We start from the raw sequence: 220477 nt of genomic DNA on the forward strand, positions 1-220477 counted from the left end.
GAGGGTTTGGCTCGCAACACGTGAGTGTGGCTGTTTCCAATCTTTCCCCATGCCTGCAGTCAGGATCTCCGAGGCGCATTTCTCAATCGCCGGGCTGCTCCCGCACACAATGCCGAGAGGGCTCTGGCAGCGGCATGAAAGGCTTTAAATAGAAACCAGCGTTTCTCCCTCGCGCTGCACACAATGCTTCCCTGACCCTTCGCCGACCTCACCCTCAAATCTGGGGTTCACAGCCCCAGCCTTGAACCCGGCTCTGTTTTTTCATGTTTGGCCTCTCTGTTTCCTGAGGTCAGGCAGCCCACCGCTCCATTAGCATGAAGCGACTCAAGGCTCATTTGCCAAAACTGACATCCTGGGAAAGTCCTGATGAATTTATGAATTAGAGGCTACAGATGCCAGTAAAAGAATTAAGGACTTATTTATTTATATATGTATTTATTATTATTTGCAGGAAATCGGCTGGGATGCTGCTGTTTGCTTTTTCTGAATAGCACCGCCAGCCTCGAATGCTGTGTCAGCAGCAGTTTTCTTTCAGAGAGGAAAAAACACTTTTTTTTTTTTTTTTTTTTTTTTTTTTTAAGGTCTGTTAGGGGTTGGGATCTTTGGGGGTTGTTTTTTTTATTATTATTATTATTTTAGGTTTTTAAAGGAAGGGCCTGAGGAAGAAAGTTCATGGAGCAGGAAGCTGAGGGAGCCAGGCCGGCATCCCGGCGGGGCGAGGTGCTCTCACCTTGCGGAACGCGGGGATTGCGACACCCAAGCAAAGAGGTAAAATTTATGTCCCATAAATCACATGTCAAGTGCCTGCGAGGAGAGGTCATTAAACAGATGTATGAGGCAAGAGGCAAAGTCCATCCATTTCAGAAGACGCTCCCAGTGTCAGCAGCTCTCCAGAAGTCTCAAGAGGCAGAGGGATCCAACCGGCACGGCAGCAGCTGCCCTGATAGTCTCTTATTTATTTCCTCCTCTATTTATTTGATGGCATTTTCTTTATTGGAAGAAGTTCCCGGGCTTTGCTGTCCCCTGTCACAGCTGCCCAGTGCGGGGGCTTTGGGAGGGGAGGGCAGAGGGTGGCACATCAAACAGCTCGGGAGGCACGGAGGGATGGAGTGATGGATGGAGGCTGCCCTGTGATTAATAATCAAACCAAGAGCTTTTACTGGGTGTCATGAGGAAAATGTGGCTTTGGAAACATTTGTCTTCATCCCACAAACAACAAGTGGTGTTTCTTTCCCTTTCTTTGTTTCTCTCCCCCCACCCCTTCCCCCCCCTTCCCTCCCTTCCTCTCCCTCTTTTTGCTTTTCTTGCCCAGAATCACTGATTAAAATCTTTTCCATGCTTTACCTGCTCCAAGTGGCTCCTGTTCTAGTTTGATTTATGCTTTGCTTATCTCAGGCTTCAGTGGAAAAATAATGACCAGATAATAAAGAGCACTAAGTAGCTTTTCAAGTGACATGGCATCCACCGTGGGACTGGGTTCTGCAGGAGCAGGGAGGGGAACGCTGGGATGGCCTTGGGCCAAGGCAGAGGGAGGAAAACAGAGGATAAAGGGAGGACAGCCACGACCCTGGGCCGGTGGTTCCTTAATGGGGAAAAGCTTGGGACACCCTCCAGTGGATGCTTGAGCCAGCCCACCCCTGACCTGCTGAGGGGCAGGACGTTTCACCAATGGATGTTGTGATTTCCCCAGGGCTTTTGGCCAGGATTCCAGGGGCTGTTTGTCCTCCCAGGCCCACACCCAGGACAGGGGCTTCCCCCAAACAGACTCATCCGGATGTTCCTTCCCATCTCCTTGTTTTCTCCTGGACAGACCCTGCCAGTGAGAGAGGAGACCCCCAGCTCCAATCTGCAGCTGATCCGGGGTGCCCAAACCCCTCTCCCTCCTGCAGCTCTGGGTCTTGCTCCTCCCAATGGATCTGCAACAGCTCCAGACCCACCAGGCTTCACCCACAGCAGCAGGGATCAGGCTGGGACCGACAGGTTTCCCTGCCTCATTCCTTGCTGTCTGCAGGGTCACACAGCTTCCCTGCTCCAGCCTTCCCCAGCCCTTTTCCCGGTGTCATCTGGTTAAGGAATCGCCATTCATTTCAGGGTAGGAAGGACCCATTGTTTCCTCTACGCTCGGGGAAAAGGGAATGGTTTTGTTGCCAAGGAACTATTTTTAATTGTAATGTGCATCCAGCATGGCCAGCGAGGTGGGAATAGCACAAAAAGGGGTGGGAGGCTGTAGGGATAACAGCTGGTCTTCATCCCATGGAAAACCTCGAGGTGTCTGCCCAGCACCCAGTGACACACGGGGGTGTTCCCTCAGCCTGGGAAGCAACAGTAGCCTGTCCCTTCCAGTCCACATTCCCAACAAATCATCCCCAAAATGTGCTGCTCGGCTCAATTTGAAGAGGAGAAAAGACACAAGCCAGCACAGGCCTCGCAGTGTGAAATTATTGCCGAGCAGGGATCGCGCGGGTCCCTCCTGGCTTTGAATAATCCCAAAAAATAGATGCCTCTGGATTGCCTCCACAGAGCCAGAGCTGCGTGTGGAGTTTGAGGGGGGAAAGGAGGGATGTGCCCATTTCTTTGCCCCCTGTCCCTGGCTGGCAGCCAGCCCCTGACACCTCTGGCTGCGGCGGGGCCGGGCGCGCGCTCCGCGGGCTCTATAAATACGTGAGCATGACAGATCTGGCACCGCGTGTTCCTGTAAGTGATGTCATCTTTGGGGAGTTACTTAGCAACCGTGGAAAATGTTTTGGAGGCTCTAATTTTTCAGTATGGCAAAGCCATATATTTATGCAGCTCGGCTAATCAGCTCGCTGGCGAGGCAGCCCCGATGAGCTCATTTTCTTCATCATTATTTTATGTGAATTGGGCTTTTAGCACTAAAGAGGCCACAAAGATTTAATTCAAAAATGTGATTGCTTTATGTTTCCAGGGTATCATTAACATGGCATCTACGCAAATAACCATGGTAACAAACTGGTAATTAGTACATATATGGCACTTATTATTAATACAGAAACAGGACAAGTTCCAAATCAGCACAGATTACAGTACATTATTACCATAGTAATTACCTGCAGTAACACACACAAATTGAACTAAATGGCCAATTGAACTAGAGTGAATGGCTTTTTATTCCAGTCCCTAAATAATGTGCATTCTTGGCTGAGTAGTTCAAGGTAAATAAAACTGTTTTTAATTTATTGCCAAGGGTTTTTTTCCCCCTCTTTGGTGGGAAGGGCTGGAAATGGCAAGAGTCAAGAACTTTTTTTTTTTTTTTGCCATGCTTACAGTATAATTATTGTACAGGCTAAACCATTCCTGATTCCCAGAGAAACACAAAGAAGGGTAAAAGTTATTAGTTTATTTTATTAGCGAGTTTATTTCTCTAATTTCAGCCATGAAGTGTATCTACAAGAGTCAATGTCAAATAGAGTCCAAATCCAATCTTTCAGTCCCTGAGTTTGGCTTTTTTTATTGAGAGAGAAGTAATATCTGCATTTGGAATAGGTTAGAAAACTGAACGTTTTAGAGATGATCACATTTATTGAACTAATGAAAAAACAGGGGTTTGGCCTAACCCTTCCCCTATGGGTTTGAGGTATATAAAAGTCCTGAACCCACAAACCCTGAGTCAAACCCAAGCAGCCAAATGCACTGGCTGGAGCCAGCAGTGCTGGGATGAAGCCAGCCACCAAAATTAGAGGGAAAACTCAAATTTTCTACTTATTTTCTCCATTTTGCTACATTTTATTAGTCCTATCCCGGACCAGGGAAGACTGGAAACCTTTTCTTTCTGAGATCATGGAGATGCTGAACACCCTGGGCTCGGAGTAGCAGCGGCAGCAGACTCCCAGCCCTTTAAAGATTAAATCCATCCCTCCATCCTAAGTTTTTTTTTCCCCTTTCTAAATGGAAATAACATTCAGAAAGGCACTTTCAGCAGGAATCTCTGTCTGGCCTCTGTGTCTGCAGTTTGCAGACCTGGGAGCAGGAGCACACATTGCATTCCTCCTGTTTGAGGCCACCCCATCCTGCAGGTGCATGGTTCAAGGCATCTTTTTCTTCTTCTTTTTTTTTTTTTAAACCCAGCTTTACCTCCTGAAATGATTCTCCTGGGTTGTCTGGTTGATGATGATTTTACCAGTCACCACTTTCTTGGGAGGGCTTTCTTCCAGCTGACGTTTTTTCCCTGTCCAAAGCCACACCGAGCAAGTTCTCAGCGTGCAGAAGTCCCTTGTTCCCCCCTAGAGGAGGTGCCTCGCCTCTCCCCAGCACCAGCAAGAGCAGAATGAAAATTCCAGCCATTCAGAGGGTTTTTTTTTTTTCCCTCCCTTTCCATCTCTTTCCTCTAGACAAGCATTAATATTTCCACTTGCTGTCGGGAATTCAGACAGCACCATTCCTGGAGCAGCACTGGATTGGGTGTCCATGCTTTGGGATGGAGACAGGCAGTCTGTGAGGGCTTCAGCAGCTGGCACAGCCCTGGAGAGCATCCCACACATGGATCTGCATGAGGGAAAAGTGGAGGACCTTCCCCACCAGCAAACCCACCTCATTGTGCTCTTTACCCACGTGCTTCTGCTGGAGAATTGTAGTTCCTTTATCAGGCCCATCTCTCATTGTATTTTACCTTCCTCAATTCATAAGAAAATTATTATTTTAGCAGGCAGGCATTTAATTAAGTTTCACTGTGTTTGCTTTGGCTCTCACAGCATGGAAAATCTCCTTTTAACAACCATCCCTTGAGCGTGGGTTCTGATCAAGCCAAAGTGCCTGGATGCAATCCCTTCTTCCCAGCAGTTCCCTCTCTCCTTCCAAACCCTCCCAGCCCCACTGCGGTGCTCCCAGCCTGCCCAGCCCTGCCAGGAGCACAAAAAACCCCTCTCAGCAGGCAGCAGGAGCTCAGCACTGCTCGGCATCGTGGCTCCTGCCCACTCCTCCCCTGCACCCCTGCCTGACTCACAAACTTCCCACTCCAAATTAACACCCATTAGGGCTTATTTCCATCATGCTCTTCCCACGCAGCCACAGCACAGCTCTGCCTGGGTTCAAAACAGAGATGGAGCCGTGTTTGGAGGCTGAGTGTAGCCCAGTTTTGTTTCCTGGAGGGATTGTGCCCTCATGAGAGCTGAAAGCATCATTTCTTGGGGTGGGAGCACAGCAGCTGCCCCTGAGGAGCTGCTCACTCTTGGGCTGGGTTGTTTCATCCAGCAAGTCCACAGAACTTCAGCCCTAAGGAGTGAAAGGCTCTTTTTTCTCTGCAGTGCCATGAGCAGCTCATCTTTGTAAGGTAATTAAGAGATGCTGTTGATGTTTTGGTTTAATTTAGGGAAAAAAAAAAATTGGATTTGGTATCCTCAGCTCCCTGCCCTGCTCTGCTGCCAGCCCTCAGGATCTGGGACCTTTGTCAGCCTGAGCAGGGGCTCAGGAACCCCCCTGGCATCAGCACCCAGATCATGATCTGCCTCCCCCACCTGGGATGCAACATCTCCCCAAAAAACCCTTTGGGGTCCTTAAAAACCCCCAAAAGGCCAGAGCAGGGCTTGATTTTCCCTCTCCCCTCCTCTGCCCTCCTCTCCCCTCCTCTCATTGCTGTTTTGTTTTGCAGTTGCTGCTGTTGCCATGCCATCTCCTTTTGTTGCTATGGATTAATAGTGTTTTTTACTTATTTTTATGTATGTCCTGGGAACATGATTGCTTAATTTGCCCTGCAGGTTTGTAGGCCTGACAGGCATTTCCACATCGTCACCTTATCTTAATCCAGTTCTGGGCTGCTTGCAGGATAAATACCTGCAGAAATACCTGTTCCTGCGGAGGTTTGGGACAGGTATTTTTGGCCAGGGTGGGAGTGGTGGGGACACACTGTTCCTACAGCCTGTGCTGGGCCCTCTCTGATGTCACAGGGCTGTTTTTTATCTAACTCAGGACAACCCCTCAGAGCCACCAGCAGAATGATCTTCCAAGCCTGGGTGGAAGGATGGGCTCCAGCTGTCCCCCACGGACCCCCAAGGTGACACAGCTGAGGGATTGCATAAAATATATTCATTTATTTCATTATAATGGGCACTGAATCAGGACTTGGCTTCCAGCTCTTTCTGTCCCTGGAAAATCCAGATCATTAGAGAGGGAGCAGGAGTCCCCAGGGAGGATCTGAGCTGTGCCATGGGAGAACATTTAGTGTCCAGCATGGAATGTGGTGCTGGGAGCGAGGCTGTCACAAAAAAAAAAAAATAGGAACAAAGTGTTTTCCAGTGGTTTAGGAGGTTGGTTTGTGCTGTGGAGGCAGAAAACTCAACAGATCCCAGTCATTCGTGTCCCACAAACACCAAGGGCTGCTCCACCACTGCCCATGGCCCCCCCTGCAGTGTCACTTGTCCCCAGCCAGTCCAAGAGAAGGATTTGCATGAGGAAAGCACTGCAGATCTAGGGTTTGGTTGTGGGGAAGCACAGAGGAGGGATTAGGAGGGATCTGCTCAGGGTCCAGCTCCCCACACACCCCTCGTGGGACCACCCTGTATTATTTTGTCAAATCAAACCTTTCATTGCTCTGTGTCTCCATTCTCCTCACATGAAACGGGGAAAAAAAAAATCCAGCTTTTTGCCCCATTATTGAAAACTTAATGGAAGTGACTTTTCTTCTTCTTTTTCTTGTACTTCTTCTCCTTCTTCTCCTCCTTCTTCTTCTTCTTCTCCTTCTTCTACTTCTTCTTCTTCTTCTTCTTCTTCTTCTTCTTCTTATTCTTATTATTATTATTATTATTATTATTATTGTTATTATTATTATTATTATTATTATTGCCTTTGGCTCACCACAGCCCCAATGCACTAATTAATATGGATACAGGGCCCCAGGGATCAGCTTCTTCCCTCCAGCAATTAATCTTGCCTCCATCCTCCTGGGTCTTCTCCCAAGCAGTGCTCAGACAAATTTGCCCCCAGAGCCGTGAGCCTTGGAGGTCCCTGGCTTGCTCACATCAAAGGGGAGCTGGTGACATCATGGAGATCACAGAAAACATCAACTCTGCCTGTCTGGGGCGGTGGGGGGGGAACCAGCTCCTTGCAGATCCACAGCTGGTGGGGCTCTTAATGACACAAGGGCCGAGGAACATTCCAACCATAACATCCTGCAGCCTCCCTGCCACCAGACAACGCGTCTTTTATTAGGGTAGGAATGTATCTTTAATAAACTGGAGGTTTTTAACTCCTCAGAGGGTGCTGTGGACGGGATCCACCGCAGTCATTTTTGGCCAGGCTGCTGTGCTGGTTGTCCCTCAGCCACCCTGGTTCCCCGCTGGCGCCGGCGCCGCGCTGCTGGGAGGATCCTCGCTCTCCTGGGCACCCTCCAGGCCCCCTTCGGAGGGGGTGATTCACCTCTACGGGCATCTCACAGCATCTTCCCTCTGGTCCCGTGGAAATCCATCCTTGTCCTGCCAGGAGAGGGGTTGGAAGCACCTCTGAGCCCCTGGAAGTGTCCACGGCCAGGCTGGATGGGGCTTGGAGCAACCTGGTCTAGCAGAAGGTGTGCCTGTCCATGGCAGAGGGGTGGAAGAAGACCTTTAAGGTCCTTTCCACCCCAAATTCCATGATTCCATGGTGAGTGAGGCTAAAATCTTCACAGCACAGGAACAAATCCATTTTTCACCTTAATTACCCCTGCCCTCATCATTGCCCTGTGTTTGCACAAACTGGGCTTTGGGGGTGGGAGAGTTCCATGCTAATAAATGTTTGCTCCAGTTCCAAAACCATCTTCTTCACTGCTGTGTGTGTTTATATGTGTGATCCCATGGAATTCTGCAGGCTTTGGGGCTCTACTGCTGTTTTTTTTAGGGTTTTCTTTCACCCTGTTTTAAAGCAGCACTTGAGGGAAGGTGATGCTGAGAGGTTGCTCCGCCACAGAGTAGCAAATCTCCCGTGTTGTTCCCTTTATTTATCCTTACTCAGAGACTTCCAGCCCCCTCTGAAGGGCTGTTTGCTGTCATCAATCCTGGAGGAGCCCGTGGGGGCCAGGAGAGGAGCGACATCGGAGATTTGTCCTATTGATTAATCCGGGATGGGAGGAATCAAACACCAGGAGCAGACAAACGCCTGGGAGGAGAACAGGGCAATTGTCAGGTTTGCTTTGCAGCTTATTGGGTTTGGAAGATTTAATTTTTCTTTTCCTACCTGGAGGCTGAGAGAAAGAGGTAAAACTTTCCTAAATTCCTCCTCCTTTCCCTGTTTGAAGTTCCCCAGTTAACACCACACGCCAGAAAGAAAAACCCCCCTCAAAATCCCCCCTCTGCCTGCCAGCCACAAGTGAGATCTCACATTATTGCCTCTGACAGCTCTCATTCCTCAGGCACTTTCTTTCTCCTTCCTCAAAGGAGGAGGGAAAAAATATCAAAGGTTTCCAAACCTGAGCACCTTCTGAGAGTGCAAAATGCAGCCCCATGTCGGGAGGGATGCTCCGAGCTGGAAAGCAGGAGGGAGGATGGATGCAATCCTTGGGAAGAGTTACATGTGTTTGCCATTGCGTTTGCCTTGGGCCCCTGGAAAATGTTTGTAGTTTTCAATTAATCTCATTAGTTTGGAAGTAGACGGAGGGGTGGGAAATCAAAATAATTTCATGGGGAATTCTCTTTAATGACTTTTTAAAAACATGTAATTGAGAGAGGTGGTGGTGGAAAACATTTTAATGGCGCTGAAATCAGCGGGGGGGAAGCAGTAAGGAATGTTCAGGAAAAGCCTCATGTGAGGGAGCTGTGGGGACAGGTTTAGGACCCTCAGCCAGGTCCCTGGGCTCTGCTGGGGGGCCACCCTGGCTGCTGATAAGCCCTGCTTGCCATCATCGAGTCAGCTTTTCATTTCCTTTTGCTGCTCTCCTGAGTTTGCAGGCTGGAAGGGCTCGGGGATTCCTGCAGTTTGTTCTGCCTCACTCACTGACTGTCCCCAGGGTGCTGTGGTGACACTGGGGTGCCTTGGAGGGTGGCCTGGCGTGAGGACAGGGCCTCCCCTCCGTCCCTGGAGAAGGGACAGAGCCTGCCCATGCACCCAGGGCACAGAAACCTCTCTGCCTTGCATCCCCCAGAGAGCCCAGCACACCCTGGGGACACGGGACATGCTGAGCATCCATCCCACTCCCAATTCCCTGCCTCCCAATTAACCAGAGAGGAGGACCGTTCCCTGAAAGAGTTGTTTTTTTTTTTCCCCTGGAGCATCCTGTGACAGAAACCCCGACAGCCAAAGCCACCCCCAAAGCCCCACTTTGCCCCTATTCCAGCAGAGGCGCGCCCTCCTCTGCAGGCTGAGCACTTAATTGATTGGATTAGCCCTTATTTACTAATTAGCAGCCGGGTGCCCAGCCGGGCAGCGCTCCCCGAGCAGCCGCTGTTTGGCGGCAGCTGCCGCGGTTCATTCCTGCCGTGTCAAAGCGAATCTTGGCTCGGTGCTTTCCCCGGGGCTCCGCTCGGCCGCCGGGAGGAGGCAGTGCCAGGCTCTGCCCACCTCTTAATTCGCTTTATTTCCCCTCGTTCCGCACAGAGTTTGCTTTGCTGGGTTTAACGAGCCCGGTAATTGCTGTCGCTCCGCCGAGGCAGCGCTGCCAAAGACTCAGCCGGAGGGGAGGGACATGGCGCTGACACCCAGAGCACCTGGCTGTTGTCCCCAGAGAGCTCCCCACTGCGAGGACACGCTGTCTGGCCCGTCACACGCCTCTCTCCATCCTCCTCCACGCTGCTGCCCACGCCAGTCTCTCACTCTGGGTGTTCATGCATCCTCCCCCAGCCCGAGCCCTGCCACCAGCAGGCAGGGGAGGGGTGCCTGGGGAGGAACAGACTGCAGGATTAGGCACACCGTGTCCCAAGATGATATTTTTAATGCCCCCCTCGCTGTTACTCAATGAGAGTTTGGGATTTTGGGAGGAGAAATATCACTTGGCATTACTCAATGAGAGTTTGGGATTTTGGGAGGAGAAATATCACTTGGCATCACGGTGCCTAACCCTAACCGTAGCCCTAACCCTAATCCTTACCCTTTCCTGGAGTTTTTTGTCATTATGTTCCTGCCACCCTCCCAAGCACTCCTCTGAAGGACATCAAAGAGTAAATTATGCCAGGAACATCCATCCTCTGCAGCAGAACCCGGGAGGTCAGCGAGAGCAGCTCCAGGGTGTGAGATGCTCAAAGCACCGAGAAGGAAAAAGCTTCAGGGTGTGATTCCAGGCTGGATAACCCAGACACCTGGGAGGGAGGACACTCAAATCCTCTGGTGATCCATTAGCAGGCTCCATCAATGGATGTGAACGGAGCTGCTGAGCCAAGGAGGGCACCTTTTAACTTCTCAGCAGCCAAACCCTTGTGTGCATCGCTCAGAGGTGTCCCGGGGCACACACAACATAACACCTCTCCCTCCCAGATGCACAAAAAGAGGAGGACATCCCAAAATAGGTGTCCAAGGGGCAGGTTACTCCGTGCCAGGGCTGTTGAGTGTGGAGGATCCAAGAGAGGGATGCTGTGAGATGCACATGGGGCCCGGCACGGAGGAGAAGCTTCACCCTGGTGCTGCCAGCTCCTGTCGCTGCCAGGGGAGATCCTGGCTGGATGCAGGGAGGCAGGGAGGCAGCTCCTCCCCCACACTGTGATCTCTGTGCTGCCAATGGATCGATTGTGCCGGGAGGGCCCGGGGCTCTATGTAGGTCAGGCACATCGCTGGCTCCCACAGTGCCACGGAGCTGCTAAATGGAACGAGGATCCCCCCTTCTCCCTCCATCCCACCCTCTCCGTGCCCAGCCCTGGGCACAGGGCAGCCTTGGCTCTCATCCTAGAGGAGAAGAGCATTGCCCTGGGGCTCAGGGCTCATTTGAGCACAGCCAGTGTGTGTCCAGCTCCTGCACCCGAATATCCCCCGGAGCACGAGGAGAGCTCAGAGCTGGGAGGGGGAATGGGCAACATGACCCAATTCATGGGTCTCTGTCAATAAAGCTGGCACTGCTCCCTCTCAGCTTTGTGGAATGGATGGGCCTGGAGCAGCTCCCAGAGAAGGGGATTTCTCAGTGCAGCATCCCCTGGGAGGAGGGAGCTGCATCTCCCACAGGTGGTTGCTCCCCTGCTCGTCTCCATGGGGGTGGAGTAGATAGGAATCATCCCAACCTTCAGCCTTGGGAGCTGCTGGTTTTGGCCACCCAGCCTTAATTCCTTCTAGAAGCCTTTATCACCCAAGGAGGAAACCCAAATCCTCTGGTACCCTGGGCTCCTCCTGGACTGGCGAGCTGGAAGGAGAGGGAGGCATGGAAAGGGAGAGAGAGCAGAGGAAAAACTTTGTCAAACAAACAAAAAACAAACAAAAACAAACAAAACCAAAACCAACCAACAAAAAAAAAAATTAAAAATAAAAAAAAAACCAAAGCACAAACAAACAAAAAATCCCACTCAGTAGTTCAAAGTAACTTTGTACTAGTTGAAGATTTGACCTTGTGTTCACTCCTAGGAACAAACAAGTGCAAAATGAGGATCATATTATTTTGCCTGAAATTTGGGGTGGATCAGACCCCCGCTGCTCCAAGCCCCTGCAATGAATGGCTGTAAACAAGATGCATTTCCAGAGAATGAATTAAACACTGAGCCTGAGTACTGACTGTGTTTGAGAGATGTTTATTTGTCCTTGCTGCCTCTCCATAAAGAGTTGCACAAGGACTTACTAAATTTTAACCCCACATTGTTCTTGGGTAAACAATGCCCTTTATCCCGTGTCAGGAGTGCTCAGAGCTGAGATAAGCTCAGGTTGGCTCGTGCTCTCTGGAGCACTCAGCCTCTTGGAACCAGCTTCCCACAGACCCCAGGGCATCCACATAATTCCCAACAGCCTCCAAACCTTTGGCAGCTTTGTGCATTTCTATGCCAAAAAGTTTTTTTGGGAGAAGTGTGGCGAGTTTTATCTCAGCTCCTCTCCTTATTTTGGAAAGAGAAAGGGGGACAAACCATGAAAAACTGGTGATAAACTGTCCCAGGAGCTGTGCTGTGACTCCCCAACAAGTCCCTGTCCCCACTGCCACCACCACAAGGAGCAGAGGGGTTGGAATGAAGTGATCTTTAAGGCTCCTTCCAACCTAAACCTTCCCATGGTTCCATTTGCCACTCTCCATCCTCTTCCTGCCCTTCCACAGAGATGGGAACAGCGAAGCTTTGAGAGCTTCCTCCATCCCAACCCTCCCTTTGTCACTCCCAGCATCACTGGTGAGCACACACACACACACACACACAAAAGGGCTAAAGGGGGATGAATACCACTGCAGACTTTCTGTCTGCTTTGATTTCTAGAGTCTACACAGCCTCGTGCCTTTGGACCATCTGCTGGCATCCAGTGGGATGGGGAGTTAGGTCTGCACAGCCATCAGCCTCCAAGCAGGAAGAGCAGCCTGGAGTGCAGCATTTCTGGGGGAAAAGAAAAGAGTTTTGCTGCTCAGGACAGAAAAGCTGAGTAAAAGTGGTGTGAAAACCAGGCCAGCTCCCCCTGCCTTCTCCCCCCTCCCTGCTTCCAGGGGGGTTTTGTGGTGTTTCCCCCACTTTGGGGGGACATAGCCACAGGATGGGAGATGCTGAATGTGATTCTCCAAAAAGAAGGATCTGTGCCTTGTAGAAACATTTCTAAACTCGTGTTTGTTCCCTCTCCTGGGTCTGGGCAGAATGTCAAAGCCTGCTCTGAGCTGGAAATATTTTAAGACTAGCACTCACTGGAGACTGAAACAATGGCAATTCTTCAGCTACTGAGGCTTTTATAAAAGAGCTTTTGACACAGAGGCTGCTTAGGGTTGGGTGTTTTTTTTTTTTTTTTAGTTGGTTTTTCTCCCAGAAAACACTGTCCTAGTGTCCGTGTGCTTGCTCGTGCACACACTTTCGAGTGTGCAAAATAATCCCTGTGCTTCCAGCGAGGCCAAAGGTGGGAATGCCCAGGAGATGCCTCCAGCCCTGCTCCAGCGAGGAGGAGGCAGCAGCTCACACGGGATCCATGCAGCGATGCAGGAAGAAAAAGACATTTTAGAGTAAATGTCAGCTTTTGCGTCTCTGGGTTTGGGGCTTTTTTTAAACACGTGGGTGGGACTTTTGATGCCCAGATGAAGCTGAGATGGTTTCAGTCTCCAGGGCTTATCCAGAAGATTCACACAAACACTATGGAAAGTGTCTCTCTGCTCAGGGAGGATGAAATTTGACACTGCAGAGATTTTAACCCGGTGTTCCAGCGAGGAGCCTCCGTGTCATATCTGATAAAGGCTAATCAGCCCTCCTTCAGGCACCATTCAATTCTTATTTCCATCTGCTTCCCATGCAGATTGTGTTATCCATGATGTGGACTCACATGCAGGCAAACCACTACGAGTCCTGCTCAGGAATCAAAGGATCAGCAGTGAGGAAGGACACGGTGGATCCCCCAGCCAGGACTCTCGAAAACAGCCCAGGCAGCTCCCAGTCCTTGCTTGGAAACCAGCAGCGCCCAGCACCAGTTTGCACTGGTGTGGGGATGGGATCCCACTGGGCAGCAGGTTTCCTGCCCAGCCCCAAGCTCTGAATCCCCTGGCCCCAGTGCCATCCCTCCCAGGCTCCTGTCCCCGCCTGAAGCCTCCTCCCCAATTACCCCGGCTGCTGTTTGTTCAGGCCATGTGCATTTAGCTCTCCAGCCTCATGTGCACTGTGTGTATAGGGAAAGATAGATTGTCGCTACTTTCCAGTATAAATCACATTCCTTACAACACTCCAAAGTAGCATTTTCAACCTCAGGGTGCTAATAGGATCCAGCAGGAGAAAGAAATGTCAGCTAAGTAGCAGGCGCTGTTTGGAGAGTGCAATGGAGCTGATCCACAGCCCCGGGGCAAAAGGAGCAATCCCAGGGCAAAGGTTAAAGAGTTCAGGAGCACTTCAGCCTACTTAATTGCAACAGGCCTCTTACACGGTGTAAGATGGATGGCTCGAGCCGGGCGAGGAGGGCAGAGCGGGGCCAGCAGCATCACCCGCCCCGGGAACCGCCGGCACGGCGGGGAGAGGACCGGGATGGAGCGATGGAGGCACCGCGGCCACTCCTCGCCTCTCCCAAAACGCTGCTGGGAGGCAAAGCTGCCACAGCAGCACCCTCCGGCCACCAGCTCTGCCCCATCCCCATCCTGGAGCCATAAAATCTGCCCCATCCCGATCCTGGGGCCATTAACTCTGCGCCATCCCCATCCTCCAGCCATCAGCTCTGCTCCATCCCGATCCTCCAGCCATCAGCTTTGCCCCATCCCAATCCTCCAGCCATAAAATCTGCCCCATCCTAATCCTGGGGCCATGCACTCTGTGCCATCCCCACCCTGGGGCCATCAGCTCTGCCCCATCCTCATCCTCCGGCCATAAAATCTGCCCCATCCCCATCCTCGGGCCATAAATTCTGTCCCATCCCGATCCTGGGGCCATGAACTCTGTGCCATCCCCATCCTGGGGCCATCAGCTCTGTCCCATCCCGATCCTCAGGCCATGAAATCTGCCCCATCCTGGATCATTGGGAATTTATACTGGAGAGGGCTTTTGCCCTTGAGCTCAGCACAGGCAGATAAATATCCAGTAGCCAGAATAAATCCAGCTGCCAAGGAAATGTTTCCTGCTCCCCCAGAAAATAATAAGGAACGTTTTAAGGGGAAAAAGGGGGAATTGGGTACTGTTGCTGCTCTTGTCGTTTTTCTTCTAGGATTTGTTTTCCCATTTCCTTTTATTTTGAATCTTCAGAATCTGAACGTGTTTTGTATCAGTCCCAAGGTGTTTCTCTTGGGAGGGTGCCTCAGATAATATTTTTAGTAGAGTTTTGGCTTGTTTTCTGACACACATCTGAGAAATGTCATCAAAAGCTGATGTTTTGCATGGAAAAGGTCTTTTGCATTATTTTTTTTTTCATCTGAAGCAAAAAAGAAATAGAATAAAAATATTTCCTCCCTTTCTCACAGTGAGGTTTATGCTGTTTCCCTGGTGATAAAGACCCAGGGCTGGCTCTTGAGACAGATGCGTTTAATTCCCAGCTCTGCCGCAAACCCCCGCGATGACCTTGGAGCAGCCGCTCGGGCTCCGGTCCGCACGGGATGGGATTTTTCTGTTAAAGCTCCCGTTTGGCCTCTTCGGCTGGGCAAAACGCCTGAGAATTCTGCCCGTTCTTTTCACCACGCGTGCCCCCGTCCCCCAGCCCAGCGCCCACCCCTCGTGCTGGGGATGCCGCCCTGCGCGGCCGCTCCATCCCCGAACCGCGCGGCGCCCGCGGCGGCCGGGATGCGGAGCGAGGGTCGCGGATGCCCTCTCGTGGGAAGAGCGGGGCTCGGCCGCGCTCCCGATCCCCGCGAGGGCATGGGAAGATCCCCGGCCCTGCGCTCCCCCTTCCCCGGGATGCTGCGAGTACCCCCCCGAGCTCGGGGAGCATCCCCGTCCTCCCCGCGGGGGCATCACCGACACCTTCCCAGGGCGCAGCGTTCGCACCTTTTATTGAGAGAGGGGAGAGGAGGGCGTGCTGCCCACCCGCGGGAGCAGCGAGGGGGGCACCCCAGCTGCCAGCACCCATCCCACGAGCACCCCGCATCCCCCGGGCCCGGGGGGGCTCAGGAGAGGAGCAGGGCAGCGAGGATGCAGGGCAGCAGGAGGTGGCCGGGGGGCGGCCGGGGGGCTCTGGGGGAGCCGTTGCACAGGTCGGTGTCACAGCAGTGGATGCGGACCCCCGGCAGCTCCTGCTGCTGGCAGTGGCGGGAGGTGGCGCAGCCGCTGGTCAGCAGGATGCCCAGGACCACTGCAAAGCAAGCACAGGGAGGGACATCACGGGTCTGGGATGCTGGGACAGCCTGGCACAGGGGACAGGCCCTGCGAGGGGGCTGTGAGGTTGGGTTTGGGGGTGAAGAGCGGCTCGAGCAACCTCCGCAGCCCCGGCCCCGGGGGCGGACTCACCGCTCTCTGTTTTAATGCAGAACCGGTGCTTGAAGCCCTGGTGGGACTGGGAGCAGGTGATCACCTCAGGGTTGGAGCACCCCATGTCCACGTTTTTGGTGCCAACCACGATGTTGCAGCCATAACACTGGAGTCCAGACACTAAACAAGAAGCAGAAGAAACAGGGCTGGATTTTTTTCCAGGGGGGAAAAGGCTTCAACTCGTTCCGAGATGCTCTCTACCGACGGCTTCGCAGCGCTCCCTGCCTTGCCAAGTCGCATTAAGCCAGAGCCCGGAGCTGCCCGTCACTTGTTTACCCAGTGGGCCCGAAAATACAGACTCATCTCCCACTAGAGGTCAGTGCTAAATCAGAGATTAGCCGGAGATTTGCGCTGGGATCAAACTGTGGGAACAAGGGAGCTTTGAAACAGGGGGTGTAAAGAGTAGGGGAAACCTCACAACCACACACACCACTGACTCAGGGCTCGGTCACGCTCAGAAACAGCTTTTCCATTTTTCACCAAATTTCTCCAGTTTAGCTGTGGCCACTTTGGAGGCATTTGCTCCAGAGGGACAGGTTTATCAGCGTGGTTTGGTTTTCCCCTTGGACACAGTCCTGATATTATCACAGGGTCTATCAGGAAGGCAAACCTGCTCGGAAACAGAAGGGAAATCCTCCTTCAGAGCACTGAGAGCCACCGTGCTGTGACCCCGGGCCAACGGCCTCAGTGTGTCCCCAGGGCTTTGCACGCTTGCACTGGCGGCAGCTCAGCCCTTCCCTGCAGCCACTGTGTCTGAAAATTGCCACAATGGGAATTAAGCCATTTCTCAGGTTTCTAAAAAAAAAAAAAATAATTTAAAAAAAATCCAAGCAAACCAAAGAGCCTTTAAAGGATATTAATTTACTAAAGGATATTAATTTACACTGTCCACCTCTGTTGTGGAGGTTAAGGCAACCTCTGTTGATTAATCTGGTTGCTGCCATTACTTTTCCTCACCTCTGAACACCATCCCAGAGCCCTTCCCGAGCCTTCTGGGCTCCCACAGGGTTTTTGGGGGTGTCGAGCACCCTCACACAGCCAGGCACAGCAAGGGGAGTCCCTGCTCCGGCCAGACCAGGGAAGAGGAGCCCAGGGGATCCCAAATCCTGGCACACTGCCCTTTTGTACAAAACACGGTGACATTAGCTCCATCCTAAAAGCACCAGCACGCAGCTGCACGGCTTGGGGCGGGAGTGCCCCTAAATTCACCCCGAGGATAAATCCCACCTGGGCAAGTCGGGTTTAGGGAGGATGTAAACTGCGAGTAAAAGGCCCGGCCGCGGCCCGGAGAGAGCGGCACTCACCCTCTGGCAGCACGAACACCATGGTCAGCAGAGACAGGATCCCATGGGCACCTCCGGCCGTGTGTCCGCAGAGCATGGGGGGCATCTCCGGGGGTCACCCAGAGCTCACAGGGTGAGCACGGGCTCTGGGGGAGCGGGCTGAGACCTCCTCTCCTCCCGGCCGTCCTCGTCCTCGGCGCTGCCTTCTCACCTGCGAGCCCTTCCCGTGGGGTTCAGGGAGGTGCTGTCGGTGCAGCAGGGATCTGGCTGCCCCCCGCTTGCCCAGCCAGCCCCTGGCACCCAGGCTCCTTATGTCGGTGTTTAATTTCTCCCTCTTCCTCTGGAGAAATTCCCCGATTCTCTCAGTTCATGCACAGACCTGAGTGCGTATGATGTGCTACCCTCAGTTATTTCTGTCCTATTTCCTCTGTCCACGATCACTTCCCATTAATACCACCGTGCAGCAGCTCTTGGAGAGAAATTCTCCCTAATCAAGATTTAGTTTTAAATCCACTTCAAAATCCTCTAATTCAGTTGGATTAGGCAGAAGGGGTTTGGGGAGATGTATGGTTTTACTTTTTTTTTTTTTTTTTTGCCCATCTCTTTCCTCTCTAATCTGTCTCATCTTCATGAACGGACCCACCGGCTTTCTGTGACATATTGTGCTACTTAAAGAGGAAAGGAATAATTTTATTAAAGAGAAGCAGCCAACTAATTTTAAATCCGAGGCTTGAGATCCTCTAACAAAGTACAGCTCTGGGGATGGCCCTGGGGTTAAGGGGAAAACCTGAAGGAGAGGGAAGAGGGTCTGAATGGAATGTGTGTATTTACACACAAGAAAATAGTTGCCTTAATAAAGCAGGGAGAGGTTAGAGCCAGCCCCGGGCTTGGATCAGCTCAGGAGGGAGCTGGGACTGCCAGGGGCTTGGGGAGGGGACAAGGGACAGCAGAAGGAAGGACTGAGCAGTGATGGCTCTGCAGGGCCAGGGTCACACCCACATGGGGACACCACGGATGTCACCAGCTGCAGGAGCAGGCCCCCAGCCCCCTGTTGGCTCCTCCAGCACTGTCCCCACAAGCAAAGCCCGAGCTCTCAGCAGAGCTAATGGGACTTGGAGAGCTAATGCTTACTAATGAGAGAGCGCGACCGAATGCACGGGATTAAAAAATTAAAATGACAAAATAAGCTGCTTATGTAGCTCATCCAGCAACTGCCTGCTAGCAGCACCTGAAATCCCCCACGCTGGGCACCCCAGCCCAGCAGGCACCTCCTGTGCCAGACACAGCTCCCAGCCAGGCAGGCTTGGTCCTAATCTCCAGCAGTGTCTTCATTAGCAGGGATGCTGGTTCGTCTTTCACTGGGAGGCAGCACAAAGTGGTCCAAGGAGGGGCATCTACAGCTCAGGAGGGGCAGTTGGCACCTGGGAGAAGCGCCCAAGAAATGCAGCTTATGGATTTAAATCCCTTAAACCACCCACGGTGTCTCGCTTGCCTCAAAACAATGTGATTGTAACAAGTGTCTGACACAGTAAAGCCTGAAAGCCTGGGGGAGAAGGGATAAAAGGCAGGAAATGGGATTGATTTAAACGCATGCATAAATCAGAGCATTCAATAAGGAGGGGAAACTAACTTTTAATCCTCTAATAAACTCGTCAATTATCTGGAAGGGGCAGCCAGGAGCAGCCTGGGCTCTGTGGCAGCAATGAAGCATCCCTGGAAGTGTCTAAGGCCAGGCTGGACAGGGCTTGGAGCAAGCTGGGAGAGTGGAAGGTGTTCCTGCCCTCGTCAGGGGGTTGGACTGCAAGGTCCCTTCCACCCCAGGCCGTTCTGCGAGTCCGCGATGCAGCAGCTGTGCACAGCTGGCGGGGCCGGGGCTGCGCAAACCCCTGGGCGCCGCAGCTGGATCCGCAGCCTCATCCGGAGGAGCGGCTCCTCCGCTGCTCCTTCCCGCCGGGAACCCCGCGGGAAGGTCTGGGAGAGTGGCAGGGGTCGGGGGATGGAGCGGTGCCTTAAGGCGGCACCTGCAGCGGGATGCTGGGGGAGTCACCCCGCTGGCAACAGCAGCTCCCCGGGCTGCCTTGAGGTGTTGCAGTGCTCATTTAGAGAAATGCTTGTCTGGTTCGATTCCCTTGGGATACCGAAGAGAAAGGCCTCAAGAAAACGGGAAAAAACCCACCCAACCTTTTCCACCGCTCCCACATGTGGAGCTTGTAACTCGTTATTAGCGCTGACATAACTCGGAGCGATTTACGAGCTCCGGGGCAGCGGGAACTCTTCGGAAATGGGCTCCCTCCTGCACCACTGCTCCGGCGGCGGGAGATGCCACCAGCACATCCCGCTGTGCCGCTCAGACCCGAGGGATACCCGGGGGGAAGGCTCAAACCCTCGGGATACCCGGCGGGAAGGCTCAAACCCTCGGGATACCCGGCGGGAAGGCTCAAACCCTCGGGATACACGGCGGGAAGGCTCAAACCCTCGGGATACCCGGGGGGAAGGCTCAAACCCTCGGGATACCCGGGGGGAAGGCTCAAACCTTCGGGATACCCGGCGGGAAGGCTCAAACCCTCGGGATACCCGGGGGGAAGGCTCAAACCCGCGGGATACCCGGCGGGAAGGCTCAAATCCGCGGGATACCCGGGGGGAAGGCTCAAACCCTCGGGATACCCGGGGGGAAGGCTCAAACCCTCGGGATACCCGGGGGGAAGGCTCAAACCCGCGGGATACCCAGCGAGAAGGCGCAAACCCCGCGCAGGTTACGCGGGTCCGCCGTACAGCCCGCGGTGAGCTCATCCAGCGGCACCGCCCCGCCGGGGGCGGGACTCGAACCGGCGAACCCCGGGCGCGCCCGCCTCCACCGGCGAGGCCAAAGCAAAACCACACCCCGCGCGTCGCGGGGCGGGAGAGGCTCCGCCTTCTGCACGCTGATTGGCTGAACCTGGTGAATATATTAAAAGGGTAACGCAAAGCGCGTGTTTTATCAGTTTTACCGAGATTTTTAGGTGTTTTAGGGCAAAATTGGGACTTACACTCAAAGTTTTTTAATGGGAATGAGAAAGCAGTGTCAAATTGAGGGAGAAGAGGCAGAAACGTTGGCTCACCCTGTTATGTATAGGGGGAGCATACTGGAGGTTTAAATACCGTTAGGTGGAGGCTCTGGGGTGTGTTGTATGAAAGGAGAGAAGGTTAGCACTCCCCTTGATAAGGATGGAAGAGGCCCCAGTGGCCTGTACAACACACATACGGTTAAGGCACTGCCACCTACTTCGTGGCATCTAACCATGTTTTTTTTTTCTATTTTTTCCCTCTTTTTTTTTCTTTTTTTTTTTTTTTCCGGGAGACCCTAAAGAAAGCGCAGCAGCGTCTTTTTTAGTCCCCCAGCTCGCCTTTTCCCTCAGCTTAAAAGTCGCCGGAGCACCCGAGGCCCACAGCAGTAACTCGCCCTAGCCACTCTCAGCCCGTACCTAAAATAAAGTTACACCTCCCCTGCTCCAGCCAGCACACAATCCTCGTTTCCAGGGCTGTGCTTGAGCTAATCCTGGCCCTCCAACCATCACAGCCATGCCAAGCTACACAGAATGAAGAGGTAAGTAGAGCTCATGCCAACAGGCATTAATCCCAGGTGGGATATTAAGGATTTAAACACAACCTTTATGAAGAGCAGCTTTACAGCAGATCCTTTACATTAGGGGCTTTTCTATCCCTGTTCAAGAGATTTCCTTGTGATAGCAGAAAATTCATCTCCCTCCTCCCCAGCTCTGTGTGACAGCACAGCTGGGCAAGCAGAGCCACTCACACACAGGGACATGAGAAGCACTATGCCAGGAAACATTTATCTATCAACATTAAAATGCTTTGCTGGAGTAAAATTCCACCTCCTCCATGCTGTAAAGCAGCACAGCCACATCTTGCATTGAAGAGTTTCACCAGCCTTCAAGAATAAGGCTGAAGAAAAACAGGAGTTGATCATTTCAGCAGTGACACCAAGTCTAGACACAGTGTCCCTTCCTGGGGGTAATGAAAAACCTCCAAAGGCAGTGATATTATTAACAGCCATTTTAGCAGCTCAACATGAACTCCATTTTTGTATTTTAAAAAGAAAACCTGTGCCTCATGTCTTGCAGCTCTATCTCTCCAAGGTTTTCAAAGCAAGGCAGCCTCAGAGCAGCAGTCCAGAGGTCTGGACTGTAATTCATTTTATTACCAAGCATGAGCTAAATACCAAAAAAACAAGGTTTTGCTTCACCAGGAGCAAGACATCCCTTTGCAGCAGAACCCTTTGGGTGCAGTAAAACCTGTGCATCCATGCATTTTTTATCCAGCACAAGGCAAATCCTGGATCCTGGAGAGGGCAGCAGGAATCCTTTCCCTCGGCTCAAGCTCTGTGAAGGGTTGTAGCAATGCTCTCTCTGCTGAGGACACCTTCAGCTCAATCCTTTTCCCTTCATTAAATAAATTTGGACTTGTGTTTGCTCCTCTTTTTCTTTGCACACTGCTGCTCCTCAAACTCCCTCGCTGGAGTTTCTACAGAAAACATCTCCCCTTAAAAATGTTTTTAAGAGAAGCTTCCATGGGCACGGGCACTTCACATGAGCACACTCTTAACCACAAACATACACATAAAATCCCACCTTTTTATTATGGCACATGGTATTTTTCTGGATGTGTAAATACCACATGGATATGACAAAAAGGGAAAGAAATACCAATGCTGAGATAGATACAGAGTCATGCCATTTGCAATACAGCTTCATACCATGGATTGCCAAGATACAAAAAGTCTGGGTTTGTTTCTTTTTACATTGAAATGACTTTACAGTGTTCTGTGAGTTGGCTTTAGAACCAGAAGAGGCAAAATTTAAAAAAAAATTAAAATATGCTGAGAACAACTACAAGCAGGATTCATTTTAATGGTTAACAGAAGAACTGTAACTTTGCTCTAGAACAGCATCTATTAAACACACAAGAGGTAACAAGAGGTAAGCAACTATACAGAAGGTAAGAGATTCCACCACAGGAGTCAAGTCAGGGGCAGGAAGAGGGAAATCTGGAACTGCATGGTTTTATTTGGTCACAAAGTTTGAGCTGAGTGTTTTAAAATGAAGCACCCTTAAAGATGCAGTACTCCTATTTAAAACAATACAGAAATTTCTCAAGAGACTAGAACCTACATTTTGGAAAAAAAAAAATTTAAAAATTTAAAAAAAAATTAGACATATTTAAAAAAAATTCCACACATCTCTAGGCCTGTGACTTAACTTACTGGTACAAAGTAGACTGGCAGTTCTTCCTTAAGCAGCAACAGTGCCCAGAAGCAATGCCATCAGAAAATACAGTATCTTTGGGGTGTCCAAGACTTCTGACCCGACATCAGAATCATCCATTTGTCTGCCAAAACATTAGGCAAGAAAAGGAGACACTGCATCTTTTTTTTTTTCCACCACGTTGCCCAGCTCTAGCAGAGCTAAGATGTTTTCTTTGGGCCAAGACTAACAGAAACCACTTTATCAAATATTCTTCAGGTTTCCTGCCAAACTGGATTTATGGGTGTTTTTATTTTTTAATATTTTTTTTAAAAACATTTTTTTTTCTCCTGACAGTCTCTAAAGCAATCCTGGAACGTTTAACAGTCACTCTTCCACAGTTTAATTGTTTTGTCGTTTTCTAGTGCCGCTGATGCGATGATGTTTTCTGTTGGGTGACAAGCTGTGGAGATGACAACATCTGAGCAAAAAGAAAAGACAGAAAAATGCAATTATTTCAATCTGGTTCATAGCAGGCATTTCTGAAAATTAGCAACTGTGTTTTATTAAGCCAAGTTATTATTTCCTCGTAGCAGAATTAAATGTGTTATTTGTAAATATCTTGCAACTGTTGCTCCTCTGTGGGAGGAAATACAAGCAGGAAGGAATTGAGGGCAGTAGGAAAGTGACAGGTTTCAAAAGGTGAGAACTCTCTAGATTTGAGTTCTTACTTCTATCAGATCATGTCAGACACAGCTGAATCAACACCCAGGTCAGGTTTTTTGTCAAGGAAGGTATTTCCAACACCACGGGCAGTTCTTGGGTAACACTTCATCTTCAGAGCCTGAAAATGAAAATCTGCTGCCACTGCCTTCCTTACACTCCAAATCAATGGGATCCAGCCCAAAATCCCTGGGATCCTGCTCAAAAAATCACTGGGATCCAGCCCAAAAATCACTGGGACCCTGCCCAAAAAATCACTGGGATCCTGCCCAAAAAATCACTGGGACCCTGCCCAAAAAATCACTGGGACCCTGCCCAAAAAATCACTGGGACCCTGCCCAAAAAATCACTGGGACCCTGCCCAAAAAATCACTGGGATCCAGCCCAAAAATCACTGGGACCCTGCTCAAAAAATCACTGGGATCCAGCCCAAAAATCACTGGGATCCTGCTCAAAAAATCACTGGGATCCTGCCCAAAAAATCACTGGGATCCTGCTCAAAAAATCACTGGGATCCTGCCCAAAAAATCACTGGGATCCTGCCCAAAAATCACTGGGATCCTGCCCAAAAAATCACTGGGATCCTGCCCAAAAAATCACTGGGACCCTGCCCAAAAAATCACTGGGACCCTGCCCAAAAAATCACTGGGACCCTGCCCAAAAAATCACTGGGACCCTGCCCAAAAAATCACTGGGACCCTGCCCAAAAAATCACTGGGACCCTGCCCAAAAAATCACTGGGACCCTGCCCAAAAAATCACTGGGACCCTGCTCAAAAAATCACTGGGATCCAGCCCAAAAAATCACTGGGATCCTGCCCAAAAATCACTGGGATCCTGCTCAAAAATCACTGGGATCCTGCTCAAAAAATCACTGGGATCCAGCCCAAAAATCACTGGGACCCTGCCCAAAAAATCACTGGGACCCTGCCCAAAAAATCACTGGGACCCTGCCCAAAAAATCACTGGGACCCTGCCCAAAAAATCACTGGGATCCTGCCCAAAAAATCACTGGGATCCTGCCCAAAAAATCACTGGGATCCTGCCCAAAAAATCACTGGGATCCTGCCCAAAAAATCACTGGGATCCTGCCCAAAAAATCACTGGGATCCTGCCCAAAAAATCACTGGGATCCTGCCCAAAAAATCACTGGGATCCTGCTCAAAAAATCACTGGGATCCTGCCCAAAGCAAAGGACGGAGCATGCTGGGATTTCAGTTAAAACTCTGCTTTTACAGGACTCAGACTGAGGTGACAGGTGACATCTCATGGCTCAAGACCAGGCACATGCACAGACATTTCCAGCCCACATCAATCCTTATCCTTGGGAGCTGCAGCTCTGGAAGGTGTTAACAGACCATTCACAGTCACTAATGTTATGAGACATTTAAATATCTTGACCAGTTCTGTGCTCAAGCAAATCTCCTTTGCAAGCTGATGTCAAAGTTTTAACAGGTGAAGAATGAAACAATTTCAATGCCCATAAAAACCCTTCATAAAAAGGAGTAAAACTTCCAGGGTTCAATTAAGCTTCAGCCAGAAGAATTTATGGGTCTGAGAGTAAAAACTGGTATCAGAGAGAAAGTGCTCAGGCTAAGCATTGATGATATGAGGGATATTTCATCAATAAAACCAGAATCCTCTCCCTCACCTGTGTGTCCTTGTAGTTTCTGTACAATCTCTTTTGTCTGAAGGTTCCAGATATAAACCAGGTTGTCTTCTGAACCAGACACAATCCACTGCAGGGGCAGAGAGAAAACAAAGTTATCTGAATCTTTCTGATCCATACCCAAGTGCTACTTCTCAATAAACATTTCATTGTTGTCATGTGAAAGGGAGAAGGAGGAAAAGTCAGGAAACCTGACAGTGAGCCCACCTAGAGACAAAGAAACCAGCACCCACCAAAGGAGGTTTCCAGCCCCAAAATCCGCTTTTATCTACAGAGAGGAGCAGTAAGAACTGCACAGAGGTAACACAAAAATATTCAGATCAACACCAACCTTTCCACCAGTGACAGAGAAATTGGCAAATATGCAGTACTTCTCATTTTTGTGTCCTGTGTACGTCTTCAGGCACTGGAAGGGAAGAGCCACAGGACATTAATGCAGCTGGGAGAGTTTTCTCAGTCAAGGACAAACTCTCTGGGAAAAAAAGACTAAACACATCAGCCAGTGTTTCCAACCCGTCCAAACCCAAAACAAAGCCCATATTTTGTAGTGAAAGAGATAAAAGGCAATTCACTGTTCATGAAGAGAAAAATGCAGAAATATTGCTGTACTTAATGTCTCAAGGCTATGCAGAAACCAAATATTTAATTTTTTTTTCTTTTCAAAGATATCTTTCGTCAGATTCACAGAATAGTTTGAGTTTGAAGGGACCTTTTAAAGGTCTGACAAGAGCAGGGACACCTTCCACTTTCACAGGCTGCTCCAAACCCCTCTGACCTGGCCTTGGACACTTCCAGGGATCCAGCTGCTCGGGGCAACCTGTGCCAGGGCCTCCTCACCCTCACAGGAAACTTTCTAACCTGAATCCACCCTCTTTTAGTTTAAAACCATTACCCCTTGTCCTGTTGCAACAGGCTCTGCTAAAAGTTTATCCTCTCCACTAAAGAGGTACTAACACTTTTTTTCTGTAGTACTCGTATGTTAAGTTTAAAAATCACATGTAAAATCCAATTTTCCTAAAAGCTTAGTTAAGTCTACAGAAAGAATTACCTTTCCTTTGCTGTAGTCCCAAAGTTTGAGAGTGCTGGAAAACAAAACCAAAGATTTTAGTTCTTGGAATTATTTTTTTTCAGAAAAGTTCCTAGCAGCTGAAAAATGTTTCTCCATACCAGAGTTCCCAAAGTCTACATGGATCATTTCAGCCTGACTTTGGAATGCAGGGTTAGTTAACCCCAAAATATCTGTTTTACTGCCATGCCATTCATATTCTCCTCCATAAAAAAACACTATATATGAAATCATGTATTATCATTACTATAGCAGCCAAAAACCAAATTAAAGCATCACCTGATGCTCCAAAATTCAAATCTGTGTGCTATTCTCCTTTTTTTTTTTTTTTTTTAATACTTACTTGTCCAAAGTTGCAGCTAATATGTATTTGCCATTTGGTGAGAATTTCACAAAAGACACAGGAGGGTTATCATCATCTACAGCAAAATTAAAAGCAGTGTTACAAAGTGCACAGCTGTGTTGTCTCACTGACAGAGGGTTTCTTTTGACATTCATTTGTTTTTAATAGTTTCACTGAAACACAGAAAATCTGTGTGAAAAATACAGCCCAGACAAGAAATATTTCTACTTACCAATCAGTGTTTTCAAGCACTGGCCTGATGCTGTATCCCAGATACGACTGTTTAAAAAAATACAAAAAAATAATTATTATTGGGCTTGAAGTCTTTTATTACAATTTTAGTATTACAAATACAAGGGTGTTTTGTTTTAAAAAAGGCATTTTTAAAATGCAAAAGGTGCAAAGAGTGATGCAGACAAGAAATAACCACTTACCAGAGTCCATCATAGCTACTTGAAACTATCAGGGATCCATCACGATTAAAATGCACCTGTAATATTATTAATACTAATTATTAAAACTAATAACTTTACTGATGTTCATAAAGATCAAAGGTTTAAGCTCCTTATTTCCCATTTCTGACATGGAACACGTCAGCAGAATAAAACATGCAGATAGAACCTGATTATTTTAAGGGCATGGAGTAGAACCTCTTATGTAGCTGCTCCTGTTTTAAGGTGAATTTTCTGCTATTTATATCAAAAGAAAAATTCTTTCGAATTATTACTATTAAAAGACATTTGTAAGTGTGAAATATCTTTTACACATGGCAGAGCAACCATGTTAGAGCAGCCACAGTTGAACATATCTGAGGCTCAGGTTTTTTTCAGTGTTTTTCATTTCAAAGAGATTAAGAGTTGAGCACCTTCTGGTTTTCCTTAATTCCAATGGATATTGCTGTATTCCAAGCTCATTTCTCCTATGAAATGACCGAGATTTAAAAGAGGAGTGTTCTATGGAACAACTTCAGTAATGACTTAGAAGAACACGAAAGCAAGAGAAATACAGATTGCTCCCTGAGCATCAAGTGCCACAAATCTGTGTCCCAGAATGACACTCAGGCATGCCTGGCACACCTCTGCACTATTCACATTTACAGCCAGGACCAAAATCCACACTGATCTTAGAGAAAACACCACTCATTTCATTCCCACTGAGCAATGGCCACTGGCAGCAACCACAGCCCAGCCTGGATGCTGTGTAAGGGCTTGGTAACCCCTCCACAGGGGCAGGAGAGGAGCTCTGCTAACAAAACAAACATTTTTGTGTTCACTGATCAGGAGGGACTTACAGCTGAAACTGGGTCAGAGTGAGCAGGCAACGTCTTGAGGCACTTCCCTGTTTTCACATCCCATATCCTCACGCTTTCGTCAAACTGGGGAGGGAAGAGAGGCACGAGGGGGTTTAGTCAAACACCTGATTGAGGCACTCAGGTACAGCTTGGCTACAGCATGAATCTTATCCCAGCTGGGTCAGAAAGCCCAGGACACAACCAACAGTCTGGGAGCACCTCCCTGAATTCCTTGTCTCCAGGTAGGGCACTGAGGATGGATTAAGGGCTTTTCCCCAAGCAAACACAGCAGGGACAACGCACAGCTCACCTGACTACAAGCTGTGTTTGTGAGGGAAACCCCAACTGAAACGGGCTGTGTGGTTCATATTCTTTCATTTAATATTGTTTTCAAACCATGATCTGACCCAATCTGCAGAGGGAGAGGTGATTACAGGTCATCCTTTAGGTAAGTCAGAATCCAGGTGATTAGAAACCAGAAGTTGTACTATAAATTCTGTATTCACTACTTATAAATTGTACTACAGCAATCCTGACTGCAGAAATCCTGTGCCACTCTAATCATAAATTAGTGTGCTGCACTAATCATAATAATATGTTAAGAAAATAAAGCTGTAATTTTAACTATGATTTAATACCATCATCATTCTGCCAAGGATCCCTAAAGAACCTGTCTGTCCCTTCAGTGACAAGTGACAGAGTGTGCAGTACTTGCTTCCCACAAAGGAAAAAAATTAAAAACCACTCACTGAGCCAGAAACGATGAGGTTTGACTGAGGGTTGAAATTGCAGCAGAAAACGTAGTTACTGTGCCCTTTCAATGTCTTTAAGCACTTACCCTGAAATAAAATTCAGCACAGTTAAATACACAGCATCACCCAGAACCATAAAAGCATCCAGAGAGACCACATTAAGGTTAATCACTGTGCAGCACAGAAAGAAACCATCTCTAACCCCATATTTAGATGGGCAGAGGGCCAGCTGCAACAAAACAGGAAAAAAAAAAAACAATATAAAACAATCATAATGATTGCAGATGAGGTGAAAACTCTTTATGCAGCTCAGGAGGATCCAAACCATTTAATAGTCTTAATCAAAACTCAACCAAATTATCCTGTTCTCTCTGTCACACGACAATGGGGGAAAAAGCAGAAATAAGAAGTTACAAAAAGGTTTCATCTGAGAGGCTTTTTGCTGTAGTTCTATCTCCATCCTCAGGCTTTAGTGCTCTCTCAGAGCATAACAGGCTCCTCGTGGTATCCACAAGCATCCTACTCTTTCCAAGAACAGAAAGCACAATTCATTCATCCTCACAGCCCATCCACCAGCTTGTTACAAGCAGGAACACAAATGAAGAAGCCAATGTTGGAGAATAATGAAGGTAAATAAATAATAATTCCTGCCCTTACCGAGCTTACATCCCATATTTTGAGAGTTTTGTCATCGGAGGCAGAGACAAGGAGGTTGGAATCTGATGACCAAGCAACATCAGAGATCCCCTAAAACAAAGGAAAACAATTCTCTTCTCAGCTCTGTTTGTTCAGCCACACAGAAAAGTGGAAAACACAGACTGCAGATTACATTCCCAGCTGAAGCCTGAATGAAAATTCAGCACTGAGAGTCAGGAATTCAGTGATTTTGCTGGGTTAAGAGCTCCTCTGGCACAAGTTAATTTTCAGCTGAGCCACATACTCTGAGAACATCAGTAGTTTGTTCACACGGTTCTTACTGTGGTCACCAAAACCCTTTGCTGGAATTCCTAAATAGAATGCTCATAGATTAATCTGAGTAAATGGCTTTTCTTCATGACAAATGGCTGCTCTTTACAATCCAAGTCCCCAGAGGCTGGAGAAGATTCCAGCGGTTTTTCTTTTGATAAATCTTCATTTTTGCTCATGAAATTTCAGCATATAAAAACTTAAAAAAAAAAAAAAAAGGAAAACCAAAGGGCTTGGATGTTTTGTGTTTTCTTAAGAACTTTGCAGAATGAGTAAGTGTTGTGTTTATGTAGGCAAACCCACAAGAAAAATTCAATCTCCTTAAAAGGCAAGTGTTTTGTTCCTTATACAAATGAAAGATGGAACAGGACACACTGTTAGAATTCACAGGGATTTTCACCCAGGAATGCTCTGCCCTGTGTCTGAGGTAGGTTCTCCTGAAATTCAGGGACATGAGAAGCAGGCTGGGCACTGGGAATGCAGCCTGCCCTAATGTAACTCCAGCAATTCCAGGACTATATAAACAAAAAACTACAAAGCAAGACTGAAGACACTAGAAAGCAGACTGTTAGTTCTGCCTTCTACACAGGCAGAACTAACCAAGAATGGAATTTCTAAATGAGGAAAAGAAAGCAAAATTCTTCCCAGGTAAATTCCCACAGTGATCACCTCGTACTTACCAGCTTATGACCAGATATTGTTTTTTCAAACTTGCCATCATAAGCTCCCCAAATTTTAATGAGTTTGTCAGCAGCTGGAAAAGAATGTGCCAGTTCAGAGGTTAATTAACAGCACTACCAGAGCTGTCCCTTCCAGGTGAAAGGAAATAAGTTAACCCTGTCTCTGGGCAGTTCTCCCTCCCCAGGCAGACCTCAGGGAAGGAGGTGATACTGAATTGGTGAAGAACAGCTTCCTACACAGCACTCTGCAGCAGCTGAGGTTACATAAGCTGCCTGGAATGCAGAGAGACTCCAGCAGCTTTAGTTTCTCTCTTGACAACTTGGGTTTCTACTTTTGTTTTAGATTGCCAGTGGTAAAAGTAGTGCTGGTCCACGGGAACACTTGAAAGGCTTTTGCCCCAAAAAGAACAATAATTACACCACAGGCTGGACAGAATGGATGCCTGCAGAAACCCAAACATATTATCCATGGTAACTTGCAAAACAAGCCAGAGAAAAAAGTTGCTATTTGCCAGATATAGTTTGAAAAACATTTCCAGGGGAAAGGGGAGGGGGACTCTGATGGGGACACTGTAAGGCACAGTGCACTGGTTTTATTGAGGCTGTTTGCAGTTAAGTCAAAGCCCCAAGCCATTCCCATGTCTGGAAGATGTTCCAGTGAACCTCACTGTCATATTCAACATTTCCAACTGCCCTTTCCTTACCCATGGATTCTCTCTGGATCACTGACAGTCACAGAAGCACATTTTCAAGGCAAAGCTGTCAAGCAGTGCTAAACACCAAAGAAACCCTTAGGAAATACCAAAGCTGACAGAAAGGAGACTTGTTCTATCACTTAAGAGAGCGAGCAGTGAAACGTTATTTATAACAACCTTCTGCACTTCACTGGGGCAATCAAAGCCTCTGACTGCCAAGCACCACAGGACAGAGCATGTGCATCCAACTCTGCAGCACCTGCCTTATTTCCCACAGGAAAGTTTTGCCTGCAGTTACTGTGCACTAAGTTTAATTTAAAAGCTTAAGCTTCTAGTGATACAGAAAAGCACAAGGGTTTCCTCTGCACAGAAAATAACCCTGTGCTGGTTTTTGCCCATTTGCTCAGTCAGGAAAGCTGAAAGCTCTCCTGGCAATGCAAAGACCCTGTGCTCAAAGTAACAGAACTTCAATCAAATTATCGCAAAGAGTGACAGCTTTAGTATCACTCTTTCAAGAAAAACCATGTCATGACATGGCATCCCTCCTGTCCCTAATGGAGACTGCAGACAAACCCTTCTTCAAGGCCCACATTTGTGTTTGAAACGAGAAAAAGCAAGCAATACTTACAGGAGCTGGCAAGCCACTCTCCATTAGGACTAAACTTGACTGATGACACTGCCTTTGTGTGCCCTGCTAACGTGAACTTGAGAGCATAGTTTGGCTTTACTGGGGCAGGCTGTAAGAAAAATAAGCATGAATGAGTTAAATTTCAAACTTAGTGGCCAGCTCCAATCAGCACAGAGGAATGGACCATGTGGATGTTCACCATAACAGATTCCAGCATTAAATCACATTTACATTCCCGTTCCCCTCCAAATTCAAAAATCAACCAAACAACCTTTCACTCTGGGGCCTCACTGTTCCAAGCCCAACAGCAAGTCACCCCTGAGGTAAATTCCATCCAAGACAGTAACCAACAGGTGAGAATAATCCAACAACCCAACCACAAAGTGCCTGGCACTTCCAAGCAACACTCTTGATATTGATCTGAGCAGTGCCTTCAAGTGTTTGCATTTTCACCCTGATCATGAATTAAACCAGAGGCCAATTCCTCCACGCCCCTAAAATCCCACTTTTACCTTTTGAAAAGGCTTCATGGTTAAGCAATAACACCTCCTTTGAGCATCTCCAGGCTTCAAAGAACATGAATAACTGTTTCCCTACTCCACAACTAGAGATTCACCAATTCTCCAGCCACCTCCAGGCATTCCAGGGATACACACAAACAGCCTTTGTCATGATCAAAATGACAAGAAGTATTTCACTAATGAGAACTTCCCCAAAACCAATAAAAGAACACTTAGCACTAGAGCAGAGCTGCACTCCATCCACTTTTCCCATAAAATCCTCAGCATGAGACAACAGCAGAAGCAGCCACATAGTAAAGATCTTAATTTACAGGAAAATTCAAATCCCTGATTCTGGTCTGGCTGCTGAGTGTTCAGGTAGTTCCAGGTGTTTTTACAGGGGTATTTTTTGGGGCCCCACACACACCTTGCTCTGATTGGTCGAGGAGGAAGGAGTAGATTGTGTTTTGGTGGATTCTGCATCTGGCTTCTTTTCTTCTGTTGCCATGGTTCTGGAGCTGGCAAATGAGACTTATGGGTGCTTGAAGGGGAGAATGAATGTGCTGCTTCAAAAGGCAGCTCTTGCCACCGAGAGGAGAACCACGCTGAAAGGAAAACCTGGAAGAAAAACAAAATATTCTTATTAGCTGTCAAAAAGATTCTCAGCATGCACAAGAGTGAGATTGGTCAAAGTGCAGGTTGTCAGAAACCAGTATGAAAACCCCTATTTATTATCTGTGGAGCAACACAGCAGTATTTTAGGCCTTCAGACCCACTTATGTGCAAGACCAAGAACTCAAGGCACAGCCTTTGATCACTCCTTGGAAAGCTTTTTCCAAACAGAAGTACAGCACAATAGCTTTGAGGTGTGGCAGGGTTTTCATATCACAGACCCCAAAACACTTATAACAACTACTTAGCACAGGGTAAATACAGTAGTTTGTACGGAAGATGGAAGGAACAGTCCAAGGCCTTTCTATTTAAATTCATTAAAGCAGAGAATACGAGATGATAATGAACACAAAAAATAACCAGCACTTGGAAATCTTAAGGCCTGACTAGATTACTTTCACCTCAGAACGTGAATATTTTGGTGTCGTATTTCCCTGCTGAAAGGTCTGAGCATCAAACCATCCCCTTCCCCACCCTAGACTTCCCCCTGACTGGCAGCAGCCTTGGATCAGCCTCTCCAGACTCACTTTCTGTAACAAGACCTGATGGAGTGCAGTGCCAGGATTCCCTAATCGGGGCTGATGCTGCAGAGGGAACCAATCTCCACTGCAGCTCAGCCACATTTCAGCTCAGCAACAGAATCACCCCCGGCTCACACTGTCAGGATTTGCCTGCTAAGTGCATTTGCCACATCGCAGCTCCTTTTGCTGGTGGCAGCACATTCGGGAACGAGAGCGTTTGCTCCCAGGATCCACTGGCATTCCAAGCATCTCCTTCCCGAGAGGCTGCAGAGCAGGGCGCTACCAGTTGCCTGCCGGCTGTGCTCGGTGTGGGAGATCCCAGAGATCTCGGAAATCCCAGAATGGGCCAGGCTGGAAGGGAGCACAGCGGCTCCTCTGCTCCAGCAGGGTCATCCCAGAGCACATGGCACAGGATTGCATCCTGGCTATCTCCAGTCTCCGGGACACTCCCCGGCCAATCCGGGGGCCACGAGAAGAAATCAAACTTTCCTAACGCAGATCCTGATTCCTTTTCATCTGGAACTCATCTAGGAACTCGGGCGAGCGCGCAGCGCGCTGCCAAATCACCGCAGCACCGCTGCCGGGCCCGGCTGGGCTCCATGCCCGGGGGGGGGGGGCTCCCGGCGCATCCCCCGCGGTCCCGACAACACCCGCCGAACCCCGCCGAGCCCCGAACGGCCCTTCCCTCGCTCTGGAATGTGGGGGCGGCCGGGGGGAGCTCCCCGGGTGTGGGGAGGGGGTGAGGTGAGGGGTCCCCACGCGGCCGGGGGGGCGGGGGCCGGGCCGGGCCCGCGGAGGGGCCGGGGGTGCGGGGGGAAGGGGAGCGGGCGGGCCCCGCGCGCGCCGCCTGAGGGGAGGCGGCGGCGGCGGCGGCGGCGGCGCGCGCGGGCTACGGCGGTGCGGGAGAGCCCCCGGGGCGGTGCGGGAGACGAGGAGCAAGCAGACGGGAGAGGAGCCGCCGCCTCGCCCTCCCGCTCGTTCTCTCGGTGACTTACCGGGGGGGGGTGGGGGATGGGGAAAGGGGGGCGGCCGCCGCCTCCTCCGCGGCGAGGGAGGAGCGCGGCCGCGGGAGGGGAGGGGGGGACGCGGCGGCGGCGGCGGCGGGTCCGGGTCCGCCAGGCGGGGAATGCGGGCCGGCGCCTGCGCGGAGCGGGCCGGAGGCCGCACAATGCCGCTCTCTCCCGGGAGCGCTACGGCGCGGCCCGAGAGCCAAAAGAGCGGCGCGAGTGCGCGCACGGGCGGAGCCCATCCCCGTGGCGCTGTGCCCGCCCCTTCCCTCCCCTCCTTCTTTTCCCTCCCCTCCTGTTGCCCTCTCTTCCCTCTTTTCTCTCCTTTCCCTGCTGTCGTTGCTTTCTCTCCTTCCCTCCCAGCGCCCGCTGGCGTTCCCCGCTCGCTGTGGGGAGCGCCCTGCCCGTGCGGCCCGCACCGTGCCGGTGTGACATTCCCGTGTGGGAGGCGGGCTCGTACACACCGGGACCGGGTGGCCACGGCGCTGCTCCCGTCGCCCGGGGGCCGTTGAGCTCGGTTAGGTGTCGTTGGGGTGCGACCGCAGCTGGCCGCCGTGGATGTACACCGATAAAGGCGGCTGTGGGAAGGGCAGGCCCGTTCACACGGCAGTAATGTCTATAATAATGGCTGTAATATCCATAATAATGTCTGTAAGGTGCGGGTCGGGCTCTTCTCCCCGGCAGGGAGCGGGGAGTCATCCTCAAGCTGCGCCAGGGGAGGTTCGGGCTGGACGTCGGGGAATTTCTTCATGGAAAGTGGTGTCAAACGTTGGATCAGGGGGAGACGTCGGGGAATTTCTTCATGGAAAGTGGTGTCAAACGTGTGATCAGGGGGAGACGTCGGGGAATTTCTTCATGGAAAGTGGTGTCAAACGTGTGATCGGGGGGAGACGTCGGGGAATTTCTTCATGGAAAGTGGTGTCAAACGTGTGATCGGGGGGAAACATTAAACACTGGAGCTGCCCAGGGAGGTGGCACAGTCCCCATCCCCAGGGGTGTCCGAGGAGTGACTGGACGTGGCACTCAGTGCCATGATTTAATTGACAAAGTGATGATCAATCAAAGGTTGGACTCGATGATCCCGGTGGTCTTTCCCAACCCAAGTGATTCTGTGACTCTCTAATGCTGATGTTTGAGCCATTTTAACACCATAATCCTCTCCCCACCTGGGTGAGAGGATATCTGAGGCAAGGTGGTTTTCTCAGCGTATTGTCACACAAAAAGCCCTGACTCACAAAAGTGTTTAATTCATTAAGGCCAAACAGCCCGGTTACAGTTAAACATGTGTTTAAGCACTTCTCTGGAGAGCAGTGGGTTACTTCTGAACCCACACGTTGCAGTCTGCTTTCAGTTAAGAGGGAAGCAAAGGAGACGTGTGTCATTCACTGGCCATTTAACACAGGAAGATATTTGGCTTCCAAAAATTCTAGTGGCAGTTGAGAAAGGAAAAGATGAAAAAAACCTGTGGTATGGTGAAGCCAAGGCCCTTTTCCTCCAGCCTGGAATCCTGCAGCAGAAATCTGGAGAATTAGCCCTGCCCTCTAAACTCAGGGAGGTAAAACACAGAAGAGCTGCACAGTCACCCGAACAATATTAGGAAAAAAAACCAGTTAAATCCCTGGTGCTGATTCTTCCAGATGGTTTCGGCTTCATGTTTTCAGTCTTTTAAACAATATGAAATCAAATGGGAGAATGCAAATCACCAGTATAACGCTATTTATAGAAATTCCTTGTGGCAGGGTGTTTTTTGTTTCTTTCATGTTGGCGATAAGTTCGTATTTTTCCTTTCAGTATGTGCTTTGGGAATTTTTTGCCTGATATTTTTCTATATATGTAGAAAATACACATAAATATATTTATATATGTGTGTAGAAAACATATATATGTGCATGTATAAAAATCTCTGCTCTGAATAATATCTCTCTGGAATCTGAAAAATGTGGCCTTGACTACAAATTAGGTGTAATCCTAAACAACCCCTTAGCCTCTGAGTGTCCTGGATGTTTTTTTTTAAACTAGTTTAAAGTATGATAAACTCCATTTGGCCAAGTACCTGATTCCGTGCCAGGCTGGGTTTTTGATGGCATGGAGCTTTCAGAATCAGCACGAGCGGGGGCATTTCTTTGGGGCTGCAGAACATCCCCAGGGCTCTGCACAGACAAAAATTTGGATTAAATTTCACTTGATGGTTATGAATCATCTGTGCGGGTCTTTCTTGCTCCCCCGGCCAGGCTTCCACAGCTGGGATCAGCAGGATGTGACATCTGTCCAAACTCTGGAAAAGCGTGGGGCTTGGCAGGCTTCTCCCTCACCAAATCTTTCATTCCCTTTGCTTCCAAACAGCCTGAATTTGGAGACGTGCCAAGTGCACTGGAAAAGACACCTGTCTCAGGTGTTTGTGGAAGAGCAGCATCCCATGGTGATGAAAGGGAAAGGAAAATGGCTCAGGTTGGAAGGAAGTGGCTGCTCCCAGTGTTACTGGGGTCCCTTTGGGTGGTTTCCAGGGTGTCTGGAGCTGAGGCCGTGGCTCCTGCTGTGACCAATGTGTGTGATTTCGTCCCAGGTTGCACCGAGAGCAGAGCTAACCCAGTGCTGCAGAGCTGATCCAAAGGACGTTATTGTTTGTGGAAAAGCTCCCAGGAACTTCACTACAACCTGGACCTGTTCTTTAGACCTGCCTGCTGCAAACCAGCTCGTGCTTATGTTTGTAGTGGTGAGTAATCACACACGGAGCTCACAAGCTGTGTGAGCCCATGTTTATGTTTTGGCACAATTAGCAATCTCAGCTCGCATTTTTATTTGCTTGGGCCCCTCAGCAGACAGAGGAAGTGCAGAACAGACTCGCTGTGCGTTACACTCTGCTCTAGAAACAGGGAGGAAGAACTCAGGAGAGACCTGCTGCATCTTTTAGGCTTCTAAAGAGCAGCTGATCCCTGACACAGAGCTGTTTCTGGGTGGTTCCTAACATGCTGCTCTGGGTTTTTTTTCCCCTAAATCCCAGATACATCACATTCGTATGTTTCTTCTGGGATTTAAAAACAAACACTGAACCTTTTCCAGGATGATATTTCTACCTCCCCCACTACACTCTAAGCCTTGCTTGCATAATTGCCAACATTTGTTCATTTAAAGCTAGGAAATCTTAGCCCAGTGGAGAGCAGGTAGGATTGGAATCTTCCTGCCCTGGGAGGGATGTGTACAAACACTTAATCCAGGCATGAGGGGCCTATAGAAGTTGAAGAACTCATTTCAATGTAAGATCATTGAACACTGCATGTATCAAATCCTCGTTAGTAAAGACCCGGTAAGAAACATGATTTTGAAGAGCAGGTCAGACTCCCCACAGGGTTGGGAGTCCTGCAATTCATTGAGCACAAATTCCCCCCAATGCCAGCCCCAGCCTAGTTAATGCATAGAGGCTGCTGATTTGAGAGCCTAGCCTGAGTCACACACGCTCTGACTGCCAGACGTGATGACAGCCTGCCTCTCCCAGCCACTTCAGCTGGAGCAGCAGGTTCTCAGCACTTGTGTGAATCAGGAGCTTTGTTCTTTGGCTGCAGCCACAGTGAGCGGACAGTTCAATACGATTCACTCACACCCCTGAAATAGTTTTAGTGAAATCTATTTATTGTTCATTGTCATTTACAGATCAAGATGTTTGAAGGTGTTACTGTTTGGTTAGAGGATCTCTCTGCCATTCTCTCCAGTCTTTGTGAGCGTGTAGGAGGAAAAGTAAGGAAACACAGAGGAATCCTTTAAGGCTTTGGCCAGCTGAAGTCTGGCATGTTCCAGTGTCTGTTGGTTTAAACTGCCAGCTCAGTAACACACAGTATTCACAGCCTTGCTTACCTGTGCAAACCACTGTGTTCACAGCAGGTGCTGGGTCTTCACATCACACTGAATGCCCAACAAAACCATTCAGATGCAGGTAATTTCCAAAGGAACATTTTTGACTATGGCCAAAGATATGTATCCATGTTGGCTGGGCAGTTTCTTTTCCATTCCCAAATTCTGTGGTCATGTCCTTCTCTCTCACAACAGTTTAGGCCTTTGCTCTGCCTCTTTCCCTACATATAAACATTAGCCCACTGTATCCCAGTCTCCAGCTCCTCAAAAAAAAAGCTTTATTCTCCCTCCTGTTAAGACACATCATAGTTAGACATAAGATTTTTTGTGGGCTCTTCATGGCCTTCCTGTCTATTGCAGTGGAAGCACTGCATCTCTGCTTCACTGGATTGAGAACATCCAATCTGGAAGAACTTTCTTTAAATCTGCTCTGGATCCTCCACTGGATATTGGCTGACTCCAGAGCATCATTCAGATCGCAATCAAAACAACTCTTTGCAGATGAACATATACAAGATCCTTTAGATCTTGGGTTGCTCAATTCTTTCCTGTCTTTCCTTCAAACAGCACAGTGCTGTGCCTTTTGGGGCTTGCAGACATCCTGGCTCCTGGCTTCCCAGTCTGGGGGCTCTGCTCACCCCTCTCCAGTTTAAGAGGGAGCACTGAAGATCCAAAAGCCCTGCAGGCACTGACATTCCTGGGAGTGAGGAGCCAGGGTGGCCGCACCAACTGGTGTGTCCAGCCTCTCAGAACTACAAAGAATGAGTCAGAAGAGCTGAGTCCCAATTCTGCCTCTGCCCATGATTCTCTGCATCATCATATTCCCTCTCAGCTTCCTCAGCTGAAAAACAGGAGTCATAATATTTCCTTACTTACAAAAGCTGTTTGGAGGATTATTGCATTGTTGTGAATTTCACAGATGAAAGGTACTACAGAAGAACAAACTGCAATTATTGTTTCAAACCTCTGCCCTAATCCTGTCATCCTTAACTTACTGAATAACACTTACTCAATCGAGGAAATCCTGCCACTACACTGAAGATGATCATTGGAAAAGATGACTCCTTGTTGTAATAAGAGCATTTATCCCCTTGTGTTCAACACCCTTCTGTCTGACACTGGAATGATCTGAGTCATGTAGTCTCCCTTGCAGTGGGAATCTGTGGTTTTGATAGTGGAACGGGCACATGTGAAAATCAGAAGCTTGCAGGAAATACCTATTGCAAAGATCAGAAAAGTTGGTGTTCCCAGCAGTCCCTGATTCCTATTAAATACTGTTGGCTGCAGTCACACAAGGCACTGAATGTGCCCCAATCTCCCAAAACTCATCTGTCCCACAAAGTTTCTCCTTTTCTGCTTCCATCCCCTCTTCCTTTCAAAACACTCAACAATCCATGAGCAGAGAGGCAAAAAGTGCCAGTGTTTGATAGCCCTGAAAAACACTCTGGTTTTGCACAAATAACATTTTTCTTGTTGAAGCCTGTGCACAAAGCTTCTGAGAAGGATGTAGGTACCACTGGGCATTACACCTTATAAGTACTGTCACAGCCAGGAATAAATACATGGCAGGTGTTCATTAACAAGGCACTAATTGGGTAACTGGAGGTGCAGCATAGAAGACCACAGAGGCCAATTGAGAAGCTTTGGGTGAATGTAGGATGCTCCTCTGAGCTTGGGGAGGAGGAGAGGGTAAAGAGTTGCTGCTGTAGGTTTCTCATTTATGGAAAAGTTGGTGTCAAGGGTGTCTCTGAAGAGGCAGCCTGTTACGTCTTGTGTGTGAAACTGTGTGACAAAATCAGTTCAGAATTTAATTTAAGGATTATGGCTCTTTTCCTCGGTTGAAGTGCTTTTACTTTGGCTTTGGTAACTTGAGTTTAAATTGTTCTGATTTGATTTCACTGTACCTCCTAAGGGGCTTATTCAAACTGAGTCAGCCTGTGCCTGTTTGGCTAAACCATTATCTAAACTCACTGCCTTGCATAAAGAAGGCTTTAGGGATCCCAAAATACGTTTGCTTTCCTAATCCCTTGGAGGATGCAGTGAGGTTCTTCAAGCACAAGTCTGCAGACCTACAGGTAGGTGTGTGAGTGACTGCTGTGTTCCAGGTTGAAAGCTGATAGTGGTGAAATCTCTGGGGACAGTTTCCCACATGAATTGTTTTGCCTGCTCAGCCTGCTGCATAATGAACATGACAATTTGGGATGAAACTCTCTTACACCCACCCTGGGTGAGATAAGGCAGGATAAGGTGTAATTGGAGACTGCTTTTGGCTTGCAGTTTTGATGCACCCTTCATCATTGTGCTCCTGACAGTGGACTTGCAGTGAGGATCAAACTCCAGTACTGAACTTGTGCACATTCACTGTGAGGTGAGTGCCCTGCTAGCTTGGAGAGTTTTATGCTCTCCCAGAGTTTCTGCTCTCTGGCTTCTCTTGTCTCTGCCTTTCTGCCTGCACTCCCTAATTTCTCTCTGCTCTGCTGTTGTGCTCTGTGTCTGTTGCTGAACTCTTTGCATTCGGAGACCCCTGTTCAGTTCCTTGTGGCTCTGCCAAGTCTCACATTGCAGCCAACACTTCTTTAGTTGCAGGAGTTTGTCTCAGACTAAAATATAAATACTTTTAAAACCCAAGCTTTCAGATTATGATTTAGCTGAAAAGGAGTCTTTAGAGTGCATGGAGTCCATTTTCCCAAGTGTTCATAATGAATACTCAGCCCATTTCTCCCTGCCCCCTCCCTTGGAAAGCTTCAGCTGCCAACTTTTCCCAGCCCCTGTGCCTAGAACTGCAGCAGTTTTCATTTAGGGGCTCTTTGGTCATGCTCATGATTTGGTGTCTGTGTATATTATGGCATTCAAGAATTTCTTCTCTGGTTATCCATGTGGGATGAGGTACATCCTGGAGCAGGACAGTGCAGTCAAAAGAACTGGCCTTGGCTCCCTTCAGCTCTCCAATGCTTTGATACACTTGTGGTCTCTTAGATTGCCTTGAAAATGGGCTTAGAACAGAACAATGGTAAAAAGTGCTCAAAATCCACTCCTTCCCCCTACTCCCAGGTATCTGGACTTCAGAACACTTGTGGGCAGGGCAGTGTTCAGGTGTTTCAAAGGGATTTTCCCTCTTTTTGGCAATCAGGCTTGTGAACACTAGCTCATGAAGTGTGGTGGTTCTCCTTAAGTAGACCCAGAATGGTTTTTTTTCATATTGCTTCCATGCTTTGTGCTCCTGCAGAGACCACGTGCTCTGGGTGGGGATGTGACTTTGGGGTACCTGATGGTCAAATCAAAAGGGACAGCTGACAGGAAGGAAGCCCAAGTCTCACACACTGACCTAGAGTGGGGTTTGAGCATTGATGCAGATACATCAAATGCTGCCTTAGTAAATGTACCCAAGAGTGGTAGAGCTGTGAGCAAGTTTCTGGTTCCTGAATTTGCACAAGCCTTGAAGTTGAGTGCCAAAAAGCCCTTTTTTGGGGGAAGTTTGGCTAAGGCATGCGCAAAATATTGGGTCCATCCTGAGGCAGCTGCAAGCATTGGCTAAATGCAATTCTCTTAAGCCTGTACAATCTTTCTGATTATATCATACCTCTGGAGAAATTTCAGTCCCATTGGTCATGTTTGTCTAAAGCTAATCTTCTGGAAATAAGGTCTTTTAGTAAAACTGCCTTCACCTTATGGTTACAATAAACTGACTTATTAATTGGCATCAGCATGTGGCTGTTTGAACCAGCAGCGTGGCAGCCTCTGCTGGCACATGTGTCCACAGAGAAATCCCCTCCCTCCGCCTTATTCCATATTGGCACTCAATTGTTCCCCTCATTTATCTTCCAAGAGTTCCATTATTTTTTTTCTACAGCAACTCAATCATATTTCAGCTTATAACTATTTTTTGTTTTAACTTCTGTTTGCAGTTGTGGATTTGCTTTAGGACATGGGCTCTGTGTGTGTGTTACTTGGAAGTGTTTTTAACAGCGCTGATGTTTGTTGATGCTTTTATGGTGGTGTGCTGGTGAAATTCACATTGGTTTTATTGTATACGTTAGATTAATTTCTGTTGTTTTCAGCAGTTGACAATGTTATGAAATGCACCAACCAGTGCAAACTACATCGGGCTGTGGTTTTTCTTGATGGATTTTTTTTGGCCGCTCGCTACTCCAGCGTGCATCGGCAGCGGGCTATTTTTATTGCAGCTCGTATTAGTTGTTGCGTAATGACTGCGAGAGCGCATTACCCAATGCAAACCGCGATTAAAAAAAAAAAAAATACAAACAAAACAACACAACAAAAAAAAAAAAAGGGGGCGAGAGCAGTTGTGATTTCCAGCTCGGCCTCCCGCAGCACGCGTGGGTCCCACGCGCGTTTCCAGGCGCACTTTTCAGGCTCTGCTTGTACCTCGGGAGGCGCGACGCGGGCGGACGGGGGAAGCCGGGATTTTCCCCGGCCATGTCTGCCCGGGGAGCACCCGCCCGCCGCCGCCTCCGCGCGGCTCCGTGTCGCGGGTCCCCCGCCCCGAGCCCCGCCGGGCGCTTCCCCCGCCGGGGACATCGCGTTGGGCGGCCCCGCCGCCCGCTGACCGGGGCATCACCCCTGCCGTTCCCGGCCCCTGCCCGCCGCTCCGGGGAGGGCGCGGGGGGCCGGGGGGCACCCGCCGGCTTCTGGGACTTGTAGTGCGGGCTGCGGCCGCCGCTTCTCCCCCGGCCCGGCCCGGGACTACGGTGCCCACATGGCCTTGCGCTCCGGCGCATGAGCGCTCGGGCGCTGTAGCGCATCTATTATACTGCCTTGCCGAGGATAAAAAGAAGAGCAACTGGAGGGACTGTAAGGCAAACGTTGCTGGAGCTGCCGGGGCAAAGTAATCTATTTAATCTTTCCCTTTATTTGTTAGATGCTTGGGTGTGCATTGCTAGCACTGGGCCATGGTTTCTGGAGGGAGGGGGGCCGGGGAAGAAGGGGGAGGAAAGCAAAACCCACTTGGGAAAGGCCAATGCTGATTTTTTTTTTTTTTTTCTCCCCCTCCTCTCTTCTGCTCCTTCTTGTTGCGAGAGCCCCGCGTCGCTCCCCGCGGCCCGGCAGCCTTTGTGCGCCGCCACAATTGTAACAAAGCGCGGCGGGGCTGGCTGCAGCCTGGCCATTGATTTCCTCCCGGCCCCGCCGCTCCTGCCCACCCTTTTCTTCTTCTTCTTCTGCCGCTTCTTCTCCATCTTCTGCTCCCCCTCCCCTTCTCGCCGAGCGCCCGAAGACGCCCCGGCCGGCCGCGGCCCCGCCGAGCCCCGCGCCCCAACGCAGGACGGGCTTGATTTCTGTCTCTTCTCTTCTTTCTTTTTTTTTTTTTTTTTTTTTTTTTGGTTTTTCGTCTTCTTCCCCCTCTCTCGCTCGCTTTCCCTCGCTCGCTCTCTCTGCCCGCCATCTTTTGAAGGGGAAAATTAGGGGCGAAGAAAAGGAGGGCTGCAGGCGCTCTTGAAAACAAGGAAAAAAGAAAGAGGAAAAAAAGAGAGGGAGGGAAGAGGAGGGAAAAAAAAAAAAAAAAAAGAAAATTTAAAAAATAGCGCGGAGGAAGGTGGGGGGGAAACCAGGCAGCCTCTCCAGCCCCCGGAGCCGGCGGTGCGCGGGTCCCGGCTCCGCGTTTGTCTCGGGCGCGGAGCGGAGCCCGGGCCGGCCCCAGCCCTGGGCCAGCGCCCGCCTGCTCCGGCCATTTCCCGGCCCCGCCGCTGGCTTGGGAGCTGGAAAGAGGTCTGAGCAGGCAGCGGATGATGGGCTGGAAAGTGCGCGTTTCGCGTGTTGTCCGTGTCCGCATGCATTTATTTGTGTATGTGTGTGTGTGCGTACCCAGCTGCTCCGCTCGTGTAAATATCCGGTGTTTACCAAACTTTTGCAAATAAATGGAAACCCAAGGGTTCGCTGCCTAAACTTGATATGCTTTCTAGGTGTAAAAAGAAACGCAGATCGCAGATTTATATATAGAAATGTCGCGCTATAAATAATGCTACCGATAATAAAATGTAAAACTTCAAAACTCAGCCGTCCTTCTCCTCCGTTTATACTTCTTGTTAGGGTTTGGCACCTCCCTGGGCGCTGGGGATAGAGCATTATTTGTAGCCTGCTTGGTTTCACTTTCAAACAAAGCTGTAGTCTTCAGGTCGCGGGTCTGTGTGCGTCTTTACGTGGTTGGGTCTCGCAGGGTGTTAATTCAGAACGTGTTTTCCTCCACAATTGACTTGTGACAACGTGGAGAATGCATTCTGTCAGGTTCGGGATAAATGTTCTGTGACAGTCCCAGAGTGTGGATGTTCCTTTCTGTTGCTTTTTTCAGGAGCCAAAAGTTACTAAAATAAATTTGTTTGGATGAGCAAATGTGATGGCTTCGCTAATATTTCAAACTTTTATATGTAGGTTTTGGGGTTGTTTTTTTTTCTTTGTTACATCTTAAGTTCCCTGACACTGGTAAATAATAGCAGGTTAGGAGCTGACATAATTAGCAAAGCACACCTGCTGTTCCTTACTGGGAATAAGGAAGCACGTTTTTAATATGCTTATTATTTTTTTTTATGTATACAGTGTGAGTGTGCTGGGGGGTGTGTCTACATGAAACTGGAAGTTTAGTTTTAAAGCTGAAACTGTTGTCTTTAATTCACACAGTGCTAAGCCAAGGTGTTAGAGGGGACTTGGGGACTGCCATATGTGCTGCAGGATCTGGGTGACGAATGCAGCATAAATATGCATCAATCAAAACAAACAAGAAGTCCCCGAAGCAGTTTGGTTGCTTTACAAGCAGAAAAAGCCATGGTCTGTATTGCTTACAACTCCCTAACTGCTTGAGTGTTCTGTGAATGCAGGTCCTGCCTCCTGATCTGCAGATCACAGCCCTGGCAGACTGCTGGGTGTCTCATTTTTTTAGCACAGAAGTTTGGGGAGTTTTTAATAATACCCTGGAAGGCTCCTGCTGAAACAAGAGTAACTCCAGACCTCAAAGCCTTTCTTTTTGGAAAGAAGAAATGCTAAGACTGTGTATTTCTTTCTCTTTAGTCTGCACTGGATAAAAATACTCATGCTTATTTAGTGTTTTGAGACAATGTTTAATAAAAGGGTTGGGCAGGGGGTAACATTCTTATACAATCTTCAGCATAAGCTTGATTGCAATATTGTCTCTTCAGTGCTGAGACTGTAGCTATTGCAGTGAAAGGCTTTTTAGTTGTAGTGACCTATGCATGCAGAGTTTAAATTAAGAAAGAATGCACGTGCAATGTGAAGTGTCTGAGGGGTGTTTTCAAAGCTGACTCTGGAGTGTTTGTTCTGTTATCTTCAAATAAAAACTAGGCTTCTGGAAATAAAACTGGTGTCATTTAAGCACCAAAGTGCTTACAAAACTTTAGTTCTTGTCATTTAAAAAGTAGAGGAAAAGCATGTTGAAGTCTGAGTTCCAGCTCAGTAAGCATGCTGGGCAGCCTTGCCCTTGCACTGTTTCTCTTCAAAGAAGGCTGATTTTGTTATTAGTCAGTGTCTGCAAATGCAAGTGTTTCTGTGGGCTTCGTAGCTGCTTGTGTCTTTGCACTGATGTGCAGAGTGACACAAATCACAGCTCTTAAAAGTCCTGCAAAAGGCCTCTTTGAGTTAAGAACTATGTGTTTAAAACTCATCTCTTAAGATGGACCGAGTCTAATGGGGGTTTTTGGTATCCTCAAACCTCACTTGCAGGCCAGGGGTCCAGCCTGCCTGAGGGTCTCTGCCTGTGAGGCTGAAGGCAGTGCACACGCTGGGCTGGGGCTTCCCAGAGATTTCCCAGGCACGTCTTTTACCTGCTGCACGTTCTGAATGATGCTGTTTAATATTTACCATTTCCCTTGGAGGGGAGGCACTTGTGCAGTGGGGTGTGGGTTTCTCAGCCAAGCCCTGCTGCACTCCTAGAATCTCACTCCTCCTCCCAGGAGTAATCTGGGAGCCCGATCGCTCTTGTTGACAGCACAAACAACTTGGAAGTCAAATCCCTCTCCTCGGTAGCAGCTGAGTGATGTACTGAGGTCTCATATTTCAAAGGATTAATTACTTTTACAAAATATATTACTCTGTCTTCTTTGGTAAGTGATCAGGTGCTTTCAGCGCAGGCAGAACTACACTTTGCTAAATAAATGAACAGAGAGTGGTTTTGCATCTCAGTGTTGTTGATTGTTTCTCTTTAATCCTGGTTGCTCCTTCTTTGTTAATTTGCAAAATTCATTAATCCTCAGTTGGCTTCCCAATCATTACCACGAGCAATATGCTTTTTTTTGTGGATTTTATTTCAATTTGCCACATTATTCCTTAGTAGTAGCCCAGAACCCTGTTGCAAGCAGTGGAGTTGTGGGAGTTGGGAGGGAGCCATTGTGTGCTGTGCTGCTCAGTGGGCTGTCAGGACATTTTGGAAGGATCTGTGCATCTCCAGCTTTTCATTCCACAGGATCTTACTGTGACATCAGGGTTGTTTTGTCAGTCATTAGTACTTGTTGGAGGTGAAAAACTTTCTGTGGCACACTAACTCTTTAACCCACTTGTTGCTAAAGCCAGTGTTGGAAGGATGTAAATTCTTCTGGAGAGCAGTGTAGAAATTCTCTGTAATGTGCTGTGTTTTCTAGTAGTCCTTTTCCCTTCTTCTTGATTAGATACTGACTGAAGAATCTACTCACCTCTCTTTTGGGTTCCTTATGCACCTTTCCAGGCCTTGGTCTCTTTTCAGCAGATGTCCTATTTGGAAGTGTTTCAGCATGGATGACCTGGCCAGAGAAGTTTGTTTTGCTTCTTTCCTGGGAGCAGGGTTTTCTCCTCTCCACTAACATTGCAAGAGGTGTAGCAAAGACAATCTGAGGTGGAATTTCTGTGCTTGAGAGACCGGTCTGGAGGAACTTTCCCTGTCTGCACTGATCCCATTTACTGTCAAACTTTGAGATTTAGACTCGGGTGTGATTGATGCCTGTCTGCTTTGGGAATGATCCTCTTTGCTCCTGCCTTTCCTTTAAAGAGAGAAAAGCAGGGACAGGAAAAGATTGCTGTTCCACTGTTGAAGTTTATACTTGGAGAGCTTTCCTGACGCAGCTGCACTGACATCCATGCAGAGCATGCACTGGCACAGATGTACAGGCTGAGATGTTCATTGTGACTTACTCTCCTGTAGTAACCAAACCCTGCTTCTGTTGAAGAAAATGCACATTTCTCCTTCTGGTACTTTGTCTTTGCAACTGCTCAGCTCATCCCTGTGTGACATCACAGAGGGTGCTGGGTTGGGGATCTCCCTTTCTCAAAATCCATGGATATGGCCATGCTGAGATAAATCTGGTTTCTAAAACTGCCCTGGTCCATTGGTTTGGCTATAAGCAAGTGCAGAGTTCACAGTCCAGAGCTTTTCGCTGGGAAGGACCGTAGGATGTAGCTGCCTTTTTGCTTACCAAGGCTGGTTTAGGAACTGCGTTGTGCTGTGAGCTGTAGTGAAAGTGGTAAATGCAGCACATGTGTGTAAGAGTTGTGTCTGGGTTTAGTGGAGAATGCTGTTCCTTCCTGGAAAGCATTGCTTTTTGCTGTTCCTTCCTGGAAAGCACTGCTTTTTGCAGCTTTTCTGTTGCTGCTACAGTCATGCTCAGGGTCTGTGAAATAATGTTGAAGTGCAGCACTTAAATGAAGAGAGAGGGAATGTTCCTCGGAGTTTCCCCTGGAGTAAGTGCTTGCCTGAGTGAATGGGAGTATTATGGATCTGCCAGTGTGCTGAAAGTGTATTCCTTTCCTGGGCAGGAGCAAGCCACATGGGAATCAATTGGGATACTTGTGTCCACATGGTCATGGTCATATTTCCTTGGACTTGAGCTTCATCCATATGCAGGAGCTCTGAGCAGCTTAGGGCTTGTGTGCTCTAAGCCGTGGGTGCTCTCAGCAGGAGCTGTGCTGGGGAGGCTGTGTCCTCCTGTCCATCTGCCCTCAGCACTGTTCCTTGGTGGTCTGAGGCAGTAGGGAGCACCTTCCCCCCTTTTCCTGAATGAGCAGCCTCTACTCCCTGCATAGGGAGGGGTAATAGACTTTAAGATCCAAATTTTTCCCTTTTTTGCAGACTGTTTGGGGATTTAATTCAAACTCAGAAACTGCTTTGCTCTCTAAGGGAGCGACAGCAGCTTAACTACCACAGTTTGTTCACACCTCAGCTGACCTGGAACTTCCTTGCATAGCTGAGCAAGTTTATGGATCTACCCAACCTTAGCAAAATCACTTTTCATCGGAAGTAGTAGACCCCATAGAGCCTTTTGTACTTGTGTGGCTGTGTTTGCTTTAAGTTAACACGCAGTTATTCCGGGACAATGTGCCTGTTCAAACACAGGGCACTTCAATTACTTTGGAAACAGATAAAGCCAAGCTGGTGGGAGTGTGCACAGGGGATGAGTGGTGGTCTTAAATGGGAGGGTGACTGGTGTAACAAGTGGTTGCTCTGCCTGCAGAGCTGCAGTAATTCCCTTGGTGTCTGGGGGCTCTTACCCTGCCCCATTAGCAGGTCTAACGTTACTGTGGCTCAGCTAACAAGCAGCATATTTATGTCATGGTAATCCAATCCCTTTCATTTCATCCTTCATCCCCTTAAACTGACTTGATTGTCATGTATTGATTTTAGGTGGACTTTGTATGGGAAAGGTGCAGTGCTGTAGTTGTAAACCCAGAGCATGATTTAAACCAGTGGCAGCTCATCCATTTTTTACTACACTTGTAATGCTTTTCATCCTGAAACGAATCCATTCTTTTTCAGAATAGTAACTTTAATCATTTAAATGCACAAAAACAAATTTAAAAGTTAAGCAGGAGAAAGTGTTGGAGAACAAGAAGTGTACAGGGTAGGTTGTTGATGAAGATACTTTCTCTAATGCATCACTTTGGTTCTGCTCTGTGCAGTGAAACACTTCAAACAAGTTAGCAGATGGATCTGGGTCTGTTTATTAGAAGTCTGTCGATGTTTGCATGGAGCTGCCCCTAAGGAGAACATCTGTAGCACTTGTAAATCATATTAATAATGCTGATATATGGCCTTGCAGAACTGGTGGTGTAAGGGAGAATTGCAGTGTGGGTTCTTAGCTCCACAGAGCAGGAAACAACCCTCAAAACAGGTAATACAGAGGAATTAATTGCTATTTGCAAGGGCTCTGTATTTCATACTTTGCTCAGAGTACTTTCTGTACTTGGTTTCATAAAGAGGAGGTGATCTTCCTGTTTCTGTAGCTTCTTAAACTCAGCTGGAAGTGGAATTTGACTGTATCTAACCCCCCCCTCCCTAACAGGTGCCACTAAAGACCTTTTGGGTGTTATGGTTTACCTTTTAGAATTGTTTTTAAAGAGTTCTGTAGTGTAGGCAGAGGGATAAAGCAGATGGCAGATTTAGCTTTGCATTTTCTTCCCATGACAAGGAGTGTTGTACTTAGTCAAGAAGTTGTTTTCAGAAACACCAGTGATGGTATTTGAACAATTTGTATTTGTAAACACAAATTCCTTTGTGCTCTTGATTCTTTTTTTTCCCCTTTCTTTAAAATTGATGCAACCATAACACTGAGAAGGGGTTAATCTATAAATGCGTGGGAAAAGGCTAACGACTTTAATTGCAGATGGCAGTGGAAATATTGATATCCACATTTTCCAAGTGGGGGATAACCAGCCTGCAGCCTGGGGTGTCAGAACTGTCAGCAGGCTGGCTTGTAGCAGGAGATTTTGTAATTCTGTGCAGGTACAGCAGATGCTTGGAGATGCTCTGCCCAGCAGGGAAGTAGTTGAGCTCTTGTGGCTTTTTCTTTTCCTTTTTTTAGACTTTTCTTCAAAAAGCTTTCTGTCCAATAATCTCTCTTTTTGGAAATCAAAGTGCAGAGACAGAAACAATCATGACAAACCTGTTGTGGAAAGGCTCTGTGTCCTTTATTCACTGTATGCTGAATCAAACAGACTTGAGTTTGAGGCTTTTCCTTATGCTGTAGAAGTACACAGAGCACCAAATGCTGATTAAAAAGAGGAAGGGCTGACTTTTTTAGGACTCAAATGTTTAGCTGTGCACATCACATCCTTTAAAAAGCAGAAAACGAGGGTGTAGATGTAAAATAATCCCATTAGGAGTTCTGGACCCTGTATGGGTGTTGCCACATTCTGCTTTACTGGCTGTACCTAAATGCTGCTGCTGTGCACGCATCGGCTGAAACTTGGGACAGGGCCAGAGTGTGTGGGGGGTTTTTTGTTCTTAGTTCAGTTAGTTTGGTTGGTTTTTAATAATTTATCTGAAATACAGTGTGTTGACCTGAAACTGGCAAAACGGTTTGCTGGAGGATGAAGGGTCAGCAGTGTCACTGTTGGAGAAGGGAGGCTGTAAAGGAATAGGGGAAATATGGGAAATGAGGAGGCAGAGCCTTGAAGGAGATGGGTTATGATGCTTTAGACTGTAGTTCAGAAAAGTAGTCTGGGTGTGATCCAGCACTTAACAGCAGCCTGTGGCCAATCACATTTTTAAACTGCATGAAAGAGGGAGCTTTCAGTGTCTCCTCACTCTATTCATTCTTCCTTTCTGTTGCTGACTTTCTCTGTTTTCCTTTCTTCCAGAGGGTATAGGTTAGCTCCCTGTTTCCTCTTGCAGTTTATCTGCTTGGTAGTATTTATATCTGTTTCTATCCCCCAGTTTTGTTTCCTGAAGGAATACAAGCAGAGACAGCCCCAGGCTGACTTCTGCTGAAGCCACTGAGTATCAGGTTAAGACTATTCAGCATTATCATCCAGTTCTGAAATGATTAACAGCCTCAGCCTGCTGCTTGTCACTGGTCCTGTTGCTTCTGCACTTTTAGCTGGGTGGTTTCTTCTTAACAGCTCTCAGCAAGTGAGATTTTTGTCTTTTGCTCCATGTGCTGTGGCAGCTCCATTTTTTGATGGCTGGGCAAGCAGGAATTCAGAGATTCCCTGCTGCTGAGGTCCATTACAAGCAAGTTCAAGCTGAAGGAACATCAGCTTGTCACACAGTTTGTGTCCCACTTTCAGAGCAGTTGGTGATGCTGATGTGAAGGATGCTCAGAAAGGGTGACTGTGGTTCAAACCTAGACAAAGAAATGGATTTGTAGTTCTGGTTGTTCTTGAAGTATAGATTTGAATGCAAAACCAGAGGTGAGTAGATTTTGCTCCTCTGTGAAGCTTAAAGTGATTGTTATTCCAGCTCTCTGTGTTTCTGGAATTACTAAGAAGGCATCCAGCAGACAGCATTTGTGCCAGTTCTGAATTTGCAGAATTGGCCAGCCTGCAGAAGTTGTGACTGAGTCTGTGGATTCTTTTGCTGTGCCCATCAGCAAACCTTGACTTTGGGGTCACCAAAAGTTTCGTGTAAACATGGAGATCTCTCTTCTTTATTAGGTTGGCATTTCTTTTTGTGCTGTTTTAGGAAATGTGATTGCAGAGAGCAGGATCTCCGTGCTCCTGCATCCCTTGCCCTTGTGCAGTGGGATTTCTCTTGCTGGGATCCCATTCTGCTGCAAGGAGAGGCTGCTTCTCCAGGGCTGGATGGCACTGACTCCTTCAGCTCTCCCAGCTATTGTAACTGAGACAGTCTGATCAGCCTGACAGGAGTCTCCAGCCCCAGATATGCAGCACTGAACCTATCTTGTCATTTTACCTCTCTCTAACAGCTGGAAAAGGAATTGACTCGGGTAGAGAAGCCACAAAGTGTGCAGAGCTTAAGTTTGTTCCTGCCTGTGCTTCAATCTTCCTTAGAAAAAGGTTTATCTTGATTGACCAATTAGTTGTATCTTGCAGGTGATAAGTCTGCAAAACCCTCTGTGGTGAGGTGCTGAGCCACAGAGACCTTGCAGCTTAGTGAGAGGGCAAAGCTGCTGAGCACTTTGCAGGATCAGGCTTCAAGTGGTTCCCGAATCCCAGAGGACTGGGCTGCTGGCTCTGTTGTGGTTTGCACTGCACTTCCAGTGTGCCCTCAGCCACATTCCTGCCTCCCCGAGCTCTCCTGCCCCTCATCCTGCTCCTGACATGTTGAGAGCATGGATGGTATGTGGCCATGTGCCAGCACCTTCCCAGTGCTTCCTTTTTTCCTGATGTCCCAGGCTGCAGGGCTGCTGCTGCACAGGAGCTTTTGGGGGGCTGCAGTTACCCCTACAAGTGCTAGGAGTTGCCAAATAATTGTGCAGTGCACTGGATAGGAGAGAAAATCTGCTCTAAGCTGGGTCTTTTCCCTGTAAATTTTGGCTGTCTGGTATCTCCCTGGCTCTGCCCCCCATTAGGTGTTGTGGGTTCAGCCCCGTGGGTCACACAAGGTAATTCCATTGCATCTCCACCTTTCCCCTCTGGGGGAAAAATGGCACGAGCAGAGTCTGCCCAGACATGTGGTTATCCCAAACACTTCACTTGCTATGCCAAATCTCTTATGTAAAAGTCCAACAGTTTTTTTTTTTTTCCATTGCCATAAAGGTGTAATTTGTGTGTCTTGTGAGAGACACATCCACCAGCATTTTCCTGTTAAGCACCTACCCATTCCCATCCTGTTGATTTGGATGTACAAGCCACCAGCTACTCCGAGTACTCTGGAGCCTGTTCATAGATCTGATTTATTACAGCTGAGCATTTGTTAACTTTTTCATGATAGACCACCCAGTTAATTTGCTGAAGTACCTCCTGGCTGGTTTTTTGCAAGTGCAGTTCAGCTTATCTGAGTCCAGACCTTACTGCAGTCAGGTCTCAAAGCTGGCTGAGCTCCTTCAGTCAGGAATCCAACACAGAGTAAGCTGTGGAACCACTCACTTTTCTTTCCTCCTGTAGCCTTTTTAACAAAACCCTGTAACTCAGGAGCTTGCACAAAACCAACATAGTCCGAGTTGAAATTTGCCTCCGTGTTTTCAGGGGACCACAAAAAGCAGGGCAGGAAGACAGGTTCAGAGGTCATTCTGTACTCCCAACACAAAGAAAGGTCAACCATGCCTAATTCATTACTGACATTGGTCTCTTAAAACTGTTCTCAAAACCAAATTCAAAGCTATGAAAATGAACTTGGTTTAGTGTTAAGCATTGCTCCCTGCATTTGAAACTGCAGTGTTTAGAAATCAGTTGAGCCCCATCTGATTTGTGTGTGACAAGCAGCTAAATTCCTGCTCAGACTTTATCAGAAGGTGCTTCCTGTGGCATTAGTGACTTGGGGGACAGAAATACTCTGGCCTCAAATTATCAGAAAGTCCATCACTTTATCTGAGGTGCCTAACAGTGTTTATAAGTCTCCAGTGCTTTTATTAAAGTGACTTTTGGCTACCCCTGGGTTTGAAGGTATCTCGTCAGAGATCTTACAGCAGCGTGATTTGCAGGGAGCACTGAGTAGGCATCAAAAATGAAGACCCTTGAAATTACCAGTTACTCCTGGCTGATTCCTACCTACTGGTTAGGAACCCATAGGCTCCTTACTGAGGAAACACCTGCTCTTATAATAGCCAAGGAGAGACCAAGGGTAGGAAAGCCATCTGCATAATCTAATGAGCATTAAACCAACCAAGTCAAAAGCCAAAGAACTGACTTAATCTGCTGTGATCTTTTCCCCTCCCTCATGCAGAGGTGAGCTCAGGACACAGTTGCATCTCCTAGTCTCAGGATGTTATTAGGGCGGTGCACAAAATAATATGCATGAAAAGCAAATCTGTGATGTGTGGAATTAATGATGTGGGAGACAGCAAGGATGGCTCAATGGACTTTCAGAGTGCTGCAGTGTGCCATAGGAACACTACAAGCCAAATTCCCAGCTCCTGCAGTGAAGCCAAGTGTAAATCCCAGTGTCTTGAGGGGGTGGCATGTTGTGTGTAGTGTGTCTGTCTGCCAGGGCAGGGTTGGCTGATAAAGCAACTCGTCTGTCCTGAAGTCTTGCTCTCAAATTGCACATCCCTTGTGTTTGAAGGCACCATCCCTGCTGGCATGTCAGTAGGTACTGAAAGCTGCCTCAAGTTCAGTTCCTGTGTGGGGCTGGGAAGGGGAGGAAGAGGGGGCATCCACAAGTTTTGTTTCCTTCTGAGGAGACTGATGTAGCCCTTAATTTCTGCAGCCATAGAATGAAATAGGTACAACCCTCATTAATAACCTTACCTGACTTTGTATTGAGGTTCAGTAGTGCTAAACCTCTCCTGCAGAGAAAGTTTGGGCAAGATGGCCAAGGCTGGGCTGCTTCTCTGATATGACATGGTAGCATATGGTGGCAAATCTGACCAAACTTCCAATTGCTGGGCAAAAAAGAGACTGAGAATCTGCTGTGGAGGCTGCAAGGAGCCAATGTGGGGCAGCAATGCATGGAGCAGCAGCTTGGAGGATGCTGCTCTAACTGCCCTGCTGGCAAATTTTGGGTCTGGGTGCTGACTGTGGGGCTCTGGGCAAGTCACCTCACCGTGGTGTAAAGTGTGAGTTGTGAGCAGCAGCCCTTTGAAGAAGGAACAGTGTCTTTGTGTGTGCAGAGTGTGAACTGCTAAGGGACCTTGGTCTCTGCCCAGCCTCTGTGTGCTACTGTAATGTAAATAAAAATGTGCAGATAACAGCAAGGTCAAGGAACATCTCTCAAACTCCATAATTTTCCCTGATGGGAAGATTTATGTGGCTGTTTCTTTGCCGAGCTGGAATTCTGCCAGATTTTGATCAATGGCCAAGTAACCACGCAGAAATACTATACCAAGGGAGGGGGGAAACCAAGGAGTTGTTGGACTGCCAGGCTGACATAAAGCTTGCTGTAAGTTTGCAAGCAAAACAAACCCCGTCGGGTCCTGCACGGGAGCAAAGCATCCGTTAAATGTTGGGCGCTGCCAAAGGAAGTGGCAGAGCTGTTGGCTGGAGCAGCAGGAGAGCTGGCACACTGCACACTTCATGGGGCTTCAGAGCTGCTTTTAAAATAGTCCCCACCACTGCAGACAGGAAAATGTTATCCTGCTAGTGCGGGGAATTATTTACATGTTTTCTCCATGCCAACTGTCTCTCTGCTGACTGACCCTGTGTGAGAGACTTAATGGAAGAAAGGTTTTTTTTAAAGAAAAAAGTCTGTCCAACCTAGCTGGGTTTTTTGATGACTGGTTTGCCACACTGAGGTTGTAACTTCGCAAAAAAAGACTTAAACTCCAGGACTTAAAACCTCCTCTCCTTGAGGTTTTTGGTTTTGTTTTTAATTACTATCTCAGATTGAATAAGAAGGGCAAGCAGTGTTCAAACACTCTTTGTGTATGACAGCACTTCAGGGTATATTTTAAACTTGAAATATCAAAACTACTTGTGCAGACAGAGAAATCAAGAACAGCTCCTGCTACTTGAACATTATAGGCCTGAGGAACAGGATAAGCAGTGATTTAAAAATTAAAATGTAAGAAGTTATTACTGCAGGGCTAAAAGAAGTCTCACCTTAGCCCCTCACTGGAAGGTGCACATGGTGTCTGGTTTTGGCAGTCTTTGCTCCAGGCTTGTACAGGACCTTGTACAGTGATGTCCTGAGTCTCTGTCCCTAATAGTTTAAATATTTATTGATACCAGTGTAGTTTCTGAGGGTGCTGGAGTGCTTAGACAAGAGCTGTGTAGTTCAATTCTACCTGTAGTTATGGGACAGTTTGTAGAAGCTTGCTTAATTTTTGTCTGTGGGTCTACTGAAGTGTCCTCTTGGGTGATTTGTGTGGTAATTTGGGATGTCAGATGGTCAGGGCTCTCAGTTCCCTCACTTTATAAATGATGTTTCACATGGACTAGATTTCTCAAGCATTAATTTATCTTTAATTCAAAGTCATTGCCTTTTGGATATTTGCAAAGCATTTTTACCCTAATCTTCCAGATTCCTCATAGTCCTGCTTTTTACATTCTTAAAAATGATACCATTTTGAGTTTTTAAAGGTAAAGGAATGGCTGTAGAAGCAAATTCTTAGTTTTAAAAATTACAGAGAGACCCAGTATCAAAGCAGCTTCCCCAGCAAATGGTGAGGAACCTGCTGGACCAAGGGTTAAAGGTGCAGAGAGGCACATTAAAGCTTTATTTATGGCAGGACAGTACTTCCAGTGCTGCCAGATAGTCCAGGTAGCTATTTCTGTCTTCTGCAGGATCCAGCAGTTCAATGCCAGTGCTGCTGGGAGCTTTGGAGCCACTTTGGGGTGTAAAAACCAGTGTGTTGGAGCGTGGAAGTTAAAGAGGAGCAGGGAACTGACCAAGTTGGCTGTCATGGTTCTGCCCCTCCTTGTTTTGGTAATGTTCTTCATTAAAATCCTTTCTGTGTTGTGTCACTGATGACTGTTCCATCCTTTTATGTGGACTGTACGAGCCTTGTTTAAGCTTGAGGATCAAAATGGCCCTGTGGAGAGGCAGTGCCTGTCCCAGAGAGTTTTCTCTGCTGGGTGGGGACAGAAAGGAGCTCCCACTATCTCCATGGCACAGATGAGGAGCTGTGGGGTGAAGATACTGAAAGCCTTGGCTAAGGTCAGGGAGAAGAAGTCTGAGAGAGGTAGGAGCTGTGGATCTGTGGTTTGTTGAATTACAGTTTTGGGATTTAATACAAATTAATTAAAAATCCTTATCAAATTGGAGTTTGAAAGGTAGGACATAAGAAAATTGAAATGAAAAGAGAATCATATTTAGCCTCAGGTTATTTAAAGGGAAGACTTAAGTTACACTGCATCATTTCAAACTTGTGACCCAAATGCTCTCTAGCAGTAGGAATTGCTCTCTGTGGGTGTTTTATTTCCCCTCAATCCTTGCACTAGATTCAGTTTGTTAATCAAGAAGACAGCAAACAAAATGCTTCAGTGGTGGTCACCAGGGGCCTGCAGCCAGCCTTGCATTCTCTGGGATGATGGATGTTGCTCAGAAACCTGAATCCATGCAGGGAGCTCCCCAGAAGGAGACTTCCTAATTATCTTTTTTTTTTTGTTGTTTTTAATTCTTTTTCTATTTACCCCCCTTGATCTGAAGATTGAATTTTGCAATATTTCTGCTGCTGCTTTGACTTGATGGAACACTGAGAGAAAATCCTTCCCCAGCTTCTTCCAAATCTGAAATCCCAAGTAACATTCTAGTTAGGAAATTCCTTGTCCACGAGATGCCAGCATCCCTTTGGCTGCTTGGTGATCACCCTGCCTGTCACCAGCAGCATGAGCACATAAGGAGCCAGTCCCTTTGGAACTAAGCTGGGCTCCTGAGTTATCAAAAAACAGGGACCAAAAGCCTGATTCTGGAGCTATACTTAAATCCATGGCACAAGAGAGTCCTACTGGCATTTTTCTCCATCCTTGGAATATAGTGGGTGTTGTGAACAAATGGTGGCAGCATCAGAGCTGGACTTGTCTGTTTCCTGCACAAATAATCACATATATTCACACAGGGGTTTGGTTTAGGTTTTTAGCAGTTCCCTCCCTCTCTGCTGCAGATCTGTTTGTTTGCACACAGCTATTTTGGTAAAATTTCCCCAAGTTAGGTATGTGTTTACTTTTTGCCTTCATCTAATCAGCAGCTCACAGGGTAAGTTGATGTTCTATATTTAGTCCAGATATTCAGTAGAGATGATTAGGGCTGTATTAAAGCAGAGGTTTTGGGTTTTTACTGGGATGTCTCCCTGCTTTTTCCTTCCTGTGTTGCTGCAGCTTCTGTCCCTGCTCATGTTTCTCTGTTCAACCAAGTGTATGTCAGAGTATTTGTACGGCTTTCTAAACATATTTGAAATAATTTGCCTCAAGAAAGTGATTGTGGTCTGTTTGCCATGAGAAGAGTAAATGCAGTCCTGATGTGAGGTGAAATATCTAATGTTTATGGAAGATGACATAGCAAAGCTGTTTACCATATGCTACACAAGGCACAGTGATACTGGGCTATTTTTACCTCTGCAGTTTGCAGAGGGAAAACCAGAATACAATAATGCAATTTATGTATTCTCTTCTATTTCAGATGTGTCTTTGAGAGAGAACATGACAGCACTGTCTGAGCCAGGTCACGGGATATCAGTGTAACAGCAGTTATCATTTGAGCCTGGATCTCTAAACTTTAATATAAAACTGGGGTCAAAACCAGTCAGGTGCATGAAGTAAGAGGCATAATAAGACATTTATGAGATTGGAAGTGCAGATAACACCAAGTTGGGCTGTTTCTGGTGACACCTTTCGCTCTTAGCAGTTCACAGCATCTCACTCTGCCCTTTCTTTCATTTCCCTGGACTGAGGTCCTCTGGCAGCTGTTGGCTGCTCTTCATTACAGGATTTCAGACTATTCCTTGCACCAGAGCAGAGCCCTGTGAGCTGACTCGGGGCCAGGCAGCATGGGTCTGGAGACAATGCAGTTCAGTTTACATGGAGCTGGAAGCTATGGATTTAGCAGCTTGCATCAGTGCATTCATGGGAGTCTGCATTGCATCCTAACTGTATTCCCTGAGCGGATTCTTAGGTTGCCCCGAGTGTTTTCTTGACATGAAGATGCTCTCTGAGCCAGCTAAAGAAAGAGCTAATCTCATGAAGCTTGCTGTGTCTCTGCAGGCTTTGGATTTGGGAATTGCTGTTCCACTGTCTCTTGGGTCTTGAACTGTTCCCATCTCCAAGATAAACTGTCTTACAGGAACAAAGTGAATGGGGTAAAGAGCCTGAGTTTAAATACTGTCCACAGAAGAAGTGTCTCAACCTGTCTGCTTCAAAAATCCGTATTTACGCCCTGCCCTCTCTCTCTCTCTAGTTTGCTCTAGGTTGTATGGTTGCACCCTGGAAATGGGATGTCAGTCCCATTCAGGGAGCATAAAGGAAGAAAGAAAATCTCCCCGTTGCTGCCGCAGTGACAGCGAGTGAGAGCCCGAGCAGGAAGATGTCGGCAGTCGCCTCAGCAATCCAGGCTCCTCAGGGCCCTGTGAATCCACCGCCTCCAGAGGTGACAAATCCCAATAAACCTGGCCGGAAGACCAACCAGCTGCAATATATGCAAAATGTTGTGGTGAAGACCTTGTGGAAGCATCAGTTTGCTTGGCCTTTCTACCAGCCTGTTGATGCAATTAAATTGAATTTGCCGGTACGTTTCTGTCGTCTTCTCAGCCTAAGAAAGCTTTGTGTTGGTCAGGTCAGTTTTGGGATTGCTTAGAGGGGAAATACCAGTGCCTTGGGATGGTGTTGGGTTCAGCCAGTGCTTCATGTGCAGCACAAGAGGCTTTGGTGCTCTAATCCATAACAAGAAAATGACACTGCACAGCCCTGCAGCGTCCCCAGGCTAATCACAGCCTCTGCAGGTGCTCCAGACCAGCCCAGGGAGGAACTGGGTTAACAGGTGGAAACCTTTTAAAGGCCAAAATGCTCTTAAAATTAGAGACTGAAACTTTGAGCACAGTTTTAGCCAGCCCTGATAAACTTCTCTAAGTGCCAGAGGCAGCCTTTTAAAAAAGGAGGCCGAAATGCTGATTCCCAGACTGGAGGTTGTGTGTTTTGGAGTCAGATTCTTAATAATGGTAAGACTAAAAAGATACAAATTAGAAAATAAATAAATATATATATTTACATTTACAATTTCCACAAAACTTGAGGGGGTGTTTCATAGGAGGGGGGATGAGGAGAAAGCAGGGGTTAGAGGGAGATGTGAACAAAACTGAATCAGAAGATATAACATCTTCCCTGTTTTTCCAACAGGATTATCACAAAATTATAAAAAACCCCATGGATATGGGGACAATCAAGAAGCGCCTGGAACACAACTATTACTGGAGTGCCAGTGAATGTATGCAGGATTTCAACACCATGTTTACAAACTGTTACATCTATAACAAGGTAAAAAAACCTAGAAAAGCCTTTAGAAAACACCCACATACCCCTGTTACTGTGCAGGTTTTGAAAAGGGCCGGCTCTGGGCCCTCCTTGCAAGGATTTGAAATGCCACTAATTGCAGCCACGTTACTTGAAATGCACAAAGCTGTCTTTGTGCTGCCTCTTTCTTCCCCCAGACTAGTTACAATGGCAAATATGCCTTTTAATTATAGGTAGATTTCTGTTCTGGGGTTATGCAGCAAGTTTTTACTCCTTTTATTTTCAGTTAGGAGTTTTCTGGGATGAACTGTGCTTAATGCAGTGCTCTGCAGGTGTTTTGAGGTGCTTTAATGCTGTATGTTAGACTGGCTGGCACTAAATAGTACCTGTGAGCAGCAGAAAGGAGTTCAAGAATCATAACTTTGTTCTTGGACTCTGTCTCCATAAACATGTTCATACTTACACGCATTTAGATTGCTTATTATTATTGTTATTTTGGGTTTGGCTTGTTTGCTGTTTTGTTAAGTTGTTAAAATTCTTTGTGTTCTGTTTTCTACAATCATTTGTCATCATAGACCCAGACTGGAGAACAGCTGAACTAAACAAATTAATTAGTTTGAGCCACAGAATGTGTGTTTAGCCTCTTCCACTGGACCTTCTGGCAAGCAGGGAAGGACAGCTCATCCCTTCCAGTTTGCTGCTTCCACACTGCTGCACTGGATACTGGTTTATCAGGCTCCTTCTGAACTCCTGATAATTCTCTGGATGCAGCACACTTAGGCTCTGTAATTATTGCATGCTAGAGCAGAATAGAAAAGCAGGAGAGTGGCAAGCAAGGAGGGAGAAGAGCTAATCTGTTTATTGTCAAAGTCTGAACACCATAATTTATTTGAAGGGCCTCAGTGTTTTCTAAGGCTGGTCTTCAAGTTCACTGCTTCAGATATGTGACTACACAACAAAGGCTCATATTCTTCTTTGTGCAGCCCACAGATGACATTGTCCTCATGGCCCAAGCCCTGGAGAAGATATTCCTGCAGAAGGTTGCCCAGATGCCTCAGGAGGAGGTGGAATTGCTACCCCCAGTTCCTAAAGGCAAAGGCCGCAAGCCCTCAGCGGGCACACAGAGCACAGGTACGGATCCATGCAGGCACAGGGAATGTTGGGAGCTGTTCCTGAGGCCTGACCCACCTTCCAAACTGCTGGACTTTGCAGCTGGTGAAGAGGCTGGGAAGGGAGAGCGTGTTCTCACAGTTAAAGCAGTGGGGGGAGGAAGGTGTGAGATGTCTGGGAGATGCTCACTCAAAGTTTCAGGGCTCGTCTGTCTCAAGGCCACCCTGTATTTGTCACGCCAGTCTTGCCATCTGTGATTTGCCCATCCAGGCAGCACTTCAATGAGGGAGGCCAGTGCTGTAGCTTCTCTATGCAAAGAAGAAACCAAGGCAAGAAAAACCAAGGTAGTCAGAAATGCCAGTCTGCTGCCAGTGCCAGAGCATGGCATGGAAAGTCTTTACTGATTTGGGTTTACACAGCTCACCTTGGGTTTTGGCAGAAATCTAGCACAGCAGAGACTTGGACTCAAATATTGCTGATTTACTAAACCCTGAATATTTTTCTTTTGCACACACGGTTACATCATCATAAAATTAAAGCATTTATTAAGCCATTGCAAAAGGCTGCGTACACCATTGCATATCAGTGGAAGCTAAGTTTAGTTCAGCTTACCTAGAATTGATTTTAAATGGATTTAGGACTAAAATGTCCAAGCATGGTAAAACAGTTCATAAAGGACCTTGTGTGGGCTGAGTTAAATGATGGCAGGTTTTTTTTTCCCCTCTAAACAAGGTCTAATTGTTGCTCTGGGAAAGTCAATTGTTCCTCTGTTTTCCCACATTTCAGGTGCTAAATGGAGCTATAAATCTATCCAAGCTCAGAGAAATTAATGATGATGTATCTTTTCAACATCCTTTGATAAAACATAGGAGGATTGCTGCTTTGGTTATTAGGTAGTAGGTTTGTCCCCTTTAATTTACACCTGTAGGCAGGTTTTTAGCAGTGCAGGTGTAGCATCAGAGACATGGAGGCCATCAGGAGGCTTAAGCTCTACTGAGAATCATAGAATATGGAGTTGCAAGGGACCCACAGGAATCACTGAGCCCAACTCCTGTCCCTGCAGAGGACAGCCCCAAGAATCCCACCCTGTGGCAAATCCGAAGTGCTTTGGACTCCTGGGTGCTTAGGGCAGTGGTTGTTGCCATTTGCATGGTGTGAACACCCCGCAGTGTTCCATCTCCTGCTCTTCTGCTGAGCTCAGTGCAGCTCTGGGAGCATCCGAGGGATGAAGGCTGTCCCAGAGCAGCACACACTCCATATGAAAAGCTGCAGTTATTTTGCATGTGGCTGACCTAACCCCATAGTACAAGGACTTAGCTCAGAGATTCCTCACTTTTTTTGTACCCTGGGTCGTAACAGCACCGAGCAAATCACACTGTGTCCTTTGTGCTCTCCCCGGGATCCCTTTGCCAAGTCCCGTTTTCTCCCAGTGCTCTCCCAGCTGTAACCACACCAGCGCCTTTCCCCTCTCATTTGAAAGGAGCGCAGCAAGCCGTGGCCGTGTCTTCCGTGTCCCCGCCGGCCCCGTTCCAGAACGTCCCTCCAGCCGTGTCTCAGACGCCCGTCATCGCTGCCACCCCCGTGCCAACCATCACCGCCAATGTCCCGCCTGTCGCCGCCCCTGCCACCGCCGCCCCTCCAACGCCCGCCGCTCCGATCATGCCCGTGGTGCCTCCCACGCCCCCGGTCGTCAAGGTAAATGCGGGCAGCTCCTCTGCTGGAGAGGGGCTGCACTGCCAGCCCTCACTGCTGCATCCCTGCGGTCCTGCTTTCATCGCCGGGTGTTGAGTTGGAGAGGGTCGAGAGCAGTTCTGCCAATTTTCACACGGTCCAGCCGAGGGGATGTCACCTGTGCTTGCTCCAGCTCAGTTCCAGCCTCTCCTGTCACAACCTTCCCCTGTGCTGCTGCTCCATGGCTCTTGGAATTCTCCCCATTTTACACCAAATAGCTCAAAGCATCTCTTCCCTGTGTAACTGAGTTCCTGATTTTACTGGGGCTGTTCCTTTAAGGGTTGCAGCTCAAAGCATCTCTTCCCTCTCTGACTGAGCTCCTGATTTTGCTGGGGCTGTTTCTTTAAGGGTTGCAGCTCAAAGCATCTCTTCCCTCTCTGACTGAGCTCCTGATTTTACTGGGGCTGTTTCTTTAAGGGTTGCAGGCTCCAGCATTAGGAATGTTCCTCTCTGCTTTCAGCCAGTTCAAGACAAGCCTGTCACTCCAGTTGGAGGAGACTGATGTTGCCTGCAGGTTTTGGGTGCATTAGTTCTGTCTTCCTTACTGAGTAATCTTTTGGGAGTTGTCACTGGTGTTTTGCTATTTATTATGTTAATTTATGGTTAAATGAAGACATTACCTAAATAATTGAAATTTTCTTAGCAAGCTGTGAATTGCTTTAAAATGATGAAAGCATAGCTCAGAGAAAGCTGGGGGTCTTTTTATCTAAACTGGAACAGTTCTGTTTGTGAGGTTGCTTGGACCAGCAGAGGCACAGAATTGTTTTGCTTTTTAGCCCAGTAGTTTGGGAATTACTAGAGAAATTGTAAGTCAAATCTTACAGCTAAGCTGTCTTCCTCAGAAGCCTGTCTCACATTTCAGTTTCTGTCCAAATAACTTGCTTCTGAGAATCAATTTCATTTTAAAACTGAAGGATGAACCCAGAAGTGAGTTTGCCAAATACACACTGCAAAATTAATTCTGCTTGGGATTTACTTAAGATTTCCCTTAGATTTCTCTGAGGAACTTCTTCCTCCCTATCTCCCTCTCCAGAGAAATAAATCCTTGATAGGAGCACGAGAGAGCTCACTGGACAGTCCCAGCTTGAATTTATGTGAGAGGGTTTGTTTGCTTAAGGCAAAATCTACCTTAGCACACTCACTAAATACAGGGGAGTGAGGGCTCATGGGTCTTTGGTGATTAATATGCTTTGGTTCAGAGCTTATAGCCTGATCCTGCCACTGGGGACTCAGACATGTGGTTAAGTTACTGACACTTGCTCAGTCCTGATGCATCAGCTGAGCTGCAGTGATCAACTGGGCAAACACCAGGTAAGAGTCCTGGCTTTCATCTCAGGGAAATAACACGTTTTGCAGCATGGTCGGGCTTGGGTTGGAGCCATGCAAGTGGTTGGTTACTGTGGCTGAGGTGGTGTGCGGTGTTGGAACCTCTAGTCACAAATCCCAATCATCCCAGTGAAATACCTTTATTTGTTTTCTGTCAGAGGACAGGCAAAACTAAGGATGAGCTGTGCTAGGGTTTGTGCTGGGCATGCACTCATGCAGCCTGTCCCTGTGCTGTTTCAGAAAAAGGGAGTGAAGCGGAAAGCAGACACCACCACCCCCACCACATCTGCCATCACTGCCAGCAGGAGCGAGTCCCCCACGCCGCTCTCAGACCCCAAACAGGCCAAAATCATCGCGCGCAGGGAGAGCGGCGGCCGCCCCATCAAACCACCAAAGAAAGACCTGGAGGATGGAGAGGTCCCTCAGCACGCAGGGAAGAAGGGCAAACTCTCTGAGCACCTCAAGTACTGTGACAGCATCCTCAAGGAGATGCTCTCCAAGAAGCACGCAGCCTATGCATGGCCCTTTTACAAGCCCGTGGATGCAGAGGCCTTGGAATTACATGACTATCACGATATTATCAAACACCCCATGGATCTCAGTACTGTGAAAGTACGTCCTCATTTACCACCTCTTTTTGCAGGGGGTCCCTCTGGTTGCAGAGGACTGTCTCCTTTGTGGGAGGGGGAAGGGGAAAAGGTGGAAACTGAACCTGTTTGGATACCAGCTGGATATTTTTATATTTTGTTTCCTTCCCCTCTCCCTTTTTTTACCATAACCTGGGATAGATTTTTTTTTCTGCCCTGCAAAGCAGATAATGTACACAAAGCAAAGTACAATGGCATCCTCTCCTATTTGTGGATAGTCCAGGTATTTAACTGGTGTTCTTAGGATTGTGTTGCACTCTGAGAAGAGGAGGTGCTTTATTTCAAAGGATTCAGTTGATGGTATCCCATTTCCAGAAGCTGCTGCCTACCTACTTGGTGGTGGCAGATAGGCTTACACTGAGCAATTCCAATTGTAATGTGATGGTACTCGGGGAGATATGTGCTGCTTTTGTGGTTCATGCTTGGCTCCTCAAGAGTTTAGCTTAGCATGGTCCAGTATTCTTGTTTTTCACAGCAGGTTTGGAGGTTTGCTGAATCCCTTCATGAAGCAAAGCCCTGTCTTTGTAGTTCCCATCTTCTTGTGAGCCAGGCACTGGATTCTGTGTTGATGGAGGGGAGACTTCCATGTACAGGAGCTGAAGATGTTGTTGCTGGCTTTCACTGGCATTGCCAGAAGGGTTTTACTGGCAGCTGAGCCAGTGCCTGGGATTGTCTGAATGCCCAGGTGACAGAAGGGCAGCTGTGGTTGTGATTCCTGTCATATTCCGTGGCAGATCCTCTGTGGTACCCCGGAGCAGCGTGTCACACTGATGTGCCATGCATGCATCCTAGGGATGCTCTGGGTCTCCAGACATACCTGCAGCCTGCCAGTTGAAGCCTCAGGTGATTGCAGGAAGATTAGAGATGGGCAGAGTGAAATCCTGACCCTCTCAAACTGGTATTTCCATTTGTGCTTAGGTGATTTCTTATTGCAAGAGATCCTTGTGCTGTGTTCTGAAAAAATCTAGGTGCAAAGTTGTGATTTCTTGGGTTGGTGATTTCTTTGTGCTTAAATCTCTTTAAGGTCCTGACTTCATTCTTTTAAAATTGTACACCTCTGCCTCTTTCTGGCAAGTGCAGATGATATCCTCCCTCTGCACCTGACTAGTGTAGGGTAGAAAATTGGAGACAGGCTGATGGCAAACCCAGTGGAGTCTTTTACACCTGAAGACTCTGGGTTTCTCATTCCACATGGTAGTATTTTTCTTAATTAAGTTGTTTGAAGTGCTGTCTGGTATTGGTTTTTTATGGAGTGTTTTATTGTCATTGCTCTTGGCCTGCAGATCATGGTGTGACTTCTCAGAGATGCAGCTCGTAATATGTTCACTGCCTGGAACAGAAACCTGCCATTTGCAGGCAGTGTCATTTTCCAGTGTCAGGGACTTCCACTGTGGCTCTGAAAGGTTTTTAGATTTAATTCTGCCCGAGTGACAATGGCTGTGATAAAGCAGCACAACTAAGGGCCTCCAAACTAACCTGGGAGGAATTATGTCAGAAAGTAAAACACAAGCATTGCTGCAGCTGTAACTCATCTTGTCTCTTGGCTTCTGTGGCTGTGTTAGGTTTGATTTTCCCCAGAGAATATCCTTCATGTCCAGGAGCAATTCTTCCCTGGCAGAGGTGTTTCCAGGAGGATTTGGAGGTTGTTTTCTCTGCGTGTGGTGGAGGTGGCAGTTTGATTGTTGTGACTGTGCCTGGGGCAGGTGAGATGGAGGGGGCTGTAGCTGAGCTTGTTGCAGCCAGGAGCAGAGGGATGTGCTGGAATTTTGTACTGGAGCTCAGACTGAGAATGGGAGCAGCTGAAGGGACAGGATCTGTGAGCTCATTTCCATCTCCATTCTCTTTATCAGAGAAGGAAAGGGCAGAACTGCTTGGAGTAGGAAAGGATGGAAGTGTGAGGAGAGAGAGGCAGCAGCTGTAATTCCCTGCGAGGAGTGGGATGCACTGAGGCTGGAGCTGCTGCTGTCCTGTCCCCAGGCAGGCAGGGACCACTTGCAGAACATCCCTGTCCCCCTCTGTGGTGCTGGGGGACCTGGAGCACCTCTTCTACTTCATCCTCTGGCTGCCAGGTCCCAGCAGTGGCATGGAGGCCTCTGCCTTTGCTTTACTCAGTGGTGAACAAGCAACAAGTCTTGCTGTGCAAGAGGATTTCCACAAGGTGTTTACTTTTGGAATAAAGCACTTCCTCCAGGGATGTAACTCTGCTCACCCCTTCATTTTCCTGCAGTGAACGGCTGTAGTTTCAGAGCAGCTGAGTTCAGGGTCTTAAAAGTGAGGAGACATTCTTTGTGTCCTCTGGGGGCAGGACAAGACTTACCTTGGAGCAAGGGACACATTAGACATGAGGCAGCAAATTTATGAACAGTCAAGGTGATTTAAACAATGGATTGACGGGGGAAATTGTGATTGCTGTGGCAGATGCTGTCTGTGGGACAGAGGATGGGTGAGCTGCCCTGTCTGACTTCTGATTTCCAGTTGTAAATGTAATTGCTTTTTTTTTTTGGTAAGCAGCTGGGTATCTCCAAGTGTATTTATAACAAGATATTCCAGCCCACCGATTTAAAATGCTTTTCTTTCTTTTGTTAAGCTAATTATTCTTTATAAGAAAACAAAACAAGAATCCACAGATTAAAAACTGTAGGGCTAGCAAACTGTTGAGTTTGGATGAAAAGCAAAGCCTCAGACACTGGAATGTATTTCATAGGCAATAATCGGGCCCTGAGTATGCCAAACAAATATAAAAAGGCCTTTCATGCAGTAAGATGTATTTTAAAATAAATGGGCCCTTTGGTTTGAACATATGTTTTGCTTTGGAATTGGCCTGAGAGGCTTTTCAGACAGGAGCACCACAAACCCATTTCCCTTTCTGCTTTTGTGCTGTGCCTTCCAGGCTGTCTCCTGGTTTATTCACCAGGAAAATGAGGTCTCCTGACAAAAGTTTGACAGATGCCTGGCTACAGCACAGCAGGGAGCAAGGCTGCAGGGATGTCACCACCCTGCATCAGGTCCCTCAGAAGCTAAATCCCTGGAGGTGAAATTCTGCCCTTTTCACAACAAAAACAGCTCCAGGAGTCATTGCAGTGTTTCAGGACGGTTAGAAAGTCTATCACAGCTGTGGAATTTCTGTAGTTCTGTGAAAAATGGGAATTTTGCTTGTGTTAGGGGTGGGTGACAGACCCTGAGCATCCCTGATTGCTGTTGGGATGGGGGATGTCTGTCCCCATCACGTCCCCAGCCTGTCTGCCAGTGAACCCTTCCCTTCTCTGGGCACACAGGTGCCCAAGACATACAAAAGGGAAGCCTGTAAGCACTTGGCAAATGGAGAATTTCTTTAAACCCAGGTCTTTTAAATGCAAATGAAACCTAGTGTTAGCTTCTGCTTCCTTTCAGCGGGAGTAATTGGAGCTAAGGTTTTATACATAGTAGTAATATATGCATAAAATCAATTAAGTGCTAGGAATGCTATAAACTGCTCTCTAAACCCAAATCATTGAGTCCCAAACAGCAAGAGAAATGGCTGGAAGTGAGAGCTGAAAACTAAGAGAAACGAACAAGGTACAAATATTTGACATTTATCCTCACTACTCTAGGAAATAACATTATGAGTAGGTTCATAAAGGGTGAAGCCTCTCTCCATTTCTATCAGTTGGGTTTTTAAATTAAGAGTGGGAGTTGTAGTTTAACTGTGAATGCCTATTTTGCTGTAGGAATTGCAGAGGAAACCTCCTGCCCTCTGTTAGCAGGAAGTCAGAGTTAAATTTTGTGATCTTTTCTGCCCTTTCAGATTTACAAGGCAAATATATCCAAGCAAATGTAGAAATACACACTTCAGGTACTCCTGTAATTGTAACTTGCTTGTTGACTCTTGCCCTTTCCATCCATGATCCTTGTTTATATTAGTTCCTGATCCATTTTTCTAAATTATTTTTCTAATAATTTCTAAATGTTTTCTGGTAGAATGTGGACCCTGACAGATTTATATTCTACTACTTAGAAAACAAGGCCAATTTAGAATCTTAGCGTTTGAACTTCTATGAGATATCAACTTCTTTGGTTGCCTGGTGTTTGTTTGCTTGTTTTATAAAGCAGAAACTCTGAATGTTATTTAGGAACCCACAACCCAAATCAAACTACTTTTCTCTTAGATGGGATTTTTGAGGCCCTTCTGAGGTTCATGTGTTCTCCATGCAGTTGCTACAAATGCTTTTTACTTATGGCTTTTTTTTTTCTTTCCCCTTTCCCTTTGGCTTGTTTATTTGCAGAAGAAAATGGACAGTCGGGAATACCAGGATGCACAAGGTTTTGCAGCAGATATTCGGTTAATGTTCTCGAATTGTTACAAGTACAATCCTCCCGACCACGAGGTGGTGGCCATGGCCAGGAAGCTCCAGGTAAAGGTGTTGGCAAATGCATCTTCCTGAGTGTTTTTAGTTCAGGTACAAGGTGAGATCCAGATGGGGATCTGCTCTTGGCACACAACAAGGGAGATTCCTCCAGCCCTTGGAAAGAGCCTTGTGCTCTCTGCAGCACTGTTGTGCTCTTCACATGGCATGGGCCCAATGCCACGTTCAGTTCCTAAAATATAATACTCCTTGGTGTTAAAGTAATTGGGGGATTTTCTTGGGCTTTCCAGATGGGCAGCCATATTCTGTATATTATTATTTACTTGTAGTGCACAAAGACCCTGCTCCTGATGTATTTAAGAGACCAGAGTGAGCTGTTTGTGGCCAAGGCGCCTCTGGTCACCACTTTTCCTCCTTTTTGCAGGATGTCTTTGAGATGAGGTTTGCAAAAATGCCTGATGAGCCTGCAGAGGCCCCCCCTCCACCTCCCCCAACAGCCCCAGTGGTGAGCAAAAGCACAGAGAGCAGCCACAGCAGCGAGGAGAGCTCCTCAGACTCCGACAGCTCCGACTCCGAGGAGGAGCGGGCGACTCGGCTGGCCGAGCTCCAGGAGCAGGTACTGCACCATCCCATCTCTGTGTCTGTGCATTAGACAGAGCACAGCAGCAGGAATTGTGTCCTGAAAAATCCCACCAAGGCTGGCATGCAGGGAAACATTCCCAGCCTTAGGGGAAAAGCATTCAGCTGTGCAATCAGTGCATGTTGGATGTAACGGTAATTTTCTTCAAGATGGTTTTTCTCAGTGCTGATGCTCTCTCCTTCCTTCTGGGATCCCAGAGTATGAGCTGCTTGATTTTTGACTTTAGGGTATACTTACTCCTTGGGATGTAGAGGGAAGGGTTTGTGGAGACAGCAGTTACCTTGCCTTGATGGTTTTTCTCCTGTTTCCCCCCAGCTGAAAGCCGTCCATGAGCAGCTGGCTGCACTGTCCCAAGCGCCAGTGAACAAACCAAAGAAAAAAAAAGAGAAGAAGGAGAAAGAGAAGAAAAAGAAAGATAAAGAGAAGGAAAAAGAAAAGCACAAAGTTAAAGCTGAGGAGGAGAAGAAACCCAAGGTGGCTCAACCACCAAAACAAACCCAACAGAAGAAAGCCCCAGCTAAGAAAGCAAACAGCACAACCACAGCTAACAGGTGAGAGCCAAGGTGCCTTGAGGGGAGAGCCAAGAGCTTCCAGCTCTGCCCTTAATTCCTGGGGAAGCTCAGTAGTTGTTAATTTGCTGCTGAATACTGTTCCCATTCCCAGACAACTCCAGGGAGTCTTTAACTTGGAGCTGGCAGTGGAACCACCGCGTTTTCAGTGTCCAGCTCTTTGAATCCCTGCCTGATTGCTCTCAGATAAGGTTCTGGGGGTTGCCTTTTGTGCAGCCACCAAGAACGTGCCATTTCATGGCTGCCCCCCCGCTGCTACTTGGGCTCGTTGTCACACTTCACAGGGCTAAAATATAATAGGAGCACAACAGCTGATCTCAGGCTGCTGAGCTTTTTCAGCACTTGTGGTGCTGCTCCAGCCATCTGACGAGAGCTTCAAAGCCAAGAGCATGGGGATGTTTGTTACAAGGGAGGCGGGGGAAAAAAAAAAGAATTCATTGCTGTGTCCCTATGAATGTTTTCATGCTTGACAACCTCCCCAGGCAGCCCAAGAAAGGAGGCAAACAGGCATCTGCAACCTACGACTCGGATGAGGAGGAGGAAGGGCTGCCCATGACCTATGATGAGAAACGACAGCTCAGCCTGGACATCAACCGCCTGCCCGGGGAGAAGCTGGGCAGGGTGGTTCACATCATCCAGTCCCGGGAACCTTCCCTCAGAGACTCCAATCCCGACGAGATTGAAATAGATTTTGAAACCTTGAAGCCCACAACGTTACGAGAACTGGAGAGATACGTGAAATCTTGTTTACAGAAAAAACAAAGGAAACCATTTTGTAAGTTAACCTCCCGGGGCACGTGTTCCCCCCAGCAGCTCTTGGGCTCAGCTCTGGAGTCAGGGCATGTGTATTGAGATTCTCTTACCCACCCGTTGAGTATGTGGTGGCAGGAGTTTTTAGAGCTTTTCTCCCGAGGAAATGTACAGAAACTTCCTGGTTTTCTCTGTTCTTTCTTCCCATGGTGTCCTGCTGCAGAGACCTGGAGAGCCAATGTGTTCCTCTGCAAGACCTGTGGGATGCCTTTATTGCTTACCCAGGCTCTGGAAGGCCCTGTAAAGCTTTCAGTCTCATTGTGTCAGGTGTTACATGCACACATCTGGAAGGATCAGTTTCTTATCCTGAATCTAATTAGGAAGGAAACAAGAAACGTGGTTGGGATCCAAACCACCAAGGCAATAAATGATTTGCACAAGGTTACCTGGTTACCTGTGGATTCTGGGCGTGTCCGAGTTGTGTATTCACCCCAAAACTGCTCTTCCCGTGTGTCCTGATCACCACATTGGCCTCACCCTCTGTCAGTTCAGAGGGTGAGTGTCAATCTGCTGCTGAGTGTGTGGTTCAGTGTGGGACCGACTTTGTGTCTCATCCACAAAGCAAATTCCTGCAGCCCCTGGAGAGTTTAGCTCCAGCTGGACAGAAGTAGGATCACTTACCTGAAATGCTCCTGACTCCCTTGGTTAAGGGAGTTTTGCTTTTAGGATTATGACACAGAAGCTACTCCTTGTTCTTGCAGAGCATCTCCATTCCTTCCTCAGGATTTTCAGGAAGGCCTAAGCAAAGCACAGACTTTGACCTTTCTTTTTGCTTTATATATTTTTTTCCCTGAATCCTTCACTGTTGGCCTATCTCAGGAAAGGATTTTCCAGAGTTCTTAGGAACAGGAAGCATCCTTCAATTTTGGAACCAGAGCATAGAGTAACAGAGAGAACCTCAGATACCCACCCTGTGAGCCTGGCATGCCTGAGCCTGGCTGGACTCCTGTGCTGAGTGTTCCCTCTTAGGTCTGTGCTTTCCAGTTTTCTTTTTTTGTTGTTTTTTACTCCATTGCTTTAAAACAGCTCACAGAAATGTAGGTATTTCCTTGCTGGATCAGGCAAAATATCTGGCTCCTGTCTTGTGCTTCCAATCCTGGCCAACACCTGTGTTCAATTACTCCTTCTTTGGAGGAATATTTCCTTTCCTTGGCAGTGTGAGTGTTGCTGGTCCTTCTCACCCTTTCCATCCTGATGCAGTTACATTCCTGTTGTCTGCCAGCCTTTGCCTCAGTTGGTTTTTAATTTGCCTTTGTTTGTTTTGTTTTCTGTTTAGAGCAACATAAACACCAGTAGATTCTTGCGTGAGGGGATTGGAAGTTTTAATGGCAGATGCTTTACTCCTGACAACCTTTAATGGGACACTTTATTTTACAGGGCAGAAAACCCATGTAACAATTCTGTAATTACAAATCTGTAATTATTGACCATATAACTGGCTGGTAAGTAACCTGTAATGACAAGGTTATTACATGGATATTTCTATCTTCTAAAATACTTTCCAGAAGATTTCTTTTTAAAAAATTGCATGTTACAGGATGGTGGTGATTTGATGAGCAAGGCAACTTCAGGTGTTGCCTTCTCTCTGGGATGTGTAGTTGCTGTGTGAGCACTGGATGTTGGCAGTGTCACTGCAGAGTGTGCACACAGATGTACATGCCCTGTAAAATAGTGATGTCCACTCTTTCCCCCTGCATCCCTGCACTTTCAGAAACTCTGTGTTCCTCCCCCACAGCTGCCAGTGGCAAAAAGCAAGCAGCAAAGTCAAAAGAAGAGTTAGCTCAGGAAAAGAAGAAAGAACTAGAAAAACGGTTACAGGACGTCAGTGGGCAGCTAAACAACAACAAGAAGCCTGCAAAGAAAGGTAATGGCTTTGGGTTTATGGGAAAACAGCCCCCCAAAAGTGAACAGACTTTTGACAGGGTCAAAACCTCAGCCTTGGGTTTGTCTCTGTGATTGGAACCCTCAGGGAGTTCCCACTGAGCTACTGTGTGGGGCTGCTTTGGTCCCTGGCCAGGTGGAAGCTGCTGGGTGGTAAATAGGAGCTGTCTGGGAGGCAATTCCTCCTTTAGAGGGAGGAGGATCTTTCCTGTGTTAACCTGGTGTGCAGCCCACACCACAGAGATTCTAACACATGGGGTCACAAAAATCCCAAACCCCCACATAGCTCAAGATGCTCCAAAAGGTTCCTCCAGTGCAAACAAAGCTTTCACCAGGGGGGTTTGCTGTGCTCAGAGGTGACACTGCCCCACAGCAGAGCTCCTCTGTGCACCCCAAACTTCCACATCATGGTTTAGGGTAAATTTGGGAGAAAACTTTTGAAGGGGTTCTTCTAGAAAGTAGATTTAAACGGCTTATTTTGTAACTGGTTCAGGAATATATTTCTTTGGAGAAAAGTTGAAAAAACCTGTTTATTTAATAGGCAAAGCATTTGCTAGTACAAATAATGAACATTATTAAACAATAAAGCTTTTTGCTGCTTTAAAAAAGATGGTAAATACAGAAAGTCTCTTTTGTGGGCTGTAACTTGACTTACTTGGTCTCTTATCGGTCTCTTTTGGTGTTTGAAATGCTGCAGCTCAGGCTTGGCTTGGTGGGCTACCAAGCTATGAGCTGTAGCTGCTCTTTTGGGTGTTCAGTTTAGAGTAGGGTTAAACAGGTCTAAAGAAAAAGAAAAAAAACTACAGTTGAGGGAACTTCTCTGCTTCAGCTAGCTAAAAACTCACTAAAAGCAAAGGAGGGCTCTGTCTTGCTGTCTGTCTGTCTGCAGACAGCACAGCCCAGGAGCAGGAATGTGGAGGAGTGCAGTTTCTGAGAACAAACTCCACGCTGCTTTTCCATCCTCCTTCGCTCTCAGAACCAGCCTTAAAGGTGCAAAACTTATTATCCAACATAAACAGAGCAGCTGGGGATAGCAGCATCCTTCAGCCAGCCCAGGGTAGGAGCGCTGCCACCCCGTGGGTCCAGCTGGGCACGAAGGCTGTGGGCGACCCTTGTGTGTTTGAGTAACCACATAACCACATCCCTGCCTTGTTCCCCGCAGAGAAATCCGGCTCCACTCCCTCCGGAGGCCCCTCCCGGCTCAGCAGCAGCTCCTCCTCCGAGTCCGGGAGCAGCAGCTCCAGCGGCTCCAGCTCGGACAGCAGCGACTCGGAATGAGCTCGGACACTGGGACACAAGCCCCAAACGGACACCCCCTGCCGCCCCTGCTCTGCAGTGTCCCCTCCCCTCCTTAACCCCCTGCTCTTGGCCACGGGGGTCAGGTTTTATCCCCTCTCTCTTTCCTCTGACTTGTTTTTTATTTTATTTTTTAACTCAGTGTTACAAAAGGTATTTTCCTTTTTTTTTTTTTTTTTTGGGGGGGGGGAGTGGGCTCTCTTTTAATAGGTCAAAGATCTTTGAGTGTGTGTGTGTGACTAGACTTTATGACAAATAGTTCCCTTTGCATAAAGTCTCTAAAATTTACATTTGTCTGGAGAAAATTGGACAAAAATGGAAGAACTTTGAGCTCTTAGCAGGAGATAAATAGAAAATTCTGCAAGGTTTGTAGTACATTTCCCTCCCAGCCCTTCCCTCTCCCCAGAATATTGTCTTTTAATAAGCCTGCCTGGCTCACACAAGGTAAAAACCATCTTTTTTTAACAAATCTCTGTAAAATGGTACTGTATCTGAAAGATGTTAGCTTTTGAACTAGTTGGTGTATTTGTTATTAGCACTAGTATTCTTAATCTCCAAGTCTACAGTGTGATGAAAATGTCAGATGCTATCATCTTTTTACATAAAAACAACAAAAAAATCCAAAAAAATTCTCATGTACTGTGGATTGCTAACATGCTTTTTTTTTTTTAAATCTTGGTAGAGGCATAGGCACCTGTTCAGGAAGGTCTTGAAGCATGAATTTAACTTTTAAGCACACAAGCAATAGAAGTGGCTGCATTTCTTGGTTTTCCACTCAAAAGCTTCACCTTTCCTGGGGATTCACTGGGAAGAAGGGAGCAAGGGACACACTCACATTTCTTGGGAATGTTATTTTTACCATTAAATAGAAAATTTCCAGGAAATGGGGCGCTCTATGAAAGTTTTCATGGAATTGACAGGAGTTTTTTTTGGCTGGAAGTTGTCAGCTGGAGCCTGGAGTGATCCCTGCAGTGACCAGGACAGGTCATGTGCCCATTACTGGGCACATCTTGGGCATTTTCTCCATGACCTACACCTCAGTCTGGGCTTAAAATAAAGCAGCACTTGAGCTCCAGCTGAGGTTGAGCTGGCAGGGGAAGTGGAGAGGGATTTTGTGTGTGTTTGGGCTTTTTGCTTTTGAGTTTGCTTTGGTTTTCTTCCCTCTCCTCATCATTCTGGTAGCGAGCTCCTAGAGAGGGGATGCTCCTCCTGTGTCAGGCAGGGTTCAAGTTCCAGGCACTGAAATGTTTTACCTCAAGGAAAAGAAGAAAGAGGGGAGGGAGAAGGAAAAAAAAAAGCTAATTTTTTAAAAGCTTGCTGTTTTTATCAGTCCAGCCTAATGTTTTGACCTGCACTGCTGCAATACAGCCTGGGTTCAGTGTCCCTAATTTCATGTATATACCATGACTTTATTTATTAAACACCATTGGTTTAAAATGTAATAAAACCTAACAAAAGCAAAGCTGGGGTTTTGCAGGCCAGCAGACAGGAAGACTTTTAATGAGGTTTGAATCAGATTAAAAAACAAACAAAAAAAAAAACAACAAAAAAAAAAACCAAACAACAACAAAGCAAATAAAAATCCACAACTTTATTTATATACTTTGGACTTTCTACCTACAGGTGCTACAGTCCAGTCTCTTGTGTGTCTGGTGCTCTGTCATGTTTGGTGTGTTAATTTTTAGATTTTTTTTCCTCCCCTTTTCACCCCAGCCCCCTTTTTTCCTGTTTTGTACAAATTTTGAAGACATACACTTCAATACAATTTTATTTTCTCAGCGGTCTTTTTTCCTCCCCTCTTTTTTTTTTTTTTTTTTTTTTTTTTTTTTTTGTTTTGGTAGAACAATGGGGGTTTTATCCTTTTCTAATCCAATTTTAGGAAAACACCAGTTCTATAATTATATCAAATTTGTAATCTGAGGGGCAGAAGTTTTATTGTAAATTCTTTTTATTGTAAAGGAAAAAAAAAATACACAGAGTTCAACTGAAAGTTCTGCCTTTCCATGTCCAGCACCAGCCCCTAAAACTGCCGCTCCTCTGTGGGGTAGCCCTAAAATTCACCTTCTGTGCTCTCCCAGTGGTGCAAATGGCTCCAGATGTTATTTTCCCTGCAGGTGAGTGGTCCTGGAGGCCCCTCAAGGGCTGGGGCAGGAGCTGCTGGGCTGGGCCCTGGGGGATGTCCCTGTGCTGGCAATCTGGGAATCCCTGCCTGCTGTAGCATTCCATTCTGCACTTCCAGCTGCACCCCTGCTCAGTGCCAGGCACCACTGCCCACCAACCGAGGGTGATTTGCTGGACACTTGGGCCTCTTCTCAAAATGTGCTGCTGACCAGAGATTCTTTCCCACAGCAATTCAAAGAAAAATGTTCTGATTTTTACTGAAATTCATTATTTTTCTTTTCCATTAATAGAGTTCAGTTTTGATTTTTTTTTTTTAAGTTCTGCCCTTACAAAACCTTCCCCAAGACAGATCCCTGGTAATATATTTTCAGAATTTACTGTGAGGAAATGTAATATTCACCTAATTAAGAGCTTGGGTTTCTTTTTAACGGGGTTGGGTTTCACCTGTGTTTCTCCTGTTGCCTGCAACTTGAATGATCAAAACCAAGGAATATTTTAAGGAATAATTGCAACCAATTCACTGCCATGGCTTTTGGATAAACAAACTCCCAGTTTTCCCTTCCTGGGACCTTTTCCTTCGTGCTTGACCCTGAGCTGTGGTGGTGGCTTCCATGGGGAGGACAAACCAGAGGCGACAGCATCACTGCCACAAAAAACCTGGGAATTTCAGCTCTGGCACCATCCTCTGACATCAGGAACAGCCCCTGGAACACACAGACATCCTCAAGGAGCCACGGGGCTGCCCCACCAGAATTAGCTGGGAAAGCTGGAGCCAGAGGGTTGAGAACCACGGGTGAGGTGATGGGAAAAGGCGTGGCCTGAGGCTGGCTCAGCGCTGGAGGAAGGATCCCTGTTTGAGCTGGAAAATCATCCCAGCCTGGGGATTCTCCAGGAAAACAACCTGCCAAGGCCACCACGGGATGGGAAGAATCTGCTGCACCTCTTTGATCCACCAGCTGCAGCTTGGGCTTCCACTTATTGGGAAACTTTGCGTGGAAAGTGAGGTGTTCCCAACAAAACGTTGCAAGGAGAAATCCATTTTGGCATGACTGAGGGAAGAATTTGGTGACTCCTCACTTCCAAATGCTGTCCTTACACTTTTCCATTCCCAGCTTATTTGTAATGCTCTTTATCCCCACCGTGTCCATGGGGGTGCCTCTTGTACATCCTGAGTTTCTCCAGGAAAGAAAAGATGTTTCCAGTCCAGAGTAAGTAGCAGCAGTCCTAAATGAGTTGGGAACTGAAGCAACAGAGCATTTATTTAACTGGGTTTTATTGCATGACACGTCAGTCCAGATGTCATAAAATAACTTGGAAACGATCAAACACACAACGTTTGAAGAACATTTTTAAACTTAAGAATAAAAAAAAAAAAGGAAAAAAAAATTAAAATTTTTATGGTAGAATTTTTCTTGAATGAACAAAGTTTAACTTTGTTTTCCAGGGGAAACTTCACTGAAATCAGTATGATTTCATATGTATGCATACACACAGAGTTTTATTGAAACTGCTTTTTTCGGACGAATTCCTGTTTTGACAAAATATCTGACCAGACCTTTCTCAATCAACCAGCATTACTGCACCTTTTAAAGACTTTGTGAACCTGTTCTCTGATTGTAAACTCAGCCTGTCTCGTGGCTCAGTGGGACCAGAGGGAGATCCCCATCCCAGCGACCGAAGGAATCTCTCAGCTCTCTGCACACCAAATGTGTCATCTACACGACAAAATCATTGCAATTTTTGTACTGATGTGGTTTGAACCTTGCCTACCCCCAGGGTATGGAAGTGTGGGAGTGATGTTTCAGGGCTGTGTCACTGCTGGGAGGGTGGTGACCCCCAAACACACACAAACATCATTTCTGTGTGGGGGAATCCACAGCTGAGCTCTCTTCCCTCTCCTCTGTGTGGTAGAAGCAGACTGCAGTTACCTAATCTAGTTCTTTCTCTGCTTTGGGGACTCTTAGAGCAGTTTTTAATTTCGGAATTTTTTTTTTCCTTGTTTTGAAAGGAATGATGTTTTTTTTAAAGCTGGGGTTGGAGCTGAGGGGAAGGGATCGGGGCATGACAAAGACAAACCACAACCTTTTTAGTACTGGATTTTAAATTGTCAGTCTCTTCTTAACCCTGAGCAGTTACCACTAGGGCTAACTGTGGGCAGGCTCTGCATCAGTAAAGAGAAATTTAGGATTCCTTACACAGCAGCATTATCTTGCTTGAGCTGCATTTTGTAAAGAAAATGGTATTTGCATATCTTTTTAAAATGTCATTTTTAAAAAAATAAATTAAACCACCAGCTAGGATTTGACACAGGCCACTTAGAACACAGCCCTGATACTGGCATAACCAATCCAGAAAGATTTGTTGTTGTATTTTTTGCTTTGTTATTTTGGGGTTTTTTTAATATTTAAAAAAGAAAAGAAATTGTTACTTTTCTGTATGATGTGCATGCAAATTTACCGTAACTCTTTTTCTTAAAACTTTTTAGTGCCATTTCTAGTATATTCCTGTAAATGTCAGTTATTGAAAAGAAATGAGTCAATGTAAGTAGTTTAGCTTGTTTATTGCAAATTGCTGGCCTCAAACAAAACAGAATTAAAAAAAAAAAGAGTTAGAAAGTAATCTTTGATGTTACTGGTAATCACAGACCCTGGTCCTGGGGCGTTCGTTTTGTTTTCATAATAAAAAGAAAAATTGTTTGGTGTGTGCAGTTTGATCCCATATTTTCCCCTCTCCTCATCTTTTCCAGGTGTGGCACTCAAACGTGGACTGAGCAGTGCCAGGAGCCAAACATCAGGAGATTGAATCCTGGTGCCACGAGTCCTGGAATAATTTGGAAGTTGTTTTGGGGAATGTCACACACAAAGGGCTGACTGCCCTCCAAGTGGGGGCAGCTCTGGGGTGTGTGAATCACAGCTGAGTACCTGCAATAAAACTGCTTGAAATCCCCTTTTTTGGTGAGGGAGTCTCACCTGCTCTCGTGTCCCAGAGCAGCCAGGGAAGGGCTTGAGCTCTCCCCCAGCATCCTACAGTCTGCAGGGTCTTAAATTCTGTGAGGATTGCTCCTGATTGAGGTAAGTTGGGCTGAAAAGAGATCAGATTTCACCCAGGTTTGCTGCTGGCAGGACCTGCAGGAAGCAGAGGGACTTTGTCTCCTGCTCTGTGAGCTCAGGGTGACCTGGAAGGCACAGCTTGGAAAGGGGGGCCTGGAGCAGCTGGTGCCAGTGCCAGCAGAGTCCTGGCATTGCTGTGTGGGGGCCAGGATCTATTTTGGTCATCAGAGAGGACTGGGGTTGGTTTTGCTGTTTATTTGTGTGTGAGGTGGGGTTACCAGAGCCAGGCTGCCCCAGGGTTAATCTTTCTCTAACTCTGTTCCTGCTCACTGCCTCTCCAAGGCTTCAGCAAGCCTGTTCCACTCTGCTCTTGTACCAGTGACACTCCCACGGGCTGTTTGTCCAGCCTGTCCCCTAAACAATCTCCTGTGAGGCAGGTGAGGCTGTTTCTGTAGCATTTGCAGGTGAGTTATTTCCAGGGGCAGCAGGCAGAGCTGTTTCTTCAAGCTGGGAGGAGGTTGAGGATGCAGGACATGATTGAGGTCTGACTCACTGCTCATGCCTTGAATCCTGGGGCTGGGTCTGCCAGAGGGACTGGAATGAGTCCAGAGGAGGGAACAGAGCTGGGGAAGGGTCTGGAAAGTGTGTCCTGTGAGGGGCAGCTGGGAGGGCTCAGCCTGGAGGAAAAGGAGGCTCAGGGAAGACCTTGCTCTCTACAGCTGCTAAACTGAGCTTGTGAGGTGGGGTTTGGTCTCTCCCAGGACAAGAGGGAACAGCTTCAAGCTGCATCAGGGGAGGTTCAGGTTGGACAGCAGGAGCAATTCCTTTGAGGAAAGGGTGGTCAGGCCTGGGCAGGAGCTGCCCAGGGAGGTTTGGAGTCCCCATCCCTGGAGGTGCCCAGGGAAAGTCTGGACATGGCACTCAGGGCTCTGGGCTGGGGACAAGGTGGGCATCGGTCACAGGCTAGATGTGACAACCTCTGAGGTGTTTTCCATAATAATTCCTTCATTCAGTGTGGCACCTAGAGCTTTCCTTATCCTGAAAGTGCTGCTGGCCTTGGGGAGCTGGAGGAGCCTCCCCTGCAGCTCCCAGTCCAGTGCTGTGCCTTGGGAGCCCCACCAGTAACTGAGGGAATTCCTCCCCCCAAAAAGTGGAATGCCAAAAGCTGTCACCTGTGCCAGAGCCATGGACGTGCAGGGGGAAAACAGCCACTCACAAAGCTGCATTCAAATAATTTTAATGCACTTTATCAAAGAGGCTACAACAGTGTTTGAAATAAGTGCACCACCACCACCACACAGCTGGCTCAAAGAACAGCCACAGCAGCCACTCCACAACCCTGCTGTGACCAGTGACACACAGAAATGGAAAACTACAGTCACATTCACAGAGATGGAAGGACAACTCATCCTCTTCTTCCTGCACTGTCACATCCAGCCTCCATCCTGGAAGAATTTATGCACATTCTTACGGGTTTAGTCTTGTATAGTCCAATTAACACTCTGCAAAATAACTGAATTTTGGTTTACCAGCCACGTTAACAAAAAGAGACTGATTATACCCAAAATAAGCACCTTCCTTACTGAAATTAAAAAGAAAATAAGTGTTGGATTTCTTTTTCTATAAGAAAAGAAAATGAACAGCTGGTTTGGGGGATGTGCTGTTCCTTAAACTCCCAGAGTTCACGTGCTCCCCAGGGCTGGCCTGGAACCCACCTCTCCCTGCTTCTCCAGGTGAATCCACCTGCAGTTCCCAGGGGAGCTCTGGGCCCAGCCTCCTGCCTGTTTGAGTAAATCATCTCCTGTTCACTCAGCCAGGAGCTGGAGGCCCAGGTGGGTCACACATCCCTGGCACTGCTCCCCCGGCACCTTGCCGAGCCTCGCTGGGTTTGTGAACCTCATTGAACGCTTGCACTCGGTTGAAAAACATTTATTCACTGAGTTGTTTCTCCTCCAGAGCTAGTCCTGACAAAACCAAGAGGGTTATTTGTGTGCAGAGCAAAGCAGCGAGGTCCAGCAGGTTTAAATCTATGAGCACACACACAAGGTATCAAACACCAACACATGCAGAAATAGTGCTTTTAAAAAAACAACAAGCTGCCCATTGTTTGCAGTGCTATGGAGCAGGGCTGAGTACACCAAACCTCTATGATTTCACTCTAGAACAGGTGTGTTCTGCTCAGTACATTGAGTTCAGCAAGGTTGAGTGTCTGTGTGTTTGTTGTAGCATTTCACCCACGCGGGAGAGATTCTTCACTGTATTAAAAAAATAAATAAAATAAAGTGCTTGGACAAAATGCAAAGGAGGTTTTAGATAAATAGAACAGAAATAATGACTGTGCCTAATAATAGGCAGGTAAATAATCCATCCTGAAGCTGACATCAAATGCTGATTTGCCTGGAGCTAAGCCTGTGCCCAGGCACTGCTGGGTTGCACACATGGCCTAGGCAGGACAGAAAGGGCAGAACCCTGAAGAAGAACTTTCATGCTGAACGCTGGGTACATAATTCACACCCCTGGAAGTGGTAGTTTTGTTTTTAACAAAGATTCAGGTGCTTGCTGGGCTGAGTTTCTCAGCATGATCTTGCCTTGAGCAAGTCAGGATTCAGCAGAAACTTAAACCTGAAAGCAGCAGCCTCTGTGCCCAAGCAGGGCAGTGCTTCTCCCTCCTAAAATCCTCCAGTTAATCCTAACAATCCCAGACACAACTTTTAAAGTACATGCACCAAAGCTACAATCCAACCTGAACTAGAAGTTAAACCCTTCCAAGCTACTGCATGCGTTAAAACTTGAATGCAAAGCAAGCTCCAGTGGCCTCTTTCCTTCTGCACCCCGTCTCAGGAGTGGCTCTGCTGGGCAGGAGCTTCCTCGTGTCCCTTAGGACATGTGTGTATTTACAGGGGTTCCTGGCTGTTGCTTTCCTGGGCCTGTCCCTGCCTTTCAGGAGGTTCACTGGGGGATCTGTTCCTGAAAGGAGTCAGCTCCCCTGACTCCAGAGCTCCTGTTGTTTCCATGATCCCACACCGTGGGATCAGAAAGGGCCTTGGCTTTGCACAAAACTCCAGCACACCTTTCCCACCAGGTGTTTTGAAGGCTTGGATTAAATTCTCAACACATTCTCTCCCTGTTCCCACAATAAACCACTCCATTCCCTGGCTGGAAGAGACCACTTCAGGGCAGGAATTAAAGACAGACAGAGCAAACAGAACAAGTAATGGCCAGATGGTTTTGGAGATCAACTTCTTAAAACCACAGCCTTGATGGGAACAGATCTGTGCTCGCCTCTGTCCCACCAGCATTCCCAGAGCTCTGGAAATGCACCAGGACTGGCCAGTAAGGGTGGCTGGGGATGGTGCCCAAGTGCCAGCGGGTGTTTCTCAGGGCACACGAGCCTCTTAGAAGCAACACATGGTCCAGCACGGCCCCTGCCAAGATGCTGGGCAGCAACAGGCTCGAGAGCTCCCCAGCCAGACTGGGTTTGTTGTGCACACTCAGCGACATGCAGAATGGGAGTCTATAAACAGCAAAATCCAACAGGAACAATCCAACTTCAGCCTTCCTGGAACGCCGCTTCCTGTGCGGGGCTGCGAGAGGGCGGAGCACACCCACCTCCCCCAGCTCTGCTTCCTCTCCACGCGTGGATTCCTGCGGGGAATTACATAATAGCACAAAACTTGGACTGCCCCGTGTCCCTGGAGACATCCAGCTTGTTTTTGTCCCGCACCAGGATGGCTTCGTTGCCGTACTGCGAGTACCACATGCTCCTGCTGCGGCTCAGGTAGGTGTTGGGGGGAGCTGACTCCAGTTTCTGCTGCTGCTGCTGCCAGATGAGCAGGGAGGTGTCCCTGTACCTGAGGCGGGCGTAGCCCTCGGACAAGGCTTTCTCGGGCAGGGGCACCCTCCCGTTCATCACCGGCTCACTCATCTGCCCCAGGAGAGCTCCACCAACGGGAGCTCCTTCCCAACAGCTCCGGAATAATCCCCGCTGGGTCTGCCCAGGTCGGTGGCTGCTGCTTGGAGCTCAAGGGAGAACATCCCAGGGGACGGCTCTCGGGATCCACGAGCTGCTGGCACGGCTCAGGAGAGGGAGCAGGGCCCTAAAATTGCAGCAGGCAGCCTGGCCTTGCTTAAAAACCACGCCAGGACTTTTCTGAGAGCTCATCCAGCGGTGCTACTGCTGCGTGTTCCATGCTGGGAAGGGCCCACACGTGCTGTTTGTTGACAGTCCATGAAGCATCTCCATAGGTACGAGCAGCCGGGCAGGACAGGCCGAGCGGGCCTGGATGCGCTGAATTCCCTGGAGAACGGGTCCCGAAGCCGTCAGAGGTCAGAGCCCAGAGGTCAGCGGTGGCCAGGCCCGCGCACGGCCTCTCCCCGCGGATGGACGGGAGCCCGGCACGTCACGTGCTCCGGGATGCAGGAGAAGATGCTGCTCGGCCCCGCTTGTGGTACCCGAGCTGGGGGCGGGGGGGCCCGGCACCTCCGGACGGCACCTGCGGGACACAGCACGGTCACCCCACGGGTGCCACCGGGGCTCCCCGCCCCGCCAGCCTCCCTCTCCGTGCCCTCCCCGCCACCTCCCGCCCGCCCCCAGACCCTTCCAGCGGCACCGCGCACCGCCCGCGGCTGTCCCGCACCCCCCGGCCCTGCCCGCCCCGAGCCGGGGGTCCCACACCGCCCTTCCCACGCCGCCCCCCGAGGCTCTCCCGTGCCCCCCGCCCGCTGCCCCGGCCCCACCGTGCTGCGCTGCCCGGCCCGGCCCGGCTCCGCTGGGCTCGGCGGAGCGGCCGCGGAGCTCCGCCCGCCGTGATGCGCTCGGGAGGAGCCACGGCCGGGGCGGGGGCACCGGGGAGGGACCGGCGGGGAGAGGGGATGGCACGGCTCGGGTGGGGCCGTGGGGATGGCAGAGGGGTGCCCCGGGTGGGGTGCGGGCATATGGGGTGTGGTATTGGGCTCCACGCTTTGGATGCGTGGGTCCGGGGATGGCAGAGGGGTACCCGAGTGGGGTGTGTGAGTCCGGGGATGGCAGAGGGGTTCCCGAGTGGGGTGTGTGGGTCCGGGGATGGCAGAGGGGTTCCCGAGTAGGGTTTGTGGGTCCGGGGATGGCAGAGGGGTACCCGAGTGGGGTGTGTGTGTTCGGGGATGGCAGTGGGGTACCGGAGTGGGGTTTGTGTGTTCGGGGATGGCAGAAGGGTACCCGAGTGGGGTTTGTGGGTCCAGGAATGGCAGTGGGTTACCCGATTAGGGCGAGTGGGTCCGGGGATGGCAGTGGGGTACCCCAAGGTGGATTTGTGGGTCCGGGGATGGCACTGGGGTTCCCTAAGGTGGATTTGTGGGTCCGGGGATGGCAGTGGGGTTCCCTAAGGCGGATTTGTGGGTCCAGGGATGGCAGTGGGGTTCCCTAAGGTGGATTTGTGGGTCCAGGGATGGCAGTGGGGTACCCTAAGGTGGATTTGTGGGTCCAGGGATGGCAGTGGGGTACCCTAAGGTGGATTTGTGGGTCCGGGGATGGCACACCCACCCCCAGTGGGTGTGAGAGTCCCAGGGGTGTCACCCAGCACTGGATGTGCAGTGTTGTAAAGGGACACCCAGTCAGTCCAGCGTGTGCTGAGTCCATACTGGGAGCACTGGGGCTGAACTGGGGGAGTCCTCCCAGGTGCTGTCCGTGGGAGGGGAGCTCTCCCGGCTGCCGCAGGCTGGGATTTCCAGCCCTCTTTCCTTTCTGGTGGGTGCTGGGAAGGTGCAGGCACCCTTTGCACCCCTTTGGGCTCCCCAGTGACGGCCCGGCCAGGGGATGAGGGCAGGCAGGGACACCCCTGTGTGCTGCCAGCCTCATGCCACTGTCACCGCGGGCTGCGTGGGGAAGGACGTGGCTGAGCAGCCCCTCCTTGACCTCCTCCCATCACCGCTGTCTGCCCCGGCCCTCTCCTTATCCCGCCTGCCCCCGGCCAGCACTGTACGAAATATGTTTTGAAGAGAGCTGCAGGGCTTATTCTTTTCCTGATGATGCTAAATTTAAGCTCTCAATCTTCTTATCTCCTGTGAAGGCAGCGCCATCTAATCTCCTGCGAAGGACCCGGTGCATTTACCCCAGCAGAGCTACTCCAGAGCTACTCCTGGTTGTTCCTCTTGGCCTTCACGGACACAAACAAGAGGCTGTGGTTTGCTTCCGTCAGAGGGAAGGCATGCTGCAATTCCCTGTTCCCAGGGGATTTAGGCCAAACACAAAGAAGAGGGAAGCAAAGAGGGAAAAAAAAAAAAAGGAATGACCACACTATTAAAATGTTTATTATCAGCAATATCCTGACTCTGCTGCTTACTCTGCTTCCTGCTAGTGCAGAGAAGCCAGCCCTCGTGGAAGCTGCAGAAAAAAAGTGGAAAATCCTTTAGTGGACAATATTTAGGTTTTTTAAGGCTCTCTTGGTGTTGTCTGTAAAATTCCTGGCTCTGTTATCACCAAACTAACAGAAGTTGGGAAGGGGGGTGGCTGCACTGCTGAGTAGGATTGAAACCTGCCACCAACTGCCCTGACCCCTCCCCTCGACCCATTGCTGTGAGTCCCTTGAGTCAGGACCCTTCCCAAAAAAAACCACGGAGGCAGCAGCAGAGGAATCGGTGAGGTGGAATCCAGGTGCTGCTCAGTCAATGGTTTGTTCCTCTGCACCTTCCTCCGAGGAAATCTCTGCTTTGCTGTCCCCGAGCTGCCTCAGGCTGTTCCTCTGCTGTGCCATGGCTGCAGTGAGGGGCTGGGCTGGGCTCTTTTCCTCTTGCCCAGCTCCCAGGGCTGTGAACACTCCAGGTCTGGCTGATTTTGATGGGAAACCTGTTGGGATGGAGCCCAGTGGAGGAGCCCTAATTAGTGAGGGTGTCCCAGCAGCACGGTGATGGCGCTGGGAGCTGTTAACTGGTGCTTGCTGGTATTCAGCCCAGCTGGGGCATCCCAAAATGAGGCTCTTCCACAGAGAAAAGCCAGGGAAGTGCCAGCTCCACCTGCTTGGTGCCTGGGGTCAGAATCCTTCACCAGTGGAGTTGCACTCTCAGGCTAAACAAAGAGCACCTGTGCCTGAGCGCTCCGGTACAAGCGGAGAATCCAGTTCATCCCTTCTGCCTTGCATGGAGCTGTGCCAGCGTAATTTTCCTGCTCCTTTCGTGGTGACAGGCAGTCACCTCCACGGGCAGCTCCAGGAGGTGGCTCCTGCAGGAAAGGCTCTGCTGGCAGCGCTGCAGGGCCCTTAGCAGGAGGAAAATTGCAGATAATTGCAGTGACTGTGGCAGGGTGCACCTTGTCTGGGCAGGTAGATCAGGTGTGTGATGAGCCAGACAGAGGATTGTTGTCTGTAGCCAGCAGCTGAACGCTTTGGTGGCCCTGTGGTTTCCCCCTGGCTGATAATCGAGCGAGGGGTTTGCCGAGCTGGGGCTTGCACAGCTTTCCTAAAATAGTCGGTGAAAGGAGATCACAAAATCTGAGGGCATGTTGCAAATGGCACGTAGGCTGTGTGACAGCTGCCGTGCCAGCAGCCGGGCTGGCTCCTGCTCTGGGGACCCTGGCTCCAGCTGGAGACACGTCCCCTGGCAGCCAGCACGGCTCCGGGACAGGCTGCTGCACGCCTCGACTAATCCAGAAGGTGGCAATGGCAATCCACAGACACTGCCCGGCTGCGAAAAAAGGATTTCCTGGCCGTGTGGATCTGGTGTTTAAGGGATATTTTCAAAGGGGCTGCACTGTGGCTGCTTCTCTGCACGTAGAGAACTCTGGAGTGACACCAAACATTGCAGGAAATACACCTTTCTTGGAAATGTGGCCACGTCCCGGGTATTTTGGGGTTGATTTGTAAGGTATGGCATCCTCATACATGTTTATTTCCTTCCTTCCTTCCTTCTCTCTTTCCCTTCTCCCTTCCTTCCACTAGTTCTGCCTATTCCATGCAGGACTGGGATGTCCCCAGCGAGCTCTGTGACGTTCCCAAAGTGCCACCACTTCACCAGCCAGGTCCCCCTCACATTCCCTGTGACCCGAGCTATGGGGGCTGCCTGCCAGGCTCCTCGTCTGTACACACGGGGACATTTGTGGGTGAAAAATCACAATGTTCCCCCTGGCAGCATCTTCCCGGTGCACCCAGCCGCCCCTCGGGCTTGTCCCGTGCGAGGAGCTGAAACAAAAGCACGTGGAGCAAAGTCTGAGCGGACAGAAGCTCCACGCCGGTGCCCAGCAGAGGGTGGTGTCAGCCCCTGCCCTGCCCGCCTGTCATTCCCTGTCATTCCCCGGCTGTCGGTCATTCCCAGCAGTGCCAAGAGGCAGGAGAGGGGAGCACCAGCCCCAGCACAAAATCCAACCTCTTGAATTCATCCAAGCTGCCTTTCAGCTTTAGGTGCACCTTGAAAACAGCACCTGGGTGCTCTCCACACCCCCCATCCTCTTGCAGGACAGTTTGTACAATTCTGGAGCTCGCAGCTCACCAGCGTGTGCTGGATTCAAGCTCCTCCTGAGCCTGGCTGCACAGGTTTTGGTTGTTTTTATTTTCCCTGCTCTTGGAAATACCTCTGCCATCAGCCCTTTGGGTTGCTGCAGAGGTGGGCGAGGAGCGTACTTGCTCCAACACCTCCCACGCAGAGCCTGGCTCCGCAGCTGCAGGGATTGCTCCCAAGTGTCCAGGGGCCAAGAACGCTTTTTATTACTCAGTAAAAAAGCTAGGCTGTGGCTCGCAGCTTTAATTATGCACATACAATAAACTCCTCTGTTGTCATCTACCTACAGACCTGACCTCACACGGCAGGCTGGCTCTAAAACCAAAATTATCCCTGGCACGACTCCACTGCCTTCGGTAGCCTCGTGATCCCTGCTCATGGGTGCTGTTGGAGGGCAGGAACGCTAAAGATCAAGAAAATCATTCTGAGAAAGCACCTCCTCAGGGTATGGGGAGTGTGGGCTGAGATCTGGATGCTCCCAGGGCAGGGCGCAGCTCTGATGGTGAGACTGGAGCGTGTGGATGCTGTTCCCTCTTGCATGGCGCTGCTCATACCCTGCCCTGGCCCAGGGGCACAGCCGGGCTGAACTCTGGACAGCCAGAACCTCGGCACGGAACAATTTCATCTTACAAAAAAAAAACCAAACAAACAAACAAACAAAAAACCCCTAAACTTTCCTTGGAATATTAAACAATTGTTTTCTGTTCGTCGGAGAGATCCTCCTTCCTAGATTGAAAATGAAGGATCATGGCTGTAGAGTCGCTCCTTCTCCTTTATCTCCGCCTGGCTGCATTTGGAAGAGATTAGTGTTGCATTTGTTTGACATCCAGGTTAATAGCTTCCCTTCGTCCCAGTCCCGGCTTCCGGTTTTGGCTATCTGGAAAGCCGGGCTGGAAATTAATCGGCAAACTCAGGGGAGAGAACCTCGGAAGAAAACTCAGAACAGATTTGAAAAGAGGCTGTTCTAAGCCGCGCTGATTTGGAAGGAAGCCACCGGTGAAAAATAGAGATTTTTCAAGAGTTTGCTGCCAAGGAGTTAATGCCTGAGAGTCGAGGTTTTTAATAAATACTCTGGTAATTAATTAGAGGAGTTGTCCTCCCGTTTGAAAGTCAAGGAACACGATCGCTTGTTTGGGTTAAACATCTCCCTTGCAGTATTTGCAACCCAAACACGGGATGACGAGTGGGAGCGAGCGGTCAGACAAAGCGGGCTCTGTGTGTGCGTGTGCGGCCCCGGGGAGGCGGCGGAGCCCCGGGACCGCTCCTGCCCCTGCCCGCAGGGCCGGGGGGACATGGGGGGGCCCTGGGGAGGGGGGACCCCACAAAATGCGGTGGCGGCTCTGCCAGGGGCGACAGCGAAGCAGCGCGGGGGCTCTGGGCGGCTTTCCCGGAACAGGGAGCGGAGCGGCAGCGGCGGGAGGGAGCGAGGGATACAAGGGAGGGGAGAGGGAGGAAAAAAAACCCAACAAAACACACAACAAAAAACCCCAGGAAAAATAAAAAAGGGGAGGGGGGGAAAGGAAAAAATACTGGGGGGAAAAAGCGGGCTCCGAGCCATAGCGTCGCCAAAGCCCCTCCGCCCCCGCCCGCAGCCCCGGCTCCCGCAGACAAAGGGGCGGCGGGGCGGACCGGGGGCGGGCCGGGGGCTGCTCCGCTGCCCGGGGCGGGGAGAACGCTCCGCTCGCCCCCTCGGCGGCTGCCCGGCTCGGCCGCGCAGGTGGGGTCCGTCAGCGGTGCAAGTTTCCACAGGGCACCGCCACGGAGTTGCCTGGGGGGCGGCCTCGCCGTGCCCGCCTGTCCGTCCGTCCGTCCGTCCGTCCGTCCATCCGCCGCTTTGTTCCCGGAGGATGCGGCGCGCCTAACCCCGGCCGAGGCGGTGGGGCCGCAGCGGGGGCAGGGGCAGCCCTCTGCCGGAAAACTCCGCGCCGCCCTCCTTCCTCCTCCTCTTCCTCCTCCTCCTCCTCCTCCCGCTCGCAGCCCCGTTGCGGAGCGATGCTCTCGGGGCCGGCGGGCGGCGATGGAGCAGGGCGGTAGCGCGGAGCCGCCGAGCACAGCGGCCCCTCGGGCAGCTGCCCGCGGCCCCTGAGCGCCCGCAGGAGGAGGAGGAGGAGGAGGAGGAAGGCCGGGGGCAGCGAGCAGAGCGCGGCCATGGAGGAGTGGCGGCAGTGCGGCCGCTGGCTCATCGACTGCAAAGTTTTGCCCCCGAACCACCGGGTGGTCTGGCCCTCGGCGGTGGTCTTCGACCTGGCGCAGGCGCTGCGGGACGGGGTGCTGCTGTGCCAGCTGCTGCACAACCTCTCCCCCGGCTCCATCGACCTCAAGGACATCAACTTCAGGCCGCAGATGTCCCAGGTAGGAGGGGAGCGGTGCTTGGAGGGGTGGCTGCGTGGGGAACCCCCAGGAGCACCTGGATCCCTGGGTGAGGCTGCTGCTCTCCACAACTTGGTGGGATGCGGGGATAGGATGGGATGGGATGGGTGGGAGAGCGGCTGTTTCACCCCCCCGGATGCCCGGCAGCCCCTCCCAGGCTTTATCCCCCCGGTTTCTCGCCGGTCCAGCGCCGGGGGAGCTGCGGCAGGACGGGAAAGGCTCCGGAGCGGGGAGAGAACACCCCGGGCAGGAGGGAAACATCCCCCTCGTGTTTACAGTCATGGCGAAACAAAAGCAAATAACAGGGCTAAGAGGAGAAGGAGGAGATGGGATTATTGGGGGTTTTCATGGAGGCGCTGGTCCGTCTGGGATGTGCGGGAGGAGCGGGCGCCGGGACGAAACTTTGGCTGGGAAGACTCGAAGCAAAATAAATGAATAAATTTACGAAAACACACGAACCTCCGGTGCTCTGCGAGCCTTCCCCAAGCCCGGCCGGGCAGGGAGCGAGGCCAGTGCAGTGCCCGAGCCCCGGTGCTCCATCCCCGCAGCGGGAGATGATGGGGGGCTCAGGTCAGGGACCCCAATTTCACCCTTGCCCTGTCCCCTGCCCCGCTCTCATCGAGGCTCTCCCATTTGGGTCCTTTAAAAGGTCTCCATCCTTGGAAGTGTTTCCAGTTCCTGGTTGGTTTAGTGGAAGGAGGCTTAAACAAACGGAAAAAAAGAAAAGAAAAAAAAAGAAGTAAAATCAGCTCAGGTTGTTTTGTGTCTAAGTGTTCCGCCGGTGTTTTTGCAAGCTGAGCTGTCGGTATTTGCATGGGAATCGGGAAGTGAAATCGATTAGAACAAACGAAATGAGGGTTTGTGCCCTGCCCGCCGGCAGCCCCTGTGTTGATAAGCTCCTTTTAGAGTGTAGGCTTTTATTTTTGAACAGCAGGTTCTAGCGGTAAAATTTGAAGGGAAACTTTCTGTTTTTTAACTTCGCTGAAGCCTTCAAGGATAAATAACCTCCAATGCCCACCCGAGCTGTGTTCCTGTGCTGTGAGAGTGAATCCCTTTCCTTTTTTCCGCTGGAGTTTCCTTCCAGGGCAATGTTTTTTTCCAGCTGTTTGTTCCCTTCACCCAGCAGGACACAACCACGTGTGGCTGCTGTGGCTCAGGACAGCCAGGAGCTCCCAGATTTGGAGCCCCTCTTTGGGGAGCAAAGGGCACTTTGCTGTGAGGATGTCCTTGATCCTGCAAAGCACCGGAATGGGAATCCCCAGCCCTGAGGTGAAACCAGCCCCGAGTAAATAACAACACGTCCTGATGCCTCTTCCCAGGGTGGAACAATGCTGGGAGATTTCCTCTTGGCTTTCCAGCCTATGAACTGATCAAACTGTTTTCCGCTCAGGCTGATGTTTCCAAATATAAACTGCCATGCAGGAGCTGTGGATGTGGAGGGCTGGAGCTTTCCTAGAGCGTGCTGAGAAGGGCACACTGCGTTTTGGGGTTTTTTTTAAGGAAGTACTGTAACCCTACGGAGCTGATTTTGGTGCAGTAGCTGCCCTGTGGGGAGTTGAGGATGGGTTTAAAGATGTGGCGCTTGGGGACGTGGTTTAGTGGCAGATCGGGCAGTGCTGGGTTATGGGTTGGACTCGATCTTAGAGGGCTTTTCCAGCCTAAACTCTGGTTCTGTGGGAGCTGTGTTGCAGAGAGGATCTGGGGTGGTTTGGAGGGGAGGCTCTTGCTGTCCCTGCCGAGGCAGGTGTTTGCTGCTTGGAGGGGAGAGTTTGCAGCCCTGCTGTCTTTAATAAAATTGCTTTCTGCTTATCCCACCTGGCTGCTTTCACAGCTTGAGGGGACTGACTGGGATGGGTTTGGTGGCCCTGTCTCTGAAAATCAGGTCATTAGGGGGGACCAGCACAGAGCTGAGCCCACGGGACCTGCAGAGCATCACCTGGTGTGGGAGTGGATGCTCTGGTGAGGCTCAGCTGATGCCTCAGCCTGGATGGGTCCCAAACCACTCTGGAGTCAGCCTTTATATTTGATGTGTTTGATGTTCTTTTGGTAATTCCTGGGTTTGGGAGTTTGGCTTCTTCCCAGGGTGGTTAAAGGCACCTTCTGCTGCCCTGAGGTGATGGGGAGGAAGGGGCTGAGCCCAACCACAGAGGGGACAAACACCCCTGGGATGCCCCAGCCCTGTTGTGGCTCTGGGGGAGCAGTTCAGTGTCTCTAGGCCAAATTTCAGAGGAATAATGTTGGAATCCATCTGTGTCACCCAGCTGTGATGTGCTCAGACACGGGGTAGGGATGTGCAAGGCAGAGCGCGCCGAGGAGCTTCAGAGGTTGTTTTTGATGATAAATGTACATTTTGCCTGGCTGGCTGGACTGGCTAACCAGCTATCTGCCTCACTAGAGAGCTCATTTTGTTATTAATCAGGTAAAATGCCAGGGGACAAGACACTTGTGCTAGACTTGAAACACCCAGTAATACTCTGTCATCCACCTTTCCCGCTGAATTAAGTGAGGTGTGCAGTGAGAAACAGAGTTTTGCCCGAGGTGAGCAGTATTTCAAAGGCCAGAGGTGAAATCACATCTCCGCAGAGAAATGCTTTAAGACCCAGGCACTTGTGTGTTGTTTTTTTAATCCTTTTCTGTGCTGATTTGTTTTTCCTTGCTGCTGTTGGAGTGTTGGCAGGGCAGGGAGGCTGCAGGGACTGGTGCTCCTGCTGTGGAGAGATGGACTGGTGTCCCTGTCCTCCTGAAATCTCCCCAGCCTCATAAAACCTCCCTGTGCTTGTGCAGCAGAGAGGCCAGGCTGGCCAGGCAGCAGTAGTTTAATACATGATGCTTAATTAAATAAATGAGGCAAATCACCCTGTTAGGCTGCAGTCTGAAGTTTGCTTCATTTTCATGTTCAGTTCCAGAGACCCAAATCTGCTGTTTGGTGGTGCCTGGGAGGATGGGATGACCCAAAGAACTTCCAGAGTGGCCAACAAAATAAACAGGAAAAACGATCTTGAGTCCCAGCTCTCTTCTGAGAGTCGCTGGTTTTGATGAGCCTGGAGTGAAACTTCATTTCTGCTCGTTGCTTCTGCTGCTGAGGCTGTTTCTGGAGAGCTGGGAAGTGGCATAAGGGTGATTGCCCTCGGTGCTTATTGATCATGATGTCTTTTACTGTGATTGGATTCCTGGGGGTGTCATTCAGGGTGACTTTCCAGCCAGCTGGGAGAGTGTGATGCAGAGGACATTTGAATTTGCAAGGTGGGAGCAGAGGTAGGAGCCCTCTGTTCCCTGTCCCCCCTGCCCCAGAGCCGTCCCCAGAACCCCACTCCTCTCCCCATTCCCCTTCCTAATTCCAGTCCTCTGTCACTGTGTGCTCTTGTGAGTGAGACAGAGATCTTTAAGCTTTGCATTTTCGTCAGTAATTAGGTTTGAATCTTAATTTTGTTAAATCTCTGGTCAAATACAAATTAAATGACTCTCCACTCATGTTTCAGCATAAAAAAAAAAAAGATGTGCAGTAAAACACCTGCATGTTTGGGTGAGGTTCATATTTGGTGCTGTGAGTTTTGTGAGGTTCTTTTTTCTTTTTTCTTTTTTCTTTTTTCTTTTTTCTTTTTTCTTTTCCATTCGGCATTTGCCTTAGATAAAATTAATCCTTCCTGACAGGGCCTTGGATGTGTTTGGAGGTTGGTAGGGAAGCCTGCTGCAGGCTGCTCCCTCTCAGGAGCAGAGACCTCGTTGGGGCTGCATCAGCTGTGCCAGACACCTTTGCAAGTGTGGGATTTGATCAGGAATTATCCAGGAAAACTGGGGGATCTGGGAGTTTCCTGCAGAGTTCCAGATCACTGTCCCTCCTCTGGTTCAGCCTCCCCCCTCCTGGGGATGCTGTGAAGGGCATTTCTGCTCCCAGTCTCTGCAGCTGAAGGAAAATGGGTTAATTCAAGGGAGAACAGCTGAGACAGAAGCAATAACCCCCCAGCTCCTGCCCCACTGCTCTGTCCTGGCTGGCTGAGCACCTGCTGCAATCTCTGTGGGTCAAGAGAGGTGGAAATTGGTGCCTACACAAAGCTGTGGTGATGTGATTTAACATCAGGAGTCCCACCACACTGCACTCACCCCTCCTCAGAGGCTGCTCTGGACACTGCTAAATCTCTTCATTTTCCTGCTCCAGAACCTCCTGGAATCTGGAAGTGAAGCAGCCAGGGAGTGAATGTGTCGGTGGGTGCACTAGAGTTGAAGTTAGCAGTAATGGCCAGCTCATTAAGGATTCTTATTTTGAAGCTTATTGACATCTCTCCAGAGGGAATGCAGCCCTCCCTGGAGGCTGATGAGAGGCAGCAAAGCTAATTGGAGTGATGGCTGGGCTGCCCACTGCTCTGCTTTGCTCTTACTGGCAGACAGCTGACTGCCAGGACTGGTGGCTGCAGCCCCCACACCTGCCTGAGCTGTCACATGCCTCTGTACCTGTTGTTTTTTCTCCATTTGCCACCAAAATCCCGTTTGTTGCTGATGGAGGTGCTGGTTTGCTGGGACAGCTTGGGAGCAGGTGGCTTGGAGCCCCCCCCAGGTACAGGGGGGGGTGGAGGCACGCTGGAGGATTTGGGGCAGGTGATTATTCACAAGGCTTTGGGGTTTTTAACGTGCCTCTTGAAGGCTTTATAGCTACAATGCTTGTAATTGCTTCCATATGTCATGATAGTAGTTAAATATAATTCAGTATTATCAGGGCTGGCTGGGTGGGTTCTTTGAGCAAGGTTTGTGTAGCCACTCTTGATTTACCCTGCTCAGCTCCTCTAGCTTTTTATTTACTCTCTGCTTTTTTTTGAAACTGGGTTCTGTTCCAAAAAAGAAAAAAAAAGAAAAAAAAAAAAAGGGGGGGCTGTGAAAAATGGCCTCGTTGCATATCCCTGTTTACTGTGTCTCACTGACTTCCCGTGGGGATGTGCTGAGCCTCACAGAGGGAAAAAAGGTGCTCTGTGTGTCCAGCCAGGCTCGTGAGCTCCTTGCAAAACAGGAGCTGCTGCCACTCTTCCTGCCCAGCCCCGCTCTGCATGCCAAGCAGAGCCCTCCAACCTTCTGCCAGCAGAGGTGGGACTCTCTTTGAGACCCTCTGAGGCTGAAGGATCCAACTGAACCTGCAGCTGAAGGCTCATAAATATTCTGGTGGGGCAGGAGGAGGTGGACAGTGTTGGATGGATGCTGTGAGCTGTGCCAAGCAGCCTGAAAAGCAGCGAAAACTTTTTTTTTTCCCCTTTTTCCAGGCTCTTGAATGATTGATGAGAGCTAAATACCTGCATTAAACACCTACCAGCAGCAGGCTCTTGAATGAATGGATGCCTTTAAAAACACAGAGCCAAAAAAAAAAAAAAAAAAAAATAGGCGATTTGGTTGTTTTATTTTCAAGCTGGGACCGGGTTTGGAAGCTGCCCCTGTCCCAGTGGATGAGCTGTAAAAAATAAAAAACGCTTGGCTGGTCCATCCTGCCCGGTGGTGACCCGGGGTGCTGTGCCAGGAACAGGGGGTGCCTGGGGGCTGGGTCCCTCCAGAGAGGAGCAGGAGGGTTTTTGGCAGTGGCACTGGGTCTGTGACACAGTGACACAGCTGCTGGCTCTGAGCAGCTGGGTGAGGAATTGGGGAAATGAGGGAATTTGGGGTGGGAGGGCTGAGCATCCCCACCTCAGCCTGGTGGGATGGGACCCATCACCCTAACTTTTGTGGGTGTGGGAGCCCCAGATCCTTTTCCTTCAGCTCATGTGGAGCCAGAAGGGACCTGATTTTTGGCAGGGACAGAAATGTTGCTTCAGACTGACCCGAGGGCAAATTTTTGATCCGTTTCTTTGTCGTTTCTTAAAGAGACAAAGCCTTTTCCCAGTGCCGGAGCTCTTCCCCTTCTCCACTTGACTCCCCTCAAGCTGTGTTGAGAAATGGCTCAAATGTGCTCATCCCAAAAAATCCCAGCAGCCTGGGCTGGGGCTTTTTGGGACAGAGCTGGGCTGGGAGGATCAGGATCCCACTGATTTAGGGTGCAGTGGGAACGAGTGGGTGCAGGGCTATGAGGTGCCTGTGTTGGGTTGGAGAGGATTGATGGAGAGGTGGTGGAGTTTGGGGGAATTGCAGTGAGTTTGGGGGAATTGCAGCGAGTTTGGGGGAATTGCAGCGAGTTTGGGGGAATTGCAGCGAGCTTGGGGGGATTGCAGCGAGCTTGGGGGGATTGCAGCGAGCTTGGGGGGATTGCAGCGAGTTGGGGAATTGCAGCGAGTTGGGGAATTGCAGCGAGTTGGGGGATTGCAGCGAGCTTGGGGGATTGCAGCGAGCTTGGGGGGATTGCAGTGAGTTTGGGAATTGCAGCGAGCTTGGGGGAATTGCAGCGAGTTTGGGGAATTGCAGTGAGCTTGGCCCCACTTCTGGGAGCTGAAGACTCTCTGATTTGATTTTTAAAGCATGGATCCCCCTTCTTTGAGCTGTGCAGCATTTTTTAAAATAAATTTTTATTTCCTCACGCCGCTCTCAGCATCAGTTTGCTCCTTTGGACTTCCAGTGATCTTCAAACAGTCTCGTGGCTCTGCTCCCGCCCCAAGGCTTGCTCAGTGCCCACCACGGTGACCCTGTCCTGTTCATGCTGAGTCCATCTGTCTGCCCAGCTGTCCCTGCAGCATCCTCACACCCCTGGGGCTCCTGGTGATGCTGTCCCTGCTGCCAGTGTCAGCCCCAGCCCTCCTGCCAGGATGAGCCCCAGGGGTGGGCTTTGGGTCACCCCCAGGTTCACCTGCTGTGTGTCCTGCTGGTTCTAAACCTCAGTGCTCCTTTTACAGGAGGGGGAAGAAGAACCTTTCTTCATTTGCCATCAAAATCCTGTTTATTGGTGATGTAGGTGCTGGTATTGCTGTGACAAGGGTAGCTTAATCACAGTCTGCCTTTGACAACCTCAAGCTCAGAGCCGATGAAATTGCTTTTGGATTTCCCCTTCAAAAAAAGGCCTGCAGAAAGGTCTGCTTCTAATAAAAGTGACTTTTCCTCCCTGCTTTGTGTTTGCTTTGGTTGCAGCTCAGGGCTGTGCTTCACCCCATGGTACAACTCTGGTGCAAGCATTCCCTGCCCTCCACCCTCTGGAGCCTCCCAGATGCCCAGGGATGGACAGGCAGGGCTGGGCTCTCCCTCCTGGCTGCTCTCTGGTGCAGGCTGCAAACAGAGTGCAGAACTTTGTCTCTAACAAATCTGTGCTGCTCCCCAGGTGTCTCATCCCTGGGCTTTGTGGCTGGGAATTGCTTTTTCCCTGCACATTCTGTGCTTCTGGGAGTGTTAGTCTGAGATCCTGGGCTAGCCCAGCCCTGGAGCCTAGTCTGAGTTAACAGTAAGGTTTAGCTCAGATGCCCTAACCTGAAAGGCTTTTTTTGGGGTTTATATCTGTGATGGGTGTTCGGACTGTGTGAGCCCCCTCCTCCTGTGCCAGGGGGTGTTTGTGCTCTGCCTAAAGCCACAAGGGCTCCAGGGGGGAAGGAATTGTGAAAATAACAGATGGATCAGCTTGCTGGTCTGTGGAGGCTCCGAAAAAAAAAAAAAACAGTTCTCCTCAGGAAGGTCACTGCAGGGCAGTGTTTGGCCATCAGATTTCCCAGCCTTGTCCCAGGTCCTGCAGAATAAATTTTTGGGCACTTCTGTGGATCTTTTTGGACACCTTCCTGGAGTCCCCAAGCAGTTGCTTCACCCTGATGTCAGAGCTGCCAGCCCTTCCTGCCCCAGGACAAAGGATGTGCCTGCCCCTTGTCCCTCCTCTGCCCAGCACCCTTTGCTCTGAGGAGGTAATGTGGAATCTATTCCTGTTTTGTAACCCTGTCTGGACAGCCAGGATTCAGCTGCAGGAGCCTCCTCTGCCTCCTTGGAAAGCCACCAGCCTGACTCATATCCTGCCTTGCTCCTCGTGGATCCAATGAACTCTGCAGTCAATGGACTCCGTGGTACAGACCCACCAGTAAATCAGATTTTAAAATCAGATTTTATTCACTGTGATGCCTCTGGGCTTCTCAGGATGGGATTTCCAGCTTGCTGGACCTGGGGAGCATCTCCCATCTCGAACAGTGCCCCCTCCCAGGCCGTGCTCCGGGTGATGGAGCTGGTTTGGCACAGGGAGATGCTGCCAGCTGCCTTTGGGTGTGCTGGGAGTGGGAGGCTGGGAGGGCTCTGTGCCTCTCTGGGCTGTCCCCTGGTGCTCCAGCAGGGACCATGAGCCTGTGCCTGCCCCTACTGGGGCCTTGCTTTGGCCCCCAAACCACCAGGATTTGGTAAATGAGGAGAAGGGGAAGGTTTAAAGGTTCCCATGGAGGAGATTTGCTCTTTCTCTTCCAGCATTTGCCTTAACACTGATGGAGGGGGGAGTAAATTGGCCTTTTTGTAGCATTCATATCTTTTGGTGTGTTTTATAGTGGTTTACAGCTAAATGGAACATCTGGTATCTGAAGGGGGCTGAGGAGGGAACAGAGGAGGCTTGTGGCTGGGGAAGGGGAGGAGCAGGAGGAGTGATTTGTGTTCAGCACCACAAACACAGAATTATCTGTGAAATCCACGGAGCCCGGGGCGCCCAGCGCCTGGAGACCAAATGTACAGCCAGCCTGGCAGCAGGGCACTGCCTGTGCCAGCTGTGGCAGCTCCTGATCCCTGCAGGAAAACCCCATGGCAGGGTCTGCCAGCGTGGCCTTGGCCAGCACCTGCCCCACAGGGAGGTGTTCCTGCTGGCTTTGCTTTCTTTGGGTTTGGCAGAGCTTGGAATGCTCTCAGAGCACTCAGGTTCCTGCAGGATAAAGGTTTTTCCTAAAGCAGAGCCTTGCTCCAGACAGGTTGGGCTTTGTGGCAGAAGCAATGAGAATCTGTGATGGTATAAATATGTTTTATATCTAAAATATGGGCTAGAGGTGGATGTGTAAAGGGTGTAGATATATTTGTATGTAAATAAGATTGTATTTCTTTAACAGCTGGAGTGTTTCAACCCTGGAAATCCCAGGCTGAGTGGCATGGCCCCAGGACAGGAAATGTGCACAGCACTGGGGCAGGCTCGTGTGCACATGGAGACCCTTTGTGTTTATGGGAAGCACTTTCTCATGTGAGTGATCTTCCAAGAAAATCACTGGTGAGCCTTGGAGAGGGGAGGAGACAAAACAAAACAAAACAAAAAAAAAAGGAGACAAGACTTTTCCTCCCATAGCTGTGGGAGAATTGTGGCTTTAAACAGAAAATAAACCAGAAAATTTCCTAGTAAACCCAGCAGAAGAGTTTATGATTTTTTTTTCCTCCCTTTATAGATCAGCTTCTGTATCTTTATTTTCCTGCTGCTGCTGCAGGGGTTGGGGCTGTTTGCTGGGAATTGCAGCTGTTCAGCACTGTGTGGCTCTGGGCTCAGCCACTGGCCCTGGGTGGCTGAACTGGCCCCGGGGCTCCCTTTAGTGGCCCTCTGGCAGCAGCTGCTCATCTGCAGGGTGTAAATGGCTTTGTTCTGCTGGCTGGCCAGAGCCCAGGTGGTGGCAGAGCTCTGGATTTTGGGGACAGGGCATTACTGTGGTGCTGTGGCAGCTTCCAGCTCTGGGGTGATGCTTTCAGGAACAGCTGCTCCCGGAGAGATGGGGCTGTCTGGTAGAAAAAAAATAGGTTTTCAGGCTGCAAAATAGACCTAAAAACTCATGTTGTCAAGGGGTTGGAGGCATGGAGCCAGGCCAGCAGGAGCCATCCCAGGAGGTGTGGGGCTGCCTCTAAAAAGGTGAATTTTTCAGGGTGAAGTTGCAGGAGATGAAATGTGAGGTTTGCTGACCTGTCCAGACTGGCCTGGGAGTGGATATTCCCAGGGAGGTGTCCCTGCCCCTCCTGTGCATCCCTCCCCATGGCTGATTCACTGAGCACCTCCCAGCTTTTGGTTGTGGAACCCACCGGGGATTTAGGAGTGGGTATTGCTTGAGCACAAATAATTCTGCAGAAAAGTGGAGTTTTTGGAGGGCTTTCTGGAAGAATTAAAAGTTTCATCTGGGATCTTGCCATGAATCTTCCCTGAGTACGTTTGCAGGTCACAGGGCAGGCTCCTGGCTGGCATCACAGATTTGTTACCTCACTTTAACCCTTCCTCACCCATCACTTTTGGGCTCTCCAGGGGTTGGGATGTTCACACTGATGGAGGGAGGACACTTCCAAGGGACTTCCCACCTTTAACTTCTGCCACTCCCTGCAGCTTTGGCCACTTGGAGCTGATGCAATCAGTGTCTCACTGGTGAGAACTTCACCTGGGATGCAGAAAACGTGGTCAGGTACCCTGAGCAGCCAAACCTGTTCCTTTGGTGGGAGGGTCAGAGCCAGACAAACCTTTTGCTGCTCCCTTGCTGCATTTTCCACCCTCAGCGTGTTCAGGTGCACGTCCCCAAGCTCTCCCCACATGGAGAACACCTAAATGTTTTTATTTTTTTCTTAGAGGTGACAAAGGTTAGAAGTGAATTCTCCTCGTATTGACAGCTGGGTTATCTTGGGAAGGGTAATGAGGAGGCTTTAATGAAGCTACAGTATCTGCCTCAGAGTGGGGTTTTAGCCAGGTTGTTGCAAGAAGCATTTCTAATTAGGAGAGATTTAATTCCAGATTTTTGTCATCACCCCCCTTCCCTCGTAATTATATTTGCTAACGTGTTTAACAGCTTTCCCTTCAGAAAAGAACAATTTACTCAAAGGTCATAAATAGATTTTGGCATTAATTACTCCAGGAGCCACACTGGGCTGCTCTGGAGAAAGCAACTCCATGGGGAATGCTAAACCTTTCACACTTGGATTTATCTGGGCTTGAAATGACTTTGTTTGCACACACCCCCCATCAGAGACACCTCCAAAAAAACCCCAAATAGCTGATTGCATCCACATTTGTGCCCAGCTGAAAACCCACTGGGACCTGGTAGCTGATTTCCCTGAGTTTGTGGTGCAAGCCTGTAAATCACAGCGTCCCCCTTGATCTCTTTAAATTTGTTCTGTAAGATTTGGGGGCGTTTTTGTCGAGCAGTTTGGGATCCCATCGTTGCTGTGGGGGCTGAGCTGGAGCAGGGAGAGCAAAGCCTGGCTGGAAGGACAAGGCTGAGCTGTTCCTCCTCCTCAGCCCAGCTTAGGTTAATAGTTTTTGTAACCTCCAGATTTTGGAGTGGCTGCAACATCTGTTCCAAGTGATAATAATGCAGTGCTGAGGGGGAATTAGCATACAGCTGCCAGGGTGGGGGAGAGCCTCTATAGAAAAATAAATGAATTTATTGATGGAAGATGAAGCCTCATTGCGTTTTCATAGTTCCTGGTAATTTTGGCAGCATGGGCAAAATCTGTTCCCATGCAGTGGGAAAGGATGGGGCTGGGATGTGGGACTCTGATGTGATTTGAGGCTCCAGTGTCCTTTGTTTTGTCATTTCACCCAAAGCCAAGAGTACTTTTTGCTGGCTTTAGGTTCCTTTTGAAGGCTCAGTGTGCCAGATGAGCCCTCTTGCCTGGGTTGGGCTGGCTGTGTGGGGGGAATATTGAATATCTCTGGGAAGAACTCTGCTGTCCCAGTGACCTGATCCAGTGGGTGGCATCCCTGCACGTTGTGCTCATCAAAGTCTCTTTTTCTTGCACTTTGCCTCTCGCTGTGGTCACCAGGAGCTGCAGGTTTGTGTTGGCACTTCCAAAATGTGTTCCCTGTGCTGGTCCTTCATCGTCCTCAGGGATCAGGATCCTGCTCACCCTGAGCAGGTGTCTGACCCACAGCTCTGCACCCAGCACTGAGGTTAAATATTTCTAGGACTCTTCCTCCCCTGGTGTTTTTCCTGGCATCCTGTGATGTGACAGTTTAATTTTTCCTTGAGGGAAGGCAGACAAACGTTCCTTTTGTTGCTTTGGGGAAATGCAGAAGAACGTGATTGAAGTGTTCTCTGAAGCCTTGCAGACTTGAAAGCAAATTTAAAATGCTCAGGTTTTAAAATTTATAAACCCAGAATGATGATTGGTGAGATTCTGGACTCCCCTCCTTGTAGAATAATAAAAGAATTAAACTGAAGCCAACCCACGTTCAGCTTTGGGCTCCACCAGCAAGAACTGAGTGAACAGAATGACCTGTTTTATGTGGGGACAAAAACCATCTTAAACAGCTGATTTAAGTGGATGTGAATAAAAGGAGTGAGAGTAAAACTTCAGGGGGTGGAAAGCAGCCTCATAAATCCAGAGAGGATTTGCCAAAGATGGGGCTGTGTGTGTGCAGGGATGTTGAACCCCCTGAGCTGGGGCAGAGGGAAGGAATAACCCCCTGTAGCCACCAGGTTTTCCAGAGTCTCTTCACAGGAAAATCTGTGTTTCTCTGAGCAGATGTAGAACTGCTCAAATCTTGTTTTGTTTTTGTTTTTGTTTTTTTTTTCCTGCTGATTTAGAGGTTTTTTTGTTTTTTTTTTTGAGAGACAGCTCTTCTAATAGCAGTGTCAGGGTGTGAGGATGCTGTGTGACACAGCCACGGTGTCAGGAGGGTTCTGGCTCTACAGAAACCCGTTATTCAGCTGAGCAGGGCTGTCATTACCTGCTTCTGGTGCTGCTGAGGCAGGAGGAGCTGCTCCCACACAGCACGGGAGGGACCCGCTCACAAAAAGAGATATTTAACTTGTCTCTGCTCGAGGTGCCTTAATAACTGCTTGGGTTTGTCTCTGGCACGTCAGCAGCCAGGCTGGGAGTGCTGAAGGATCAATGTGGAGCTTCTCCTCCCTCCACCCACTGAGGGTTTTTATTCAAAAATTGGACAAAAATCCTCCTGGCGCTGCCTGCTCATCCCACCCAGGGCTGGCTCAGGTCTTTGGGGTTTGACATTTCCAGTGTCTGAGGAACTGGAAGGGATCTTCAGCCTCCCACGCTGCTCTCCTCAGCTCTGGCGTGCTCGTGTTGTGCTCCCTGGAATCCCAGGATAACCAATAATCCCAGGGGCTGGTGGGGTCCTGCCCAGCCCAGGGCTCCATGTGCTGTCCCTGGGTGCTTTGGCATTGTTATTCCTGAAAAACTTCTGCAGGACTTTTCTGGGGGACAAAAAAAGCCCCCAAAACCGGTTGGATTTTTACACTTCTGTGGGTTTAAGGCAGCTGTGAAAAGCCAGCTGTGGGGATGGTGCTGTGGGCTGCTTCCACACCCTGGCTCTTTAGGAATCTCCCTTAGCAGTGGATGTGAGTGCCCAAAAAAGCCACTTACCTGTTACTCTTTGCATTACTTTGGGTTATTTGCATTACTTTTTGGATTGTTTTGGTGTTACTCATGGATTCCCAGGTCCAAGCTCCACTTGGTACCAGGCCCTTTGCAAACAGAGGTCCTGATCCTGGGCAGAGGTTATCCAGATAACCTGGGAATGCAGAGCACCCAGATCTCATTGTCCCTGAGGAGAACCATTGGCCAGAGTGATTTGTTGTCCCTCTGCCTTCCTGGGGCTTGGGGAGAGACAGCTGGGCTGGATTTTGTAATCAAGAATTTGTTTTTGTCAGAAAGGGCTCAGCTGCTGGATTATAGCTGGGTTATAGCTGTCCCTGTTTGAGTGTGGCTGTGTGAAGGGAAGGGGACAGAAGTGTGAGTTCTTCCTCCCCTCCTCCTCACCCTCCTGGGATGGTTCTGAGTCCCAGACTCAGAACATGGATCCTTCTGCAGCTCCAGGAAGCTTGGGAGAGCTGTGGGACAGCCCCAGTGCCGTGTCCTCCGCAGCATTCCCTGGATGCTGTCCCTTCTCCAGGCTTCCCAGTGGGCACTCCCAAACCTCCCAGCCTGCAGAGAAGCTGGGGAGGAGGTTCTGACTGCTGGGAGGGAGCTGAGCTGGATTTCCCAGCCCTCCAGAGGGTTTGGGGGTCACACTGACCTGGTGTGAGACCTTGGAGCTCCTCGTGGAGGAAATGGGCTGGGGAAGGAATGGAGTGGTCCAGGGTACAGCCAGAAGTTTGCAGGTGCTGTGTGACTGTCCCTCCTGCCTGGGTGCTGACCCAGGGCACCTCTGCTGTTTTCCTGGGAGCTTGGGCTCGGTGGGAGTGGTGCTGCTGTCAGGCTGTGGGATCTGGGGAGGTGGGGAAGGAGATTCCATCCTGGTGATGGTGCAACCATGGAGTTCCTCCCCGAGGATTCAGAGCTGTGGTGGAGCAGACACCGAGCAGCTGGGAGCTCCTTCCTTGTGCTGGAGGAGGGACAAAAGTTCAAAAGGTGAGTGTCTGAGTGAGACCAGCAGCTCGGTACCAGGGAAGAGCTGACATGGCTGGGAACCAAAACCGGAGCTGCAGTTGCATTTCAGATCCTTCCATCGCTTCTACAGGATGTTCCTTGGATTATTCAGTGCAACGTGAAGAAAGTTTCCTGGGGTGGAAGGAGGTATTTGGGAGTGGAGGAGGATTGAAGCCTCCATTAAATCCCTTTGGTCCCTCCTGCCAAGCTGGGAATGGTGGCTCAGAGTGTCAGCACGTCCTGGGGCGTGCAGGGCCGGGCTCACAGAGGGCTCAGCTGTCCCTGGGCTCTGCCTGTGCCCCTCAGCACACACTCAGTGATTTGGGATCTGTGAAGAGCTGCCCTGAGGTGCTCTCCCTGCGCTGTTCCAAACCCAGAGGTGGAAGGGCTCTGAATCCTCGGGGAGGAACTCCATGGTTGCACCATCACCAGGATGGAATCTCCTTCCCCACCTCCCCAAATCCCACAGCCTGACAGCAGCACCACTCCCACCGAGCCCAAGCTCCCAGGAAAACAGCAGAGGTGCCCTGGGTCAGCACCCAGGGACAGTCACACAGCAAGGGAGGCTGTGCAGGGCTTGGCTCCCTCAGCCTCTGCTCTCTGGGAGCCCCTTGCCAGAGCTCCAGCAGACAGATGCTGGTCACTGCCCGAGCCCTGGCCAGGGAATGCTGTTCCTGGTGGAGTGTGCTCCAGGAAAAGCCTCCATCTGCTCCGTGAGTGTCAGCAGAAGTGACGGGTCACGATGACTTTACGTGACATGTTATTTCTGCTCCCCTCCCCGAGGCACTCGGCAGCTGGAGAGCCTTTCCCCCACGGAGCTGGAGGCAGCACTGCTTTGAATAAGAGCTTTTTGCATTGGAAGCTACACCTTAGGAGAGATGTTTTATTTCCCCGGCTGTTTATAGCCCTGTAAAATACTGTGGAGCCTTCATTTTCCCTCTTTGCATGGTCTCCATTGCATTATGCAGAGGAACAATTTATTCCTAGCAGCTCAGCCTAATGTGTGCCACGGCCATTTCCACAGGAGCCAGACCTGCCTTAATGTTTGCTGGATGGCTTTTTAAATGCATCGTGCTGGCTCCCAAGCCAGGCTTTTTAATAACTCCTGCTCAGAGCTGAGTGTACATAAGTCTGACAAAAACCTTCGTGTTTCTTCTCACACCTTAATTCTGTGCTTAAAAAAAAAAAATCCCTCCCCGAGTTCCACGCTCTGTGTGTGTGTGTTGGTGGAGGCAGTTGCTAAGAGAAGGGATAATTTAAAGCATAAGGAAGTCATACATGCAGTTGTACTAAAAATTAACTTCAGTTGGGTGGTACTTAGGAAATTAAAGCAGGGATGCTGCCAAAAAAAAAAAAAAAAGGGGAAATGAAGAGTCTGCCTTTGACTGGGTGTTGATAGTGTCTTAACTGTGTCAATAAAGTCACTTTAATTCGTGGGTCAGTGAGCTTTTTTAGGGCTGCTGCCTGTTTAGACTTATTGATCCTCTCTCATTAAGCTCCAAATATTGTCCTTTCCTGTGCAGACAATTCCCAGCCCAGTCCAGCAGAGTGGGTGGCTTTGGAAGGAGATGGAGTGGAGCTGCTGAGAAGGAATCAGATGCTGCTGCCAGTTCCCCTCTTCACCCCTCTGGCTGAAACACAGCATTAATGGTCCAGCCCAACATGTCCCTGGGGCCTTATCTGCATCCTCAAATTGTACCAAATTAATTAGCCTGGCACAGCAAAAGCAACCCAACCTTCCCTAACGCTCTGCAAATGCAATTACTCTGCTACCAGAGTTTATTTGAGATATTCCAATTAACAGTCAGCTTTGCTTGTGCACTGTCTGGTGGAGCTGCTCCTGTCTGGCTGGTAACTACCTCATTAAATCCTGTTCCATGGAATCCCAGACTGGTTTGGGTTGGAAGGGGCCTGGATGCTCATCCCCCCTTGCACTGGAGCAGGTTGTTCCAGAGGGAATGATGTCCTGGGGAAATAGCTGGGTTTGACAGGACCCAACTCCATGCAGGAATGGAGGGAAGCTCCCAGAGAGCCAACCTGGATTTTCCCATTGTCTCACAGGGACATTTTCCAGAGAAGTTTTCCTGCTTAACAGAGTGTAAATCGGTGCAGAATTACACAAGTGTTGTGCTTGTGATTAATCCCCAGCGTGCAGCTTCCCATGAAATAATTTACCAAAACCTCGTTTGAAAAAATACATGAAACCACAAAATAATGTTCTTCCTTGTTTTTAGCAGAGGAAAAAAAATAGGATAAGAAACATTAAAAAAAATTTCTTTGCTTGGGTGTGTTTAACCCCTGTTAACCTGGCTCAGAAAGGAGGACTTGCCTTGCAGAAAATATGAGGCCAGATCTGGAAACAGTTCAGTCAAAGCATCCAGGAGATTTTGGGAGGATTTCCAACCCCCTCTAGCCTCAGGTGCCAGCTCTGGGGGCACCCCTGGTGTGTTACTGTAATAAATGAGTGTTGGGAGCTGCCAGGAGTGGGATGTGGGTGTTAAATGAGAGGGTCCTGCTAGCTTGTTATCCTCCCCAAGCATTAATTTATATCAATATCCAGAGCCTTGTTTCCCGTAATCGCTGGGATCTGTTCTCAGTGGTGGTTTTTATGAGCTGGGGACCTGACCTTTTTAAGCAGCTTTACAAATTAAGTAGCCGGTAGATTAATTTTCTGTAGCCTGTTTTCATCATGGGGAGCAGGAACTGTTCTGCAATGCTGGGGCAGTAAATTTTACCTCTGGAGCTTGGGAAGGGAGGGGGAAAAAAAATCTCCCAGATAAGGTAAAATAGTCACATCCTCAAGGAGAGATTGGAATAAATTGGGCAGAAATGAAGCTCCCCTTGTTCTGATTCAGGGGAGGTCAGGGACAGGGTTCTGCCCAAATCCAGGGAGGTGTGGATTGCGTGGCCAAAATTTAAGCAGAAAGATCTTTAATTCATCGTGCTGACAAATCTCTTGATGCTTTAGCAAACTTCCCAGAACCAGACTCAGTTCTGGCTGGAGTCTCATTCAATTCCACCCTTGCAAAAAATAACTCGAAATGGGAAGTGATTTCCTTTTTGTTGCCTGTTTTCTTCCTGTGCTGTGGGTTGGGATAACTGAGCGGTGCTGGGCACGGGCAGCAGTGCAGAGCCACTGCTGGGGCTCAGAGCATCCTTCCCACAATTAGGGTTTCCTTTCAAATACGGTGCCAGGATCAAGGAGTGATGATGGCCCTTGTGCTTTTCACCTGGCTTCCACTGATGTGTCAGAGTGATTGCAATGATGCTTGATGCTCTCTAGTAAGGAATTAAACCTCTCCCTTTCCTCCACCAGGGCTGCAAATGCTTAATTGAAATCTTACAGATAAAATACAGCTTCTAATCTTAAAATCTTGGGAAAAAAAAAAAACAACCAAGCAACATCACAGTAATGCCTGTGGCCTCTTCATCCTCCCCTTGATCAAAGTTCATTCTGATTTTTAGCTTGTGCCTACATTAAAAATGATGGTTAACCTTCAGATTTCCTGTCTTGGCCTCCCAAGCTCTGTGATACTTGCAGTTACTCTTCAGTTAATTAATTTCCTTGCAGTGCTGCAAGGAGAGGAACTGATACCCTGAATGCAAATTGCCCAGGGCAGCACAAGTGCTTTAGGGGGAAAGAAAAAACGGGTGTTTGTGGCTGTGCTGGTGGCTGGGTTTTCCTTTCCTGGGACACAGGGATGGATTTGGGGTTGATACTTTTGGGCAAGCAGGATTTTGGGATGTGCTCTGAAGCTTTCTGGAGTCTGGTAGAGACTCATGGGAGGCTTCTCCTGCTGCCAGGGGAGCTCTGAGTACCCAGCTGTGGGTTTGGCATTTAAAACTCTGACAATTTCCTATTCCTGGGGGGAAGGTGCAGTGCAGGGGGCTCATCCCAGCCTCGGTTTAAATGTGGGCATTACCAAAAGCCCTTCCTGCTCCCAGCACTGCTTCTTCCCAATACTGAAATGCAGCAAAACCATTCATTATTTAAAGCTGAGGAGAGCAAGAAGCCCTGAGTGACCCCGAGGGCCTCGGGGCTGCCTGTCCATCCTCAGTCCCCAGGCACAGGCAGCCTCCAGAGGCTGGCACAGCCACCCGAGGCTGCTTTCCCCAGCTCTGCCAGCCTCTGCTTCAGCTCCTGCTGCTGCCCAGAGCTGGAGATTCAGTGCCCAGCTCTTGCCCATCACCCAGGAGGCTCAGAGGAGCTGCTGGGCAGTGGCTGCTCCCTCCCCAGGCATAGCTCCTGTGGTACAGGAGGGTTGTTCATGCTGGAGGAGCAATGCACAGGTTGGTTGGCCCAGGGGCACCCCACGACCCCATTTCTGCTGCTTTTTGGGGTGAAGAAGGTGCTGAGCTGCTGCAGCCAGCCTCAGCTCTGCCCCGAGGAGCTGATGCAGCGCAGAGCCCTAATGTGCTGCCACGAGCACCCAGGGACCTGTTAAAAAGCACATTTGGGGCTCAATCGTGTGAAAATGCAGCTTGATTTCGGGTGCAGGTCTGCATCAGTCCTCCAGAGTGTGAGAAGTGTTGTGGTTTTAATTCCTTCTCTAGGCAGGAGCTGGGGGGTGTCTTTCAGCATCATTACCTGGTGCCATTAAGTGAAATGTTCTGAGAATTTGTTGTCTGCTCCTAAAAATGCCATCCCGGCCCCTGGGATGACATTTCGGGGCTGTTTCTCTCCAGACCCACTGGCCTGGTTTTCAGCAGGGCTCTGGGGGTGCCTGGCAGGCTGGCAGCAGCCCAGGAGGTGTCACCCAGCCCTGGTGTCACCGTGCCTGTCACCAGGGGTGGGCTGTTTCCATCTCCTGGCGTGCAGAACTCCTCCGCTGATCTGGGAGCTGAACTCTCCCCCTCCAGGTCTGATCTGGTGGGCAAGGCTCTGCAAATCTCACCACAACAGGCATTTGCAGTTTTCCCAGGCTTTTATTTCCCCCATCACCCATTTCAAAGGTAAAAGCCGCGAGTTATAAATGTTTTCCTTGGCTGAGAGTTTGCTTTGCAGTGGTGATTTCCCTGTGGGTGATGCTCTGCTTGGGCTCTGTGGGATGAATGTGGCAGGAGTTTGTTTGTTCTACCTCCTGGCAGGTACCCTGGCACTTCTTGCTCTGAGGAAAACACCACATTTAGCTGTAATTTTGGAGGCTTTGTGAGAGTGAAGTGAGGCTAATTGGAAAGGAGTCACCCCACAGCGTGACTGCGTGCAGAAAAATTGCATTTTACCCACGATGGATGAATAATGCCATGGCAGCCATACAAGCTCTTCCCAGAAAAGTCTTTTGGATGTTGGAAGATTGCATGCTGCTGGTCTGATGGCAGAATTTCTAAAATCAGATTTCTTGAGGTGCTTTAAGAAAGCAGAGACTGCTGTGTGCCCTGAAATGAGGATGTTCCTCTGGCTAACGTCAGCTCAGGGGTGTTTGGGGATCATAAAAATCACAGATTTTATGGAAGGGACCATAAAGCTCATTGCAGCCATGGGCAGGGACCTTCCAGATATCAATAAATATTTAAAATCTGTTCATATGGGACTCCTCTATAACTGATATATAAAGATTTTTAATTCAGCTTGCATGTCTGATTGTTATTTAATTGTCTGTTTTGACAATTTTGCACGACTGACACTGCAGTCCCCTGCTGCAGAAACCCTCCAGTCCCACCCTGTGGTTCACAGAAATTTCACAGCTTGGCTCTTCACCCTTTTTTCAGGGCAGCTTGGTTTTAAAGAGACAAAAATGAGTTGTGGGAATGTCCTGAATGAGCCCAGGCCTGCAGGCTGGACGTGACAAGGCTCCGTTTGCTGACTTGGCTGCTATTGACTCATCTGGGAGCTGCACCAGAGCTTTCCTCATCACTGTCCTGTCAAAAGTTCATCAGGGTTCCATTCCCTGGGCCAGCCTGAGGAGCAGGAGGAGAATTCCTGCCTGGAAGGTTCCCTGGAAGAGCAGCATTGCAGTGTAACTCTAGCTGGCCTTACGCAATTCCTCCTCTTCCTCAAGAGCAGCTGAGTGGTCTGTTGTAATTTGACTGTCATGCTTCAGGTCAAGTCCTTTCTCAAAGCTTTGGGTTGGCCCAAATGTTTGGAGTTTTCTCTGCAGGAGCCTTCCCACGCATGGACTTATCTCATTTCTTCATCAGCTCCCATCAGGGTTTATTTTTCACATGTCCCATCTCTTATCTGTGGTGAAGTGTGATCCTGGGTGAGGCAAACACGAGCTTAGGAATCACAGCAATACTATGACCTAAGACATCTCTTTTTATTCTTTTCTTTGTACTTTTTTCCTTTTTTCCCTGTTTTCTTTTTTTTTTTTAACTGAGTTCCCCTGATGCAGCTGTGTTTCTTCCAGCAAGAAGAGAAAAAGGCTGGGTTTGAGGAGTGTGGAAGGGAACTCTTCATTCAGGATGCCAAACATGGGCAGGTTGAGCAATGCCTCCGAGCTCTCCTGCTCCCAGGCTTTCTGCAGCCTCAGATTTAATTGCTCAGGAAGGTAAATCCCAGCCTGGATTTATCAGTCTGCCGTGGAGACACCCAGATCTAGCATGCAGGAGCCTGAGATTCCTGGATTCTGGGAGAAAGCCCAAAAGAACCACCTTTGGATGGATTTGCTGGGGTGCTGATGAACCTTGGAAGTTTCTGGGTTTCTCCTCTGGAGCAGGGTGATGATCCTTGGTGGCCTGCCCACACTCAGGGGTGCAAAGCCTCTGCTCCCTGCCTTGCCATTCATCCCCCAGGAGCTGCTGGACACCAGGGCTGTCAGAGAGGGGCTGTGCCCACCCGGTTTTGCCAGAAACTCTTGTTTCCCCTGGGGTTGGCTCTTCAGGTCTCTTAGAGATATCCTAAAAGATCAATTTCTAGGGTACAATCAGCAGCAGAGGGATTTGAGAGGACACAGTCTCAAGCTACGTCAGGGAAGGTGCAGGTTGGATGTTAGGGAAAAAAATTTCACCAAAAGAATAATAAAGTACTGGAATTGTCTTCCCAGGGAGGTGGTAGAATCACCATCTCTGGATGTGTTTAAAAAAGACTGGATGTGGTACTTGGTGCTATAGTCTAGTTGAGGTGTTAGGGCATGGGTTGGACTGGATGATCTTAGAGGTCTCTTCCAACCTCATCATTCTGTGATTCTGTGATTCTGTGATTCTGTGATTCTGTGATTCTGTGATTTGATTGGGGTTTTCCAGAGCCTCAGTGGGAAGGGTTTGGGTTACACAAACCTCGTGCCTGGGGCTGGTGGGGTTGCAGCAGTGCTGAACCTGTTGGACCCGCTGGATTTGGGGTGGTTGGGGGAATTTCAGCCCTTGTAAGCACCGTGGATGAAACCTTCCCAGGCATTGCAATTAAAGCATTAAAACCTCAATTATTCTGCCTTTCCCAGCGTCTGCAGGCCCGGGAGGGCTCCACAAAGGAGGGAAGTACTGTCAGCAGTGGCAGGTCCAGCGTTTTCTTGGGGAAGTTGCAGCTTCCTTCCTCTCATTTAGAGCCCCGTGGGGTGACCCTCGGATGGGCTTGCCTGTGACGTCTCTTCCCTCTGGGCTCAGGGATGTCACCGGATCCCTGTCCCTTCCTCCAGCCCTGAGTTATCCTGGACTCTCAGCTGCCTGATGGAGGGGGGGTTTTAGCCACACTTACAGCCTTCTTTTTGTTTTCCCATTTTTTTTCCCCGCATGTAATGGGGGAAATGAACCTGGCAGTCTTTATGGGGAGTTCAGGAAAACGTCCCTTGGATAAAATAGGATGAGCTCTTGGAGCCCTGGGCTTGGCAGGGTGACAGCAGCCCCCTCTGAGTGTCCTCTGCCTCTGGGGCTGAGGTTTGGGACCTCTGGGTATTTAACAGGATACTCCAGATTCTCTGTTTGTTATTGTTTTTCTTTCATTTTGTAGTTTTTAATTATTTTTTTCACAATTCAATCTATACTCTGGTTTCCAGTTCATGGCTTTTATATTGTTAACTGAGACCTCTTCCCTTTAAGACACCATGATGGGAAGTTCCTGTGGGGTAACTGGGGCATCTTGGTCCCTTTGAGCCATGCCAGGGTGATGATGAGTGAAGGTTTGAGGATCAGCAGGACCAGAGCAGGGCTTGGCAGCCTGTCCTGCCCTGCTGCTGGACCGTTGGTTTGCTTCTCTTGGGCAAGGTGGAAGCTCCTGGTGGGTTTGTGCAGGAATTTTCCATCCCCCCTGAGCTCTGGCTGGTTTTCCTCCCTTTTCTTGCTGTAGGTTTGCTTTCCCCCAGCCCTCCCAGTGCCCTGCTATGGGTGTTTGCTAAAATCCATGGTTGCTTTCCCTCAGGTGCTTTCCTGGGGATAAATGGTGCTTGTGAGGGGATGTGAGAAGGAGAAGCTGTGGAGAGGTCAGCCCTCATCAGTGTTTCAGGCTCATTAATCAGCCTCCCTAAGTGGAATTTGCCCAGCCCTGGAGCGCTCAGCAATGGGAATGGCTTTGAAAGGCGGGGTGGGGGGGGGAAATAATAGTGCTAAACTGTTTGAGAAATAATTTCATTCTCCACTTCTCAATAGATAAATCTGCTGTCCAACAACCTGAAATTTAATCTGTCCATCTGAAGTAATTGATGAGCTGCGACTTGAATCCAAATGGGGAGGGGAATTCTCTGCAGGGAGGTTTTGTGCTGCCTCTGCACCAGAGACAATGGGGCGAAGCTGGGGAGGAACAAAGCCAGGGGGAACAAAGCCATGGGAGATTTGGTGCTGCTGGGGGGGGGGGGAATCCGAGCTCCACTGGTGCTTTTGAGTCATTGCTGGTCCCAAAACTGTCCTGGGGAGGCCTTGATGTGGAGGGGAGCTGGATGGGGCAGAGCCATTTGGAGAGGTCAGATACAGGTCGTGATTTTCAGTTGTAGAGAATGGTTTGGTTTTGAAGAGACCGTAAAGACCACCTAATCCCAACCCCTGCCACGTGATGGCTGCAGCCCTGCACTCCCCACTGGATGCCCTTGGACTTTCTCTCCATTCCTGGTGCTGGAGGAAGCCAAGGGAGTTTTGATGCCCCTTTGCAATATCAGAGTATCATGGGGCAACTTGCCGTGGCTCAGGGATGCATCCTTTGGCTCTCTGCAGAGGTTTGTGCCATGGGACACCTGCTTTCCCCTCCTAAATGATGTGTTTTCTCAAGGAGACAGCCTCCCTTGCCCATTTGCAGAGCCTGTGATAAGCAGATGCTCCCAGCTCCCCGTTGAGGACTCACTTCTCACCCGGCGCTTTCCAGTGGTGCCGGCAGTGAGATAAAAGGAAATCTGACATCAGGGCCAGGAAGTGCTAAAGAAAGTCCCTTGCATCATTCATCAGAGGGGTTATCTCCCCCAGCAGAGCTCCAGCATTCCTTGCATGCTGCAGGACACATTTCAAGCCCACAGCTTTGGCCACACTCGGCATGTGGCCGCGTTCCCAACCATGCCGTGTGCCATTGTGTGCTTCCCCCACAGCCCCAGCCCCTTTCCTGAAGGCCCTTTCCAAAGTGCTGTGAGCTGCTGGATGTTCCTGCCCTTCCAGGCAAAATCATCCTCCTCAGTTCTTTCCTTTCCTTGTGTTTTATGGCATTTTTACAAGTCTCTCGGCGATTCCCAAGCTTTGCGTGTCCATCCCAAGTGTAATGAGCAGGGGCTACTTCGATGCTCCTCCAGACCCCACCTGGGATCCCTCTTTGGTTGTTGAGCAGCTGCTGCTGCATTCTCCAGCTTTGTCTGTCTCTGCCATCACCAGGCTGCTCGAGAAAGCAACAGAGTCCCCATCCCTGGTGGGATTTAACAGGCTATGGATGTGACATTTAGGGACGTGGCATTTAGGACAAGCCATCCCCTTAGTGGAGGGCTTGGCAGTGCTGAGTTGATGGTTGGACTCGATCTTAGAGGTCTTTTCTAACAAAAATGGTTGTGTTTTTCTATTAACAAAGCAGTTTTGGTGGGTGCCACAAGCATGTGTGGCCGTCAAGCCTTTAGGGCTGGGATGTGTTTCCAGCCCACCCCGAGGTGCTCGAGTAGTTGGTTCTTTTCTGATGAATTTGCATTGGAAATGGCTCCTGTCTTGTCAGTGCAGGTGCCACGGGTGCCCAGTCATTTGGGGACTGCAGGGAAGGGCCTGAAGTGGGGTGTGAGGAGGAGTCACCCACACCCTCCCAAAGAGCCCTCTCCCACCCCCAGGGCTGGAGTTTCCAGTTGCAGAAACATCTGTCCTGCCCTGGGGTGGCTGGGCATGCCCCTGCTGAGATCCCAGTGCAAAGTGGAGTTATCCCAAGTGCCAAATTACCCCTTTTTTGACCTCCCCTGAAGGCACCTCCAGTGCATTTCTGAGTTTGAGTGGCACAAAAACTCATCAGTACAACCCTTTGTATGCCCTGTGATCATCTGAGGCACCTCTAAACTCACTGAACCCTGTGAAAGGGATGAAATCATGAAAACCTTCTTTTAAACAGAGCATCCCAGAAGCTGCTGAGGAGCTCCCAGTGTGTCCCAGGCGTTGGGGCTGTTGGCCACCCCATGTGCAGGAGTGTAGCCAAGGGCTCCCAGTGGGAGTTCAGAGCAGTTTATTCACTTTATGACTCTGCAGAGGGGTTAAAAATAGGCAGAACTCTTCTGAAACTGGGCAGGTGATGGGGCCTTTCTGCTGCCTCTCTCTAGTGCTGGTTCTTACAACCCTCGAGGCCTGGGGCAGAGCTGACCACACTTTTCTCATCTGTTATCAGGCTTCAAGGTGTTTTGTTTTACCGGATGAGTTTCTTGCTCTGTTTGTCACAATCCCATCCCTGCTCCAGTCCCCCTGGCTTTATCTTCCCTCTCTGATGGGCTTTGCAGTGCCCAGGGTGTTCTCCCCACCCAAGGATTTGTCCTGTGGCTGTTCCAGAGCCGTGGAAATGTTGGTGGCCGTGGAATTCTGCGTGCTCTCAGGTCTGTTTCTAGAGCCGAGCGTGGTGTCTGTGCCCAGGCGCCACGGCTGGTGGCTCCCAGGGTTGTTTTGGATGCACAGGAGGGTGGTGGCAGGACTGGGAATTTGTGTGGTTGGTGCTCCCTTGCACCAGGGGAGGTCTCAGGACCCTGCTCAGCTCTGGCCTTGCACGAAGCAGACAAATGACACCACTGATTTTGGGCCTGACAGGTGCTGAATGAGCCCCATGGAGAACATTGATTTATCTCTCTCTTTTTTTCTCCTGCTAAATGTTTGCCTGTCCAAAGGTGTGATTGACTGGTGAATAAAATGGCCTCGGCACAGCCCATGTTAAATTGGAGCTAATTTTAACACGTGGCTGTTGAGTAACAGTCTTCAGCCAAGAATTCATCATCTTCCATCAGCAGCGACCTCGAAATGCCAAAAAAATAAAAAGCACAAGATGACACTTTGCAGATTGGCCACGGAAAAAGGGCCAGGAGTGAATTGTGCCACCAACACCCATGCTAGGTGTCCCCACCTGGACTTCTGGTGCTGGAAGAGTGAGGGTGAAACCCACCTGCAGTTGTCATCCCGAGTGGTGGCTTTTCCTGTGGGCAGCGTGGTGGCCTCGCTGTGCTGCCAGCTCCTCGCTGGTGGAGCAGGGCCCTGGTTAGTTGAGTTTGTTGTGGTTTACACCAGGCCATTTTCAGCAGCTCTTTAAATAGATGATGGGCTTTTTCCTCGATGTTGGTCACCTGCTGGCACTCAGGGCCTGGCTGGTGGCGTGGTGGCTCTTTGTTGATGTCACCTGGAGCTGCAGGAGGGCACTGCCACTGTGGCAGGTGCCTCCTCCTCATTTACTAGCTGTGGTGAGGGGGTTTCCACATCTGAATTGGATGAGGAACATCACTTTTGGCCTTTGGTTCCTTCACTGGCGCAGGTTTCCCAGAGAAGCTGTGGCTGCCCCATCCATGGCAGCGCCCAAGGCCAGGCTGGACAGGGCTTGGAGCAACCTGGGATAGTGGAAGGTGTCCCTGCCCATGGCAGGGGGCTGGAAATGGATAATCCTGAATATCCCAGACTGTTCTGTAATTCTGATTTGGTGCTGCCCAGCCTGGGAGGAGCGGGAGCAGGGGAGGGAATGCTGCAGAAGGGCAGGGCAGTTCTGCAGAGGAAGTTTGCATCTTGCTGTGTGTAATTGTGGCTGTACCCTGTGCCATTAACTTTCAAAATTGGAGGCTTAAAAGGATTTAAAATAAGCACACGCTGGAACTTTGGAATCAATGGGACTGCAGTGCAGCAGCACACGCAGCCTGGGGTGCAAATTCTTGCAGAGACCCAGGAGATAAAGTTGTGAAATAACCGGTGTCAGCAAGAGAGCCTGTAAAGCAATTCCAAAAAAAAAAAAGAAAAAAAGAAAAAACAACCAAAAACCTCCCAGTCTAGACACTTCTATTTACTGCAGTGTTTATGTGAGATAGAGGAATGCCCTAGAAAACCTGATTTGTTTTCAATTTCTGCCTCTGGCACGTGCTTGTCTAATGAGAAGGCTCTGATGTGATGGGACTGTCCTGTGCCACCTCCCGTGCTGGGGGAGCTCTGCTGGCCCCGTGGCGTGGGGCAGAAGGGTAAAAGGTTATTTCTTGCTTTGTGCAGGTGAACCAGCCTGCTGTTAATGAGGTGGTTTTGCTAACCCATGGCTGGAAACCCTCGTGTCTGATCCCCAAAGCAGCGCTAACGAGCTGCGCCGCGGCCGCCTCTGTGGAGATACCACGGCCCCAAAGACTGTGCTTTGATTCTTTTAATTAAAAGAAAATTAAGCTATTTTCTTTGGCTTTGAACCCTGGGTGAAGTTTGCAAGCGGTGTGTGTTTGATGACAGCTCGGGGAGCCAAGTTGTGCCATGTGACAGAAGCAGGCTGAGGGAATCCACCCGAAGGCAGCTTGGCTCCTCTGCCTGTTGATCACATGGGGGTGATTCACCCCCTTAATGGATTGATTTCCTTAGGATTGTAACGTGTTTGTTAGGTATTTGTAAGGAGTTTGCTGAAAAAGTGAAGAGTTGCCTAAAGATACAGTGATAAATGGAAGGTATTTTGCAGTGAGGATGGAAAAAGAAGGGAAGTTAACTGGCTGGCTCAGCAGATGAAGGATGTAGGTGATGTAGCTGCAAAAATGAAGCAGATTTTTGGTTTTCTCTTCTTTAGCCCCTGTGCTGCCAGGAGCAAGACCCTTTGGAGACCTCAGGTTTCAGAACCCCATGTGATTTTGGATAAAAAAAAAATCTTTTATTGCTATAGCCAAAGACAGGATTTTTTAAAAGAGAAACTTGATGTTGCTCTGCCAGTCAACCTTGCTGGATAACCAAAGGTTTGGGTTGGAAGGGATATTGTAGATCATCCAGTCTGTCCCTGGGTAGGGACGCCTTCCCCTATCCCAGGTTGTTCCAAGCCCCATCCAGCCTGGCCTTGGACACTTCCAGGGATGGAGCAGCCACAGCTTCTCTGAGCAACCTGTGCCAGGGCCTCCCCACCCTCACAGGGAAGAATTCCTTCCCAGTATCCCATCTAACCCTGCCCTCTGCCAGCTGAAAGCCATTCCCCCTTGTCCTGTTGCTTTGTCCCTTCTGTAGGGAGCCAAATGGGATCGTGCTGGAAATGGTTAAATGTTCAACATTGGCCTTCTGTGCAACATCAGCTGTAATTTATATTTCCCTTCGACCTTGAAAGGGAAACGTCCTGGCTTGAGTTTTGCAGCCCTTCTGCAGTGCTACCTTGGGAGAAAGTTGTTTTTCAAAGGGGCATTGTGTTCCTGGTGTGCAGCTGAGAACACAGGAGCCCTCGCAGGGCACGGGGAGTCTGACATCCTCAGAAACAGCAAAGAAACAGCAAAGAAACAGCAAAGAAACTCCTGCCTGCCCTCGCAGTGCGAGCTTCTCAGCCCCTGCTCGCTTGGCTTGCACTTAACTCAGGAAATCTCAGTTGTAATTTGTGCCTGTCTCGCTCACTTTTCCCCTCCTTTTCTCCTTTTTCTCCCCCAGTTTCTGTGTTTGAAGAACATCCGGACCTTCCTAAAAGTGTGTCACGACAAGTTTGGGTTAAGGAACAGCGACCTCTTTGATCCCTTTGACCTCTTCGATGTGCGGGATTTTGGGAAGGTAAGAGTTACTGCTGAGCTCCTGGGAAGGGATGAGTCTGGCACTGGGGCTGTGCCCTGGGCTTGTGCTCCAGGTTTGGGATGAAAATACAAAGGTTTTGTGCTTTTCTGATCAGCCTCTAGGATTGGGCACCAGCTCCCCTGTGCTTGTGGTGTATTTAGGATGCTGCTGTGTTCTCAGTGTATTTAGGGATTGTTTTAGCTTGATTCTGCTGTGTCCTCAGTGAAGGGTGACCAAGCCTTCAAGTTTTCTTCTTTAGATGAAAAACTGTCAGGGATCAGCCTCTGAAGGATGTGACCCATGTGTTTTTGAGAAGAACCAAACCTTGCAAAGGGTCCACACCTTGCTCAGCCCTTCCCCATCTGCTGCCAGCTGTGCAGAGCAAACTACCTTTGCTGAAATCACCACTGATTTTTGTCACGTGGCCAGTGAGTGTCTGTGGGGTCAGGGAGTTTCATGGCGGGGCGAGATGAGCGCCCTGAGCTTCTCAGAAATGTGTTGCTGTAAGTGATGGTTGGCACCAAATATCAAACAAGGAAGACTCAGCCTGGTTTTGACAAGTGGCTCTTGTTCTGATCCCCTGCCTTTGACACCAACTGCATCAGGGGAGATGGATACAGGGCTCAGGGAAGCCATTACCCAGGACAATTGCTATATTCTTCAGCAGAAAAGGTGATAAAAGATTTATTAAAGCTCTGTATTGTTTTACCTGTTTCGAGCTGCCAGACATAAGCTGCTGGAAGGCTTCTTCCCTTCTGATTATCCAAGAAGTAGATTTTCACTGCTGATGGGGATATATTATTTGATATTTATTGCCTAATTTATTTCTGGACCATTATGTGGAATGTGCAATTGCAGTGCCTTGTTTTATGAGTTTTTTTTTGATTTATGGAATACAAGAAGGCAGTTGTTGTTCTGGGAATATGAATGCACAGAAGGAACCTTTTGGGCTGGGGAAGGAACTGCTGCTAATTAAAATGCTGCTTTATCGTCACATTGTCTCTTGCTTTGTGCAGTTTCAAACTGCCTCTGATGCCTGGTGTTAAACCCTGCTGGGACACATCAGCTGATGAGCACAGTTTGCTTTCATTTTTCTGGTCTTCCCTCCCCCGGTCACTTTTTGGGGGTGCATTCAGCTTTGTGACTTGGGGAGGTGATTTGCCACTCCCTCTTTCCTCAGGGCAATCTGGTATTTTAGGAAACTTGGGAAAGAAATGTGTCATAAACTTCCAAGAGATCCAAGTGTGCTTCATTGCCTGCATCGTGCTTGTTTTCACGTTGTCGTCATCCTCAACCAACCGTAGAAAATGTGGGAAGCACAGACTCTCTATACAAAAACCTAATTATTTTTCTTTTTTTATCAGCTTGGTGGAGGTATCAGCTGTCCAGCTCTGCACCACCCTAAATCCCTCTGGAAGCCTGTCAAAACATTTCCATTGTCTTCACCACCTTTCATTCCCACATTATCCTCAGATCTGTGTTCAACAGTGGCAAAGCAAATAAACAGGGAAAAATCTGCTGTTGACCAGAGCTCCCTTTCCGTTTTGAGTCACAGCGAGAGCAAAAGGAGCCTCTAATCCACGTCCCCACTGGCCAAACACAGACTTCACACACAAAAAATTCTTCCTGGAGCTGTTCACTCCTCAGATCAGTGGTATTTTTTTGGTTACAGGGCGCTTACACCATGTAGGAGGCGTTTCTGATGGAACACAGCAACCGAGAGTTTAATTGCAGAGGGGCCTTGGTGCAGTGGCGTTGGGTGTTTCCTTCCTGGATGCCACTGGGAGAGTTACTCCTCTCCTCCAAACCAAAAGGCCACTGGGACAGCAATTACCAGCAGATTTTGGGATTGCTGGAGTGTAATTACTGAGGAGAAAGTCGGGGACTTGGTGCCAACCTTTGCGTAAAGGGCTTTGAATCTTCGTCGTTTTTTTTAGTGTTAGAAAACCACTGGTGCTTTAAGAGAGGATGAAAAATCAGATCCCTCAGTCCTGCCTTGCCCAGCTGTAATTCTGAGAGAGGTTTCCATGTTTCCATCACTCCTTTTAGCTCCTGAGCCAGGGCTTCTGCAAGGAGGAGCTGCCGTGGGAGCAGTGGAGCCCCTTCCAGCTCTGCCTGGGGGCTCCTCACGTCCAGGTTTGCTCCTGGTTTTGCTTCTTCCTTGACTATTGAGCTTGGGGAGGTACTTTTTGCTGTCAGCAGGGTGACAGCTGGTGAAGTGGGATCGTGAGCTGTGTGGGCTTCTCCAGCCAAAATCCCAGTGGAGCTGGAAACTCCGTCTTGGCTCTGTGGGATGTCGGGGAATGGGCGCGCTCAGGCTCCTGCCAGAGGGATGCATCCCACTCCCTGTGATCTGCAGTGTCTCCCAGCTTCCCAGGGGAGCACAAAGGCCACTTCCAATTGCTCATGGCCAGCTGAAATTGCTGACAGCCAGCTCTTTTCCCCCACGTCCAGTTATTAAGCAGTCCTGCTGTGGTGGGGGCTGTGCTGTGTTTCATGGCAGGGGTTTGCAGAAGTGACCTGAGATGCTGGTGCCTGTATTTCTACCCATGCCCCTTCACAAGGTGTGGTTATATTAATTATTTTTGAATATTTGATCCCTTTAAATTGGTTCAGAGCTCTCCATAAATCACCAGTGGCATCTGCAGAAGTGTTTTCTCCGTGGCTGCAGGATGCAGGAGTAAAACCCCAGTTAATATTGCCTCATCCCTAACTAGGGTCTGATTCTGCAGGCTTGCTGTGCCCAGTCCCTGTTAGTAAAGCCTGGCTCTTGAAAAAGAAATAAAATAAAAATCTGGTGCTCATGTAGTGTGTGTTGTTACACATTTAGTAGCAGTGATGGTATAAAATCAAACTCTTATTGGACTTGCTAATTTATTGGCACCAACTGTAATGACATAAAATGTACATAAATATGGATTAAACTCTTTATTACTCTATTAGTCAGCATGATGGTAGCCAGGTTCATTAAAAGGAGTTACTCATTTTAAATAACTTGCAGTAATGTACAATTTTTTTAAAAAGAAATATGGTTCAAATATTCATAAACCTGTGGAGCGTGCCATTTATTAGCCTCCCGCTCCTCTCTGCCCTCCTGACGTGGATTTAATCGTCCTGAATTCCTTTTGAAGTTCTTGCTCTCTTTGAAAAAGGCTTTTTTTGGCAAGATAAGGGTCTTCCCTCCCCTGCCCCACAGATAGGGAACACTGCTGTTCTAAAAATGAAAAAGGGAAGCGATTCACAGGTCAGCTGAAAGAGGAGGAGATGCTGGGACCGAGATTAAAGTCGTGTTTTCCACTCTGGTTCTGGTCCAGAGGCTGGGGGGAGAGAGCTGCACCCACCGCACAGCTGGAGCAGGGTTTGGAGCAGGCTCTGGATCAATTCTTCCTCTCAGCTGAGCCCACTGAGATTTTTGCTGGTGTGTGGCTGGGGCAGGGCTCAAAGGAGGCTCATCTTGCGTGGCTGAAGTGCCAGGGAGAGGATGTGGCTGCTGGGGAGGTGGCCCCGAGCCTGGCACGCTCCAGTGGCTGTGCCAAGAGCTGCCTTGGAGGGGGAGTGACATCGGAGTTAAAGCAAAAGGGTCTCCTTTATAAATGTGGAGTAATTGCTCCAGATGCTCAGGGTATTTTTTAGTGTGAAGGTGTCTCCTTCCTCCTGCTGATGGGCTGGTGTGGATCCCTCCTGGAAAACCCTGGGGGGATCCAGGCTGTCCTCAGTGGATGCTGTGTGGCTGGAGAACCTTCCAAGTGAGGGATTCCTCCTTGCCATCCGTTTGGATGGGTTGGGACAGCTCTGGGGTGGCTCAGCTGCCACAGTCCCTTTCTGCCACACCCCACCCTGCTGCCAGAGAGTCAGAAAACTCCGTTTTCTGCTCGCTTGCAGACAGGAGGGTGGGGAGTGTTGTCAGAATTATTTGAGGGACTCATAACCGAGAGTTGGTGGTTGGCCTTTCTGTTTCTCTGCTGGGAATTCCCCTCCCTCCAGCATCTCTAACTCCACGAAGGAGCCTCTAGCCCTGCAGCAGTATTTTTAAGGGTGCCTTTTTAACACAGTTTGGGCAGAGAAAGGGAGGGATTTATATGAATTAATAAAGAAAGGCAGAAACGGCAGAGGTTCTGGATGTACGGCTGCTGTAAACCCAGTGCCAGCTGTGACCTGCTGCTGCTGGGAGCAGCTCCTCTTCTCTCATTCTGACTTTCAGGGCTTTTTTCCTGACCTCCTGCAGCCAAGAACATATTAAAAGCCGTGTGTTTTCTCTCTGCACCATGGAGTGCATGAAGCAATAGTGTCTGGGAGCAGAGCAGCGCTTGGCAGCCAAGCTGGGTGTCCCATCCCAGCCCTGCCCCTTATTTTTACAAATCCCCAAAGGCCCAGGCAGCCTGGATGGGGCTTCCCATGTTGTGGTCACTGTGCCAGCTCCTCAGATGGCTCTGTGGCATTGGCTGTGTGCCCAGGGGGATCCTGTGGCAGCTGGGAGCATCTTGTGTCACCGCGGCGGCGGGTGGGGAGGGAAATCAGGAGAATTCTCCAAAAGAAGGGTGTGTATGTTTTATGTATTTTTTTAAATTTTAAATTCCCAAGGGAGCAGTAGAGTAACTGGCCTGCCACGAGATTTTTGTGTCATTGCACGGAAGAAGCCCACTTAACCCCTTGCCTGCCCAGTGGCTGGTGACTTTATCCCCACTGAAGAAGGAGCCACGTGTTCACCCTGTGCCCACACCAGGGCTTTCCCCAGAGCCTTTGGGACTGCAGTTCCTGCCTGAGGGAGAATGCCCAGCTCTGGGAAGTGTAGGAGAGCGTGGGGAAGGCAGCCCTGGATGCCTGTGCAGGGCAGTGCCTGCACACAGTTGATGATTAACTCCCAGTGCAGGAGCTGTGGGTGGTGTTTGGGCACTGGGTGTGCTGTTCTAATGACCTTGCTGGAGTTGTTCTGGAGATTTGGACATTGGGATGAATGCTCCAAATGGCAAAAGCAGACTGGAGCAGCAGGGGTCGGGTTTGTTCTTCCCTCCCTTTGCCAGCTTGAGGGTTCATTTGGGCTTGGGAGCTCATGGTTTGGAATTGGGGTGCTGCAGGGACACTCCTGCTCACCCTGAGGACATTGGTGGGGCTGTGCTGGCAGGTGCAGTGTGTCCAGAGACCCTGAACTTCCCCAAAACACAAGTGTTACAGAGTTTTTGGGCCAGTCATGCCTGAACCAGACTGTGCCAGGGCCATTCCTGGGGTGGTGTTTGCCCTGAGGCGTGTGGTGGTGCAGCCACTCCTCCAGTAATGGACATTTTTAGGCTCCAAATCCTGATAATTTCTCCCTGCTCTGGGTGTTGGCCTGGTAGCCTGGATCTTCCTAGTTGCTTGGGGCAGTTGGTGCTGAAAGGCTGTTCTGGGGGATTTTGGGGCGTTCAGGGCTTCAGAAACAGCACCACAGCCTCAGATGGAGCTTAGGCAACCAATTGCTGATAAAAACCAGTTAATCTTTCACTGCACCCTGAGGGCACAACCTCTGGGACATGCCACCAGCCTGTGGCCCTGGTGTCACCTCCAGGGCCCAAGGAAATGCCACAATCCAGCAGCTGGTGGCCCTCTGGTATTCCCTGCAGGAGCAGCTTTTAGTTGTGGCAAATTCTCTGCTTTTCCCCCTTCCTTTCTCCCCTGCTCAAAACTCCAGACTGTTCATAGATGTGCAGCTTCTCAGTGCAACTGAAAGAATCAGAAATGTTCATTCTGGGAAGTTTTGCTTTTTTTTTTTTTTTTTTTTTTTTTTTTCCCACTTTCTTGGCTGCTTTCCCCAGTATTTTTCCAAGGGGTCACACTAAGGGGTGTTGTGTTTCAGATCAGATGAGTGTGGGCAGGATCTTTTGTAATTCTCACAGTCCTGATGGGAGAATTCTGCAGTCAGGCCTCAAGCAGTGATGGAAGTGCTTTGGAATCCAAAGTATTGATCAGGACGTGGGTAAATGCATATCCTTAATGTGCATGAAATTGATTTCCTTGTGCCTTCTTGATTTGTCTGAGTTCTCCTTTGTTAATTTTAGATCAGGGAGAGAAGGATCTTTTTTTACTATGGAAAAAACAAACAAACAAACAAACAAAAACTGCGAGTGTTAAAACACCTACAAATGTGTCTCCAAAAAGTGGGGAGGGGAGATGCCAGGCTTTTTTTTTTTTTTGGGTGATCCAACAATTTCTGGCTATTGTGTGGTTTCATTTGAGCCTCCTTGGTGATGTCATGGGATTTTTGAGGCTTGATGCAGTGAACATCATTTGTGGGTGCAAGATGCCAAGAGGCAAAGCCAGGCTTTGTGTGCCTTGGTGCTGTGAGTGTATCTCTCATCACTTGAGCTTCACTGTTCAGCATCATGTGCTCTGGGAAGGGAAGGAAATCCATCCTGGCTAATATCACTTCAGGGACTCTTGGAATAAAAGGAATTTTTTATTCTGTAACGAGCTCTTCTGTTTCTTCATTAAAACCCTCAGCATCTGATGATGAGACTGTCCCAAGGCCAAATAATACAAATAATAATTAGCATTTCTAGCCACAGATTAACACGTGGGTGTAAACGGGGTTTAGTAAAAAGTGAAACTTCCAGGCTGAAAGTTCTGGCATGGCTGAACTGCACAATCCCCAGTGCCCAGAGCACAGCATCTTACCTATAAAACAAAACAAAATAAAACAAAAAAAAAGAGGTGGAACAAGCTTCTATAGGAAACTTTGAATTTTGTTGGGGCAGAGATGAGTGGGTACAAGTTAATACATTGAAATATCACACCTGAACACGAACATCCTGATGCCAGGAGGAGCCTGGCTGTCCCATGCCCTGTCCCCAGGATGTCCCAGGCTTTGGGTGCTCTGGGGGAGATGTGCTGTGCTTGGTGCTCCTGCCAGATCCATGTCATACACTGGAAATCACTCCCTGGAAGGGAAACGTTCACGTTTTGCAGTAAACAAGCAGTGCAGACACAAATGTGTTGAAACCTGTGTCAGCAGAGTGGGGGTTTGGTGAGGTTTGCTGTTGCTGATTTCTCCTCTGAGTCTCCTGTGCTTGGAGAGGCTTGAGGGTGTCGAGATTGTGCCAGGCAGGGACAGCTTTAGAAACCAGGGATGGTGGGGAGGCTCCTCAGCTCCCTCCCACACTTCTTCATGGGGGAAAGAAAAAACCATCTTGGACTATTTTGTTCCACTGGCTGTCAGAATGGGCTGCTTGTTTGTTCCTGGAGGGCTTCCAGATACGGGGTTATTGGGTTTTTTTCTCCCTCTTCTTCCTTCAGCAATGAAATCTTTCTTCAAGAACTCCCTGTAGGTTTTGGGATTCCTCCCACCTGCCCACTGCAGGGTGGGTGTGGGCATTGGGGTGCACTCACAGGAGGGGTGGGGAGGATGGTGAGGGTAGAAAGGGTGGGAAATTCCAGGAATATCCTGGAGCTGCAGGGTGTTGGGGTGGTCTTTCTGTGCTGGGTGCAGCACACCCAGGTGGTAACACAGCATCTCAGGAGCAATTTGCTGGGAGCAGCTTTTGAAAAGCTTCTCTCTAAACATCCCAAGGGAAGCTGGAATGAGCAAGACACATGCAAGGGTATCTTAAATATCAATTTCCCCTTGTTTTCCAGCTTTTCCTTGCCTGTTTCCAAACCAGGGAGGTGGTGGTTGGAGATGAGATGGTGATGAGATGAGTTAATGAGATGGTGGTGCTGCAGAAAATTCATTTACACCCTCAGTGTTAATGTGAGGCATGGCTCCCCTCTTCCACATCATTCTCTTCCTGCTAATTAAGGGGTTAGAGCCTAATCATGGTAGCAGGACAGCAGCCATAGGTGAAGCTGATGATGGGCACTGCACTTTGTGGTGTTTGTCAGGGGTTCTTACTTCTTCCAGGCCTCTCTTGGTTGTAATTTTAGGAATTTCCAAGCCAGCGTGGGCTTGACTGATGTTTGCAGTCACTCCTTGGAATGAGTGAGGCTTGTGTGGGAGAGGCTGAGGGAGCTGTGCTGGGGATTTCACCTCCCTGCCTGACAGATGGTGGGGATTTCACAGCCTGGAATTACAGTTTTGGGGGGGAAAAAGTGGTTAAAAATACCTCGGGAAACAGCGATGTGCAAACAGGCTGGAAGTAATGTGGAGCCACGTGGAGTTTCCCGTCCTAATCCTGGGGCAAGAATTCATTTTTTGGGCGTAGTTTTGATGCCAGGCAGTGGTGAGAAGCAGTGCCAGGCCTGGCAGTCCTGTGCTGTCCCACATCTCATGGGAGCAGGGACACAGCTCCAGAGCTGCTGGTGCTGTGCATCCCCTGGAGGTGTGGTGGATGTCACCCCACAGAGCTTCCCCTGCAGGTGGACTCCCTGCATCTGATTTAAAATGTGCACATCCCTGCAGAGAAAGGATGCAGAAGTGGAGCTTTGTGGAGTTTTCTCAAGGAAAAAAAACAAATAGGAAAGATTGTTCCCCTTATACAGACTTTACACAGCCCTTCCAGAGTGCACTGAGAGTAAAAGTGGGAGGATTTTGAGTGCAGGCTCTGGGTGTGATCTCCTGTGACAAACTCTTGCTCAGGGCTCACATCAAAGACAAAACAACTGGAGACTGTGCTGGGGGACTTGTAGAAATAAATGCTTGGAGAGCCAGACAGCTCCCCTGCCTGTACCTGAGCCTGATGGAGTGCAGCAGAGAGAAACTCGCTCTTCCAAGCCAGTGGACTGCAAAGATTATTGAAAAAAATTGAATATATTTCTTTCATGCGGAAATAGTGCTGCAGTCCCTGTACAGAGAGATTTATCAAAGGGACCTCTGTGCTCCAGCAGCAGGGCTGAGATCACAGCTCGCTGCAGATGTGAGCTGAACTGACTGAGTCCCACTTTCAGCAGCTCTGAGTAACCATTGTGCAGTGTCCTGAACCCCCCACACCAGCCCTGCTCCCGGGCTGGCCTCACACAAGCCAGACTTGCACAGCGAATGAGTTTTTATTTTAAAAATGAATTTTCTGGGCCCTGGAAATGCCCCAGTGAAGCTGGCAGTGTGGGCTCTGCACTGTGGGGTGCTGGAGTTCCCTGGAGAGGATGCTCCAGTGGCCAGGGGGGTGTTAGAGATGGATCCACTGGCATCTGGGTTTGTCTGGTTTTGTTTCCTTTTTCAGCTGGGCTGTTCCATCCTGTTACAACAGAGATGATTTTATGTGTATTCAGATGATGCAACAGTTTGGGGTGTTGTGATTTTTGTAGGTGTAGATGGCAGCTCTTCTGTGAGAAGCTGATTTTTTGGAACTGAGTTCTCAATGGGATTAGGCTTCAATGTCTGTTTCTTCATTAAAAGAATAGGAATAGAGAATTATTCTTCATAATAGAACAGAGATTTATTACTCACTGGGAGTGTCTGAAGCAGAGTCTTGAATTGAATGTGCTTTGCCTGGAAACAGAAAAACCCCACTGACCTTGATGAGGGACTGAAGGAGCTGGGTCTGACTCATCAGCCCCATATTTGATCTCCAAATTAGAAATTTCATTTAAAAACACTCCTGCATAGAAAAATGGAGAGCTGGGAAGCAGAGATGGTTTTGGTTGAAGTCCAGCCTGCAGGGATCCTGTGAAGGACTCTTGCCTTGGGGCCTCACTTGACTCTGGGTGTTTGCTCAGCCCTTTTCCTCACCCAGCCAAGTCCCCGTGGGAGCTCTGCTGCCTGCCCTCACCCTCACCCTTTTGCTTTTTCTTTTTTCTTTCCCCCATAATTTTGTTCTAATTACTGGAGTGTGAAGAATTGACTCTTAAAATGCCTCTTGGCAAATTCCGTTTGTGCACTGATGAAATGTCGAGCCCGTCCTAGGACCAGACTTCCCCATCCTGGCCAAACTGGGACATGGGGGTTGTTCCTCTGATCCTAAAAGCCAGCGGGAGATGGGAAATGGAAAAGAAAAGGAGGGATTTGGGGGAGGGAAAAGGGTTAACACATGTTTGCTGGCATCCTGCTGGGCTGTGTTTTCACGGGGCTGTTTCTCCTGGGGAGCTGCCAGATGTGATTTTTTTGGGGCTAAACAGGGACAGGCTGGGACAGCTGTGGGGAGAAGCTCAGGAAAGGGGCTTGCAGGAAAGTTGTGGGGCTGAGGATTTTGGGGATGTCCAACCCTGAACCCTGCAGGGAGCAGAAATTTTTGTGGTGGTTCCTTGTGGCCACGTCCTTTGCCTTCTCACCATGGCTGTCCCTTAAGGAAGAGACTTCCTGGCTCTTCTGGACCTTTTGCTCCCTGTCTGGAGCATGGACTTGCACAGGATTCAGGGGCTGTGGTTTAGGTACTTTCAAAGTGAATTATTTTAAAACCAGCACTACTGTAAGGCAGTTTCTGGAGTTTTTTTGGTTTTTTTTTTGGTTTTTTTTTGGTGGTTTTTTTTTTTTTAAGTGAGAAAGGAGCACTTGTGCAGTGCTTCAGGCTTTTTCTGCATTTCCAAGGGCATAAAAACCTGAAAAACGAAGCTGAAAACGAAGTTAATGAGTAATTGCAAGGTTTGCAGGACTGAGGCTTCAAGAAGAATGCCAGGGAGGAGGTTTTGTTCGTAATGTTGGAGACTGGGCAGCTTTGGACCGGGTCCTGATTCCAGAGCACTTGTGGTGGATCCACTAAGCAGATTTGTGCAGGAAAATGACAGCTTGCTCCTGCCTGGGCTCCCCTCAGCCCCGAGTTTGCAGCCTGGGAGCCGGAGAGGGGAGCAGAGGTGGGATGGAGAGGGGGTTTTCCCTCTGTGTGCACAAGGGGAAGCACAGTGGCTTTGGCTGCCCTGAAATCTCCTCCTTTAGGGTGAACCCCTGCAGGAATCCTCCTGGGAGGGTGGACTGTGGGCTGCAGAGGCATTTGGCTGGATCCCAGCTGATTTTGCTGGATCAGTTGCTCTGACAGGGAGCCCAGACTCATCCCCATGACTCTGCTGTGTGTGGGGCAGGGGCTGGTGGCCAGGGGAGGGGACAGCTGTGGTGTGGTGACATCCATATCCTCTGTGCCCTGTGCTGGGGGGCCTGGCAGAGGGGTGCCCCAGCCTCCATCTCCCACTGGGGATGTGCTGGGGGCAGCTCTCCCACCTCCCCAGCAGGTTTGGGGGGCATAAAGGGGTTTCGGGGTCCCTTGGAGGGGGCACTGGGCACACCTCCTGCCTTATTCTTGGCAGTGCTGAGTGAATGCTTGGAGTGGATGATCTTGGAGGTCTTTTCCAAGCTCAGGGATTCCACGGATCTGTGATTTTAATGTTCCTCTCCTCGCTCAATGGCTCACAGAAGAGCAGTTATCCTTCAGAGGAGCAGCAGAGCCTGACCCTTCCCCACCTCACCCCCCTGCTCTGGCAGCTCATCACTTTGCACCTTGCTGAGGGGGAAAGTTTAAAAAGCAAGGGAAGGAGAGACTGACCAGGGCAGGGATGTGGCCAGGGATGCTCAGCTTTGGGATACTGTAAATGCAGGTGAACCTGGTGGGAAGAAATGCTGATGTCTGACTCTTGTTTTAAAGCTGAACGATTTCTTTATCATAACTATGCTATAATACATTGATACACTATTTAAAGGAGATACTAAAACTACAAACCTACTTTTTCTAACTACTATAACTCACAACTCGTGACCCTCTCAAGAGTGCAGCCACAGGTGGGTTGGATTGGCCATCAGGCTCAAACAATCCTCACCAGAATCCAACCAAGCAATCACCCCAGGTAAACAATTCTCCAAACACATTCCACATGGGAAAAACAAGGAGCAGAAACAGAAATAGTTTTCTCTTTCTTCTCTCTGTGCTCCTCTATGAAAAATCCTGAGAGAGAGAAGAATGTGCCTGCCACATAGGGATTTGTGTTTTCACAGTGCCAGGGACCTTCAAAAATGCAGGGAAAGGGGCAGTGCTGGAAAAGCTGGAAGCAGCTAAAATGGGATGCAGCCACTTGGGCTGGCAGGTGATGCTGGAGAAAGCTCTTTGGAAGCAGAGTTCTGTGCTGGGAGCTGTTCATTCTGTGAAGTCTCAGCATGAGCTGCAGCAGACACTTCTAACAGGTCTAAAAGGGTGGAAAATGGCCCAAAACCCGTTTGACTTCAGGCACTTCACTCTTCCCAGCTGCTTTTCCAGCTCGGCCTCACCACAGAAAGAGGGAAGAATCAATGAAAATGAAGTTCCCGGTGCTGGGAACTGTCTGGAGAACAAGCAGATCTTTAGATTCTTTTGTGTCTCTTTTGTGGTTTTCTTCCCTTCTATTTCTAGGTCCATTAAATTCATTTTTTACCCTGTTCTCCTCTGAAACATAAATGAGGTAACAAGGGCACACTTAGGGAAAAATGAAGCATGACCATAAATACGAGTGACCCAGCTGAAAGGAAGGTCAGGTAGGAGACATTACCCAGTTGTGTTCATTAAGGGTGCCAGGCTGGAATTCAGACTCCTGCTTCAGGATTTAGGAAATTAGCTGGAGGACCCGTGGAGAGAGATAAGAGCTGCAAGAAATGGAGAGGTCAACATTTTCCTTCCAGTTGCTTGCAGAGGGTGAAGTGAAAGAGGGATGATTTTCTGTGATGTGTGATTATCTTGGCATTTTGGGGGAAAAAACCACATTTGAGGGGGGAAGGAAGGAGCTGAACAATGGCTCTGGCCCTCGTGGTGCTTCTGTCTGGGGGAAGTTTGATTTTCTGCCCCTTGGTATGTGAAAGGTGCATGAAGGTGCAGTTTGGATCCTGAAATTTGGATTTGGGGTGCCAAGGTTGGGGCAGAAACTGCCACCCATCACTGGTGGCTTACTGAAGGGAAATGCATGGAGCAGCTTCAGAAAACAGAAATAAGCTGGAGACAAGAGACAAACTCCCTGCTCTGTGGGGCTGAGAAGTTTTTGCAGGGCTGTTGGATGTGGTGGTGTTTTCCAGGGCTTTGCTGCCCAGCCCCTCCCTGTCCCTGTCCCCAGGTGTTCCTGCCAGGTGGTGGCAGGGAGAAAAGGCAGGACAGAGAAATTCCTCTTTATGGCAGCGACCAAGAGAATGGGGATTTATCTTGGAGATTAACTGGGCTGCTCTTCTCAGTTTGCTTTTCCTGCCACGGAATTCAGTCCTGTGAGCTCAGAGGCTGCTCCACAGATCTGCAGAAGGTGAAGTGATAAAGCTGTTCAAATCCCCTTTTGGATTTGGGAGGGACAGTGGTAATTCCCCTGGTGATGAGGTTTATTTTTCTCCATTAGGACCTGGTTTTGAAGAGTTTCTTCTCTTCCCCTTGCTCAAGGCTGGGCTTTCAGAAAAGCCTCTTCTTGAGGAGACTCAGTGTTTGCACACACCACGTGAAGTCAACAAGGGCTCAGCTTCAAAGAGAAGCATGTGGATAAATATTATCCTGACTTGAGGCTACTATTTATTCTTTTTCTTCCAAAACAAAACACATTCACACATGCCTTCTCAAGACTTGGGATTAATTTTTTTTTTAAACCACTGTCTATTCACTCTGCTTTGCTCAGATGATCCCGCCTCATCTGCCTCTCTCAGGTGAGTGGGATTTACAGAAATTTCAGCAATTTTTGAATACTGAGGGGAAGATAGTGTAGCCAGGGCCAAAATCTTCCACTTTTAGGCTCCTGTTTGTGTGGTTTCCATGGGTCACCAAGGTGGGATGGGAGAGCCCAGGGAGATGGAAACCTGAAATTTGGAGGATTGGGGAGGGTATTTGGTTCAGGGTTCAGCTGAACATGAGTTGTGCCAGTCCTGAGTAGGACTTGCTCCCTAGAAATGCCTGCAACAGGCAAATCCCTGCATCCCAGGTGCCCAAAAGAAGCCACTTTCACTGAAAATCAGCCTGCTTAATTCTGCCTCAAGCCTCAGGACCAATTCTTGATACTCCAGACCATTCCTGGCTGCGGGATCCCCGTCCCAGCTGTGTCTGCTCCGACCCCCCGTGCAGGGCAGAGCCTTCATGCATGGGAAACAATCAAATAAAATGATGCCATCAAATGTTTTATGTATGAGGAGGCACGGGGCTGTCAATAATCTTCCATGTTTTTTAATGCCAGCTCTCTGGGCGTCGCTGCTCGTGGCTGATGACACCAATTAATTTCATTGTTTGGAAATAATCTCGTGCGCCATGCGATTTGCACGGCCTCAGCCTCACGCTTTCCTAATGATTTCTCTATTAATTTCACTGCTGCCAATAAGCTGGAGATGCCTTTCAAGTGGAAAGGGAAACATGACCTAATAGCATGGATAAAATATTAGTGAGGGTGAATTAAATCCCTGTTAGCAGTGGTGGGAGCCCAGCCCCTAAAGACACAGGAGCTGCTGGAGCGTGGCAGAGAGAAAAGAGCTGCGTGTGGATGCACCAGTGTGGAGCAATAAGTTTTTGAACAGCTTTAAAATTAATGGAGAGCCAGTGGGGTTTTTTTGTCCCCTCCTGCCCCAGCTGGCTTTTCCCTGGTTAAAAAAGAGCTGACACAGAGAAATTCAATGTCTGGGCCTCCCTGTGGGGATGGAAGCACAGGGGCTGGGCTTGTCCCTCTGGAGCTGGGGTTATGCTTTGCCTTGATTCCTATTTTCTGGTCTGAATTTGGGTGTGGTGAACTCCTTGGCAGTGCTGCCTTTGTCCACCTGGAAGGATGAAGCTCCATGGAGGCTCTCCCCAGCCTGCAGGACACTGCCATGCATTTTCCTGATGTTCAGCATCACAAGCCTCAAAGTGTCCTCATGCCTTGCCTTTTTTGTCCACCCATCTAGCAGAAATCCCCAAAAACAAGGCTTATACATGAGATTTCCAGCACAAACTGCAGCTGATGACTTTGGTACTGGTTATCTGTGAGTCCTTTGCATCACCTGAGCCCTGAGAAGTGACCTTGGGGCAACCTGGAGTGCCAGAAACCGTCCCTGCCCAGGGGACTGGAATGAGATGGGCTTTAGGATCCCTTCCAGCCCAAACCATGATTCTATGGTGAAATTACCCTCTTTCAGTCTCTGGAAGAGCTCTGTATTCATGGTGTGGATCCCTTCCAGCCCAAACCATGATTCTATGGTGAAATTACCCTCTTTCAGTCTCTGGAAGAGCTCTGTATTCATGGTGTGGATCCCGTCCAGCCCAAACCATGATTCTATGGTGAAATTACCCTCTTTCAGTCTCTGGAAGAGCTCTGTATTCATGGTGTGGCTGGGGCTGACTTTCTCCATCCATTTCCTTGTGAGAGGAAAAAAATATTCCTGTAATGCGCAAAACCATCACCCCATCAATATTGCCTAAGCAGGGGGAAAAAAATCAATTCAATTTGTGGCCAAAATATTTATGTGATGATTTATATAAACACCCAGATATTTATTGCTTTAGTGTTTTAGTCTCTGTGCTGGGAAGTTTTTTTGGTTCCTGCCTAAATGAGTTGGTAATCAAAGATATGGAGCTGAGGGGTGGGGAGAGATGAGGGGTGAGAACTTTGGGAAGAGCTGGTGGTTTGCAGAGGGGAGGATGGAGCCAGGGCAGCAGGATTTCCTTCACAAATTTCTCATTAGATGCAAATCATGAGGCTTTGGGGTGCTGTGCTCCCACCTTGGTAACCTCTGGGGCATTTCAGTAATTCCATATTCCCCCCCTCCCAGTATTTTTAATTGTGCAAATAGAGTAAACATCAGGTTTCTACATGAGTGGATGGTGACAGCGTGGGCAGGGAGGAAATAATGCAGTGAATTCTCTGTAAAATAGAGCTGAGGTGGGCAGAGTCTGTGGTGCTGCTGCTGCTCAGGAAGAAGTTTGGGTCATTTCATATTTCTCCCCCGATATTTTTAATCGTGCAAACATAAATGAACACCTAGATTTTTACACAAGTGCATGGTGACAGTGTGGGCAGGAAGAAAACCATAAAATGAATTCTGCATAAATTAGTGCCAGGAGCTGAAGTGGGCGAAGTCTGTGGTGCTGCTCAGGAAGGATTTTTGGCACTGCTGCTTTTGCATTCCCAGTGCCCAGCAGGTCCCTCCTGCCCCACAGCCACTTCCAAGGGCTGGATTCCATTCCAGAGGAGTCCTCAGGCCCATCCTGCTCTGTGACATCCCCAGGAGGCTGCTCCATGCCCCAGGAGCTGACGTGGAGTGCTTTGGGACGGTGATAAAAATGCTCCTGGTGGGATCAAAGCCTGAGCGTGGGATTTGTGCTGGCCTTGGCTGGCTCTGGGCTCAGGGTTAGGGGGGGAAGTTGAGCCCTCCTGGAGGGTAACTATGAGCACAAAGCCATTACAGCTCTGCCCTCATGGGGGAACTTACTGAAAACTCAGTGCCTGTCCTTCTGAGTCACAAATTAACTGAAAATTCATTTTTTCCCCCTTTTGCTCTTAAAAAAAAAAAAAAAAAAGGCAAAACTGCTCAAAGAATTTGGTTGTCAGCAAAAGCAAAAAGGAAAAAAAACCCCAAAGTGCCACCCACCATCTCTACTGCCAGGGCAGAACCAGTGGGGTGGCTTTTCCCTTTTCCTCACTGTTGGAGGGAGCTCTGGTTCATAATTAATAGTTTTCCAGGCTGATTCTGCAGGGACAACAATGAGGACATTGAGGGCAGATCCCTGCTGGCCTCCCAGACAGCCTGAGCCCTGTGCCTGCTCCCAATCCCTTCTCCTCACCCATCCCATCCCATCCCATCCCATCCCATCCCATCCCATCCCATCCCATCCCATCCCATCCCATCCCATCCCATCCCATCCCATCCCATCCCAGCACCAAAACCCCGTCTGAGAGGCAGGAGCAGGATTAAATCAGAGTGACATTCCACCCCCCTTGTGATGCTTTCTTTGCCTTTCTCTCCCTGATGGACTCTATAATCTTGTGATATTACAAGAAGTGAGGAGTAATGGAGCTCTTGGCCTTTTTAAATATGTATGAACTTCTCGGGGAAATGCAGAGTGATGGAGGCAGATGTGAGCTGTGTCATTAACCAGGCGTGGGTGTCTCCTTTCCCCCCTGTCCCAAGTCATTATTCACAGGCAAACCATAATGTTTCTGTTCCTTTGGTTATGGATTATTTCTGTTTTTCAGGAGAAGGCTGCAGCTCACAGAGAGCTGCTGGTGCAGTTCCCACCTCTGGCTGTCTTCTGCTGCTCGGCAGGGTCAGGCTGGGTGGGGACTCAGGAAAATGAGTTTTAACCCTGTGATTTTGGTGATAAACCTGCAGGTTTTTATTTGTTGTGCTGGGCAGGTTTGCTTTCTGAGAGCTGGGTTTGTTTGTGCCACGTTCTCACTCCGATTTATCCCTCCAGGTGAACGTGGTGGGATTTCTCCGCGTGTTATTGCTAAATACTGATATAACCCATGGATCTTTGGATAGCCAGGATCTGTTCCTCATGCACTCACAGCACAGCAAAGCATCTTCCTTACTGCCACAGCAGTGGTTACAGCAGGGCGAGGGGATTTCTCACCTTACTTAATTCCCCAGACAAACTCTTAATTTAAAAAAACCTCCTAATTTTGGCTGAAATGCAGCTGATAGTTTTGTTTAAAAAGCAGATTATTTGAGATTTTTTTTTTTAAATTTTTACACAGCGTGCTTTGTTGAAAATTATTGAAAAAATTAATATTTCATTGAAAATAATATTTATTGGAAATAATATTTATTGAAAATAATGTTTATTGAAAATAATGTTTATTGAAAATTATATTTATCAAAAATTATATTTCGATATAATTATATTTCAATATAATTGTATTGAAAATTGAATTGAAAATTATATTCAAATAGAATTTAAATTCAAATAGAATTTAAATTATATTTAATCTGGTGAGTGTTTTTTTCTGACAGCTGGGAACTGTACAGAGGCAAAGCAGGAGCAAACCTTGCTCGTGTCCCACTCTCCTTCCTTCCCACTGGGCTGCCGTAGCATCCCCCAAAATGAATAATTCAGCCACTGGGATGTCTGAGAAGGTCACATAAATGAAGTGACACCCACTTTTTATCAGCCCTGAAGGTCACATGGAGGGGGTGACACCCAGTTTTCAGCAGCCCTGTGCAGTCACAGCTGTAAAGGTTATTCCTGAGGGGAAGAGTGAAACCTTGGGATGGGTTTCTTGGGTGGAATTTCTTCTCCATGCAGGCATTTTGCAGGGTCGGGGCTTCTGGAGTTTGTGGAGTTTGGGATGTGCAGCACATCCACCATAACACTCACGGTTTGATTTTTGATGTTTTGAATTGATTTTTGGTTTTTTGCTGGACAAGGGTAGGCAAAAGAGGAGAACGGGCAGGGATGAGTGGGATTTGCTTCCAGGGAAGGCTCTCCTCAACCCGAGGGTGATGGGGTGAGATGTTCCTGTTTGCACAGGGATTGTGTGTGTCACAGCAGCGGGGCTGCCTCGCAAATAATCAATTTTCTTGGGTTCTTCAGGCTCTGGACCATGGAAAATGTGGTGGTCATTGGCTTTCAGCCTCCTCCCCAGGGCAGGGGATCAATACAGCTCAATATGGGGTTCAGCCTGTGGTTTGTGCTTTTTCCTAAAGGACTTGGGGAGAAAAGATGCCGTTCAAAGAAAATCACTGCGTTGCCTATCAGCTGAAAACAAAAGTCTTTTGTCCTGTCAATCATGGGGAGGCTTTATCGTGTCAATCACGGGGAAATGCTTCCCTTGCACTTCTGCCAGGCTTTGCACAGAGTGGGTTTCTCCTTCAGTCACACAAGGCAGTGTTGGGCACAGTAACTTTTAATAAAAATATATATAAATGGCATTAAAAATATATAAAAATTACATTAAAAAGAGATAAAAATGAGATTTAAAAGAGATAAAAATGACATTAAAAATATATAATGACATTAAAATATAGGAAATTACATTAAAATATATAAAAATTACATTAAAAATAGATCAAAATTACATAAAATATATAACAATTACATTAAAATACATTAAAATTACATTAAAAAATAAAATTTACATAAAAAATAAATATCCATGTTTTATTAGTATTTAGACTTGAGAGAAGGTGGTGATGCAAGTCAGAGGGCAGATCTTGGGGCTGCTTCTCCGGCCCCTGGGGCTCAGGCAGGAGGGAAGAGGCTGCAGTTTGGTCCTGTGAGGAAACCACAGGAGCACCCCAGGGTGTTTGCAGAGCCCAGATCAAGCTGCTTCTGTCACTTGAGCAAGACCCACCCTGGCTCTGGTCACAGACTGGACTCTGGGGTTTGTTTTCAATCATTTGGGGCTTTTGTTTTGTTCACGAGACTGAAAGACACTTTCCATTCCCTTTTGCACAGTGGTTTTCCTCCTCGCGCTGTGCTCCACAGATGGGTTCTGGGTGGGTTTTTCTGGGAATAAATGCACTTCCAGGAGCCTCTGGGTGGGTTTTTCTGGGAATAAATGCACTTCCAGGAGCCTGTCTGTCCATCCATCAGTGCACAGCACCGTGGGAGCTGGGTACCAACCACCTCTCATCCCTCTTTTGGGGTTCACAGAGATGCTGCCATGCTGCTGCCTCTTCTCCTGCCTCAGGAGTGTTCCTGCTCAAGCTGGAGACCCAGCTGAAGTCCAGGAGTTCAGGTCACATCGTGCTGGAGCTCCCAACCCCTCACAGAGTCACCCAGGATGGGAAAGCTCTGGAGCAGTGCAGGATCCCTGATTCCTGCCTGGCCCTGGGGCTGTGGTGAAGGTCTCTGTGGCAGGCACGTTCTTCTCTCTCTCAGGATTTTTTCATAGAGGAGCACAGAGAGAAGAAAGAGAAAACAATTTCTATTTCTGCTCCTTGTTTTTCCCATGTGGAATGTGTTGGAGCATTGTTTACCTGGGCTGATTGCTTGGTTGGGTTCTGGTGAGGATTGTTTGAGCTGATGGCCAATCCAACCCACCTGGGGCTGCACTCTCAGAGAGGGGCACGAGTTGTGAGTTAGATATGGTAGTTACAAAAGTAGGTTTGTAGTTTTAATATGTCCTTTAAATAGTATATTAATGTATTATAGCATAGTTACAATAAAGAAATCATTCAGCCTTCTGAACTGGAGTCAGACATCAGCATTTCTTGCCACCAAGTTCACCTGCATTTACAATAGGTCTCCCCACTCGTGTCAAGGTTTCAGGAGCTCTAAACCAGTGCTGGGTGGGCTGTGCCAAAGCTGGGGCTGCTGTTGTGCAGCAGCCACGTGGCTGGGGGTGTGTGGGTGCCATCTGCTCCCTTCCTCCTGGGCTGGCAAAGGCTTTATCCTGCAGAAACAAACGGTGTCAGGAGCTGGTGGCATTGTTCTCCAGCTTCCCCTTGCAGCCAGCTGAAGGTGTAAAGTGCTGGGTTTGTAGAGCAGCCACGTGGGGTTTCCACTCTCATGGTCTCTCTGTGAGCAGGGCACCCAGAATTGTGTCACGCCATGCCAGGGCTCTGATGGGGAGGTGACGTAGCTGTGGAGCCTCTGGTGATGGTCCTTTAGAAGCCAAGCTGAAATTCCTGGTAAACTGGGCCATCTCTCTGTAGCAGGGGAGCTGAGCCACCCCTCTTGAGCTTTTGCCTGCAAACTTGATTCTTTTTGCAGCTCAGCTTTGTTCCCACAGCTCCGACTTCGGCTGCTGGAGCTGCTGGTGGTGCTTTTCCAGGAGTGGCTCAGTGGGGAGAGCTCAGGGTGCTCCATCCCCATCACTGGCAGTGGGAGATGATGGAGCTGATGGACCCAGAGCCCGGGATGCAGTTCATCCTCTGGGAAAACACAGCATGCTCTGCTCCATTTGGTTTCTCTGCTGGGAGGCTCTCTGGCATCTTACACCAGCTCTAAGTGTTTTACCCTTCTTCTGTTGCTAAAAATGTTGATTTTTCAGAGCGTGGAGTAATCAGGGGTGGCTCCTGGGTGTGCTGGAGCAGAGAGCAGCAACCAGTGCTGGTGATAACTTACCACCTCCTTTTAAAAAACCTGGCTTATTCCCAGAAATTCTCCAAATTCTTTACACATCAGTGTTTCATAAACCCCAGGGCACCCAGTCCTGGGGAGAGCTGCAGTGTGAGGAATCACTGGGTGCTTTGGAGAGTCCTGCCCTGACACCCACTCCTCCCATCCAGCATCCCCCCCATCCCTGGACACACGTGCCCATGCCAGACAAGGACAGATGGGACCTGGCACTGCCTTTCACTCCCCTGAATGCAGGAGATCTGTCTCAGCCAGGCTTTTCTTAATGGAAGACAAATACCAGTCACCCTGGTGGTTTTTCATACCAGTCTTTTGTTTCTTTCCCTTCTGAACTGCAACAAAAGCTTCAGTGCTGCTGGGACCAGTAATTAGTTTCGCTCTTATTTTCTGTCTAACTCACCTCTGGAGCACGTGTGTGCCAGCAGCCACATCCAGGAGAATGGCCCCAGGGCTGAATTTGCATTTCTGATACAGAAATTCAAATTAGTCCCATACATCAAGAGATTCCAGTGGTCAGAGGATCACTCCTTATCAGGGGCTGTTGGGATCCTTGGCTGCAGCTGCCAAATTCTTTGGAAACTTGACAGAAATCACCCCAAACAATCCCCGCGTGGGATGTGTGCCTCTGGAAATGCCTGTGTCCTCAGCCACGGAGGGCTTTGATCCCCACGTGTGTGAAGCCTCACCTGGGCACGGCTTTCATCCATGGTTGCACCTTCTTGTGAGTTTATTCAATTCTTATCTTGGAGTGAAGCGATGGCTGACTGTTCCTGAGCTGATTGCCGCCAGCCAGACTTGGTGTTTGCCTTTTAATCTGTGGAAATAGTAAAAGTGGATGACTTTACATCCCTCTCTCTTCTTCATCCTCGAGGATCCCAAACCTCCTTGTGAGTTGAAGTCTCTTGGAAGGAGGCAGTGCCAGGGCTTGGCACAACCAGGAGCAGCCCGAGCACCAGGAGACGCCTTGAGGAACACAGGTTTGATAAACAAAGGGTTTTGTCTCATGCCCGTGGAGCTGAGGCTTCCAAAGAAGAGCAGATGGCATTGAAAGCATCTTCTTGGTGACAGCCAGGCCTTCTGCAGGGCTGCTTGCACCCAGGAGGTCACACTTGGATGATTTTCAGGTTTTTGGGCAAGGTTTACAAGTTGTGTTTCTCAGCTGGCTGTGCTCCTGTTGATGCAGAGCACCACAAAACGTCTTATCCACTGCTCATCCACGTTTTTTGTATTGAAAAATGAGATTTTTTTTGGTGACATTTCCAGTGCTGCTGTGTGAGGATTTGGCTGTGGTGCTTTCAGTGCCCTGCTGTGGTGTTTCTCCAGCTGGATTTGGCTGTGAAATGACATTTGCCACCCCCAAAGCCCAAACCTTCAGGGGGATGAGGCGCCCTTGGTGAGGAGAATCTTCAAACTGCAGCAGCACAGGGCAGAAACAACCAGAGGGAAGAGATATCCTGCAGGAAATTGCAGTTTGCTGACTGACCCCATGATGTGTTTGGGAGTGCTGGCTGCCTTAGGGGTGGCTCTTTGCAGCTGCTCTTCCTTTCTGTGTCCAACCCATCCCTGCTCAACCCTCTCCTGCTTTCCAGGAGCTTTCCCTGCCTCTCAAATCTCTGGGACACTCATTACCCACATCCAGAATTGCTGCTCAGCTCATCCCCCTCCAACAATGATGAGCTCCTGTGGAGCATTTGCTGAGGAGGAGAGGACTGAGCATCTGCCGTGGCTTTGTTTGGGGGAGGAAGGTAAAATAGACAAGAAAAAGACAGAAAATCAGCTCCTTGTTCAAATTCCCCATCTCCTCTGCCTCATCACTTGGGTTTTGGTAATTGCTTTAATCTGCACTTGGGGTTTCCTGGCAGGAGAAGGATTTTTCAGTGACTGTCATTTCTTTGTTACTGGTTGTTTCCAAACTCATTACTCCTGGCATTTATTCACCCAGGCTGCAAGCAGCTTGCACCAGGGGCACAAAATGGAAATTGATTTACAGCGACGGTGTGTGATCTAGAAGATGTCAATTTTTTTTTTCTCCCTCCTGAGTCTATAAATTAGTTTTGATTCCACTAAGGTTTTCTGCTATAGTTATAAATCAGATCCCAAGGAGCTGTGTGAGCTGGGATATTAAAGCAGTGAAGCAGCAGCCCTGTATCCCAATATTGCTGATGCCCAGAGGTTTTGTGGGATAAACTTGGGAAAGGGGCTTTCACCTGGGGAGAAGAACCAGCTGCTGAAATACAGGTGTATCCATAATAAATCAATTAAAAAATTGTATAGGTTTAAATTTTTAGGAAGCTAAGGGCCTGGGGTTGTTTGTGATTTAAGGAAAGAAGCCCCACTCTGAGTTTTTTGGAGAATATTGATGCTTGAGCAGTTCTGAGCCAGCAGATCTCGAGGAGGACTTGCCTCAGGCTGTGAAAACACTTGATGGTTTGGCAAATTTGGGCTTGTTCGGATTTGCAGCCTCAGCACTGGGAGGGTTCACAGTGTGTGAGCAGCTAATGCAGGGGAGCACTCTCGGGGTGCAGGTGAGGGGCTGCAGGGAGCTGTGGAAATTGGGAAATCCACCTTGGGGCTGCTGTTCGCCAGGCTTGGTTTGACCTGCTGTGAAATTGGAGCAAACTCTGTGCGCAAACACCGTGGTGGCTCCTCACCAGGTGCTCCCTGGGCCTCTGCTGGGCTGATTCTCCTCCCAGGGGTGTTCCTGGGAGAATCCCAAGTTCCCCAGAGCTTTTCCTGGATGAGCTGCCAGCCCTGGCTGCAGTGCTGTGGCAGATAATGACCTGGCTGCCGGCGAGTCTCCTTTCTGCTCAGGAGTTCACTGGGAAAGAATATTTCTGACCCGACAGCAGACCTCACGGGGGGTGACAACGTGATGTGATGTCAACCCCATCGGATTTTCCATTGGCACAGCCATAAGAAGGCCACCAGCAGCAGAGAGCATCAGCCCCCAGTGCAGCTGGGGCTGTGCTGAGCCTGATCTCTGCTGGGTGGTCACCTCCCAGACCAGGTTGTCACCGTGCCCCTTCCAGTGCCATCCCACCCTGCTGGTTTTTATAACCTTTTAGAACTCCTTCCATCTTCCCAGTGCCAATGTTTTGAGCATTGTGTGCGTGTGTGGGGATGTTTGCTTCGCTTTGGGTTCATTTAGCAAATGCTGGTGGGTTTTTTTTATCTCTCTCTCTCTCTTTTTTTTTTTTTTTTAATTTTAATTAGGGAGATTGAAAGCTTAGAGCAAATTTGAAGCAGATGGAGCTGGTGACATCACTCTTTGTTTTACTCCTGTTAGTGCAGATTGGCTACTTTGGGGTAAATCCTGGAGAGAACCTTCCTAGGCTTAAACACCCCCAGCCTCCCCAGCCTTTTCCCATCCCTGTCTGTCTGCTTTGTCCTCTCTTTGTGACCCCTTCACCACCGCCCCCCCAAGGCCTGCCTCCATCAGATGCTGTTTCCAGACAGAAATCCCATAATCTTCCAGCTGTTCCTTGTGCAGGGAGCTCTGTGGGGTGGTGGTTCCCCTGGGATGAGCCCCCAGGGGTTGGTGCTGGGGTAGGAGCAGAGCCTGAGCGCTGCCAGCTGCTGAAATACAGGAGTATCCATAATAAATCAATTAAAAAAGTGTACAGGTCTAAATTTTTAGGAAGCTAAGGGCCTGGGGCTGTTTGTGATTTAACGAAACGAGATTTTTTTGGAGAATACTGATGCTTGAGCAGTTCTGAGCCAGCAGATCTCTTAGAATACAGATGTATCTGTAATAAATCAATTAAAAAACTGTACAGGTCTAAATTTTTAGGAGGCCAAGGGCCTGGGGCTGTTTGTGATTTAAGGAAACAAAGAGTTTTTTTGGAGAATATTGATGCTTGAGCAGTTCTGAGCCAGCAGATCTCGACGAGGCCTTGCCAAACCTCCCCTTCCCTCCATCCATGGGCAGTTTGGTGATTTCTGTGTTTTGCACGGGGATTTGGTCACGGATCCATGCCAGAAAAGTTGGAGTAGCCACACCAAGGAGCCAACAGCTCGTGCTGTCCCTGCTGCGTCCCTTGCGTGGAGCCCCTGCCTCTGCTCTGTGTTTTCCTTCCATCCCTCACACAGGGAAGAACCCAGGAGAACCCAGGCAGGGCTCAGACCTCCGTGCCTTTTTTCCATCTCGAGGAGGGGGATGGCTTGAGGTTGTCCCCAGAGCCGTGTCCCCAGGGCTGGTGGCAGCAGAGTGGCTCCTGTGGCCCTGCTGCTGCCCCAGCTGGCAGCAATCCCCTTTATCTCCCTGGCAGCAGATGAAAATCCCTGGCCACAGGATGTGCTTGTGCTGGGGAGGGACAGGCAGGGAGCTGGGCTGTGCTCTGCATCCTCAACTCTGGTTTTTTTCCCCGCATTTCTGGTGGTTTTTGGTTTATTATTTCTCATTTATGGTCATAGTCTCACAGGTCGTGAGTTGTGCAGTTCTTTACTGACAATGGTTAACAGTCTTTTGTTATAAGGTCTTTTAAGGTTAAACTCTTTAATTAAGAAGTGATACTTAAATTATTTTTATTTTTAATTTAATGACTAATCACTTGAAGTCCGCAATGCAGATTTTTTGTTTAATTACAAAATACTACTTAAACTTATGAAGAAGAAGGTAAAGAAGGGGAAGAAGGAAGAAGAAGGTAAAGAAGCAGAATTACTTTTTGTTTTAAAACTTCTATTTTGTTTTATACATATTAATATATTTTAAAACTTTAAATGTTAATTTTCTCACCCTGTGATATTATACACTTTTAATTAACAATATACTTGTGATTTTAGTGTTATTAATTAATTTTGGAAGGTTTTTTTTTTTGGCTTTAGGTTAAATGTAGTGTTTTTTTGGGAGTTAGAGTTTGTTAGTATAGAAAGTCTAAAATTTTTAGCATCTAGAACTCAATTTCTTTTTCTTTCTTACCTTTCTTTCTCACCTTTCTTTCTCCCTCTGCAAGGAGTTAAAACTCCATTTATTTTTTCTTTCTTTCTTACATTTCTTTTTCCCTCTCCAAGGAGTTAAAACTCTTTCCATCCCTCCTTTTCCCTGGAGATTTATCCTGCCTTCCCCAGCAATAACAATAGCAATCCTGGCTGTGCTGCTGGGCTCGGGGTGATGCTGAAGGTTCAGTTGCCCAAAGCAAATTCTCCCCAACCTCTGTGACTTCCTTCCCCCAGAGACCTGATGATGCAATAAATGAACACACTCCTGTTTTCCCAGAGGGAATCTGGATGAGGCAGCAGGAGAAAATATCTTGAACAGGCTGTGTGTGATTTTCAGCCTTTATTTCCCTTTTTATTCCCCTTTTCCCTTATTTCCATCATGGCTGCACAGAGCTGCCTGCTCTCAAGCCGCGCATCACTCACTGCAAAGCCCACAGCACTGAATATACCAAATATTCCTTAAAAACATGGATAACCCCCATTTCCCCTTTGCACAGAGCTGTGTTGGATCTCTGCTTTTCTACCTGCTGCTCAATGCTTTGGGTATAAATACAACTCAGTTGTTCTTGGCTGCTCCAGGCGTGGTTTGGCTTCCTCCCTGCTCTGGGGCTTGCAGCATGACACGTGCAGAGCACAGCCCAGGCATCAGGGCTGCTTGGCATGGTGGCAGTCCCTGGCAGGAATGGGCACGTTGATCTGGCAGTGGATTCACCGCCCAGTGCTTTTTTTGGGGGGGGATTTTGGTGTTTCCATGCTTATCCTGCAGCTGGCAATAAATAAATGCAAACTGGAGTGGTCTCACTGCTGGTGCCACTGCTGCTGCTTTTTCTCTTGGTCACATTGCTCAGGTGTCTCTGGATTTTGGGTTTTCCATTTGGAAGATGGCATTGTTTGCAGGGGTTTTGTGGGGTTTGGTTAATGGCTGCAAGGATTGGTGGGAATATTAGTGCTAGAGGTGTGTGGGAACAGGGTCACAGCACAGTTTGGGTTGGAGGGGATCTTAAAGCTCACCCAGTCCCAACCCCTCCTGCACACCTTCCACTGTCCCAGGTGGCTCCAAGCCCTGTCCAGCCTGACCTTGGACACTTCCAGGGCTCCAGGGGCAGCCACAGCTTCTTTGGGAACCTGTGCCAGGCTGGAATTTCTCCTGGTGCCAGCCTGGGGGTGTCCCAGCTGGAGCCAGAGCAGAGGCAGCAGCTCTGGGAGCCAGGCTGGGAAGCTCCAGCAGAGCCTGACTCATTCTGAGCCAGGTAAGATCCTTCCTTTCCATCCCTCTCGTTGCTCTCTATCATTCCTGTTTAGGTCAGAGGGTCCTTTCCTGCAGTGCAGCTCCCATCCTGCCATCCCTTGGCTCAGGCCAGTGTCCAAGAAGAGCTCATTTATTTCCCTGAGTTACATTTATGTACAGTACAAACCATTGTGTCCCGAGTGTTTATGGAGCACAGAGGTGCTTCCTCTTCTCATTGCTCATTCTTAATCAATGGTTTTTGCTTACTCACCACCAGCAAAGCCCCAGAGGAATCATTTCTTTTCCTTTTCTCCTTTATTAAACTCAAAACCCTTGGTGGAGGTACCAAAAAGCAACCAGTTGCTTGGAAAAAAGCCATGATTTTCCTGCAGGGGTGCTTTGGAAACAATCAGCTGTGCCATGATTGGGACCAATTCAAATCAAATTTCAGCAGCAAAGTGTGTCTGGTTGTTGGTGCTGGCTGTGAGCAGGGCTGGGGACTGCAGCCTCTGGGTTGCTGTGCAGGCAAGCTCAGCCTTGCAGCAGCAGAACAGGATGTTTTTAAATAAAAAGAGCCTTTTCTGCATCCAGCCAGGTGCTCTGAAGTGCCCAGGTGCCTTTTGATGGTGGGATTTGGCTCATGGGTTGAAGGACTTTGGGAAAGATTGGCTCTTTGATATCAAAGCAGTTGGAGTGGGGCTGTCAGGAGGTGACACAGGGGACAGAAGAGGGTGGCAGTGACTTTCTGAGCCTGGCAGGTAAAAAGCTTTGCATCAAAGCTTGTGCTGTCTGACAGTGGCTTCACCTTTGTGTCCAGGAGGTTTTCCACACACCAAGGCTGGAAGCACAGCTGGCTCCAGAGGTGTTTGCTCAGGGTGGGTAATTAAGGTCATTTTTGCTGTAGCTAACTGATGTCAGGAGACTTTGATCCTGCTTGGCGTGGTGGCAGTCCCTGCCAGGAATGGGCACGTTGCTCTGGCAGTGGATTCACTGCCCAGTGCTTTTCTGGGGGGGAATTTTGGTGTTTCCAAGCTTACCCTGCAGCACCTGCTTGGCAATAAATTAATGCAAACTGGAGTGGTTTCACTGCTGGTGCCAAGCAGGGCAGGGCAGAGCTGCAGGGAAGGTGCACAGCCCCAAATCCAGGGCTCCCTCTGGGGCAGTCTAATGCTGGCTAAATGCCTTTGCACTTATTAGAAATTATTTACTCATCTCCTGTTGTGAGATACGGACCAGGAGCAGGAGGAGAGTAAAGCAGGCTCAAACTTTAAAGGATAAAAAGCAAATTTTATTAACAGAATTAAAAGAAAAAGAAAAAGAATAAGAATTCAGAATAAGCCTTCTCCCCCCACCACCCTCTGTTTTTTTTTTTCACTGACAAAAGAGTGAAAAGGGACAAAACTTCCATCAGTCCTCACCAAAAATCAATTTCATCAAATAAAAAAATCTACCTTGGCCATAACCATCATTTAAAGCAAGCATCATGACCTCAAGTCCAACAGGATGCTCTCAAACTTCAAGCTCTCACTTTTTTTCCCAACAGATATATTTAGACCAGAGCAGAATTTCTGTAACAAACCACTTATGGACACCTGAGGGAAACGCTGCTGGTTTTATCAAATCAAAAAATCAATTTTACCAAAAATCAGTTAATTTTTTAATCGTTCATTTAACCAAAAATTAATGCAAAACCAGCACAGCCAGCAAAGCCAGGCTACCAGGAGATGCTGGCTGATGCATCAGAGCCTCTGGTGGAAGCTGGAAGTTCTTCCCTGTGTGGGATCAGCTCTTTTGGGGTTGGCTGATCCTTGTTGGAGCTGCCAGTTTGTGCTGCAGTTCCCTCGTGTTCCCAGCCTGTGTTTGGTTGAAAAGCCAAAAAAAAAAAAAAAAAAAAAGCTGAAACAAAGCTGAAAAGCCACCCCAGGGCCTGGGGGGCTCCCACTGACACCTGGGGAAGCCAAAGGAAGGGGGTGCAGCTTCTTGCTGTGCTGCTGAACTCGTTCATGTGATGCCAAACTTGCCTGATCCCCTCAAAAGTGACAAGAAGTTGATTTTTTGTGCCTGAAACGAGGATCTCGCCTGTTTTGGAGGGGGAGAGGGGATGCTTTGAGCTGCTGCCTGCACACTGGGTGTCCTGATGCTGTGTTTATTAGTGGTGTTATTTATTAATTGGCACCGTGTGTGGGACATGGAGGGGTGCAGAGCTTGGGGGGCTGGTCCAGGGGATGATCCCAGATGCTCCAGTTTTACCCCCAAAGCTCCCAGTTCCCCAGCCTGTGTTTCACCCCCAAAGCTCCCAACTCCCCAGCCTGTGCTCTACCCCCAGAGCTCCTAATTCCCCCAGCCTGTGCTCTACCCCCAGAGTTCCTAATTCCCCCAGCCTGTGCTCTACCCCCAGAGTTCCTAATTCCCCCAGCCTGTGTTTCACCCCCAGAGTTCCTAATTCCCCCAGCCTGTGTTTCACCCCCAGAGCTCCCAGTTCCCCCAGCCTGTGTTTCACCCCCAGAGCTCCTAATTCCCCCAGCCTGTGTTTCACCCTCAGAGCTCCTAATTCCCCCAGCCTGTGTTTCACCCCCAGAGTTCCTAATTCCCCCAGCCTGTGTTTCACCCCCAGAGCTCCCAGTTCCCCCAGCCTGTGTTTCACCCCCAGAGCTCCTAATTCCCCCAGCCTGTGTTTCACCCTCAGAGCTCCTAATTCCCCCAGCCTGTGTTTCACCCTCAGAGCTCCTAATTCCCTCAGCCTGTGTTTCACCCCCAGAGCTCCTAATTCCCCCAGCCTGTGTTTCACCCCCAGAGCTCCTAATTCCCCCAGCCTGTGTTTCACCCCCATAGCTCCTAATTCCCCCAGCCTTTCACCCCCAGAGCTCCTAATTCCCCAGCCTGTGTTTCACCCCCATAGCTCCTAATTCCCCCAGCCTTTCACCCCCAGAGTTCCTAATTCCCCCAGCCTGTGCTTCACCCCCAGAACTCCTAATTCCCCCAGCCTGTGCTTCACCCCCAGAACTCCTAATTCCCCCAGCCTGTGCTTCACCCCCAGAACTCCTAATTCCCCCAGCCTGTGCTTCACCCCCAGAACTCCTAATTCCCCCAGCCTGTGTTTCACCCCCAGAGCTCCTAATTCCCCCAGCCTGTGTTTCACCCCCAGAGCTCCTAATTCCCCCAGCCTGTGTTTCACCCCCAGAGCTCCCAGTTCCCCCAGCCTGTGCTTTACCCCCAGAGTTCCTAATTCCCCCAGCCTGTGCTTCACCCCCAGAGCTCCTAATTCCCCCAGCCTGTGCTTCACCCCCAGAGCTCCTAATTCCCCCAGCCTGTGCTTCACCCCCAGAGCTCCTAATTCCCCCAGCCTGTGCTTCACCCCCAGAGCTCCCAGTTCCCCCCTCCCTTCAGCACGGGTCGTTTGGGGTCAGGGCTGCCATGGAGAGGATGCCTTTGGGAAGGATGTGGTTCTGCTGTGTTTGCTTGCAAAGTTTCCTGTTTGAGTGTGGTTTCTCTTCCTCTGCTGGTCCCACCAGCAGCCAGGGGCTCAGCCCGTTTCCTGCTCCCTGTCCCGGGGGGGACACGCTGCCATGTGGGTGTCCCCAGTGTCACCGGCAGGACCTGGGGCTTCAGGACGTGGCTGAAAAATCAGCCCCACCAGTTAGGCTGGGTATTGGATTTAATCTGCTCGTATTTGGGTTTAATTTATAAACTCTTCAGGGGTGATGAAGCAGTGTTGGGTTTTCTGGTGTGGAGTAAGAACATTTCCCATCACTTCATTCCCTGGGAAAGAAAGAGGAGAAAGTGTGTCTATGAATAGCTGCATGAGGAAGGCTGTGCACAATAAAGACATTATGAAAAATACTACACTCATCCATATTGATTTTTGCTTTGTTTGCTGGCTGGTTCCTTTATTACCCTGGCAGAGCCATGAGCAATGTCATCCCAGCTCAGCTAATGAGAAAACATCAGATGCTGCTGTCAGGCTGCCTTGAAAAGCCACTGCCATGGCCATTTTCAAAAGGACAATTTGGAATGTCCAGCCTGGGCTGGGAGGTTGGTCCAGCACAGGGAAGTGCTGGGCTGGGCAGGGGCTGCTCTGATTCCTGGCCTGGTTCTGATGAGATGGATGATGTGACATGGAAAATGTGGCACATCCCTGGGACAGGGCTGGGCTGGGGGCAGCCTCCACTGTCCTCCAGAACTGGTGCTCTTAGCAGGGTGGCTGAGCTCAGCTAAAGGGGGTTAAACACAGCCCTTTCCCCAAATTTTGCAGGTCCCCTTTATTCAGTGGCCTCTCCTTACGTGATGCACTTCACCCTCATGTCCCCCCCGTAAGGAAATGTTTGCCAGTGCTTCATTTATTTGAAACTGAGCCTGTTCCCAGCAGCCAGGGCTGGAGTGAGCCCCAGGGTCTCTGCTGGGATGAGACTGGGGCTGTCACAGAGAGTGACGTGCGTGGGATTTGAATACCATTCTTTAATTAGGGTTTTCCAGCCCCTTTTCCAGGCTGGAGCAGCAACTCCCTTCATTAGCAAAGAGATAAATGCTCCCTGCAGCCAGCTCGGTGTGGTCCCAGAAACCTCCCTGGCTCCTTGCTGGAGCACGTGCTCAGCTGGGACTGGATTTACAATACCATCATGTATTATTCATCCCAAATAATACATATTCCAACCCTGTCAATGTGCAGGGCAAGGCAGAGTGATTTGAGGGATATCTCCAACCTATAAATCTTAATATTCAAAGCACTGACAGATTTTGTGTGGGTGTTTTTGGGGGGCACACAAGGAATCCTCCTCCTTAGCAGAGAGCAAGGGATGCACCCAAAATTAAATGTTTACAGGCAGTGCTTCCCTCAGATGTCCATAAGTGGTTTGTTACAGAAATTCTGGTCTGATAAATATATCTGTTGGGGAAAAAAGTGAGAGCTTAAAGTTTGAGAGCATCCTGTTGGACTTGAGGTCATGATGCTTGCTTTAAATGATGGTTATGGCCAAGGTAGAACCTGTTACTAAATGTGGGTTTCCTCATTTGTTAGTGGGATTATTTCTGGTTTGGGGAAGAGGAAATAATCTTAGCATTTAATAAAAAAAATTATATGTTAGCATCTATTAGGAAATTCAGGTAGTGGAACTTTTTAAGGGAGGTGTGCATTAATTTATCTTAATCTTATTATAAGAATTGATGTTAAAGGAAAAGCCAGCAGTGAAAAGCCACGTTCCTTGCCATGGTGGAAATCTTTGTATTTCTCCTAATGTCATATTTACCCCAGGACTAAATTACAGCTTGTGCAGCCCTTTCCTTTAACTCAGTAAATAAGATTTAGCTCCTGTGTGCTATCCACCTGTTTCTATGGAAACCAGATTGGAGTGCCAGGGAGCAGATCCAGCACCGGCCGGAGCGAGGGCGGCTCTGAAAAGCCACCCCAGGGCTGGGGGGCTCCCACTGACACCTGGGGAAGCCAAAGGAAGGGGGTGCAGGTTCTTGCTGTGCTGCTGAACTCGTTCATGTGATGCCAAACTTGCCTGATCCCCTCAAAAGTGACAAGAAGTTGATTTTTTGTGCCTGAAACGAGGATCTCGCCTGTTTTGGAGGGGGAGAGGGGATGCTTTGAGCTGCTGCCTGCACACTGGGTGTCCTGATGCTGTGTTTATTAGTGGTGTTATTTATTAATTGGCACCGTGTGTGGGACATGGAGGGGTGCAGAGCTTGGGGGGCTGGGCCAGGGGATGATCCCAGATGCTCCAACGAGCCCTGGGCTGGATCCTGGATGAGATGAACAAGGAGGAGTGGAGCTTGGCTCAGGGTTCCCCTTCAAGAGCAAAGCAAGCCAAAAAGACTTGCCTTTTTTAGTGAAAAAATGATGAAAGAGCAATTAATTTCTTAGACTTCGAGAGTGAAACATCTTTCTCTGCAGGCCTGAGGGCCCAAATAGGAGCATTTTTAATGTTATTTTTAACAGTGCTGTTTTTTACGTGTCTCAATTCCCATTCTCCATACTCAAAGAGGGAAAAGCCAGGCAGTGGGGTTGGTGTTAAAACCTCCAGCCTGTTTCTGCCATGCTTGAGCTTAGATAAGGCAACAAATCTGAGCTCTGCCCTGGAGACAGGGGTGTGTGGAGAAAACATCAGCTGGTTAAAGCCAGGTGGCCTCCCTGGTCATCTCTCTCTGATAGCAAAGGCAATTTTGCATCATTTTTTAATGTTCTGATGAAAAACTGGGCTGGATGTTGGTGTTGCCTTACTCAGGGCCTGGACAATCCTGTGGTCTTTCCAAGATTCTTCCATAATCCTTTGGAGATTTTTCTCACTGTTTTCCTGGCTTTTGCCCCCTCTCTTTGCTGTGCTGGGATTTGAGATGTGAGGGAAGCACAGTTGGGTGGAAGACAAACCCAGCCTCGCTTGCACTCTGAAATCTTGATGGTAATGAGCATTAATAACATGCCACGGTGAGAAAATTGGAGCAGACCCAAGGTTTAGCAGGAAGGACCAGGGGAGGATTTTTACTGGCAGCTCTTTGTGATGAGGAGCATCAGCCACCACGTGGTGAGAGCTCAGGAACCCCCCTGCTCTGCCTGGCTCTGCCAGGGAAGATGTTCCTTCCTTGTTTGCTGCAATGGCTGTGGAGCCCATAAAACAGACTTTTCTGCAAGGTGGTGTAGCTGGAGTTCTTGCATTCCAGTTTGAGGGGTTTTGGGATGAAAGATGTTGTGTTCTTCACCCCATGTGCCAGCCAGCAGTTTCCAGCTGTGCCAGAGGGGTGTGTGGGGCAGGGGAGATGCTGGGCTGGCTGCAGAGCCTCTCTTTTCACCACCCTTTTTTTTTTTTTTTTTTTTTTTGGCATTTCCTTTTTTATTTCCATCATCCAAATGCCTGTTCCTCAGCTAAAACCACCTGGATGACTGGTGGACCCTCCAAGTCAGAGAACCCCCCTAGCCTGTGACCACTTCAGATTTTGGTGCATTCATGAAAGGGACAGAAACAAAATCCTGGATCTGGTGGTTTTCCCTTTCTTCCAGCCCCAAATCCTTCTGTAATCTTAATGGAAAAAAAAAAACCCAAAAAAACCCTCCATCCCCATCCACCTATCCTTTATTGGAAGTGCTAAAAAACCATCTTCAGCGACTTTTTCTAATAAAAGGATGTCTGTTAAACAGAGCCCCAGAGAGCTGAGCTGCTTTACAGGGAGCTGTTTGAACTGCTCTCCGTGCTGGCTTTTTAATATAGTTTAATACAGTTCTGGCCCTTTTTCTGCATAGTTTTTTCCCCCATCAAAGCTTATAGTTTCCACTCTGTTGTCTGACTGTCACGCAGCTTTAGAGGGGGTTTGGGAAGGGGAATGGCACATGGAGCCGTGGAGAGCTCCATATTTTACATCCCAAATGCAGATTCACCACTGACTCATCTGTGTCCGGGTGGGGAGATGCTCTGAAGTTAAAATCCTGGTGACAACGGGCATGGAGCACCCCAGCTGTTCTCCTAACAGGTTGCACTGCGTTATTTCTTGATTTGTAATTGCATTTATTTGAAGTTTTTTCCTGCAGGGAGGGATCAGTTACAGCCTAATGGCTCCGTGCAGTGCAGGAGCAGCTCCGGGGACAGATGTGGCCCCAGGCAAACAAAGGCAGGAGCACAGATGTGCTGGTAGGGCCAGCAGCCAGAGAGGAGGGATGGGCATTTCCACAGGTCTGAATCCTGCATCAGAGCTGGGAGCAGCACTGGGCTCTCCAGGATCATTTGGGACATGCTGTTGGGAAGACACAACAGGATGGCAGCTTGCTTTGTGGGATTCGTGGATGGGCCTGGCTGGCCTTCCTCTCGTAATATTCCATTTTGAATTCTCTCCCGAGCATTTGTGTTCAGGGTGAAACCCAGCGGAGCTTGTGCTGCTTCAGGTGACAGCAGCTGGGGCCCTTTGCCAGGCTGTGGGGTGATGTGAGAGCTCCTGGGTTTGTGCTTTGGCACCTTCACCTCTCCCCCTGAAAAGGTGCTCTGGTTTCTTAGGAAGGGCAGGAGAAGGTTCTTGTGTGGAATGGAGCAAACCAAAGGCAGGGAAGGGGCCAAGGGCACTTGAGAGCCCTTCTCACAACAGTCCAGAGGAGAGCTGGGACTTGCCCATGCCCTGGAGCCCATCTGGGAGCCTTTGTCAGTGCAAAAGCTGCTGGAGACGCTGTCAGGAGCAAGAGAGGGGCTGGATGTTTAATTAATTTACATCATTTATATCATGAAGTGATTGGCCTGACAAGGGAGCAGGGAGATTGCTCCCAGTAGCTCTACTGGAGTCACTGGAGGGGAGGTGACAGTGCCATCTCCCCCAGCAGGCAGCACACAGTCCCTGAGGGAAATTCCCATCAGAACATCCCCAGGGATCTGCAGGGCCAGGAGGGAGTGAAGACTCCACGGAACATCTCCAGCTCTGTGTGTGTCTGATTGCCCCAGACGTGTTCCGTGCTCTGCTCACCCACCCTGGAAGCATTTTCTGTTGGAGCTGTGACCCCTGGCTGGGGCTGGGATGAGGAGGTGAGGATATCCTGTATTTTACAGAATGCAGCGCGCAGCACGTGCTGCTGCCAGGGCTGGATGAGAAACTGCCCATCCTGGGGGCAAGCTGGGATAACTCTGGCTCAAACCCACTCCCACTGGTGTTTAGGTGTGAAGAACGAGGGTGAGAGGCAGCAAGCTGATTGTGTTTTTAGTGGAGGCGTTCCAATATAAATAGCTTGGATTAACTGAGGTCTTAATAAACACTGAATTATTTTGGGACGGGGCTCGTCAGCTCTTCTCCAGAGCTTTACAGATACCAGCACCACCACCTCCTGCCCTGCAAACATTTATTGCTGATAAAAGTCCACGTCTGCAGCAGAATAAAGCACTTTATGAAAAATACATCAGTGGGACCTTTGTTAGCAGAGGGCTGCCTCGTGTTCCTGCTGTGATAACCAGCAGGGACATTCCCCTGGGTTTTCCCTGGATGCTGCAGTGGTGACAGTTCTGGCTTTCTCTCTCCTGCCCCCTCTCATATCCTGGGCTCCCTGGGCTGCTGCTGGACCCCAGTGGGATCTGGGGGCACAGACTGGTCAGGAAAAGGCTCCATGCACTGGGTAAATGGTGGGAAAGGAACAAAACGTGGGAGAGGGTCCTAGCAAGTTCTGGGGTGGCAAATTCACAGCTGCTGTGCTGACTGGACATTTTGGAGGACTTTTTTTTCCCCAGTGGAGACCATTTGTTCCCCTGTCTAGAGGCACCACCGGGATGCTGCTGCTGGGAAAGGAAACTTGGCTCTGGTGTGACTTTCAGGGTGCCTGTGAGCACCCCAAGGAGAGCCCAAGTCCCTGTTCACTTCATAGGTCAGCACACATCACCCCTGGGGTGGTTTTTCCTTTGGATGAGTGGTGGCAACATGGAATTCCGAGCTGGAGCAGCTGCTCCTCCTTTTTTCACCCAATTCCCCAAACCCACGACTGCAGCTCCTCACTGACCAGTCCCAGCACTCCAAATCCCATTTCCAGCCAGCAAGGGGGAGGGAGTTTGCTCAGCTGAACGTTCTCTTCGCGGGTGTGATTCCTGCATAAATATCCATACATTGTCAAACCATCTCTTTTTTCCTTTTTTTTCCCCTTTTAGCCCCTCAAACATGTGATTTTTATTTCTCCAGCTGTAAAGCCGGGCATGTGAATGTTAAATTGTTAAATAAGTCAAACATAATTATTCAAGTACCCGCCGTGATGCGCTTCAGAAGCGCGGGATCTGAAACCCGACACAATGCGCACGGGCAAACGCTTTTGTGGGGATTGTACTCCTGAGGGGGATGTCATTTTGACAAGAATGTGTTTTCCCTCTTTCACAGCCTGTCTCGTACTGTCTTGATGCTTTGGTGGAAGTCTCATCAACGGAGTAGAGTTGATTTTGATGGGGAATTATTCAAACCTTTCAGATCCCTCCCTGCGGACTGGTTTGCTCCGCGGGCTGATGAGATGATACTGGTGAGGAGCTGAGGGCCTGATGTGAAATAAAAGGTTTTTCTTCTTCAAGGCTCGGGCTGAGCTGGTTATCTCTTGGTAATGCTATCAAATGCTCTTTTCTGCAGTCCAAGCACATCGTCTACATCTGGCCAAAATATGGCATGAAAAAAAGATGTTTTGAACAAAAAACCAGCCTTAATAGCAGATGGGGAAAAGTCATTGAGACTCAATTTTCAGGGACTTTTTTGGCCTTCTTAAAATCTAAAATTGGAAAATATTTTGCCTGTTTGTGGACATACAGGAAACATTGCCTTTTTTCAGTGGACAACTTCTCAGTATTGATCAGAACAGAAATCCCCTTCTCTTTTCCCTGTCCCACTCCTCAGTTTTGAGTTTTACACCAGGCTGAGCTTTTCCTCTGGGAATTCCAGACATTGCTGCCATTTTAAGCAGATGCAGTTATTTGCACTGTGGATTTTCATGCCCCACATGAGGCACCCGAGCAGGGTCTCACCCTGACCTGGGATTTTTGGGGATTTTGTGCTCTGTAAAATGTCCTGTGCAGTGGTGCTGGTTGTGAAGTCAGTAACATTTTAATGTGCTCTTCCTGGCAGTCAGAAAATGCCAAGAGAGCCAGCTAAGAACAAATCCCAGTTTCCTGTTCCCCTCCCACAAGTAAATACTTGTCAGGCATTTCCAGGAGCTCCATAGGACAGAAACCAGTTTTACCTGTTTGATTACAAAAATCTCTTTGTTCTGGACAGGAGCTCCAGGGAAGAGTTTACCCTGACCTTCTGGGGCTGACCTGCTCAGACCTGAGGTGACAGCAGTCGCCTCTCTGATCTCGTCCTCACATTTGCATCAGTGGCCTTTGGGGTGCAGTTTTGGGTTTTGACATTAATTGATAACTCTGCCCTGCTGGCACCAGCAACTCCTGTTCCTTTTTTACTCTTTTTCCCTTGGTGGCTGCTGGGACCCTCATTCCCTCCTGCACAGGGTGTTTTCAAGGACACTCATCCATCTTGATGACCTTTATCAACATTGTGTGTTCAAACCTGAGCCCTTAGAACCATCAGGGGGCCGTGGTGATGGGATCTCTACTAACACATGGATAAATCCCATGTTTTTCCCTCCCCTACAACCCCAGGCTGACCACAGTGCACGGCCCAGCTGCTCTTTGTCTCTAAAGTCTGATTAAAGGGCTGGGAGAAAGCGGTTCAAGCCACATTCCCCTTTCTCTGTGTGATGATGTGAGGGTGTATTTTTGCCATTTTCTCTCCTGTACCAAGTCTGTCTCTTCCCAGCCCACTCGGTTTGAACGCCGCGTGTTGAAACCCCTCAAAGCTTCAGCTCCCCGTGTGTTCCACACTTGCTCAATTTGTTCCTATGAATTTTTAAAGGCGTTTTTAGCAGCTGATAAACAGCTGGTGACACTCTGGGAGCTGCTGTGAGGCTGCACAGTGAGCTGGGGGATGCGGGCACAGCGTCGGGGGCACGGGGATGGTGTGGCAAGCACATTTCTGTCTCTCAGGACTTTTCATAGAGGTGCACAGAGAGAAGAAAGAGAAAACTATTTCTATTTCTGCTCCTTGTTTTCCCATGTGGAATGTGTTTGGAGAATTGTTTACCTGGGGTGATTGCTTGGTTGGATTCTGGTGAGGATTGTTTGAGCTGAGGGCCAATCCAACCCACCTGGGGCTGCACTCTCAGAGAGGGACACGAGTTGTTGGTTAGTTAGTATGGTAGTTAGAAAAGTAGGCATGTTGTTTTAGTGTCTTCCTTTAAATAGTATATTAATGTATAATAATAGCATAGTTATAATAAAGAAATAATTCAGCCTTCTGAACTGCAGTCAGACTTCATTCCTTCCCAGCGGGTTCGCCTGCATTTTACAATAGGCATGGTGTTCCCTTGGGATGCCGGCACCCTCCGTGTGCTGCTGCCTTCCCCTCCCCGGTGAGGATGGGGCTCTCCAGCTGCCACTTTGCCCTCCCTGCTGTCTCCAACCATCCTGGCTCGCTGCAGGTCCTGAGCAGAGCTGAGCTCACACTGGAGCATCCAGCTGGGGAATCTGCCAGAGCATCCTTCACAATGCTATTTGTATTCCTTACATCACTGGCTGAAAACATCATGCCTGACTCCTCCTTTTCTTGGAGACAGACAAGATCTAATCCATGATGTTCTTTTCTTTTTTTTTTTTTTTTTTTTTTTACAGCTGTGTGGATTTGTTAGGCCTGAAGGGACCCTTAGATCATCTGGTCTCACCCTCTGTGCAGTAGTGACCATGGAAATCCATCCAGCTTCCCCTTCCACTCTGTCATTTGTGAGCTGTGACACCTGTGACACCACCCTGTCATTTGTGAGCTGCCAGGGGAGCCAATGTTTTGGGTGTTTTTTCAGGACAGTTCTTTTCTGGGCTCCTTTGCAGTGTGCTGGGAGTGATGCACGTTTCAGTCACCCCCGGAGCAGTAAATGTGCTGTCTGCAGAGGCAGAGCAGCAACTAAATTTAAAATCCTCAGTCAAATCAAAGCACTTTGTGGGTGTATTTATGCTCTGTTACAGGATGAGAGGGAGGGAGGTGGCTTCTGGGCATCTCTGGAAAATGCCTTGTGGGTTGCTGCTCCCTCCTGCCTTCCTGCAGGTGGAAATGCATTAATTGATGTCATGGGATTAATAAAGGGAATAAATGTGGCAGTGTCAGAGGTCTCTGTCCGATGTGCCATACTCTTTGGAAAGCCCAGACCAGGAATTTGCCTGCCCAGGGGTAGGAGACTGCTCCAGACAGAGAGTTTTGTCTGGAAACCCCTTGATGCTTCCAGTTAATCATGGATTTGGGAAATTCAGGGCTTGCTATTTTGAGAACTGAATCACAAAGGAAGTGAGGGTTGTTTCTGTGCTCAGGATATGACTGATGGAAAACCCTTTTTTTTTCTGAAATAACATTTATTTCTGGAAGGTATTTCACCAGCGAAGCAGAATCTGTAATAAAATAAAACCCAATCCTTTTATCTCCTTCGGGGAGGGCAGGGAAGAGGAGGAGCAGCATCCAGAGCACACGGATGTCTTGGCTCTGCTGCTGCACTGCTCAGTCTTGAGAGGCTTCATTTGTGTCAAACATGGAATAATTGCAAAGAGAAAAGCTCATGGTAGTGTTTGTTTGCCTGGTAGAGCTTGCAGGTCCTTTCCCAGGTTCTCTTCCTTTTGAAACAGTTCTTGGAAAAGTGAGCAGGAATTGTGCAGGGAGGAAGAACAAAACACACAAATCAGGAGCTCTGATACTCAACACTGGCCTCTGATTGTGGCTTTTCTTAGAGAATAAGAATTTAAATATTTGTAAGGGGTTTTTTTTTTCCCAAAAAACGATGCAAACTCACAGAAAAAGGTGATCTGACCTTGCCTCAGGAGCTGGGAGTTTCTCCTCTCTGCTCTGAACTGCTCCTCCCTACCCTCAGTCTTCTGAACATCCTGGTTTAGCTCCTGCTGGCTGCCTGTTTTTCTAGGAATTGGGAATTTAACACAGTTGTTTTGCAGGAAAACCAGAGGTGACACTTTAGAGACTGACAGGAAGGGACTGAGGTGTCCAGCTGGGTAACGCTGAGGGAAGGGTCAGGCCAGCAGCAGAATCTTGGCACATCCCTCTGCTTCAGGTGCTCAGGACAGGGAAAATTAGTGGATAGAAACAGTCTGGTGAAAATATATGAGGAATTTCTCCTTACTATAGCTGAAGGTTCAACCAGAGCATTCTACAGCTTTGGATGTTTTGGTTGTTTTTTTTTTTACTGTGTCAAGAGCAGTGAATCTCTCTGATGGCTCTCAATAACCTGGATAAATTGGGCATTTTTTCTGATGTGAAATCTTCCAGATTTCTCCTGTGGACAGGAGGAGGAAGCAGGGGGAATATTCTCCTGCCTGCCTCCATGAGTAGCAGCCTGCATCACTCCTTCTTTCCTTAGAGAAACTTTGGAAGGGACAATAATAGCAGCTAAATTGGCAGTATTGGAGGGCTGAAGCTGATGTCAGTTATTTTCCAGACTTGCTGGATGCTTGCAGACATTCTCAGAGTGATACAGGAGATGGGTAAATGATTCTCTGACTGATTACATGACTGAACGTGGCTTTGTGGGGTTTGGGAACCTCTTCCAGCTCGGGAGGAAGGGGTGAGAGCTTAAGTCATAATCTGAACTGAAGTTTCCTGGGTTTAGAAAGGAGAAGTTGACTGTTGTGGGACTCCCTCTAGCCTCTGTTCTGGGTCAGCCTTCCCAAGGCATCAGGTGTTGCAGGTTTATGGCCCAGGCAAGAACACGAATGACTGATGCAGAGCGAGCAGGTTCTGGTTTGTGCTCCCCTCACACTCTGGGCTGTTCTGGATTTCCAGGGCTGGTCCAGCCAAGGTCCAAACCGTGGGACAGGGATCTGCCAGCAGAGAGATGGGAGGCTGGAAGCTGCTGGTGAGACCTTGGTGTGCAAATCCCAGGTGGTGCCCAGCCCAGGGGGGGTGTGCAGGTGGCTGGAAGGTGCTGGGAAGTGCCCAGGTGTGCAGGGAGAAGAGCAAACAGGAGCTCCAGGTGCTCCAGTGGGAGAAAATCCAGGATTCTGCAGCGCCTCAGGCAGGAGGCAGCTGGATCAAATCCTCCTTGCTCTGAGGATTGCTTTTCCTTGAGCACTCCTGTCCCTGGGACTGTTCCCATCAGTGCTTGGGTTGTGGGATGCTGTTATCCAGCTCAGAAATGGGGTCTCTGCCTTCCTGGAGGTGATCTTATCAAGGGTTTTTAGTTACTCATGAAGCCAGGACCTTGCACTTGCAAACAATCCGGGGTGAAGCTGGAGCTCACTAGCACCCAGAGATGTCTCAGTTTGAGGAGCAGCTCTGAGGGTCCTGGAGCAGCCCCTGGTGATGTGATGGGCCTTGGTGCTGTGTCCAAGTGTCCCCAGTGCCTGAAAAACGGATATTTAACAGGCATGTTAGGGCAAGGAGGCAGCTCAGACCTGGCTGGCTTTGGGGGAATTCTCTTTGTAATGATAATAAACCCCACAAGTTTACAAGGTAAACTTCTCCTCCCTGGAGTCTGGGAGAGGATGAGGGCTGAGGAAATGAACTTCATCCTGCTTTCCTGTGCTTCTCCTCCTACTGTTCTCCTTCCTGAGTGTTTCTGCTCAGTGTCACTCTGTGTTTTGAGGTGCTTGGGAAGGGGGTGCAGGCAGAGGGGAGCTCCAGCCCTCTCCTGGTTCTGTGTTCTCACAGCTCATGGGCACCTGGAGTTCTTCTGCACCTTCCTTCTCTTCTGGGCCTTTTTCTCTCCTTTTTTTTTTTTTTTTTTTTTTTTTTTTTTTTTTAACTTAAAGCTGTGAAAGTGAAGATGTTTCATCCAGGTAGGTCTGTGCTTGTGCAGGAAGTTGGAGCAGCCCCTCCATCTGTGGAGCCAGGAGGGATTCCTGCCCTGACTCCGTGTAGCTGCAGGGAAGGAAACTTCAGTGGGAAAGGTCTCCCATCCCTGCAAACACAGCAGTTCCAGGTTTTGAGCAAATCAAAGCAGCAAATCCCAGGCAAATTCTAAAAGCTGCCTTTTACAGTGCACTTAAAAACCTCCTATTTGCTTCCTGCCTCTTTTGTGTACGTTGGAATTACAGGAGTTTCTTTGAGCTTAAACGAGTTTTTCTCCTGATTTGTAAAACACAGCTGGTCTCAAACGGCTTGTGATGGTTAAGCTGCTGCTGCAGGAGGGCTTTAGGAGGGACTTGGCTTCCCTGAGGCTCCCTGGGGCAGAGCTGATGCTTTGCAGGTAGGATGGGGGGAGTTCAGTAGAGCTGCAGGATGAATCCAAGGGCTCAGAGCCTGAGGGATCAATGGAAAAGCTTCAGGGCTTGGCCCACAGCAGCTCTGAGGTGTTAAGCTGCAGGTACCTCCCTTGAAATGGGATATTTCCATCCAGTGGGATGGTGACTCCAAAACCAAACCCCTGGGTGTGGCAGGGAGGAACAAACCTGTCCTTGGTCTGTCCAAATGCAGATGGACTGGGCATCTCCCACCAGAGTGCTGCTCTGTGGCTGGAAAGGATTTAAACTTCTCTGGAGAAACCTCTGCTGGAGGCTGTGGCCCTTCCAGAAATTGGGGGCTCTGCAAAATGCAAAAAAAAAAAAAAAAAGGCTTTAAAACACTTTCCTTCGTGTTGTTTTTATACATGGCTGTATTTTTTCCTTTAGCACCTGGGATAACGATGAAGGAAATCAGGCAAGGAGAATTTTGAGCTCTCTCTCTCTCTCTCCCATAGGTAAATTACTCTTTGTGCAAGTAGATTGGTTTCATATGGATGCTTCCAATTTCTCCTGCACATGCAAAATGTTCCTACACCTCTTTTTCTTTTTTGGTCCTCCACATGTTTTGCTCTGACCTCCCAGCTCCCTTTTGGAGCCAAGAGGAAATGGAAGCCCAAAGGTATGTGAAGATCTGTAATATTTTCTGCTTACATCCCAGGCCTTGATCAAAAGGGATTAAACTTAATACAGATTAAAGCCAGCTTCTTGGAAGCAGGTTTGTATATCCGTGTTTTGCATCTGACTAGCTGGTTTTTTCCATCTGTTTCAACAAATCCAATCAATACTGGGGGAAAGGGGGGGATGTTTTTGCAGGAGAGCCTCTCCTTGCAGCATGCTGGGAGCCCTTGGAAGTGCCCTAGTCTGGAATTCACTTGGAATACCTCAGGGTGGAGCTGATGAAAGGGCTGGGCTGGCAGCTTGCAATTTGGAGTCTGGTCATGGAGTGATAAAAACACAGAATTTGGACATTAAAGCCCATCTTGTCCCACCCCTTGCCATGAACAGCAGGGACACCTTCCACTAGTCCAGGTTGCCCCAAGCCTCCTTCAGCAATTCCAGGGATGGGGCAGCCACAGCTTTTCTGGGTGACCTGTGCCAGTCCAGGGCAGAATTTCAGGAATGAGGACAGCCCAGGTGACAGCTGTGAGCAGAGCCACGCTCCTGCCTCACCTTCTACCACCAGGAATTGATGTGAGCTGCTCCTTTTCCATGCTCTGCCTGAGCAGTTTTTTACTTAGGGTGCCTCTGACAGGGGCTTTTCCCTGGAGAAGTTTGTTAGAGTGTCTCTTTTTGAGTCACAAGATGAGGGTTTTTGCTTGAGTGCCTGACTTTGGGCACCCTGAGTTATGGGCTGGGGTCAGAGAAGGTCCTGGAGCCCTTTAGCACGAGGAGGGGATGAGGTTGTGGCTGTGGAGCAGCTGAACCACAATTTGGGGAGTAAACTGAATTAAATCTGACTTAATTTAAATGTTTAGCAGGAGCAGCTGATTTCTGGACAAGATTTAGCCTTAGTCCTATGGCATAAGACAAATCTTGGGGCCATTTTTGGGGTTGTCTGTTCATCCTGTCCTTTTGCATCAGTGCTGTGGGGTCAGGAGTTGTCTGCAGGACCCTTTCCCCTCAGTATTCCTGGTTGTTACATCCATGGAAAGCACAGATATGGTAATTATGGATATGATCATTATAACCACGCTGCTTAGCATGGGGTGAGCTCTGAGCCTTTTCTAGGCTCTCCAAAGCTTGCAGAGATCCATCCAGATCATCATGGCCAGGGTTTGGACCACCTGGAAGCACAGAGGCACGATGAATTCTACTCTGAGTAGCTGGAATGATGCTGCTGGTGTTCCCTTCCCCATGATCCTTCTGGTGTTCCCTTCCCTGTGCTCCGACACCTGGGCACGAGGTATCCTTGTGGCAGCTCAGAGTTTGCAGACTGCCTGTGTAAACCCATTTACCAGCATTTGAAGCTGATTTGTGGTTTTAAGGAATTTTTTTTTTCTGCCTTTTTCCCCCCTTCCTGCCAGTCTTTCCGGGCCAAGTGCCCAGCACAGCTTGGTGGCTTTCAGCAGGGACTCGGAGAGGTCGGAGCTGTCAGCACCCACGTCCTGCCACGTGTTTCACACCTACCCACGCTCCAGCTCCCTCCTCTGCTGCTCAGCACTCGGCATCCTTCCAGGTTCATTAGGGAACGGCTAATTAGGGGCAGAGGAAGGAGCTGGACAGAGCAGAGGGGCTGTGTTGGGGTGTGGAGTGAGAAGCTCTGCCTGGTGCTCACCTGAGCGTCTGCTCCAGGCACCTGAGCCAAGCAGCAAGCCAAGCCAGTTCGTTTGTGGTTTTCCCCCCCTCTAATTTGCAGGGAAAAGCCCAGTTCCCCTGCCTCATTAGCCTCCTTTCCCAAAGGACAAGCTCCTTTTGTAACCATCACAAAGCCATGCAAACGAGCCCTCTCCAGTCACACGCTGGACTTTTTTCTTAAGGGGCAATTTTGTAATAGCTTTAATCCAGAGGGAGCACACCCAGCACCCATGGGTGCTGCTGAGCTCTCCCCAAGGGCTGAGCTCCCACTGTTCCAGGGCCATCAAACCAATCTCTGTGCCCCGTTCAGCTGGAGGCTCTTTCCCAGCTCATCTCTCTTGGCTTTGGTGTTGGCTCTCTTTAGAAACCGCTGAGTTTCCCCCCCTGAGGCTTTTAAAGTCCCATCAAAGCAGCTCCTCGCTCCAGTCGCTGCTATCACATAGAGATAATAAAAGTCCTGAACCAGGCAGTGGCTCAGCAGCCGTGGTGGAGGAGAGAGCCCATTAAGGAGCAGAATAACTCTTTATTGCTGTTGTGTTAGAGGAGCTCGGCAGCACAAAGCAGGCACTGGAGTTTCAGGGCATTAATTCCTGCGTTTGGAGCTGTGCGGGGAGAGGTTTGTGGCTCTTTCTCTGTGTTGGGCTCCTTTGCCACTTCTCTTCTTGCCTTTGGATCTTCTCTGTGTCCTGGGAGAGTGAGGGACCTGCCCTGCCCCTGGCCAGGGGTGTTTGTTGTGGGGTGGGGACAGAGGAGCACGGACACCTCTGACACGCAGAATCGAGGTTTAGGGATGCCAAAGATGTGTGACAGTGTTCCCTTCCTTCCTCAGCTGGTCTGTGATGGCAAAAGACAAATTGGTGTCTTAAATATGGGAGATGGGGTGTGTGCATCTGGGTAACTTACGATGGTGTGACAGAGTGCAGAGATTTTCTAGCAGTAGCCATAAATCCACCCAAATTGTTCTTTTCTCCTCCTTGTAAGGGAACAGGGCTGGTTTCACAGTGACCGCTCACTCTTGAAAGGCTTCATGATTTTAGACATGATGCCAGCCCCAAAGAGCCCAAAATAAACCTGTTAAAATCCTACACAAGTCCTGTTCCCACTGGAAGTCAGAAGTGGCTTTGCCCGGTGATTTAATATTTGCATCCCTGGCATGCAATGTGGCCAAATCATGGGTTTAATGCAAGATAGTGACGGTTTAATAACGTTGTTTTTAAAATCCCATTCAAACACAAGGTGTGGCTTAAAGCAGCGCTTTACAGCTAATGGGCTTCACCACCCTGTGGGGCTGGGGAAGAGGAGGAGCTGCCCGAGCTCTGGGACCAGCATTTAAGCAAATGGAAGTGGCATTGAAGGATCCCTGGTGTTTGTTGGAGGAGGGAAGAGGCTTTGCCATGCCCAGACTTCCCCATCTGTTGCACGGTCCTTGCAGTGAATACAGGGACAGAAGCCTGGATGTACCATCACAGGAAAGCTTCCCTGGCTTTGATTTGAAATCCTTATCAAATATGTATCAGCCCAAATCCGCTCAGCTGGCACCTCTCCAGAAGCTGGATGCCAGCAAACACCACGCCTGGCATGAGTTGGAATGGGAGGAGAAGCTGTGGCATCCCTGGGCAGGCAAAGTGGAGCCACTGGGGAAATCACCCAGGCAGGCACTGGAAAGGCTCAAACCCATTGTCCAAACCAGTTACTATGGAACAGCCTCATCCTCAGCAGGCAGCTGGGTGGATGTGGTCTGCTTTGAGGGGATGGTGTAGGAAAATCCATCTGATTGGATCCTTTCATGGGGCTGTGCCCACCCTTGGCACCCCAGGAAAACATCACACCATGGCTGATTTCCTCCTGCCCAGCCAGGGCTGATGCTCTTCTCAGCTTGCATCAGGAGATGGTGATGTAAGGAATTCCCCAGTAAAATCCTGGGATGGTGAAGCAGCAGCAGCAGTCCTGGCTGCTCTGTGTCCAGGGAAAAGGGCTGGCTTGGGGTTAATGCCTCAGGTTTAGCTTTTATGGTTTTCAGATTCTGTGCTGCTTTATTAATTCTGAGCTTCATATTAGGGGATGGTGAGCTCTCTTCACAGAGCAGGGAGACAAAACAATTCCTGCTCCAGCTGGGCACCAAGGACAAATGATCCAAACCTCAGGCCCAAGAGCACAAACAACATGGGCTGGAGAGAGAAAAACAAGCAGGATGGGACTGCATGGGCTAAAGCTGGAATGGGACAATGAACTCCAATGTGCCAATGGAGCAGAGCTGATCACAGTGAGAGCCCCCGGGAGCACTCGTGCATTTTGGGACCATTTTGGCTCATCTTGGGTGTAGCCCTGGCTGGGCTCTGGTGCTGCCCAAGGTGGATCCATTGAGTCCTTTTAATAAATCCCTGATTTATTCTTTAACTCCCTCTAGCCTCTGTTCTGGGTCAGCCTTCCCAAGGCATCAGGTGTTGCAGGTTTATGGCCCAGGCAAGAACACGAATGACTGATGCAGAGCGAGCAGGTTCTGGTTTGTGCTCCCCTCACACTCTGGGCTGTTCTGGATTTCCAGGGCTGGTCCAGCCAAGGTCCAAACCGTGGGACAGGGATCTGCCAGCAGAGAGATGGGAGGCTGGAAGCTGCTGGTGAGACCTTGGTGTGCAAATCCCAGGTGGTGCCCAGCCCAGGGGGGCTGTGCAGGTGGCTGGAAGGTGCTGGGAAGTGCCCAGGTGTGCAGGGAGAAGAGCAAACAGGAGCTCCAGGTGCTCCAGTGGGAGAAAATCCAGGATTCTGCAGCACCTCAGGCAGGAGGCAGCTGGATCAAATCCTCCTTGCTCTGAGGATTGCTTTTCCTTGAGCACTCCTGTCCCTGGGACTGTTCCCATCAGTGTTTGGGTTGTGGGATGCTGTTATCCAGCTCAGAAATGGGGTCTCTGCCTTCCTCCCATGCCAAGGGCTCCCCAGCCCAGCTGCTTTGTTTATTCAGACCTGAGAGAGTTTATTTGAGAGTTTTTCTGGCTGCTCAGAGATACCATCAGTTTGTCTCTGATTTTGGGGTCAAGTTTCTGCCTGAGGCTGGGGATGTTTGGCCTGAGAATTTGTTTTGTCCTTTATGAGTTTCGGGGCAAAGCAGAAAACAACTCCCTGGAATTCCAGGCTGTGACAACCCCTCTCCCTGGCAGGGGACGTGCAGAGGTGGCACACAGAAGTCTCTGCCCACAGAGACTTATCAGTGTTGGGCAGAGCTCCTGATTTGCTCAGAGGCAAATCTGTTCTGGAAGTGCTCAGTGCTGGCTGTGAGCCCTCAGCTCATTCCTGCTCCCAGGGTCACTCCTGGAGTGCCCAGAGCTGGAAAGTTCCTCCAATGCAAAGTGTTCTCCAGCCCAGCTGGGTCAGTTTGTTTTTTCAAATAAAAATAAGTTTATTTTAGAGTTTTCTAGATGCTCAGAGATACCATCAGCTATAAACAATGCTGTAGGAAGTAGAAGAGCAGTGAACATAATAATTTATTTTCTATTTGGCTTTGGTTTATTTTAAAATCTGTAATTCCTAAAGGAAAGTGTTGGAAGTAAGGAAGAAAAGTGGTGAATTTTTTATTGAAGTAGTGTGACTATTGTGGTTGTTTTTTTTTTATTATTTTCAAAATTCCCATTTCTTTACTCACTTTGTTGTTTTCCAAAATGATCAGTGTGAGGAACCCACTTCAAGTATATTTTATTTTATTTTATTTTATGTTATTTTATTTTATTTTATTATTTTATTTTATTTTATTTTATTTTATTTTATTTTATTTTATTTTATTTTATTTTATTTTATTTTATTTTATTTTATTTATTTTTCCCACAAAGTGAAGAACTGGGTGCCTTTTTAAACCTGAAGTCACATGCAGGGCCCTCATGCCTCACTTTGTGGTGCAGTTGTTTTGCAGCAATGATCTCTCTGGTCAGCAAATGCTCTGCTGGGTGGTTGGATTGAACTCATGCCTGTAAATAAAAGGCACACTGGAATTTCAGGAATGTGAAGGGCATCCCTCACTTGTCATGGCAAAATCACCAGAAATCTCCCCTTTGCAGGTCACTGGTAGAGAAAAGTGTCTGTGCATGTCCTGCATTTGGTACCTTTACATTCCTATTTATATTCCTGCCATCTTATTGTCAGTGGGATGTTATATATAGATTTTATGGTAATTTTGTGTGCTGAATGCAGTTTCCAGGGAGGAAATTGCATTGAGAAATGGGTGAAGAAGTAATAATAATAGCAATAATCTGCATAAGCCCCTGTTGTTAAAACCCACAGCCCTACATCTCCTGGAAGAAAAATGCACAGATAAGAGAATAGTTTTCCAAACAACATCTTCAGATGACTTGGAGGATGACTTTTGGCAAGTAGCAGGACAAGGGGAGATGGCTTTAAACTGACAGAGATTTGGGTTAGATGGATATTGGGAAGGAATTCTTGGCTGTGAGGGTGGTGAGGCCTTGGCAAAGTTGGCCAGAGAAGCTGTGGCTGCCCCATCCCTGAAGTGCTCAGGGGCAGGTTGGAATATCTGGTTTAGGTGGTTTGGTCTGTCCTGGTATTCCAGAAGCAGGGAAAAGCCTCAGCTGGGATCAGGGACCCTCCTGCTGCCGTGTGGGTGTGGGACAGATCCTGACCTAACACCAGAGGCAGAAGCCAGGCCTGGCTTTGCCTGCAAATCAGAAGCTGTTTTACAGGGAAAATGAGACACGGTTTAGCAAACACTTAAGGGCTGAGTTACTTTTAAGAATGTTGTTTAATCCTGTTGAAATTGAGAGGATTAGTTATCCTTAAACTCTTCCCTGGCTGGGGGCTGGGATCTGTGAGGAGCTGGCCTTGCTCTTGGCTTGTCTTGCTCTTCGGAGATGTAGTTGGGAAAAATAATCCTGATATTGGGACAGTCCTTGCAGAGATGCTTCAAGGAGGTTTTTTTGTGTCTGATCCCTCACACTGGGTGGCTTGGCTTTCTCACCTGAATGTGGGTTTGGGATCAGTGGATTTGGGATCCTCACTCAGCTGTGCTGGCTCCTCACTTTCTCACCTGAATATCAATTTGGGATCAATGGATTTGGGATCCTCATTTGGCTGTGTTGGCTCCTCACTTTCTCACCTGAGTGTGGATTTGGGATCAGTGGATTTGGGATCCTCATTTGGCTGTGTTGGCTCCTCACTTTCTCACCTGAGTGTGGATTTGGGATCAGTGGATTTGGGATCCTCATTTGGCTGTGTTGGCTCCTCACTTTCTCACCTGAGTGTGGATTTGGGATCAGTGGATTTGGGATCCTCATTTGGCTGTGTTGGCTCCTCACTTTCTCACCTGAGTGTGGATTTGGGATCAGTGGATTTGGGATCCTCACTGGGATGTGCTGGCTCCTCACTTTCTCACCTGAATATCAATTTGGGATCAATGGATTTGGGATCCTCACTGGGATGTGCTGGCTCCTCACTTTCTCACCTGAGTGTGGGTTTGGGATCTGTGGATTTGGGATCCTCTCTGGGCTGTGCTGGCTCCTCACTTTCTCACCTGAGTGTGGGTTTGGGATCAGTGGATTTGGGATCCTCTCTGGGCTGTGCTGGCTCCTCACTGGAACCCGTGCCCAGGCTTTGATGTGCCAGGATGAGCAGATCTTGGGGCTGTTCAGCAAAGAACAAAGGGAACCTTGTTGGTGAGGAGAACAGGGAGCTTTTCTCTTAAATTTCCCTGGAAGTCAAACCCCGCAGTGGCACTGTCTGATTCATAAACTGGATTTTTACTTCAGAAGGCTAAAAATAGAGCATGGAAGAGACTCATTCAGTCAGTCTGGGACTTCCCTGGTACTATTTTAAGCTCCCTGGAGCAGGGCTGGGGGTGCCAGTGGAATTTCCAGTCTCTGTGCTCTGTCTGGGCTGGCTGTTCCAGGTACCACTCATGGTGTTTTGTGCCTTGATGAGCCCTGGAGCCTTTCAGGGATGTGCTGTTCCCTGTTTTCCACGTGGAAATCACCCAGTAAACACCAAACTGTGGCAGTTTTTTGGTTGCTGCCCTGGCTTTGGCTCCACATGTGGGGCACCAGCAGCTGACAGCCAGGCTGGAATTCATGGCACGTGAAAAATGGGAGGGATGAAGGTTACAAAATTGTGGAGGAAAAGGGTGGTCTGAGCTGAGGCTCTCATTGATGTCCTGGCATAAAACTGAGGAAGGCAGAGAGGCTCTGAGTTCATCCCAGGAGGAAATCCAGGGATGTGGTCCCAGGGGAGCATCCCAAAGTAAAATTCCTGAGTAAAGGGACCTGAGGGGTCGCTGTGGCTGGGTTGGATGCAGGGCAGCTCCAGGCAGCAGCAGCCCCCAGGGGCTGGGTTTGTACACCTGGAGCCCACTCAAGAAGCCCTTTATCCATGTCCCATCGCAGGAGGGATGGGAAACCAGTCCAAAAATAACAGGTTTGTTTTTATCACTCCAGCTTTGAAACGGTGAATGTGAGTAAGGGTAAAACACAGCTTAAATCTACCTCAAACCCATTCTTTGTTCCTCTTCATTGAAAATTCCCCATAGCAATTAAAAATTCCATCAAAAATGGGAGTTCTTCTGAAAAACCTGGTGGTTTTATTGCTTCTGATTGCAATGCTGATGAGAATATTTTGGTGTTGAATCACCCCTGGCTGTTTTCTGCCAGAAAAGGGCGATGGTCTGCACTCACCTCTGACAAACTGATGATGCATCTTTATTGAATTGCAAGAAGTCAGAGCTGTTCGTTCTTGGCAAGTTTTCCTCAATAAGATCATTTTGTGTGAGGAGAGACACGAAAGGAGTTGTAATCCTTTTGTAATAAAACACAAAGCAAGAGGGTTTTCTCAATGCTTCTTAGTGTTGCATAAAACCTGTCAGGGCAGGTCCGGGCTCATTAAATGAGTGTGGGGATGGAATTTCCTCAGATGAAGCTGTTCAAGAATATCTTGAGGGTTAAATGTCTTTTGTGCTCAGTGGTGGAACCTAAAGCAGGGTTTGCACTGGCAGTGTCCTCCCAGCCCTGATGGTGACACTGTGACACTGAGGGGGGGACTGGAGCACATCCATTCCAGTGGGGTCCAGCTCCAAGCACCAACCTGGGGGTCCTTGGGCTCCCACCAAACCTTCCTGTGTCCTCAGTAAGCACACCAGCCTCTTTTTCTCTCATTTCCAGGTGATCTCTGCAGTGTCCAGGCTCTCCTTCCACAGTATTGCTCAAACCAAAGGAATTAGGTAAGATCCTTTCCATATGATGCTTTAAAATAACATCTCTCTCTCTCTCTCTCTCTCTCTCTCTCTCTCCCTCTCCCTCTCCATATTCCTTGTATTTAATCACATCAGACCCTTTAGAAGCTGCACATAATGGGGTTAAACAGACACCAAGGGCGCCTTTGGGATGTAGGTAGGAATAGTTTCAGATGAAACAAGTGAAAATATGAGGAATTGTGTGCAGTGTTCATGCTGGGGAGGGCAGCAGGGTGAGTTTTGGTGTCTCTAGCTGGAGGTTTTGCTCAACTCCACGAGGGATCCCAGGAAAGCCAGCAGTGCCCAGGAGCTGTGGCATCACCCCACTGTCCCCACTGTCCCCTGCCCCTGTGCAGGAGAGCCCAGGGACCTTTCTGCCCTTAACAACTGGGAAATGTCCCCCTGGTGAGGCTGCAGGAGTGCCCTGGCACCCGGGCTGTGCTGCCTGCTCCTCCTCTGAGGGAGCAGTGGAGAAGGAATTAAAAGCAGCAGACAGCCCCTATTAAGCAGAGCTGTTATCCTGCTCTTTGTTCAGCTCCCTGCAAAATTGCTCTGCAATTGCTTTCCTTGTGAGAGTGCATTTGTATTATTAATCTGGGAACATCTCATTAGGACCATGGCTATAACAGGCATGAGTTTGCAGCCTAAATTACCCTTCCTCATTTTTTTGGGTAGGGAGTGTGCATGTTTTCACCCCCTCAACTACAGAACACATTTGATTTTCTCCACAGCATGTGTCCTGCTGCTCTTCTGGGTGGGGATCTGTGGTGCATCCCAAGCCAGGCACAGCCAGGATGAAGGGATGGATGGGATCCCTGCCCCACTCCCAGCCCTGCCACCCACCCCCAGCACCTCCTGCCACAATTCCCACTGTTGGAACATATTTTCCCTGCCTTATATGCGCTGAGATTGCTGGAAGGGAACAGCTTTTCACGTGTAAAACCAGCTCAGAGCCTTCCCATCTGTTAAACACAGATCCCAGCAGGGCTGGGGGGAGAGGCAGGGCCGAGGGTTTGAGGAAGAAGGATGTGCTGTAAGTTCAGGACTGTTTGTTATGATGATAGCCCTGAGTCCTGGAGGAGCCTGCAGTGATTTTTGTTTGAAGGGAAGAGAACATCCAAGGGGTTTGGAGGCCGGGAGCAGTGGGGGATTCACAAACTGCAGTGCCTTGGCAAGGGCTGGGTTTGGGTCTTGGGGCATCACTGGGAGGGTTCCAGGTGTCACCCCGGGCAAAGCCCTTCCCAAGGCAGGGAGGGAGGTCCTGGATCCAGCGCAGAGGATGAAGGAGCTGCCATCCCCTGGGAAGGCTGTGGCTGAGCCCCTGTTGGTTGTGTTGAGGGCTGGGCATAGCTGGGATGCAGAGACAAGGGAGGCTTTGCTATTCTGATGGGTATGTGGCTTTTTCTCGTTCATTTTACAACTGGCATTTACAGTTCCCACAGAAATCCTTTATCTTGGAAGCCCTTGGCACCATAATTACACAAGAATAGCACAGAGCTTAGTGAGCCTTTGCTTCTAACCCTGTTTTCCTGTGTGTTAACCCTGTTTCTCCTCCAGCTCTGCAGGAACAGAAAATGCTGTCACTCCTTTAGCTGAAAAATAGAACAGACTAGAAATTAATTCTATAATTCCGGGAAAATACCCTCCTGGGAGTGTTCCCTCCCATCGCACTGTCCCCTGCAGCCGCAGAGCCCTGGCTTTGTCCACTGTTGCATCTTCTTCCCTTTAAATTAGGTGATTTCTTGCTGCACCATCACAAACCCCTCAATGACAGAAACTAATCTCAAATGAATTAATCTGAATTAATCTAATCTTGTGGGAACCAGCAGCAGCTCTGGCTCCCTGAAGGGACTGCTCACATCAGCCACCACTGCTCCTCAGCTCGTTGGGTCCATCCTCTTCCCTCTCCCAGTGGAGATGCTTCCCTTGGAAGTGGGAAAAATCTTGTTGGCTTAGGGACAGTGCTTAAAACCACGGTAAATACAGTGAAATTTGGATGCTGGGTGGGTTGAATGGTCTTCAGCCCCACAGCATGAATGTGGCTCTGCTCTAATCCCTATTTTAGGGTCTGAGAATCAGGATCACGCAAATTAAGAGTGAAATAAATCCCAAAGCCTGTTACTTGTCCTTGAATAAGTTTCATGGTGTGGAGCAAAATAAAAATCAATCTTGTGTGCTGTTCAGTGAAAAAAAGAAATCACTCTTTCTGTCTTAATAATTTCTGGCTACAGGAACCTTGGCAGAGGAGCCCTGTTTCCCAGAGTACTGCAGATAGCTATCAGGGTAGCTCCGTGGAGATGACAGAGGGTTTCTTCCAAGAAACAAGCAGCAAAAACAGGGCAAAAACTCCATCCTGAATGCAGTGTTTTATTTGCAATGTGCCTAATGTGCAGCAGCTGTAGCTACAGCCCTGCTGTGACCATCCTCTGCCTGCCTTGTCCCCATCCCAGGGCTGCTTCCACAAATCCTGCAGGAAGCAGGCTCTGTGCTGATGGGATGGGAACTGTCTGCTGGGGTTTTGATCCCTCTGTTGTCCCAAAGGGTTGTACACAGGGACAAAGAGCAGACCCTCCTGGCTCAGGAGGGGAGATTTATTTGTTATTGGTTCTCATCCTTCCCTCCATCTCTTTGGAGGACTGTCAGCACTTCCAGGGAGAAGTTCCACTGTGAGAAGTTCCATCCCTGAACAAGGAGCCTTTATTATCCAGCTAGGATTTTCCACTGCAGCCCTAATTCCATTACCCCATTCCCACGCTGACTGGCACTTCCCAGCCAGCCTGGAGGATTCTGTAGCAGCGTGCTTTTTGCACAGGGGTGTCGTGCAAAGCTTCTCCTGGGCTTTGGAGCAAGAATTTTCATTCCCTTCCTGAGTTTTCATTCCCGAGTTTTAATTCCAAGTTTTCTTGAGCAAACTCAGCTCTCTGGAGGACAACAAGGCTGCTTGTTGCAGGTCCCAATAAACCAGGATTATAATTATTTTCTTAAAGCTTTTTTTTCCCTGTTTTCCCTTAAGACTTTCCTGCCACGGCCATGACTGTTCCCTGCTGCCTGTGGCACATCCTGGCGTCCTCTGGGCTCCATCATCCACCTCGTGCTCTGGGGGCTGAAAGTGAGCTCAGAGCAGAGGAGGGGGCACGTGTTTATTCATCTCCCTGAGATCTGTGTTTTTCCTGGAAGCAGAGTTCTGCAAGCAAAGCAGGAGGTTCAGGAATATTGGCTCGTGCTGCCTGCATGCATTTTTAATGTGTGCACAGCAAAGCCCAGCTGAGAACGGAAAGGGGTTTGCACGTTTAGAGGCCTTTATGTAGGCCCTAAATCTGAGTAGATCCTTTCTGTATGAGCTGAACCTCTCAGTGACTCTCCTCTGAAGGCACCACAGTTAATAAAAGACAGTTAGAAACATTTGCAGATGGGCAGGAGGGTGAATCCTGGTTGTCAGAGGAGGTTTTCTCTCACAGGAGCAGTGGCGATGCTTTGGCTGAGCCATGGAGGGAAGGACACAGGGATGAGTGTTCCCCCTCTTGGGGCCAAGGCAGGACCCCTTTGTGTGAGTTGGAAGACAAAGTGACCAGTCCAGATCCAGTGGGAGGGGCTGTCAGGGCTGGGTTGCCCATGGGCACCCTGTGGAATGGCCATCTTGGCCATCCTGTCTCTGGTTTTTTGGAATAGGTTGCCCAGAAGTGGATGCTCCATCCCTGAAAGTGTTCCAGGCCAGGCTGGATGGGGCTCTGAGCAACCTGGGAGAGTGGAAGCTGGATTAGAGAGATTGGAATGAGAAGATCCTTATGGTCCCTTCCAAACCATTCCAGGAGTGTGTGACTTTTCCCATCTCCACAGTGCAGACAGAGAGGGGAGAGGAGAAAAGCTCAGCACTGGGATTAGCCCAGGTCAGAGCCACCTCCAGGCAGCCAGGTGAGTATCAGCATCCTGCCTGCAGTGAGGATTGACCCAGAGGAGGGTCCCCTGCCTGCTGCCAGCCTCATCCCTGCCCCCCTTTGCCCAGGTAAAGCATCAGACGGGCTGAAATGAGGATTCAGCATTGTCAGCCCTGGAGTTTCTGCACTTAACAGCTTGCCAATAATATCAGGATGTGTGTGGGGGGAAAGGGAGGAGGGATGGGAAGGGAGAGGCAGAGCAGCATTCCTGGCAGGAGGTGCCCAGGCAGGGGAGGAGCAGGGGGCACAGGGAGCTGGACCTGCAGTCCCTGCCCTGCACAGCTTGGGTGTCCGTGATCCCAGTGTGTGCCACTCGGTGATCAGGAACTTCCTCGGTGATTCAGCCTCCAGTTTGAAATGAAACCTGGAGTTTTGTCCAGGTTTCATGACTTGAATCCATTTCCCCATCTGACCGATCCCCACTGTGCTGTGGGGTGACCCTTCTGCTTGCAGTGGGGGTGACCCTGTAAAAAGGGCTTTGTGACACTGATGTCTTGAGAAGGCTGGACTAGATCAGAGGCTGGACAGAGTTAGGAATAAACCAGGGATTTATTTAAAGGCCTCAATGGATCCACCTCGGGCAGCACCAGAGCCCAGCCAGGGCTGCACCCAAGATGAGCCAAAATGGTCCCAAAATGCACGAGTGCTCCCGGGGGCTCTCACTGTGATCAGCTCTGCTCCATTGGCACATTGGAGTTCATTGTCCCATTCCAGCTCCAGCCCATGCAGTCCCATCCTGCTTGTTTTTCTCTCTCCAGCCCACATTGTTTCTGCTCCTGGGCCTGAGATTGGGATCATTTGTCCTTGGTGCCCAGCTGGAGCAGGAATTGTTTTGTCTCCCTGCTCTGTGCAGAGAGCTCACCATCCCATAATATGAAGCTCAGAATTAATAAAGCAGCACAGAATCTGAAAACCATAAAACCTAAAACTTACAGCATCAATCCCACCAGCAAGCCCCACTTCTTGCAGAAGATGTGGTGGCACAAGCTGGAGCTGATCAGGATGTTCCCCTTGCTGTCCTGAAGGAGAGAAGGGAGACAGAGGAAGATCTTTTATGGCATTTGCAAGGATTCTCCAGTTGCTGGAGGCTTCCTGCAGATCAGATTTGGTCTCTACTCCCCCTGCCCCTGGGGATGGGAGGTGGATCAGCTGGGTGTGAAAATGGCAAGCAGTTAAAGGCACTAACAATTAAGTCCTCAAGTGTCTTCTGATGAGGAGGTTGTTAGGGCACCTCTTCTCCTGAAGGTTGGTTTTACAAGGCCTGTTTTATTCCCTGCCAACAGCTCTCTGGAATTGCACTCTGCTCATTATTCTTTTACTGCCCTTGTGTTTTCCTTGTACACACTTTTAAGTGTTGCTGTAAAATAGATGGAGAAGGCTGTGGGAGGATCTGTGTTTGGAAATAGGTACAGTTGCTGTTTTTGCAGAGCTCTCCTGGAACTGGGACCAGTCTTGGAACTGGTCACCAGCACAAACTCAGAGAAGCTCACCACAAACCCCACAAGGAGGAGGTCAGGTGGAGATTGTTTCTTGTGACACCACCAAACCTTTAGGAGCCACCATAAAGCTCCTCCATTTGTTGATAAGCAGAATCCTTGGCTGAAAAGCAGCTCCTTCCCAACTGAAAAAAAAAAAACATTCTTAACAGATTTTTTTTTTTGGCAAGTTTGTATCCTCACAGAGAGCCTGAAAAAATATCCCTGACATGTTTTCCTGCACGGCTGCTTTGTAGGCTGGGGGGATGCTGAGGTCACCCCACAAGCATCTGCTCACAAAGCAAAGGCAGCTTCTCTGCCTCCCTCCCCAGCAGCAGCTTTGCTGAATGAACACACAGCTCTGATGAGCTCAGCTCTGCTGCCTGGGCTCAGGTGGGGCTTGCTGGGCTTTGGGGTCACCTGCTGTGTCACCGGTGCTTCCCTCAGGCTCCTCCTGTGTCACTGCCCGCCCTGTGGGACCTTTCCAGCACCTCTGATTGCCTTCCCAAAATGCAGCTGGTGCTCCAAGGATGCTCCAAGGATGGAGAAGGGCTCCAGGCTCAGCTGGTCTAAAGTAGGGGACCTGGGAGGTTCCCAGCACTGGGGGATGGGGACACTGCCATGGGCTGTGCCTGGAGAGGGGCACTTGGATGCTCTGGGACAGCCCAGTCTCTCTGCACCTCACTGGGAAAGGGGTTCCTGGTGGCCCTCAGGATAGGCTGTTTGGAGCTGGTTTATGCTGCCCTTTGGCTGGGATGTGCTGGTGCAGGAATCAGGCAGAAAGGTCCATTTTAGTAATTATTTTTATTGGCACACGTTTCATAGGATGGCAGCTGCTCAGGTACAGCAGAAAAACTCAAGAGTGCTAAAAGGTCTCCTTGTGCTGCTTTGCTGCAAGTTAAAAATGGGGATTTCAGGATTTGTGTTTTCACCAGGTGTTTTCCAGTGTGAAGCAGTGGATGTTGTTGGATGGGATGCATCCCAGGTCATCACTGGGGCAGTCATTCCCTAGTGGTTGGTTGTGCTGTTACCCTACAAGGTTTGGGTCTTTTTTTTCCCCTTTCTTTTCAAGAAAGACATTTCTGGATTCCCCTTTTGATTTTATCCATCTGTTCCCATCAGTGTGGAGCTGAAGTGAGGAGAAAATCATCTCTCTTGAGCGAGGCATTGGTACACGAGGGGTTTTTAAAAATGCGATAATGTGTTGAAACATAAAATTATACGAGCTGTTATTTTCTTGTCTTCTCATCTCCAGCAATGCTCAGTTCAGACTGGAGCTGAGGATAAAGCAGGGCCTGCAGCTCACCCTTGGGTGCTGACACTGCGCCGAGTGCTCTCCTGCAAAATCATCTTCATCATCATCTTTGTGTTAGCTGGTGATGCAACTCGCTCTTTCCCTGCTGAATTTCCATCAGAATTAATCTTTCAAGAATTTCTGCGAGTTCCAGACCACAAATAAAAGCAAACTGTAATTTTTCAGAGGACGTGTCGAAAATTTGGCGCCCTGTGAGGTGCTTCTTTCCAGAGATGAGTAATATAACAGAAAAGTGTGATTTTAATTAAATTCAGCAGCTTTTGGTATGCTCTGATGGGTCTTGTTCTGCACGGGGAGAATTGATTCTATTCTGCTTGATATAAATGGATTTTGGGGGCATTAATAGGGTGGTTTTACCTCGCAGCACTTGACCAAGATCATTGCCTGATGCTGTCTCACAGATGGGAACCAAATCTTGGAGGTGCTGCCTGGGTGGAGGGCAGGGCTGCAGAGGCAGCTCCAGTCAGCCTTGGCTGGTGCCTGGTCAGCTCACAGCCACCTCTTGCTGAATTAATGCTGCTTTAATCTGCCTAATTCCAGGAAGCCAATCAGGGAAGCATTTTCAGTGGTGTGTAAAAGTCTTGGAAAAATACATGATTTTCTTTGGGCAGCTCCAGGAGTGCTCAGGGTGGCGGGCCCAGGGTTCCAGAGCTGTCAGGACACAGTCACAGGAATGGGGTGATCCCCAGTGACTCCTCCACCTGGAGAAAAAGAGGAGGAAAAAAGAAAAGGGGAAGGTTGGAGCTACCAAAATGATGTGCTGGGAACAACCAAAGTCTGAAGTTTTGGGACTGAAGCAGCATTAAACCTCAGCAGTGGGACAGAAGGACTTTCCTGGAAGCATGGGAGCTGTTGGACTGAGAACCCCACTCCCAAGCTCCCATGGAAACACAGCCCAAAGCCTAAAATGTTGGTGAAATCAGTGTCCTGTGGGGTTTCTGTGCATTGCCATGATGCTTCCTTCAAAACAGGGGTGTCAGGGGGTCTGTACACCCCACCAGAGGAGCTGGAAGTCCTGCAGGGTGTAATTTCAGACTGTAGGCTCCACACCATGGAAATATTTTTCTGCCAGGGGATTCAGCACAGCCCCATCCATCCCAGCAGAGATGCAGGAGCTCCTTTGCACCAGCTTGAGGCTCTGGTCCTTCCCATTAGGGAAGAAATCCCTCGCAGAAGGGACAGCAGATGGGAGCAGCTCAGGTTTCCCGGGTGCCACACATTCCACCTGCTCTTTAAAACACTCAAGTGTTATCCCTGGACTTAGGAAAACAGGGGGAGATTATCCTGCTGGTGCCGGGAGGGTGGAACCCCCCTCCAGAAAGGGATAAATCACCTCCTTTACACTCCTCAGGGTGTTTGCACAAGTCAGGAAAACTTCCTTGCAGATCTGTCTGACAAACCTCAAGTGGGAACAGCTCCTTGGGATGGAGTGCCCTGAATGGGAGATTTCCACCCTCTCAGCTTCTTACCAAGCTTGCTGTTCCCAGGGCTGGTATTTGACCCCAAGAAATCAGAGTGGAGTGTGGAAAAATGGTAAATAAACCATGCTGGGTCCTCCTTGCTCTGTCCCACATGGATTTGAGGCCAAGGTGCTGCTGTACAAAATGATCAGACTGAAGCTGCCTCATCCCTGACCCTCTGCTCTCTGCAGAGGTGAAGAGCTGCCTTCAGTTGCTAGGACAAGGCAGACCAGATGCTGAAATATGCTCATAAATAAATAACCCCCCTGTTTATTGCTGTTAGAATTGCAGCCTACCTGGCTCTTCCCATTAAATAATTCAGAGGAAAGAGCAGCCAGGCAGTGCTGAGAGATTCCCTGTGCAGGGATGGACGGTGAGAATGTGGTGTGGGAGGGATCATGGGGCAACCTGAGGGCAAGGGAGGGTTTTTCTTGCATGAGGTGCCTCGTGAAATATTAATTGATTGTCCCCATGGGTGATGTGCTGTGGCTGTGGCTGGCTCTGCCTGTGTCCCATCTGCAAGGAGCTCTGTGAGAGCCACGAAGTGACCAAAAGGTTTTGTAAGATCAAGGGGGTGCTTTGCATCAACATGTACTGTAAGTCCAACCCTCCAGAGGAGCAGCTCACTCCAAACTCCAGAACAAATTGCTTGGTCTTTTCTTCCCTTTTCAGCTCTAAACAAACACATCAGATCGATCCCACTTCCCTTCCCTTCTTTGATGTCTGCAAGTGATGCTGTGCAGTGCTCTGGGGTTTGTGTGTGCAGGAGTCTACTTTGGGAGCTTTATTATCTCTTAAGAGCCTGTTCCAGCGCTGTTTGATGGCACTGGGGGCTTTTGCTTTTCATCTGAGCAGGGTGGGGCTCGCAGCAGCCCTGGCACGGGCTGGGAGGATGAATGGCTCAGCAGGTGGTTTTGCATGGTGGTGGAGTAAAAAAAGCTGGTGCTTAGCTCAAGATATGAAATAAGAGACGTTTTCAAATGAATTTTAATAAACTGGGATCTCTGCAGACCTGCTGGGTTTCAGTGGACTCAAAGTACTCACTACTGCTGGGCATTCCCAGCTCTACTGTGCTCCTACATAAGAAGTTGCAATGTGCCTGGAGGTCTTTGACAATTTCCCAGGGTATCCAGAGCTTTTAGATCTTTTGACTGACAACATTTTTACTCATTTTACCAAAAAAGACGACACAGAGATTGGTCCCAAAGCAAGTGTTTGCTGTTGGAGAGCTCATGGCTGGGGAAGGTGCAGCACCTTCACCCACCTGGTTGGAGATGCTGCTCCCTGCATGGCTGGGGACAAGGGCAGGATATGTGGGGAGGTTCTCAGTGAAAACCCTGTGCTGGTGAGAAATACTGCCTTAAAAGATCTCCCAGTTGGCTTTTCTTTGTGTTGCCTTGATGGGGATCTGGTGGGGTGGGAGTGAGAGCAGAGCTCTCCTCCCCCAGTCTGTCCCTACCACATCAAATCTGTTTTTTCAGCCAGCTCAGGTGTGTTAAGTGACAATAAAAGAACCTAAATGGATGTATAAGGGAGCTTAAGTCAAAAGTAGGGAGATATTTCAAATAGTGGCTGTTGGTAGAGCTAAATTAAATTGTGTTGCTGCATTTAGAACTCCAGGGAAAGAGCACGGGATGAACAAAGGAAAAACCCAAGGCTTTGTCCAAAAAGCTGCCCTTCAGCTCCAGATTTTGGATGGTCCATTTAGTAATCCTCACCCTGGTGTGACTTCTCCCTCTAATTGCATTCTGGGAGTCCTTACTTAGCCATTAGCTGCCACTGCAGGGACACAGGTTATTAATTCCTCCCCTGCCCTGACTTTCACTCTGGGCCTTCACTGGCGGTCAAGGTGAAGCTGGGAGGGCCAGGGGAGCTGCATCCCCATGAAACTCTGATTAGAAAATATTTTTCTCCCTTTTCTGCCTCCTTGTCTTACATGGGGGGTTGTATCACAGGAGCCAATTACACCTCAAGCCCAGATTTATAGCTGGGGATGTGTCCATGTGATTTTAATATTCTTTATGGCTCCTTTACTCCTTTCTCTCTGGCGTGGCGAGCGCTGGGGAAGGAAATACTCAGAGATTAAGAGCAGAAGATGCACCTAAAAGAAAGGAGGTCGTGCCTTGTGGTGGATTTATTTTTATTGTTGTTGTAACAAGTGATATTTAAACAGAAGTCACCTCTGACTTCTGCCTTCTTGCCAGAGCTTTGCATCCCTTGCCTTCCTCCCTCCCATGTTGCCACTTTGGCATGGACATGGTTGGGTTCAGCTTGGGTGCTCCTTGTTGCAGAGCAGGGCAGCTGTGGTGGCTGGAATTGTCCTGCTCCATGGCTGGGGTCAGCACAGCTCTTTCCCCTCCTGGATTTGCCACCTGGTCAGGGTTTGAACTGAACTCGCTGCAGGTCTCAGCACTATTTCACACTGCTTGGTCTGGAGCTGCTCACCTAAGGATGGCTGAGGTGGAGCAGGGGAGAGAAAGCAAATTAATGCCAGTGAAAGGATCCAAAAATAGCAAATTCGGGGGCTAACCAGGCCATGTATTAAATCTTTCAGGAGAGGCAATCTATCATGGGCAGGGAGGGAAGAGGAGGAAATTGCTCTTGAGGGCAGTTAGAGGTCCACATGTGGCCAGCTTTGCTCCTCCACAGCATCAGTGTCCCATCCCTGTGGTTCACAGCCTGGGGAGCCCCACCTGCCTTCTCCAGGATGCCCAGGAGGGATGGGCAGAGCTGCCCTGCTGCCACCCCTCCGTGTCCCTGTGCTGTCCCTGTGCAAGGCTGGCTGTGCCCGTGGGGGTGCTCCAGCCCCAGCAGAGCCACAGTCCAGCCTGGCCCTGTGCCAGCAATAATATGTGGGGTTTAATTAAAACAGTATTTTTCATCTCCCTCATACATTATTTGGTTATTGCTTCAGAATGAGCCAAGGAATTCTTGTATTCCCCCCACTCCCTCCCTCACTCCTTTAATCTGCTTTCTCCCCTCCTCTCTTTCTGCCCTTTTGGTGTCCTTTCCTTCATCTCCAGGGGTTTAACTTTCTTCAGCTGTCACAAAGTTGTTAAGATGAGGAAGCCTGGGGTTCATAAGGACTCATTCATTCCACTGGGATTGCTGGGAGGTGCCAGTGGGAAGCAGCACTGAGTGGCCAGCCCTGCCTGGCCGAGCAGGGAAGGAGCTCACAGGTAGAAAGGCTGGAGAAGAAGGTGTTTCTCCATCCCAGCAAATCCAACACCAGGCTGGAATAAAGATTCCTGAGTTGTTTGTGCAGCACCAGCTCAGCAGGAAGGGCTCAGCCACAGGGGCTCTGAGGTGCTGTGCTGTCAGCTGCTCATTTTGGTGCCCAAGTGCTGCCCTGTGTGCTCAGCCAGCCTCCTCACCTGCATTCTTGCCCTGCCCTGCCCTGCCAGCTCTGCCCTCGGGAAGCAGCAGATCTGGTGTCACTCTGGGACAAAAAAGGTTTGCAGTGAATATTTTGTGCTGCTCAGCAGGATGCTGGGCTGGGCTGAGTTCAGGGGCTGTGCTGAGTTCAGGGGCTGTGCTGAGAGGGGTGAGGCACCAATATAACCCTGTCATTCCTTCCCTTCCCAGGCCCTTCCCTTCGGAGGAGACCACAGAAAACGACGATGACGTGTACCGGAGCTTGGAGGAGCTGGCAGAGTGAGTGGCCTCACCTTCTCCTGGGAGGGATGGAAAAGTTGCTGTGGGTTTCCAGCAAAGGCAGATAAAGTTTGACAGCAGGGCTGGGAGAGCCAGGACGGCTGCTTTGATCCTTTGGCCAGGAGATTTTTGTGCTCTGACAAAAGTCCATCTTTTTCTGGTGTAAAGCCCTGGGAGATGTCACTTTTCATCAGGTTGAGTTGATGAGTGGCTTGGTGGGGGGTGAAAGGGGCCAAGCCCAGGGGATCCCCAACTCCTCCTACATCCCAAAACTCTGGGACATAATTCATCCTCTGAGGTGATCCAAGCCAGCTCTGGGAGTGAGGCACTCGTTTCCCCCCATGGCATTTTTTGGGTGCTGGCACATGGAGCCTCACCCTCCATGTGTGATTTTGGACCACACTAGCTGGCCCCAGGGGCTATCAGAGAATAGTTTGGGTTGAAAAGGACCTTGAAGACCATTTCATTCCACCCCTTTGCAATGGGCAGGGACACTTCTCACTATCCCACGTGGCTCCAAGTCCCATCCAAGCTGGCTTTGGACACTTCCAGGGCTGTGGCAGCCACATCCTGCCCTGCTTGTCCTTGGTGGGATGTGGGGTGATGCTGCTGCTGTCTCTGTCTGTGTTTATCTGGTTTTTCTGCCTGTGGTGATGATGTAACAGGCTTTTAGAATCAACCTTGAACTACAGCACACACAGTGAAGTGCAGGCACTATTGGAATTCAATGGCAGCATTCCCATCAAGCCAGGGTTTTGCTTATGAAGTGCAGTCTGCTGCGTGTGGAGGGATGGACTGCATGGGTGGATATGTGGCTTTATGCAGTTAAATATTATTGTTCCACAACATAAATAATAAGACTCCTTAATCCAATGAGTTCCTTATGGCTTCAGTTATTACACAAGTAAATCATAAATTACCAGCAGAGGGAATGGAGTACCCTGGAATTCCCTGCTTGCTGTTGGCTCCCAGCAGCTGCAGTTTAATAAAATTTTAACTAAGAAAGGGAGCCTTTCAAGAATGGCAATTTTTGTGCCTGCTCTCCAAAAGTTCTCAAAATCCCTTTAATATTGGGGTTTTAAATTCCTGTTTCTCACACACAGATGTGCTGTTAATTGGAGAGAGATTTGTGTGGGGACTCTCACACGAGTGCTGGTGGGGATGGCAGTGCTGGCCTAGAAAGGGTGGGTTTGGGGTGCTGCTCTCTGGATTCTTCTCTCTCGGGGTTCCTATAGGTCAGGGTGACCCCAAGAGAGATCGTAAAGAGTCTTTCCTTCCCCTAGCCCGAGCGCAGCTGAAGAAGGAGCCTGCAATGCTTCTGATTGTGTTTTCAAGGTTGTTTATTTCTTCTTACCTATAACAGTTTCTCTCTGACCTGCCGAGCTCTGGCTAGCAAGGAAGCCATAACATTCTGTGTGCCCTCTCGGGCAGTGTTTGCCTTTTATATCAAAAGTTACGTACACTATGTTTACAATTTATTACCAACACCTAACATTTCTGTTGGACAGTGTGTCCCTATCTTAAACCAACAGAAAAGTGTCACTATCACAGCAAGACGTGGAGGACAAGAAGAGCAAGAAGAAGGTCAGGACACGCCCAAATCCCTCCATCTTGTCCCCTGAACCCCTTATCTTAAAAACCCCCAAATTCTATTTTTTCCACCCCGTGTTAGTTTAAATATCGCACTACTCAAACCCTTGTGACTTGCAATTCCTCATCCAGAGTTGGCAGCTTTTTCACAGGCTAAAATTGAAGCCACAGGTGTTTTTGACTTCTTGCCAGGGTCTCTGAGCCCGCTGCCAGGGTCTCGAGACAGCCGGGGCAGCCAGAGGGATGTGCTGGGTTCCGACACTGCACTTGGTTATTTGGTGCTGGGAATGGGTCCCCAGCTTTAAGTCTGCTGGGGACAGGGTGTCCAGGTGGAAGCTTCCCAAATTGTTCCTTGTCTCTTGGTCGGAGGGGCTGTGATGCCCAGCAGATAACTTGGAGGTTTATTTCAACTGATTTCCCCATTCTGTCCCAGATCTCCAACTTCGTACTTTTCTTGTCTTCCCATTCCTCTGCAAAATCCTCTTTTTTACATCTTATCTGGGACTCGTGGGGGAAAGGCATGTTGAAATCAGCAGGACTGCACAAATTCCTTCATCCAGGCCTGCCCTCCCAGCGCACGGAAACACGGCCTACGGAACGGTGTCAGAATTCACCCACAGCTGGAAAAACCCCAAAAACTCCCTGGAGAACCCCTCAGCACGAGTTCTGCTGCTCCTGCTGCCTGCAGCAGAGTGCCCTTTCTCCCCTGGAGTGGGGAACTCTGACTGGAAATGTGCCAGGGCTGTGCCCAGGCCCCACAGCCTGTGGCTCCGACGAGAAATCTCTTTCTCAGCTCCTGCCCTCTCCAAACAGCTCCACAAGGGCAGCATTCACTGCTGGCAATGATTCACTCCATCCAGCATCTCTGCCTTGAATGCTGCTGATGATCCAGCAGCCTTGGGAAGTTGTGGCTGCAGCCAAAATGCTTTTTTTGGAGGCGAGGAAGTGATTTCCACAGCAGGCAGGGAAATGACCCAATGTGTGGAGGGAGCTGCTGCAGCCCTGCCTGCAAAAACCAGCAGGGATTTGTCACCTCGAGGTGCCACTCTGCTGTCCCCACGGGCCTCACAGGGACAAGGGTGGGCGAGGAGGGACAACCCTGGTGGGCTCTGTGCCACCAATTCACCCTGGGAGAGAGGAATCCCCCAAAGGGGAGAAAAAGCTTTGGATAAAAGCTCAGGAGAAACACTGAGTTGGTTCTAACAAGGCATTTTGGGGGCTGGTAAATGAGTTGTTTTGTTTTTTTTTTTTTTGAGAATGTCAGAATGCTTCATTTCAACTTGAGAGGAGTTGTTTGCTGTCCCCAGGTTGAGATTTTGAATTCCTGTGCTGCAGAGCCTTTAAAATATGAACATATTTGAGGTCTGGGGAGCAGAAGGAAGCAGGCTTTGTCCCTCTTGTCTCCATGATGCTCTGAAGAGTGAGAACCTTTATCCTGAGAACTCTCCCAGCACGGAGGAGCTGTGGGACAAAAACCAGGGCTGGACAGGGGGTGCAGGAACAAGCTGTGTGTGCAGTCCTGGGGCAGAAACGGGGTTCTGCTGTGTTTAAAGGATGTTTAAGCCTTGATGACCCCATTGTGCTTTCACCTTTGGGGCGTTGCAGGGATTAATCCCAGCTCCAGACACATCCCCAGCCAGCAGATCAAGGCACATAATTGCCTGGAAACAGCTATTTAGTTAAAAAAAACCCAAACAAATGGTGATGGAAAGGGGAAGGGAAGCTAAAAGGCTATCAGGGGAGCTGTGAAGTTCTCAAATTCCCAGTTTCCAGCCCTCTGGCCCCTCGGTTTGCTGTGCCCTGGGCCAGATGGCAGCTTGCAGCCAGCCTGGGCAGATGGCAAGGGCTGCTTGCATTGCAAGTGCTGCCTGATGGATGCTGTGAGGAGCTGTAAAGGGACAATTGGCCTCTGCTGCCTGATTTATTCCAGCCCGCCCCATGCCAGACCCTGGGGCAGCCATGTGGGGGGAGTTTGTCCATGAAATGAGCTGGGTTTTGCAGCAGCAGCAGCAGCAGCGTGTGGGTTCATCCTCTGGAGCCTGTGCCCCCATGTCAGGGATTATCAGTGACCCTTGTCCCCAGGATGCTCCTGCAGATCCCTAGGGAGGGGAGCTGCTGCTTCCCACATGGCTGTGGCTGCTGGGAACTGATCTCAGGAGGCAATTATCCACCTTACTGCCCTGCCAACTGCTTTTCCATCCCCCTTTATGGCTCTTTCAGCTGCTCCAAGCCATCCTGCTACCTCAGAGTTATACTTAACATTTCACCTAAATTTTCTCCGCTGCCACTTGAGCTGTCTCCAGTTATTTTGTCTCATTAAATTTATGACAGTGATTAATCCTGGCCCTCTTTACAGCCCCAGAGCCTTCTTTATGATGAACCTTCTCCACTTCATGGCACTGTCCCTCTGCAGTGGCACAATTAGGTAGATTACACAGGGCAGATTTTGGGTTATTTTTTGGCTGCTTGAAGAATTCAGAGTCAGGCAGAAGTTCTGTGGATGGTTTGATGTGAAACATTTAATTTGCATAACTTTTACCTTTGTTTTCTCTTCTGAAGATAATTTGTTTCGAGGAGAGGAGTCGTAGTGTTGCATAAAGGACCAAATAAGTGTTTTAGGCAAAGCAGGTCCCCACCAAACCCTACCCCTGGAGAACTTTGTCCCACAGATCGATGTCCCCTGCTCTTGTTTTGAGCTGCAGCTCACTGGGAATTTATCCCCAACACATTTATCGGGATAATTGTGTATTCCCAAACTTTCCATCCTAGAGAAGGGGGGAAGGACATCTGCTAAGCCACAGATTCTCAAGTCATGCCTCTTCTGGGCTCAGCTTCTTGCTGAAGTTTCTCCTGCTTCTCCCACTACTGTCACCAGCATTGCCCCCCTCACATCTTCCAAAATAGTGCTGTGATCAGCAGAATTTCTAAGATGCATTAAAAAAAAGTAACGAGCTCAGGAGCCAAGGTGTGATGATAAGTGAGCTGCCACTTTTCTCATTATTTTTGTGTTGGACAAACCAGGCACAACAGCCCCTCAAATAAATGGCTCTGTGGTGCAGGGCACTTGAGCCAGAGTGCCTGTAAACATGTTTGTCCCTTCTCTGTCACTTGTATTGATTTTTATTGATTTTTACATGTCCTGCTTGTGCCATTTCTGGGATCATATTGGTCACTTCTCTTAGGATCAGAACGTTCCACTTGGAATGGGGAATGTAAGACCCAAGCAGAATAGAGGGGAAAAGGCTTCTGCTATTTCCAGATGAGTGTCTCCATCCAAGTCCAATCTGAGTAATTAAAACCCTGCAAGATCTCGAGTCCTCCAGCTGCACATCCTGCACTCCCTCACCCTGAAACCGAAACCTGCCAGATGTGCTGCAAATTTCGGGTTCTGCTTGTCCTCTCTGACAGAATGAGGGGGTTGGCTGGAGGAATTGTGTATTTATAGCTGTGAGTGCAGAGTGGGGATGAGAAAGTGGGGGTTACTGGGACGGACTGGAGCCTGACAGCTGCTGGGCAGCTGCCTCAGAGACCCTGCAAATCTCCCAGCCTGGACCTGTGGTGGCTCTGAGATCTTCTGGCTCTTAACCCTGGTCATAGGGCTGGAAATTTGGGGTTGTCTCTTGGTTGTCTTATTTTAGCTCCTTCTGTCCCCTCCTGCTCTTTCTTTTGCTGTTCCTGGTGGTTCTGGCTCTTCCCTGAGCGTGGTTTGGATGGAGTTTTGGTGTGGTGGGTTTGTCATGAGGGTTTGTCCTTGAATTCTTGAGGCTGGTACAAACTCATCAACTTCCCACAGCCGCTTTTATGGGTGGAGAGGCTCTTCAGTGGCCCTGAAATCCCTCAGAGCTTCCCCAGTTCCCCCCAGTGTCACTGCAGAGATGAGTGCAGGGTTCCTTCAGCGTGGTGGACCTGCTGCATGTCATTTTTCAGGGCATCATGGTCTGTCTGCACCCGTGGTCCCTTCCAGCCCCAACCATTTTGTGATTCTATGGATTTGTCCTTCCCTTTCCCTCACTCCAAGGCAGCATCCTGGCAGCAGTCCCTCTGTTCTGGGAGCTGCTCCCTGGCACGGCTGCTGCCTGGCCGGGTGGGTGTCAGTGCACAGCAGGCACTGCCAGTGCTCAGCCAAAAGCATTGTTTTTGCCTGAAATTGCCTTAGATATGAAAAGCTTTATTCATTATCAGCTTTTCTGCCTCAGCAAGATGCTGCCAGCCCAAAGCTGGTTGCATCCATCCTAATCACAGGAATTGCAAATGCTGGCGTTCCCTCTGAAGGGCGGCTAAAATCCCTTTCCTAACCCCAGAGCTGTCAATGAATCTCCTAATCCAGGCAGTAGATCATAGGCTCTGATACCCACGGGTAACTCGCAGACTCTGCTGCTTTTATTGAAGGAGTAAATTGCTTTTCTTTGTGAGGAATGAGGTGATCTGGCTTTCCTTGCTCAAGTTGTTCCGTCTGCCCGTGACACGCTTGGGATGCTGAATTTATTGCCTGAATTCAGTGTGTCCTGAGGTTTCCACTGGCTAAAATCATCCCAATCCCTACTTTAAAGACAAGGGAGGGTGTCTATTTTCAACTCTGACAGTCACAGTGTGGGGACAGGTGAGGATCAATATGTGCAAAGCAGAGATGTCAACATCCATACAGCCCTGCAGGAGCTTGGCTGCTCCTGGGCTGCTCCAGGAGAGGCTGATCCTCGTGGTTTACTGCTCTCCATAAAAACTGCCAGCCTCTGGTGTTTCTCAGAGATGCACTGAGAATGTGTTTTAATAAATAACAGGCTGCTGGACCATGGTGATGTTGTAACACTGCCACGGCCGTCGCCTTTGAGGAACTCTGCATCTCCCCAGAGCTCTGGAGTGGAGGTGTCTTTCTAGGTGTCCCCAGGGTGTGGGAATAGTTCCTATTTTTTCCCCAAAACCAGAAACTGGAGTAGAGAAGGGCTTGTTCTGCTGTGGAGCACCAGGAAGGGCTGGAGCAGCGAGGTTCAGCCCCTTCACTAGAGGAATGGAGCTGTGAGGTGCTGTCAGGATGTGGGTGCAGCGTTTGTGTCCAAGGGCTGTTGGCACTTCTGTGGGCAAAGCTGCTGGATTGTCCCTTGGGAGGCATTTCTTTCCTGGTGGGAAAGGCCTTGGGGCATCCACCCTTCTCCAGTCTCAGCCCATGACTGAGCAAAACCCATCTGGCACTTGGGGCCATGGCTTAGGGGTGGTGGTGCTGAGTTCAGGTTGAACCACATGTTCTTGAAGGGTTCTCCCAACCCTGATTCTGTGAAAGCCCCTTCAGCATCACGTGCTGTCAGCTGAGTTTCTCCCAGAGTGTGCCCACCATGCTCCAGAGCTCATGGCTTCTTGGAGAGGGAGAAGAAGAGAGTTTGTCCAGGCTGGGAACAGCAGCACCAGGCTGGGGATGGGCAGAGCAGGCTCTGAGGCTTGGATGTGGCACCTGCTTGTGTGGGAGAGGAGTTCCAGGTGATGCTCAGGGACACCTCAGGATGCCATCTTCTCCTCTGCACGTGTCCCAGAGCAGTTCCCAAGCTCTCCAGGGATGGGGATGTTCATCCCTCACTCCAAGCAGGCTCTGCTCCAGCAGCAGCATTGCCCCAGGCCTCTCCTGGTTGTGTTCATGCCTTAGGAGGAAATGATGCCTCAGGTTTTAGCTTTTCTGTTTTCCACATTCTGTGCTGCTGTGGTGTGGAGTTCTGTGCTTCCTATTAGGGGATGGTGAGCTCTCTTCACAGAGCAGGGAGAGAAAACAATTCCTTCTCTAGCTGGGGACCAAGGACAAATGATCCAAACCTCAGGCCCAGGAGCAGAAACAACATGGGCTGGAGAGAGAAAAACAAGAAGGATGGGACTGCATGGGCTGGAGCTGGAATGGGACAATGAACTGCAATGTGCAAATGGAGCAGAACTGATCACAGTGAGAGCCCCCGGGAGCAGTCGTGCATTTTGGTTCATCTTGGTGATGAACCCAAAATGAGCCCAGCCCTGACTGAGCTCTTGTGCTGCCCAAGGTGGATCCGGTGAGGCCTTTTAATAAATCCCTGCTTTATTCTTTAACTCTGTCCAGCCTCTGTTCTAGCTCAGCCTTCCCAAGGCATCAGTTCCACACCCAGCTGGGCTCCTGCCCGTGACATTAACCCAACCACACATTCCCAAAAACCCTCCAGCCAGGGAAATGATGTATGGAGAGACAGCCAGCAGCCCGAGAGGTGTGGGCAGGGAGATTCATCAGGAGCTGGGAGTGACTGGCTCTGGATGAGGAGCAGAGCTGAGAATATAAATATTGGTGCAGATAATAACGGCGACGCCTGGGAGGGGGAAGATGGATCACCAGCTATTAGTGGGCATTATTGCAGCAGCTGCAATGCATCACCCGGGAAAAATGGGATGGATACATCATGCCAGTGTATTTATTTAAAATCCCCAAACTTTTATTGAATAAATCTGTTTGTATAAATAGAAAGGGCTGTATTTAAGCAGAGGAGTAAAGCCTGGTTTTGCAGGCAGATGTGCTCTGCTGCTCTGTGATATATAATGGAGAGATGTTGAGTGTCACACTTGGAGCACAGCTTTACACCTAAATTTATTTGTGTGTAATTAATACCCCTGTTGAAAGACTCAGCTCGTAAAATATGCGAACACTGTTTGATATTCCAGCATTTCACACTGTCCTGATCCTGTGGGATTGACTTCAGTGGGAGCTGTTAGCAGCCAGCACCTGTAGATCTAAGCACTGGAATTATTATTGTTAATTGGTATTTAATATGGGCTGAATTTTCAAAAGTATTCCAAGGCTGAGGAGCCCCTGGGAGGGGTGTGGAGGCTCAGATGAGAATTAATTACTGAACACCATCACCTTTAGCACAAACTAGGCTCTACAGCTCTGGGATGCCTTTGAAGCCTGGGAGTATAGGGGCAGCTCCAAAGTGGTGGGGCTGGTCCTCAAAATGTGACATTTTGCTGTTTAATTTCTCCCTGCTGTAAATGTTGTTATTGGCCTCTGCCCACCGAGCTGTCTGATGAGATCACCTTATGGTGGTCAGGAGAGCCTCCTACTCCTCTGGGAAATGCTGGATTAAAAACCACCCAGTTGCCCCTCAGGGCAGGCATTGGGCTTTGTGGGAGTTGGTGCATCACTCAGATAACTGGATGCAGAGCATTTAAACCTGGATGGAATGCCCAGGGCTGGGTCCAGGCATTGCTGTGGGTCCTGCACAGCCCAGGCTTGGTTGCTCAGGACTGGGATGCTTCTCCTACTGCTCAGAGACATTGGATGAGTGCTCAATATCTGCTCCTGCTTGGAGTGGATCTGGGCTCCTACAGCAGTTTGCACCCCTGGCTGGGGGAAGGGGATGGTTTTGTGGCACAAAGGAAACCTTTCAATGAGAAAAAGCAAAATCAGATCAAGAGCGAACGCAGAGCCTAAAGCAGACCAAATCCAACCCTCAGAGTGAATTCTCTGGGCATGATACAAAGTCATTGATGCAAGAGCTGCTCCTGGTCCTGAAGAGGAGCTGAAGGGGAGGTTGTGGGCACCTGTGGAGCTGGAGCTGGTGGCTCAGATGGTCCTGCTGGGCACTTGGCTGGCAGATCCATCTCAGCTGGGCCCATTAGTGCCGAATAAAAGCTCTGCAGGGGCAGAGCTGGCAGCCCGTGGTGGTGTGGGCATCGTGGGCACGCCTGGCACAGGGCACAGAGCAATTCTTGGCTGTGATCCCTGCTCGTGTCGAGCAGCGTTCCGCCTTTTCCAGCCTCCAGCCAGCGGAAAGAAATGTGCAGCAAGCACTGATCCGGGAAAAACATGGGCTGAAATTTCACAGGATTTTCTTATTGGGATTCTCCTCCCTCCTCGGTGCCTGATGAAGTGACAATGAACATCCCCTGGTTATTATCCCTGACTCCCTCTCCTTCTCCTTGCAGCGAACACGACCTGGGGGAGGACATCTACGACTGCGTCCCCTGCGAGGATGAGGGCGATGATATCTACGAGGATATCATCAGAGTGGAAGTTCAGCAGCCCATGGTAACAACTCAGCTGTGTTTTCACAGCTACACCTCGGTGGGAGGGAGAGGGAGGGGGTTCAGGAAGGAAATAACTCCGTGCCACTGGCAGGTGATGCTGCAGGGAAGGGAATTGCTCTGAGTCGCTCCTCAAAACGGAGCAGCAGCTGGGATGGCACCAGCCCCACAGGGGTTCTCCGAGGAGTTTCCCAGCCCAGCCTGTCATCTGCAGGAGTCTGGGGAGGAGGAAGGGAAAGGGAGACCTAATAAGCCCTAAACAATAAGCTAAAAATAGGATTTTGATGCTGAGGCTGTGTCACTCCAGCCTTTCTGGGGAGGCTCCTCCTGCTCCGTCAGCCAGAGGTGCCACTGGTATTTTTAGTTCAGGGTGACAGATCTGTGTGCCAGGGATCCAGCAGCTGTCTGGATGGCTCAGAGCAGGAAGATGTTTACAGTGGAGCTTTCTGGGGCAGCAGGGACCTGTGTGGCATTAGGGACAAGTGGCTGTCCCCGTGTGTCACCTCTAACAAGCTTTTGCTGATGGAAAAGCCTGAGTGTGAGGCATGGACAGCATCATGGAGAGACTTGTGATACCTCCAAGGGCTCTGGAGCAAATATCACACTCCATGGATGAGCCAAGGAGGTGCTGGTGGCCGTTGCACCTCCCCAAGGTGCCCACAGTTACCTCCCTACATGTGTCCCCAGCAGGGCTGGAAGGGACCTTCTCCAGAGTGTGACCTTCCAAATTTTCTCCCCACCTCCAATACCTGCCTCCCCCAGGCTTTGTTCAGCCATTAATTACTCTCCCCTAGTTCCACCTCCCTGGAACAAAGCAGGATCAATGGACAAGTTCAGTGATCAGTTCAATCCCTGGAGCTGGACCTGGCTGAGCCAGACACGAGGGGCTGGAGCCTGGGAATGTGCATCCATGGATGCCTGTGCTCTGCTTCCTCAAAGATAATAAACCCCTCATTCCATCCCTTCACACCTTGGCTGCAGCTGGAGGAGCTCCCTGCACACCAAAACGCCCTCTGGATCAACGAGTTGTGCCCAAAATATTCCCACTGATCCTGCCAAAGTGTTTGGGTCTGAAGGCAGCACAGCTCGTTGGCCTCCACCAGCTGCAAAAGCCACTTGGCCCAAGAACTGCCCCAGGGGTAGGTTTTGCTAGGAATTTCTTGCATAAATGGGAAAAATGGGGGAAAGCTCCAGCAGCCAGGTAATAAGGATTAAGGTCAGTGGAAATGGCAATTTTTCACTGTCCCCTCCACATTATTTTTTGTTTTCTGCTGAGCAGCATTGGAGTTGAGAGCTGTGACTCCCTTTCACTTCCCTGAGGGAAAGAGTCTATTTTTAATATATCTGCCCCAAAACTGAGCTTTTTGGGTAACATTTGTTGCAACAGCAAGTGTGTGATGCTAATGGCTTCTTGTATTTCTGCATGCTTCAGATTAGATACATGCAGGTAAGATGAATTGATTAAAATCTGGGGTTTCATCCAGCTGAAAGGTCCCAGCTCTGAGTTCTGAGGGGGTGGACAGAGGGGCTCTGTTCCTGTGCATGATCCATAAAACCCCATCACTGCACTCCCTCCCGAATTCAGATTCATCCCTGCCAAGTGCAGCAGCTCCCAACACGTGGTCCCAGCTTTACAGAGCAGAAGTGACTCCAGGACCTGGGGCTTTGGGAAAAGCACATTTTATCAGATTTGACCTAAAATCAGGAGAATTGGCAACCCTGGCCAGGGATTTGTATAAGTCTGATATATTATTTGTGACCCATTTAGTATCTGTTGTGAGTTTCCTCTTAAGCAATAAAAATAAAATTTTAAAAGGGAAAAAATCAGCCTTTATCTCTTATTATTCTTCTTTAGCTGATAGTCTGTGGTGGTGTGGCTGTAATAAATGCAAAAAATGCAGTGTTTTTCATGTTGAAACATATTAAATAACACGGCCAAGGTTCCTCCATATATTTTTTGGATAAAAATAGTTCCCTTTAGCATAAACCAGTAGTGGTTCTCTCCTGACTTTCCAAACTTGTTCTTGGTTGCTGTAACTGGAGCCCCACCAGGCTGCTGGAACTCCCTTAGGACTATCTGACCATGCCTAATTTTTCTTTTCCCTAGAAAATGGGAATGACAGAAGATGACAAAAGGAATTGCTGTTTGCTAGAAATCCAAGAAACCGAGGCCAAATACTACAAAACACTTGAAGATATAGAAAAGGTGAGAACTGAGCCCTGTTTTCCATAGCATCCCCTTCCCCAGCAAGCCCTGGATCCCACATGAATTGTGCTGGGCTGGTTCTTGCTCCCAGAGCTGGAAGATGTGAGGAGCAGGATGGGGAAAAACGGGAGAGGGAGGGGGATCCACAAAACCCTGACAGGCACCAATGTGCAGCATGCAGGAGCCAAAACCAGCATCTTTTTTTTGTGAACCAGGCTGAAAAGCCTCCTGCCGTGTCCCCCCTCTCCTGGGGTGAGAATCTCCCACTCCTGGCTCAGCCAGGCCGGGTTTGCTGATAAGAGCCCTGTTTGCAGATATCTCTTATCACTCTGATTGCCACGGAATAATTCCTTTATTCAGAGTGCTGAAGCTGTGCTGACTTGCCATTGAAGCTAATTGGATTAAAAGGACCGTTCTGCTGCCGAAATTCGCGGGCGGGGTTTTAATTGGTTTTGATGAATTATTGTGGCTCCTTTCTTTTAAAAACAAATAAAAGGGAACACCTCAGCGAGGCAGCAGAGTCGTGGATGGAGCCTGGAGGAGGTTCCTGCTCCCAGGAAAGCAGCAGGAAGGAAGAACAGTAATGAAAATCAAGCTGCCATTTCTAATCACCCTGATGCTTTTGTTCCCTCCCCTTTTGCCATTCTTTCCCTCTGTCTGCTGAAAGTTCCCCCGAAGAAGCTGTGAGCAAAACTGGAAAAAATGGAAGAATGTTTCCCATTTTCCAGGAAAATGTCCCGAAAGATTTGTCATTTATGTTTCCAAGGAACCCTTGTTCCTTGGAAACAGCCACAGCCCTCTGGTTCAGGAGAAAGGAAGAGTTAAATTATTGCTTTGATATGAATTAAAGCTTGCAAAGGCTTTGCAGGTTCTGGTGGTGTTAAGGGTGGAAGTTCCCCTTTTGGCTGTGTTGTATTTGGGTTTTTTTGCAGTCCCAAGTCACGCAGATATTCCTATTAATATGTATTTGTTCAGAAAGGCATTGCCCATGTAATCACATCATCGCTGCCTTCTCAAGGGCAGAATTCCAGGGAGATAAAAGAGCTGGGAAGATGCTTCAGTGCAGCCAAGGACTGCAGGAGCTGAGTGCATTTCACCCCCCTGCTGCAGCTTTAGCAGGGGAGGGGGCTGTGGGCACCCATGGGTGGGGGTCTGGCACCTTCCCACCCCTGGAAGTGCTGCGGGAGCTCAGGGATGATGCGCTCTTGGGAATTCCTGCCTCCCACTTCCATCCCTGTCATCCTCTGCCTTTGCAAGTGCTTAAGCTCATTAAAACCTGCCCAGGTGAACTCAGCTGGTGAAGCAGAAATTAAAAATCCCTTGCACAACCTCGTTCCCTCCTCTGCAGTACCTCAGTCCTTTTTCTGTTTCCCTCTTGCAGAACTATATGAACCCCCTGAGGCTGGTACTGACTCCCCAAGACATGGAAGCTATTTTTATCAATTTGGAGGTAACACTGTGGGCATTGTGCCTTAAATCTTTGTTCTTTTCACAGCAGCTCAGCCCTCTCCCTGCTTAGGAGGAGGTTTTCTGATTTCCTGATAGATTTGTGCATTCACTTGGAGAGCTCTAGCCTTTAGTGTGCTGTGGAGCTTAAACTGGTTTAGGAGACATTCTTCAACACAGTTTTAGAGGTGGGGAATATGTGAACTCTAAGAAAGAAAACAATTCTATCTGGTGGGTGTTTCAGGCTGGGGCTCTGGATTTTAGCTGGTTTGGGCAGAGGGTGATGAAGGGATTTATTCCTCCTCTGGCTTGCACAGGGTCTAGGTCAAAACCTGGCATCTCCTCCACTCCTTCCATCCCATCTCCTCCTCCCTCCCCACCCTGGGGCATTTCTCACTGCTGGAATGACACCTCTGTCCTCCAGGCCAGGCAGGGCTGGTTCCACTAGAACAACTTTCTTTACAAACACCTAAAAGTGGGAAAACCCTGCCTGATGAAGGAGTGAATGTGCATTTCTTTAGGCTCTGTTTGCCCACCTGCTTTGGATGTGTTTAAAGTGTTGACTGTTGCTTGGTTTCAGGACCTAATTAAAGTGCACTTCAGTTTCCTGAGAGCCATCGATGTCTCAATGATGTCTGGAGGAAGCAGCCTGGCAAAAGTGTTCCTGGAGTTCAAAGAGAGGTAAAGGAATTCTGGGCTTCAGGCAGCTCCAGCTTTAACAGATTTGGGTTATTTTTGGAGATTTAAACAGAGTTCTTGTTACTCTCTGCCTTCTCACTCTCTACTACTGCCTGAAAGGAGGTTGGAGTCAGGTGGGGAATTGTCTTTTTTCTCAGGTAACAACAGGACAAGAGGAAACGGCCTCAGGTTCCACCAGGGGAGGTTTTGAATAGATATTAGTAAAAATTTCTTCACTGGGAAGGTTGTCAAGCACTGGAACAGGCTGCCCAGGGAAGTGGTGGGGTCACAATCCCTGGAAGTGTCCAAAAATTGTGTGGCTGTGGTGCTTAGGGCCATGGTTTATTGGCAGTGCTGGGTTAATGGTTGGACTCAGAGGTCTTTTTCCACCTTAATAATTCCGTGATTCCAGAGATGCCTTTCACAACAGCCCAGGTTTGCATCCTCCACAGCAAAATGCTCTGAGGCAGCTGAAACATCACTGAGTGCTGACATTAAGCAGCCAAATCCAGCCACAGCTGTCAGGTCAGCCAGGGCAGAGGCTGGGACGTGTCCCCTGTGACCCACCAGGCTCCCTTGGATCCCTGCTCCTGCAAGCCCCTGGCTGCAGCTGGATTTTTCTTGAGCTCAGCATCCTGTAGGAGACTGAATATCCAATGTGTTTGTGGGGACACATCTGAGGGGATAGAGATGAGCTGGAATGGAGTAAAACCTCAGTGGCCTTCAGGGGTTTTGTGTGGTCTCTGCAAGCAGCAGAGGGCTGTGATGTGGTGGGGTGACTCCTGTGCAGGGGAGACTCGGCCCTGCTTTGATCAAAGTGATTCCTCACTCTCCAAGAATCTCATATTTGGCACAGAGCTCATCCCGCACCTCCTGCACGAAGAATAAATGTGAAAGTTTCTTTCACAAACAGAATCAATCCTGAGTTTTGGCAGCTGCAAGCAGGAGCACCCCAGCACACAGGGATAAGGTTGATAAAAGCCTTTAATATCCTTAATACTAATCAAAGGGTGATTCATTGTGGAATGGTGCCAGGCTGTTATTTCACTGTGATTAAACCAGTGTCTAGACACAGAAATGCCATTCAGAAGTCAATAACTCCAGAAATACCATCTGCATTAATAACACACCGTGAGGTCACATCTTCCAGCATTCGTAGGGCCTCTGGTTATAAAGGGCATTTTTTTCAGGGTTAAATTACAAAAATATTCCAAAGAAGAATGCAAATAATTTCAAAATACTCATAAAACTCACTTAGGTGATTTTGATCTCCTCATTCCTGGCTCAGCCCCGTGCATGCCAGTGCCATCCCTGGGGACACAGGGAGCAGGGAGGGCACACAAGAGGAGTTGTGGGGGTGACACTGCTGCCCAGGGAGGTGCTGTGGCTGTGCAGGAGCACGAGGCTGGGTTTTGAGCCATTAAATCAATGTTTTCTTCTGTTAATGTGCTGGTGGGAGCTGGCAGAATGCTTGGAGCTGCTGAGTTCCATGCAGATGGGTGAACCAACTGACCCCCTTCCTAAGGGAGCTTGCAAACAGCTTCCTGAAGGACCTGAAGGCCTTGGAGAGATGTGAGGGAAGGAGCCAAAACAGCTGTGAGGTGGTGATGGTGGTTCTGAAGCTCTCTTCAGTCCATGGGCATTTTGGGGACATCAGTGCTGTGGGAAACTGCTGCTCGACAAGGGGGGGTTGCCTTGGAGAAGTCCCTAAAAGCAGATTGTTGGGGATGGAGAGTTTGGAGCAAGCTGATGTAAATAGGCAGAGTGCTTTCCTACATCAGGAAAGTCAGGAATACCACATTTTACAGCAAGGGAGGAGGAGGTGCACATTTCAGTGCAGGAGGAGGAGGAGGTGAACTCGCCAGGGAGACAGTGGTGCCCCACCAAGAAAGGAACATGGACCTCCCGAGTCCCCATTTGGTCCCTGAATATGGGACCTTCCTCCATCAAATCTATCCATGACAAATAACTCCTGCTTCCCTCCACATCCTTGGAGGCATTCTGGCAAAATGATGCATTGCTCCTTGGCTTTGCAGGGGCCTTTTTAAGGAAATAGTTTGTAAATCTCTTCCTCTGGAAGCCAGAGGTTTGAATTTATGCTCCTGAAGCTTTTTTGAAGCTCTCCCCATGCTGGCAAGGTGGATATTATTGTGCCTGTGCAGAAGTTGTCAGGGGGAAGAGGTAGAATAATCTTTGCTGGCTGTGGCTCTGCCAGGGCTGTGGCTCCATAAATCTCTTTATTCACTTCCCTGCTGGGTGTGAATGTCCCATGTTTATGGAGCAGCTGGGTCAGTGGTTCCCAGGTCATCTCCATCGAGAGATGGGGCCCCCAATTAATGGATGAGTTGCAGTTTGTGATGGAAGATGTGTCTTAGCTGCAGCAGAACAGTTAACAGCCAGGAAGGGGGAGAAAACCCAAACCTGTCAGGCAGGATTAATGAGAGAAGAGGGGGAATCCATGACAAAACTGCTCTTTTTTCCTCAGTGGTTAAATTTATAGCCCAGGGTGTCCATGCAGAGCTTCACAGTGTTTCCAAAGGCTGTGACAACATTCTTTTCCCAATTACCCAGGCTCTTGATCTCTAGGTCCCTGTGGCTCTTTCAAGAAGATGTGATTCTAAAATGTGACATAGAGCCATCATAGAATCACTGAATGGTTTGGGTTAGAAAGGACCTTAAAATTCATCCCATTTCACCCCCTGCCATGGGCAGGGACACCTTCCACCATCCCAGGTTGCTCCAAGCCCCATCCAACCTGGCCTTGGATACTTCCAGAGTCAGCCACAAATTCTCTGGGCAACTTCTGGCAGTTCCTCACCACCCTCACAAGGAAGAATCTCATCCCACTATCTCATCTAAAAACAGGCTCTTCTGCTCTGGCCACCCAGCCCCTTCTGTTCATCATGAGCTGAATCACCTCCCTGGGCTCTGGAAGCTTCTAAATGTCCAAATGTTGAAAATGTAAATGTCAAAAAGCCACACAAGAAAAGAGTGTTTGTCCTTTGCAAAGCAGTGAAATGGGGGAATAGCTGTTTGCCTCGTCCTTTCGCCGTGCACACGTTTATATATCTTTTATAGCAGCTTATAACTGCCAGCATTTCCAGTTAAACCTGTGATTTTCCTCTCTCCAGGCTGCTGATTTATGGCAAGTACTGCAGCCACATGGAATATGCCCAGAACACCCTGAACCACCTCCTTGCCAACCGGGAGGATGTCCGGCAGAAGGTGGAGGTGAGCGGGCAGGGGGCTGAGTGCTGCCCCCCACCCCTTGTCCCAGCTTTGGGGAGGACTTGCTGGAGCTGAGGGTGGTGTCCGGGGAATGTTTGATTTACCAGAAGAGAAGAAGGGTGTCAGAGTGTGTCTGTGCTGCCACAGAGGGAGCAAAGCTGGGGCTTACCCTGTCCTGATCCTTTGTTTTTGCCTTATCTCCTCACCAGCCCCGTGCTCTGTCCTTCCTCCCCGAGTTTCTCCAAGTTTAAACAAACCAGTGATTTTATTTGAGTGGGACTGGCTGTGGGACATGTCCTTTGAGTGGTCCAAGCCCTGAGCATCCCCAAACCAGGAGCCACGTGGTTTTCCAAAGCCACCAGCAGCATCGGGGACCGTCAGAGGCAAACCCAAATCCCCAGGGAAGCAGCAGAATTCCTGCCCTGGCCTCCTTATTGTAAAAAGGGGTTGATCCAGATATTAAGGGAATCAAAGGAGCCCCAGAAGGGATGCATTGTTTGAGCTGCTGTTTTTACCCAGCTCTAATTCCTGCTTTGCTCTTGATGCTAACTGGAATTTGCTGGGCTGTCTGTATACATTACCTCACCTTCCACAAATGCACTTTGATTCCATGTGTGAGCCCAATTCAGGGCTAAAACTGCAGTTAGGAATTGTTCAAAATGTGCTCTCTGTGTCTCACATCAAGGCTGGAGCATCCAGTTGCTCCCTGCTTTTGCTGTCCCTCCCTCCCTCCTGGCAGCTCTGTCAGGTCACACAGAGGGGCTGAAAACGGGTCTGGGCAAAGGTAAAGGTGCCAAAACTTCCTGCAACCACAATTAGCTCATCTTAATGACTTAATGCTCGTCAGGGACTCCAGAGCCACAGGCTGCATGCTCAGTGCCAGCCCCTCACAAATCAGCTGCATCAGCTTGGCCCAGCAAGGAGGTGGCTGAGGCAAATGGGTTTCATTTGACATTTCCCCAGGTCTGAGGGCATTCGTGCAGTGCCCTAATGAGCAGCATCTCATTAGGCTGGAGTGGCTCATTTGCATGGCAGTGGCTGGAATTTAGGGTCCAGCCCCTGGGATTAATCCCTTGATAACCTCTGTGGTGGGAGCCCAGCCATGGCTGCGTGGCTGCAAGGACCACAGGTCTGTGGGCATCCAGACTGAGTTTACAGGAGCCAAACAAACATTCTCAAGACTTCAGAGACTTCTTTTAGGTGGGAAGCTGTTGTTTTCTCACTGCTGATTTATTGATCTTCCCAGGAATGCACGCTAAAGGTCCAGGATGGGAAATTCAAATTGCAAGATCTGCTGGTGGTTCCAATGCAAAGAGTTTTGAAGTATCATCTCCTGTTAAAAGTAAGTTTTTCAGCACTGGCATTTCTCTGTCTGCTCTGTAGCATCTCTCACCTCTGTCAGTGGAGGGTGAATCATTGCCAAATGCAGAGCAAGGGTTGGGATTTTTATTCCCCTTCAAATAAAATAATTACTAGAGCTACTTAACACAACATAATATTTGTGCTGTCTCCTAAATTATAGTGACCCAGGGTAATTCTGCACTTGGTAGCCACGAGAGGCACTTAATGAATATAAAATAAGCTTGCATATAATCTGATTATGTGTGAAATTCCTCCAGTCACCTCCGGGTAACAGATCTCTCAAGCACCAGCCCTTGGTGTGTTCCCTGTCCTGCAGCCACAGCTGCCTGCTTGGGCATCCCTGCATCCCTGCCACCTTCCTGGCATGCCTGCTGTCACCCAGGCATCCCTGCCACCTCCCTGGCATCCCTCCAGTCACCCTTGGAATGCCTGCAGCCACCCTGGCATCCCTGTCACCACCCTGCCAACACTCAGGCAGACCCTGTCTGGTGCAAGCAGGGTCTGGGCATCTTTCCTAGCACATCCAAACTCTTTATTTTTATTCATTTCTACTTTCTCAGGAGCTGCTCAGCCATTCCTCAGACCGGCCAGAGAAGCAGCAGCTGAAGGAGGCTCTGGAGGCAATGCAGGTACAGGAGGGGGAGAGTGGGGAGGCTTTGGGGTGCAGCAGAGCTCAGGATCCCTCTGCTCTGTGGAACAAAAATTTGGATGGAAAATCCATCCAGGAACAGCTCGAGGGAAGGCAAGGTCTGCTCCTTTTGGCCACACCTGTGTGTATTGATTGTCACTCGGTGTGGTGGCCTCACAGCAGATCCCTCGTCACCGCTGTCCCCCTCTGAGGCAGAGGGGGGAGCTGGGGTTTGTTGACAAGTTAGGACTTTTCCCTGATTGCTGTTGTGTGTGCAGAGGCTGTGCCAGATCCGGCTTTTGTTTCTGCTGGGAGGGATTTGGAGGAGCTCCAGAGGTATCAGCAAGCCAGGGAGTACGGCAGCCACGGGAGCCTGCGTGTGTGGAGCGTCCCCTGTGTGCTGTTAGCCAGGTGCTGGGTGGGAATCCTTTAATCCACCTTTTTTTATTTTATTTTGTAAAGGGAAGACGTGTTTTCAATAATTGATGGCTTTTGGCATCAGCTGTTTGCTTTGCTTTATAGTTGTATTTTTTTCAGCTTTTAGCTGGAGCCCCCAGAATCTCGGAAAAAACCATCAGCAACAAAAAATCAAATTGTAGAATCATCCAAATGTTCTCTGACTCGGTTATGTCTCCCCACACACACATTCACACCAGATCCATTGTCAGCAGAAGCTGACTGGAGGATGCTCATTAACTCCAGGTTTTTCCTCTGGAGAGCACCTCAGGATTCATCCCTGTGCTCGTGGTCACTTTGTTTTCCACCTCTGGGCTGCAGCTTTTGTAACGTGGCTGCATTTCCTGGCCCTTACATAAGCTGGGTGACCTTTCCAGCCATCACCCTGCCAGCCCAGGGATCCAGAGCTGCTGTGTGGCTCTCTGTGGAGTGGAGGTGGTTTGAAGGACGTTGCATTCCCAGCCTGCTGCTGTGGCCTCAGATGAACGCTGGACCTGGTGACAGCAGTTAAACCCCGCTCCTGGCCTCATCACCCAGCACCACTGCTGAAAAATAAATGTATGTTTGCTCTGGCTCTGCTGCAGACTCAGCATTTGTTGCAGGGAGATGTTGATAACCATCAGGGAGGTTTCTCTCTTCTCCTCCCCATCACCAGGAGAGTGTGGGAGCAGTTCCGACCACGCTGGGCTCGGGGGGCTTTGGGAGCCATTCAGTATGGTTTTAATTGATCTGTAAACCAAGGCTTAACTTCCAAGTGATGTCTTTCATCACAAGTGCAGCCGTTCTGTCTGCTGTGCTGGCAGGCAGCAGACATTGCTGCTGTCTGGGGCGAGAGCTGTACAGGGGGGTGGATGGAGTGACATTCCCAAAGGGATTCAGCTCCCTTTTCTCTTGCTTGAATAGTTGGTTTTGCAAGGCAAGGGCAGGTTTTGCACCAAAAAAAATCATTTGTGGTGGGGTTTCTTTGGTGCAGGTACCAACCCTCTGCATGAGAATGCAGATTTGAGTTCCCAGTGGTGGTGGGGCAAAGGCAGATCCCAGTGAAATTCCACAGCCAACATTTGCACGTTGTTCTTTCAAGTCCTGGTTGATCCTGGGAGTGTGTTTCCCTGGGATTGTGTTTCCTTGGGATTGTGTTTCCCTGGAAGTGTGTTTCTCTTGAAGTGTGTTTCCCTGGGATTGTGTTTCCCTGCTTCAGAAGGCTTTTGCTGGTGTCATTTCTCATCACCATCCCTGCCACCCCTGGCTTGGTGATGTTACAAGTATTGTCACGTAGATCTGTGATTATGGGATGTGATTAACCCTCCTTGTGTTGGGGAGCTGAGCAAGGTCTGACCCGGGGGGATGTTTTTAAAAATCCCCTGTTCAGATTTAATCCAAGTTGACAAGAGCTGTTGTTGAGGTCAAGGAGGGAGCAGATAAGAAGCAAACAGGCACAGCAAATCCGCTCTGAAAGGTGCAAGAAGTTGTTCCAGTGGAAGGGATGGCTCCTTCTCTTTGATGGATGAAAATCTGGGGTTTGGGATCGCTGTGCTGCCGTGGATTCGTGCATTGCCATCTTCTGGGAGATGGAAAACATTGCAGCACCTGCCTGGCTCTGGGAGCACCAGCAGCCTCACCTGCCCCAGGCTGCAGTGGAGTCCTGCTCAGACTCCTGAGGGATTCTGAGGGAGCTGAGGGTGCTCCTGAGGGAGCCAGGCTCATGTTTGTTCTCTTGGGTAAGGTACTGGTGAAGTAAAAATCACTGTTCACCCTTTTTTTTTTAAGGACTTGGCCATGTACATCAATGAAGTCAAGAGGGACAAAGAGACTTTGAAGAAAATAAGTGAATTTCAGAGCTCTATAGAAAACCTGGTAAGTTGGAAAAATCCTCTTGAACCCAGTTTAATTTGATTATTATTAATGTATTTGGGTTTTTTTGTGCAATTACTACTTTTCTGACGTGCTGAAAGATCCCCATGTGTTCAGAGTCTCTCATGACTTGCTGATGGTCCAGAGGTCCATCACAAAACTGCTTTGGCTGGGATGGAGGGTGGCTTCTCTTGCTGGTGTTACACTAAAAATGATTCTTCAGCTTTTTCTCACATTATTAGTGTAGGGAGGACATGGAAGTTCCTCAAGGTGCCTATCTGGCTTCTATTTATAAAGAGGTTTTCTTTTGATTTTAAGAGGACAGAGGTTAACTGAAAGGGGAGAAGGGCTCATGTAAAAAGGCACCAAATTCCCAAAATTTCAACCAGGTATTTTAAGGAGAACTCACCCTCCAAACCCCAGGGGTGTCAAACACAAAAACTGCTTTGGCTGGGATGGAGGGTGGCTTCTCTTGCTGGTGTTACACTAAAATTGATTCTTCAGCTTTTTCTCACATTATTAGTGTAGGGAGGACACGGAAGTTCCTCAAGGTGCCTATCTGGCTTCTATTTATAAAGAGGTTTTCTTTTGATTTTAAGAGGACAGAGGTTAACTGAAAGGGGAGAAGGGCTCATGTAAAAAGGCACCAAATTCCCAAAATTTCAACCAGGTATTTTAAGGAGAACTCACCCTCCAAACCCCAGGGGTGTCAAACACTGGGTCCTGTTGCTGGCATCAGCAGACCTGGAGGGGTGCTGGGTTTGAGGGCTTTAAGCCTTGGCTTCATTTGGAAACGATGAACTTTTAATGGATGGCTATTTAACAGAGACAAAACCCTTAATTATTGTGAAAACCTCTGAGAAATAGCTTATTGCAGCTGAGGAGGGGTTTGCAAAAATGCTTTGACTACTGGCCCTTGCCCTGGGGTGCCAGTGCTGGAGCTCTGGGGGTTTCCTGGCGTCCTGTACCCGTGTTCATGGCCAGGCTCCCCTTGGAGCATCCTCCCTCCTCTTGCTGAGGGTGGTGCTGCTCGCAGGAGATTTGGGAGCCTCAGGCAGGGCTGGGGGGTGAAATCCAGACAGCTCTGGGTTTCCACTGGCCCTAAGCACCGTTCCAGGCCTGGCTGTGGGTCTGAGCCCTGCTTTGCTTCCCGCAGCAAGTGAAGCTGGAGGAGTTTGGGAGGCCGAAGATCGACGGGGAGCTCAAGGTGCGCTCCATAGTGAACCACACCAAGCAGGACAGGTGAGTGGCAGCACAATGTCCCCAGACTCAACGTGCCCTTTGAGCTCTTTAATTACTTTAATTTCTTTAATTACTGCCTGGAATTTCACTGCCATAACCCAGCATCAATGTGAAATCATGGCAGGGCACGAGCACTGAACATTGAGCTGGGGAGCTCCTCAGAGCTTTCCAAATCTTTCCCCCTGGATTTTTTTAATGATGTGTTTGACTGGGTTGCTTGTTTATTTGCTTGCTTTGGGCAGGTATTTATTTTTATTTGATAAAGTGGTGATCGTCTGCAAGAGGAAAGGATACAATTATGAGCTGAAGGAAATTATTGAGCTGCTCTTCCACAAGATGACTGATGACCCCATGAATAACAAGGACATTAAAAAGGTAGGTGAACCAAGGATTAGCTCTGGAGAGCACTTTGGAGCTGTTTCAGGGTAGTATGTTCCCATTAGCCTTTTAAAATAGGAAAAAAGCTGGAAAATAAACACTCAGCTTTCAAGGCAGCCTTAAATAGCATTGGGAAATGTTTATTAATGTGGGGCTGGGCTGGGTCCCTGACCTGTGTCCTGGCAGAACAGCCCTGAGGAGGCTGGGATGGTTGGAGTTAGCAGGGAGGAAGCTGCTCTCTGCTTTCTGGCCCAGTGTCAGGGAGCAGACATCAGATGGGCAGGAGAGGAGGGCATGGAGGAGGGAGGGAAGGTGCAGGATGTTCTTTTCTCCCACAAGCTGCAGGGTGGAGGGGCCTGGAAAGGCAGCTTTGCACACCAGGCTGCCAAAATTGGCACTCGAAGCACTGAAGGAACATCATTTTCCTGATGCTTACTCTGCAGCCACGGAGGAAAAACCCCCCAGCTCTTGCTCTAGCAGAGCCCCTTTATCTTAATCCACTTCCATGCCATGGGAAGAGCTGTGGTGCAGATGGGATAAGGGACACTGGGGTGAGAGCAGCCAAGAACTGCTGAGGGAATGCTGCTGGCTTTGTGTTCTAATGTAATGTCTTTCCACTTTGCTCTCCTATGCTTTCTAGTCCCATGGAAAAATGGTAAGCAGAGCACCCCTTTGGCTGTCGTGTGTTTGTGTGCAGTGTGCTGACGAGACAGGCTGAGCATATGTGCAGTGGGCAGGTCAGATGTTCCTCCTGGGCTGTCACTTGCTGTCAGCCACAGACAGAATGGCTGGGGAGGATCCAGTGGAGCAGAAGAATCTGGGTTCTCTCATCTGCCACCACGAAATCCTCTTTGGTCCAAGTGCACAGCGCCGAGGCGGTTCAGGCATCATTAACTGGGATGTGTTAGAGAAACAGGGAGCTCTCCTTCCTCCTCCCCTGCTGTCCCTGGCCATGGCTCAGCAGAGGGGGCAGGGACAGGCACTCAGAGCAGTGGCTGAGGCGTGTGAGTGGAAGTGTGGAGTGTTCTGCTGGGAGATCAGCTCTCTTTTCTCTTGCAGTGGTCATACGGCTTCTACCTGATCCACCTCCAGGGAAAACAGGGCTTCCAGTTCTTCTGCAAGACAGAGGAGATGAAGAGGAAGTGGATGGAGCAGTTTGAAATGGCCATGTGAGCATGAGTGGCTGCTCTAGCCCTGGCTGCAGTTGCCAGGCGTGGGGGGAAAGTGTCTTGGGCCATCAGGTCACTGCAGAGCAGCTCTGACAGCCAAACCTGTGGTGGGGAAGCTCATGGGGATGCTGGACGAGTCCCTGTGCAGAGGGAGCTTGGAACTGTTCTCTGAGCATCCCCACCAAAGCATCTCTGAAACTGGATTTTATCTCTGAAACAGAGATAATTGGGATATTGGGAATTAGGGATTGTTCCCTGGGAGGGTGGGCAAGCCCTGGCACAGGGTGCCCAGAGCAGCTGTGGATCCCTGGATCCCTGGCATTGCCCAAGGCCAGGCTGGACAGGGTTTGAGCACCCTGGGACAGGGGAAGGTGTCCCTGACGTGGCAGGGGGTGGGATGGGATGAGTTTAAATGTCCAGCCCAAAGCCTTCTGTGAAGGCTTTGTGTGAAGGAAGGTATTTTTTCTGTGAAGGTGAAGGACACCTCACCCTGGTGCTGGGCCATGGGGTAGCAGCAGGCTGGAGCAGGAGGAGGGTGAGGAGGAGGGTGGTGCTGCAGGACCTGGTCCTGAGCAGAGCAGGGCTTGAGCTGATGATTGACTCAGGCCAAATCCATGACTCCTGTGCCAGGGGAAGGTAATGGGCAAAATCCTCTCTCCACAACCAAGCCCTGACCTCCTTTCACGCTGGATTTGGTGTCTGTGAGGTGTCCAAGCTCTGACTGAAATGCCAGCAGCCCCGTGGGGACAGGCTGATAACCCCCAGGTCCTTTCCCTCAGGTCCAACATCAAGCCAGAGAAGGCCAATGCAAATCACCACAACTTCCAGATGTACACATTTGAAAAGACAACCAACTGCAAAGCCTGCAGGATGTTCCTGAGGTGAGCAGCAACCTTCCTGCTGTTCTGCAGTAAAACACAGGAAGAAAAACCTCAAAGCTGAGGCTGGGTTTTCTGGCTTTTCTTCTTTTTATTTTTCTTTCTTTTTTTTTTTCCTTTTTTTTTCTTTTTTTTTTTTTTTTTTGTGGCACAGAGGAACCTTTTACCAGGGCTATCTTTGCCCCAAATGTGGAGCAGGTGCTCACAAGGAGTGCTTGGAGATTATTCCTCCCTGCAAGATGGGTGAGTAATTTGATGAGCAGCTCGTTGCTGCACGTGAATGATCTGAGAAATTCACTTTATAAAGCACTGATGTTCGTTAATGCATAAAAAAATACAAGCATGCTCCCACCCCACCTGCCAGGGCTGCAATTCACATCGGCTGGTGGTTTAAAATACAAACAAAGCAGCCAAAATTCTCCAAAACAAAGAGCTGCATCCCATGGATGGCAGGGAATCACAGCAGCTCTGTGCAGGGGGTGGGATCACCAGCTCTTGTGGGTGGGCACTGAAGAGAGATTATCAATTCTTCATCACTTAACAGTGAAAGCAGGAGGGTCTGCAGCAGGGAGAACATTTCTGATGAGGAGACAGCTCCTCTCTGGACCCCAGATGTCCCAAAGTTCAGGAAAAATTTGTGTCCTTGGTCTAAACTGGGCAAAGCTGGGACTCACCTGTGCTCACCCAGGGCACAACCCTGGTGATGCTCCAGGTGGGGGTCACAGGGTGGCTTTGGAAAGATTTTGGGTGAGGAGTGGAGGGAGGGAGGAATGAAATTGCAGAATTTTGTGGCAGTGAGGGAACGGCCCTGTGTGGCTGCAGTCCCTGCCCAGTTCTTGCCCTCCCAGAGCAGAGCAGTGACTCAGGTGACCCCACCTCTGCTTTGGGCTTCCTGCTTCAACTTCACACCCTGATGCTGGTCTGGTGACTCTCAGAGCATCAAGAGAACCAGAAAATGGGGTTTTGTTGCCTGTTAAATTAACCCCTTACCCCACCATTTCTCTTGCAGGTTCTTCAGCAGAGCAGGTACGTGGTTTGCCCTTTTCCTCACCCCCCCCGTGTCCTTGTCCAGTCTGGGTGTGGGCAGCTCATGGCAAGAGCCAGCACTGGCCTCAGAGGGGTCCCAGTAGCTGTGGGACAGGACTGGGGACCAGTGGCCTCCTCTCCATCCTAGAACTGGCCCAGTTTAAGCAGCACCGGAGCCCTCAGGAGGTGCCAGCACCCAGCTGGGGTGAGCACCATGGGCTGGGGGGTACCAGGGAGATGTGGGGAGAGGTTTTCTCATCCCAGTGGCATCAGGTGGGTGCTCGTGGGGAGAACTGAGGCTGATGTGTCCTCACTGAGCCTTTTTTCCTCTTTCTTTGCAGGATTCACTGGGTGCAGGACCTGGTAAGGGCATTGCTGTGGGACAGAGGGCAGGGACAGGCTGCAGGAATCCCCAGCACTGGGTGTGTGGGAGAGGGAGGCTCCTTCCAAAGCCGGGAGAGAGCTTTAGTGCCTACAGAAGGGTTCTGTGCACCCTCATGGCCAGCCATGGGGCACTGGGGTCTCTCCTGTCCCTGCTGCCCCATCATTTCTTTGGGTGCCCTCGTGGCCCTGGCCAGCCCTGCTGGGCCAGTAAAGCTTCTGCCCACCACACCAGTGACCAAGGAGAGCCTGGCACGACACCCTCGTGCCAAATCAACCTTCAGGGCAGTGCAGGCATGTTCTGACAGGCAAATTTGTTGCTGGTGGGGAGCATCTTCCTGCTGGCATGTCCAGTGTGCTCAGGGCTCTGATGGGCCATCAGTCACAAAGCTTACTGCAATAACTTTTATCTTCCTGTGTTTAAAACTTGCCTGGACAGAGCTCTGGGCCTGCCCTGCCCCTGCTGTGGCTCAAAGGAGAAGAACAATTTGTTTTTGTGCTATTTCTGATGGAAGGAAAGCCAAGCCTGGCAAAAAGAAACCTGAATCAAATTTGTGGTTAGAAAAAAACCAAAAAAAACAAAATAACAAAACAAGCACAGAGTGCTCTTGCTGGGAGGGGAGAGGCAGAGGTGGGGAGGCATTCTGAGGATAAACACTGTGGGTTTGGTGCAGTGGGGGAAGTTTATTTAATGTGCAGTTGTTGGCGAGAGAAGTGGACTTTGACTGGGAGCTTCAGGGGCGTTTTTGAGTTCCAGGTCCAGCTGATATTCAGTGGTAGCTGAGTGTTCACTGGTCCCTTTTGCAATTCTGGGGTCACTGCTGAGCAGGGCTTGCTGCTGGCCAGGCATTGCCTGGCAAGAGCTCCTCTCCTTGATTTCCCTCTCCTCTCATGGATTTGAGCTCCTTGGTGAGGCTCAGATCCAGGTGCAGGGCTGGGAGCTGGAGCTTCAGCTTGGCTGGGTCCTTCCTGGGTTTATTTTTGCTCAGGGAACTCAATCATGCATGTAACTGCAGGAGCCAAGAACATTCACTGTGGACACCATTCCTTTGTGCTTTCATGTTTCCTGCCCCTAAATCCTGCCTGCTGTGCCCTGTCAGGGGATGAGGAGAACAGGCTTCAGGAGGGGTGGTTTTGTTTGGTTTTTTTTTTTTTTTTCAGCTGGGACAAGCTTGTGAAACTGTTTTGCTTCTCTGCCAGGTCCTAAAATGGTGGCTGTTCAGAATTACCATGGAAACCCAGCCCCTCCTGGGAAGCCAGTGCTGACCTTTCAAATTGGGGATGTGATGGAGCTGCTGAGGGGGGACCCCGACTCACCGTGGTGGGAGGTGAGGGTGATTCCTCTTGGGAAACTCCTGGAAACTCCTAAACCAGTGACTTCTGCATTATCCCTTTGATTTGTGGGCTTTCCTAGTGCAGGGGTGTGCTGGGGGTTGGGAGGCAGTTTGGGGCCTGTCCCCAGCCCTGCACAGTGCTCACCCCAGTCTGATGCCAGCTTGGCTTTGCAGGGGAGGCTGCTGCAGACGAAGAAGTCGGGTTATTTCCCCAGCTCCTCCGTGAAACCCTGCCCCGTGGATGCCAGGGTAAGTGCCAGAGAGGAGATGGAGCTGGGACTGCCAGGTGGCTGCAGCTGCTGGGGTTGTCCCTGTCACTCTTCTCAGCCTTCTCCTCGAGACCTCAGTCCTTCCCTGGACCTTCAGCGAGGCCTCTGCCTCACAGGGGAGGTGGATCCCTCATGCCATGGTGCGGGTGGCAGGGCAGGGCAGTCCCAGCCCTGTTCCCAAGGCTGGGGTTGGCATCATCAGATCCAGCTCTGTTCCTTCTCTGACTCAGGAGCAGAGTGCTGGAGATCAGGCCCAGTGCAGGAAAACTGCAATTGGTTTATTTTAATTGCTTTTAGCTGCTTGCTGTAATGTTGTCAGCTGCTTCCCAATTAAAAACCACTCAGGTAAATGAACAAACACAGCCTGCTCGTCCCAGCTGGGAGCTGAGAGGGAAATGCTGAGCTACAACACTGCCCTCCTCTGCCCAAGCCCAGAATCCGGGGATGGCTTGGCAGAGGGAAGCCTCCCGTGGAGAGGAGCATCCCACACGTGATCCACAGCCTGGGGAGCTGCTGGCTCTTCACTAATGAGCAATTCTCAATTTGCAGCCCCCCAACAGCCGGCCACCCTCGCGGGAGATCGACTACACAGCATACCCGTGGTGAGTGGGCAGAAACACAAACCAGCCTTGCCTTTTGGGTGCTGCTTGCTCAGGAATCCACTCCAGGAAGGAATTCCAAGTGCAGACCAGCAGTGCTCTGCATCCTGCTTTCTCTGTGGCCATGGAGCAGCTGCTACAGTGGTGTTGAAAGCCCTGGCAGAAGCTGTGGGGGTTTCCTCACTGATGGAGAGGGTCAGAAGCAAAAAGAGAGATGCTGGTTTCTCTTCCCATTTTCTGTGCCCAGAAAATGATTGTGGGAGGAAGGAGGTAACTCCTGCCTTGGCAGCGGAGGCTGTGCTTGGCTTGCCTGCTGCTCCTTCTCTCCAGCTCCAGCCAGGTTTATGAATTCATGGATGTAAATTATCCCTGCTCTCCAGCTCTTGCTGAGGCCTCATTAACCTGGAGACTGATTCCCAATTAGTGGGTTTTTCCAGGTGTCAGGTACTTCAAAGGGAAGAGGCCACTTTCGGTGTGCTTCAGTGGCTCAGCAGCTTCTTGTATATCTCAGGGCACTTCCCTTCCTGCTCAGGATATTTCAGACGTTTCTCCACCTGCCTTCCCTCCTTCATGCCTTTAAAAAAGATGTCTCTTTTTATCCAGAACGTGCCTGTTCAAAGATACAAGTTCATTTTAATGAATTAAATGAACTAATTAACCTCTGGGCTCAGGTTTGCAGGGAACATGGAGAGGCATCAGACAGACAACCTGCTCAAGTCTCACGTCAGCGGCACCTACCTGATCCGGGAGCGGCCGGCTGAGGCCGAGCGCTTTGCCATCAGTATTAAGTGAGTAATGCCCCATTTAGGAACTGAATAATTCAATATTTCTCACTCACAGAGGACGAGCCAGGGCTGGAGCACGTGGCTGTGGTTTTTTTGAGTCGTTGCTGTCGTTGGCAGGTTCAACGAGGAGGTGAAGCACATCAAGGTGGTGGAGAAGGACAACTGGATTCACATCACGGAAGCCAAGAAGTTCGAAAGCTTGCTGGTGGGTTTTTGTTCCCCCTTGTAGCACTGTCTCTGCAAGTCAAGCAGGGGTGGCAGAGACAGCCAGGTGCCTCTCCTTCCTTCCCAGGAGCTGGTTGAGTACTACCAGAGCCACTCGCTGAAGGAGAGCTTCAAGCAGCTGGACACAACTCTGAAATATCCCTACAAATCCCGGGAGCGCTCTACCTCCAGGACCTTCACCCGCTCCCCAGGTAAAACCCAGCTTGGGTCTCCTGGAAAACCTGCCCCTTCCAGCCAGCTGTAGGAACAGTGGATGAAGGAATTTACAGCTTCACTGTAGGGTTTGAGTTGCTCAGTTTGCAGATAAGTCCTTCTGGGCTGGTGGCATTTTCAGGATGGGTCTCGCCGGAGTTGGTGGGATCAGGGAGGGTCTGGCCGAGCTGGGGCTCTCTGGCACTGCTGCTCTCTGAAGGGACAGTTTTTGCTGGGACAGGCTGGTTCCCCTCCTGTGGTTTGCCCACCCTCTGGTTGGGAGCAGGGATATGATGGTCACTTTGTGGGATTTATCCTGCCTTTCCCACCCACGTGAGATTTTTGTGTTTTGATGGATCCGTTTCCATTGTGACTTGTGGTGGTTTGAATCCCAGTGGGACTCCTTTAATGGAGGTGATGGGTGAAAGGGTAAGTCTGTTTCTAAAAGAAAAAGAAAGGAAACATCAAAATAAATGGGAAGAAAAAAGTACAATAATGCAGGGTGTTGTTTTGTCCAAAAGCCTGAATGCACAACTAACGGTTTTATGGGGAAAAATAACTCCTAAATATTTTTCTCCATGGTATATTTAGAAAAGAATACTAAAGGAAGATAGGTTTTGAAAGTTGGTCAAATACCTTTTTGCATTAAATACAACCCTGGATGAATTTTGAGCCCCCAGTGGCTGTGGGGCTGTGGCCACACCTTTTCTCAGCTGTCCCAGCTCGGAGCCCTTGCACAAGACCCTTTGCATGCTTTGCCCTGTATCCCTCCATCAGCTTTTAAAGCATTGTGCCTTATAATATTTTATTTTCATTTCCTTTTTAATGCGTGTTCTGCCTCTTTCTGTTTCTCTCTAACCTCTTTGCAGCCTCCTGCGCTTCCTACAACTTTTCTTTTCTCAGTCCTCAGGGCCTCAACTTTTCTTCTCAGAGCTCCTCCAGTCCCTTCTGGTCAGGTACCAGTGCCTCTCCCTGCTGGAGAGACCTGCCACCATCCCCAGCTTGAAAGCCATCACCAGTGGGACCTGTGGGGTCCCCCCTGTCCCTCCATCCCCACAGGCAGTTCAGGGGGTCCCCAGTGCTGCCCTGGGAAATCAGTTAATTAGGTTAATTAACCGTGGCTTGGTTGGCAGCAAAATGCACTCCCCACCCTCTCCCCAAAATCAAGGCAGGGAGGAGATGGACATGTTGCTGTTGGAGAAAAGGGGCTAAAATTAACCAAAAAAAAGTGGCTGTAGCACTTTGGGATCTCATGATGTACTTCAAGCTCGACCTGCTTATCCCATGTGTCTCACCCAACGAGCATCAGCATCTCACCCTGTCCCAGTGTGACCCTCCTTGTCCTCCAGGAGGACATCCTAGTGTCCTGCAGGGTTTGAGCTCTGGTATCTGAGGCTGCTCAGGAGCCCCTTGCTGAGGGGACAGGGACACACCTGTGCTCTCAGGTGTGTTTCGGGGCTCAGTGTCCCTGCAGAGAGTGCAGTGGTGCCCCAGCCTTTCCAGGCTGGTGTCACCCTCCCTCTTGACGGGATCAGAGCAAAGTCCTGCCAGATTTTCTTCCCATTGAAGTTTTTATCTTTCAGTCTCTCCTTTAGGCTGGAGAGAGAAAATCACCAGCAAAGCCACATGTGCCTTCCTTGGTGCTGTGGTTGGGAAGAACACTGAACTTTTCAAGCACAAATCTGGGATTTTGAGATTCTCTAACTGCATAGAAGGTATTGCAGGAAGGGATCTGTGTAGCAAGGGGCTCTGAGCAAGCTCCTGATGAAAGAGCTCAAAGCTGCCATGATTTCTGTCCATCCTCCAGCCTGGCTGCCTGGCCAGGATGGACAAACCCTCCAGTGATTGCACATTGTGTGTCCAACACCATCGCCATCCTCATCTCCTTCCACCCCAAGAGCTGAAAACCTGGGCAAAGCTTTCCCTCAAACTTTGTTCAACCTTGGTTTGCACACTTTTATAGTTGAAATTAACCCTTGGAAATCCTGGGAGAAAGAGGGGAATGAAGCACAGCATCCGCTCAGGGTGTTAATTTCTTTTTTGTGAACTTCAGAGGGCATGCATTTTTCTCCTCTTCTGCCCATCCCATCCCTCCACTGTGGTTCTCCAGCCTTTTTCCCCATGCCCAGACCTTGGGGCAGGAATGCTGAGTGCTGCCCCTGCCTTCCCCCTCCTTGTGCTTCCCCTGAGCATCCCCTGCCTGAAGTGATGGAGATCCCTGGGGCTGGGGCTGGGCTGGGGGAGGTCAGCTCCCAGGATGGCTCCTGGGGTCATCTCCTCATCCCAAGCTGCTGGTCAGTGTTAGGGTTTGGCACCGTTTGGTCTTTAATGGGACTGAGTTCCCAAGGTTTCCCCCTGGCAGGGACAGGAGCAGGGAGGTTCCAGGTCAGGATCCGGTTCCTCCTCACGGCAAAGCACACAGGATTCACTCAACGCCTCTAGGAGAGCCCATTCCCAGTAACTCTGCTTTTGAAGTAGCTTAAAACCAAGTTGGTTTACAGAGTGGTTCCATCAGGTGCTGGGAGCTGGGTGGCAGCTCCACAAGGCAATCTCCCAGACCTGACACTGAGAGCTGAACAGGATTTTCCCATGATTTCTTTGTTAATGGTTGTGTATTCCTATGAAATCCTTCCTTTTACCACCTTACAAAAGTGCCCTTCACCCCAGTGAGCCTCACCAAGCCCCTCTGACCAGCAGAGATGGTCTTCCCAAGCCCACAGAGCCCTTCAAAGCCAGCAGGAACCCAGTTTAACCCCAACCACCCCACCCATGCGGGGCTGAGCAGCTCAGGTGACGCCGCCCCTCCATCCGAGCGGCTCCAGCTCTCGGTGCCATGGTGGAAAACCCAGGTTGAACCTCCCCAAGCTTTCCCCAGGCTTCAGCCAGCGTGGGGCTGCTCCTGAGCTGCTGTGCTTTGTCCCCTGGCAGTGTTCACCCCCCGGGTCATAGGCACGGCCGTGGCACGGTACAACTTCGCGGCGCGGGACATGCGGGAGCTGTCGCTGCGGGAGGGGGACGTGGTGAAGATCTACAGCAGGATTGGAGGGGACCAGGGATGGTGGAAGGGGGAGACCAACGGAAGGGTGAGTGCAGCCAGAGGAATCCCTGCAGCGGGATGTCCTCCCTGCTGTCAGGATGGCAAAGGGAAGGGGCTGTGTCCCATGTGCTCCTGCTCTTTGCTGGGTTCTGGGTGGGCTGTCACCTCTGTGTGGCCATGTGGTGGTGATACCCAGGGCACACAGGTGGATGGGAGCATGTGGTGGGAGGGTCTGATCTTCCCTAAACCTGCCCCTGGGGGATGTCTGCAGGCCCTGCAGGGGGAAGGCTCGGCATCCTGGGAAAACCAGCAGCCTGGTGGCTTGCCCTGGCATCCCACAGATTTTGTAGCACTGGGGACGGGTTCTTCCTGCCTGATGCCTTGCAGGCAGTGTGATGTACTCCATCCCAAATTAGAGTGATGGCTCACACCATCAGGATCTGGCACATCCAGGACTGGGGAAAGCACTTAATAGCAGGGCAATAACCCCAGTGACAGGACAGGAGCTCCCTCATAAAATCACAGAGCTGGAAGGGCCCCGCAAGGGTCATGGTGTCCAACTCCCATCCCTGCACAGGACACCCCAACAACCCCACCCTGTCCCTGAGTTGTCCAAATCCTTGAACTCCAGCAGGCTTTGTGCTGTTCCCCTTGAGCTTCCCAGCCCCAGCTCACCTGTCCTGTCCCCCCACAGGTGGGCTGGTTTCCCTCGACGTACGTGGAGGAGGAGGGGGTGCAGTGACCGCGGCCGTGGCCGGTGGAAGTCGTCGAGCGCCCGGAGCCAGCAGCTGCAGCCCGAGCACACTGTCCCCGTGCTGGACACCTCCCAGGACTGCCCCTGCAGCCCCTCACGACCCCCCCTCCGTGCAGGCTGCCCCGGCCTCGCCCCCGTTTCGTGTACAGAAGATTGATGGGCTGTGGGATGGCGCTGCTGGAGCGGCTCTCCCTGATGGACAGAGCTCAGAGACTCTGGGGTGCCCAGCAGGGCGTGGGCACTGCACCCCTCTTGTGTCAGGGGGTTTTCAAAGCCACCGTGGGGATGGTGGAGAGAGGGTGAGGCTGAAGGTTTTGTGCCTGGGTGAGAATTTGGGGGCTTCCAGGGGAGGGAGCCCCAAGGAGACAATGCAGACCCCCTGCCACAGCACTCGGGTGGTTCCCCAGGTCAGGATTTTGGCAGTGGCCCTGGCAGCCATGGGCAGCACTGTGCTGTGGCCAGGGTGAGGGGCAGGGTGGGGACGCCTGGCCCGGGAGGAGGAGAGGGCTGTGACCATTTTGACCCTCAGGTGTAGGCTGGAAGTGGACCTTCAGGTCAGGCAGGAGGGGAAAGAGCCATTTTGGCACCCCCAAGCCCATTTTCTTTACAGTCACCTCAGTCCCACCAGCCTTGCTGCGGGCAGGGGGGTGCCCAGGGAGCAGACTGGTCCCACTGGTGAGCAGGAGGTCTCAGTGCATTGCAGGACTGGAGATGTGCTCCACACAAGGGTTTCAGAGGCCACCAAGGCACCAGGTACATGCAGAGGATGCGTCCCTGGATCTGTCCTCCCCAAGCCAGGCTGATTTTCCTTGCAGCTGTGACAAATCCCACCTCATGAGCTCAGGGTGAACCCACCTGAATAAGGGCTACGGTATCAAGTCCTGAATGCTGTCCCTGAGCTGTGAAAGCATCTCCTCTTGCCAGCTGTGTGCACTTTTGGGGGCTGGCAGCGTTGCCCCCTGCTCCTCCTCCCACAGGCTGTTCCTGCTGCTGCTGTTAAGTAAAGGTCCGTGTGTTGTGACATTCCCACTGTGTCCTGAGCACCCTCTGTTCTTCCCAAAGTGCAAATACAAACAAAATACATGTGTGGGAGCGTGACAGGGGAACAGCTTCCCTGTATCTGAGCCCCAGGAGCTGCCTCTCTGAATATGTAGCATTTTGAGCTGGTGCTTCCGTGCCCTGATGTTGTTCCCCTGGGATTTGGGGTGGTCCTGCTGTGCAGCACCGTGTTCCTGGTGTGGGATCCTGCTGCAAGATGGGAGCTGCCAGTGTTGGCTGGGTGAGCAGTGCTGCTGCCCTCAGTCCCTGGCATGGGGGTCTGCAAACAGAGCAGCAGAACCGTGCTTGGGGTAAGAATGGAAGAGTTTGGATCTCTCAAGGATGAGGAAATGATGCTGACTTGGGAATCACGCGCTGCTGCTCAGTGACAAGCCCAGAGCCAGCCTGCTTTGCTCCCTGTTCCTCCTGGAGCTCTGGGAGTGCCCCCACTCGTGGGGGCGCGAGGTGGGTGCAGCAGGGTCTGGCCAGGGCAGATGGGAGGTGACAGGGACGTGGGGGACTCAGGGCATTCCCAAGGTACTGTTTGGTGCTAACCCCTCCCAGCCAGCCCCTCCATGCTCAGTTTGAGGGGAGCAGCCAGCAGGGAGCTGCCAATTCCCTGCTCCCGTGCAGAGCAGAGGGTGCCATTCCCATTGCAGAGGCCGTGCTGGAGCTGAGGGGGCGTTTTGGGTGGATGGGACACACCAACTCCTGGTGGCTCCTGCTCTGCCTCACATCCTAAAGCCTTACAGCCCCTCCTGTTTAACGTGGCCAACTTTGTAAGGTGGCAAGGGCATCACCTTGGGAGAGCACAGCCCTGTCACAGGGACCAGGGCACTTCTGTCCCTTACACCCCAAAGGGACCCCCACCCTCTGCCTGCCCTGCCAAACCCCCTCCCCCAGAGAGCTCTCCCTCTTGTGTTTACTGGTGTAAGAAACTTGTTAAAAAGAGATTGTTCTGTTTGTAAGTAATTATTCAGCCACTTGCCACAAATATATCTGTGAATAAGAAAGGGAAATGTTTTTTTATGATGGCGAGAAAATTGTATGTATTATTTTAGGTCGTCGCAGATCATTTGGAATTGCAATGGGATACGTTGGAAAATAATATGTAAATTCCTTGGGTTTTTCCTTTGCACTGCACTAACTGGGGTAGGGTGGAGGGGGTTTAAAGATCAAACTGTTTGTTTATTGGAATAGTTTATAGCTGGGAATTTGGAAATCATTTGGAATAGCTTGTAATGCTGGAATAGAAACTTTAGCTGCTACTTAGAAACCCTTTTGCATGTGGTTTTTCCAGGCCTTTTTAAGTTACAATTCATCAAAGTAAATTCCCCAACGGAAAAAAAAAAACCAACAAAATAAAGTGTAATTTTGCTGATAGGTTTTTTTTTTATTATTTCCCCAGCCATGGTTTTTAATGTGCCAGGGGTCAGGATCATGTCAGGGTTGTTGTCACTAAAACCCCCTTGGCTGCACTGGGGCTCAGGGCTGGCTTGGCCCTTCCAGGGAAGATGGGTGGTCCCAGGGATGGATCCTTCCCGATTCCTGGCATGAACAGTAAGTGCTTTTACCCCTCCAGAATTTGGAGTGGATCCCTCCCGTGGTGCCTGTCAGGCTCCTCGTTCCTGGAGCAGCTGCCACTCGTGCAGTTGTCCCATGCAGGAGCTTTCCTGTGACTCCTCTCTTTTTCTGAGCTGAACCCCTGCAGGGTGAAGGAAAGAGGCTGATTTTCCATGGCTTTTAGTCACTCCTGGATATCATATTCCAGAATCCCACCTGGCCCTGCAGGCAGCAGCATGCTCCAGAGCAATAAATAAGCTGCACAGTTGCTTATAAAAACCTGAGGTGTTCAAGAGGCCTCCCCTTGGGCAGGGATGTGATGTCCCTGTGAGCTGCCATGTCATTTAATTAAGATCATTAATTTTTTCCACCCTTGGAGTCCCCAGTGCTTCACTTTTCCCAGGGTCAGCTGGAAGGGGTTGTAGCAGTGAGCAGAGGGGTTTTACACAGAGAATCATGATGTGAGCTGGGCACTACATTTGGGATGCTGGCTTGGGAAGGTGCTGCCCAGCCAGGTATTAAGCCTTGGTCCAGGTGCTGCCCCTGCTTGGGAAAAGCTCTCTCCTCGTGGCTGTTTGGTCTAAAGACACCTCTCTAACATTCCCCATGGATGAAACACCAGGTTTAGGTACCTGGGCCCTCCCCTGCTGGTGCTGAGCCTCAGCCTGGCCCTGGGAGGGTGGAATGGCACAGCTGGGCTGCCAAATGCAGCACTGGAGCCTGCAACCAAGAGCTGGGCAGTGCAAAAACCTGTTCCCATTCTGTCCTGCCTCTGGGGACATCCCTGGGGACACCGAGCCCTTGGGGAGTGGCTGGAGCTGGCAGGTGGGTGCCTCCACAGTGGCTTTGCTCAGCTTCGTGCCAAAATCTGCTGGGGGTGCTCCAGTGCAGGGTCTGACAGCTCAGGAATAAACGGGGCATTGATCCAGCGTGCCCAGCCAGGGCCAGGTGCAGTAACCAGAGCAGGAGCAGCGTTCCAGGGGCATTAACAGCGGAATCAATTGCAGCCAGCACAGCTGGTTCCAGCCCTGCACAGTCCCTGGCCTGTCCCAGGAGCTGGGGGACACACCAGGCACGGGGATTTATTTATTATTCTGATTTTTCCCCCAGCAAGAGCAGCTGCTGACGAAGTGCCCCCCATGAGCCGGGCTCTGAGCAAACACGGCGTGGGGGTGGCTGTGTTTGCTGGCTGCCCTGTGCCAGCAGCAGCTCCTGCTCCTGTCACAGTGTGACAGCCACCTGCCCTGGCCCTGGGACTGCCCCTCGAGCTCCGTGGCCACCGGCCGGAGCGTGACCACCTCCCTCTGCCACTCTGGGGGTGAGCTCACCCAGCCTGGGGCACCCCAAAACCAGGGTCCAAACTGCTGTGCCACCAGGGTGGGGAAACTGAGGTAGGAGGTGGCCAAGAGGAGAGCTCAGAACAGCTCTGCCCAGCAGGACTCTGTGGGATCCGGGTGCTTTTGGTTCAGGGTCAGGCGCTGGTGGTGCTTCCCACCCCTAACTGAGGGTGTGGGGCAGAGCTGAGCCCCCAGCTCCGATGGGGATGGGGATGAGGATTGGGGTGGCAGAGGCAATGTTGACAGCCTGCAGCACGCCTGGCTGGCTCAGCCCTGCATTAACCACGTTTTCTGTGACCTAGAAAACTCCAGCTGGTGCCTGAGCCACTGCGCCGCTTTATTTTAGAATTAACCTAAAAATTAGAGGGGGAGATTGAACTGTGTAGGCTCCCTCTGCACTGCACTGATCACCCCAAAAATTAACCCCCCTCATTCCTGCTCTAGAGTCACATCAGGGCTCAGAGGGGCTGTAGGAGCTGCCACGTTCCCCACCGTCCATCCTGAGCTCGGTGAAGGGCTCAGGCTGCTGAAGTGGACTTGAGCTTGTATTGTTCTAGGTCTGGTCTAACCCAAAGGTCATATTTATAATTTGGACACGCTGATGAAATGGTTCT

The 220477-nt window shown here is 49.5% G+C and overlaps 5 protein-coding genes, 2 long non-coding RNA genes and 1 other non-coding gene across 11 annotated transcripts; 5 read left to right on the top strand and 3 right to left on the bottom strand.

The window, feature by feature from the left end:
- Positions 1-7676: 7676 nt before the first annotated feature.
- On the top strand, positions 7677-11608 carry LOC137486288 (uncharacterized). The gene is made up of 2 exons (XR_011005663.1): positions 7677-8109; positions 11461-11608. It is a non-coding gene; the product is annotated as an uncharacterized lncRNA (long non-coding RNA).
- Positions 11609-15573: 3965 nt separating this feature from the next.
- On the bottom strand, positions 15574-17397 carry LOC137486121 (ly6/PLAUR domain-containing protein 1-like). Its single transcript, XM_068211107.1, has 3 exons — positions 17243-17397; positions 15918-16058; positions 15574-15762 (listed from the first exon to the last, which is right to left on the bottom strand). Exons 1-3 carry the CDS (start codon positions 17325-17327, stop codon positions 15578-15580), a joined length of 411 nt encoding a protein of 136 aa, XP_068067208.1. The 5' UTR covers positions 17328-17397; the 3' UTR covers positions 15574-15577.
- A 2984-nt stretch (positions 17398-20381) lies between these two features.
- Positions 20382-20509, top strand: LOC137486431 (U6atac minor spliceosomal RNA). Its single transcript, XR_011005731.1, has one exon. It is a non-coding gene; the product is annotated as a U6atac minor spliceosomal RNA (small nuclear RNA).
- Positions 20510-22642: 2133 nt separating this feature from the next.
- WDR5 (WD repeat domain 5) lies at positions 22643-34506 on the bottom strand. 2 transcript variants are annotated; one of them, XM_068211103.1, is made up of 14 exons: positions 34438-34506; positions 32201-32391; positions 31274-31382; positions 29951-30024; positions 28962-29051; positions 28302-28391; positions 27553-27636; positions 26696-26751; positions 26494-26540; positions 26262-26337; positions 25901-25934; positions 25184-25258; positions 24835-24922; positions 22643-22942 (listed from the first exon to the last, which is right to left on the bottom strand). In XM_068211103.1, exons 2-14 carry the CDS (start codon positions 32279-32281, stop codon positions 22842-22844), a joined length of 1005 nt encoding a protein of 334 aa, XP_068067204.1. In that variant the 5' UTR covers positions 32282-32391; positions 34438-34506; the 3' UTR covers positions 22643-22841. The 2 variants fall into 2 exon arrangements, with proteins under 2 accessions (XP_068067204.1, XP_068067203.1); XM_068211102.1 differs by lacking the exon at positions 34438-34506 and adding an exon at positions 33786-33799 and having other exon boundaries at positions 32201-32392.
- A 2000-nt stretch (positions 34507-36506) lies between these two features.
- BRD3 (bromodomain containing 3) lies at positions 36507-77729 on the top strand. 2 transcript variants are annotated; one of them, XM_068211099.1, is made up of 12 exons: positions 36507-36686; positions 58479-58805; positions 59414-59551; positions 60511-60658; positions 62118-62332; positions 63935-64306; positions 68604-68732; positions 69109-69300; positions 69640-69875; positions 70376-70668; positions 72439-72567; positions 73747-77729. In XM_068211099.1, the coding sequence occupies exons 2-12, from the start codon at positions 58605-58607 to the stop codon at positions 73860-73862; spliced, it is 2169 nt and encodes a 722-aa protein (XP_068067200.1). In that variant the 5' UTR covers positions 36507-36686; positions 58479-58604; the 3' UTR covers positions 73863-77729. The 2 variants fall into 2 exon arrangements, with proteins under 2 accessions (XP_068067200.1, XP_068067202.1); XM_068211101.1 differs by lacking the exon at positions 36507-36686 and adding an exon at positions 42533-42665.
- A 4231-nt stretch (positions 77730-81960) lies between these two features.
- On the bottom strand, positions 81961-83831 carry BRD3OS (BRD3 opposite strand). The gene is made up of 2 exons (XM_068211104.1): positions 83789-83831; positions 81961-83544 (listed from the first exon to the last, which is right to left on the bottom strand). The coding sequence occupies exon 2, from the start codon at positions 82974-82976 to the stop codon at positions 82707-82709; it is 270 nt and encodes an 89-aa protein (XP_068067205.1). The 5' UTR covers positions 82977-83544; positions 83789-83831; the 3' UTR covers positions 81961-82706.
- Positions 83832-84604: 773 nt separating this feature from the next.
- On the top strand, positions 84605-85464 carry LOC137486011 (uncharacterized). The gene is made up of 2 exons (XR_011005545.1): positions 84605-84707; positions 84843-85464. It is a non-coding gene; the product is annotated as an uncharacterized lncRNA (long non-coding RNA).
- Positions 85465-89259: 3795 nt separating this feature from the next.
- Positions 89260-216951, top strand: VAV2 (vav guanine nucleotide exchange factor 2). Of its 2 annotated transcripts, XM_068211105.1 has the most exons (29): positions 89260-89869; positions 117995-118111; positions 170280-170338; positions 182121-182189; positions 191703-191805; positions 193234-193248; positions 193909-194007; positions 195389-195457; positions 196034-196134; positions 199263-199362; positions 200606-200701; positions 201282-201350; positions 203573-203659; positions 204813-204898; positions 205141-205273; positions 206336-206445; positions 207225-207326; positions 207478-207566; positions 208333-208349; positions 208691-208712; positions 209931-210058; positions 210239-210313; positions 210883-210935; positions 211604-211720; positions 211835-211922; positions 212010-212133; positions 213004-213090; positions 215063-215217; positions 215866-216951. In XM_068211105.1, the coding sequence occupies exons 1-29, from the start codon at positions 89666-89668 to the stop codon at positions 215911-215913; spliced, it is 2622 nt and encodes an 873-aa protein (XP_068067206.1). In that variant the 5' UTR covers positions 89260-89665; the 3' UTR covers positions 215914-216951. The 2 variants fall into 2 exon arrangements, with proteins under 2 accessions (XP_068067206.1, XP_068067207.1); XM_068211106.1 differs by lacking the exons at positions 193234-193248; positions 213004-213090 and having other exon boundaries at positions 89264-89869.
- Positions 216952-220477: the final 3526 nt, after the last annotated feature.

Source organism: Anomalospiza imberbis, chromosome 21 (genome assembly GCF_031753505.1).
Source record: "Anomalospiza imberbis isolate Cuckoo-Finch-1a 21T00152 chromosome 21, ASM3175350v1, whole genome shotgun sequence".
Taxonomy (NCBI): Eukaryota; Metazoa; Chordata; class Aves; order Passeriformes; family Viduidae; genus Anomalospiza; species Anomalospiza imberbis.

Coding starts and splice junctions, on each gene's coding strand:
- LOC137486121 (XM_068211107.1), bottom strand. CDS start 17,327: ATGCCCCCCATGCTCTGCGGACACACGGCCGGAGGTGCCCATGGGATC. Junction 16,059..17,242: donor GGTGTTCGTGCTGCCAGAGG/GTGAGTGCCGCT, acceptor CTTCTTGTTTAG/TGTCTGGACTCCAGTGTTAT. Junction 15,763..15,917: donor CTGCATTAAAACAGAGAGCG/GTGAGTCCGCCC, acceptor CTTGCTTTGCAG/TGGTCCTGGGCATCCTGCTG.
- BRD3 (XM_068211099.1), top strand. CDS start 58,605: ATGTCGGCAGTCGCCTCAGCAATCCAGGCTCCTCAGGGCCCTGTGAAT. Junction 64,307..68,603: donor TGGATCTCAGTACTGTGAAA/GTACGTCCTCAT, acceptor GTTTATTTGCAG/AAGAAAATGGACAGTCGGGA. Junction 69,301..69,639: donor TGGCCGAGCTCCAGGAGCAG/GTACTGCACCAT, acceptor GTTTCCCCCCAG/CTGAAAGCCGTCCATGAGCA.
- VAV2 (XM_068211105.1), top strand. CDS start 89,666: ATGGAGGAGTGGCGGCAGTGCGGCCGCTGGCTCATCGACTGCAAAGTT. Junction 195,458..196,033: donor CTATTTTTATCAATTTGGAG/GTAACACTGTGG, acceptor GCTTGGTTTCAG/GACCTAATTAAAGTGCACTT. Junction 212,134..213,003: donor GACCTTCACCCGCTCCCCAG/GTAAAACCCAGC, acceptor ACCTCTTTGCAG/CCTCCTGCGCTTCCTACAAC.
- BRD3OS (XM_068211104.1), bottom strand. CDS start 82,976: ATGAGTGAGCCGGTGATGAACGGGAGGGTGCCCCTGCCCGAGAAAGCC.
- WDR5 (XM_068211103.1), bottom strand. CDS start 32,281: ATGGCAACAGAAGAAAAGAAGCCAGATGCAGAATCCACCAAAACACAA. Junction 27,637..28,301: donor ACCTCATCGTTTCTGGCTCA/GTGAGTGGTTTT, acceptor TTCCCTCCCCAG/TTTGACGAAAGCGTGAGGAT. Junction 24,923..25,183: donor TCTCTGTCACTGGTGGAAAG/GTTGGTGTTGAT, acceptor CTGCCCCTGCAG/TGGATTGTGTCTGGTTCAGA.